General features: G+C 38.6%; 6 protein-coding genes, 1 long non-coding RNA gene and 1 other non-coding gene across 15 annotated transcripts in view; 3 read left to right on the top strand and 5 right to left on the bottom strand.

The window, feature by feature from the left end:
* sptlc2b (serine palmitoyltransferase, long chain base subunit 2b) overlaps nt 1-38784 on the top strand; it is a 52690-nt gene extending 13906 nt beyond the window's left edge. The window contains exons 3-14 of the mRNA XM_057822716.1: nt 964-1158; nt 1304-1354; nt 1590-1693; nt 5014-5162; nt 9391-9515; nt 12476-12569; nt 12711-12816; nt 16717-16936; nt 17203-17329; nt 26622-26757; nt 28924-29053; nt 29929-38784. Of these exons, the coding sequence (XP_057678699.1) occupies nt 964-1158; nt 1304-1354; nt 1590-1693; nt 5014-5162; nt 9391-9515; nt 12476-12569; nt 12711-12816; nt 16717-16936; nt 17203-17329; nt 26622-26757; nt 28924-29053; nt 29929-30042 (1551 nt within the window). The 3' untranslated portion in view covers nt 30043-38784. The remainder of the gene's footprint in view (nt 1-963; nt 1159-1303; nt 1355-1589; nt 1694-5013; nt 5163-9390; nt 9516-12475; nt 12570-12710; nt 12817-16716; nt 16937-17202; nt 17330-26621; nt 26758-28923; nt 29054-29928) is intronic.
* An 11649-nt stretch (nt 38785-50433) lies between these two features.
* On the top strand, nt 50434-82452 carry ism2b (isthmin 2b). The gene is made up of 6 exons (XM_057822142.1): nt 50434-51007; nt 60998-61246; nt 69882-70203; nt 71624-71761; nt 75785-75853; nt 80875-82452. Exons 1-6 carry the CDS (start codon nt 50897-50899, stop codon nt 81390-81392), a joined length of 1407 nt encoding a protein of 468 aa, XP_057678125.1. The 5' UTR covers nt 50434-50896; the 3' UTR covers nt 81393-82452.
* Nucleotides 78355-103840, bottom strand: LOC130907270 (uncharacterized). Its single transcript, XR_009061436.1, has 3 exons — nt 103802-103840; nt 84603-84706; nt 78355-78394 (listed from the first exon to the last, which is right to left on the bottom strand). It is a non-coding gene; the product is annotated as an uncharacterized LOC130907270 (long non-coding RNA).
* Nucleotides 103841-104507: 667 nt separating this feature from the next.
* On the top strand, nt 104508-104580 carry trnaa-agc (transfer RNA alanine (anticodon AGC)). Its single transcript has one exon. It is a non-coding gene; the product is annotated as a tRNA-Ala (tRNA).
* Nucleotides 104581-106518: 1938 nt separating this feature from the next.
* tmem214 (transmembrane protein 214) lies at nt 106519-133693 on the bottom strand. Its single transcript, XM_057823294.1, has 17 exons — nt 133408-133693; nt 130355-130548; nt 129895-130045; nt 127135-127269; nt 126925-127007; nt 120945-121050; nt 119558-119639; nt 118816-118917; nt 117879-118020; nt 117711-117802; nt 117586-117634; nt 116313-116420; nt 114295-114412; nt 114113-114209; nt 107713-107881; nt 107428-107579; nt 106519-107345 (listed from the first exon to the last, which is right to left on the bottom strand). The coding sequence occupies exons 1-17, from the start codon at nt 133553-133555 to the stop codon at nt 107219-107221; spliced, it is 2055 nt and encodes a 684-aa protein (XP_057679277.1). The 5' UTR covers nt 133556-133693; the 3' UTR covers nt 106519-107218.
* A 2582-nt stretch (nt 133694-136275) lies between these two features.
* On the bottom strand, nt 136276-153838 carry LOC130908008 (microtubule-associated protein RP/EB family member 3-like). 3 transcript variants are annotated; one of them, XM_057823590.1, is made up of 8 exons: nt 153693-153838; nt 146607-146734; nt 146367-146512; nt 143855-144014; nt 143658-143699; nt 141063-141196; nt 140767-140919; nt 136276-137545 (listed from the first exon to the last, which is right to left on the bottom strand). In XM_057823590.1, exons 2-8 carry the CDS (start codon nt 146725-146727, stop codon nt 137477-137479), a joined length of 825 nt encoding a protein of 274 aa, XP_057679573.1. In that variant the 5' UTR covers nt 146728-146734; nt 153693-153838; the 3' UTR covers nt 136276-137476. The 3 variants fall into 3 exon arrangements, with proteins under 3 accessions (XP_057679573.1, XP_057679574.1, XP_057679575.1); XM_057823591.1 differs by having other exon boundaries at nt 146607-146731; nt 153693-153804; XM_057823592.1 differs by lacking the exon at nt 143658-143699 and having other exon boundaries at nt 136277-137545.
* A 2629-nt stretch (nt 153839-156467) lies between these two features.
* On the bottom strand, nt 156468-184769 carry LOC130907281 (dihydropyrimidinase-related protein 5-like). Its single transcript, XM_057822167.1, has 14 exons — nt 184634-184769; nt 174625-174739; nt 174218-174367; nt 166787-166945; nt 162428-162607; nt 162201-162269; nt 162075-162119; nt 161917-161992; nt 161687-161843; nt 160074-160215; nt 159812-159954; nt 159548-159755; nt 159288-159465; nt 156468-157707 (listed from the first exon to the last, which is right to left on the bottom strand). The coding sequence occupies exons 2-14, from the start codon at nt 174721-174723 to the stop codon at nt 157622-157624; spliced, it is 1692 nt and encodes a 563-aa protein (XP_057678150.1). The 5' UTR covers nt 174724-174739; nt 184634-184769; the 3' UTR covers nt 156468-157621.
* dnmt3ab (DNA (cytosine-5-)-methyltransferase 3 alpha b) lies at nt 184651-283446 on the bottom strand. 6 transcript variants are annotated; one of them, XM_057822156.1, is made up of 23 exons: nt 283299-283446; nt 269521-269734; nt 255669-255776; nt 246623-246740; nt 241952-241989; nt 241717-241833; nt 224945-225172; nt 221716-221874; nt 221497-221604; nt 220718-220865; nt 220513-220656; nt 219742-219786; nt 219542-219621; nt 215014-215126; nt 214132-214315; nt 210561-210645; nt 210325-210470; nt 210147-210237; nt 208436-208584; nt 208231-208316; nt 208062-208131; nt 207536-207654; nt 202540-204465 (listed from the first exon to the last, which is right to left on the bottom strand). In XM_057822156.1, exons 2-23 carry the CDS (start codon nt 269587-269589, stop codon nt 204324-204326), a joined length of 2547 nt encoding a protein of 848 aa, XP_057678139.1. In that variant the 5' UTR covers nt 269590-269734; nt 283299-283446; the 3' UTR covers nt 202540-204323. The 6 variants fall into 6 exon arrangements, with proteins under 6 accessions (XP_057678142.1, XP_057678139.1, XP_057678140.1 ...); XM_057822157.1 differs by having other exon boundaries at nt 207536-207609; XM_057822158.1 differs by having other exon boundaries at nt 207536-207606.
* Nucleotides 283447-288358: the final 4912 nt, after the last annotated feature.

Below are 288358 nucleotides of genomic sequence, written 5' to 3'. Positions count from 1 at the left end.
GTGTTTACGTCCTACGGAGAGCATTGGCTGCTGTATAAACTGTATTAGTTGTCCTTGATCTGGATAGCGTAACATCATCAAAACATGGAACCACTGGGAATTAAAAAAAAAAAAAAAAAAGAAATACTTTAATTATTATTTTTAATCAACGCATTATTTTTACTGGCCCAGTGTGGGAACATTCCGGTTGCCCTGACGGTTTTAAAAGTATGGCCGGGGCCACTGGGCCATTTGTATTGTTGACCCCCGCAGTAACCATCGGCCTTCTTCCGTGATAAAATCCCCATATGCCTTCTAAATTTAACTAGCATCTTACTAGCATACCATCTTCCTTCGCAAATAGGAGACCAACCATTACTAACATAAAACTGCACCAAGTAAAATACATTTTTCAGTAATTAAGGGAAATGTTCAGTTGTCACAGTACTGATTTTGAATGAGTTTTCATTCAGATATTTATTTACTGTCATGATAACTGTGTGATAGACTGTGCAAATTTGAGTAACGTCATCAATGTAGGAACAGAGTTTATGGCTAAAGAATTTAACCTCGGTCAGTAATGCGACTCCACTGGCGCTATTGTGGTGTAGTAACTTTATGCTTGTGTGTTATTAGCAGAAACACAACTACAATGCTGTTACTATGGGATCTTCATGTGTGTCTTAAAGAATAACACTGACACTGTTAACAGTGTTTCAGGCTCCCAAGTTGCTGTTGTTATGGAAACAAATTGGCCAAAATTGATGTTGTTATTTTTACGGCTAAACCATCAGTTTAGGGAAATGCTGTCTTTAAAAATACTTCATCAAGTCTGGGTGGAACCACAAGTACGCCTAGCATTTCAAATTTTTACCACTAACCCACAATTACTTGACACTGTACTCCACCAACATTTTAAAATTGCGCCTCAAGAAACGGAAGTATGCAAATTGTAATAATGTGAATGCTTGTTGTGTCCTCCAGAACCAACATGGCACACACAACTCGAGCCTGTACAAGAGGCCCTTTGTGGAATCGTTTGAGCAGACTCCTCTACTAGTGGCTGTGCTTACCTACGTGGGCTATGGCATCCTCACCATCTTTGGCTACCTCCGGGACTTTCTCCGCCACTGGAACATCGGGAAATGCACAATGGCACGAGAGCGAGAAGAGCAGAAGGTTAATACTGAAATACCAAAAATATGATCCTAATGCACTCGTGCTGGTCAGAAAATGAGCTGTCACTGCATTTTGTTTGTCTGTTTTTTTATTTTTTATTTTTTTTTAATTTGCAAATCCTCAGTGTTAATCTTCTCCTTTATAGGACTTTGTCCCACTCTATCAAGACTTTGAGAACTTTTACACCAGGAACCTACTGGACTGTCTCAGAAAATTAGAATACACAATATTCTAATTTTCTGAGACAGTCCTGTACATTAATCCACCATTTAAAGCAGGGGTGTCCAAACTTTTTGCAAAGGGGACCAGATTTGGCGTGGTAAAAATGTGGGGGGCCGACCTTGGCTGACGTCCTTTACATAGAACAATATACAGGACTGTCTCAGAAAATTAGAATATTGTGTATTCTAATTTTCTGAGACAGTCCAGTATACATGAGGATCCGAGACAATTGGAACCGACCCATCTGTAGTGTTCCTGGGGCAAAGATGGACCTGGTGGAGCGAGTTTCGCCTGATTACAACTGGACCTTCCAGTAATGTTCTTTGAACACTGTAGATTTGAGTGCAAAAAGTTTAATTAGGACCAAGTTCAACATATGCTTTTTATTCTACACTGATAAAGCAGCACATAACGTGCAGCACAAAACCGTGTTAAGCAGTCGCATGACTTTAAGCATCTACTGATACTGGCTCCAGTCCATCCAAATTGTCTCAACTGTCTGAATTTGTATTTATCGGAATAGAATTAACCTAATATCGTAGGTTTTTATGTGGCTATATAATCAATTGCAGTAGTGGTTAAAATAAAAATGTTTTAGTAGCATATTAGTGGCTCACCACAAAATGATGATGCAAACAAATTACATTTAAATAGTTTCCCTCACAATAAAAAAAAATGCTACGTAAAATCTAAAAAATACTTCGCTAAGTGGAATTTCTGATTGTAACAAATGAGAGATCTTACAGTATCAACGAAACAAATTCACATTATGCAGTGTTGTATAAAACTAGGGCACGTATCCCGTGCTTGATGAGTATGTCCACTAATACTTATTTGTTTTGATATTGTTTCTTTATTCAGTCACCTCAACCGTAGTACTCCTTGCCATTTACAAGTTTTTGCCTCATATACAAATAAATAGGTGCTCTTCAGCTGGTCTTAAAAAGTATACGACAAGTAAGCTTGTCACATTATGCAATAAGTCAATTTATCGCACGATAAATAAAAATTAGGGCGGTAATTTTTCCAGCTGCGATTTATCGCCACGTGCATGCATGTTGTTTGGATATAACACAGATGTTTTTTGGTCATTAACACTGCGTAGAATTAAAGTTCGGACATACAAAATAAGGAAACATAGCATTGCTCCACTGAGGCTAATGGAAAAAGACAATGTACTAACTAGAGGTGTGCGAAATTTCCATGTCACGATTCGGCCGTCAAAGATTCAAGAACGATCCACAAACATCCAAATTCCGATTATTGAAATATACCAAGTAAAGCGAAACTAAAACACAGTCAGCGCTGTCTTCGGGATGCAACGAGGAACGGACCGAGAGTAAACATCATGCTCAACTCATGCCACTAGATAAAAAAACAATAATGCCTGACTGCGGCCGACAGCCGCTACAAACTGCGCCCACAAAAAGCTACGGTAGATATCACATGTATACAGAAATAGATGCGAAATGACAGACTCGCCGGTGTTAGTAAACAGCCGCCATCTTAAAGCTGTAGACTTCTCTGGAAGGCTGTTGTAGCGAACCTTCAGAGAGAACCTTAACGTTTTATCTAAAATAATTTTAAATCAGCAAAATCTTGACTTGAATTTATCTTTAAATGATGAAACAGTTTTAAAACGTTCACATGTCAAAAGTACACAGAAGGGAAATTATAAAATAACGGGAGCAGTTTTAACAACTTTAACAGTTGATTCACAACATTAAATTAATTTAATGGAGTTTAAAGCTGCTAATACAGAATGGGGACTTGAGAAATTTAATTTACTATTTTGAACTGTTAACTTGATACTGAAATAGTAGTTTATTTAAGCCAGAGAGGATTTTTGGACAATTTTTGTAACTAATATACGAAACATTAAAAGCAGGTAATAGGTGGGGGCGGGGGGGGGGGGGGGGGGGGGGGTGCATCAATAATTGATTTATAATCGAATCGTAGCCTCTGAATCGTTATCGTAATCGAATCGTTAGGTGCGCTAAGATTCTCACTTATAGTACTAACTACTTAAGCCTGCTATAAAACATTGGCAGTCTTCTCCAAAACGCAAAACTCCGGTTTAAAAGCTGACACTTCAAACATAAAAACTCACTGCTTTACAGCTTTTCAAAACAATGCAAAAATAAAAACAAAAAAATCTATTATTGACCCCACATGCATGACGTAAAGAGAAGTACTTTTTTTTTTTTCAAACTGGGTGTAAAGCATACGCGGCATAAGCGGCTTAGTGAACGTACTGCCGATGAACATTTCAAATTAAAGTGCGTCATGTTCAGACATGTAAATAAAGATTTCTGGAGTTAATCTCACATACTTCAGATTCTACACTAAGAAGAGATTTAAAATGACACCCATTACAAAAAATAGGATTGGCAATGAATAGTTTCGCTTCAGTTTTGCTAATGTGCACTTTGCAGGACAAGATAAGTCATTTTGGATCAAATAAACACTTTTGATGGGCTCTAATTGGCAGAGAATGAAAATGGGATTGGGTTTTGCACCTATTTCATAGTCTGCACTTAGCTAGCTTTCAAATGACTCGTTATGCATTGTGTGTGTTTTAAAAAAATATTTTTTTAATATAGTTTGTATTTTATTTAAAAATAGCAATGTATTGCATTTGAATAGGGGATTCGTTAGGATGTATTGTCTCTACATTAGTGGTTGAATTGGTTAAAATTGACAATAATATCGCTAATTTATGAGACAGTATATCGCCTACTAAAATGTGTTATCGCGACAGGCCTAACGACAAGTATTTTTGTGGAATCCCAGCAATTGAGTTGCTTTTTCACGCTACCACATAAACCTGAAACGTTACATTGAGTAGTATAAAATGAAGATATTACCATTCAGTTTTTCAATATCTTTGTACCTCAAGATTATTTAGAGACATCGTGGCCTTTAAAATTCAAAACATTTTTGAGAAATCCGATATTTTTACTTAATTACGATTAGCTGAAAATGACGTGATTGGACCTAATTAAATTTTTTTATCGCATCAGTACAACTTTCGAACACATACTAAAACATACTAAAATTCTTTGCTTTTAACAATTTTCTGGATAATTACAAACACCATGCATTGTAAAGGAGCACACAAACAACTATGTTTAATGACAGGAGTAGTCCATGTAAGCATGGCAGTTTTTCAGTATTCGCAAAATGGCGCCTTTAAACCTACTTCACGGTGACGTTCATTTGGTTAAGATGTCTAATTTAGATGTGTACTTGGGAGTCACTGCCATGACGATAGGTGATTTTATTCTTTCAGTTTTTGGGTCTAAAAATCCCTTCACCTTGAATAAATTACCTTGTTTTGAAAAAAAATCCTGTAGCAAAACAATCTGGTATTTCAAAATGGTGCGTTCACTTTCTTTCTCCACTGTATTTACAAAGATTGTAATGCTTAAAATATGTCTTATTGTGCTCAACCTGAATTTCCTTGAGATTAACTATTGTGTAACATCCCGCTGCTGGGGCATATAAAGATCAACACCAAACAGGAAATGTTTGCACAACGGCAGCAGTCCACATGTTAAAGTTAATTATTTTACCCTGACCTGTAGGTTGTTGTCCCCTATCCTTGACCGTCATTGTCTCACTCTCTTTCAGGCACACGGGCAAAGTGGTGAAGGGTGTCATCAACATGGGCTCGTACAATTACCTCGGCTTTGCTGAGAACACTGGGGCTTGTGCAGACTCTGCCATTGAGGTAACACAGAAGTATGGCGTGGGAGTTGGCAGTACCCGCTGTGAATTAGGTGAGATAACTAAAAAAAATAATAATAGTTTTCTTGATGTGCAATTTATAGTAATTGTAGAAAAATGAGTCATGGAAAAAAAGCTGAAAGTATTACCGTATTGGCCCGAAAATAAGAATGTGTTTTTTGCATTGAAATAAGACTGAAAAAGTGGGCGTCGGCTTATATCCGCGGTCTCGACATTATACCCGTTCATGACGCTATATTGCGCCAGATATCATTGAAGCGAATGCTGAACTTGAGTAATGTTCTGTTATGAAGGATCTCAGCTACTCTCAAGTTTAACCTGTTTGCATTATTTTATTGCAATGTTTTTCCTTATTCAGATTTGTTTCAAGACTACAGTTAGTTAGACCTCACTTTGATGGTTAATGTAGTTATTGCAATTTTGTTGTTTTACCACAATAGATTGGGTTATTTACATTTCAAAAACCAGAACCCATTCATTTACGAATGTGATTGCATTTCTACGTTTACATATTTAAATGTTCAGATATTAAGAGTTGAATGAGGCAAAGTAACATGCTTTTTCTCTCAAATATATTGCTATAATCATTTGTTTCAGATGTACTGTAATTATTTTCTGTATAAAAATTAATTTGGTGTTCAAAAAGTCTTTTTTTCAAACTTGATAGTCTTGAAAAAGAGTGGGTCGTCTTATAATGAGTGCCGTTTTATATTCGGGCCAATACGGTATTACTATATGATTGTTTAGAAATTAAGACTCAATGTTCGTATATAAATACTGTATACTGTAAATATACATGGCGGAAAACACTCAGTTGACTTGAAATTCCGCTCTGTGACTCCCAATTTGGCCAAATTTCAAAATTGCCCTATATGCATGTGTGATATATCATTGGAAAGCTTAAAATCTTAATTTTCTGGGGGAAGAAAATTTTTGAACTGAGGGGCATTTACCAAAAAAAAAAAAATTCACCCCTAAACCCTTACTCTAGGTGAGAGCATGATAGAGCGTAATTAAAGACACCATGATTTTAACGAGATATTATCCCTTACTTAACTTGTTTCGATCCAAAAACTCCATTTAGGATGTCTCACCGAGTGTCAAGAAACAGCTGTGGATGGCCACAGCTGGACTTTTGGGGGATTTTATGGGTGAAACACGGTAATATAACAAGGGTCGCAATTAAGCCTGTCGCGATATGCAATAAGTCAAATTATCGCACTGTAAATAAAAATGAGGGCGGTAATTTTCCCGGCTGCGATTTATCGCCGCGTGCGTGTGCTGCGTGCACTCGGCACACATGCGTGTTGATTACATATGAGACTCCAGTAGCTTTCACATATGTTTATTGGCCATCAACACGCTGTGGAATTAAAGTTCAGACATACCTAATATGGAAACACTTCTATATTAAACATTGTAAAACGTTAGCATTGCTACATTGAGGCTAATGGAAAAAAGACAACCCACTTTCGCCTGCTATAAAACATTGAGTCTTCTCCACAACGCAAAATTACGGTTAAAAAGTGACACATCAAACAGGAAAACTCGCTGGATTAAAGAATTTGCAAGGGACGCAAACAAAAGAAAAAAAATATCTACGACTGATACAACATGCATGCCGAATATTTTTGTTTCTTTGTACTGAGTGTAACGCGGTTAGTGGCTTAGCAAATGTACTTCCGGTGAACATTTCAAAACAAAAGCACGTCATGTTCAGATTTCTGGAGGCAATCACATATACTTCAGATTCTACACTAAGAAAATGTTTAAAATGACACCCATTATGAAAAATCTGATTGACAATGATAATATGATGTAATAAATGATAATAATTTGGCTTCAAATTATTTGCATGCGCACTTTGCAGGACAACATCACAGTCATTTTGGATCAAATTTACACTTTTCATGGGCTCTAATTGACAGACAACAAAAATGACAGTGGGTTTCTCATCTATTTCATATTCTGGACCTAACTAGCTTTAAAATGACTCATTATGCATTGTGTGTGTGTGTTTTTTTATTTTATTTATAAGTTCTAATGTAGTTTGTATTTTATTTAAGAATAACAATTTATTCCATTTCAATAGGTGATTAATTTGGATGTATTGTCACTATAGTCGTGGTTGAATAGGTTACAAAAAAAGCAGGAAATAATATCGCATATCGCAATAATTTATGAGACAATATATCGCCTACTAAAATTTGTTATCGCGACAGGCCTAGTCGCAATGCAGCAATCGCAGACATCAAGGAGTGGTCGAGATTTTCTTTTTCAAATATTTACACTTTTAAACTTTTGTTTTCAATTTTTCTTTGTTTGGATTGATTATTTATCATCTAAAATATCGGGGGAAATGCAACAGTAACCAAAAAAAAAATACAATTAAGTGATAGTTATGTGGTAGATATCCGTGACCGATTTACAGACACTATTTCTTTCATTGTGACCTAATTTGTTTAAAAGTTTAAAATATGCAAGTGAATAATTGTATAAAGTCGTTTTTTAACTAAATTTTAGACATCAATTAATTTTTCTAAGCTAAAAATAATAGATTTTTCAAATCATAAATATAATTCTTTTTATGGCTGGGTTGAAACAAAAGCGGTTGTGCGGTGTCTGTAAACGGGGGTCTCCAGGGTAAAACAGACAAATTAAAAATAGTTCAGGGGCTTAATGCACCATGAAACTTTATGGCAGCATAGATAGACATATTGTTCTATCAAACACAACAGTTCTTAAAATGGCTTAAAATGCAGCAGTTTATTTTAAAGCGGGTGCAAGAGCAGAAACTGCTTTTTCAGCCTAGTCTGTGTTTTCCGCCATATATATATAAAGTAGAGCTAAAACAAATACTCGAGCAACTCGAGTAACTCGAGTTTAAAAACTGATCCAAGTAATTTTATTCACCTCGAGTAATCGTTTATTTTGACAGCTCTAAGCATCACGTTTTGCTCGGACTACTTTTAATGCGGGACAACGCGCTGATGTCACGTGCGTAGAGGAAGAAGCAAAAAAAAAAAAAAAAACTTACTGCAGCCGACATCCGCTACAAACGACGCCGACGTTGCTAAATACTAGCCCGCACGATGCACGATGCGGGTAGCGTCTGATGACTCAGTCTCATAGAGATCACATGTATGTTGAACTAGATACGAAATGACAGACTCGGCCGCGTCTGGGCAGTGTTAGTAAACAGCCGCCATCTTAAAGCAGTACAGCGCTAACCGCTAATAAAGAGCGCTAAGCGCTAATAAATAAGATTAACATTACTGTCACTAGCTCACGTAACGTTAGCCCTGCAGAGGGCTAGGTTTCTATTAATTATGACCACTTTCGATGCGTGGCTAACGTGTCTTACATACAGGCTTTAACATAACATAGCGTTGTGGAGTGATGAGGGTGTAAAATAAAAACTCAATATTGCTAACTATCAATTTTAGCTCAGTAGCCATTGCTAGATAAAACACCAAGTAGCACTGGTCCCTAATGTGCTCAAATACAGCCTGTATCATACATTTATTTTTGAACACTGCAAAAACTCAAAATCCTATCAGGACTTACAGTTTAGACTAACTTAAAACTTAACTAGAACTTTAAAATGGCTTGACACAAATAGAAATTCAATTGAAACACGTGGGAAAAAAATCCTAACTTTTAAGTGATGTTTGTTATCAAGCGTAACGGCATTTTTAGGTATATATATATATATATATATATATATATATATATGTATATATATATTTTTTTTTTTTAAATCGAAAGGTCTTTTGAGTGAAAGCAGTGAATTAGTCTTTTTAAATTCTAGTTATGTCTGAGATGCAATTGTTGGCTGTTTTCAACAATATACATCGAAAATAAAGACATTGATTGACTGAAAATGGTTCAAGATTAGGTGAAATGTCTTGTTTTCTCATGTATATTTATAATTGGTCTTCACCTAAAAATATATTTTTATCCGATTCCTCGATTAATCGATACAATTTTCAGTCGATTACTCGATTACTAAAATATTCGATAGCTGCAGCCCTAATATAAAGCAAAGCCTTAAAATCAGCTTTAATCTAACAGTCAAAGTAATAATTGACCCCTATGAGATTCTCACATTTGACAAGCTAAACTAAACATATTTTGACAGATCTTGATGGAAACTTGTTTATCCATCCATCCATTATCTCCCGCTTAGTCCGTGAAACTTGTCTATTATTTTTTTATTTAGGGAGCACTTCTACTATATTAACACATTGTGCTTTCCAGGGAATCTTGACATCCATGAGGAGTTGGAACATTTGATTGCCCGGTTTCTTGGTGTAGAATCAGCCATGGCTTTTGGTATGGGCTTCGCTACTAATTCCATGAACATTCCTGCTCTCACTGGGAAGGTATGGAATTTCACTGTCTTCCTTTTCTCCTTTTGTTCTCTGCCAGGCGTGACAGTTCTTCTGACTTACTACATTGTACCCATAGACTTAAAGTGACAAATTTATATTTACGGAACTAGCAAGGGTTCCTGTTACTGCTTTTAAGTGAAAACAACTGCCGGCTCAACACGGTGCAGGTCATGCTGTTCTAAATGCTCTCGTTTCCCGGTAAAGATTTCAAATGATTGTGCTTTTGTTTGATTAATGTCTGTCACTGTTGATCTAAATCCAAGTCAATCATATCACTTTTTACTTGCTTTAATAGCCAGTGTTTGAACAGGAAGCAGAACATACAGCATGCAGAGGCATGAGCAGGATACACAAAGCAAGCATGAGAAACTCAAGGTAGTGATAAAAGCCACAGCCCTTGGCAAGAAGACTCATACATTCTTTACTGAGTCTAATCATGCTCTTGCATATTTTTATTTCCTCCCTTCTTCATAGAGGTATTTCACATTGCGTACAAAGCTTATTTGTTAGTAAGTGTTACCCAATGTAGTATTAATGAGCAAATGTGAGTATTGCCGTATGCATCTAAATTATGTTTAACTCAGTGATGTTTCCCCAGTAAATGTGTTGGGCCTTTAAGTGGAACAAAATGTTGTAAGACAAGCAATTGCTCAATACCAAAATTTTCAGATTGGGACATTGTATGGCCTTACTTTTTATTTTTTAGCTTGTAAGTATTTATAATAGTTACCTAAATACCTTTAGGTAGGCAGTAGTTACCTAAATACCATATTTTCAGCTCTGTAAGGCGCACCTTGAATGAATGGCCTATTTTAAAACATTTTTAATATATAGGGCGCACCGCATTGTAAGACACAGTAGTAGTCGTAGGAGTTAGGGTTGCGTTATGCATACCACCAGATCAGGGGTCAGCAACCCAAAATGTTGAAAGCCATATTGGTCCAAAAAAAAAACCAAATATGTCTGGAGCCGCAAAAAATTAAAAGCCTTAAATAAGCCCTAATAATGAAGGCAACGCATGTTGTATGTATCTGTATTAGCTATGCAGTATTAGCCTACTATCAAAATGACTAAGTTGACTAAAAATACATATTGAGCCTTCATGATTTAATGTTTATTTTCCCTGCAGTGCATCCAACGCACCATGTGACTACTCTGTTGTATGATGACAGTTGTAGTCTGCAGATAGGTGTTCTGATATGTTGATGAATGTCTCCTTCATGTACTCGCCATCTGTGAACGGTTTTCGATGCTTCATTATCTGCAGGGTCGCAACAAAACATGCAGCAGTAGTGGAGTTTGTTGATGCAATCCACTTCTTAAATCTATTTTTGCGCTCCTCTAATTTCTTCAGAAGTAATACAATCGCACTTTTTCCTCTCACTCCAAACTGGGTACTCTGCTTTAAATGTAGTATGCCTTCCCTGGAAATGTGTTTCCACATTACTCTTTTTGTTATTTGACAACTTTTCGCCACAAAGTAAACATTCAGGCAATTCTTCCGCATTGGCAATGAATGCAAATGATTCGGTCCAAGAAACGTTGAATCCTCAGTTATTTTCTCTTTTTTTCCCCCTTTCGGGTCCATGGCCCATCACACAGCCGCCGGTTTGTTTACAATAGCCATCTGCCTGGCATCCACACCCGCTGTTGCATGCTTTGACGCAAATCTTCGTTGACAGAAATGTTGAAACATCATAATGTATTGACGGGACACGGGGCGCGGGGCCGATAAATAGTGGGGCCTGCATTATTGGCGAGACCGTCAAAGCTAACTGAGTGGAATCAAAGACAAAGAGCTTTTTTCGTTGAAAATCCTTGTGAATAAATGCTTAAATCCCAGAATTCTTTATAGATATGGATGTAAAACAGTCTCGATTTTTGGTTAAAAGCACAAAAACGTGCATAAATATTGCAAACTATGATGCCAATGCAGTTGCGGCTAATTTCTCCCATTGATTTTTTTTTTCTCAGCGTTTCAAAATGCATGGATGGTACGAAAAATATAATAATTACCTTGAATCCTTGATCAAATCATTCTTTAGACAATCCTTCCTGTTTGTATGCGGAACAGCTTTCGTACTTTTTCAACAGAAATCCGGCATTAGATCTCTGCGTGTGTTTGTGAATAGCTCCTCTTGATGTGGGCGGTGTCCTACTTGAATGCGAGGCGCAGTGCATGACCGATCTGACCGGTCAATACCATTATGAAGTCTATGGTTGAAATGTAATATTTATTCTACACATTTTCACAGCATTGGAAAACGTTAAGAATGTTTGTGTCATTTTTGTCCTCCTACAGAAACCATATCAAAACAAAAAATATATTTCCCTTAACCATCTTTTTCCATTTTCAAACATTTTTGAAAATGCTCTAGGGAGCCACTAGGGCAGCGCTAAAGAGCTGCATGCGGCTCTCAAAACACAGGTTGCCGACCCCCGCACTAGATGAAGCTTCGCTAAAGGGATTTTCTTGCCATGATCAACCATCATTGGTCCATAGAATAAATAGATGTCGGCTTTTGATGAAATTGAACGTTTATTTCATCGTGTGGAAAATACGGTACCTTCAGGACATAAATGTACATGTAATTATGATGTATGTATCTTGTTTAGCCTTCTTCGAATGTAGACCTGAGGGTGTGTCATTCAGTTTAAACCTGTCAAGGCTGCTTATTAGGCCTTGTTTGACTGCTAGTTCCTTGCACTAAACTGTTTTGACATGCAAGATGTTTATGCAACTTTATACAGTGTAGGGCTTCTTTTCAGCTTGAGGCTCCAAATAAAAAACGGCATTACATTTTTCCCAGACAATTCACAAATACTTGTTTGGTAATGCTGAAATAACAATGGATTATACTGTACTTTCAGCTACAGTACAGTGATATTTGTGCCTGCTTAAACTTGATTACAATTTTTCCCCTTTATCTTTTTCTATTTTCCTGTTTTAGGGGTGTCTCATCCTAAGTGATGAGCTGAATCATGCGTCACTTGTGTTGGGTGCCCGTCTGTCCGGCTCAACAATTCGTGTCTTCAAACACAACAGTAGGTGAACTTCAGTTACTTTTTACATAACTGTTGACAAAGGTACACCAGTAGCATTCATAGCAACTGACCACAATCGTCACCTGAGCATTTAACATTTAACCTAATCACATCTAATTAACGCTCTTGCTTTTGCTTCAGACATGCAAAGCCTAGAGAAACTCCTGCGAGATGCCATTGTACATGGACAGCCAAGGACCCATCGACCCTGGAGAAAAATACTCATTTTAGTAGAGGGCATTTACAGGTAACGTCAATAATAATATGTGACACATACTAGTATACACCTAAACACAAACATTTAAGTTTTTTTCAACAATGTGGCATGTTTCTACCATTCAAACTGAACTAGAGCCACACATAGTAAATAGTCTATAAAGCTCCTTACTGGGCAGCCTCCTCTCTCATGGAGGTGGGACCAATTTAACATTCCAGTAAGTCCTGCCTGATGAAAGTTAAACTGATCGTGCCTAATCTGTCGTGCATGTGACTTGGGTTACTACACGTTTCATTATAGTGGATTAGTTTTTCCTCCAAGTGCCACTGCCACCGCCAGCAAAGTACACATTGCGGAGGCTGAAGATTTTTCTCGGCTGCAGGGAGCCAAGCAGTCCTATGATTTAGAAGACATGCTCTAACTCCGTTTAATCACAGTTTCACAATTGACAACCAGGCTATCTTAGATTAGACACATTATTTTCCTCGATTTGTACAATCAATTTACAGCAGTTTGGAATTTGTCCCACTGCCCTTGACAATGTTTTCTGTATTGGTAATCACCAGAAGTGGGTAATAACGCGTTACATTTACTCCGTTACATTTACTTGAGTAAATTTTTGAGAGAAGTGGGTAATAACGCGTTACATTTACTCCGTTACATTTACTTGAGTAAATTTTTGAGAGAAATGTACTTCTAAGAGTAGTTGTACTAAGCCATCCTTTTTACTTTTACCTGAATAGATTTGGGTAGCACGGTGGTCGAGCGGCTAGCACGTCAGCCTCACAGTTCTGAGATCAAGGGTTCCATCCCAGGCTCAGGCCTTTGTGGCGTTTGCATGTTCGTACCGTGCCGTCCCACATCCCAAAAACATGCATGCTTTAAATGTCCCCAGGTATGTGTGTGAGCTTGAATGGTTTTTCGTCTCCTTGTGTCCTGCAATTGACTGGCAACCGATTCAGGGTGTGCCCCGCCTACTGCCCATAGTTAGCTGGGATAGGCTTCAGCACCCCCGCAACCCTCGTGAGGATAAGTGGCTCAGAAAATTAATGAATGAGTAGAATTGTGAAGAAACACTATTCTTACTCCATTACTTTGGGCTACACTAGTCGTTACATTTTTCCTCTTAATTGTACATATTATATTTTACTTTCTTTTTTTGTGCCAGAGACGCCAACAGTGGCTCAACCAGTTTCACTAATGATACGGCGCAATACAATCACATGACTCCATTATACCAATCAGACTCAAGCTTGCTGTTCTATGAACACGCCAGCTTGTTCAATCAATTGCCGTCTTAAAAGCACCGTAAAAAATAAGTATTTGACATAGAGCTCCGCCGACAAAATGACTCGAAAGTAGGGTTGTTCCGATCCTGTTTTTTTGCTCCCGATCCGATCCCGATCGTTTTAGTTTGAGTATCTGCCGATCCCGATATTTCTTGATCCGATTGCTTTTTTTTGCTCCCAATTCAATTCCAATCATTCCCGATAATTTTTCCCGATCATATACATTTTGGCAATGCATTAAGAAAAAAATGAATAAAACTCGGACGAATATATACATTCAGCATCCAGTACATAAGTACTGTATTTGTTTATTATGACAATAAATCCTTAAGATGGCATTTACATTATTAACATTCTTTCTGTGAGAGGGATCCACGGATAGAAAGACTTGTAATTCTTAAAGGATAAATGTGACTTTGTATATTGTGACTAAATATTGCCATCTAGTGTATTTGTTGAGCTTTCAGTAAATGATACTGTAGCCATTTAACTGTTCTGCCGAAATGCATGATGGGAAGTGCAACCATGCCTGTGCGTAGTGGCACCAATTGATATATCTTCTCTGCGTTGGGAAATAACATAGGGTGTTAAGAAAAAGATCAACTACATTTCTTCCCCACATTGCTTCCCACGATATTTCTTATTGTTGAGAGAGGGATTTTAAGGCTTTAGCCAACTAAAAAAAGTCTCCAAAGACTGCCAAAATGCACTCTGCTCATTTTGCGCTGCCTTTTAGCTCTATATAAAGGTAAATCGGCGCCATTATAGATTGAACGCGACAATGCATGAGTGGGTCGTGCAGCGCATGCGTTAATTGCGTTAAATATTTTAACGTGATTAATTTTAAAATAATTACAGCCATTAACGCGATAAATTTGATTGCCCTAGTTTAAGCCAAAACTAAAGACTCTGGATGAGTGTAAGACAATTTGTCTGTAACGTTAAATACAATAAGAAAACAATTTGATTAAAAAATATATATATATTTAAAAAAAAGCATGTCCGATATTTTTTTGCCGATTCCGATACTTCGAAAATGACGTGATCGGACATCCCAATCGATCGGGACATCTTTACTCGAAAGTGTATATTTTAATCTCTCTCCCAGTTTTTATTTGGCACTGTTGCTGCCCACGGATGGCTCGCTAAGTGCGTAACATAAAACGAGCCACTTAAGTTCACAAGTGGCACAAATTTATTTACACAGTCAAACTCGAAATGAACAATATATACAAAATGTGGAAGAAGCGCGGCTTCAGGGTAAGCCCAGGCCAAAACAACAAACAAAGGAATCTACACTTTAACTCCACCCCTAACTAAACCCTGATCGTAAAAAGGAAAGGAGAAAAAGACAGCCACTACTATAGCTTCTTACACTAAACAAAACATGAGAAAACAGGTTGAACAGAAATGGCAGCTTACCCCTACTGCTTCAGTGCTCATATTTACAGCGGTGAACAAAAACGATCCAATAATGAATAAACACAAAAGACCTCACCGAAAAAGCGGGAGTGTATCAAACTAGCGATCAAATGCACAAGAGAGTGAATGGCGGCACGAATGCTGTCAAATGCGACCTTAGCTGTCAGTTGACAGCGTCTGGTTTTTTAAGCTTGGCGCCCTGTTTCGTGGCCAATCAGCGGCGGCGACGTCGTCGGTCCGTCCGGCGCCGATCATCTTACGTCACAGCGGGAGGGGAAGCAGCCAGCTGGCAGAGGCGAAGATCAGCTAACTGAAAGAGTCTCAAAAAAAACAATAATTAAACGGCCAGGGATTGACCACGGAAGACCGGAGATATGATGCTTTTAATTTCAGAACAGGAAATATATTTTCCTCCTCTAGAGGGCACTCATGCTCTTTAGACGTATAATGCTGAATTTCCGTTTTTTTTTTCTTTCTCTCGCCAGAATTCAAAGTTGTTGTTTTTTTATGATTGTATTTCTTTTGCTTAATGTGATTACCGTATGTAATTTGTCATAGTACAGTATATTAATAACAGTTCAATTAGATAACTTTTTGCTTAGGAAAAAAAAATACCGTTGTTTAAAAAAATAAAATCAAACATTTTAACCAGTTACTCACAATGTTACTCATTACATGAGTATTGTTTTCACCAATTTTTTTTTTTTTTTTACTTGTACTTGAGTACATTTTTGGGATTACTACTTTTAACTTGAGTACAGGTAATATTATTTTTGAAGTGATGCTACTCTTATTTGAGTAAAATTTTGGCTACTCTTCCCACCTCTGGTAATCATTCATGCGGATGAATCCCATTTTCAAACAACCAGCAAAACCTAATGTCCTCTTAACAATAGTGTTGAAGTTGTCCGACTTGTCTTTCTAAGGCGAACACTCAGATTGTTGAAATAGAAAGTGCTTAATCGAGTAGTCAATCACATCCAAACAAAGGTTACTTTAAAAATTTGTAGTCTGCACAGGCCAAGGGTCACTTTCCTGCTAAATCCAAAATAATGTTTTATGGGTAGTAAATTCTCCCAAGTGAAGATTCTTGTTTTTGGAATGGAAGTAAAATGATGATATCAGACATTCACCCAAAATCTTAACGAAATACAGTTTTAACTTTTCTTTTTGTTATTGTTCTTGTTTTTAATCTGTACTTTACGTTCTTGTCCCAAAGCATGGAGGGTTCTATTGTGCGTTTGCCAGAGGTCATTGCCCTAAAGAAGCGCTACAAGGCATACGTATACCTGGATGAGGCCCATAGTATTGGTGCCTTGGGGCCTAACGGCAAGGGAGTGGTGGACTACTTTGGTCTAGATCCCACGGATGTGGACGTCATGATGGGAACATTCACAAAAAGTTTTGGTGGAGCTGGGGGTTACATCGGAGGCAAAAAGGTCAGTGGATACCATTAAATGTGAAAATGGAAACAATACTATAAAGGGGAACTGTTATGTGTATAAAATGGAAGCACTCTACATTGTGCAATTTGATTATGAAATTGCTAGATTCTTATGCTTGCTGACAAAGGTTTACATCGGTCATAAAGATCTGTTGATGCATGTTCATGCCGAGATGAACAATTAAACTGGGTTTGACAGTAAAATTTCATGTTGCAAATTTCAGGAAATAAAGATCTCACAAGTTGTGAATGCCTCTTTAGGAGCTGATTGAATACCTGCGACAACACTCTCACAGTGCCATGTATGCCACCTCAATGCCTCCACCCGTGGCCCAACAAATCATCACCTCAATGAAAATCATTATGGGAGAGGACGGGACCACACTGGGTATGTTCCACACTACTTGATAACTATTGTTTTTTATTGACAAGATGTCGGATGGTTACAGCTGAGTAGACTAAAGAGAACAATTACATGGAGTATAACAGGTTAACGTGTAGGGGTGGGAACCTCTTGGTAACTCACGATACAATACGATTTGCGATACAAAGCTTACGATAACAATGATCTCACGATATGGCGATCAGTGTTGTTAATAACGGCGTTACAATATAACGGCGTTACTAACGGCGTTATTTTTTTCAGTAGTGGGTAATCTAATTAATTACTTTTCTCATCTTGGCAACGCCGTTACCGTTACTGAGGACGGAAAGGCATGCGTTACTATATTGGTCGAAAAGTCTGAGGGAGACTGACTCACCGAGACGACTGAGCAGAGCAGGAGTGTGGAGGAGGCAAGAAAGTTGTGACGCCGAACAAACGCGATGCTAGGTAGCTCCAATAATACATGTTGTAGCCGATAGCCTTCAAACTACGCCCGCATGTTATGGTAGATATGGTAGACATGGTAGATATCAATGTACTGTATATAGATATAACTAGATGCAAAATGACAGACATGGCACTAAATGCGTTAGTAGACAGCCGCCATCTTGAAGCAGTAGACTTTTTAGGACGGCTCTTTATATAAAATACAACTTTTTATATAAAATACTTCTAAATCGGCAAAATCTTGACTTGAATCTATCTTCAAATGATGAAACAGTTTTAAAACTTTCATATGTCGAAAGTAGAGAGAAGGGAACTAATGCAATAATAGGAGCAATTCTAACAACTTTTAACAGTTGATTCAGGGTAAAGAGTAAATTAGGGTAAAGAATTGGGCTCGGGCCAATTGTACCAAAAACCTTCACAAAAAACTTCACATAGTGTGGCCAATGTTTTTTTTTGTTTTTGTTTTTTTTTAACAACCATTCACAATACATTGGTCAGGAAATCATTCAACAAAACACCTAATAAACAGAAAACGAACTATCTTCATCCTTCTGCTGTAAGGTTATCTCTTGTAGACATCCAATCTACAGTGGTACTTCTACATACGAAGTCAATTCGTTCCAGAACCTTGTTTGTAAGTCGAAATTGTCAGGGGTCGAGCAGGATTTTCCCATAAGAATAAATTATAATTCCATTAATTCGTTCCGCAGCCCAAAAACCTCCACTAAATCCTTAATAAATATTGCTGGTATTATTACACATGGCAGTTACACATATCAAAACAAACAAATTATAAATAAAAATTGGGATAATAATATAATAATAATTAGGGTTGTTCCAATCATGTTTTTTTGCTCCCGTTCCGATCCCGATCATTTTAGTTTGAGTATCTGCCGATCCCGATATTTCCCGATCCGATTGCTTTTTTTTGCTCCCGATTAGATTCCAATCATTCCCGATAATTTTTCCCGATCATATACATTTTGGCAATGTATTAAGAAAAAAATGAATTTAAAAAAAAATGAAATATGAAATTAAAAATGAAAAATGAATAAAACCTGGACAAATACATTCAACATACAGTACATTAGTACTGTATTTGTTAATTATGACAATAAATCCTCAAGATGGCATTTACATTATTAACATTCTTTCTGTGAGAGGGATCCACGGATAGAAAGACTTGTGACTTTGTATATTGTAAATATTGCCATCTAGTGTATTTGTTGAGCTTTCAATAAATGATACTGTACCCATGCCCAAATGCATGATGGGAAGTGGTTCCGATAATTTGAAAATGACGTGATCGGACATCCCGATTGATCGGGATATCTCTAATAATAATAATTCCTCTAATAAATTAACGAATCGGGTTCTAATGTGGCGGACATTTTTTGCTGTACATGAACGTTACAGAGAGAGGGAGTGGTTGAAGAGAGCTTACTTTCACTCTCAACGTTTTCTTGAGAACACCGTCCATTGCGGAGGACAGTTGGCGTTTTGTGTTGCAACGTGAAGCAATTATCAGAGAATCCCAAAATTTGAAAAATAAGGTCCTAATGAAACCTTTTTTCAAATTTGTGTTGACTTGCATCCATCTTTTTTTTTTTTTTTTTCCAAAAGAAATATCAAAATTCTGAATTAGTCTCAAAATCATTAAATGTTAGGTGAATCAAATGTGGTACATTTGGATAAGTTCTGAAATAAATGATAAAAACGAAGCTGGCGATTTATTTGGCAATGTTACCACAATAATATTTGTCACCTTAACTTATAAAGACCGTGGAGATATATTGTTAAGCCAGTTCACGGATGTGCACCCCACGCTCATATTTTTCTATAATTTGCATAATCATTTCAATGGTAAGCGTCACCTTTTTCCTTGTTTCACCACCGGTACCAACCTTTTTTAAACCTGTGTTGATTTCTCTCACAAGAAAATCCGCCGTGCGTTTGTCTGCGGTGCTGTCATTTTGTCGTATTTCGAGCATGTCGTCGGATGTAGAAACAAATGGCGAGTCAAATTTTACGTCGGATGTCGAAAAGATCGTGTGTCGAAGCAATTGTATGTCAAGGTACCACTGTATTTGAACTGGGAGCGTGGCAGCAAATGAACCCCTCCCACTTCAAACGGGCCCCTCCCACTTCTATAACTGTCAGTGGCAGCCAGTGCCAGGCTACGAGGTAATTTTGGGCCATTTCAGGTAAGCCTGTCGCAATATGCAATAATTCCATTTATCGCGCGATATATAAAAATAAAGACGGTAATTTTCGTGCTGCGATTTATCGCCTCGCGTGCACGCGCGCGCGCGACGCACGCGCTTGCGGCAGATGTGTGGCAGACGTGCTTGATAGCGCTGTTTAAAGTTCAGCTTCCTTGTGCCACTCTGTTTTATTGACTTCTGGGTATGTTCGTTTTATACATTTGAGTGACCGTCATTTAATGGATGGAGGCAGGGTCGAGTGCACTGTCGGCGCACAGCAAAGAGCGAGCGGAATGAGGAAGAGGACGAACCAGTCTGCAAAATGTTTTTGGAGGTTGTTTCAACAAAGATGGCCAACAGAATAAATCTACATGCTCATTTGAAACACTATTATCCTCTCCAGTTTTCACTGCTTAGTAAGAAGACTGCATCGCAACAAGCGGAGCCTCCTCGTCATGTTGACAATTAGAGGTATTCGCTTGATGTGAGAAATACAGACGACACCGCGCAAAATAGCGTTCCCTGACGGAAAGTGAAGTCCGCTACACTGCTGAAGAAATGAGACCGTTTTACCTCTGTTAAATGATATTTGATATCTTTGGGAGCCAAATTTTTGTTACTGCTACTTAATTAGTCTATTTTTCTCTGTTGTTGTTGAAGTGCAATTACTGTGACTGCAACTTTATACCTATATGCCTAAATGCTTCAGTTATTAAGTGCAATTTTATTTTTTCTTGAAAAAAGACATTTAATATGTGTTTCTGTGCGGTATTAATATTGTTGTCTTTTACTTGAAAGAGGCATGGTCTATTGTTTTTAGTTGTGATTTCTTAAAAGGTATTTTTTAATTTAAAAGTAAACATTTATTGCGTTTAAATGGGTGTACTAGATCTATTAATATATACTGTATTCTCACTGTGTTATTGTAAATTGGTTAAAAGGGGACGGGACTTGATAAGCATATGCTTCTCTCGTCAGTCCTTGTCTTTTCTTCGTTTTTTTCGGGTTGCTCATATCACATCTTGCAACTGTCAATGATACCGATGATGATGACAATAAATAAAAATAAACGCTCAAAAAAAATTTTTTTGGGTGGGGGTGGGGGGTGCGCAATAATATCGCATATCGCAATAATTTATGAGATAATTTATCGCCCACTAAAATTTGTTATCGCGACAGGCCTAATTTCAGGTCATCACCTGTTGATCATCAGTCACTTCCTGTTGATTTCAAGCATTTTATGGGTCACTTCCTGATGATTTTGGGTTACAGAACAGGAAGTGACCCGCAAATAATAATTAATAATAATAATAATAATAATACATTTTATTTCTAGAGCGCTTTTCAAACACACAAAGACGCTTCACAAGAGACATGGAATCACAGTACGATAAAAAGGTATTAAAAGGATAAAAAATTAAAAGCACAATAAAAAGAAGTAAAAATGTGACAGCTAGGGGTTATGGTGGGTAAGAAAGAGTGAACAGGTGTGTTTTCAGTCTAGATTTGAAAAGTGATAGAGTAGATATGCTGCGGAGATCAGGGGGTAGGGAGTTCCAGAGCTGGGGGGCGCAATGACTAAAAGCTCTGGAACCAAAGGTGGAGAGGCAGACACCGGGGACGGAGAGGGGAGGAATAGTGGTAGAGCGAAGTGAACGGGTTGGATTGTTTAGACGGAGAAGATCGCAAAGGTAGGGAGGGGCCAGGGCATGGAGTATTTTGAAGGTGATGATGAGGATTTTGTAATTGATTCTTTGTTTGACGGAAAGCCAGTGAAGTTGACGGAGGATGGGGGTAATGTGGTGTGTTGCGGGGGTTCGTGTGATGAGGCGTGCTGCTGAGTTCTGGAGGAGCTGCAGTTTCTGGAGGGACTTGTTAGGGAGACCGAAGAGCAGTGAGTTGCAATAATCGAGCCGGGAGGTTATTAGATTACAGACCAGGGTGGAAACGGTATGGCGGGTGAGAGAAGGGAGGAGGCGAGAAATGTTGCGAAAGTGGAAATAAGCTGATCTGGTGATGCTATTGATATGTGACCGGAAGGAAAGTGTGCTGTAGAGGATGACGCCCAGACTCTTAACCTGAGACGAAGGAGAGATCGGTAAATTGTTGATTGTAAGAGAGAACTTATGGATATTAGAGAGCGTTGCGGTGGTACCAATTAAGAGGACTTCTGTTTTGGAGCTGTTAAGTAGGAGGAAGTTGGAGGGGAACCAGGAGTTAATGTCATCTAAGCAGAGGGTGAGGGAGGAAGGTGGGAGGGAGGCGGTTGGTTTTGAGGATATGTAGAGCTGGGTGCCAACCGCGTAACAGTGAAAGTGGATGTTGTGTTTACGGAAGATGGAACCGAGGGGTAGAATGTAGATGATGAAGAGGAGCAGCCCCAGGACAGAGCCCTGGGGCACGCCAGCGGAGACAGGGAGGGAACTGGATTGATGGGGGCCAAGTTTGACGAATTGTGTGCAGTTGGACAGGTAGGAAGTGAACCAGGAAAGGGGTTTGTGGGTGATACCAATGGAATAGACAGTGACTCAAACTCAACAGGAAGTAACCTGTAAATGCCGTCAAATGAACAGAAAGTGACCTGTAAATACCCCGAAAATCAGAAAGAGTGACTGAATGGTCGGTCGGGTTCTGAATGAACAAATGTTTTTTCGCCCTTCCCAGTTTTAATGGATTGGGCGTCGAGCGCCATCTATGGCAGCCATAGATTTAACTGAGACACTATTACGGTGGAAGATTTTGGTAGCAACTTGTTGGTTTCGTATATTTGTTTTTTAAACATTGACACCTTTTTATAACGATATCTCGATTCTTGGCGTGAGCGTATCGATAACCTTTAAGGAAGCAAAGCATCACGATATACCACCATTTTGATATTTTGTCACACCCCTAGTCACCTGATTTGATTGGTTTGCAGTGGGCCTTGTTTTTACATTAGTACTAACCCCAAGAACTGTGTTTTTGAATTAAAGGTGATATTATATTTGACCACTAGGTGTCAGTACAAACCAGTATATTGTACTGTGTCTAAATATAGTTATCAATTTGACCTGCTTAATTACGTAAATGTATTTATGTCATACTTTTATGTCAAAGGTAAGTTTGGATGCCATTTTCTTTTTACATATGTCTTTATACTTGAAATTTATTGGAAAAAAATACTTGGTTCAACAAGTAGGTAAAGTAAATTTCCCCTCTGTGAATTATTATTAAATATTATACAGTGATTCCTCGGTTTTCACGGTCAATGGGGACCCCCCCCTCCCCAACAAAATACACGAAGTATAGGTGGAGCTTATTTATATTTTTAAAAAATGTGTGTTCAATGTATTTGTTCAGATTTAACAGCATTGCAAAGAGATACATACAGTCATGTGAAAAAATTAGGATACCAATTAACTACTCAGTTCTTAAGAAATATTCACATATCAATGTCTGATGTTGTTTTTTTTTTTATCTCTGGAAAAGAAAGTGGTTTAATTGCAGGTAAACAACCAAAATTAACGTTGTTTTACTTATTAAACCAAATATATCAACAAAAATGTATATTTTAACTGAGGAAAAATTTAGGACACCCTACCCCCTAATAGCTACTGTTACCCATTTTTACCCCCTTAACTTCAGTGGGAATAGCTAGTGTTAACCCCTTTGGTGAAATAATTTCAGTGAGACGCTTTTTGTAGCCATCTACCAGTCTTTAACATCGGTCTCAAGAAAGTTTGCCCCACTCCTCACCACAGAATACTTTGAACTGTGAGATGTTTGAGGGGTTTCTTGCATGTACAGCCTGTTTCAAGTCACCCTGCTGCATCTCAATGGGATTATGATCTGGGCTTTTGACTCGGCCATTCCAGGACTCATCATTTCATCCTTTTCAGCCAGTCCTTTATGGATTTACTGGTATGTTTTTGGTCATTGTCATGTTGCAGGGTCCAGTTTCACTTCAGCAAATTTTTTTCACAGTTGATCTCACATGTTCCTGAAACACCCTCTGATTCACAATAGAATTCATGGTGGATTCTATGATGGTGAGCTGGCCAGGTCGTGCTGCATCAAAGCATCCCCAAACCATGACACTTCGACCTCCATGTTTCACAGTTGGTATGAGGTTCTTTTCCTGAAATGCTGTATTGGGTTTACACCCAACATGTCCTCTGTTCTGGTGTCCAAATAATTCAATATTAGATTCATCTGTCAAAAGAACATTATTCCAGAAGTGATGGTCTTTGTCTACATTCACTGTGGCAAACTTCAGTCTGGCCTTCATGTTCTTCTTGGAGAGGAAAGGTTTCCTCCTTGCACACCTCCCATGAAGGTTAAACTTGTGAAGTCTCTTTCTGATTGTAGAGGTATGCAGTTTCACATCAACAGTAGCAAGAACCTGCTGTAGGTCCCGTGATGACATTTTAGGGTTTTTGGAGACTTCTTTTAGCATCTTGCGGTCTGCTCTCGGGGTGAACTTGCTTAGACGGCCAGACTGGGGCATGTTGGCAGTTGTTTTGAATGTCCTCCACTTGTAGACTATTTTTCGGACTGTGAAATGGCTGTTTTTATATTCTTTTGAGATCTTTTGAAATCACTTACCAAAGTCATAAGCATCTACAATATTCTTTCTGAAGGCCTCAGACAGCTACTTTGATCTCACCATGGTGTTTTCTCTCACTTCAACAGTCACTGTTGAAAGTATTCTGCGTTGAAGAGTGAGGCAAACTTTCTTCAGAGCGATGTCAAAGACTGGTAGATGGCTACAAAAAGTGTTTAATTGAAGTTATTTCAGCCAAAGGCGCTAACACTAGCTATTCTGCGGTAGGGTGTCCTAACTTTTTCCTTAGTTAGAATATGCCTTTTTGTTGATATATTTGGTTTAATGAGTAAAACAATGTTCATTTTTGTTGTTTACCTGCAATTAAATCACTTTGTTTTCCAAAGATGAAGAAAAAAAAGATCAGGCATTGCTATGTTAAAATTTCTTGATAAAGAACTGAATATTTCATGGGGTGTCCTCTAATTTTTTCACGTGACTGTTTTCCCCTTTTTTCCCAAAGTATACTTTTTAAAAACAAGACAAAACAAACAAAAAACCTGTAATGTATATTTTAATGTTTTTTAAGCACTGCAAATGTAATAATCATGATATAAATGAGATATATTTAAAATAAAACAATGATTTGTTCCTCTATACATTTTTTTTTTTTTACTGAAAAAAATCCGCGATGAACTGCGGCTGCAAAGTTTGAAGCCCAAAGTAGCGAGAGATCACTAACCCTTTAACCAAAGACTGGTTCAGCAGTCAGTTACTGATTTTTAGGCAATAACATGTTGAACTGATGTAACATTAGCTGGTACTATCGTAAAGAGACCTTTCTTTATTGTTTTCAGATGTGTTTCTACTGTGCGCTTTTTTTTTTTTTTTTTTTGCCTTCATGCTGGGTACAAAGCAGCATGGTGCTAAGCCCTGGTGAGCGGTATAGATCAAACTCAGTTGGATACATCTACATACATAAATAAAGCACTAAATCTTATTTCTTGGAAGTGTCCCATTTAAATTATTAGTCTCCACAACTGTAGTCCTTGCAGAATAAAACTCATTAAAACAAAGGCAGCAGAGATGAAATGGAGTCACCTTGACATGCGTGCCATTCAATTCCTGTAGGCACAGCTCCATCTGCTGGATGTGGTTGGTCAATTGTCCAACTTGGCCCAGTGAAACTATTGCAGTTTTAGTTTAATTACAATATAATTACAATCATAAAACCAAATGTGTCGTGGAAACTGGCTGTGCAGTTTTTACATAATCCAGCCATCATGCTTGGCAGAGGCAATAAACACCTGAACCCTTTTCGCTGGCCGAGGACTGACCTAACGTCATGATCGTCATCTGCTCTGAAGATAGCCAGACTAGCGGAGCTGGCTCGAGTTTTCCTCGTGGAAGAATTACAATGACAGCCTGATGTGTTGCAGCCCAGTCACCTGTTTCAAGTCTTTGAAGATCCAGGCACGAATGCAAAGTTGGATCTGTTTGATAGTTAGAACGTTTCCTTTACACAAACAGCCAGTTACGGTTTCCTGCATCAAATCACATCAATCATGTAGAAGGATTGGGGGGGGAATGCTAAACACAAGTGTCTAAATTTCACTTAACGGCAGTGCATTGAGTTCTGTCTTTTATTCTTTTTGTTTTTAAGTAAGTATAATTTCAGACTTGGCTTCTTCTCATTGTGCTTTGAAGTTAGTTTTATGCATGTTTTTCCTACTCAGTCAGACAGATGTATGTTGCCGCTGGCATATTGTACCATTTGTTTGCTAAGACGATATCTCACGGGTCATGTGGCCTGAGGACACTGCGGGCAAATCCACATTGTGCATCAGTCAAACGAGAGGACTGATGCTTGTTTAACTTCACCCCTACTGACCCCCAACTTAATGAATCCTGGCTGTCGCTGAGTGGACGTGTTCTACATATTCAAGGAAAACTACAAAATTACTTCATAAGTCACGAAGGAGGAAATGTTCCACGAAAGTGCATGCGCTTCCTATCATTTGGACATAAACGTTGTGGGGAGAGTGGAAGCGAAATTGTTCCGTGTACTTACTTGAAAATGATTCTCTTGTAACAATGCTTGTCTGCTCGTCCTTTCCAGGTGCAGACCGCCTCCGCCAGCTATCCGAGAACACAACCTACTTCCGCAGGAAACTTTGTGAGATGGGCGTCATCATCTATGGCAACAGTGACTCACCTGTCGTACCCGTGATGCTCTACATGCCTGCCAAAATTGGGTTTGTGAATTCAGTTCAATAATGTTTTCTTTGATTATATTCAAGTCGATTTCAACTAGGGCTGCAGCTATCGATTATTTTAGTAATCGATTAATCTATTGATTAGTTAGTAAATGAATAATCGGATGAAAAACGTTAATACCTTGCAAAATAATTTGTAGGAGATGTAAAATGAGAGAAACAGGTGTTTATGCTTGCAATGATATTTATTTTGGCTTGCTAAGATTATACTTTCAAAAGATCATGAATTAAATGCGAACACAAAATAAAATTCCCAGGTGCTTCTTTAAACTATGCAGAATTGCACTTTCATTTCACAAGAGCAATAAATGCATTTAAAACTAAATTAGAATACCTGAGCTTAGCCTCAAACGGTATAAAAATAATAATAATGTTGTACTTAGATCTAAACCTGTCGCAATACGCAATAATTCCATTTATCGCAAGATAAATAAAAATGAAGGCGGTAATTTTTCCGTTGCGATGTATCGCCTCGCGTGTGGCAGACGTGCTGTTAAAAGTTCGGATTCGTTGTTACTAACTGCGCAAAATGCATTTTCGTTCCAGGTCCGGCAAAAAAATATCGCCGGAGCCAATCGTTCCCCTTATATCTTATTGTTCAATGTATACTGTAAACATTGTTACCGATTTGACTGCTACGAACAACCTCGCTACGAACAACCTCGCTTTGACATCTGACAGCTGAATGGAAATGATGAACATTGAGTGTCAAATTAAGAGTGCTGTGCTTCAAACTCGTCCTGTTTATGAAAGTTGATTGTCATGTGCTGGTGTTGTGCAGTAATGAGCAGACGTGACTTCAGCGGCGTAACTTTTTTAATGCACGCACACACTAGATATCATGAAATAGCAACTAGATGTGCTACCACCCATGCCATTGGCTACGGAGCCCAGAGTGATTATGGGACACGTAGTCCATGTAGTACATCGATGAATTCTAAACTGTCATGACTGAATGAAAGTTAAGAAGGTCAAATCAATCCATACCAGTGATTATAGATAATGTTGCAAATATTGTTAATTCAGTACGTGACACAGATCGATTCAGACCACAAATAGGATGTCTTGCTGATGTAGTAAACCTAGCTGCTAAGAGAGCTGTAGCAATCAACAGTTCGCCCCGCCTCACTTTACGAACAGTAAAAATTGTTCTCAGCACTTTTATACAAACATTTTTTCAGATCAGTAAGAAGTAAGGACATAAATATTATGCACTTAAATGCATGTTTATATGATGGCAATTTAATTTTTGCTTGTTAGCAAAAAAAAAAAAAAAAAACGAAACAAAAATTATAATTGTTATTTTTTTTCAGAGCGTTAAATGTATTGAATCGGATTGAAAATTGTGTCCCCTGTATCGAAAATCGTACCGAACCGTGACTTAACACTTAACTATATCGTTGCATCCCTATGGAACACCATTGCAGAAGCTATGAGGGGGAAAGTTTTCATTTGCCCAAATGCTTAAGTTATTAAGTGCAATTTTATTTTTTTTCTTGAAAAACACATTTTATTCATGCTGTGTTTCTGTGCGGTATTGATATTGTTGTCTTTTACTTAAGAGGCATGGTCTATTGTTTTTAGTTGTGATTTCTTAAAAAGTATTTTTGACTTTAAGAGTAAATATCGCGTTTAAATGGGTGTACTTGATCTATTAATGTATACTGTACTCTCACTGTTATTGTAAATTGTTTTTTTTTTTTTTAATTGGGGGGTGCGCATTAATATCGCATATCGCAATAATTTGAGATATCCTTTTATTTATCTTGAGCCATGTTTTGTTGTAAAGGACTTTGAGGGCCTTTTGGGTTTTGTAAACGGCTATATAAATAAATTTGATTGATTATTGCACACTAAAATGTGTTATCGCGACAGGCCTACTTAGATCCTCGTTTATGTATTTTTTCATACCATTTGAGGCTCAGCTCAGGTATTTTAATTTTCTATTTTCCTTATCCAAGTACTCGATTATTCGAACTAACTAGTTCGTCGATTAATCGACTACTAAAATAATCGATAGTTGCACCTCTAGTGGTAACCCGGGAACTTGAAAGCATTCCCATGCAATTGCTCTAGATAAACTTGTTATATTTGATAAAGGAGAGAAAAAAGTGCATTTCCAGTAATCTTCTATTTGCATTTTAGGGCATTTGGCCGTGAGATGCTCAAGCGGAACATCGGCACGGTGGTCGTTGGCTTCCCGGCAACTCCCATCATCGAATCTCGAGCACGTTTTTGCATTTCGGCTGCTCACACCAGGGAAATGCTAGACACAGTAAGTTCATTCTTGCCAATATCTTTCAACAGTCTACATTAAATCCATGTGACAATTTTGAACCATGAAGAAGGAGAAAATTGACTGGCGACCAGTCCGTGCTGTAGCCAATCTGCAATAGACAGATAGGATAAGCTCCAGCTCACGCGCAAGCCTGATATGTGATAACATCCACATTTTGGGGGGTTGTATTTTGTTCCTATCACACAATTAATTGGTGTTTTTAACCAGCTCTGTTTTTTTGTTTTTTGTTTTTTACCATGGATTAACATTCATGTTTGAGTCCGCTTGTCAGATAATAAGGACTCCCAGTTTGCCCTTTTATTTTAATGGCACTTGGAAGCTGTCTGTCGGTATTACAGTGAGGCTTTTATATGAGCTGCTGTGTCTCTCCAAAAGCACTTCATTCATCTTACTGTTGTGCATGTCAACACCATTTGTAAAAGTCCATTTAAAGGGCATCCAAAAGTCTTTGTAGAGCACTTGGAAGAACCGCTTTTTCCGTCTTGGGAAAACCTAAGCTTTACTGTTTCTCAAGCCGTGGATCGGAAAAAAGGTCAGGGGGAAGGTAAATTGTTTCCAGGTGCTTTGGAGTGTTGCAATGTCGGCTCATTTGCTGTGGAAAGAAGTGCGGGAGTTTGTGTTCTTTTGTGGCTTTTTGCCACACGCCTTCCGTTCATCTTTGCTCGAGAGCAACGCTGACATGTTCACACCAAAGCATCATTTACACTCATCACTCTGGTAGCCTTCCAAAAGTTCACACCTCTTTACTGGTTTCCACCTAGCTTGTGTCTATTTGCATATTTTTTTACTGACTGTTATGGCTTGTCCTCTTTGCGGTGTGAATGATAACGTGGTCTTTGATGTTTTGCCAGGTATTGGAGGCCATGAATGAAGTGGGCGACTTGCTGCAGCTGAAGTACTCCAGGCGTAGACAGTCTCCTCCTAATATCAGGTGGACATCTGAGCAAAGCCAGCTTCAGGACTAAGCCTCACATACACACATCCTCCTGCTCCCTGTGTGTTTAGATACATTCACACAAACACAATCTGATAACGCTCTCTTGGCCTTCCACTTTTGTGTTTTGCACCACTTCTCTGTACCTCTTCTTACCGCTCTTCAAACATCAGTGAACTCACCAGTATACATGATGCTGTTCAAATGCCAGGTTTTTTTTTTTGTAATTAGACCAAGGAACATTTCAACATATTTTCCACCATTATTTGTGATCCGTTACCTAGTGTTGTGCTCAAGACTACACTATACGAGACCGCGACCATAAAAATCTCTTTTGATTCTATTTTAAGTTGTTAAAGGTGCAGTCATACATACAGTGATCCAGTGTTGTTTTTGGCAGCTCTTTTAATTTTCGTCTTGGTCTTTTGGATGATAGTACTTATCTTGTTATATATTAGTCATCTCGAAATGTGTTTGTCTTCGTCTAGTTTTTGTTGACGAAAACTCGACCAATTTTGACTAGTTTTCGTCTGTAAAATGAAAAAAAAAAAAAAATCTTCCAAAAATAATTAAATAAAGGTTCCAAACTATTTCGAATGAACATTGACATACAAGCACATATTGTAGCGCCAACGCCAACTTGGTTATAACACACACTCAGCAGGGAAACAATACATCATTTTCAATTTTATCCATTTGAATGCCACGAACTGTATGTAAAAAAAGTTGTCCGAGTTTAAGAGAATTAGCCTAATGCTTGCGCAAATGCAATGCTAATGCTACGAGTTACATTTAGGGGCAGTTTACATGGCAACTCTGCGATACGAAGACGCAATGACTGTGTTGCGGAGTGGCCTTGCGTTCGTATGGTATCGGCGAAGACAGAAGGCAAAGACGCAAACCTTGGAATCCTGCCTCCAAAGTGGAAGAATTCGATTGCGGGGGCTTGAGGGGGGGGCTTGCTCTGCATGCATATCAAAAGCTCACGTGGCACGGGACCACGCCGATAACGTCAGCACTCGTACACGTCACATTGGGCGTGCGCAGAGGTGGTACTAAACATTAAAAACAGCAAATATGGCGGAACTTCGGCTTTAATTTACTGTTTTTATAATATTTTTGATTTAAATAGGTTAAATGTTTCCATTTTTGTGCCTTTTTTAACAAAAGAAAATGCCATTGCTTGGAGTGGGCGGGCATGTTGTCTTCGGGGCTGAGGAGTTCAAAGTGCATCATTCGCTGTCACCTTGTAAATCTGCACTGCCCCCTAGGGCCTGACATGAATACTACATTGTTTTCATGCGGAATTGCTACATTGTTCGAATGGAGACGAAACCATATAAATGTAAACGGCCCCTTAGAGTGTCATTATCACTCAGCTGACACACCTTTTTAAGGCTAAAGCAATATTGCATGTTCTCGCTTGCCAAGATAAGAAAATAAATCTTACCGTGTGTGTCTCAAAACAAGCAATGGGTAGACTGGAGGGGACACTGGCACTTTAAATGAGTGACACAACCAGACACTGCTACAATGCAGGCTAATTACACATAAAATGTCACAGTTTTCATATTGCTCTCGTCTTGTCAGACAAAAACTGGCATTAGTTTCGTTATGTTGTAGTCTCCCAAAATACGTTCGTTATCGTCTCAACACCGTCATGAAAAAATTGTTCGTTGACGAAATGTTTTCGTTATAGTCATCGTTGACGAAAACAACACTGCAGTGATCCCTCGTTTTTTGTGCAAAACCACAAAGTAGCGCCAAAAAAAAAAAAGATTAAAAAAAAAAAAAAAAAATTATGTGTGTGTGTGTGCTCAATGTATTTGTTCAGATTTAGCAATGGAAAGAGATGCATAGCTAAAGACATGTTTTTTTCCCAAAAGTATCATTTTTAAAAAAATGTATCACATATAAGTTTTAAACATCTTACTGTCCCACCAAATTATTTTTAAACAAGAATAAAGTAGAAAAATGCTTGTCTTTATTAAATGCTTCATTGCGTGCGTCCACTCAAATCTTCTTGAGCTGCTTACTTAGACACACCAACTATTTACCTAGCTAAACGATGATTGATGCATACTGTGTTTTGAAGTTTTGGCTTCCAAGCATCACTGGCAAGATCAAACCTTAACGTCTGTCAATCATCATTAACTTTAATAAATAACTCCAGTGCATTGCCTGACCAAGAAAAGCAGCAGAAGGTAGAGTGAGACTACGTGACCAGATCCGGACAGCTCTTCTGTATTTACTTTTTAATTGAAATAAAATCCGCAATGGACTGAGGGCTAAGTTTGAAGTGCAAAGTAGCGAGGGATCACTGTACTGTATGTCAGTAACCCAAATTGAGCTAGTTAGTTGTTTTGCTTAAAATCACATTGGCTGCCATTGATGGTGATCTTACATTGACCACACAGTAATTTTGCCGTATTGCCACTTACAACACCTCCCAGTCAAAATGGCTTCGACACCTGTAGCCTTCCATGGCACTAAAACATGATTATTCAATAACAGCCATCCCAGTTCAAATGGATTTGATGTCTATCGCTGTCAATAGAAGTGAATGAATCAAAAGAAAAATTTCGACTACATCAGGACTCAAGACTTTTGGGAGCCGAGACCGAGACCAGACCCTCAAAATGTGGCATTCAGTTCAGACCAAACCAGACAACATTCTGACCTGTTGAATTAAAAGACAATATTGCTGCCTGCCTATTTAATGGATTTGTAAAATTAGTAAAACATTTTAAGGATTTTTTAACATGATTTCATTTTTTTTTTATCTCCCAAAACCTGGAATTTGTACTGGCATATGTAGGCTTTATACCTCCACTGTATTTCTGAAGACTTTCAAATCTTTCAACCAATAGAAAAACCAACATCATGTACATTTACTGTGTCTGTGACTGCATTAGGAAACACTTTTATTCCCTTGAGCACCCTGAATGTGTATGTTGTTTGTGCAATTGTAACTACAATGGATTTCTTTGAGATTTTGGACTCAAAGTATTCCATTTGACATTACTTGTGCACTTAAGTCTTAAATATCATTGTAGCAGTTGCTATGATAAACACAACAGCAAATTGTGATGTATGTAAATAACATTTTTCACAAAGTCACTCATGCTTTTGGAGCCCGTAAAGGGACATCGACAGAAATAAAATAAATTTAAACTATCTGGTGCGCACCAGATAGTATGTGGTGTGCACTAGAAACAAAGTCACTCATGCTTTTGGAGCCCGTAAAGGGACATCGACAGAAATAAAATAAATTTAAACTATCTGGTGCGCACCAGATAGTATGTGGTGTACACTAGAAACAATCTGGTAAACATTAGCATTATATAGCATATAAGCTAGCAGACTTTATTATGCAAGTTAGCCAGTTTTTCTTTTGTTGTATTTTTAGTGCTGCAAAGATTATTCGAGTAACTCGAGTAATTCGATTAGAAAAAAGCTTCGAATCAAATTTTGCTGCTTCGAGTATTCGTTTAATTAGAGTGACTTTGTAATGGTTTGTTTTGAATGTGTTTGAATTTAGTTTGATTGATTTAGGTGGATACATTGCCTTCTAGTGGCAACAGTGGATATAACATAACTCATTTAAAATGGCTGAATCCAGCTGCTCCCTGTTAAGACCAACACACGGTAAGGTTTTTATATTTGTTTTTTATGTAGTCGTAATTCATTTTTTGTGGGAATACTGGACTGTCTCAGAAAATTAGAATACACAATATTCTAATTTTTTGAGACAGTCCTGTGTATATATACAACTGTCTCAGAAAATTAGAATACACAATATTCTAATTTTTTGAGACAGTCCTGTGTATATATACAGGACTGTCTCAGGAAATTAGAATATTGTGTATTCTAATTTCCTGAGACAGTCCAGTATGTGTCTGAACGATTTGTTAAGAGCGATGTTTTTTAAAAAAAAATATTCGCGTTTTATAGCACTTAAACTAGCCTTTTTCAGTGCAAGTTAGCCGATTTTTGTTTTGCTTTAATTAGATCCTCATTTATCTATTTTTATACCATTAGAGGCTATGCTCAGGTTTTGTTTTGTTTTTTTTTTCATTCTGCATAGTTTGAAGAAACACTCCGGAATTTTCTATTCGCATTTAATGCTCTTTTGAAAGTGCAATCTTAGCAAGATTTTTTACATCTCCTAAAATTGATGCTGCAACGCATTAAATGTCCCTAACCCGATTACTCGATTGTTCGAACTAACCAGTTGATCGATTAATCGACTTCTAAAATAATCGATCACTGCAGCCTTATTTATTTTTTCATATCGTTTTAGGCTAAGCGCAAGTCAACTAAATCCTGTATTATTTTTAGCGCGCTGAAAATGCTAGTGTCCGATTTGCGCCTGATCTTAGCTTTAAACCATATAAAAAAATAAATAAATGAGGATCTTACAAAAGAACAATTTGGCGAACTTTCATAGCAAAAAGTCCGCTAGCTTAAATGCTATACAATGCTAATGTTTATCAGATTGTTTGTAGTGCGCACCACATATTATTTGGTGCACACCAGATGGTTTAAATTTATTTTATTTCTGTCGATGTCCCTTTAGGAGCTCCGTACATGCTGCCTAAGGTATCCAAACAACAGATATCAGAAAAGCATGTTTTCCTATATTCTATATATCATCACATGCCTCACCTGCAAAAATCACTTGAACTTGAACAGAGTTTAGAATATTAGCTTCTTTCCCTGACCAAAGCAAACCTATCTATATATACATATATAAAGATTTATATTTTGTACCTTGCTCTTCAAATGTAAAGCAAATGTTGCAATAGAAAACATATCCCGGGAAGAAAGACTACAGAATATTTTTTACAGCTTCTTTTCTAGAGCTATTTTTAGCCTAATTTACTGTTTACACCTGCTCTCAGAAATGTCAGTCGATTGTTTTCTCGTGTCTCATTTTCCTCGAGCTTCCTATCATTTGTCGTCTTCGAAATTTGACACGGTCGCATGTACATTTGAACTGTACGTATGACGATACTGCGCTCACGCTTATCTGATGTACAGCTTTATTTATTTGAAGCATCTGTCTTGTCTTTCAGCCGTCTGTTTTATGTGAGAAATGTAACTGTTATCTGAAAGGCAGCTTCACATGTATCCCCATGGGTGTGCATATTTTAAATAATTGTTTGACTTCAGTGCTAGCACTACTGACAGGCATCGAAAATGCACAGATGATGTAGTCACGGAAATATGCAGGAGTTCTACTTGGCGTGTCAGATGTTGTTTTTTCATAACTCGCATTGTTTTTCAGAATGGCATTCCAATTCGATCCGCCTTCACCACGCTGTTAAAATTGAAATGTCTCGTTGTTGCATCACACTTAATTGGGGCATCCCCAAACATTGTGTTTTATACAGACATGGATTTATTGATGGTAATTAATATCCAGTAATGCCAGCGTGACAATTCTGGTCACAGCCATCATGCTGATCTGAACAGGTTTACATCTTTTTTTGTATCACATCAATGCATCATTTAGTTGGTTTTTTTTTTACTACATCAACTGGAAAACTCTTGTGTTGTATGTCAGTCATTTGTCAACAAAATGGCAGTGATGCATCAGTCCATGTACCTGTGGTGTGGCCGTAACCTGCATGTTGCTGCAGTTGTAAAGTGTGCTCCAGCCTCCAACATACTGTGTGTTAAAGTGAAAAATGTCCCGTTTGATATTTAGGGGAGGAAAATGCATTCGCAAACTGTCTATTCCCCCCACCCCCCACCCCCCAAAAAAAGAGAGAGAGACAACTGCTTCCACCTCTTAATCATGTGTTTTTACAACAACCCCACCTGAACTGACCTTCAGAGATTAATGAGATTTATCTGTTACTTATCCCACTGGAATTGTAGTTGATTTGAATTTCAAACCATTCTGAGCAGATTGTAAAGATATTGTTTATTGATCACACTGTTCTAAACAGATTAAATGACTTTCTTTGTTGTTTTGGACTCAATTTTGTGATCACGTATCAAATACTCTGAATACTACACAGAGGTGGGTAGAGTAGCCAAACATTTGACCCAAGTAAGAGTAGTGTTACTTCAAAATAATTTTACAAAAGTAAAAGTAGTCATCCAAAAAATGTACTCAAGTACAAGTATTTGGTGGAAAGAATACTCAAGTAATGAGTGAACTATGAACTGTTATTATACTGTACTATAACCTATTACATAACCACATTAAGCCAAAGAAATACCCCAAAAAAATCATTGAATTCAGGCAAGAGAAAAAAATTACATAACTGAAGCATCATTCGTCCAAAGGGCATGACTTCCCTCAAGTGGAGAAAACATTTCTTGTTATGAAATTAAAAAGATCATTTTTCGTTGGTCAATCGGTGTCAAATAAAAACTGGGGGAGAGTTTAAAATTCAGGCTTTCGAGTCATGTTGATGGCAGCACTCTATGTCAAATGCTTAATTGACACGGGATTGATTTTTTTTTTTTTTTTTTTTTTTGCGGTGCTTTAAAGACACCACTTGATTGAACCGGTCGGAGTGATCATGGAACTGCAAGCTTGAGTCTGATTGATGTAACGGAGTCGTGATTATTGTTGCGACGTCTCTTTGGTGAAACTGGTATAGCCGTTGTTGGCATCATCTCTGGCAAAAAAGAAAAATCTAATATGTAGAATAGAGAGGAAAATATAACTGTTGAAGCCCAAAGTAACGGAATAAGAGTAGCGTTTCTTCTTCACAAATCTACTCAAGTAAAAGTATACCTTACTGAAACTACTCTTAAGCCCCTTTCACACCCTCCAAAACAACGGGAATATCGTGGGATTTAACCGTGCAGCAGTTGTATGTGAAAACAATTTCCCGGGTCAACGGACACGGAGATTATGCGTACATTTCACGGGTCGCTCTTAGTATCATGGCCGGGACTTTCCCGGGAAACGGTGTACGTGAAAGCAGGCGTTAAATTCCCGGGTCACAGCACGATGGCTGATGACTTGAATATCATGGCGAGCCGATCGTCACTTCCTCTACTACTCTACTTTAGCTACTGCGGAAACAAGGTTGTTTGATACTACCACCAAGATCTGGACCTGTGTCGGTTCCACCCGGGCCCGTACCCGAGGCTTCTGTGCACACAATGGCCGCCTTCCTACTCTGCGGGGCCTGAGGCAAGGGGGGAAAGCGAGCCGATGACGGAGGGATGCGTTCAATGGTTTATTAAAAACAAAAATACACGCGATCGCTGCTCACAAGGGGAATTACACAATGCGTCCGTGACAGTAGAACCGAGGAAGAGAGTCTGTCTTTGGAAATGTGTGGTTTGTTTCCGATGTTAGGGTCCGCCAATGCGGAACAAGATTGTACTTAAAAGCAGAAAACGACGGAGGGAAGCGTTCAATGGTTTATTAAATACTATTATACTGAAAGGGGGGGCACAAAGGGTCCATGACCGTTGGTCGACGGGATCAATAAAATACTAACCTAAGCGGCAGGCAGAGAGCCGATAAGACAACAAAACAAAGCCAGCGGGATTCTTCCTTCACAATCCAGCGAGAGTCTTCCTTCTTCTTCTTCTCTTGGTTCGCCTGGGCTTAAATACAGTCTTGATGAGCTTGAACTGGCTGCAGTTACAACATCGGGAACGCTCCTTCCAGAACAAAACACGATTTGACCAATAATGTGAAAGCCGATGCCGACCAAAAATAACGTCCGGGTTATAAAATTGCGCCAGCAGCCCTCCCCGCAAAGCAAGCGTCAGTGGGCAACACGGGACAAGTGTATGAAAGTGTCCAATCCGCGTCATTCTTGGGACATCTCTACATGCGTGAAAGCAATGACGCGAGTAAATCCCTGTGTCACCTTTAGAAGTACAGTTTTCTCAAAAAGTCACTCAAGTAATGTAACGCGTTACCACCCACCTCTGATACTAAATACCGCATGTTTGAAAACGGACCAATTCTCTGTGTTTTTAGATGCATTTTACACAATGGGAAATGTGTATCGACAATTCAGCCACACAGGTAAATTGGTCCAGACCCCTCTAAAAAGACAAACTAAGATAATTATCAGAGGCACTCTCGTTTCATAGTTTGTAATGGAGTAGTTAGTCTTTTTGCAACTGTAGTGTGCCACAGAAGAACTGGTTTATCTGTAAAGAACTTGACACTTGAAGCCAAAATAGTTTATTTTTGGTTCATTGTTTACACTAAAATGTTGTTTGGTTTTGTTATATTAATGACTGAAAGACTATAATCAGACTTTTAGGGAAAATGGGTAGTTTATTCAAGGGCGGCCTGCTGATGGTAATAGAATGATGTACATAACCATAAACAGGGGATGTCCCCGATCCGATCGTGTGATGAAATCGGTCCATTCGCGCCATTTTTCAGAGGGTCGGAATATAGTGAAAATGATTTTTTTCCCCATCTTTTTAAAGGCTAAAAAGTAAACAAAATTATCTAGAAATACAATGGTATTGCCAAAAGAAACTAAAAATATATACATTTTATACCTCGCAACACTCCCGGAAAAAGTGGAAGAGGAAGTACTGTAAAGCGCACGGTACTGTAACATGTTTAGAACTTTCGTAGAAATTAAAAAGAAAAATCTTCGTTAAGATTTTGCCCTTGTGTGTCTGATCATTGTGATTATCCATGATTTCACCTGTTTTTGCCTGCTCCTTGTGTCTTGACCAATCCGCTCCCTCTTGTGTCAACCACCTGTGTCTCATTGTCTCGTTACCCCTTGTCTGTATTTAACATCCCCATGTGCTATCTGTTCTTGATGCGTCAGTTCTGTTCTCATCTCATGTCTGTGTCCATGCTCCAATTACGCCTGTGTCCCAGTAAGTTTCACACCCAGTCATTTGTTTGAATTTGGTTGGTACTTTTGTTGTTTTTTTTGGGGGGGAGGGGGGGGTTAGTTTGTACTTTCAGTTTTGTCACTAAAATTAAAACATTTTTTCGTTGATCACCACCCGGCTTTGCCTCCCTGTTGTTTTCCCTGCTTTTGGGTCCACCTCGTCCTCGATCCCCTGACATCAGCAGATTCTCAAAATCAGGTAACTCTGACTCTGGTGCAAAAATATACGATCAGGACATCCAGACCATAAAGCTTTGAACAACACAGAAATTGCAATGAAAGTTTGACTTCACAAAATGCTCATAATATTTGCCTGGCAAACAAGCAAAAACACTCAATAAGTGCTGAGCAAGAACAAATAAGGCAAAGTTATGATTTATTGGCGGTTGATCAAAACGAATGGAATGACCGGGTAAGAAGTTTTTGCCCAATTGTCATTACACCCAGTTGGTCAGCCTGCCTGGCTGCCCACATCTCTTCACCATGATGGCGAAGATTGGGACACTGACAAGCATCAGAATTGCTGCAGCTACTCAAATGATGTTGATGAGCGAGATGTGGAGGGATGACCCTACTGGCGTTCACTCTTGAGGGGGAAAACTGTTTACTGGGCCTATTATCACGCCACACTCCACATACTGGCGTGTGTAGTTACTAGCGTGGTCAACAAGATGTACTCTTAATATGGAGTCATAGTGGATGCACTTTTGGGAGTACCCGCCTTTCCTCGTCCAGCCAGCAGATCCTGATATCAGAGCACGAGCGGATAAATCAGCCGGCCACAGAACACACAAGGTCGACCTCACCCTATCCCGTTGCATTAGTCCCGATGAGATGAGGTGAAAAGCCGACAGGTGAGACCAAATGTTCTGAGAAGTTGGCAGGACTGGCAGTGAATGATTAACGTAATTTTCAGACTACAAACTGCTACTTTTTCCCCCTCATTTTGGATCCTGTGACTTGTAATGCAATTAGGCTTTTTTTTATTTTTTATTTGGGTAATAGGTAACACTTTATTTGACAGCGGTGTCTTAAGACTGTCATAAGACCGTCATAATGATGACATGACACTTAAATGGGCATTAATGAATGCTTATGACAGATGTCATTGTGTCATCTAGCAAATTTTGTCACTAATTCCATTTATGTCCAGCTTTTACATTTATTCAAAAGTGAGATAATTTGATGAAACTAAATGACGACTGTCATAGCATTATTTTCCAGGTGTTTTTTTTGGGGGGGGGGGCGCCCCCGCCACTAGATGGCGTCCTAGGCAACCGCCTAGCTCAAGTATGCCCAGGCCGGCCCCTGCTCGGTTATTAAAGTTATTTTGGCCCATGCCAACTCAGTCTCTTGAGTAAAGTATTCGTAGCGTCAGGATAACATTAATAGCTAACGGTAATATGTAACTGCTGACTACATTTTCAAGATGATCGTATTGAAATGTTTCACTCAGAAGAGAAATAGGAGACGAGGCTTTTGTTCTAAAAGCCCGTCTGACTGATTTAGAGTGTTGAACTTTTACTCCAGGAATGATCAAATAGAATGTATATTAACTTCAAATTTAAGCAGAAAAATAAGATGATTGCACAGAAATTCTTGACAAAAAAAGTCCAGCTTTTTGGTTTTTATCATCAGTTTCTTCTTTGATGACTTGCTAATAAGCAAAACCCACTGACAAAAAACCCTTTCTGCACATGCACGCATGCAGAATTTGATTTTATTTCGCCAGTTGATTCTGCATTGTCTTTTTCGTTTTTGGAACTGCCCTTCACTCGTTGGATGAGCAGCAAGCAACCGTCCTTCAGGCCCAAGCATTGACTGCTTTTTGAACTGGACTTTCACTTCCTATACCTTTCTGTAGTAGCTCTCCAGAATGTACCTCGTTTTAATTGGAGCAGAACGGCAGCTCTCAGGGCAAAATGGCCACGTCGCCCGCCCTGGCGCAAACTATACACTCAGCTGTAGCCCTGCTACCGTCAACTCCAGGTTAAATTTCTTCCCATATGTTAGTAATCTACTGGATTTTACCTAGGGTGACCAAACATTCTCTTTTACCCGGACATATCCACTTTTTACATCCAGTCCGGGGCTTCCGGCGTTTTTTTTTTTTTTTTTTTTAAGTCATGAAAAGCCTGTGTTGAAATTGACTGACACTTTGCACAGAATACAATGGTACTGTGCTGCCTGTGACGTGTTCCCAGAGAGCCTGTTCAGTTGTTAAAACTTGTTCTCCCAACTGTACGTGTTGATTAAAAGTATTTGATACACAGTCAATGGGAAAACCTATTGGCACTGTATCAAATACTTGTTCTCCCCACTGTATATATAATCAAATGCTCATGTACCCAAAACAGTAAGTCGAAAATACATTTATTCTACTTTGGATAGCAATTTGCGCATGCGTGCGCAATCACTGGCTTTATCATGGCGTCATTCCCAGACAAAACTTCCTCCAGGCGCTCACGGGCTATCGGTACGTACACTTGCTAAAATTACCTTTCGGCAACTGTTTACTTCTGTTGGTGCTTTGTACTTTTGTGATTTGTAAAATCCCGTTTGGTGTCATATCATTGCGCTGCTGATGAGTGTAAACTTTTATAGCAATGTTTAATTTTTGCCACTGCTACCTGTGCTCGCTAATAGGGTAGCTGTCAGTGAGCTAAGCTGCGCTAGGCATTGTGGGAAATTGAGTTTTGAACTGCAGCATTTGGAAACGTGTGTTGAATTGTTTGTAAGTTTATTTCATCTTTTGTTTGCGTGCAATCGAGAACTTTGAATGAGGATAATAATTGAGTGGGAATAACAATTTGTCAACGACAATTGTATTTATAGTCATTAATAAAATGTTTAGTTGGCACATAGCCTACTGCGTGTGTGTGTATTGACTGGACTACACTTCCATGGGTCTGCATTATGTTAATGAAATATTTAGCTATTTTTTAACAACTTGTGTGTAATGATGATGTTGCTGACTATGATTATATGGAGGTAGATTTGTGTATTATTCAATCCAAAAAAAAGTTGCTTCAATCAAAAAAGATAAATAATATATTTAAAAAAAAAAAAAAAAAAGGGTTGAATGCTAAAATGAATTTTCTTATCCAGACGGAGGAGGCACACTTTTAAATATATTAAAGTGAAAAGGCATCTTTGATTGAACTTCAAGTAAAATTTAAGTATCTCAAGGCTTGGTTGAGTGTCCTCTGTTTTTTGGAAATAAGATATGGTCACCCTATTTTACCACCCACAGAAGTCCAAGCACTTTGGATACAAATACAGGTCTAACTTTGAACATTAAACTGATACTCAAGGAATGATAAACGAGGGAGTAGATTACCTTCAAATTGAAGCAGAAAATTAGGAATGAATTCCTATGCAATCACCTTGACTGAACATGTCCAGTTTTTGGTTCTTATCATAATTTCTTACTTTGGTGACTTGCTAATCTTGAAAACCCTCTGGGGGGGGGAAGCATTTTTTTTGTTTTGTTTTAACATTTTAGAGATAGAGAACATTTATTGAAAAATCCATAATGTAGGTCTTTTCATATCCTGTGCAGAATTAAGTATGATCAGTGTTTACATTTTTTTTTTTTTTTTTTATTCCTTCAATTGTGTCTATTTACATCGGCAGTTTAATAGCCACACACTCCTTTTTATCATTTCTGTCATATTGTCCTCTAAGCTGTGGTTGGTGGCTTCACCTTCTTCCAGTTTTAGACAATCATTTGAATCTGTTTCAACTTTTTGCAAAATTCTTTATTTACATCAAAAAGCTTTCTAAACACAGAAATTGATACGAAAGCATAATGAAATGATAGTATAGATCGCTTTGTTGACAAAATGCTCAAAATCTTTGTCTGGAAACCATGCAAATACACCCTCAAAGTGGTGAAATAGAACAAATAAAGCACAGAGAGGCATTGGTGGTTGATCAAAATCAATGAAATGAGCCATGCCTGCTGTAAAGCTTGGGTAGAAAGCAGCTGCATCATTATGGCCTGTTGGTGGGCTGTTTCTTCTGCTTCTTACCTTGATGGCGCTGATGATGAGCATCAGAACAGCAATGGCTACTCTAAGGACGGTGAAGAGCCAGATGTGGCTGCAATATGTTCTGGGCCTGGACCTTCACAATGTTAACCACCTCCAAATCCCCACACTGTCTAATCAGCCTCCTCATTTTGTTGCAGGGACTTATTTGAAACCACAAGGACTTCTAAAGTCAAATGTTGATGACAGCTCAGTTATTTAGGCTTATCTTTAGTCATTGCTCACATCACCACAGATTTTGATTTATAGTGGGGCATTTACAGGAGTGATGTCACAATGTGATACTTGGTTATCAGTAACGGCACCCGATAAGGTTATTTTTTTAGTATCCGACAGTTTCAGATTTGAACCAAGATCAGATCTAATCCAGTATTCACGCGTTTTCAGCACCATCGCGATATTCGGCTGCTGTAAATCAAATCGGGCAGATGTGTGGGACTACTTCTCTTTAGAAACTATTGATAGTAACAGAGCATCGTGTAATATTTGTAAACAGCATTTATTGAGGAGAAACCTACTTTATTACAAAAAATATGATTGGTCATTTCTGGTTGCATTAGGTTTTGCATTTTTTTACTGGTATAATAATATGAGGATTGGATCAGTATTGGCAAAACAATTTAAATATCAGATTAGGTTGGCGGGGGGGGGGGGGATCAGCATCAGGACATCTCTAGTTTAGAGTTAGCAATGCATTTCTCAAAAGGTTCAATGGGAGTCGCAAAATATTGTCTCATGGGTCGCAAGTTTAAGACTCTTTGTCCTATATGATTGTAATCCGTGGCGTTGCTAGGGTCGCTTGGGGCTCCCAGCTTCGAACACAAAAAAATCACACAAAACTCCCCCGATTCATGTCACACACGGTGGCAGGGGTGATCGCCTTCACCGATCGGCCATCCCACGACAGTGAGCAAGTTTTGGCGCATCGTTCCCCTTGGCGAGCACGTGAAGATCATGGTGTGATATCAGCATTTGACATACCGTATTGGCCTGAATATAAGACTGTGTTTTTTGCATTGAAATAAGACTGAAAAAGTGGGGGTCGTCTTATATTTGCGGTCTAGACATCATACCCATTTACCAAGCTAGATGGTACCAGATATCATTGAAGCGATGTTCTGTCATGACAAATCTCAGCTACTCTCAAGTTTAACCAGTTTGCATTATTTTATTGCAATGTTTTTCCTTATTCAGATTTGTTTTATGACTACAGTTACAGTTAGACTTCACTTTGATGGTTAATGCAGTTATTGCAATTTTGTTGTTTTATCACAATAGATTGGTTTATTTACATATCAAAAACCAGAAGCCATTCATTTGTAACATAAATGTTCAGATATTAAGATTTGAATTTGGCAAAATAACATGCTTTTTCTCTCAAATATATTGTTATAATCATTTGTTTCAGATGTACTGTAATTATATTCTGTATAAAAATTAATTTGGTGTTCAAAAAGTCTTTTTATAAAGTTGAGTCTTGAAAAAGAGGGGGTCGTCTTATAATCAGGGCCGTCTTATATTCGGGCCAATACGGTAATATAAAACAGCTTACTCACTTCCTCGTCCGTCCAATGGTCCCTCGATTATCGGACTTGTTATACCCATTCTTCGCGGTGAGTGGGAGCTTTTAGAAACCCAGACAGGCTTACACCCTTTGAGACAACGTTGTTGGGATCCAGGGCTATACAAATAAATTGAATTGAATTGAATTAAATTAAATTAAAAATTGAATTACACCCCTCTCCCTGGTGGAGCAACAAAACCCTGCAGCACATTGGGGTGGCATGACGCGAAAAATAAACAAATAAATCATCAAAATCAGCTGAATCCACAGTCTTTTTGCATACAATAGTATGGCTATATAGTGATGATGATGATGTCTTCCTTTGCTGTCACATCACTTCTCCCTCAATCCGAGACTTTGACCGGAAGTCTCTCATTTTCGTAGCGCGGTATTCAAAAAACTGAATGAATATATCGATCGCTTCTGCACACATCCAAGTTCAGGAGCATAAAATACCATGTCTAATATGAAATAAACATGTGTTTTTGTGTCACATGCACTTTTATGTTATGGGCCATTGTGATCCTAGTAAAAAATATGTCTGGAGCCCTGCAGTGGTGATGCCAGGTGTGGGTGGGCATGAGTCTTACCTGGGGGGGGGGGCAAAAAAAAAACAGCTACAATGCTCACGTAGGTCGAAATCCAGTGTAGGGCTACTGCACCTTAAAACATGTTTTGTTTTCCCCTTGAGATAACTGTTTTTGTGATTTGGTCTAAAGAAATTAAAGTTGATTTGATTTTATCTGACTTAGAACACATCCATAACTGAACAGTATGGACATGCAGGTGGCAATGTTTTTTGTAGGTAACCTATTGTGGTTCCTCGTTTTTTTTATTATTATTATTATCATTATTATTATTATTATTATTTTTATAGTCATTCTTTGTTCTGCAGCACCTTTGAGCTCAATTCGACCACCTTAGAATGCTTCAAAATGCACCAAAATCAGCAGGCAGGTCAAGACGGGTGCAATCTTTGATACCTTGTAAAGACAAATTCCAAATGTAGCGCCCCCTAGCAGTCATTCTTTGTCCCACCGACGCTTTGAGCCCTACTTTGACCCCCCTCAGAATGCTTCAAAACTCAACAAACTCAACAGCCAGGTGAACACTAGTGAAAACTTTGATAATATGTAAACAAACAAAAAAAAAAAAATCAAAATACAATGGTACCTTTACATACGGAGTTAATTCGTTCCATGACCTTGTTTGTAAGTCGAAATGGTCGTATGTCGAGCAGGATTTTCCCATAAGAATACATTATAATTCCATTAATTCGTTCCACAGCCCGAAAACCTACACTAAATGTTAAAAATGCCAGGTTGTTTGCATGTTACATGTTTTGGATCTCCCTGGTGGCGAGTTTTGAGTTTCTGATCAAGCATATTTTGGCCACCAAAGAGCTAAGACCTACGTTCTCAACAAAAGAAAATAAAAAGGCAACGCGTTGATGAAAAAGTTTTGGGCTGATTAATTCAGTGCGGGCATCATTATTGTTCTAACTGGACTATCCATTCTTCTAGTCACACCAGCCTAGCGCTATTTTACAAAATCCATAATAAATACTGCTGTTAACGATTGCAAAAAGCAATTAAAAACAGCAAAGCAAATACATTATGGATAAAAATCGGAATGATAATAATACGTAATAATAATACCTGTAATAATGTAACAAATCAGGTTCTAATGTGGCGGGTGTATTTTGCGTGGTGTACCTGAACGCACTGCGGAGCTGACGGCAGAGTGAGAGAGTGTAGTTGGCTCTTTTCACGTATGTTGTTGCTATCAGTTCAATTGGCGTGCTGTGTTGCACAAGATCGGGAAAAAAATGATTAAAAACCATACGAAGCTGGCAATCTTTTTGGCGATGGTACCAGAATAATAGTTACCTTAACTTATAAAGACTGGTGAACAGAGGTCGGAAGAGTATTGTCAAACAGTTCAAGGACATGCACCCTACGCTCATATTTTTCTATCATTCCATCTTCATTTCAATGGTAAGCCTCACCTTTTTCTCTTTTTCCCCCACCTGCTTTAACATTCTTGGAACCCATGTTGATTTCCCTCACAAGAAAATCCGCGGTGCATGTCTTGCGGGAAAACAATGAAATTGCGATGCTATCATGAATCATCGTATTTCGAGCATTTCGTCGGATGTTGAAACAAATGGCGTGTCAAATTTTACGTCGGATCTCGAAAAGATCGTGTGTCGAAGCGATCGGATGTCAAGGTACCACTGTATGCGTAAATGTGTGTAGCGCCCCCTAGGAACAAAACCAACATTTCTTTCATGTTTTTAAGGTGAAAGAGGAGGTAGCAACGCAAAGTTTAAAACTTAGAACACATCAGTACTAGGGATGGGAATTGATACGATTTTTACGATTCCAATTCCATTATCGGTATTGCTTAACGATTCGATTCTTTATCGATTCTCTTATTGATTCTAATTTGGGGAGAAAGAAAACATTTTGATTGGCATCGAGTTTGTTTACTCAGAAGTCACAACCTTACAAACTCACAAAGAGGTCAAAAGAGGCCCAAAGCCTCAATGTTAACTGTGGCAACAAGTGGCAAATGCACAAGAATGTGTAACATTTTACTGAAACATTTTTCTAATAGAAATAAAAAAATATTGTTAAATATTGGCATGTAGGTCGTTGTTCTGCCTTTGGCAATATGTGTTAAAGCAGGGGTCCTCAAACTTTTTCCTGTGAGGGCCACATAAATTTTCCCTTCTCTGTTGTAACAGAAAAAAATGTGACGATTGCAGGAGTGCCTAAATGTAAAAAATTATTGTTTTTCAGAAAGCCACAATCAAATAACCCTTTCTGGATTCTTCACGGAACAAAAGTAAATAAAATAAAAATTATAATATAGTATAATATAATATAATAATAATAATAATAACACTATTAATTAAATAGATAATAACCAAATAACCCTCTCTGAGTTCTTCACAGAAAAAGGCCAGTAAATAAATAACACTATTGAGAAAAAACAATAAAAATTAAAAATAAAATTCAAAATGCTCTCCGCGGGCCGTAGTTTGGGGACCCCTGTGTTAAAGTGTTTTACCATTATATTGAAATGCATGCCTTTTAGTTTTTATTGAGCTTTCACGCTCATGTGGGGACGCCCTTGCGCTTCCTCACGTGAAGAAGAGCCCGCTTACACGCGAAGAAGTGCCACATCCAAGCGAGTGAGCGAGTTAGTGAAAGAAGGGAAACACTGCTACGAGCCTACGTTCTTTTTTTAATTTTTGTAAAATATCTACAGAGGCAACACCTGTATGTATCATCTTTTGTGTTGTTGTGTGTTTCCACTCGCGATCGGACACTTAGATCCAGTTGTGTAGTGGTTTGAACGATGTGCTAATGCTAGCGAACGCATGCTAACAGTTTGTGTTAATAACGTATTAGCAGCTAATTATCGCTGATTTACGTTGGTGCAAATCTGTTTGTTATTGGGGACAAAATTGAATTGTTTCATTTCTATTTTTAGTTTCACTCTTTAAGTGATGGTTGAATAAAGTCAGCAAATTATACCAACGTCTTCTCTATCGTCATTTGGGAGTTTAGCTAGCTGTATAGCCAGGACTAAGCCTTAGCGTCTTGGTGAGGACATTGCAGTCGTATTCCCTCCCGATGCAGTTATCTCCACCTTGCAATGACTGCAAGTCGCTTTGTTGTATTTTTTTCTCATGACGTGAAGACACACTTTCGAGCGCTTGAACCAACATGCTGTCATTGTTATGTTTACGGCTGCAATGCTCTTGCTAAACCATCGTAACCTTTCATTTTCACCCTCTTTCCTGGTGAAGTCTAGCCAAACTTTGGAACGAGTGATTCTTGGCGCCATGCTAGTTTGATGCATCTGGACAACAAGACACGTCACGACGCAATATGTGTCTTTAGGAATCGTTAAAGGGATTGTTGAGGCTTTTTCATTGTGATGTCGAGGCTTCGAAACACGAGGAACCGGTTCGGAATGGCGTACCGCACGCAGGCTATTTTTAGACCGTGACGTTGCATCGTAAAGCAGAAGTAAAGCCGAAGTGGGACATTATAGACCCGCCCTTGCATAAACCCAACGTAATTTGTGCTACTTTTCTCCGGTAATCTTTCAAAAACGAACATGCCAATCACGCATTGCTTTTTTGGAACTTGTAGAAACGACTCTAGACATTACGACACAGGAAGGATGTTTTCTTCATACGTTTCCGGAAACCAAAAACTCCGGAGGAAAAAATGTGAAGACCGAATCAACTTGCGCGGACTTTAACACCAGCTCAGTGAATCCATTCACATTTCATATGCAGTAAACATTATGTTGGGTTGGCATGGTCTTTCAGAGGACAAAGAGGTAAGCCATTTTTATATTTTTAACTTATTTTTTTAGCGTAACGTTGTGCCGTACTGCTTCTGTCTGACAATGAATGACCTGAAAAGAATTACAATGGTATCTGACTGCCACTGTTACCGTTTGTTATATATATATATATATATATATATATATATATATATATATATATATAAAACAACTTTAGTAAGGGTGAAGTGTAAATAAATTATAGAATTAAGATGTGTTATCAATGAAAAAACAAAAAGTGTTCGTTGGCTGTCACTGAGTAGCATTTGCGATCGCTACACAAAGCTAACTAAATTACCCCCAAGAACGGTAAGAGAGACGTAGGACAGCCAGAGGATATATAAGAAAGACAGGGCTGATGGTAAAGGATAGCTTGTTGAAACAGGAGAATGTCATTGTCAGTCGCGTCAATAAAAAAGCTAAAGCTATTGCTTAGGTCGGCTTGTTTTTTTCGTCTTTTTCAGCCTTTGACACTAAAGCCATCTCTTTAACTGAACATTTTTATGTTCTTCCACATCTTTGCCAGTGAATTTGGCATCAGGCACATCATTTTCGGAGGGAATTGGTAGGTTTGGCTCTGTAAACATCTCCTTCGCACACGATTTCCATTCATTTCCTATTAGGGACAAACGGTGGCTTGTCCCTACTTAGCAACAGTAGGTAATTTCATGAATATTAATGAGCGGAAGTGACGTGTTGCTTGCGGTACGCCATTGGAATCGGATTTGGATTCCCATCCCTAATCATTACTATATGAATGGGATACCATATGTGCCCAGACTGCCGTCAGTACTACCGTAGTACTGCCGTGGGTAGGCACCCCCCCACCCCCCAGGGCAGGGCCGGCCCAGGCCATTTGGGGGCCCTAAGCAAAAAAATGCAAAGGGGCCCATATTTTTGGCCCACCATTTCGTCACAGTGTACTGTGAAACCCATACATGCAATCCAACCCATACGTCCATATTTTGTATATTAACCAGATTTTGTTGCACTGCATACTTCTAACTTCTCACCCCAAATGATCGTCAGTACTTACAGTACATAGCGCCAAACCTTTTTCTAAAAGAGGAAAGAAAGAAGTTAAGGAAGAACTTTTATTTTTTTAAGCTTGTAATCAAGTATCAAAACTCACAAAAGTCAAATAAAGCAAACTGCAGTAAACAAAATAGAATATAAATTAAACAATTGCCAGATTGGGGCCCCCCTAGTGGTCAGGGGCCCAACGCAGCTGCATAGTCTGCGTACACGCTGTGCCAGCCTTGCCTCAGGGCCCCTGCCTGCATTTAAGGAAAGAAATCATAATTCGTGCATGAAATGATTTGTTTTCATTTATTTATAAGCTTTATGATTATTATTCTAATTATTTTGAAATGTATTCAAAACGATTTGGACGTCTATTGCCGTCAATGGTAGCCAGTAAATTACGCAGCATAGTACTGTACTTCAACGTTGGTACTTTCCACACACACGGACGCATCTGTTAGCAATGATCACCCCCCACCTCCTCGTACAGCTCGGGCCCCGTAACCCGCGTGCGTAAAAAGGCACGTTTACCGTCACCGGATGGCTGGGCGGCGGGCGCGTCAGCAGCGGGTGAACTTCAACTCTATGATGGCTTCACGCATGAGACACTTAGCGAAGACGAGCTTCGAGCCATGAGCTCCAGATGTCCGTGCATCCGAAGAAAACACCCACGACGGAGTGACTCACGGTTTAAAGTAGTTGAATAAGCGGTCGCCGGTGCGGACGGGGAGTTCTCGGGCTCCTTTGTGCTCCTACTTAAAGCCACCGTGCCGAAGCCGTGTGGTTTTATGGGGCAGAGAGGCGTTGAGCTGCAGCCGCCACACGCACACGCAGCTGCAGACACATATGGATAGCACGCGTGCGCATCTTCATCAAGTGGCACATTTTTGGCGAGTCGGAAAGTCCGTTTAGCTTTCAAAGTTGGCAACACGCACACTCGACGAGTGGCAGCACGCTGCGAACTTAGTCACAGAGAGGATCTCCAAATACTTTTGGACACATTTGCGCTCGTCCTACAAGAAGATGCGTCAGGAGGTCGTGAGGAGACTTCGCGTGTCCCTCGTTATGTTCTCCGTGCTGCTTCTTAGTTTGGCCACGGGATTCCCAAGCAGACACAGAAATGCTGCTCACAAGGTATGTTTATCCTCTTTTAGTGGTGAGAAATGTGATTTTTCACAAATCAAAAGAAGTTGCTAAACATAAATCAGATGTATTTTGGGAACTTAAACAATCTAAATTATTAGCCCTACATACAACAGAAATCTTTATAATTTGCAGGTATCACATAGTAGTAGCACTTGTAAAGCATGAAATAAAAACTTGAAGTTATATACAATACTTGTATCTAGCAAGTTTTTAATTTTTTTTTTTTAATGGTTTTAGAACATTCTTTTTGAATCACCCTGTATATAGTATTAAATTATGTACCCTCTATTCTCTTTGTTGAAGACAGTTCAATTGTTTTGCCAATCATTGTATGTCGCTGGCATAGATAGCTAGTAATTCTTCAACACATCATGACAAAGATACTTACTGATCTGTTCATTTTCACATTAGAATTGAGAAAATAGTTCCAAATGAGGGATTTCATATACATTTGTATCAAGTAGGGCTGCAACTAACAATTATTTTGATAATTGAAATTTTGTAGTCAATTTTTAAACATTTTTTTCAATTATTTAATGAATCAGATTTTTTAAATTAAAAATAAATATTTAAAACATTTTTGAAAATATATATTTTTAATTAAAAATAAAACAAAAAATCTTTTGTGCCTTTGTTCACAATAGTATTTAAATGGACTCTGCAGAAATTGCAAACATTTACAGTAAATGGATTATGATTCTGTTACTGTTTTTTTTTTAAATGTTGATAATTGTTTTTATAATAAATTATATGGGAATACATATTGATGAGAGGCTGAAATTCTGAGGCTTTATGCAACTTTAAGTTAAACAGGGTCTGAAAATGAGAATGAAAATTAATTTGATAATCGATTAGTTTTAAATCATTTAATAGAATGTTCCAATATTAATGCCAAAAAGATCGAATGTAGTATTCTGTTACGCCTAGTGAGAAATTTCTGTACAGTCCATATACATTGAAAAAAATAACTGGTGGATTTACTTGATAAAATCATTTGCACAATTTGCACTTGCTCTTATTAAGTAATTTTTACTACTTTTGAACTGAACTTAATATTGCAAGCAGTAAAATTTACTTAGTAAAAGTAAGTGCAAATAGTTCCAACTATTTTATCAAGTAAATCCACCAGTTATTTTTTTCCAGTGTAAAATTCCTCTTTGCACCTCTCTCACCATGTATAGTAAAGTTTGCCATGGCGCCACTATAACAAATCCATCAATCTTTCTCGCACACATCCATACACATCAATTTTATTGCTTGCCGCCTCTTTAGAGAGTGTTTTTGTTGCACGTGGAGATATTCGGATCAAAGTGTGTTTGTCTCAGGGTTCAGTTGACACTCCTTGTGTGGCCTCCCATGGATGCTCTTTTGACTCCAAGCACTCCCACCCCCCACCAAATAAGGCTGCAGTTTTACCTTCACCGTGACCAACAGGGTGTGTGCCCGTAAGTGCTGGATGGAGAGATTAGTAGAGGAAAGAGGAGGAAGGGAAAGCCGGTAACGATATGCTTATGTAACCAGATAAGAAGACCCCTCTGAATGTGTCGCACTGCAGCTGGGGTCAAGTGTCATTCATTTGATTGTTTACGTTGGTCTTTTTTGTGTTAATGTGGAATTTCCTGTTTTCGGGTACCCCCTACATAACACAAGAGGAGGCGTGTTGAGTTGAATATTGAGATCCGTTGGCCCCGTCTGCTTTCCCATCCTGACCTCTGCAACCTCGGCGCAATTCTGCCATCCATTTGTTTTCACTTTTTGCCCTTTTGCAAAAAATGGCGATCAAAAGGGGGCAATAGTTTATTGTTCTTTTGTAATGGTTTGGAAAGAGCCAAGTACAGAGGCCTTTGATATGTGCATGCAGATAAATCAGAGCTGCCTCACTGCTCGCATTCTCCACACCCCTCAAGGTTCCAACTTTGTCCTTCACCTCAACATTCACTTGACGCATCCCATATCCTCGCTTCCTCAGACCAACTCACATAAATAAAAATAAATCAAAAAATGTTATTGTAATTTTGTCAGCCTTAAGATATGAGTTACTACAGTCGTATGAGAAACTGAACCTTTTGGAATTTCTCACATTTCTGCATAACATCACCATCAAATGTGATCTGATTTTGCAAAAATCACACAGATGAAAAAACTGTCTGCTTTAACTAAAACCACCCAAACATTTATAGGTTTTCATATTATAATGAGGATAATATGCAAACAATGACAGAAGGGGAAAAATAAGTAAGTGAACCATCCCATTTAATATTTTGTGGCCCCCCGTTTGGCAGCAACAACTTAACAACAAGCAATAACAACCAGACGCTTCCTGCAGCCGCAAATCAGTCTGGCACATCGATCAGGACTAATCTTGGCCCATTTTTCTCTATAAAACTGCTGTAGTTTAGTCAGATTCCTGGAATGTCTGGCATGAATCGCTTTCTTTAGGTCATGCCACAGCATCTCAATGGGGTTTAAGTCTGGACTTTGACTTGGCCACTCCAGAACATGTATTTTGTTCTTCTGAAACATTCTGAAGTTGATTTACTTCTGTGTTTTGCATCATTGTCTTGTTCGAGCATCCATCCTCTTGTAGCTTCAACTGTCTGACAGACGGCCTCGGGTTTTCCTAGAAAACATCCTGATAAACTTTTGAATTTATTCTTCCATTAATGATTGCAAGTTGTCCAGGCCCTGAGGCAGCAAAACAGCCCCAAATCATGATACTCCCTCCACCATGCTTCACGGTGGACATGAGATGTAGATGTTGGTGAGCTGTTCCATTTTTCACCCACACATGACATTGTGTATTACTCCCATCATTCTTGGCTATAGTTTTACATATAGTTGATGTGTGCAAAGAGATATTGGACTGTGCCAGTGAGTTCTGTAAGTCTTTAGCAGACACTCTAGGTTTTTTTTTTTTTTTTACCTCTCTGAGTATTCTGCGCTCAACTCTTGGCGTCATCTTTGGTGGACGGCCACTCCTTGGGAGAGAAGCAACAGTTCCAAACTCTCTCAATTTGTACATAACTTCTCTGACTGTGGATTGATGAACATCCATACTTTTAGAGATGGTTTTGTATCCTTTCCCAGCTTTATACAAATCAACAATCCTTGATCGCAGGTCTTCAGGCATCTCTTTTGACCAAGCCATGATGCACATCAGACAATGATTCTCATCAAGACATTTCTTACCAGGTGTGTGTTTAATAGTGGGCAGGGCAGCTTTAAACCACTCATTAGTGATTGGGCACACACCTGACTTACAATGTTTGGTAAAAAATTTTGTTGCACTACCGGTAATTGTTTCCGTCCTTCATGCTCATTCTTCTGTGTTTCAAACATTCCAAAGGCTTATCCATTATTCCAGGGTGCTTAGTCTCTACGTGCCGAAGCAGTTTTGAAGGCTATCCTATCCAGTTTTATTATTACATCTATTGACTTATATAGCAAAACGACCAGATGTACCCCGCCCGTGATTACTGAGGTGTGCCGCCCGCGTCACACAGCCAGCAGCAGGCAGCTAACGTTACTGTTTACATTGACTGCTGCTGGGTTGCTACTGAGGTGTGTAAACACCCCAGTAATGGTGGCTACTACTAAAGGGCAACATCCACATATCTCTACTCAGATTAGTCAATAGAGTAGGCAGGTAGATGGTGCGTCAAGAGGCACAGGCCCCAAAGGGGTCGTTAATAAATGATTTATTATTTCTGTGTGGCCCGGTAGCATATGTGCCATGGACTGGTACTGGTCCCAGGTTGGGGACCGCTGCCCTAGAAAGTTCAGTTGCATTTAATTTAAACTACACAAGATTCATATTTACTCCTTTAAAATTGGTTCTTTTCAAATGTTTGGGAACATTGTCACCGTGTAATGCCATTTTACTCAATCCTAAAGTGTATTAGCATTTTTTTACCCTAAAATCTAAGCGCAGTGTCAATGTTCAAAATTCCTTTACAAAAGTGACATTTTAATGTTGGCTCCAATATTTAGAGACACAAATGTTCTTTGAAGTGGAACTTACTGTATATATCGGCTGGCCATTATATCGGGACGGTATTTGGACTTTTTACAAGATCGGCCATCGGCCGATATATAGCCATTATTCAGTAAAAGGATAACTGTTATGTTCACTGTTTGGGTGATTATCTTTCTCATAAAGATCAACTAATGTATTACCTGGCTGAGATATCGGGCCGATATGTGGATTTATTATTTTTTCTACTCAGCTGATATATACCGTAACGAATATAATAGCATAACTGTTATGTTCGCTGTTTGGGTGATTTTCATATAAAGGTCGACCCATATATTGGCTGACTGATATATCGGGCCGATATATGGATTTTTGTTTTTTTTTCAAAATCGGCCGATATGAGACAATACAATAAGATAACTTATATTTACTGTTTGGGTGATGATCTTTGTTAATTGTCGTTTAACACCACCTAGTGGCCAACAATTTTTTTCTTCGACTAAACAGTGATCCCTCGTTTTTCGCGTATTTATTCAGATTTAGATATTTATATATATATATATTTTTTTTTTAATTATTATTTTATTTTATTTTATTTTTTTAATATATGGCCTTCAAGCACTTCAAATTTAATAACTATGATAAGTTTTAAACATGTTATTGTCCCACTGAATTCTTGCACAAGAATAAAGTAGAAAAATGCTTGGCTTTACTGAATGCTTCATAGAGTGAGTCCACTGAAATCCACTCAAGCTGCTCACTTACACACAATGAGTTGCCACAGCAACTGTTTAACAAGTTAAAAGATCACTGACGCATGCGGCACTTTGAAGTTGAGTATCTGGCAAGAATAAACCTTAACAGTCTGTCAATCATCATTAACTTTAATAAGCAGCTCTACTGCACTGCCTGACCAACAAAAAGCAGGGAGACTACTCGATCAGCTCGGGACAGCTCATCTGTATTTATTTATTTATTTTTTAATTGGGAAAAAAAATCTGCGATGGACAGAGGCCGCGAAGTTTGAAGCGCGAAGTAGCGAGGGATCACAGTATACATTTGTACAATGAGTGTTTCTTTTCATATTCGACGTGGTTTAGAAAAATTACATCGGCCTCAAATATCAGTTTTAGAAACTGGCAGTCGGCTTAATATTTTTTAAAAATCGGTATCATTAAAACGGTGATCTGAAAAAGCACAAATAAAGTTTTTTTTTTTCCCTATATTTGTACTTGTTTTTCCACCTTTGTCTCAATCTCTCAACAAGGTTTGTGTTAGGGTTGTCTTGAGGCCAACCAGAGGTCCCCGACTGCATCCATACGGCGTTCCTGTTAAACACACCGCACGCCGTCAGCCTTTGATCAGAACGAAGGAGGAGGAGGAGGCAGGCAGGATCACAGAGGATGAGGGGGAGGAAGAGAATGATATACAATGCAAAAGAACACAGGATCCAGATGTGTAGCAGAATGAGATGAGCAAGATGTGAAAGCATGCAGACGCCCATGTGACTCTGTCGTTGGTGGAGGTGGAAGGGCACGTGTGTAAAAAGAGGGATGGGTGTGAGTGGACAAATTAGATAGTGATGCAATGTTAATAACAGGAAAGTTAAATTACTGCATTTCCTCAAAAGTGGCCTGGGTGATTTATTTACTCATTTGTAGAGTTCGCTGCAGGTGCTTCTTTGGAAGGATGGCTGCTCGAGTAAGGGCTGTCAGCTGTTAGATCAACAAATTGTTACTTTCATGTTACAATAGGAGTGGAATGTGAAACTGCCACACATCAGTTCACGTCTCGGTTCCTATCAATAGACACACCTGGCTGAACAGAGCTGTACGTTTAGGGAAGTTTGTACTTGTAGCATAGCTGTAAGACCGCACTGCTCTGTAGTTTGTTTGTCTAATGCTTTATCAATAAATTGATTGCTTCTTTTTCCTCTTAAATTCTTATGGTTTAATAGGTTGAAAGAAATATGCTTTGTTTTTCAAATAAGGATTGAATCCCCGAATCACGTACGCACAAGCACAGCATAGAGATGGATTAGTGCATTGCACATGAAGGGAGGAGTTGTACTCAAAACTTTCATAATAGATGAAGCGTTTTGATTTGTGTTGTTCCAATGCCATTTTTTAATAAACTCCTATTGAACCCGGGAGTTAAATGGCCAAAATAGTGTAGCATCCATGGAATTACAATACAATATGTAAGCTACTGCAACAAGAAGTAAAATTCAATTAAAATAAGAAATAACATATGTCAACCTTCTACTGTTTCAATAAGTATATGTTCATCTTGCCATCTTCTATTTCTTCTTGTAACTGGCGGCCATCTTGAGACAGGAGACCAGTGGTCTAAACCGAAATTTAAAAAAGGACATATGGCACCGCATCGGCACGTTATCTTATACAGACAGCCCAAAATGTTAAACAAAAAATGAGTGATCAAGTGTATACTGTTTGTTTTTTTTTCTATTGTAGCTACTTGTGTTTGGAGACAGGACTTCTGCCCAATTTTCCCTTTTATTTTTCATTTGTCTGAAAACAGACATACAAGCTCCCTGAGCACACTGCGGACCACTGTGAGCAACATCAGATGTATACGCTGTGGCCATACACCAGTATCACGCCTGTTCAAAACCTTGGATCATAGCAAGTTACATAGCTTATTAAAAGAATGAAATTACAGCAGCAATTTTCATTAGTTGACTTTTAATATATTGTGTATATTTTGTGTATCACAAAAGTGAGTACACCCCGCGCATTTCTGCAGATATTTAAGTATATCTTTTCATAAGACAACACTGACAAAATGACATTTTGACACAATGAAAAGTAGTCTGTGTGCAGCCTTTATAATAGAGTTTATTTATGGTCCCCTCAAAATAACTCAAAATACAGTATAGCCATTAATATCTAAACCCCTTGGCAAGAAAAATGAGTACACCCCTTAGAAACTACGTACAGCCCTAAATGTCCGAATTGAGTACTGCTAGTCATTTTCCCTCCAAAATGTCATGTGACTCGTTACAGGAGTGCGGTCAGCATTGCTGCAGAGATTGAAGAAGTGGGGGGTCAGCCTGTTAGTGCTCAGACCATACGCCGCACTCTACATCAAATTGGTGTGCATGGCTCTTCTGAAGACGGTACACAAGAAAGGCCGCCCGTCTCATCAGACCATAGGACATGGTTCCAGTAATCCATGTTCTTTGTTGACATGTCTTCAGCAAACTGTTTGCGGGCTTTCTTGTGTACCGTCTTCAGAAGTAACGAAGTAAGTAGTAGTAACCCACAAATGGGAGCGTGGCGTTGCCATATTGAACGTATTAATAGCAGCGTCGTGCTGCTGTATTGAACGCACTAATAGGAGTGTCGCACCGACACATCACTACAGCGCCGACTGTAGTCCTAGTGACGCTACGATGTCTTTCTGTTGAATTTTCTTTTGTGAGCTGCATAGACTTTCTTGTGCGCTTAGTACGTGCAAGCAATGCACGATTGCACACGCGAAAAGCTTAGAGTGAACATTGCTTCTGGCATTCTAGTTTCTTTCCCTACCGAGCAGCTGTGCAGCACACTTTAAAGGCCAGCATACGCCACTGGTACTCATCGATACTGATGCCTACATTTTAGTCCTGAATCAGGGACATTTTTGGTACTAGTATCGCTACCAGCACAGCATTAGAGGCCGAGTTATACTTCCGCGTCAGACCTGCGCCGTCAAGGAAGACCTGATTTACGACCCTGAGCAGAAGCCTGACGCGGTCCTATTGATTTTTCAAACCCTATCGTCACATTGACGCATATGACTTGGCAGAAATGGACTGTGATTGGTTCGCTCAGACTGTTGTTTCCAGTTCAGCGCGAAATCACCGCCATTGTAAAACATTATTTTTCTAAACGCAAAAATGGACCAAGCCTACGGGAGTTTCATCGAAGATCAAGTCTCGTCAAGACATCATAAAGTTTGCCAAATGGCAAGGTCAGCGATTGAATAAAAAAATGGAAGAACCACCGAAAAGTGTGTGTTCAGAATAGAGTGGCCACACGAAGCGGTGATCCAGTCGGCCAAAAACTGCCAGCTTTTTATCACTTTGTCGTATTTTTGGTTGGTGCACTTCATCATTTATTGTGTACATTTGTTCGCTGTGAGTCTGTGACTTATTTACGTGTCATACTTCAAGTATATGAAGAATAAAGCACAGGTTTGATGTTAAAAGAGTTGTTTTGATCTTTAATTTTCAACAACAGACAGTTCACACACGATACATCATCATTGATTGAGAGTGCCTCGTTGCTTTTTATGATAACGATAACATCAAGGCTTCCAACGCAGTTTGGGAAGTTCCATAGACGCCAGAAATCTGCTATGGCTTCCCACTGGCTGACTGTAGGACACGGCAAACAAATCGGGCTGGAGGGCTTTGCAGACCTCGGACAAAACGCTGGACGCAGTGCTCGACGCCAGTTTGGAGCTAGCCGCCACAGCTACCTGGTTTTCACCCGAGGCTAGAAGAACTCTGCGGCATCAAAAGTTGGACAGACTGCCTCGAAACAGTCTTCTGCGTCGCCTGCGCCTGAACATTTGTATGATCAACATTTATTCAATGTTGATGAGCTAAAGATTCACATTCAAGCGTTCCATCTTGCATTGTTTATTTTTTCTCTGTTAAACTAAACAAGAGGAAGTCAACAAGCATGCCCCAAAATCGTACAAACATAACACAACACCCCTCTGGTGGCTTGGCGGTGAATTACAGAGCAACGTGTCACCTGGCCGAGAACCATCGAATGTCGAATGATGCCGTAGTCGCTGCGCTGTCACCGCAACGCGTGAGCATAACTCAGGCTTAACTTGATGGGTTCTAAAGTACATGAATCAAGACTTAAAGAATACAAATTCATGTCAAATAAAATTGAATTATTTTTATAAGATGTTTATGGAAGTGCAGGGAATCTGGGAACTTTACATGGTTTGTGAACTACAACCCTCCAAATTTACTCTTTGTGTTTTTGAATCTACTGCACTTGAAGCCCTTTAACTCTACCTTCAACCTTGGTTCCTATGTTTGTGGAGGGGCGCCGGCTTCTGTTCATGTGTCATTCATCATGGTTGACAAGCTTCTTCTCTAAACAGGCTTTTTGTGTTCACATGCTTGCATTTGACCCCCCACGTAACTTCTTTATGGGACAATCACAGGCACTGAGTCGAAAGTACGTCCTGTTCTAGATGTCATGACGGTAAATCATCAGCCCTTTAGTCATTAATGCAGACATTTACTCTTGTTGCCCCCTCCTCAGCTACCAGTGGCCCATGTAGGCCACAAACTGGTGCAATCTTCAAATTCCAGTCCACTCATATGTTTAGGTCAGTTCCTGTGTTCGCAATGACACAGACGTGAGTGAATGGAGGAGCTAAGACTGACAGTTCATCGGTTTCCTGAGTATTTCAATTTAAAGCACAAATTAGTCAGCTTGATATTGTGATTGCAATTAACATCAATTCTATTCTCGTCCTCGCAGTCTTCCAGTAAGGTTAAAATAAGTAGTGGACATGGTGGCCCTAGCTCTGGGCACATACACAATCGCAGGGGTCTCACGCCTCCCAGGCCCTCTCATTAAAGCTAAAATAGGATCTTTCTGGCACAGACCCCTCTTTGTCTAAGGCCTGGATGCCATGACTGTTGTGGGAAAAAAAGAAAGTGAAATACATGAAGGCCGGTTAGTCACTTGGCTAGTGAGACGCATGCCTCCGGGTCTCTTGTGAACAATCGGCAAAGCGCTAGGCATTTTTCACATTTCTTCTACTTGAAAACTCAATTTCATGCTTACATTTTGAACACTCATGGCGGCTAAGACGTAACATGAGGTAAATATCAGCAGGTATTCTGATATTTAGTATATCACGAGATAAAAGGCTGCATCCCACTTTTAAATGACTTATTGGTGAAACTGCTATTCACGTTTTGTCCATTGGTCCAATGTCTCTTATGTGAGCTCATTTTCCACCAGGGTCACGGCCACGTAGTTCACAGCGATGGGATCCAGTATGACCCTGACGCTTTTGAGACGCAGAACCAGGTGCAAAGCTTGCCGGAGCCCCCCAGCCATCAGAGAAAGTGGACCCATCCCCAGCACCGCTCTGTTGGAGTACTTCCTCAGCCAGAACCCGAGGAGGAGACCAAGCCCTTCATCCTTGATTTGAAGAATTTCCCAGAACTGGCCAATGCCGACCTGAACTCGCAGAACCCCAACATACAGGTGAATATGACAAAGTGATTGATTGAAAAAATTAGGACACCCCATTAAATATTTAGTTGTATATTAAGAAATGTTCACATATCAATGGCTGATCTCGTTTTTCTTTATTTCTGGAAAAGAAAGTGACTTAATTGCAGGTAAACAACAACAACAACAAAAACATTGTTTTACTCATTAAACCAAATATATCAACAAAAATGCAAATTCTAACTGAGGAAAACGTTAGGACACCCTACCACTTAATAGCAGTGTTACCCCTTTTTACCCCCTTAACCTCAGTGAGACACTTTTTGATGCTACCAGTCTTCGGTCTAAAGAATGTTTTCCCCACTCCTCAATGCAGAATACTTTCATCCGTGAGATGTTTGAGGGGTTTTCCTTGCATGGACAGCCAGTTTCAAGTCACCCCACAGCATCTCAATGGGATTAAGATCTGGGCTTTGACTCGGCCATTCCAGGAATCTCCATTTGTTTTCAGCCAGTCCTTAGTGGATTTACTGGTATTTTTTGGGTCATTCTCATGTTGCAGGGTCCAGTTTCGCTTCAGCTTTAAGTTTTTCACAGATGATCTCACATGATCCTCAAGCACCCTCTGATGCACGATAGGATTCATGGTGGATTCTATGATGGTGATCTGGCCAGGTTCTGCTGTAGCAAAGCATCCCCAAACCATGACACTTCCACCTCTATGCTTCATAGTTGGTATGAGGTTCTTTTCCTGGAATGCTGTATTGGGTTTACGCCAAACATGTCCTCTGTTCTGGTGTCCAAATAATTCAATTTTAGATTCATCTGTCCAAAGAACATTATTCCAGAAGTGATGGTCTTTGTCTACATTCACTGTGGCAAACTTCAGTCTGGCATTCATGTTCTTCTTGGAGAGCAAAGGTTTCCTCCTTGCACACCTCCCATGAAGGTTAAACTTGTGAAGTCTCTTTTGATTGTAGCTGCATGCAGTTTCACATCAACAGTAGCAAGAGCCTGCTGTAGGTCCCGTGATGACATTTTAGGGGTTTTGCAGACTTCTTTTAGCATCTTGCGGTCTGCTCTCGGGGTGAACTTGCTTGGACGGCCAGACCTGGGCATGTTGGCAGTTGTTTTGAATGTCCTCCACTTGTAGACTATTTTCCGGACAGTGGAATGGCTGATTTTATATTCTTATGAGATCTTTTGAAATCCCTTATCAGACTCATAAGCGTGTACAATCTTCTTTCTGAAGACCTCAGACAGCTCCTTTAATTTCACCATTGTGTTCTCACTCACTTCAACAGTCAGTCACTGTTGAAAGTATTGTGCGTTGAGGAGTGGGGCGAACTTTCTTCAGACCGATGTCAAAGACTGGTAGATGGCTACAAAAAGCGTCTCACTGAAGTTCAGGGGGTAACACTAGCTTTTAGATGGTAGGGTGTCCTAACTTTTTCCTTATTTAAAATATGCATTTTTGTTGATATATTTGGTTTAATGAGTAAAACAATGTTAATTTTTGTTGTTTACCTGCAATTAAATCAGTTTTCCAAAAAATAAAAAACAAAATCAGACATTGATAGTGAACATTTCTTAATAAACAACTGAATATTTAATGGGCTGTCCTATTTTTTTCATATGACTGTACATAATGTTACAAAATATTGCAACCACTAGACTATAAAAAAGTAGAAAATATATTTACCCTACTATCATTTTGCAAGATTACGCAATGGTAAATCCGCCAAGTTCATCTCTAAGCATGATTTTGCTGTCTGCTGTCTTTATGTCGCCACAACATTGACTAGATAGCCATGGATAAAAATTTCCTTTTTGGAAAAGCAAATGATGCAACCGAGTCTTTGACCATCCTCATGACCTTCAATGACCTCGCCCATGCCTCGCCAATATAAAACTCTGCATGTTTTATGTGCTTGTGACCCGACCTCAGATAAGCGGGAGAAAATGGATGGCTGGATGGGAAGTAATTGCAGAGTTAGATGCCAGCTACCAAGTACATTCATGAGGAAGTTCAAGGACCTTTGGTGAATTTACCATTGATTAATGTTGCTACCAATGATAATATGATACAGTATACAATTATCCCTCGCTACTTCGCGCTTCAAACTTCGCGCCCTCAGTCCATTGCGGATTTTTTTTTTTTCCAATTAGAAAATAAATAAATCCAGTATTTTATAGAGCTGTCCCAATTGGAGTTGCAACTGGAGTTGCTTATTAGTGTTAACGATGATTTACAGACGTTAAGGTTTGAGCTCAGAGATGCTTGTAAGCCGAAACTTCAAACCGCCGAAGATGTCAATCATTGTTTAATTTGTTAAAGAGTTGCTGTGGCAACTCATTATGTGTAAGCGAGCAGCTTGAGCGGATTTGAGTGGACTCACTCAATGAAGCATTTAATTAAGACAAGCATTTTTCTACTTTATTCTTGTTTGGGACAGCAAAGTGTTTAAAACTCATTTTATTACATTTGAACTGCTTAAAAAACATTAAAAAAAAATTTTTTAATCGTTTGACAGCCCTAATTAAAATATATATGTACATAAAAGTTTTTTTTTTTAATTATACTTTGGGGAAAAAAGTGAAAAACGTCTTTTAAGTATATCTTTCCAATGCTAAATCTGAATTGGACACCCAAAAAAAAAATTTTTTTTTTTTTTTTTGAAGGGGGGCGCTACTTCACTGGTTCTGATCCCCATTAACCGCGAAAAACGAGGGATCACTATATACCGTATTTTCCACGCACCTAAAAGGGTGCACCTAAAAGCCTTCAATTTTCTCAAAAGCAGACAGTGCGCCTTATAATCCAATGCGCCTTATACATGGATCAATATTGCTTAATCATGGCATGACATTCATCATCTAGTGGATGTATAACGCAACCCCTACCACTACTACTACTACTGCGCCTTATAATGCGGTGCGCCCGATATATGAAAACAGTTTAGAAAGTAGGCCATTCATTGAAGGTGTGCCTTATTCTGTAGTCCGATGCGCCTTGAAGTGCGGAAAATCCGTTAATCATTGAATATAAAATGTAATATTTTGTAGTTTTTTTTTTTTTTTTCTATGTTAGTAGTCGTGTGATGTCACATAACATTTTTTGTTTAAATTTAAAACAAGTAATAAAGAAACCATTGGATCATATGGAGTATAATTGATAGTGCCACAATGGACTCTATGCGAGGGGTACTTTGTGCTTGAGAACATTAATTTCCTTCACTCCATTCATTGTTTTATTATAAAGAATAATTGTTGTCAAAAGTGCACATGTCAGCAAACATGCATTATAACATATACATATACAAGCTAAAAGATATCTAAGAAATTTTAGGGTATAAAATTCGGGGTGGGGGGGGACAAAAATAAAATAAACAAGTAAATAAATAAGCTGACACTAAGGAAATTACCCTGGCCTCCCCCGCAATATGTTTTATGTACAGTGGGGCAAATAAGTATTTAGTCGACCTCTAATTGTGTAAGTTCTCCCAATTGAAAATATTAGAGAGGCCTGTAATTGTCAACATGGGTAAACCTCTACCATGAGAGACAGAATGTGGGGGAAAAAACCTGAAAATCCCATTGTTTGATTTTTAAAGAATTTATTTGCAAATCATGGTGGAAAATAAGCATTTGGTCAATAGCAAAAGTTCATCTCAATACTTTGTTATGTACCCTTTGTTGGCAATAACGGAGGCCAGATGTTTTCTGTAACTCTTCACAAGCTTTTCACACACTGTTGCTGGTATTTTGGCCCATTCCTCCATGCAGATCTCCTCTAGAGCAGTGATGTTTTGGGGCTGTCGTTGGGCAACACGGACTTTCAACTCCCTCCTCACCCCGTGGCGTCAAAATGATAACAAGAATGGTAAGCAAAAATCCCAGAAACACACGGGGGGACCTAGTGAATGACCAACAAAGAGCTGGGACCACAGTAACGAAGGCTACTATCAGTAACACAATGCGCCGCCAGGGACTCAAATCCTGCACTGCCAGACGTGTCCCCCTGCTGAAGAAAGTACACGTCCAGGCCCGTCTGCGGTTCGCTAGAGAGCATTTGGATGATCCAGAAGAGGACTGGGAGAATGTGTTATGGTCAGATGAAACCAAAATAGAACTTTTTGGTAGAAACACAGGTTCTTGTGTTTAGAGGAAAAATAATACTGAATTGCACCATACCCACTGTGAAGCATGGGGGTGGAAACATCATGCTTTGGGGCTGTTTTTCTGCAAAGGGACCAGGATGACTGATTTGCGTAAAGGAAAGAATGAATGGGGCCATGTATCGAGAGATTTTGAGTGAAAATATCGTTCCATCAGCAAGGGCATTGAAGATGAGACGTGGCTGGGTTTTTCAGCACGACAATGATCCCAAACACACAGCCAGGGCAACAACGGAGTGGCTTCGTAAGAAGCATTTCAAGGTCCTGGAGTGGCCTAGCCAGTCTCCAGATCTCAACCCCATAGAAAATCTGTGGAGGGAGTTGAAAGTCCATGTTGCCCAACGACAGCTCCAAATCATTACTGCTCTAGAGGAGATCTGCATGGAGAAATGGGCCAAAATACCAGCAACAGTGTGTGAAAAGCTTGTGAAGAGTTACAGAAAATGTTTGGCCTCCGTTATTGCCAACAAAGGGTACATAACAAAGTATTGAGATGAACTTTTGGTATTGACCAAATACTTATTTTCCACCATGATTTGTAAATAAATTCTTTAAAAATCAAACAATGTGATTTTCAGTTTTTTTCCCACATTCTGTCTCTCATGGTTGAGGTTTACCCATGTTGACAATTACAGGCCTCTAATATTTTCACGTGGGAGAACTTGCACAATTACTGGTTGACTAAATACTTATTTGCCCCACTGTATTTCAGCACAATTAAGTTCATTTTTAACTGAACTCTTGTGATGCCTTGAGACATTTCAAACGTTCAACTCAGTAAAAGCCAAAATCTCAGACATCATTAGAATTAGTGCATGTGTATGTTGATTTAAATTGAACAAATCCCATTCATTCTATTTCCTACAAGACTGTAAAATAACCCCAAAAATTACTTCCCCCTGAGTATTCACATCCGCAATGTAGCATCTAAGATGACTCATAGAAGTAATGGGAAGTAGTTGCTTGGAACAAAAGCTCACATTATATCCTCGAGAGGGTTATTAGAGTGCCTAAATGCTCACGTCTGACTGTGTTGTGTACATCCAAGGAGAGATGCTTGACAATATCGTCATCAGAAGCGTCATTCAATGCTTCATTTCTTGTGACGACATTGGAAGAGCTTGGCTGATGCGCTTCAATCTTAAAGAGCTAAACATTATGGATAGTTTAATCCTTTATATAAACAGACATTTCTTGCACAATTGAAGACTATAAATGTTAAATGCAATGACCTCTAGAGGAAATGTGTATGTTATTGGGCGGGAAATATCCATCCATTTGGAATAAACTCTAACCTACGACTCTTGCACTACAAGATTTGCCTCCTAAAGTTGTATTTGACTGTGTTTTTGTCAGCAGACACTTACTTCATAAGCAATTAAGCATCCCCCCACCCGTTTCCCATGTCTGACATACATTCAAGTCCTCAAAGAGTCAATGAGGCAGCATTAATGTTCCCTAAATGACCAAAATGGCGAGCAGATTTCCATTTATCTGAAGAAAAGATTGTTTCCTCAGACTTTAGAAATCAAAACATGCTCCATGGCAAGGGAGTAGACTTGCATAGGGATGGCTGGGACATAACCCTACCAAATTTTCATGATGCTCAAATAGTCCCCACCATTATTGTTCATTTTACATAAATATTTCAAGCAAAAGTTTATACATATGGGTTTTCCCATAGGAAGTGTATCAAATACTTGTTCTCCCCACTGTATATACAGTATATATACAGTATGTATATATATATAAGGGCTGTCAAAATTATCACGTAAACGGACGTGAATTAATTTTTTAAATTAATCATGTTAAAATATTTGACGCAATTAACGCAGATGCCCCGCTCAGACAGATTTAAATGACAGTACAGTGAAACGCTCACTTGTTAATTGTGTTTTATGGAGTTTTGCCGCCCTCTGCTGGCGTTTGGGTGTGACTGAATTTATAGGCTTCAGCACCCATGAGCATTGTGTAATTAATTATTGACATCAACAATGGCGGGCTACTAGTTTATTTTTTGATTGAAAATTTTACAAATTTCATTAAAACGAAAACATTACGAGGGGTTTTAATACAAAATTTCTATAACTTGTACTAACATTTTTCTTTTAAGAACTACAAGTCTTTCTATCGATGGATCGGTTTAACAGAATGTTAATAATGTTAATGCCATCTTGTTGATTTATTGTTATAATAAACAAATACAGTCCTTATGTACCGTATGTTGAATGTATATATCCATCTTGTGTCTTTTCTTTCCATTCCAACAATAATTTACTGAAAAATATGGCATATTTTATAGATGGTTTGAATTGTGATTAATTGCGATTAATTACGATTAATTAATTTTTAAGCTGTAATTGACTCGATTAAAAATTTTAATCGTTTGACAGCCCAAATATATATATATATATATATATATATATATATATATATATATATATATATATATATATATATATATATATATATTGTGTAATTCAACATGGCGGCTGTCACAAAACAGCTTTTTAAGTTGAAAATTCATGTAAATAAATACATAAATCGCGGAATTTCTATAGATATGAACGTAAAACAGTCTAGATTCTTGCTTAAAAGCAAAAAAAGGGCAGTTATCGTCATTTTACGTAAATATTTCAAGCCAAAGTTACGGCATTGGGTAATCCAACATGGTGGCCATCACCAAACAAAGAGCTTTGTAAGTTGAAAATTGTTGTAAATAAATGCATAAATTGCGGAATTTCTATAGATATGAACATAAAACAGTCTAGATTGTTGGTTAATAGCAAAGAAATGGGCAGTTATCGTTCATTTTACATAAATATTTCAAGCCAAAGTTACAGTATTATGTAATCCAACATGGTGGCCATCACCAAACAAAGAGCTTTTTAAGTTGCAAATTGTTGTAGATAAATGCGTAAATTGTGGAATTTCTATAGATATGAACGTAAAACAGTCTAGATTGTTGGTTAATAGCAATGAAACGGGCAGTTATCGTTCATTTTACGTAAATATTTCAAGCCAAAGTTACAGTATTGTGTAATCCAACATGGTGGACATCACAAAACAAAGACCTTTTTTAAATTAAAAATTCTTGTAAGTCAATGCGTAAATTGCGGAATTTTTAAAGATATGAACGTAAAACAGTCTAGCTTCTTGATTAAAAGCAAAAAAACGGGCAGTTATCGTTCATTTTATGTAAATACTTCAAGCTAAAGTTACACTTTCCTGTTTCCACCTAAATAACGCAGTGAGTGTTTATCACAGTGAAAGCCAACTCAACGTTCTGCCTGGGTCGGCCCCCTACGGGAAGGCATGGCGCAATGTCTGTGGGAGCCAGGGGTCGCGTCAACCGAATATTTTCCGTCGTTGACCAGTTTTTTAAAACGGTGACGGAAAAAACTGAAGTCCATCCGTCATTTTGACAGGTTGCAATTCACACCCCAGACCACAGGGTGGCGAGTGAGCATATTAATTAGCTATTGTCTCTCTTTATGCATGACGTCGTTGGCCTTACTCGGAAAAATGTCAAGGCAACTGGGCGTCCGAACTAAGGCTACGTTCATACTACAGGTCTTAATGCACGAATCCGATTTTTTGTCACATCTGTGCACTAATTCGCAGTCCGACATGCGCTGAGCAAGACGACCCGCATGCGCAGAAGCATCGAAACAAAAGACCATACAATCACACATGCTGGCTGTCATCCGTCATTCCAGGGATATCATATTTTGCTTTTTAAAAAGAGGACACAAATAACAGGCATTCCCTGTACAGATTTATATTCAAAGTATATGGATCGATAGCATGCACGCACTGTTCGTGCATGTCACACACACATACGAGCAGTTTGCCCCGACTCTTGGCCGTGTAAGCAATGTTGAAATATTGCTTATATGGAGCAGAGAGAAAACCGATCATTCTCAGGCTTATCCTCAAACCCTTTTTTAAAAAAATTTTTATGACTTGTCAAGTCCGACCCTTCCTAAAAAGCCGTGTTGAAGGCAAGCTAGGCGCTAATAACGCACAGCTGCTTGATGTGTGATGGCGCGGTGTGGATTCTCTGTTAAGCTTGTTCGGACAGAATATTAATTAAAGATGAATGAAAACTAAATACTATTGAATATGCCATTATTAACATTTTAAAAATTTAAGTGACGGGTAAAAATAGATTATGACCGGATTTTTATGACCCTGTCAGTCAAAATGACAGACAACGAAAAAGTCTAGCGCAACCTCTGGTGGGAGCTGTCTTGTCGACTGATGGTTAAGTCTATAGTTTAGTCTTATTAATGTCCCTTCCCAGCAAAAAGTGTACGTGCATATTATGCTGTTATCTCTTCTCTACCAATGCTGAGACCAAACCTACGCCCTTGCTTCATGGCTAATTCAGGGTTGGTTATGATCTTGAATTTCCTCAGATTTGAATTCAAATCCGATGATTCTATATTGATATGGACCTGTACAATATATCCGCTCTCTCAATGCAGGTCACCATCGAGGTGGTGGATGACCCCCAGATGGAGGTCGAGATGGACCTGGCCAAGGACAATGACTGGATACCATCCTCGTCTTCCTCTCCCTCTTCCTCAGTAGATTGGCTAGGAGGCAAGAAGCTTTACTGGCCGCTTTTCTGGAGTTACACAGACTCCGGGGAGGACGGCACCAGCCGCTCAACTTTAGAAGAAACTGCCGAGGAAGAGGAAGAAGATTATTCTCTGTACGGCAGCGAGGAGCCCTCACTCAGCGGAATTGGCGGGGACTGGGGTAGTTACTGGAATGAAGGCTGGGATCCAATACAGACCTACTATGGTAAGTGTCTTCTCTCACGATAAGACTTTATCTCAAAGATTAAACATGTAAGGGCAATATTTCGGAATTTGGACTTGGACAAAGTGGACACGATAATGGGAATGGCCAAGCCGTGTAGAACAACAAAGGGGTTTTCGGAATGCTGCATGACAAACAGTCCCAGAGAGGCAAACAATGTCGGCGTGCGAGAAAGGACGTGCGCTGGACCATCCAAACATTGCGGGTTCTGGCCGCTTTGAAGTCGACACTGGTTGTGATGGTCGCCTTTTGAAGATGGCTCCGATGCGCTCGCTAATGGCAGCGTGAGGCAGCCACTGTTCTCGGAGACAAAACAGCCCTCTGCTTGTGGACAATTAGAGGGCGCATTGGGAACGCAGACTGACAGGGGCCATTCCGATGGCCCTTTCATCCTCGGCCGGGTCCCCACGGGCTCCCCCGGCATCCGAACGGCCCTCTCTGCCCTCTGCCGCTCGCTCGGCCTTTTGAGCCAGTTGAAGAATTTCTAAAGGGAGGGGGGCTTCCTGGGTTCCACATAACTTCTGCAGCGATCTTTCCCCTTCTGTTTTGCCCGAGCTGAAAATGTTGTGTCAGCTTGTACTTGGTGTTAGTGGCAGAAGGTGAAAAGAAAGAAGCCATTCGATGGACTCGGCAGCCGGCCGGTGCCGCCCGCTGAGCACGACTCACAAATAACAGAGAGCGTTTTGAAATTGTTGTTGGCATCACGCTGAAGCAGGTACCCAAAAAACATGTTTTGCCTGTAAACATTTCCCTCACTCTGACGACACACTGACGACGTGCCAGCCAGAGGCAACAATGCCCATTAAGTGGTCACTTCTAAGGACTAAGCGCATATAAATCAAGGATGTCTGCTGTAGCTTCTTCTGTAATTAAGACGCTCCTGAGACCTCATTCCCGTACGGCCACATGGCGAGGTGGCAACGCCTATAAAGTCAAATTGGATGCGTGCTACACCCAAGCTGGTATTTCTGCACCCGCTTCGCCTTTAATCAAGAGTGGCTTGTTTTCAGTGTTATTAACACCACAAGAAAACGCGGCGCAGACGCGGAGAGCCGCAGCACAGCTTCTCTCTAATTTCACTTCAGGCCTCGCAAAAAAGAATTTGGCTCAGGATGGGAAAGGTTAGATCAAGAGAAAATGGTCACTTCTATGGAATGACACAGCCTGGAAACTTTGAACGCATTCTGGTCAAGTGCACGTCGGGTTCACGGCGACACAAAAATTCTAACATGTTTGGGTTCACGATCCCTATAAATCCTTTGAAGATTGTTGTTTTTCACTGCCAAGCTGCTCTCATCTTCGCATGAGCTCTGTCAACATGTCAATTATATCGCAGCTCCAACTTCAAATGCAGAGCAGCAGGGCTACTGTTTATCTGAATTTGTGTTTGTGACTCCTGCAGAGAAGGAAACGGATGAGTGGACTCCGTGGTCTCCTTGTTCGGTCACATGCGGACCCGGTGAGAGGAAAAGGACAAAGTCATGTGGCTACTCTTGTACTCTGACTGAAGCCTCCAAGTGTGACCTGGAGCCCTGTCCTGGTGAGATGACACTACCCGCATGAAAAGCGATATGATACAGTGTACCACAGAAGTGAGTACACCCCTCGCATTTCTAAAGATATTTAAGTATATCTTTTCATGGGACAACACTGACAAAATGACACTTTGACACAATGAATAGTAGTCTGTGTGCAGCTTATATAAATAGAATTCATTTAGGTATTTTCCCCTCAAAATAACTCAAAATATAGCCATTAATATCTGAACCCCTGGAAATAAAAGTCAGTACACCCCATAGAAACTACGTACATCCCTAAATGTAGGGTGACCAAACGTCCTCTTTTGCCCGGACAAGTCCTACTTTCACGAAGTATCCTCGTTGTCCGGGCGGGTTTTATGAATTCATAAAAATGTCCGGTTTTTATGATTTTTCACGGGACCAATTTGAAGAGAATCTCTCCGGCCGCTGGGTGGCAGCGCCTGCCTGCGATGACATAGCTCCTAGTAGTAGATACAGTGCCTTGCAAAAGTATTCGGCCCCCTTGAATCTTGCAACCTTTCGCCACATTTCAGGCTTCAAACATAAAGATATGAAATTTAATTTTTTTTGTCAAGAATCAACAACAAGTGGGACACAATCGTGAAGTGGAACAACATTAATTGGATAATTTAAACTTTTTTAACAAATAAAAAACTGAAAAGTGGGGCGTGCAATATTATTCGGCCCCTTTACTTTCAGTGCAGCAAACTCACTCCAGAAGTTCAGTGAGGATCTCTGAATGATCCAATGTTGTCCTAAATGACCGATGATGATAAATAGAATCCACCTGTGTGTAATCAAGTCTCCGTATAAATGCACCTGCTCTGTGATAGTCTCAGGGTTCTGTTTAAAGTGCAGAGAGCATTATGAAAACCAAGGAACACACCAGGCAGGTCCGAGATACTGTTGTGGAGAAGTTTAAAGCCGGATTTGGATACAAAAAGATTTCCCAAGCTTTAAACATCTCAAGGAGCACTGTGCAAGCCATCATATTGAAATGGAAGGAGCATCAGACCACTGCAAATCTACCAAGACCCGGCCGTCCTTCCAAACTTTCTTCTCAAACAAGGAGAAAACTGATCAGAGATGCAGCCAAGAGGCCCATGATCACTCTGGATGAACTGCAGAGATCTACAGCTGAGGTCGGAGAGTCTGTCCATAGGACAACAATCAGTCGTACACTGCACAAATCTGGCCTTTATGGAAGAGTGGCAAGAAGAAAGCCATTTCTCAAAGATATCCATAAAAAGTCTCGTTTAAAGTTTGCCACAAGCCACCTGGGAGACACGCCAAACATGTGGAAGAAGGTGCTCTGGTCAGATGAAACCAAAATTGAACTTTTTGGCCACAATGCAAAACGATATGTTTGGCGTAAAAGCAACACAGCTTATCACCCTGAACACACCATGCCCACTGTCAAACATGGTGGTGGCAGCATCATGGTTTGGGCCTGCTTTTCTTCAGCAGGGACAGGGAAGATGGTTAAAATTGACGGGAAGATGGATGCAGCCAAATACAGGAACATTCTGGAAGAAAACCTGTTGCTATCTGCACAAGACCTGAGACTGGGACGGAGATTTATCTTCCAACAGGACAATGATCCAAAACATAAAGCCAAATCTACAATGGAATGGTTCAAAAATAAACGTATCCAGGTGTTAGAATGGCCAAGTCAAAGTCCAGACCTGAATCCAATCGAGAATCTGTGGAAAGAGCTGAAGACTGCTGTTCACAAACACTCTCCATCCAACCTCACTGAGCTCGAGCTGTTGTGCAAGGAAGAATGGGCAAGAATGTCAGTCTCTCGATGTGCAAAACTGATAGAAACATACCCCAAGCGACTTGCAGCTGTAATTGGAGCAAAAGGTGGCGCTACAAAGTATTAACGCAAGGGGGCCGAATAATATTGCACGCCCCACTTTTCAGTTTTTTTATTTGTTAAAAAAGTTTAAATTATCCAATAAATTTTGTTCCACTTCACGATTGTGTCCCACTTGTTGTTGATTCTTGACAAAAAATTAAAATTTTATATCTTTATGTTTGAAGCCTGAAATGTGGCGAAAGGTTGCAAGGTTCAAGGGGGCCGAATACTTTTGCATGGCACTGTTGGGAAGAAGTAGTTTTTCTTGTTTTTGTTGGCAGTTAACCCCTATCATTAGGCATTACCGCCATCTACTGGGTTGACGATTTGGCCACAACGCCTGCCCAGTTTTTAATTTTATGACGATAAATACGTATATAATGGCAACTGTTGACTTCTGTCGGAGCTTTGACTGTAAAATCCCGTTTGGTGTCGCATCGTTGCGCTGCCGATGATTGAAAACTTTTATAGCAAAGTTTGATTTTTGCCTCAGCTAGCTATCAGTAAGCTAAACCACGCTAGGCATTATGGGAAACATAGTTTTGAACTGCTACGTTTGGAAACATGCTGGTTGAATAGTTTGTCAGTTTATTTCGGTTATTGTTTGCGTGCAATCTAGAACATTGAGAATATCAATTGAATGGGAGTAACAATTTGTCAAAGGCGATTGCCGTGATAGTAATTTATAAGCCTACTGTATGTATCTGTATGTGTATTTACTGGACTACATTTCCATGGGTCTGCAATATATTATATATATATATGTATATATACGTATATGTATATACTGTATATGTATTTTTTTTTTTTGTCATTATTATTATTATTTTTTTTTTTTTCAAACTGCATTTTTCCATCCAGAGTGAGGGGGCACACTTTAAATATATTAAAGTGATATAGGCATCTTTGAGTGAACTTTGAGTAAAATTCAAGTATCTTGAGGCCGGGCTGAGTGTCCTCTTTTTTGGAAATCAAAATATGGTCACCCTACCTAAATGTCCAAATTGAGTACTGGTTGTCATTTTCCCTCCAAAATGTCATGTGACTCGTTACAGGAGTGCTGTCAGCATTGCTGCAGAGATTGAAGAGGTGGGGGGGTCAGCCTGTTAGTGCTCAGACCATCCGCCGCACTCTACATCAAATTGTGTGCATGGCTGTCACCCCAGGAGGAAGCCTCTTCCGAAGACAGTACACAAGAAAACCCGCCCGTCTCATCAGACCATAGGACATGGTTCCAGTAATCCATGTGCTTTGTTGTTGTCTGAGCACTAACAGGCTGACCCCCCACTGCTTCAATCTCTGCAGCAATGCTGACAGCATTCCTGCGACTATCTTTCAAACAAAGCATTTGGATGTGATGCTCAGCACGTTCACTCAGCTTCTTTGGACGACCAACCCGAGGCCTGATCTGAGTGGACCCTGCTCTTTTAAAACGCTGGATGATCTTAGCCACTGTGCTGCAGCTCAGTTTCAGAATGTTGGCAATCTTCTTGTACCCTTGGCCATCTTCATGTAGCCCAACAATACGTCTTTTAAGATCTTCAGAGAGTTCTTTGCCATGTAGTGCCATGTTGGAACTTTCAGTGCCCAGTATGAGAGAATGTGAGAGCTGCACTACAAATTTGAACACACCTGCTCCCTATATGCAAACCTAGACCTAGTACCACTAATGAGTCACATGACATTTTGGAGGGAAAATGACAAGCAGTACTCAATTTGGACATTTAGGGATGTACGTAGTTTCTAAGGGGTGTATGGTCTGAGCACTAACAGGCTGTGCCCCCACCTCTTCAATCTCTGCAGCAGTGCTGACAGCACTCCTGTGATGAGTCACATGACATTTTGGAGGGGAAATGACAAGCAGTACTCAATTTGGACATTTAGGGATGTACGTAGTTTCTAAGGGGTGTACTCACTTTTGTTGCCAGAGGTTTAGATATTAATGGCTATATTTTGAGTTATTTTGAGGGGAACATAAATTAACTGTATTATATAAGCTGCACACAGACTACTTTTCATTGTGTCAAAGTGTCATTTTGTCAGTGTTGTCCCATGAAAAAATATACTTAAATATCTGCAGAAACGCGAGGGGAGTACTCACTTTTGTGATACACTGTATAGTGTTGTTTCAGCAAGTTCAATTCCACTTTTCTATTCACAGGTGAAGTTAATACTGTGGTTGAGCCTTTTCCTTTTGATATGGAGAATGGCACCGAACCATTTGGAACAGGTCAGTTGCTCATTTAAATAATTTAAGCCCCTTTCAGACATACACTGAACTCTGGTGAAATGCCAGGATTTAAACGGGTAGCCCTTATGTCTGAAAGCAATTTCCCGGGTTGACTGTCACAGAGATGACATGGACATTAACCGGATCACGTCTTAATATAGTGTCCGTATTAATTCCCGGGTCACAGCTCAAAGGCTGATGATGAAAATATCATTGCAGGCCAATCGTCATTTCCTCTTTCTTCGCAATAAGACAAAAAGCGATAAAGAAACATTGCAATTATCAACATGGCAAACTGTAAAGATATCAAAATTAAACTGGAAACATAACGAAATTAGATTACTACTGGATCTTAGAGCCGAGGAAGAGACAGTCCATCGTCCATCTTTGGTAATGTGTGGTTTATTTTGTTCCCAAATCAACCAAAAATGACGTAATGTCCAAGTTATTAAATCCCCGCCCTCCCTGCACAGAGCGCAGAGTCACCAACACGGGATAAGTCTGAAAGTGTCCAGCCCGGGTAATTCCCGGTACATCTCCCTACGTATGTCTGAATGCCATGACACGGGTAAATCCCGCATCATTTCACACGGGAATTTAGCGAGATATAAACTTTAGCTTAAGCTTTATAAACCTCAATATTGATTAAATTAGGATGCTTGGGAAAACTTAAATGAAAACACAATACAATAATATGCAAATCATGTATCACTCAAATGAATAGACCACAAAGATAAGCTAATTTAAGATATTTGGGATCGAAGATCACTGGCTTTCGATACCGTTTCTTTGGCCTTGCTGCATATATATCATTGATAATATATCATCATCGATGATGAATCTCTAAACTCCTTGCAATTGTATGTTGACCATTTCCTCACGCAGTTACTCACAAAGTGGTAAACCTCGGCCCATTCTTGCCAGTGAAAAACTAAGCATTCCAAATCATAACACCACATTTTTCCAATTAACCTGTAGACCTGTCGATGTTCCAAGCAGGTATTTTTGGAGTATTCCTTCACTTTCCCAGTCTTTTGATTGCACTTGTCCCAAAATCGTGCATAATTGTTGCAGGAATAGCAGTCAAAATAAGTGAATATTTGCATGTTTTAAAACTCAAAATGAGTGGAAATTAGTAATTGCGATTGAATACAAGCTGAACAAGGTTTGCAAATCCTTGTCTGTTTGTATTTATATACTTTTTATTGCAACAAATTTGGAACACATTGAAATATATTAAAACACACACACACACACAATTTTTTTTTTACGTTCTGTACCGCTTCTCATCTGTCACTTGTATAAGTTTTGCTTGAAGCTGTTCTTTTTGTCACTCCAGCTGCCGACACATAATGTGAAACAATATACAGTGGTACCTCAAGTTACAAAATTAATTGGCTCTGGAAGTAGCTTCGTAAACTGAAAATTCCATAAGTAGTTTAGGAGTAGTAGTGTAGTTAGACGTGGTTTCCATGTGAATGCCTTAATCCGTTCCAAGCCCTGCAAAATTCAGAGATATAAACTATAGAAATGCATTAAGACATGCAATAAATACATGTTACAAAAACAGTAAAATGAGAGTTGTGCATAATGTAAAAAACAAAGACTAAAGAATAAAAGTTACTACTCGTGCTAAGCTGTCGGAACACGAGAGGCAAATGAAGAGGATGCTGGGATACACACATACACATCAAGTAGTAGTAGTAGTCGTCGTACAGTGGATTCCGGGAAGATGCTATAAGCAGCTAAAAGTATGTTACATTCAGTGAACTCCGGGAGCTGCGAGTAGCAGTCCATACTGTATTTTTGCCTTTCGTATCCTGAAATTTCCTTAATAACAAGAGGCAATATTTTCCCAATGAGGCATGTCTTAACCTGAAAATTCCTTATGTAGAGACGTTCGTAAGTAGAGGCACCACTGTATACTATATGGGCTAACAGACTTTAGCATTTATGATATGGAAATTTAAAACCTTTAAATAACTGTCACTTTTACACAAATGGAGCAACAACACAGCAAAAGAGCCTAGAATAATACTAAAAGATAAACCAAATTTTTGGACTGTGAGTTGCACCTGAATACCGTAATTTTTGGATAAAAACCACTACACTTCTCCTTCATTTTGAATCCTGCAGCTTATAGTCCATTGCGGCTTATTGTATTAGCATTCATTAATGCTCATGACAGTGTCATGTCATAATTATCATTGTCTAATGACAGTCTTATGGCTCCACTGTCAAATAAAATGTTATCAAATACCATAACTAGCAATCAATGAAACAACTGGAACAGGAACTGAATAAACAATTAGCACAGAACATGAATTTTTATTGTTATTTACATCTGTAGCACTGCAATGCATGCTAGGAAGCATATAGGACAACAACAGTGTTGACAGCAGGTGGCAACAGAGGTTGACTGTCTCCCCCAAGAGAGAAGTGAGGGCCAAATAAAGCTTCTTGAAGCAATGAAGCTTTGCAGACAATTGGTTCAAAGCTTCATGGTGGTTCATTAGGTCTTATGACAGTCATATGATGCCCCTGTCAAATAAAGTGTTACTGGTTAATATCTTTTGGTGTAAATATGCAGCTATCTATGATCAAATTATTGTTTTTGTGTCAAATTGTTGAGTGGCGGCTTATAGATATATACAGTGGGGCAAATAAGTATTTAGTCAACCACCAATTGTGCAAGTTCTCCTACTTGAAAACATTAGGGAGGCCTGTAATTGTCAACATTGGTAAACCTCAACCATGACAGACAGAATGTGAGAAAAATGAAAATCATATTGTTTGATTATAAAAGAATTTATTTCCAAGTTAGAGTGGAAAATAAGTATTTGGTCACCTACAAACTAGCAAGATTTCTGGCTGTCAAAGAGGTCTAACTTCTAACAAGGTCTAATGAGGTCTAACGAGGCTCCACTCGTTGCCTGTATTAATGGCACCTGTTTTAACTCATTATCGGTATAAAAGACACCTGTCCACAACCTCAGTCAGTCACACTCCAAACTCCACTATGGCCAAGATGAAAGAGCTGTCAAAGGACACCAGAGACAAAATTGTAGACCTGCACCAGGCTGGGAAGACTGAATCTGCAATAGGTAAAACGCTTGGTATAAAGAAATCAACTGTGGGAGCAATTATTAGAAAATGGAAGACATACAAGACCACTGATAATCTCCCTCGATCTGGGGCTCCATGCAAGATTTCACCCCGTGGCGTCAAAATGATAACAAGAACGGTGAGCAAAAATCCCAGAACCACACGGGGGGACCTAGTGAATGACCTACAGAGAGCTGGGACCACAGTAACACAGGCTACTATCAGTAACACAATGCGCTGCCGGGGACTCAAATCCTGCGCTGCCAGACGTGTCCCCCTGCTGAAGAAAGTACATGTCCAGGCCCGTCTGCGGTTCACTAGAGAGCATTTGGATGATCCAGAAGAGGACTGGGAGAATGTGTTTTGGTCAGATGAAACCAAAATAGAACTTTTCGGAAGAAACACAGGTTCTTGTGTTTGGAGGAGAAAGGAAAGAATGAATGGGGCCATGTATCAAGAGATTTTGAGTGAAAATCTCCTTCCATCAGCAAGGACATTGAAGATGAGACATGGCTGGGTCTTTCAGCATGACAATGATCCCAAACACACAGCCAGGGCAACAAAGGAGTGGCTTCGTAAGAAGCATTTTAAGGTCCTGGAGTGGCCTAGCCAGTCTCCAGATCTCAACCCCATAGAAAATATGTGGAGGGAGTTGCCAAACGACACCCCCAAAACATCACCGCTCTAGAGGAGATCTGCATGGAGGAATGGGCCAAAATACCAGCAACAGTGTGTGAAAAGCTTGTGAAGAGTTACAGAAATCGTTTGGCCTCTGTTATTGCCAACAAAAGGTACATAAGAAAGTATTGAGATGAACTTTTGGTATTGACCAAATACTTATTTTCCAACATGATTTGCAAATAAATTCTTTAAAAATCAAACAATGTGATTTTCTGGGTGTTTTTTCCACATTCTGTCTCTCATGGTTGAGGTTTACCCATTTTGACAATTACAGGCCTCTGTAATATTTTCAAGTGGGAGAACTTGCACAGTTAGTGGTTGACTAAATACTTATTTGCCCCACTGTATATAAATCAAACCAAAATACAAGTTTCTGTCGTAAAAAAAGAAAAAAAAAGTGACATTTTTTGTTTTTCAGCCATCAGTCATCAAAATCAAAATTGGGACACCCCTTGTTGATAGTCAATTCACCTCTGCTCATATCACTGCTATACATCACTGTAACTGTTAGGCAATTAGTGTTTTTCAACTGGTAGGTTGTGACCTAAAAGTAGATTATATTGCCTAGGTATTATGCCACATACCAAAAAAAATGCCACATACCAAAATCCATTTTGCCACATACTAAAAAAATGCTACATACCAAAATTCATTTTGCCACATAAAAAAAGGCCACATACATAAATCCATTTTGCCACATACCAAAATCCACTTTGCCACATACCAAAACAAAAATGCTACATACCAAAATCCACTTTGCCACATACCAAAACAAAAATGCCACATACCAAAATCCATTTTGCCTCATACCAAAACAAAAATGCCACATACAAAAATCCATTTTGCCACATACTAAAAAAAAAATGCTACATGCCAAAAAATCATTTTGCCAAATGCCAAATACCAGCCCTGCTGGTAATATCACCATATTAAATCTGCACATTCTGTAAATTATGCTATGTAGACTTAAAACTCCAAGTATTTTATTTTATTTACCGGTGAAATTCATACTGGGGCACTGTATATCAATACTGGGGCACGTGCCCCAGTGAAATATGTCTGGCGACGCCCATGCTCTTCAGTCTCCTTCAAATCGCTCCCAAATCCATTATTCTTAGTCTTGAAACGCCCATCTTGCAGCTGTCAGTATGAAAAAAAAGAGTTGCAGGCCCGTAAAAAACGGTAATTGCAAATACTGTGCACGTGTTGAACTGATGGTGTCATCTTTGCTCCAGATGTGGACAGCTGTGAAAAGTGGCTCAACTGCAAGAGCGACTTCCTCCAGCGGTACCTCCGGCAGGTGTTCTTGGAGTTGCCCAGCTGCCCTTGCTCCTTCCCTTCTGAAGTGGCGTACACCGTAGTCAGCGTTTACGACGACTCCCGCGGACGGACGTTCCGATGGCGTGACGCCAGCGGCCCTAAGGAGCGCCTAGACATCTACAAACCGTCCGCCCGCAGCTGCATCCGCTCGGCGCTCTCCGGCGACTCATCCACTCTGGCGGCGCAGCACTGCTGCTACGACGAGCGCGGGCGACTCATCACCAGAGGGAAAGGCGCCGGCATGCCTAACCTGATCAGCACCGAGTTCTCGCCAGAGCTGCACTTCAAAGTAGACGTGCTGCCCTGGATCCTGTGTAAGGGAGACTGGAGCCGCTTCCACGCTGTCCGACCGCCCAACAACGGCTTGGAGTGTCCCGAGAACCCCCATGAGGACGTGTTTATGAACGAACTAGAGGAGGCCAGAGAGTACTGACCAAGACGACGGCCTACCTTTCAAAGTCATGTACTATTTGTCTCAAGCATGCGGCAGCCGTTTACTCTCACGCATTACCAAGAGAAATCCTTCCTCGATCTCCTTACATAAAGGCTCCAATGAAGAAAGTGAATGGCACAAATGGCAGAAAATGCAAAATTGGAGCTCCTTGTATTCAGTTTTGTACCTGCTAAGTGTCTTTCATTATGTTTACTTCAAGACCGAGATCATGCTGTGTAATTTTGGTACAAAGGAATGGAGACGTACAGGTTAGTTGGTTGTACTCACAACGAAGTTGCTAGACTCTTGAACAGAAAACCAGACGAGATGTTTTTAAATATTTGGAAAGCCGGTCGGAAAAGATGAAGTGGCTGCCAAAGAGTTGAAAAGCAGTGTTTGGTGCCGATGTACGTCCAACTTCCTTAGTTTCTACGGTGCACGTGTATGAAATCGAAGCGTCCATGCTTCTGTGGTGTTTGTGTCTCTACCGTGTTCTCAGGGGAACTCAACTCAAAAGTAACTGCCATGATGTCGTCCATTTACCTCGAATTTCACCTGGTACGAAGCAGGGAGTAGCAGGCGTGGGCCATCCAGATCAGAAGCGATGATTTTTGTTGTTGTTTGGATGTGTCGATATTAAAAAACACACCTTCAGTAGTTCAATGAAATAGTGATGGAATGGCCGTTTCAATCTGATCTATTTCTATGGATGCTGGCTCCAAATCTTTTTTTTCTTCAGGAACTGAACTCATATCAATGGAAGGCACTTTATTTAAGCTATATGTACTGTATATAAAAATGCAAAAGATTTATTGATTGACAGGTGATGTGAAGATGGCCCTATCAAATGTTATGGACAAAAGCATGATCTTTTTGTTGTTTCTGAACCTAGTTTGACATCTATGGTGTTGTACAGTATTTATTTGTCTGATCTCTTTTTTAAGCTTTCAAGCATGGTGCACTGGTCAGACTGGCAAATGAAGGCACCACATTTAAAAAAAAAACAAAAAAAACTGAATAACTCGCATTGCTTCTTCATCCAGCAGCATCCCAAGCGCTTGTGTTGTTGTACTGCAATGCTCATTATTGTCGCAATCATGCTGAAGAAATATATATAAAAAATATATTGCATTCATCATACTTTTTGTGCCATTTCTTTTTTCCACACTTGAATTCTGAAGTTCAAGAAAGCGAAACGGGCTCCTCTGAGGGGGGCGTGACTGAAGTTAATGATCTGTGACTCTGCGGTTTGTTTGTCGCTGTCTCCCTTGATGAGAACTAATGGGGCTGTTTGCCTTATGTACGTTTGAAAAAACAACTCCACAAAGTCGACTCTGAGTAGCTCTTGTGTAAACTTGAATTTGGCTACATCAAGGCAAGGAGTTAGGAAACCTACCGTTTGTGGGTTGCAGTTTAAATGCAGTATAATCTCAGGAAAACACAAATCTTTATAACATACAGTGGTATAAAAAAGTATCTGAACCTTTTGGAATTTCTCACATTTCTGCATAAAATCACTATCAAATTTGAGCTGATCTTTTTCAAACTCACACAAATAAAAAATACTTGCTATAACTAAAACCACCTAAACATTTATAGGTTTTAACATTTTAATGAGGATAGTATGCAAACAATGACAGAAGGGGGGGAAATAAGTAAGTGAACCATCACATTTAATATTTTATGCCCGCCCCTCCCCCCTTTGGCAGCAATAACTTCAACCAGACGCTTCCTGTAGCTGCAGATCAGTCTGGCACATCGATCAGGACTAATCTGCGCTCATTCTTAAAAAAAAAATTTTTTAAACGCTGTAGTTCAATCAGATTCCTGGGATGTCTAGCATGAATCGTTGTCTTTAGATCATGCCATTGCAGCTCAATGGGGTTCAAGTCTGGATTTTGAATTGGCCACTCCAGAATGTGAATTTTATTCTTCTGAAACTATTCTGAAGTTGAATTACTTCTGTGTTTTGGATCATTGTCTTGTTGCAGCATCCATCCTCTTTTTAGCTTCAAATGTCTGACAGACGGCCTCAGGTTTTTTGCAAAACTTTTAAATCATTCTTCCATTAATGACTTCAAGTTGTCAAGGCCCTGAGGCAGAAAAACAGCCCCAAATCATGATGCTTCCTCCACCATGCTTAACGGTGGGGATGAGGTGTTGATGTTGGTGAGCTGTTCCATTTTTCCTCCACACATGACGTTGTGTGTTACTCCCAAACAATTCAACTTTGGTTTCATCAGTCCACCAAATATTTTGCCAAAATTTCTGTGGAGTGCCAAAGTGCCTTTTTGCAAACACTAAACAAGCAACAATGTTTTTTTTCGACAGCAATGACTTCCTCTGTTGAGTCCTCCTACGAACAACATTCTTGGGTCATAGTTTTACATATAGTTGATGTGTGCACAGAGATAATGGACTGTGCCAGTGATTTATGTAAGTCTTTAGCAGACACTGTAGGGTTCTTTTGTTACCTCTCTGAGTATTCTGCGCTGAACTCTTGGCCTCATCTTTAGTGGACGGCCACTCCAACTTCTGACTGGCTATTGATGAACATCCAGACTATTAGAGATGGTTGTGTATCCTATCCCAGCTTTATACAAATCAACAATCCTTGATCGCAGGTCTTTTGACCGAACCATGATGCACATCAGACAATGCTTCTCATCAAGACAATTCTTACCAAGTGTGTGTTTTATAGTGGGCAGGGCCGCTTTAAACCACTCATCAATGATTGGGCACACTCTTGACTTAGACTGTTTGGTAAAAATTGGTTTCAATTGCTCTTTAAGTCTCCTACTTACTTATTTTTCCCTCTTCTGTCATTGTTTGCATGCTATCGTCATTAAAATGACATCCTATAAATGCTTGTGTGGTTTTAGTTTAAGTAAACATTGTTTTTCATCTGTGTGACTTTGACAAAGATCACATTTGATGGTGATTTTATGCAGAAATGTGAGAAATTTCAAAAGGTTCAGATACTTTTTCATACCACTATAAGTTTGGAGATTGATCACAATGTTTTGCTTTCCACAGGATTAAATACTAACGAGGTTTAATGTCCATTCGAAGGTCACTAATGGAAATCCATAAGCTTAGGCAAACAGATGCTGTAATTCCGGGCCTTCATGAGAGAAGTACGTGGGTTTACACAAGTGAGACACAATTAGCAAAGTGGTGTACTAATGTTATATTACTTCCATGACTTACTGTCTGTTCACTCAATGAGAGAAAGCCTTGGTTGGTCTGCTGTGGTCGACTGCAGATGAGCGCAGAGCGGGAGGTGAGCCAAACACATGTTGAGCACATTGCAGCTGCAGTGTAAACAGACAAATAACCGCACATGTGTAAAGGCACAGGTATTTGGGTCTTAATAGGAAAATTAACTGCTCTACAGGGTGCACCGTACCATGAACACTATTATAAACCAATTCCTGTAGAACAGGACTAACAATCGCAGCAAAGCACACACAAAAATATAATACTTGACTAGAACTACCGTTTTCAGACGAAAAGGCGTAACTGACTACAAGCCAACACACACATAATTTGACATGAAAACAACATTTGTTCATAGATAAGCCACAGAGGACTATAAACTGTCCTCACTGTATTATGGGATATTTACACCAAAAGATATTAACCGCTAAACTTTATTTAACAGCGGCGTCATAAAACCGTCATAATTACGTCATGACACTGTCATGAGCATTAATGAACGCTTATGACAGATGTCTTTCAGTGTCATCCGTCAAATTATCTCACTTTTGAATGGATGTAAAAGATCTGGACTGGACATAGATGGAGTTGATGGAGGCAAAATTTGCGGGATGACACTTAATGACATCTGTATTAAAGGGATTCACGGGTAGAAAGACTTGTAGTTCTTAAAATATGAACTTTACTATGAGTTAAAATAATTTGATATGAAAACCCTATTAATGTTTTTGTTTTTATACAATTTGTAAAATGAGTAATAACTCGTAGGTCGCCATTGTTGTTGACGTCGCAGGGCTGTGACGTCACATGGTTACGCTGCCAGGCTTCCAGAGTATGACTCTAGCGACATAAACATGTCATCTGTTCAACCCTTTCAATTTGAACCCGAGAGGAACATTAATGAGCATGACACCACTGTCGATATCTCACATAACGAGCAGCAAAAGCAAAATGAACAGGAAAGACGGGATGAGACGAGAGTATGAGAAAACTGGGTTCTGCCAAAACAAATCAACAATCTGATTTAAAGCTACCACAAGAAAACACATGGAAAAAGTCTTTTTGGCAATGAAACGGTAATAAAAGACTCAATAAAAAACAAATAGTAAGTACTCACCACTTTTAACCGATGTGCGCATGTGTTGGGTATCTCGCCGCGTAGAAGGAATTGAAGTAACCCGGTAGTGTTCGTCTAGTGGCAGTGACAGTGACATACTACGTCAGGCGTCATGAATTAAAAATCCTCTGGGTCCGAAATTTAAAAATTACAACAATCTCGGGTCCGGAAATATTTTTAATGCTTCTTTTTTTCCAAAAAACACAAACGTATCTTTACGTGGCCATGCTGATAAATACAACATTAAAAAATGTAAATAAAATATAAAAGGTGCATAAAACTAAAAAAGTGCTTTAATTGAATCATTAAATAGCAACATAAGAGCATGTTCAAGACTTCTTCTTTTTTTTGTATTGTGGATGCTGACAGGGGGATTTGCTTTCTTTTTTTTTGACAGACCTCTTCTTTTTGCTTTCCATCAAGCAAAGTTTCAGCAACTGCACTCATACAATCTTTGACAATCGGTGCGTCACTGAAAGACTTTTTGTTTTGACCCAATATCCACGCTATTCTGAGGGAGAATTCATTTGCGCCCTGCTGTGCAGTGAATAAATGAACCATGAGCCTTGAGGTGCGATCATATTGAGCCCTTAATTCCGCTATTTTTTGAGAACGGACGGCAGAGTTCATAGGGAAACTTTGCAAAAAAGCTGCGTGCTTCGTCTCATAGTGCCTTTTCAAATTGCTGCTTTTTACAAGCGCTACCGTCTCTGAACAGATGAGGCATAGCGGTCTTGTGCTGCCGCCAGGTAAAATGAACAAAAATGTGTTGGTCCACTCCTCCTTAAACACTGTTTTCTGCATCAATCTTGCGTAGTTTTGAACACGCCATTTTCCGTACCTTTTCGCCTCTTCCTCCAACTTCATTCGGCTCAGTTTTTGGGCTGTCACTCGGCGAAGTCTGGAAAGCGAGTGTGAGACATGCTGTTCTAAAAATAACTTTCAAATGCTTCACTCCCATTGGCTGGCTCACGCCCATCACCGCTAAGGTTTTTGTTTGTTGCCCACCTCCACTCTGCAAACCCTCAGAAAAAAATATTTTTGTTGTTGCAACGTGTATTAGTCCGGACAGCTTGAGATCCGGTCCAGACGGCTTGGGGGTCCAGAACAAGACCGAGGTCCGCGGTTCCGTGACCTTTGTACTATGTCATCACCCCGAACGTCCACTGCGCGCATAAAAAAAATGGTGCTCTCCGTCGGTAAAATATTATAGATTTTTAAATCAATGGGAAGTTTTTATATGTTTCTAATGACATATTTTAGTAAAAGAGAACAATTGTGGCTTATTAGAGCCAACAAGTATTTAAGTCCGAGGTTCCCTTTAAACATTAATTAATGCCCATGACAGCGTAATTTCATAATTATGGTGATCTTATGACAGTCTTATGACACCGCTGTCAAATGAAGTGTTACCTACCTATTAACCCAAATAAATCAACAAATAAGCCACGCTGGACTATAACCAGCAGGATTCAAAGTGAGGGAAAAAAGTAGCGACTTATCGTCAGAAATTACAGTAATCAACCCAGCTACTGAATTCATTCAACAAAAATGAGAATCCTTGCATCCTGACCCACAAATATGCACTGTAAATATCCCACTATACTTACAGTAGCACCTTGAGGCATAACTAGAAAAAGTACAATGATTATAGAGAGAACCAGAGTGAAGCCTGAAAACATCAGAGGTGAAAAAACCAACAATAAATGGGAAACTCTGATATAATCAGTTTTTGCAAAACTTCCGTCATTTCCATAGAAACCTAAGCTTTTTCGTCATTTGTTTTCAGCTAAGAGAGGATTGATTTACAACCGAAAAATCTGCCAGCGTACAAAGTCCATATAAAACCTGTGGTGACACTACAAAGACCAAAGCGACCAAAATCAGTGTAGCATGACTCCTTTTGCAAGTATTTGTGAATACGCGTATAAATAAATGATTGAATGTAGCAAAGGTGGCCACTTGGTTGGACAGATGTGTTTACTTTGAGTGGCTGGCAGCAATATGAGATTTCCTGTGGGTGTACCGCAGGCAGCTCCAAGCTGCAAACAGCGTGGCCCTGTTCAGGACTACACCCACACACACACACAAAACCCGCACCCCCACCACCCTCAGACTCCCTGCCTGCATGCAGACTCCCTGCAAACAAACCAGACACACAGTGCATCAATGCTCATGTGTCCATGCGTGTATTTGAGCCGCTCTACCTGCTGGATTTGCCCACACACACAAAATACCAGTGGACCTTAAATCTTGTGGATTATGTGGCCTTGGATTTATCCCATTCCTTAGGCGGCTTGAAACACTGAGACACTTTGTCTGGATCTGCAGATTGAAACCTTAACTCAAGAGAATCAACATCAATGTTTTCTTTACTTGCCAACCTGGGCACATCCTAGTTTGTAAGTTGGCTAAATGTTAGTAAACACAACATATTTGGAAAAATATTTTTCCGCACACAAACAAGTCATTTGGGATGCGTGCACAATTGTGTAACGCAGTGGCGGATGCTGGTGTTTAAATAAGAGGAAGCTGAAAGTGTCCGTTTATGAGTGCTTTGTGACTGTGTAGGGGCTCAGTGGAACCCGCAGCTTGGTAGGGAAAGAAACTAGAGTGCCAGAAATCAAGTCTCCAAACACAAGCAGCCATAATTTTGAAAAAATTAACAAAAAAAAAACCACCAGAAATAGAAGCTTTTCGCTAGTCGTTTTTAACAGAGCAAGTGTCGCTAGGATGTTTATGAAAGTCTCCCGTTCAATTCAGAACAATTGAATGAAAATTGAAAAATGCCTCCCGTGGATATTAATACAACAAGATCATTGATTCACTCTGAAGGAATCCGACCTTTTAACCAGATTGCCGGAATCACACCAGCTGAACCGCCGGACCAGCGCTTGCGCAACTCCAACGACCCAGGCCGGCGAGAGCCAAAAACCTGGCCAAAAGGCCAAATCCAGCGTGTTCATCTTAGTCTTAATTAGAGATGTCCCGATCGATCCCAATCGATCGGGTCCGATTACGTCATTTTCAAAGTATCAGAATCGGTAAAAAAATATCGACCATGCCTTTTTTTAATGTTTTATTTTTTAATTAAATCGTTTTCTAATTGTATTTAACGTTACAAACATAATATGTTACACTCATCCAGAGTCTTTAGTTTAGGCTTAAGGTAGGGTTATCAAATTTATCCCGATAACGGCGGTAATTAATTTTTTTAAAAATGTATCACGTTAAAATATGTAACGCAATTCATGCATGCGCTGCACGACCCAGCCACGCATTGTCGTGCTCAATCTGTAATGTAATCTACCTATATAGAGAGATTAAAGGCAGTGTAAAATGAATAGAGTGAATTTTGGCAGCCTTTGGAGCCATTTTTTTAATTGGCTAAAACCTTACAATCCCTCTCCCTACGGTTAGAAATATCATGGGAAGCAAATGCAATGTGGGGAAGCAAGGTAGAAAATGATCTTTTTCTTAACACCTTATATTATTTCCTAACGCAGAGAAGATATATCAATTGATAGCACTACGCACAGTCATGGTTCCACTTCCCATCATGCATTGGGCATGGCTACAGTATCATTTACTGAAAGCTCAACAAATACACTAGATGGCAATATTTAGTCACAATATACAAAGTCACAAGTCTTTCTATCCGTGGATCCCTCTCACAGAAAGAATGTTAATAATGTAAATGCCATCTTGAGGATTTATTGTCATAATAAACAAATACAGTACTTATGTATTGTATGTTGAATGTATATATTCGTCCAAGTTTTATTCATTTTTTTCTTAATGCATTGCCAAAATGTATATGATCGGAAAAATTATCGGGAATGATTGGAATTGAATCCGGAGCAAAAAAAGCAATCGGATCGGGAAATATCGGGATCGGCAGATACTCAAACTAAAACGATCAGGATCGGATGGGGAGCAAAAAAACATGATCGGAACAACCCTAGTCTTAACCCCTTGTACTGACTGCATTTTGAAATCTAGAAAAAGGCTTCGAAGCACAAGTTGACAATTTGTTCAGGTTGACAGCGATCAAACGGCAAGGCGAAACAGAAACAGACTCAGGCAAGGAGAAAGACTCATTCCAAGGTCAACATATCACAAGTCAACAAAAGGTTCCTGAGAATAATGGCAACGATTAGTTAAACATTCAGTCTTTGTTAAGGCTCTCGCGGGGCGGGCTGTTGGCAGAAGAAGGGTGTGTTTCGGAGTTGTTTAGGATTATTGTTTGTTTGTTGATTGGAAAGGAGGATTCGGGAGTTACTGATGTCAGGGCAACAAGGGTTGTGGATTTTGCCACCTCAGCGCAACGTGAGTGCTGAGAGTTCACTTGTCGGTCGTGGGTTCCTCCTTATCGGATGTTCCTTGTCAAGACAAGATGTTCCGCCATTTGTTCTGGACTGTCCGGAAGAACTGAGTGCTGGAGTTGGTGGTGCAGACATGGGCTTGTAGATGTCTTGCCTTGTCAGCGTCAATCTTGCTCAGTCAGTTGCATGACGTACACATTAGGCTTCCGTGATAAGAAGGCGTCATGTATCTCTTATGCCCTATATTTTGCTTATTTTCCTTAAAGTATGGCGTAAGTGCTATTTATTTTATATTGGGTGTGTTAGAGTAATACAAACAGTCAAACAGTAAATATGAGAAAAGATACTATTCCCTGATCGATTATTTTAAGTGTGTTAGTCAGTGTTGTCACAGATTACTTGAAAAAGTAATTTAATTACTGATTACTGATTACGCCTCAAAAAAGTAATCTAGTTACTTTACTAATTACTTCATTATCAAAGTAACTAAGTTACTTTAAAAGTAATCTATCAGCTACTTTTTACCCATTTTTCTCCCTTTGCCGCATCAACATAAGAATGACAACAGAAAAATATCATCACATGTAATTGACTTTCCGATGATTGAATTTAAAGGGTAATATCAGAATTTCGCGCTAGCTTAGCCACTCCGGAGCCCTGAAACTAACAAATATCTGACAAAGTGTTTGGAATTTGTTGAAATCAACTCCACCGACCAATTAAACCCCGCTAACTCTAAGATTAAGCCTAATGTCAAAACTTCTGAATTTCGGGTAATGGTTAACAGCATATCAGTGCCAATGTAAAACAATGCAAACTGACTGCACAAAATTGCAAAGGTGGTGGCGGGCACGGATGCGCGTGCACAACCCGGAAGTACTCCTCTCAACACACGCGGTCAATTTGGCTACAAAACGTGGCGACAACTAAGCACTTTACACTCAATCGGACTTACAACCACAGAGGCTAAACGAACACATCACCTCACGGCATAAATGTGCAACACGCATATGATGTAAACAAAACTTGCCAACTTGGAGGGCTGACTGCCCGTCGTTGCTACGGCAAAGCTACGAAACGGCCGCCCATGTAGGGGGTCCAACCTTTTGCTGATACCCTCCAGAATGAAGGAAAGATACTCACCTTCATTCATGGATATCCACAGATCAACATTCCCTCGCAACGTCTCAACACTCGGCTCGAATGTCCACCCGCCTCAGTCCCACAACACATATGACGCGAGACCAAAACAGGAAATAGCTAAGAGGTTGTCATGGAAACACGTACCGGGAACCTTCTATTTTAGCATTTTCTATTCAAAATGCTCTTCGTACATGACTACAATATTCATCATTCTACATACGTTATGAGGCAATGAAAAAATAGTAACAACTTTAACAGTTGATTCACAACATTAAACGATTACCAAACATAGCATAGGTTAATGTTTTTTTGTTTTTTTTTAAAAGAAAAAAAAACATGAAAGGTAACACAAGTTACTTTGCCAAGTAACTAATTACCGTAATTTTCGTACTATAAGGCGCACCTGACTTTAAGCCGCCAACCACCAAATTTGGCACAAAAACAGCATTTGTTCAGAGATAAGCAGCACTGGACTATATGCTGCAGCTGTCATCACTGTATTATGGGATATTTACACCAAAAGATATTAACTGGTAGTACTTTGTTTGACAGCAACATCATATGACTATCATTAAACCAAATGAACCACCATGAAGCTTTGAACCAATTGGCTGCAAAGTTTCATTGCTTCAAGAAGTTTCATTCTGCCATCACTGCTCCCTTGGGGAGACAGTCAACCTCTGCTGCCACCTGCTGTCAGCATTGTTTTCATCCAACATTTCTCCTAGCATGCATTGCAGCGCCATAGATGTAAATAACAATCAAAATTCATGTTGTGTACTAATTATTTCTTCAATTACTGTTCCAGTTGTTTCATTAATTGCTAGTTATGGTATTTGGTAACACATTGTTTGACAATGGCGCAATAAGACTGTAATTAGACAATCAGAATTATGACATGACACGGTCATAAGCATTAACGAATGCTTATAACAGATGTCATTCAGTGTTATTTGGCAAATGATCTCACTTTGGAATGGATGTAGAAGATCCAAGCTGGAAATAAATGGAGTTAGTGACCTAGTTTACTGGATGACACTTAATGACATCTGTCATAAGCATTCAACAATGCCCATGATAGTGTCATATCATAATTACGACAGTCTTATGACAATCTTATGACGCCGCTGTCAAATAAAGTCTTACCTATTAACCCAAATAAATCAACGTATATGACGCACTGGACTATAAGCCGCAGGATTCAAAATTAAAGTAAAAAGTAGCGGCTTATAGTCCAAAAATTACGGTACTCCTAACTTCAGGTAACTGAGTTACTAACTTTTTAAAAGTAAGATTAACAACACTGGTCTTAAAGATGAAGTCTGCAGAAGGAAAAGTGACGAGAGTAAGATTAACAACACTGGTCTTAAAGATGAAGTCTGAAGAAGGAAAAGTGGCGAAAGCGGAGATTTCATTCTGCCAATTTGTTGCCGAACACAAATTAGCCTGCAACTATTGTTGATCACTTCTCAGAATTAGCTAAAGAAATGTTCCAACTCAAAGATTGCATCGGTAAGTTAACTTTATCAATTGACCTTTTCAATTTATAATTGGACACACTAACGATCTACCTTCAAGTCAAACTGAATTGTGAGCTGAAGTGCAGCTATCAAGACATGATAGAAATTGCCAAAAGTGCTACATACAATTATAACAAAAGTCACTGTTAAATTTTAGTAATCATGATGTAGCTGAAGATATATTGATTGTTCTTTGATTGCACCAGGTTATATGTTACAATATTACCAATAAATTCATATTATTTTAAAAATTGAGTGTTACTTTTGTTTCATATTGCACGCTATAAAGAACTTTGTAAGATTAGTCACCAATTTGTAAGGGCATACGTCACTATTTGTAAGATTGCCAACGGCCTCGGGTTGACAGGTATGATCTTCAAGTGATGTAAAACACTTTGAATTGCCTTGTGTTGAATTGCGCGATACAAATAAACATGCCTTGCCTTGCCTAATAGCTGATCTCCACTTTATTAGTTAAAGGGGAAAACAATGGAAAAATAAATTCACTTTATCATCTGATAGGAATTGCAAGAATATATTCCCACCCAAAACAATACTAAAACACAAGAAAGAATTGTAATTTGTTAGATTCTCTAGATTCTACACACCTTCGTTTGGCCCCCCACGTGACATCCCCCAACCGTTGAAGTTTGTAATTAAAAGAGCAGCCAAAGTTCTGTGCGTGCATTCCTGGAAATGCTGAGGCAGCAGAATGCTAGTTAGAACAACTTTGACTATTTCACACTCAATTAAGCAAAAATAAAGAATAATTGTGCTATTACAAACAACATGGCACACGTAGTAGAATCCAGCTGTGGAACAAAAATGGATTGTTGGTGTTTAAGTCAGTGGAGTTATTCATTTTAGCTTGTCATTTTCACTCATTGGCTGCCAATGACAAGAGCACACGTCCAATTCGTTTAAACAGGGAAGGCATATAGTTTTATAGCAGCCTCTTGTGATGAAGGTGAGTATTACAACTTGACGTCAAGAGGCCTGCTTTCTGCAGTGCACATTTGAGTTCAATAACTTCACAATATCTATCCTTGCAATAGCATGATTGCCAAATTCATGATCCTTGACGATTAGTGCTCTTTTTGTAAGTCTGAACCAGAGACACTTATACATTTTTTTTTTTTTTACTTCTGTCCTGTGACAACCGCATTTCGGAGAGATTTTGTGCATTTTTTGATGAAAAAACTGAGCATGCTATAGTCATTGAACAAAATTGTTGGATTTAGATCTGATGTTAAACCTTTATCCTTTGTAGTAAATCTGATGTTGCTTTTTGGTAAATTATACTTGCACAGGGTGAGAATTTCAAGGTCTGTGCCATATTTTCGACTATTTCTTTTGGAATTTCATTCTTACAGTGCCCTCCATAATTATTGGATTTATAATAATGATGTGTTTTTAGCTTCTAATATTTTTTTGTTCTAAATAATATGGAGAAAAAATATATATAAATGGAAAAAAAGAGAACAATCCAACCTTCAATACAAGTGCATTTATTCAGTGGGGAAAAAATCCCACATAAAGAAATAATTATTTGACATCCTATAATGTGTGTCACAATTATTAGCACCCCTGGTGTTAATACTTTGTACAACCCCCTTTTGCCAACAAAACAAGGTCTGGGGACTGAGATGGCCATAGGAGGAGCTTGATTTTGTGTCTGGTGAACCATTTCTGTGTAGATTCGGCCATATGTTTAGGGTCATTGTCTTGCTGAAAGACCCAGTGACGACCCATCTTCAGCTTTCGGGCAGAGGGCAACAGATTTTGATTTAAAATGTCCTGGTATTTCAAAGCATTCATGATGCCATGCATCCTAACAAGGTTCCCAGGGCCTTTAGAAGTGAAACAGCCCCACAGCATCACTGACCCACCCCCATACTTCACAGTGGGTATGAGGTGCTTTTCAGCATGCACATCTTTCGTGGCACGCCAGACCCACTTTGAGTGTTTGTTGCCAAAAAGCTCAATCTTGGTCTCATCTGACCAAAGCACATGGTTCCAGTTGAAGCCCCAATACCGCTTGGCGAACTCCAGATGTTTGCGTTTATGATAGTGAGCGAGGAGAGGTTTTCCCCGTGCATGCCTCCCAAACAGCTTGTTGGCGTGTAGACAGCACCTCATACCCACTGTGAAGTACTGGGGTGGGTCAGTGATGCTGTGGAGCTGTTTCACTTCCAAAGGCCCTGTGAACCTTGTTAGGGTGCATGGCATCATGAATGCTTTGAAATACCAGGACATTTTAAATCAAAATCTTTTGCCCTCTGCCTGAAAGCTGAAGATGGGTCGTCACTGGGTCTTTCAGCAAGACAATGACCCTAAACATATGGCCAAATCTACACAGAAATGGTTCACCAGACACAAAATCAAGCTCCTCCTATGGCCATCTCAGTCCCCAGACCTCAACCCCATTGAAAACTTGTGGGGTGAGCTGAAGAGGAGAGTACAGAGGAGAGGACCCAGGTCTCTGGATGATTTAGAGAGATTCTGCAAAGACGAATGGCTGAAGATCCCTCTTTCTGTCTTTTCCCATCTTGTGAAATATTATAGGAGAAGATTAGGTGCTGTTTTGTTGGCAAAAGGGGGTTGTACAAAGTATTAACACCAGGGGTGCTAATAATTGTGACACACATTATTTGATGTCAAATAATTATTTCTTTATGTGGGATTTTTTCCCCACTGAATAAATGCACTTGTATTGAAGGTTGGATTTTTCTCTTTTTTCCATTAAGGTCCCATATTATTTAGAAAAAAAAATATTAGAGGCTAAAAAACACATAATTATTATAAATCCAATAATTATGGAGGGCACTGTACTGTGTATAGATACACTTCAGCATATGAAGAACAAGAAGAGTATTTGTACACTACAATATCTCAGGGATCTGTCTTTGATTGACTCTTAGTGTTGTATTTTTTTGTGTTCCTGTTTTTGTACATAGGACAATTGAAGCAATTTATTTTTTGAAAGAATTCTGCCATGACTCACGACTAGTACAGTATGTACAAAGTGCCTCATTAATTAATTTTTTTCTTTCATGTATGTTTTTGTGTTTCTTGTATTGCAGTTTTGTATCTGTTTTGTTGTATGAGTGTAATTGTTTGAATTAAAAAAAACAACAACATTGAGTTCAATCATTAAGCTACATGTACAATGACGTACCAATGACAATTTCCATCTCCATCAATGGGCTGATCACCAAGGTAAACAGTAGGTGTTGACGCCAACACTTACATTTCGATCATCACAATGCTGCTGGAGACGAGTGTAATTGTTTTATCAGCAGTTGAGAAGAGGATAAAGCGTGCGAGTGAAGTCAAGTGTACTTTTTTATCAACGTGTTGATCTGCTCTACTTAGCAATATTTTGCTCCGATTTTCACTCCAAGAGTGCGTGGGTTTGACTCAGGGATTGACTCTGGGGTCATAACACTTGTCAAAAGGTAGCTACATTACTAAACTTTAGATGTTTTTGTGCTGAGTTTAAATAAGTGGATAAAATACAAATGTACAGTAGGCCTATGCGGAGGTGCAGAGGCGTCGTGTCCCATTAGGCAAACCAGGCAATTGCCTAGGGCCCCCAGCCAGCAGGGGCAGCGACAAGTGCGACAGTGCCAGTGAAAGCCTTGTATCTGAGTTCCCTGAAGGGTCCCCCTTCACTTGCTCTACACTACCCCCCCTTCCCTCACGTGAGAGTGAGCAGCGATTTGGCTTTTTTTTAATTGCCGTATATCCAAAATGAAGCAAAGTTATCCTTCTGGAAGCGAAAAAAGAAAGAAAAAAATGCAGAAGAGGAGTAAAGGATGCAAGACATCAGTGAGTGTACTATGTTACTGTAGTTTTATGTCCTAAAGTAATAGAAGCCGGGCACTTTGAGTGTCCTAAAAAGTAAAGATGCACCGATACCGATACTAGTATCGGCAGGGGGCGCCGATCCGGCCCGAAATGGTGGTATCGGTATCGGCGAGTACCAACAAAGACGGCGCCGATACCATAACATTTGACCACAGCCTTTTTCTCCTCCTGGCGCTCACTACACTCTGTCTCTGTGTTGTGTGATGACACGTGAACACCAAGCAGCTATCGCTATTGGCCTGCTCCAGACCAATGAGAGCGGGCCAATAGCCACTCCTGACCAATCAAAAGGGGGCTTTTTCATATGGACGAAAAACAAACCAGGAAATATGGCGGCGCCGCGGCGGTCGGGAAATATTTCCAAATAGAAATCCCGTCGATTAAAATCAATGGCTGCATGCAAGATTTGCGGCCTGAAAGTTTGGAGATGTGGAGTTAAATCGGCCAGTTTCAATACTTCGAACTTGATAAAACATTTGAAGACGAAACGTGAACGAACACAACGAGTTTGAGCCTGCAAGAGCAGGACTGCTATCCAGAGGAAGAAGGCCACTGGACCGGAGCAACAATCTCTGGTCAGTTCACTTAGTCTACTTTACTTTTATTGTCTTTTACTGAAAGAAATGCCGCAGTAATTTGGGAAGTGTTTCCAAAGTATTGTTGCCACCTTTCAGAAATAGAAATAAGGGACTCCCACCTCCCGAAAAAAAGGAGAGACGGGATGCTTTGGTCAATTATTATTACTTATAATTGTTAGCGTCCGCAAATGTGGAAACAAGGTTGAACCTCGAAGCAGACAACAAGCGGGGGATACATAAAAGGGTTTAATGATTGCAAACAAAAAATAACACGTGATCGCGGGACAGTAGAAATAACAAAAGGAGTCCGTGACAGCAGGTCGACGGACAAACTAAGACGATAGGCAGCGGTTACAAACGAGAGTAGCACACTAACAGAAAAACCCAATGCAGGGGCATAACAAGCAAATGTAGCGAGATTATTGTGCCAGATGTCAAATAGCGATCAGCAAGGCAAATATCTCGGCAGCCTTCTCTGAGATCACCCGTGCTTAAATGCTGGGTTGATGAGCCTGCATTGGATTCAAGTGCCACGCCCCCGCGCCCAGCAACAAAACACAATCTAACCAGCAGCAGAATGTGACAATAATTTCATGAAAGTTGCACTGTTTGGACTTTGAGAGGTTTAAAAAAGTTTATTCAGTTCATTCAGAGTTTATTATTATGAATGTATTTTTACTTTCTTACTGTTGGGCTAGTATTATACATGTTTTATTAATTTCACAAATTTAGCACTATTTTGGACTTTGAGAGCGGAAGGTTTATTCAACTATTGTCTACTAGGGTTTAGTGTACTTTTTCCTATTTTGCAAAGGTAAGCAACAGCCTGACAAAGCCTTGATAGCAATGATTTCACATCCAATTATGTAGCTCTTTGGAGAAAAAAAAAAAAAAAAAAAAATATATATATATATATATATATATATATAATCGGGGTGGTATCGGTATGGTATCGGTATCGGCCGATACTGCACAGCCAGGTATCGGTATCGGGGCCAAAAAATGATATCGGTGCAACACTACTAAAAAGCACTCTATGTGACCGAGGCGTTATTATACTTTTATTAAATATGCTATTGCTCCATGTCCAACTGTCCCCTTACTTGCACACGCTCGAAGGGCCCCATGTTGCTTGTTGCCTGGGTCCTCCGGGGACCCTTGCTACGCCTCTGCGGAGGTGGGTACTTGAGTAGGTTTTTGTAATTTAAAAAAAAATATATATATATACTTCTAGGAATAGTTTTACTAAGCCTACTTAGTACTTTTACTTGAAGAGATTTGTGTAGAGGAAACGCACTACTCTTACTCCGCTACTTTGGGCTACGCTAGTCATTACATTGCTCCTCTTTATCTTCATACTTGATTTTACTTGATTTTACCAAAGACGAATGGTCTAAAATTCCAGCAGAGCATTGTAAGAATCTCATTGATGGATCCCGGAAGTGGTTGTTCGCAGTTATTTTGTCTAAAGGTTGTGCTACCAAGTATTAGGATGAGGATGCAAATACTTTTGTCCGGCCCACTGTAGGAGTTTTGTGTAATAAATAATAATGATAAATACATGATAATTTTTTTTTTTTTCATTCTCTTTTGTGTTTCTCATTGGAAGCAAAATAAATGAAGATATTACTACCAAACCATTTGTAATTGCAATCATTTTCTGGGAGAAATTGTGCATTATTTGACAGAATTTCAGGGGTGCCAATACTATTGGCCAGCACTGCATGTAATGGGTTATAGTACAGTATAACAATAACAGTTCATAAGGATAACTTGCGCTGAGAAAAAAAATACCATTGTTTACCATTGTAATTACTCACAATGTTATTCATTACTTGAGTATTCTTTACCCAAACACTTTTTACTTGTACTTGAGTAGATTTTTTTGGATGACTACTTTTACTTGAGAAATATTATTTTGAAGTAATGCTACTCTTACATGAGTAAAAATTTGTGGCTACTCTTTTCACCTCTAACAGTATGTGACACGACTGCAGTGTGATGTGTAAATTTGGTAGTGGCTTCAGTATACAATTTACGTAAGAATGGGCTGTATCACTTTTAGATCATTTGAATTCAAGAGTTCAATATTGACTAATCCGAGCAAAACGACCGGAAGTACCTGTCCGCTATGTTTTGTTTACACAAAGCATTGCAATTTGGACTTCATAATAGTAGCCAAATTCAGATGCTGGTTCTTAAGGGTGCAATTTCCATTAGCATACATCACATGATATCTGTTTGACTCATATTCTGCAGACTGCCATCATGTGCTTCAAGTTTCTTTGCAGTAATCAAGCTTCTGCATTGTTGATGCTGGTACAACCAAAATCTGTTAACACCGCCACCGCTAGAGGGCGTCTAAAACCTCTACTTGGATTAGTAATAGGTTCAGCGTTACAAAGTGGTTAGAGGATGCATACACCGACCCCACTACCTCTGGCATGCACTGCTGCACTCTGCTGTTAGAGCAGAGTAAGCCCAAAAAGTAAGCCAATCAGCGCAAACCTCATGGTCTCGTGGAGCACAGTGTCGAACCTGGGACCCTTGACTTAAAAAGGCCGTGTGCGTGCACCGTTCTTACATCATCCTTCCACAATGTATCCGTTACTCAGGGGCGGACTGGTAATCTGTGGCTTCTGGAGGATCACAGAATGGCCGGTCCTCTGGACGGCCGGCGGCCGCCATACGTACATCGCTGTTTCTATCCCCCCCATCCTCTATGATTATCTACAGTTCGCATCCAATCCGCCAGGTGGCAGCAATGCGCCTGGCTATTAACCACCAATCTGATAGGAGAAGAACCAAGAAAGCACAGAGTAGCCTACTTTGGTAAAGCCTTACTCCTTGTGGAAGCAAAATAGCGACGAGCATGGATAAACAATATGGATGGTGGTGGCAAAAAAAGAAAAGAGAAGGGTGGCGCGAGAAGGATAGAGAGGAAAAACTGAAGAAACTCGAGAGCGAAGCTTCGAAATGTCACGAGTTGACACACATGTTCATAAGCAGGAGTCTGGCTGCAACGGCCACGCCGGTGTTCTGACAAAATTTGCAACCCATCAAAAATTGCTACCTTGCGGGTTTTGCGCATGCGCGTAACGTTAAAAATGGCCGCGAATGCGGTAATTCCTAAGTAAACACTACAAACTTTCTCTAAAGAAAGGAATATTTACTTAAGTTTGATCATGTAAAGACATGTACAAAAGTTCTCAGACACATCCTACCATGTTAGCTGCACACAGTAACTGCACGCCGCGCTCTCACTGTTAATAACTTTGCCGCGTCGTTAAGTATTAATTTACGCCATTTTCGTGTTGCACATTTATGTTTATGATGTATCTAGTTTAGTTAGCACTTTGGATAACATTGAGAGTCCAATTGAATGTAAAAGAGGGGTTTTTCAGCGCCACAAAAGCTTTGGGAGCAAAATTTTATAAGGGAGCAAATTTTGACAGAACACCGGCTAGCAATAGCCCAGCCCCGACGATGGTGAGAGTGGGAGCGGCAGCCGCTCTCACGTGCAGCCGGTGCAGGGAGAGACAACAGACGAGGGAGAGGGTAATGATGAGCTGGTGGAAGTTCCCCAGACAAGCGCAGGGCAAGTAAGCAGGGATGAAGAGGGTTACTTGCTAAGTATATTGTCAATTGTTATCCCCCAGGTAGCTCCATTTTAAATAAAATAAATGGCAATTAAAGGGTTAGTGCCAGCTAGTCCATGTCCCCGTTTGCAATCGTGTCAAGTTACAGTATGCTAGTCCTACTATCCCTCTCCTAAGAAAAAATATTTTAGCTGTAAAACAACATATGCACACACAGTAGCAATATTTATTCAGAAGAAATATAGTCTCCTGCCTTTTTTTCTGGTTCTACATAGATCCTGAGTGTTCTGTTTATTTCTCAGTGAGTATTCAAGTTAAAATGTATAATAATGCAATGTGAAGTTCTTCATAGCCTCTTCATTCTTATGTCAAAGTGCACGAAATTGATTCATTGCCCCCAGACCCCCTAGAGGGTCTGTGTTTCCCTTCGTACAGCGATTCTTGTGAGCCGGGCTGAATCAAAGTCCAGGGCTGCTTTTTAGTCCCAGTCCGCTCCTGCTTTACATAGTCCCTCATCGGTGGGCAGATTCTTTAATCTTAGAACATTCAGATTATGTCATGTTTAGATTCCTCGATTGTTTCAATTGATTGCTGGATGGCAATTGACCTCATATTTTTCCATTTGATTTGCTTTTCATTCATTAGAATAGAATAGCCCTTTATTGTCATTATACGGTTGTGCAATGAAATTGTGGAGCATCTCCCTGTACAGTGAAGGACAAGTAGAAAAATCTCGAAAGGGGCTTGCAAGAATGAAGTATAAAATCTAAATAAATATAAAATATATATGTTGACAGTGAAGGCCTCGAATATTGCACACAATTATACTATCTGGACAACTTCATTCCTTAACATCGTTTCATTTGTCAATATGTATAGTTTATAAATGGTCTAATATGTACTAGGCCTACTGAAGTAGGAGTACAAAATACAGTCTAAATTTTCCTCTTTAAATGACAAATAGCCTAGTCATAGAAAAAATATCAGACCACCCTTAATTTCTACAATTTCATGTTTACTTTAATGCCCAGTACTACTTTATATTACTTGACAAATATGTTGTTTGGCACAAAGAATGTGTGAGTCAGTATTTATTTACAAAACAATATGCAAGACATAACACACTTACCTTAATGAACACACTAGTAAATTTCGGTATATAAAAACAACATGCAAATAACAATGTACAAATATAATGCAGTATTTAGTCATTTAAATTAAATATGGCATAATATATACAGGGGAAAAGGGTAATAGTATATTTTAGTGGGTTAAATGGGTTTACATATTTACAGTTTATTCTACATTATTTACAAGTGTGTCCACATCGATTATTTTTATGGGGGCGGGTTTCCCAGTTGTTTCTATTTCATTCCTTGACCTCTTTTCATTTTGTCAATTTGTATAGTTTATAAATGTTCAAATATTTACTAGGCCTAGTCGAGTAGCAGAACAACATGCAGGCTAAATTTTCCTCTTTAAATGAAACATAGTCATGAAAGAAAAAAAAAATATTAGACCACCCCTGATTTCTACAATTTCATGTTTACTTTAAGGCACAGTACTACTGTTTAGCACAAAGAATCAGTCAGTCAGTATTTTTTTTTTTTTTTTTAAACAAAACAATATGCAAGACATAACACACTTGCCTTAATGAACACACTAGTGAATTTGGTTAAATAAAACATGCAAATAACATACAAATATAATGTAGTATTTAGTAGAGCTGGGAATCTTTGGACACCTAACGATTCGATTACGATTACGATTCAGAGGCTCCGATTCGATTATAAAACGATTATTGATGCACCCCCCCCCCTTTTTTTTTTTTTTAAATAAAATTGTTCAAAAATACTTTCAGGCTAAACCAAACTACTATTTCAGTATCAAGTTAACATATAGCAGTAAACAAATATACAAAAATAACAGTAAATAAAAAACTCCAGTCCCCATTCTGTATCAGCAGCTTTAAACTACATTCAATTAATTTAATGTTGTGAATCAACCGTTAAAGTTGTTAAAATTGCTCCCGTTATTCCATAATTTCCCTTTTGTCTACTTTCGACATGTGAAAGTTTTAAAACTATTTTAAAGATAGATTCAAGTCAATATTTTACCGATTTAGGAGTATTTTAGATAAAAAGTTAATTAGGTTTGCTTGGAAGGTTCGCTACAACAGCCTTACAGGGAGGTGTACTGCTTTAAGATGGCGGCCGTTTACTAACGCCCATATCTAGCTTTTTGTCGGTGAGCTGCTAACGCTACCGAATCCATATTGCATCTAGTCCTATATAAATGATATCTACCATAACATTATGCTACTTTGTATCAGCTTTTCGGCAGCAGTCAGGTATGTTGTTGTGTTTTTTTTATCTCGTGGCATGAGTTGAGCTAGAGCCGTGAGTTGAGCATTGGCATTACCCGAGGGGCCGGGTAATGAGAAGCATGATGTTTAGCTACTCTCGCTCCGTTCTTCATTGACCGCGCGGCGCGCTGAGTGTGTTGTACTTCCGCTTTACTTGGCATATTTCAATAATCGGAATTTGGATGTTTGTGAATCGTTCTCGAATCTTCCACGGCCGAATCGCGAATAATCTAAGAATCGGAAATTTTGCACACCTCTAGTATTTAGTAATATAAAATTATCATGACATAATGTATACAGGGGAAAGGGTAATAGAATTTACATTTTAGTGAGAAAAATGGGTTCACATATTTAGAGTTTATCTGTGTCCACGTCCAGATTATTTTTATGGGGGCGGGTTTCCCAGTTTCTTCTGGCGCTGCCCATTCAGCCACTCTTCTAAAGTTTTGCTTCAACACGAAATAGGGCAAAATGTGGCCCCGCCGAAGCGGCTGTGTCCAAACTCTTTAGTTTTGGCCTGCCACTGGTGCAACAGGAGTTAGAGCCCAGACAGGGCACGACCTCCACTCACGACAACGCCCGCTACAAAATATTTCTAACGAGTTCATTAATGAGTATAACAGTACGCTTTACACATTTATCTATTAACAGAGAAAGATACTTTCGAACTTACCGTTGTTCACTGAATCAGTCAGTCCTCCTGGTAACTTGCAATGAAGAATGAATGAAGTGCCGACACGACGGCAGACAAATATAGCTACCGGCTCGGGCCGCGATGTGCGCATGCGCACGGGGTCTGCGCCGATTGGCTTTCTATCTTCCCCAACTATCCTAACTTCCGCGAGCTCCGCAGTGATTGGCTTATTTCTTCCCTAACTTTCCCTAACTTTCCGCGAGCTCAGCGCCGATTGGCTTATTTTGCCCTAACTTCTCCCTAATTTTGCTCTAACATCAGAGTGCAGGAGGCGCAGCAGGCGCCAATCGCGGCCTGAGCTGGTGGGTGTTTTTGTCGGCCGTTGTGTCGTCGCTTCATCGAAAGTTGTCGGAACTGCTTTAGCAAACGGTAAATTTGAAAACGGATAAATATGCAATGCGTACTGTTATACTCATTAATGAACTCGTTCATTAGAAATATTGAGTGTCATCATATCTAAAACGTAAGCGAGCGCTATACCATTTGAGTTTATCTCCCGATGCCTTCTATTCAAAATGTGAAGTTCCATCATAATTGCAAGTTTTCCAGACCAAGAAAAGGAATGAGTGGTATTGGGCCACGGATACATCGTAAATGACCAAGTATTAAGATGAGTATCATTGATAGTGATGACAGACCGCAAACCCATCATGAGAATTTAGTTTATGGCTCAATAGGTTGCGATGGGGGATTAGCTCAGATGGTAGAGCGCTCGCTTAGCATGCGAGAGGTAGCGGGATCGATGCCCGCATCCTCCAAATTTGCTTTTTTTTTTTTTTTTTTTTGTAACGTTTACTGTTTGTGCGATGCTTGACTTTTGCTGTAGTGGAGGTAGCGGGATCGATGCCCGCATCCTCCAATATTGCTTTTTTTTTTTTGTAACGTTTACTGTTTCTGTGATCCTTGACTTTTGCTGTAGTCCCAATGAATCTAATCATAATTGTATTTTGAAACGAAGCAGATCTGTTGTTGGAATTCCACTACCCAGTATGTTTTGTCAAGTTGTCCAATTGCGGCCCGCATCCCAGTTTTTATTGGAAGCAGCAAATTATGAAAATATCATAGGCCTACATGAGAAGCTTGAACTCAGCCTACATTTTGTTCATATATATTTTGGGTGTGTTGAATGTATTTATTCAGACTTAACTGTGATGAACGACAAGCCGCTTAGGGTGATCTCAATCACAGACTCAGAGAACAGAAATAGCGAATAAGTTTGTATTTAATAAAAAGTACAATAACGGAAGCACGCCAAACAGAATGAATTTAACAAAGTCCAATAGAAAACAGCACAAAAACCCAACCTGATCAAAGTAGGATACAACCGGAGAAGCATGAAGATAAGGGCACACATGGCGGTAAGCAAGTTAATCGTCCGACAAAGCTGAGACACACAGGCGTCCTTAAATACCGTGCGTCACAAAGGCGATATGCTCCTTAGTGCATCATAAAGAACTGAGACTTGAGAATACAAACATGTCATAAAGAACAACTGAGATCATTAGGAAATCATTACATTAACAGCATTGGAAAGAGATGCATATAAGGCATGTTTTCCCCAAAGTATGATAATTTTTTTAAAAGTGTATTTTAATAAATGGTTTTTATGCACTGCAAATGTAATAATTATGAGATACAGATAGAAGAAAATGATTTGTACATGTATACATGCATACAGTATATCTCAACATTTTGGGGGGGGGGGGGGGGGGGGGGTCGCGATGGACTGAAGGCGCGAAGTCGTGAGGGATCACTGTACATCCAAACCATTTCAACCGTGAAGGCTGGCACTGAGTGATCAAGTTTCACACTGCCATTGACGGTGATAGATATCCAATCCAATTTGACTGGGGGGGTTGGCAGCGTTCAAACAATCGCTTGCTTAGCATGTGACAGGTAATGGAATCGAAGCCCGCATACTACAGGTAAATTTGCTCTGCTATTGTGTCATTACATCTTTAAATTTTTATTTATAGCGTTTAACGTTAGTAATAGTAATCCAAATTTGTATATTGGAACAAAGCAGCGTTATTGTTTTGTAATCCCAATAATCAGCATACTTTGTTTTGGCAGTCTACTGTGAAATTTACTATGCTGAAACCCTAGCAATTAGCATACAAGTATGTAATTGTAATACTGGTAGGAGAATGTAACTCATGCTGTACTTGAGACTTTACATCCGCATATTTCAGACAAACAATTTTACATTTGAAGACAAGATTGGTGCTGTACTTTCTACAGCTTGAGAAATCATGTTTGTTTCCCCCTCTCCCCAAATTTGGTGGATTATGGCAAAATGTCACATTAGAGGTCACGTCCACTGCTTTTGAAACCTTACAAAACGGGGGAACTTCAACTAGTGAACATTGAGGACAAAGGCAATTCAGCTTTTTATTTATCACATTAGTATAGCCATGCATGGAATGTCTTGACAACTTTCGCTCCCTCTCAGGTTGTAATAATTTGTTGCAAGCCATTTACATGACTACCATGACTCACTGTACCAAAACACTACTTTATCCATGGTGTATATTTAAACACAATCCTAAGCAAGAATCACACAACTGAAGTGAAATGAAGTCTTTATTACAAATTAATAATCGACAGAAGTCCTTCACATCCATTCAAATGTCTTTCATAAAGAGAATGAGGTGGTGGGGGTTCAGGTTACAGGGGTACTGTTTTAATTTGTTCAGTTTTAATCTTTTTTTTTTTTTTTTTTTTTTAAATACCTACAAGGTCTTGGAAATCTGTATCTGAGCGGGCACAAACGGAGACAAACAACACCTACCTGTTAAGTAAAGAAAAAGAATGAGAAAAGAATGATCTTTATTTCCAGCAGGTTGTCACCTCTTTAGCAACAATGCAGTTATGGGGTCATTCGGATTGTGAGTTAGCAAGCAGGCTTTTCCTTGCGCCCAAAAAAACAACACACAGTCACACACAAACTGGATGTGATTCGACATCCTAGTAAGTATGGTCACATCTGAGTAAGGTTGCGATGAGGTCAGGTAAGACATAAAATTAAACAAAAGATTTTTGGTCATTTCCAAACTTTGCCACGTTTCATCCAACGCTTCCCAATACAGAATTTTTGAATAAAAGTAATTCATAAATCATCTTTAAGTTTACATAAGCTGACCTTTACAGTAGAAAACCCAACCTGTGTCTGCATCCAGCAGTGAAAAAAGATTGGTAGAAAAACTGAAAATATAAACCTGATAAAAATGTGGACAAAACCAACTTACAGAGGAGTTAGTTTTTTTGTTTTTTTTTAAACCTACAATATCCAATCACAGTTCAAGAGAGGAACAGACAGTGTAAGGCAACTTCAGATGAGGTCGCCTTGCGGATTTGACTATTGTTAGTGTGTGTTGTACATCAGTCCATTGTGTATTATGGTGGAGTCAGCAGCTCCTGAGCCCACGTCGTGATTGCAGAGGTCGTGTGTTGGAGCAGCTGCCATGTGGAGTTGGTCAAGGACAAAGCGTGCCCTCTCAGACACGTCACAGATACTTCACCGCTATAGCAAGCACAAAAATAAAGAAAATCTAATCATTAAATCTTGAGCTTGCATAATGATAAAGTTTAGTAAAGGTACCGACTTGCAGGAGTCCTGCAGGTTGGTCCACGCTAATTGCAGCAGGTCTATTAAAAACATCAATGCTGGCAATATGTAGTTTTGGTGGAGGAAGAGTAGCAGCGATTTCAAATAAGCCAAAATCTCGTACACACTGTCAGGAGTGTTGCTTTGCACCTGCACAGCAAAAGGTTTTATCATATGATTGTTTTTTCTGCATGTTTAATTTATACAGGGAGAATGAGAGGTCAAAAAGCATGTGAATACTTCACAGAAAAATGTTCACAAGATTCAGACGACGACATCTCACCCATTCTATGAGCAGCGGGCTGTTTTCTTTGACCCACGCGAAGCCATTTTTGCTTTTTTCAGCAACGAAGACGGCTGCTGTTCTGGTTTTCTCCAATCCTTGGTCTAACAGTGGCCTCAAGGTTTGTATGCTCTCAGAGTAATAATGTGGCATGTTGGTCTCCAGCCAGCTAAATAAACACACACACAAACAACAATAATGTCTACAGTAGGGTATACCGATTACCGGTTTAAAGGTATACCATGGTATGAAAACATCACGGTTTCAAAAACCGCAAAACTTTTCCGTCCTACCGTCACTAATGTATTAGCTATTTTTTTATTTAATAGTTAGCCATATGTCCCAAAAATGCAGGGAGAAATCCCTCAGTAACAGCTGCAAGGCTCAACCCTCTACCACCAGTTGTTGCTCAGTGTCAGTGAGTCAGCTATGCTACATGATGGCTGGAGGAGGTGAAATTCCTTAACTTTTTCCCCGATCGAAGAAAACGAAATCGCTGGTATGGGAATAGTTCAGCTACAGAAAAGTTACAGACAGCCGCGGCTTAGAGGGGGAGGGCCAACCGACATGTAAAACATGTTTGCGGAGGGTGGCTGCTAGGGTTGGGCATCGAGCATCGATGGGAACCGGTTCTGTAGCTTCCAAAATGACATCGCAGGGCACGGTTTCTCAAACGACGGGCACCTTATTGACATTGTCCATTGCCTAATGCCGTGAAAACAAAAGGATGCACAAATAAAGCTTAGACACTTAAACAAAAAGGTAACACGCTAAACAGAAAATGAAGCTAACCTTGTGGCCGCTTGCCACTTTGGAGGTCCTGGGCGTGCAAACACAAACTCGTGTGCATGCAAAGCTTTACAAAACAATAGTAAAATAATAACTTACAAAACACAGTGCAACATACAGAAATATAACAGAACTACCTTGTGTAGCTAGCACCTGTTTATTTCTATGCAGCTGGCCACCTCTCTGCTGCTGCGAGTGGCTTAATGAAAGTCCTAAGTGTCTGGGCGAGAGCAGGTCTCGCTGTAACTCACACCACGCAAATCTCGCGAGACTAGTGGTAACCAAAGCAATTACTGTGTCCAATATTAACAAACAAATAATTCTAACATGAATCAAGCAACTTTCAATAAATACTGTATTCTTTTAACCCTTAACAAATAACTAAAATATTACTTTAATACAAGAACCATTTCTTAACCATTACAGGTTCTATCACCCCGATGCCCCAGGAATCGTTCGAATTTTAAAATTTCGATTCCATGTTTCGATGCCCTGACTGCCGAGTGGAAAAAAATTGCTCAAGTTCAAAGACTTATATTTATATTAGGGCTGTCAAACGATTAAAATTTTTAATCGAGTTAATTACAGCTTAAAAATTAATTGTAATTAATCGCAATTCAAACCATCTATAAAATATGCCATATTTTTCTGTAAATTATTGTTGGAATGGAAAGATAAGACACAAGATGGATATATACATTCAACATACGGTACATAAGGACTGTATTGTTTATTATAACAATAAATCAACAAGATGGCATTAACATTATTAACATTCTGTTAAAGCGATCCATGGATAGAAAGACTTGTAGAAAAATGTTGATGAATGAATTTATTGTCATTGTCATCATCAAAAAATCATTGACAGTTTCAGAGTTTGGAATTTTACCCGAAGGAAAGACGAAGACAGACAAGGAAAGACGGGAAAAGCAGATGCTTATTGAAACCCGTCCCCCATCAGCCCAGGACGCACAAACAGCATATTGTGTATCAGTCCAGTCATAATCTTCACATATCGTTCAAAAGTCATTGATTGCCATGGATTTTCACATACTGTCAATTCGATGTTGGCTGGACATGGGCGTTGGCTAGGTGTCGGTCTCATCGTAGAAAATATTTTATTCAAAGAACTCAATGCCCAATCTACAAGTTCCATTTTGTAGTAGGTCAAACCTGGCACTCTCGTTGCAATGGCAGCTCAGTAATGCGATTTTGCTGAAGGGCATATCCTAAGAGCAAGTGTTATGTCTTATTGTCTGACCCTGACATTTAATCATCCTTTGCTGTGAGAACATCTTATCTGTAATGTGTGTGCGTTCTGTAGTTATGACGTATTTTGGTCAATGTACTGTTTTATTATATTTTGTTTGTACATTTTTTTGAAGTAACTTAATGAATTTATATTCGTTAGCGCTGCATCACATGTATTCAATAGGCGAGCCCCAGTGTTTACAATCGAGAACGATTTCATTGTAGTCCTAATAGTCTGATAGGAAAACAGTCTGTTTCCTCTCAGGTCGTAGGAGGATTCTCTTAGTTGGAACAATGCTTGCAGGTTAGGCGGGAGACTGTTTGTGTTGGCCTTATACATCATTTGAGCTATTTTGTAGTTAACCAGGTCATTGAATTTTAATAGTTTGGACTTGATGAAAAGTTCATTGGTATGTGCTCTGAACGGTGCTCTATGAATAATTCTAATGGCTTTTTTTTTGAAGGATAAGGAGTGGACATAGATGTGTTGCATATGTGCGTCCCCAGATCTCCACGCAGTAGTTGAAGTGCGGCAGAACGAGCGCGCAGTATAGGGTTTGGAGAGCCCTCGTATCTAGCATGTTTTGAACTCTATAGAGAATGGAGATGCTCCTAGCGAGTTTGTTGCGCAATTGCTCCACATGCGGCTTCCAAGTAAGGCGGTGATCGAGAACAATACCTAATACTTTGTGCTGTTGTACTCTTTGTATCACAACATTATTTATTTGTATGTTTAGGTTCTCATTCAGTCCTTTTCTTCCAAATAGAATGTATTTAGTTTTCTCGAGATTCAGGGATAATTTATTTGCATCGAACCATTTTTGCAGTTTTGCTAATTTTGCATTTATTTGTATTGATAGACTGCGTAGGTCCTTTCCAGAACAAAAGATGTTGGTGTCGTCCGCAAAAAGTACCATTTTAAGTAGTTTAGATGCTTGATGTAAATCATTTATGTATAGGATGTATAGTTTCGGTCCCAGGACAGAGCCTTGGGGCACGCCACATGTAATTTGACGTGTAGACGATCTGCACCCATCATATGTAACATACTGCGAACGATTTTCCAGGTAGCTACTTACCCAGTTTAGAACGATGCCTCGGCTAGTGTTAGTACTTCTAGTATGTTAGTACAAGTTATAGAAATTTTATATCTAAACCCCTCTTAATGTTTTCGTTTTAATAAAATTTGTAAAAATTATCAATCAAAAAATAAACTAGTAACCCACCATTGTTGAAGTCAATAATTACTTACACAATGCTCATGGGTGCTGAAGCCTATAAAATCAGTCGCACCCAAGCGCCAGCAGAGGGCGGCAAAACTCCATAAAACACAACAAGTCAGCATTTCACTGTACTGTACCATCTTTTAAATCTCTCTGAGCGGGGCATCTGCGTTAATTGCGTCAAATATTTTAACTTAATTTAAAAAATTAATTAACGCCCGTTAACGCGATAATTGTGACAGCCCTAATTTATATACAAGTTAAAATTAGCCCTATGAGAAGTTCATATAATTTTTTAAAAAATCATTGAGAAGACTTTAATATGAACCATGCAATTTTTTTTACCCTGCCTTTTTTCTTTTTACCCGCCCTCTTAAAAGAATAGGAATCAAGAATCTTTCAGAACCGGAATCGAAACGTGGAATTATAATTGGAACCGGAATCGTTCAATTTCAAACGATGCCCAACCCTAGTGGCTGCCGAAGAGGCAGTACCTCCAATATGATTTCGCATTTATAGAAAATTGAAGGTTGGTAAACACTGTCATGAACCTTTCCCCCACAGCTACGAGAGTTAACTCCAGCATGTTTAGTGTGTCTAGCGGTGGTAAAATGTGTTTTTTTTCCTCTCTCTGGCAACTGTCTGTGTTGAGAAAGTGTGTGTTTAATGCAAACATGATACGAGTTATACATACCCTAAAGCAGTGTTTTTCAACCTTTTCTGAGTCACGGCACGTTTTTACATTGGAAAAAATCTTGCGGCACACCACAAACCAAAAATGTTCCAAAATTACTTTCTGTACAGTATATCTATTTATAAAATACTTTCTCAATATTTATACTTACTCAGTGTGAAACTTGAGGCTGTTTAGGTGAACCCAAAGCCGATATCCTGGCAGGAATCTTCATCAACAGCTCTCTGTCTTTTTATTTTTTTACTGCAGTTAAGCTTGAAAAGCTCTGAATTATCAGACAGGGGGACTTTAGCAATGTCTTTTACCGCATCAGGGCCAAGCAGCTCGCTGACAATAGCTTTGCAAGCAGGTAGTATTATGGTCTCTGCCACACTGTGTGACTTTGGATTTAGCAACAAGTTCAGCAACGAGGTAACTGGCTTTGGGGGCTTTCTCATTTACCTTTGTAGCTTTTCTCAAAAAAGTTGCCTGTTTCTCTTGTTTTCATGAAGGCGAACAAAATAGTCCATCTATTTGTTATGAAGCGACGGGTGTTTCGTTTGGGGATAACGTTTAGGATAGCTGCTCGTGTCGCGTTCAATAACTGCTCAGATTTCTAGCCCGTCAGCCACCTTGCTGCCCTTGAGAATGCGTTGGAATAAAACACAGGGGGAGGATTGACTGTCGTCACATATGGATAAAATGGAAAGGACACTTTCGTTAATATTGACTCTTGACGAGTCTAATCAAATGATGTGCAGTAGTCGTGCTCGCGTCCACATTGTCGCAGAAAGCAAGGTAGCTGAGGGCTAGAAATCAGAGCAGTTATTGAACGCGACAAGAGCAATACCTTGCTCATCTGCACACGAACTTTCTACCTCCTCATTCCTTCCTACTGCAACACCACCCGAGGACGTAAAAAAAAAAAAATTTAAAAATGCGATATTGGATAATTTCTCGCGGCACAAAAACACTGCCCTAAAGCACTGCATTTATTTATTTTTTTTTTTTTTAATATGTATTTTGACTTGACGTTTTACTTATGTTCCAATTTGCTAATATGTTTTGAAAAATTAAAATCCTGTTCAATGTAAACCCCCCCCCCTTTTTTTTTTAAATTAAAAAAAAACATTTAAGTGTAATAAGTAACACATTTTAGAGCTGTAATTGCAATACCGTGAAACTGTGATATTTTGGCTTATGGTTATCATACCGTCAGAATCTCATACCAGCACATGCCTAGTTTACAGAATTGACCACTTTAATTGAACACAGCTTGAAACAATCCAGAGAGATCTCATGTCACTGTACTTAGAGCGAAAGGGTATATACTAAAGCTGCAACAACTGATCGATTAAAATCGATGAATAAATTACTTGCCAACTAATTTGATTATCGATTTTTTGCCAGCAGCTATGAGCGGTCCCATTTGGGTCCTTGTTTGTGTGAAATGATAGCCCGCGCGTGCGACAGTGATTAGAACAAGAGAGAGCGTTCACTGCTGCAACTGCTGGGTTGCTGAATCAATAATATTACAAAGTGTCGAGAGTTAGAGTGACTTTTGTGTCGTTAGATCCAGTGTGCCTCCGTCAGAGGTGAGTAAATTAAGCCAACTGTATTGTTTGTTTTCTTTGTCGATGAGACGTTACTAAGCATAGAGCGAATTGAAATTGTATTTATGAATAAGTGTTTGGCAAAAAAAACTGATTCATTACGGTCTGCCTCCTCCTTTTTCAATTTTGTTGTTTAGTTTGTTTTCTTTGTCGATGAGACATTACTAAGCATGGAGCGAATTGAAATTGGATTGTATTTATGAGTAAGTGTTTGGCAAAAAAAACTGATTCATTACGGTCTGCCTCCTCCTTATTCAATTTTATTGTTTAGTTTTTTTTCTTTGTCGATGAGACATTACTAAGCATGGAGCGAATTGAAATTGGATTGTATTTGTTTGGCAAAAAAAACTGATTCATTATGGTCTGCCTCCTCTTTATTCAATTTTGTTGTTTAGTTTGTTTAAAGAAGTCATTGACACAATTTATATCAGCACTTTGCCCACAAGAAAAAAGTGTAAATCGGCAGCACTTTTTTTATTTTTATTTGAATGAACAGGACTTTAGTCTGATTTGTGTACTGAGAAATTATTTTTATGTTTTATATTGTGAACCGTTATTAAATACTTTAACAGGTTTTATGTACTTAAAACAGTACAACTGTAGACTACAGTAAAATTAAGTCAGAACGCTGTAATAAAATATTTTTGTAGGAAATAGTTATCCATTTTGTCTTCGTTGTTACTTACAACATGCCTAAAACAACTTCGAGTTGTGCAGGTAATTGAAAAAAGTGACATTTATCTGTTTAATGGACTAATCCGACAAATAATTAAACGATTAATTGTATAGTTATTCATTATAATCGATTATAAAAATTAAAAAAAATCGTTACTTGCAGCCCTAGGGTATACCTGAAGCCCTGCTTGGAGTAAACTGTGATTTTGCTCCACGCCTGCTGAGTCACCCCCATCACACCCGAGCTGTGAAGATGTTTAGCCGTGGTTGAACCTGTAACAAAGCACCCATACAGCTATTCATTCACAAATGACTAATTTTAACTGCAGCAGTCCAACACAGGAAAAACATGTCATACTCTCAAAGGAGCCATGTGATCGGATGTCTTGAACGATGAAACCGGCGGCAAACACGAGCAGGACCATCAACAGCTTAGACCAGGGGAATCCCCGACCACGCATTTTCACCTGTAGACTCTGGAAACAAAAAAGGTCACCTCAAATATAATCAGGTAACCAATCTGCATTATCTGGGCTTCATGCAGGAAAAAGAACAATACTTTGCTATGGACTAATGGAAAGGTTGCATGCAAAGAACACAGTTGGAGTGGTTTTCTGAACTATTCACCTATGTTTGAGAAATCTTTGACTCTGTCGATGGGGGCTGCTGAACCGCTTGGTGATGCCTATCTCCATCTCTTTCCTGAGCTCCTCCTCTGCTCTGACATGTGCCTCAATGCTCCCCTACCAAGCACCCCGCCTCCCCATAGAGCAATTCTTCTTAATTATTTTCTGTGACGCCCCCCCAAGAAGACATGTTTCGCGCCCACCAAAACTGCCACCACTGTTTGATAGTATCATTTGTCTATAAAATTACTATTCTAAGTACACCTCTGCCTAACATTGTGTCCTTTTTTCTATTAAAGAAAAAAACTAACATAAATCAAGTTATAATAAAATACAACTTTATCAACATTGTTTTGTTTGTAACAGAAAAGACCTATCAATAAAGCGCATCAATTTTCCTGAATTAAAAAAAAAAAAAAAAAAAGACATCCAAACTGTAAAAATACACTCAAGGTACGTTTTTGACCATTTCATACTGAAAAATATAACGTTATAAAATCAATAAATAATAATAAATTCAAATTGATTAGCAGCATTTACTCATGAGGACAATATGACAAAAAAATGACTGAAACAACAAAACAATAGAAGAAAAATAACAGTGTCATTGGAGAGAGGGACAGTTTTTATTTTTGCTGATCGCAGTATCACCTCCTTTGCAATGTTTGCAATAGTGTGGGGTTATTTTGCACTGAGCATACTAACAATGCTCACTGGTTTACTGATATAACACTGACTAAGCGGGAAGATTGTTGGCAATATTTGGCACATTTTCACTGAAAAACAGTCAAGCGGCTTATCAATGAGATTGGGGTCTTATGTCTTTAAGTGACGTCTTAATTGATTTGGCTTCCCCTCCCGCTGTCCGCTACAATAATTTTTAGACACAGTAAACAGAGTGGTCTTTCCTTGTCTCGCACAGTATTAAAAGTCAAAACCAAAAGCCAAACGGGCCAAAAACAGCGTATTCGCGGCAGGCGGGGGAGAACCGGAGGTGAGGTCGGTCGTCAAGACAATCCCAAGCCGAAAATGGCACTTCTTGGGCGGACACGTGAGAACCGGAGAAGACAGTGGGTCACTGCGTGAGCCCGGCCGGAAAACTGCGCACAGCTTTTCATATCTATTTGCTGTGTGCTCTTGCTTGGTTCAAAACTGCGCACACTCTGAAAATGACAACTCCACTGCCACCGCCACCCACTGAGTGGATGTGCAAGCACACTTTATTCGAGTACGGGGGAAAAAAGTACGTTACCCGAGGTCACTTGCGCCACCCCTGGCGCGCACCACTATTTAAGAAGTACTGCCCTAAAGTTTTGCATCTAATGCTACAGTTTAGCAGACACTTAGCGCTTGGGCAGACTACAAGTCGGGGGAAAAACGCACACAGCAGCATATTTAATCAAATAATTCCAAAATGTCAAAGAGGAAATGTAATTTTGAATGCAAAGGAGAGTTCCCTCTTTTCACACTTCCAAAGAACGACACGCTTCGTCAGAAATGGGTGGACTCAAATGTAAGTAAGCCGTAGTGTAGAGAGAGAGAGAGACAGGAGGGAGACGAGTTCCCCATTTCCAGCCGTTTAAGACAGCCATGATGCAAAGACAAGTTTATATTAAGCCATGTATGAAACAGCTTTCAAATATCAACTCAAGGTACAATTGTTGCTTGAATGTTCTTTAGAATGATACCATGAAAAATAGGCGATAACCCCTTCCCCCTATAAACATATCATTTTTTCAACATTACCAACCTGACACAGATTATTGCAGTCACTAAGATCCTGAGACTGGTTGTTTTCTTTCATCTCTTCATTGGTCACTTTGAACGATTGAATCGTTTCTTCAAGATTCTTCCTCAGCTATAATAGGGGAAAAAAACAATATTTGAGTTTTTGTTAATCCCAAAACGAACAGAGGTCCAAACAAGATGATCCATAACAGGGCTTTTATTCAGGTCATAAACTTCAAAATATAACAAAACAAAAAAAAGTCTTTAGTGCAGTGTTGTTTTCGTCAACAATGACGATAACGGAAATATTTAGTCAACAAAAACTTTTTTTCATGACGAGACGATAACCAGCTAAAAACATGTTTTGAAAGACTAATACATAAGGAGCCTAATGCTAGTTTCCATCTTAAGAGTGAAGAACGAGACATTGCATGACATTGTATCTGTAGTTAGCCTACATCGTAGCGGTGTCTTGTTGTGTCACTCATGTGACATGCTGCGACCCCCCCGCCCCCCACTCACCAGTGCGGTGTCCTCTTCAGTCTCAAGGCCTGCACACACGCACATACGATAAGATTTGTTTTCTTATCCTGGCCAGAGAGAATATGGAATGTTGCTTCTGCCTTTAAAGGTCTGTGCTGAGTGACCATGACACTCTAAATGTAACTTGTAGCGTTAGCATAGCATTCGTGTTCGCGTTTGCATTAGGCTAATGCTAATGGGGAGAGTCCTCAAACTCTTGAACAACTTTTTATTTTATTTATTTATTTATATATTTTTTTTTACATACGGGTCATGGCGTCCAGGTGGGTATATTTAATTAAAAATAATGTTAAAATATGTGCTACAATAAGTGCTCGTTTGTCAATGTTCATTCGGAATAGTTGGAAACCTCGATTTATTTATTTTTTGAGTACTTTCTTTTTTTTTTTTTTTTATTTTACGGACAAAAACATTTTTAGTAAACGTCGACTAAAACTAGACGAAATTTGTCTCAAGTTTTAGTCAGCAAAAACTAGACTAAGACAAACACATTTTGAGGTGACTAAAATATGACTCGGAATAATAAGTATTATTGTCCAAAAGACTAAGACAAAAATTAAAAGGGCTGCCAAAAGTGTATGACGGTGTCTACGTTTTTCAAAACGCTTTGACATTATCACATATGGATAAGACTAAAAAACCAGAAAGCGAGCTAAATAATACATAAGCAGCGGCTTAACAACTAAAACAGCTCATGTGCCTGCTCATTAAAATATTGTATACCATTTAAAAAAAACACTTTTGAATTATACCTTTGGTGGCAAGGTATTCCAGCAGCCCAACAAATGGTTCAGCAGCAGACTAAAGAAGCACAATAAGCAAGTCAGCCATTTTAAAATCGGTACATAAATTGCCTGCGCAAGTATCTGTAACTCACCTCGATTGAGCTAAGTGTTTAGTGTACAGCTGTCGCCAAACTCCTAAACTCTGAACATCCACACACAAACACTCTGTCATACTGTTCAGCAACTGAAAGAAACAACATAGGGAGAAAAAGTGTGAAATTTCTGGACCTTTGATTTAGTGTGAAGAGTTCCCGCACGACCTCTTTCTTCATGTCTTCCGGACAGTTTGGTGTTGCTCTGGACAGAAACGACGGCAGATACGTGTGTAAGGTGCTTTCAGGTTTGGCTCCAAACGCCAAGGCCTTGAGACGAGGGTAAAGGCGCCTTAGCTGCTCCTGGAGACTGTTCAAACACACAAATACAAAAAAACTGAGTAAAACCACAAGTATATAGTGTTGCAACTATCAATCCATTAACTCAAGAAATTCGATTAGAAAAGGCTTCGAATCAGATTTTGCTGATTTGAGGATTCGTTTAATTAGAATGGCGTTGTAATGGTTTGTTTTGAAAATGTTTGCATTTTGATTGATTTGGGTGGATACACTGCCCTCTAGTGGCAACAGTGAATATGGCATAACACATTTAATATGGCTGAATCCAGCAGCGACCTGTTAAGACCAACAAAAGGTAAGTTTTTGTTTGAGCATTATGTTTATTTGTATGCATTCGTAAATAGGTAAATAGGTCGTCATAGGTTTACTCTTTGCGGGATTATGCGTTAGAAGGATTTGTTACGAGCATTGTAAGAAAAAGTTTGCATTTTATAGCATTTAAGCTAGCAGACTTTTGCTATGCAAGTTAGCCAATAGTTGTGTTGTACAGTACTTAGGTCCTCTTTTTTTTTTTTTTTTTACTGTTTGAGGCCAACGTCACGTATTTTAATTTATTAAAGTGCAATACTGCGTAGCTTAAAGACACATTTGGCAATGTTATTTTGTATATGCATCTAATGCTCTTTTAAAAGTGCAATTTTAGCGAGACTGTTTTTCATCTCCTAAAATCTATTCTGCAACACATTAAATGTTCTTAATCTGATTACTTGATTTCTCGAACTAACTAGTCGATAGAATAATTGATTACTAAAATAATCTATAGCTACAGCTCTAAGAATGTATAAAACTCAGGAAATTACAATACCTTGATGAAAGGGCATTTTTCGGCATGAAGGCAAAATCCAGTAAAGGAAAGAACTCTTTAGGACCCATGATCCCAAATCCTTTTGTCAGGTTTGCATGGATGCTGGAAAGAACAAAAAATGGAATATGACATCAACGGTGTTGTTTTTAGAACATGAATGAGGTATTTCTAGCAGGAGTCGCAACATTGTTCAAGTATGGAGTTTCGCAACTACATGAGATATGCTGCATTATCAAGTAATGGTTGTACAGATGAGTTGAATTAAGTGAATTTACTACTTCTATTATGTTTACTTTATGTTTAGGCTTGCTGTTGAGTCGTCACTAACTACGTGTTCTTGGCTTGAGTGTACTAATGAGAACAGTCAGATTTTTATTAGTAGCTATACATCCATTTTCCAATACCCCTTAGTTATCAAATTAATTACAACATATGTCTTGTGTTGTAACATACGTACTATCAAAAGCTTGGACACACTTTCAAATGCTCTTGAATGAGAACTTTGTCTGAACCTTTGACTGGTTGTGTGTTATGTGTGTAAATCTTGTGTATAAAGCATTCTTTCTACTGTGATTTTTGTGTGTGTGTTGAATTAAAACACTGTACTGAAATTAATATCGGCATCGTTTTCAAATGAGACTACATCATCTTGACTTACAATCAAATTAGAAAAAAAATCTGAAGAAATGAACCCTGATTAACAAGAGCTTTGGGGGTGGATTTTAATTTCAGGTTGACTTACTGGAGCAGTCTTTCCAGGTAAGCAATGGCATAGGATGACAGCGACTTCACTCCCAGGACGGGAAGCATGATACCAAGCCACACTAAAAAACAAAATCAACAGATTCTGAACTTGTCTCAGGTGTTACTGTGGGAATCTTGCGTGGGCAAATAATAACAAGTACAGGTTATTTTGAGAAATAAATAAATAAGGATGTCAGATACTCAGATGCTTTCTGAAATCAAACGTCCCAGTATTTGACTAGAACTGGCGGTACTAGCCTTTATCTCACTTGTAGCTAAACGTCATCTTAATTTGAAGGCCACAACAGCTCTTTCATGCATACAGTGGATGAATAAAATTATGTCCATGAGATGATTAGATATTCCAAAAACTGAAATCTGAACAAATTCAATTAGAAATGGCAACTTTTGTGGGCACAGTAAACCCTGTTTTTTTTTTTTTAATCAAATGTTCTTTTTTATTATGTATTTTTTTCTATTGTGTATGTATTGTCATTGTTTGTTTAAAAACAAACAAAACCAGTGATGTGTACAATATGTTCAATGCTTACACTTAAAACAAACTTTGTTAATTTCATGTCAGTGTGTTTGCATCAATTAAATATATGTTAAAAATCAAAAACATACACAGAACTAGAGACTGCAGGTTGAATCACAACATTTTTGCTCAACAGTGAATGATGGACTCTTGATGGCTCAAAGTGGTACGTTGGTTCATGAAATTAATCTCTTCCATGAGTGTTTGAGAAGTCAAATATTTGTAAAAAGAGCTAATGTTTCCCATATAACAACTAAACTTTGTGTTGTTTAACACTTGCTGGATCGGATGTGCGCCTCCTTAAGCCCGCAAGCTGTCCACTGATCCTTTCATGAAAGGAGAGTCTTGAAAGGCATGGATTTTAGCCACCACTGATGTAGGGCTCATTTAGAGAAAAACAAAAACAACCCTTCAATGTGTGATGCATGGCTACAATTATATTTATGTGACATGAAATCAAGTACAACTGAGCCTTTCATGTCCATGGCAGGCAGTTCATGAACAGGGATCTTTTAAATTTGACAACTGAATTGTTCGTCAACGCCGCCATTCATAAACTGAAATCACAATGTACGTAAGACATTTACTGTTACAACTGCTGATGTCTCAGACTGAGAGAAATGAGGACTGTTTTCTAGTCAGTCGAAAATTATTGGGTCATACAGAACACAAGATCAGGAAGGAATGCAGTGTACTTTTGCCTCATTAAACGCCAACCCTGTGTCTAGTACAGCAAACATATTGCCCAAGTAGAAGAGAGGTCATTCTGTCAACAACACTTGTGCAGTGCTTGGATCATCAAATAGTGTCTAGAAATGAGTGAAGTGGGGTTTGTGTTGAGCATTACCTCGTAGTCCCTGGCTAAGGTCATAAAATCCAGCTTGGCCCAAAGCCCACATGATGGTCAAACACTTCGAAGGATGATTCTGCACCGACCGCAGCAACTCCAAATACTGAGAGGGAAAGATTAAACCGTTATTGTTATGTGTACTGAACGCAATGAGGTACTCTTATAATGATGTGTAATAGTCAGATATGTGCTGACGTATGTTTTATTTGCTAAATAAACAAATACCCAATATTTGCACATTTCCCCTTGATCAGACTAGAGAACAGTTAGATAAAGTTATGTTTAACTATATTATTCAATTAAGACGGAATAATATACTGCTTGCCTGGCTGAACTTCGGGAGGGGCAATGGGCCTAATGTGATCTGTCTGCTTTTGTCTCACATGATACACATTTGTTTGCTGGGTTCTCGTGATCAGCGGCACTATTACTAGATATAGCTTGTTTGTGGCATTCACAGTTTATGTTCAACTTCTTAGTTTACGGCTCCATGGCCAGTAGAGGGAACAGGAATGGATTCATGTGAATTTTAATATAGCTCTTATAAAACAGAATATTTTATTTGTCATTTTAAATGCCTTTATCTACAACTGTTGGACTAAATAATGGAAACACCTTAAAAAAAAAACAACAAAAACTAATAATTTATAGGTCCGACTTTTGTGGCAATTACAGCCTCAGTTCTCCGAGGTATTGATTCATACAACTTTTAAATTGTTTCCAAGGAATTTTAAGCCATTCTTCGGTTTGAATACTCTCAAAGTCTTTTAGAGACAATGGTGGTGGATATCGATGTCTTACCCCGGTGTTTGACCATTCCTTACTACGCGGCAAAACGTCCTACACAATGCTCAGCGCGCTTGCGCAAGCATCCATATTCCATACGCATGCACACATCGGTTAGAAGCGGCGACTACTCACTGTTTTTATTTAGTTATTCAGAACATTTTCACTGCCTCAAAGATATTTTTAGCATGTATTACCCTCTCATACTTTTAACCATTGTGTTTTTTTTGTGTTAAGCTTTGAAGCAGTTGACCACATTAGTCACGTAGCGTATTTAAACCGTCCTTATTTGATATAACTACATTTAAGTACTTTCTGCAGGAATTTTTTTAGTACGTTATCCCTGTATGCATCTAAACAAAACAAGTTTAGAGCGCACGGTAGTACTTTGGGTGTCAGATTCGACCAATGTAGCACGTTTCGCCGATGTAGGAGATTTTGGCAGAACACCGGTAATACACCAGGCACGTCTACGGTGTGACAATGTTGCCGGTGCGTCAACGCAGTAAAACTCAGCCATTAAAGTCAATCAGCTGGTGCCCACTAGTCGCAGTGCAGCAGCGTTTTAGACGCATCCTAGAAGCCATTCAACGCGTCACACTCGAAAAGAACGGCAGACTTTATTATCAGACGCGAGACACAACCCCCCTTTGTCAATACTACTTAGTAGGATCGGGCAGACCGGAAGTCACTCATGTAAAAATACGGTGGATGCTAGTGGCGTGCAAAATTTCAGATTCTTAGATTATTTGCGATTCGGCCGTGTAAGATTCGAGAACGATTCTCAAACATCCAAATTCCGATTATTGAATTATACCAGGTAAAGCGGAAATAAAACGCAGTCAGCGCGGTCTTCGGGACGCAATGAGGAACGGACCGAGAGTAAATATCATGTGCAGCTAATCCCGCTAGGTAAAAAAAAAAAACAATAATACCCTACTGCGGCCGTCAGCCGCTACAAACAGCGCCCAGTTGCTAGTTGCTACAAACATACGGCAACATACCGCTATGGTAGATATCACATATATCTAGACTAGATGTGAAATGACAGACTTTCCCGCGCTAGTAAACAGGCGCCATCTTAAAGCAGTAGACTTTTCTAGAAGGCTCTGTTGTAGAGAACCTAATTACTTTTTATCTAAAATACCCCTAAATCGGCAAAATCGTGACTTGAATCTATCTTTAAATGATGAAACAGTTTTAAAACTTTCACATGTCTAAAGTAGACATGAGGGAAATTATGGAATAACGGGCGCAATTTGAACAACTTTAACGGTTGAGTCACAACATTGAATTAATTGAATGTAGTTTAAAGCTGCTGATACAGAATGGGGACTTGAGTATTTCATTTACTGTTTTCAACCAGTAACTTGATACTAAAATAGTAGTTTGGTTCATTTAGCCTGAGAGGATTTTTGAACACTTTTGGAACAAATATAGAAAACTTTAAAAAAAAAAAAAAAAAAAAATGTTTAAATGGGGGGAGGGGGGCATCAATAATCGATTTATAATCAAATCGGAGTCTCTGAATCGTAATCGAATCGTTAGGTGCCCAAAGATTCCCACCTCGAGTGGATGTGGTCCATTTTCAAAATAATATGCAATTAAATTTATTAATTTCTGTGTGGCGCTTTAACTTGAGAATATCCACCAATAAAGCTTTTGAAAACCGTTCATAAGAAAAAAAATGATTTGATGATGTTAAAATCTTGGTCATTAGGATTGCTTTTGTCTTTAGCACAGGACTTCTTTTGTCCTGTTTCTTTCAGAAAGAAAGCTGACCAATACACTGGGTCTGATAGGCAAATGGTTGTTGTATTATCTTTAAATACCCCGCCTATCTCAATTCAATTCAATTTTATTTGTATAGCCCTCAATCACAACAGATGTCTCAAAGGGCTTTACAGAGGCAATATGATACACAATTAGAATATCTCGCGCGATTTTGCAATCCTCACGTTAACTGATCGAGCCGTTCAACAGACGCTCTGCTCGTAAAGCGCATCCTATGGAAATTGGGTGTGAGCGTCAGCAGTGCGTTGACGCGCTGGCATCGCTGATGCGCTATAGACGTGCCCGGTGTGTTACCGGGGTTAATTGCATTTCTAAAACTGACCATAAATGCTCAATAATGTTGGAGTCTGGGGATTGTGCCGGCCATACGAGACGCTAAACTTCATTAAAATGTTCCTCATGCCATTCTAACAATTATGTTCAATGATTATGATGCCGAAATGTTAGGCATTTCCATTATTTTGACCAACCCCTGTATATCAGCCTTTACTACACTAGCTATGTGACCAACATACTGGTACCTACAGATGGACAAAATCCAATTATTTTGCCCCCCATCTAACCAACAACACCATTCTAAGATGCCTCTAAAAGATTGTTTTTCAACTGTATCTGCCAGAAAAACAGTTGGGCTGACAAATATACAGTGGAATGAAAAAAGTATCTGAACCTTTTTTGATTTCTTACATTTCTGCGTAAAATCACCATCAAATGTGATCTGATTTTTGTCAAAATCACACATATGTAAAAACAGTGTCTGCTTGAACTAAAACCACCCAAAAATTTATAGGTTTTCATATTTTAATGAGGATAGCATGCAAACAATGAAAGGGGGGGGAAATTTAGTAAGTGAACCCTCTGCCTAATGAGACTTAAAGAGCAATTGAAACCAATTTTTACCAAACAATTTAAGTCAGGTGTTTGCCCAATCACTGATGAGTGGTTTAAAGCTTCCCTGCCCACTATAACGCACATACACCTGGTAAGAATTGTCTTGATGAGAAGCATTGCCTAATGTGCATCATGGCTCGGTCAAAAGAGCTTGATTGCTGATTTGTATAAAGCTGGAAAAGGATGCAAAACCATCTCTAAAAGTCTGGGTGTTCATCAATCGACAGTCAGAGAAGTTGTCTACAAATGGAGAGAGTTTGGCACTGTTGCTTCTCTCCCAAGGAGTGGCCATCCACCAAAGATGAGGCCAAGAGTTCAGCGCAGAATACTCAGAAACATAAAAAAGAACCCTAGCGTGTCTGCTAAAGGCTTACATAAATCACTAGCACAGTCCAATATCTCTGTGCACACATCAACTATACGTAAAACTATGGCCAAGAATGGTGTTCATGGGAGGACTCCACAGAGGAAACCACTGCTTTCTAAAAAAACATAGTTGCCTGTTTAATGTTCGCAAAAAGGCACCTAAACACTCCACAGAAATTTTGGCAAAATATCTTGTGGACTGATGAAACCAAAGTTGAATTGCTTGGGTGTAACACACAACGATGATCATGTTTGGAGGAAAAAATGGAACGGCTCACCAACATCAACACCTCATCCCCACCGTGAAGCATGGTGGAGGGAGCATCATGATTTGTTACCTCAGGGCCTGGACAACTTGCAATCATTAATGGAAGAATGAATTCAAAAGTTTATCAGGATGTTTTGCAGGAAAATCTGAGGCCGTCTGTCAGACAGTTGAAGCTAAAAAGACGATGGATGCTGCAACAAGACAATGATCTAAAACACAGTGGTAAATCAACTTCAGAATGGTTTCAGAAGAACAAAATACACGTTCTGGAGTGGCCAAGTCAAAGTCCAGACTTGAACCCCATTGAGATGCTTTGGCATGACCTAAAGACATCGATTCATCCCAGACATCCCTGGAATCTGAACCACAGCAGTTTTGTAGAGAAGAATCGGCCTAGATAAGTCCTGATTGATGTGCCAGACTGATCTGCAGCTACAGGAAGCGTCAGGTTGAAGTTATTGCTGCCAAAGGGGGAGCCACAAAATATTGAATGTGATGGTTCACTGACTTATTTTTCCCCTTCTGTCATTTTTTGCATACTATCCTCATTAAAATATAAAAACCTATAAATGTTTGGGTGGTTTTAGTTAAAGCAGACGCTTTTTTCATAATGATTTTGATTTTGACAAAGATCAGATCACATGTGATGGTGATTTTATGCAGAAATGTGAGAAATTCCAAAAGGTTCAGATACTTTTTCATACCTCTGTAAATGCAAAAAGACAAAAACAGAATGATAGCCAATTAGAGAACCAATAGAAGCCTCCGCTGTTGCCAAACACAAATAGTGCAGCAACTGGTGTCTCGGAGACAAGCAACATGAAAAGGAATGTACAGTGGTACCTCGATATACGATCGCTTCGACACACGATCTTTTCGACATCCGACGTAAAATTTGACTCGCCATTTGTTTCTACATCCGACGAAAAACTCGAAATACGACGACATGGCAGCACCGCAGACGAATGCACGGCGGATTTTCTTGTGTGACAAATCGACACAGGTTTCAAAAAAAGGTTGGTACAGGTGGTGAAACAAGGAAAAAGTTGACGCTTACCTTCTAAATGAAAATGCAAATTATAGAAAAATATGAGCGTGGGCTGGGCATCCGTGAAATGGCTACACAATAAATCTCCACAGTCCTCCTCCGACCATCGTTCGCCAGTCTTTATAAATTAAGCTGACAATTCTTATTGTGGTAACATCTCCATATAAATTGCCGGATTCACCACGTTTTTATCATTTATTTCACAACTTATTCAAGACAAAACACCTACTGTGTGCTGCAATTGATGGTGTTCTCAAGAAAACATTAAAAGTGAAAGTGAAACTCTCAAGCTCACCGCTCTCTGTCTCTGGCACGTCAGCCCCGCGGTGCGTTCAGGTAGCACATAAAACGTCCGCCACATTATAACCCGATTCATTACATTAATACAGGAATTATTTTTATTATAGTATTCTGATTTTTATTTATAATTTATTTGTTTTGCTATGTGTAATTGCAATTTGTTATAGTACCAGCAGTATTTATTAGGGATTTAATGTTGGTTTTTGAGCTGTGGAACGAATTAACGGAATTATAATGTATTCCTATTGAAAAATCCTGCTCGACATACGACCATTTCGACTTACAAACAAGGTCCTGGAACGGATTAACTTCGTATGTAGAGGTACCACTGTATTTAGCAAATGAGTTCTACAACTACACTTTCTGCTTCTTAATATTTTCAAGCAATTAGGAAAAATGGCACAAGACTGATTCTCACATGTCACTCTTGTTTTAGTCAGGTTGAGTAGGCAAAATACTTTAAGAGCAGTAAGCACACAACTTAAAAATTAGTGCCTATGTAACCCGCCTTAATACTCACTCACCTCGGGCAAATTCTGTGTTGCCAATTTGGGCTTGTCTTGTAAGATTGCTTGAATGCAAACTCTGTATCCATGCAGTGGCTCACCTGGAAATAAAATGAAGTAGTTGCTGAGGTGTCAAGATGAAACTGTTACAGTTTTAAAAAAAAAGTACAACACAAGTTTTTACATTTCTCTATTACGAGTATGTAGCAGTAAAGAAGAAGCCCCTACCTGAGTGCCTTTCTAATTCTCGGAGCATTGTGTAAATACAGTAGTCAAAGAAATCTGGCAGGCTGTCATTGATATTTCCAATGATGCCTTTGATGACACCCTTCAGCTCCTTGCTCGTAAGACAATATGGGTAATCTGTGGATGATCGACCAAAAAAGACGCATAAAAAATTTGCTTGTTACAAAACTGATATAGCAAAGTCAGTCTACCCATGTGTTTGTTGCATTTATTTTTTAAATAATGTGCAATGATAATAAATAGCTATCCTATTATGGTGTACATTAGAGGTAGACCGATATATCGGCTTGCCGATGTATGCATCTTTTTCTAACATTGGCCATTTAACAAACAAACAAACAAACAAAAAGGGTGATAAAAAAGGATTTTGATCAGGCAACTGTGTGGGCAACTGTGGTCGCTTTTTAATAACGGTAGGACCCGGAAGCTTCAGGCTTGCCTGTTTTGTAAGTATTATAAGATTTTTATATCTTGCATGAGAGAATATGCAATGTTGGTTTAGCCTTTTATGGTGTTTACTGAGTGATCCTTACACTCTAAATGTAACTCGTAGCATTAGCGCAGCATTCGCGCTAGCATGGCGATCATTCTCTTAAACTCTCACTTGTTTACATCTTGTCGTGACATCCTGGTGGGTTTAATTTGAAAAAAAAAAGTACTTTTCTTAGTGTGTAATATCATAAAAAGAAGTGCTGCATTCGTTGTTTGGTAGGACTTGACCGAATTAATACTTTAAGTCGCAGCTCACTGCAAATGTGAAGCTGTTGAAACATTTTTTTTTAATTGCCTTCCATAATCTATGCGTTTCAACAAAAAACAAAAAAAGTTTATCAGCCTCGAATATCGGTTTAGGATATCAGCAATAGGCTGTAATGTTAAAAATCCCATATTGGTCGACCTTTAGTGCACATGCATTTTCACTACAACTAATAGTGGTCTGTCTATATGTTCTCTGCAACTGATAGAGACCATTCCAGCATGTACAGTGCCTTGCAAAAGTATTCGGCCCCCTTGAACCTTGCAACCTTTCGCCACATTTCAGGCTTCAAACATAAAGATATAAAATTTTTATTTTTTGTCAAGAATCAACAACAGGTGGGAAACAATCGTGAAGTGGAACAACATTTATTGGATAATTTAAACTTTTTTAACAAATAAAAAACTGAAAAGTGGGGCGTGCAATATTATTCGGCCCCCTTGCGTTAATACTTTGTAGCGCCACCTTTTGCTCCAATTACAGTTGCAAGTCACTTGGGGTATGTTTCTATCAGTTTTGCACATCGAGAGACTGGCATTCTTGCCCATTCTTCCTTGCAAAACAGCTCGAGCTCAGTGAGGTTGGATGGAGAGTGTTTGTGAACAGCAGTCTTCAGCTCTTTCCACAGATTCTCGATTGGATTCAGGTCTGGACTTTGACTTGGCCATTCTAACACCTGGATACGTTTATTTTTTAACCATTCCATTGTAGATTTGGCTTTATGTTTTGGATCATTGTCCTGTTGGAAGATAAATCTCCGTCCCAGTCTCAGGTCTTGTGCAGATGCCAACAGGTTTTGTTCCAGAATGTTCCTGTATTTGGCTGCATCCATCTTCCCGTCAATTTTAACCATCTTTCCTGTCCCTGCTGAAGAAAAGCAGGCCCAAACCATGATGCTGCCACCACCATGTTTGACAGTGGGGATGGTGTGTTCAGGATGATGAGCTGTGTTGCTTTTACGCCAAACATATCGTTTTGCATTGTGGCCAAAAAGTTCAATTTTGGTTTCATCTGACCAGAGCACCTTCTTCCACATGTTTGGTGTGTCTCCCAGGTGGCTTGTGGCAAACTTTAAACGAGATATCTTTGAGAAATGGCTTTCTTCTTGCCACTCTTCCATAAAGGCCAGATTTGTGCAGTGTACGACTGATTGTTGTCCTATGGACAGACTCTCCCACCTCAGCTGTAGATCTCTGCAGTTCATCCAGAGTGATCATGGGCCTCTTGGCTGCATCTCTGATCAGTTTTCTCCTTGTTTGAGAAGAAAGTTTGGAAGGACGGCCGGGTCTTGGTAGATTTGCAGTGGTCTGATGCTCCTTCCATTTCAATATGATGGCTTGCACAGTGCTCCTTGAGATGTTTAAAGCTTGGGAAATCTTTTTGTATCCAAATCCGGCTTTAAACTTCTCCACAACAGTATCTCGGACCTGCCTGGTGTGTTCCTTGGTTTTCATAATGCTCTCTGCATTTTAAACAGAACCCTGAGACTATCACAGAGCAGGTGCATTTATACGGAGACTTGATTACACACCGGTGGATTCTATTTATCATCATCAGTCATTTAGGACAACATTGGATCATTCAGAGATCTTCACTGAACTTCTGGAGTGAGTTTGCTAAACTGAAAGTAAAGGGGCCGAATAATATTGCACGCCCCACTTTTCAGTTTTTTATTTGTTAAAAAAGTTTAAATTATCCAATAAATGTTGTTCCACTTCACAATTGTGTCCCACTTGTTGTTGATTCTTGACAAAAAAATTAAATTTCATATCTTTATGTTTGAAGCCTGAAATGTGGCAAAAGGTTGCAAGATTCAAGGGGGCCGAATACTTTTGCAAGGCACTGTATCCCGCCTCCCAAGTCAACTGGGATAGGTCCAGTTCACCCATGATCCCATTACTAACAAGCATTATGCATGAATGTTATTTTTAGTGTCCTATTAAAAGCAACAATTTTTCAAGTGGAAAACCACAAAAAGGACACACCATGAGCATAACTGCTGAGGGTCGGCTCTACCACTGGTGCAGTCAGCTTGAGGTTGAGGTACCCTGCCAGGTCTTTTGACCACACTGATGGGTTTTTGGGGAACATCGTCTGACTCTTAGCCAACTGCTCTTTCATATCGTTGATATCCAGCTGATGAAAAAACACCAGAATGCATGAATACCACTTAATAAACAAAGAACCATTGAGCAAAAGCTAGACCAGCATTCAGCATGTGATTGAGTGCCTTACAGCACTTCATATGCACCATTTTTTTTTCTTGTGTATGATACAAAAATGATCTACGAAGATATGTATTATCCAAGCTTAATCAAATAACTCCTTTTAACGGTATCAAATGGAAACTTGGAGCAACAAGGAGACAGCGTAAAGCTTAATTTAAAAAAAAAAAAAAAAAAAACTAAAAATGACAGGATTAAAACAAAGCTATCGGTTACTCACCGATTTAAAGGCTTCTTCTAGAGTCCTGTGAGTGGCAGGGGTGGAAGCATTGCTGGGGGGCAACTTCTTTGATAGTTTTGTTGAAGAAGACTTCTTGTTTTGTTGCTGATTTGGCGGTGGAACCTGCTCCTTGTTCTGTTTCTTTGGGATCCTCTCAAGGGCTACAAACATACTGTCTGACATCTTTGTGGGCACTGAGGGACACAAGAAGTTGGTGGTTAGCTCTCTACGGATGAAGCAGTCATACTGTCAACAGCACTTCTTTAGTCCTACTGTGGCATTTTGGCGTCATGAAAGTGTTGCATTCCCTGCCCCTTTTTGCTCCCTCCCCTCACAGCGTTGATCTTATCTCTCGCCATCACAGCTTTCATAATGAACTGATATTATTCAGGACAAATGTTACATATAAGTTGAAAATGGCGTCAACTTGCATAACAGCAAATTTTTTACGAACTAACAATATTGGATTACAAGAATTAAAATTAATGCAGTGTCTTCAATTTATTACAAATACTAATGATTTCAAAATGAAAAAAATGGGTTCTGAAAACTTCTGATGGATCAATATGACTATGTTGTATTGTATGTCATGAGCCGCCTAGTAGTACCACCTGCTGATTAATAGAGGTGTAAGTGCCTAAATAACGTTTGGTTGAATATTCATGTTAATTGGGAATAATTTATTTGGTCCTATATAACAGGCCTGTTATATGTTTATTTGGGTTTGTGGGATGGGCTTGTAACGACATGTCGTACTATATTAGGTGGAAGCGAGAGCTGTGGTGAGTCAGTCGGCATGAAGGCAAGAAGGAGTGAGGATTAGAGCCCAGACAATTTTTGGACTATTCTCTTTATCTCTACCTCTCTATCGATTTCTCAGTTGCTCTTTTGTTTGCGTTTTTGATGTAAAACTGTGGATTATTTCTTTGGGATTAAAGTAACGAACTCAAGAGAGCGGCGTGAAAGTTTTTCTTTGCCGCTGTCCCGCGTTGTGTGAGGGGAGATGGAAGAGGATAGGGCTTTGTTGTGGAACCTACAAGTGGTGTGTCATCATCAATACAATTAGTAAATCAATGAAACTACAGGTCTTAATGCACAAATTAAATTTTTTGTCACATTCCAACTTTTTATGTGGTCGCTCATTCACACAGCAGTTTTTTATGGCAGCCCTAAAAGTGTCATGCATGTGTAGAAGATCTCCGTCCACCATGCGGTGAGCAAAAGAGTCACGTGACAACACTGTCATTTTTTACATATGCCGTTTCGTTAAAAAGAAAGTTTTCATTCGAATGTCTCAAATATTTCAGTAACAAAATTGGCAAAAATGTAGAAAATTGCTTTGTATTTTCCATTGCTTTAGTTGAAATGTAACGGCATGTGTTAAAATGTGTACATAATATTGTGTTCAATTGATCGAAGTACCTTGAATTGAAATTGAAATCGTGGCAAGTTAGTAATATTGGAAAACATCTTATCATTGCCAAAAGAATCAATATTGTATCATATGGTAAAAAAAATGGTGGTTTACACTAGAGCTGTCCAGACTAGTTGACATAGTCGACATCATCGATGGATGACGTAAATGCGTCGATGAGCACAACATCCCGTCGACGGTTATTGAAGGGTTAAAAAAATTTATATATGCATGGAAAGTTGAGAATGTCGGACGCTCGGTATGCAAGCGGGGAAAGCAGCACAAACCCAAAAAAGCACACCAGAGTGGCCAAAACATTGACTTATTTCAACGAAACAAAGGAGGGTACACTGTTGTGTCCGGTCTCTTCAATGCCGATCTTGCCAACAGGCTGCACGTGGGCTGTTAATGAAACACCTAAAGCCCCGTTACCAGTTATAATTTCGGAAGACGACAGGAGACAACAGGCTGGCAGATCGCAAGAACATCTAACTAACTAACTAACGACATGTTCTATTGATGTTGCTAAGCCTGTCGCGATATGCATTGAGTCAATTTATCGCACAGTAAATAAAATTGAGGGCGGTAATTTTCACGGCTGTGTTTTATCGCCACGTACGTGCGTCATTTTCTTCGATGGGGGGGGGGAAGTTCAGGAGTTTCACCTGCTCCAGCCATCGTGTAGCACAGCTGACTCACGGACACTGAGCAACAACCAGTCAGGGAGAGTTGAGCCTTACAACTGCAAGCGAGGGATTTCTCCATGCATTTTTGGGACATAAAAATAGCTAATACCTTAGTGATGGAATGATTTTTGCCCTTTTGAAACCTTGACCTTTTCATACCACGGTATACTGTACCTTTAAACTAATCGGCACATTTTTAGTCACTAATGTGTCCTGCCTCTCCGCCACTCAGTTGGGAAGGCCTCTAGCACACACGACTAGAAACTTGATGGAGGTGTTTACTGAACTAGCATATGCCATCTTAGAATTGTTGTCCACTCAGCTACACTTGCATGATTAAAAACATCATTGAAAGGAAGGTCAAGTTCTTTTCTTTCCTATTTTGGGGGGTAATTCTGCCATGTCAATGTAATCTTTCGTAAACATGTGCATTTTGACTTGACCAGGAGAATATAGTATGGCAGAGGGTGTATTTTTATTTTTGTTGTACTGAGCTCCCCACTGTGAATAAGATGATGGGCCATAGTGAAGGCGTGGTACCAAAACACAAGATAGGACAAATACGACCACTGGAATCGTTTTGACAAGTCAGCAGCGGTAACGAACGGCTACACAGAATGCAGACTCACAATGATGACGTTGCCTAGTGTTGACACATCGCGTCGAAGCTAAATGCGGTCAGGTCGTGAAGCAACATCTCGTGCATTTCGAAACTATGGCAGCGTCATTTCGTGTAGTATAATTTGAATAGTAAAATCTCGGATATCAACATCTAGGAATTGTTAAATGGGAAGTACAGCGCGATGCTAAGCTACCTAGCTGACTAACTAGCTTGCGCAGATCTTAATAGTACTGTAATTCATGCTTTCAATTGTTCCAATTTAATACACTGGAAAGTTTTGCTTTCAAGCAGACTCTAAATTGCCGAAATACAGTGGGCCGTGTTTACTTACGTCTGGAGGGCAGGTTGGACTCCCCGAGAGCTTTTCTACTCTCAGAGTTGCCTTTCTTTTCATTTGTGTTTTTCCCAGCTCCCGCATTACTTTTCTTGCTCTTCCTCACCACTTCCCATTTGCCGACCGCACCATTACTCGAGGCCATGTTTCCCGTCCCAATCAAACGTTTAGTTTGGTCTGTAACACTACCGGCTGGCTTGTACGTCGCTGAATGGAAAAGGCTAATGGTACCGACTGGGAACAGTGCTGCTAATCATTTCAACGTCAGCACGCCACGTCGCTTGACGTGCGTGACGTCATTACGTCGTTGTGTCTTTTCTGTGACGTCCGCTTATCAACTCAGGTTAAGCCCTCATTGAAAGTTTTTAGACATACAGTATTTTGTTTGGCCCATCCAACAATTAAGAAGTAGAAATACAGGTCCTTCTAAAAAAAAATAAGCATATTGTGATAAAGTTCATTATTTTCTGTAATGTACTGATAAAAATTAGACTTTCATATATTTTAGATTCATTACACACAACTGAAGTAGTTCAAGCTTTTCATCGTTTTAATATTGATGATTTTGACAAAAAAAAAGTCAAGAAAAAAACATAAATCCCTACCAAAAAAAAAAAGCATATCATGAAAAGGTACTGTAAAGAAGCTATTAACCTAATCATCTGACTCCACGAATGAACTCAAAATAGCTGCGAAAGATTCCTGAGGCTTTTAAAAACTCCAATCCTGGTTCATTACTCAAAACCGCAATCATGGGCAAGACTGCCGACCTGACTGCTGTCCAGAAGGCCATCATTGGCACCCTCAAGCAAGAGTCTAAGACACAGAAATTTCTGAGCGAATAGGCTGTTCCCGGAGTGCTGTATCAAGGCACCTCAGTGGGAAGGAAAAAGTGTGGCAGGAAACGCTGCACAAGCAGAAGAGGTGACCGCACCCTGAGAAAGATTGTATAGAATGGCCGATTAAGACCTTGGGAGACCTGCAGAAACCTAAAAATGGGCTACAGGTGCCGCATTCCCCACTTCAAGCCACTTTAGAACTTCAGAAGCGCCTGAACTGGGCTATAGAGAAGCCGCACTGGACTGTTGCTCAGTGGTCCAAAGTACTTTTTTCAGATGAAAGCAAATTTTGCATGTCATTTGGAAATCAAGGTGCCAGAGTTTGGAGGAAGACTGGGGAGAAGGAAATGCCAAAATGCCTGAAGTCCTGTGTCAAGTACCCACAGTCAGTGATGGTTTGGGGTGCCATGTCAGCTGCTGGTGTTGGGTCTACTGTCTTTTATCAAGGGCAGGGTCAATGCAGCTAGCTATCAGGAGATTTTGGAGCACTTCATGCTTCTATCTGCTGAAAAGCCTTATGAAGATGAAAATTTCATTTTTCAGCATGATCTGGCACCTGCTCACAGTGCCAAAACCACTGGTAAATGGTTTACTGACCATGGCATTACTGTGCTCAATTGGCCTGCGAACTCTCCTGACCTGAACCCCATTGAGAATCTGGGATATGATGAAGTTGAGAGACACCAGACGCAACACTGTGGATGAGCTTAAGGCCGCTATCGAAGCATCCTGGGCCTCCATAACACCTCAGCAGTGCCACAGGCTGATTGCATCCATGCCACGCTGCATTGAAGCAGTCATTTCTGCAAAAGGATTCCCGACCAAGTATTGAGTGCATTGCTGGTATAATTAATTGAAGGTTGACTTTTTTTTGTATTTGTTGGATGAAATATGCTATTTTTTTTTAGATAGGGATTTTTGTTTTTTCTTGACTTTTTTGCCAAAATCATCAGTATTAAAACAATAAACGGCTTGAACTACTTCAGTTGTAATGAATCTAAAATATATGAAAGTCTAATGTTTATCAGTACATTATAGAAAATAATGAACTTTATCACAATATGCAAATTTATTGAGAAGGACTAGTAGATAAAAGGTGTTATAAATCTTATTTTAATTTTGGGAAAATTTCACATTTACTATGTAAAATATGTAAACCTATGACCAAATTTTCATGTTTTTGGAAAAATGTTCTTTTTTAAATCTGGACAATATCAGTTTCTCTTTGCAAACAATAGTTTTTGTTGAAAATAACCCCGACCATTTTATTTATTTTGTTGTTGTTGTAAATTTGCTGACTATGTAAATTGTTCACTCCACGTTTGTAATTTGTTGTGAAGTTTAAAATTAAAAAAACACTTCAATACACTTACCCCAGAGATAATAGTTTTGAATATTTATTATATTGTATAATTCTTTATGCAGTTTTTTTTTATTCGCAAATTCACAAAGAAACCTATATTTGTATTTTTTCAGTTAGAAATAGATTACACCTTGAAATCAATTAGAGTACGGTAACAAAAAAAGAGTAGTTGACTGATGTTTTTTTTCCCGTGAAGCCTCTGGCTAAAGTTTTTACATGATTTTTACAAGTTTTTTATTTTGATTACGGTCTTATTTTGCATTGATAATGCAATTGTGTTAATTGCATCCGTGTCATTTTTTTTGGTCAACTGACTGTTTTGTGAAGCAGATATTTGCATTCATGTTAAAAAAAGACGTCCCCTTCAAGATAACATGATACTGAAGCGAAGATATGTTAAAATATTCATTATACTGTATGACAGTAAGACGTAAACTTACCACCTTGTAACTGAAGGTATAAAAACAGTACATATTTATGTATCCGAGTAATAAACTGGTAAAATAATACTTTTTTTGTTTTGTTTTTAATCCTTTTACACCTGAATTTGGTCAATACATTATTTCCTGCTGTTTACACCCGTAAGTGGTACATAGGATGGGTGTACTTAAATATATTCCCTTTTTTAAAATATACAGTACACAGTAACAAAATACAATGACACTTATTGATTTTCTTGAACCTCAGAGCTTTATTTAAATCCAACAGTAAAGTCCAGTTGTTTATCACAATCACTTGAGACAAACTGAGCAAAATGTGCTGTGCTTTTAAGCTTTCTCAAAAAAGGTCCAACTAGTTATGAACACTCAGCCAGGCTGCCAGTGACAGTATACCACACTGTGGCATTTTAGTGCTATGTAGTGTATGAAAACTCAATTAAATGAAACATATGAGATAGCAGCTAAATTGTTGAGCTTAAAATCAATATTCAACCATTAGTAATTTAGTAGTGTCTTTAACTCACTTCTCTCCGTTAACAAAATTCAAACCTGATATCTTTTAAATACATATTTCACAATGACAACTGACTTGGCATTTTTAGCTATTCAAATGCAGATAGAAAAACAACTAAATCAATACTACAAAATATAAAATTGCATCTTCCTGTAGAATTCTGGCTGCAGCCAATCACTGCTTGTTGGCAATTAGGATCACATATGTGGGCTTCTTTCGCTACATTAAGTGCAAGACCTTTCATCCCAAGCCACCATTTTTTTTCTCAAAAAATGAATTAAAAATGAATAAATAAAAACAAATACATCAATCTTTTCAAACAAAAAAAAACTAGCTGTTGTCAGGCTTTGTTTTGATAAACAAAGGCTTTTTCTTTAAACTTGAAATATCAACCTTTTTTTTAATTCATGTGCATGTGAGCAAGTCTGCAGGCGACTCTTACAGCTTCACTATGCAAAATATATATTCATTTGCATCACTTATAATCTCACATCACCAAAACCACAGATGAATCTACAATTAAGGTAATATTTTGTAGAAAACTGTGGTCTGAAGCAAATTCTAAAGATGGTCACCAATTGAAGTACACGGTGAAAGAAAGCCGGCAGCATATTCACACACCATTTGCACTGTTTGTTCCAAGCTGTCAGATCTGTAATCTCAATGCTCTCAAATGCATGACAGTTATGAAAGGCAATCATGCCCAGCAGCTGGCACCGCTGGTTTAGCAGAGTACAAACCAACAGGTGGAAAAAAATTGTTGGCCAATCTGTAAAAAATAAGTATGTTGTGATTACAGTCACAAGAAAAAATTGAGTAAGATGAACCTTGTAAAAAGAGAAATAGATGACAGGGGAACATTTTTCTGTTGTTATGATGATTAAATTGGTTAGATGGGTGAAATAAGAGCTCAGAACTCATCCTGGTCTCCTTGTGCGCCTTCTTCAACATCGTCATCCTCTGGAGGTGCAAATCCCTCCTGGAAAACAATTGAGATCGTTTCAACATGATTGTTCGCCACATATTTTTGGTTTGGGTTTTGTTTTTGAGCAAGCACCATAAAATGGGTTTTAAAGCAAAGAGAAAATTTGTGTCCGTAAATGTCATTGCTTCTCAGTAGTGAGTTAGACAATAGTAAGACAATGATGGTAAAAGAATGAAATGTGCAGAGTAGGGCCAACTGTGTTTAATTTTTTCCAGAGTTTTAAAGGACTATTGAGAGGGTCATTTGAAATTGAGAACATTATACGACCTATGTGATTAGCAGATTTTTTGTCTCATCTTAAACATCCATGGAGTTTCTGAATTTTACCATCAGGTTTACATTCAAGTAGTATTTGCTAAAATTCTGCCCAACAGGACTGACTGTAGCAGCGGCTAGTTGCAATGACAATGACTGGAAATGGCAAACATTTTATTTTGATAGTAGCTTTCTCTACTGTTTGGTAGGGGTGTGACAACAATATATCGAAAAGATGATATACCGCGATACTTTGTATCCCAAAAAGTTATATGCTCTCACCAAGAATCAATATTCAGTTTTAAAAAGATGTCAGTTTAAAAAAAAAAAGGGAACCAACAAGTCGCAACCAAAATCTTCCATCAGACCAGTGCCTACATTAGCTCCCTCGGTGCCACTGACGGCGTACGACGTCAAATTCATTTTTGACTGAATTGGACGCCTAGTGCCGTCAATGGCACTGGAACCATTCACAGCCAGTCTTTTTGGGCATTTACAGGTGACTTCCTGTTCATTTTAGGGCATTTAACAGGTTGATTTTGAGTTACATTGTTGGCCAAAAGTATTGGCACCATTGCAATTCTGTCAGATAATGCTCAATTTCTCCCAGAAAATGATTGCTATCACACATGCTTTGGTAGTAATATCTTCATCTATTTAACTTGAAATGAAAAATCAGAAAATGAAAAAAAAAAAACATTTTTACACAAAACTCCAAAAATGGGCTGGACATAAGTATTGCCACCCTTTGAAAAATATTGTGATGCTTCTCTAATTTGTGTAATTAACAGCACCCGTTACTAACCTGTGGCACATCACAGGTGGTGGCAATAACTAAATCACACTTGCAGTCAGTTAAAATGGATTAAAGTTGACTCAACCTCTGTCCTGTGTCCTTGTGTGTACCACATTGAACAAGGAGAAAAGAAAGAAGACCAAAGAACTGTCTGAGGACTTGAGAAGCAAAATTGTGATGCTCAAGGCTAAAAGTCCATCTGCAAAGACCTGAATGTTCCTGTGTCTAGTGTGCGCAGTGTCATCAATAAGTGTAAAGCCCATTGCACAGTGGCGAACCTCTCTAGATGTGGACGGAAAAGAAAAATTGACAAGAGATTTCAATGAAACATTGTGCGGATGGTGAATAAAGAACCTCAACCAACATCCAAACAAGTTCAAGTTGCTCTGCAGTCCGAGGGTACAAGTGTCAACCCGTACTATCCGTCAGCATCTGAATAAAAAGGGACTCTATGGGAGGATATCCAAGAAGAACCCACTTCTGACCCAGAGACATAAAAAAACTTACCTGAGAAAGCCCAAAACATTTTGGAAGAATGTTGTCTGGTCAGATGAGACAAATGTAGAGCTTTTTGGGAAAAGCCATCAACATAGAGTTTACAGGAAAAAACGAGGCCTTCATAGAAAAGAACACGGTGCCCACAGTCAAACATGGCAGAGGTTCCCTAATGCTTTGGGGTTGCTTTGCTGCATCTGGCACTGGACTGCTTGACCGTGTGTATGGCATTATGAAGTCTGAAGACTACCAACAAATTTTGCAGCATAATGTGGGGCCCAGTGTGAGAAAGCTGGGTCTGCCTCAGAGGTCATGGGTCTTCCAGCAAGACAATGACCCAAAACACACTTCAAAAAGCACTAGAGAATGGTTTGAGAGAAAGCACTGGAGACTTCTAAAGTGGAAGAATGGTCTAAAATTCCAGCAGAGCATTGTAAGAAACTCATTGATGGATACCAGAAGCGGTTGTTGACAGATATTTTGTCCGAAGGTTGTGCTACAAAGTATAAGGCTGAGGGTGCCAATACTTTTGTCCGGCCCATTTTTGGAGTTTTGTGTAAAATTATAATAATTAAAAAAAATTTTCATTCTCTTTTGTGATTTTTCATTGCAAGCAAAAATAAAAAAAGATCTTACCACCAAAGCATTTGTAATCGCAATCATTTTCTGGGAGAAATTGACCATTATCTGACAGAATTACAGGGGTGCCAATAGTACTGGCACAAAAGTATTGGCCCAATACTTTTGGCACCCCTGAGTGAATGAGTAAAAGGCCTTTTGACACTAGCGTCAGAGGAGCCACGAAGCCTGACGTAGAAGCTGTCAGGAAGTGAAAAGCGGCAAGCATATTTACTATCGCCCCAAGTACCAATGCATTTTTTTCCCTCCATTGTTGCACAAAAAAACAGCAACTTTTCTTCTTTCAAGGAGTAGGGGGCATTTTAATAACTGTGTAAAGAGTTTTACAAGTTTTGGCAAGATGTTAACGTTTTTTTGTTGTTGTTCGTGAACTACATTTCCATAGAAATGCACATCAAAGTACCATTAAACTTAGCAAGGAGAGGTACGAGTCATTTTTCAGGTGTCCAAAACTTTTTAAAAAATCACATTTATCAAGGTTTCGTCGGCCGTGATTTGCGTGTATCCATCTGCCGTAACAGCCTGATAGCACAGTTTTACAGTATGTGTTGTTGACGTCAGCGCGGCGCTGTGAGAATAGAACAAGTTTCGATTTTGGGTTGCCGCTGAACCACACTCGGCTGCCGCTAGTTTGAAGCAGCCTTAACGTAAAATCAACAGGACGTGACCTGTAAATGCCCCCAAATCAACAGGACGTAACCCGGAAAATGCCCCAAAAAAGAAATGAAGAAAAATAAACAGGAAATGCCCCAAAATTGATTCATTGCCTGGCATTAGCTGCCACTGACGGCAATCCGTTTGAAGTGGGAGGGTGGCGGTGAATGAACGAATGCATTAAACTCATTCCAATTCATAGCAGAAGAATAAGAATAGCTTGTTTTTCCTGTTTATTAGTTGTTTTGTAGAATATCCTAGAATGATTTCCTGACCCATGTATCGATAATTTTTGTATCGCCATCGTGAGATCATCGTTATCGTGAGCTACCCAGAAGTTCCCACCCCTAATGTTGGGTGTATCATTGAGATTTACCTCTGTAGCATAAAGTATTTCTATGATTTTGTTTAGAACTGGGTTGCTTTCGCCATCTCCATCTTGGCAGATCAGTTCAATGTCTCTCAGCTTGCCAAAGTAAAAGTCCCTCTCCTTCTCGAGTCCGTCCAAAGTCAGCTTCATTTCAAGTAACTGTGAGGAAAACCAAAACATGTTTGACATAAGAAATATAATCAAGAGCTGTGTGCTGCGGTATATACATTTATTCCCATTTGATAGGTCTTTGTTGTACAAGCTAATGAGCTGACAGCTTTGATACTAAAACTTGAAGTTACCTGCTGGTTCAGCTCTGTGAGCTCAGAGTCTCCTCCGTTGCGGGCCGTGGCAGGGTTCCTGCGAGCTGGCGGTGCATTGATCTGCCTCTGCTGGGTGGGGACAATCTTCGCTGTAGGAGATGTTCTGATAGGGCCTACAACGACAGAAATACACTTTAAAGTTTGCTGCATTTTGCCGGATTCAATGTACAGTGGATCGAAATTAGTTAGCCGTATTTCCAAACCAGACGAATATTTCAGAAAACACAACAGTGTTTCTACAGATATTACCATTTAATGCTTTTTATAGCCACTTTAAACTAATTCAATGGCCTTGCCCAATTGCAGATAGATTCACACGCAAAAATTGTCAGTACAGTTGTCCGATAATGACTTTAACTGATAACCGATATCCCAATATTGTCCAACTCCAAAAGTCAGTTTCGATATCAAGCCGATACTGATTATACAGTGAGGAGCAGAAATATTTGCACCCCTTGTGATTTTGCAAGTTCACCCACTTAGAATCTCCAGAGGTTTGAAATTTCAATTGTAGAAGCATTTCCACTTATAGAGACATAATCTAAAAATAAATCCAGAATTTACTGGGGTTCATAAGTATTTTTACCCCTGAGAAAGTCATGTGGTCGGATGAGAAAAAAAGTAGAACTTTTTGGTGCAAACTTTACTTGTCGTGTGTGGAGGAAAAAGAAGGATGAGTACAATCTCAAAAACACCATCCCCACTGTGAAGTGTGGAGGTGGAAACCTCATGCTTTGGGGCTGCTTTTTAGCAAAGGGGACAGGATGACTGTACTGTATAAAGCAGAGGATAAATGGTGAAATGTATCGTCAGATTTTGAGCGACAACCTCCTTCTCTATGTCAGAGACTTGAAGAAGAGTCGTGGCTTGATCTTCCAACATGACAATGATCCGAAGCACACAGCCAAACTGACAAAGAAGTGGCTGTGTAAAAAGCATATCAAGGTTCTAGAGTGGCCTAGCCAGTCTTCAGATCTCAATCCAATAGAACATCTTTGGATGGAGCTGAAACTTCGTGTTTCTCAACGACAGCCCCGAAACCTGACAGGTCTAGAGAAGATTTGTGTGGAGGAATGGGCCAAAATCCCTGTTTCCATATGTGAAAACCTGGTGAAGAGCTACAGAAAGCGTCTGACCTCTGGAATTGCACACAAAGGCTTCTGCACTGATTTTGTCAGGGTAAAAATACTTATGAACCACAGTAAATCACAAATAAATTATTGAAAAATCTTACAATGTGAGTTCCGGATTATTTTTTTGTTTTGGATTATGTCTCTAAGTGGAAATTCATCTATGATTGAAATTTCAGACCTCTAGCTATTTTCCAGGTGGGTGAACTTGCAAAATCACAAGGGTTGCAAATACTTCCGCTCCTGTATGTAGTCGTGGACTTAACATATTATGGCTAATTGTATTGTGGTGCCCCACTGGATACTTTAATAATGATAAATGCAACAACTTCAAGGTTTTCCAATAGGCATTCTGAGAAAAATAAGAGAACCACTTCAACCGAAAGTATGGGAAATTGGCCTATACTGCATCACTATATTTGTTGTTGAAATCAAAATATTTATTTGGATCACGTGCAAATTGGACATATGGCTCACATAGTGCTTCTGGCTCAAAATAACAAAGGCACACAGCATCAATACATTGAATGAGGTATGTAATGAGTTTATAATTGTTTTTCAATCATTTATTAATTTTTGCACAATGATGCAAATGGTCTGCTCACGTAACAAATCCCAATCATCTTAGTTTAGAGACATCTAATGGTCAATAACCATAATTGCTATAAAATGCAATGGCACACAAGCGGAGGGCAGTGTGTGCCGCTGTCGTTTGCCGCAGCAGTGGCTTCGCGCCCCGTGTGTTGGCTTTCAGCTCAACGACGATGACTATCGCATTTCGCCATCGCTAAACGCCTCCCGTGTGTCTAGCCTCTAGTAATGCAACGACACTCATTCAGTCCTTTTGCGTTTTTTAAAAGCTGTTTAAAAAGCACTGGTGCTAGCTGCCATACATATCTGAATATGTTAATACAGTAAAATCTAATTTTAACCAAACAGGTTATAATTTTTGCCCTAATGTAGCTGTTAATAAATGCAACAATCAGACTGAGGGCTTAGTGATACGAAATAAACGGACCCCCTTCACAATAGATCTATTGTGATCATTTCAAACTACGTAGTTTTTCCTGAATGTATTACTAAAATTTGGACTGTAAATATTTCCTGTTTATTAGTTAGCACAACAGATCCTGGGTCAGTCAAGTGCACATTAAATAAATCGAGGACTTTCGATTTAAAAATTCCACTGTAAAACTGATTATTATTTCCCCCCTACAGCTTCTTATCGGTTTTTCTTTCCTCAAGCTGTACCAGCTGGCTCTGTGTCCATCACATTCAATTCAGTAAGAAAGTCTACATGTTATGCAATTATTTATAAATATTACACACGTAAGCACAAACATTAGAACAGACCAATCCAGGTTTAGAGTAAATATGTGAGGGAAATAATCAGTGAGCATAAACAAACACAAACACACACAGGCCACAATGAAATGGGTGTTACCTGGGCAAGCAGGTCTTTTGGGTTTGTGGACAATGGGGTCACCTGTATTAGAGGTGGGGATGTTGTTGCACATGAGGAAGAGACATGAAATGAAACCTATTTTCACACACACAGGTGATTGTATCTTGTATATACACACATAATGACAAACACTCAGAATCACACGCTCCCACAATCTTTCATGTGAAGTATCGCACCTGAATTTGGCGGTGGCGGCGTTCCCTCCAGGCCCTGCCGTAAAAGTAGGGGGTCGTATTCTTTGCCATCGTAGTTGGCATCAAAAAACTTCTTAAACCACTGAAGGAACTCAAAGTTGTCCTGAAACTTGCCCTTGACCAGTCTTTCGACAGGAATAACCTGAGAGGGGAAACAATTTAATTACAAAGCTGCAAAAAGTTTAAAAGCAGCAAAAGTATGTTCCCTAACCTTTTAACATAATGTCAAGTGAGACAAAGATGCAAAAGAGATTTACTGCATGAACAAAACGGATCAAAGAAGTTAAGATATTGCAAAAACTAGCATGTCGTAGTTTTGGCATAATCCAAATTATTCCACACAAACCATATTTAAATCAGATCTACAAATATTTGCATATAAACAACTTCTTTTGTTTTGGCTGTAAACACCACGGCAATGGATTATAAATTAAACTAGCATGATGTTCTTTAACTGCAAGCTTTTATCTTTGAGAATATCTACATTCAAATAAGAGGAACAATGTACGAATTTAAACACAAATTTGCCATTGTTTGTTGTTGCCATTTTTCATGTATTTAAGGGGCTCAAAGTATCGTAATTTCGCACTATAAGGCGCACCTAAAAACTTTCAATCTTCTCAAATACCAACAGTGCACTTTATAATCCGATGCGCCTTATATACGAATCAATATTGTTAATTATGGCATGGCATTTCTTTTACAGCAGCTCAATCTAGTGGATGCATGACGCGACCCCAACCACTACTACTACTTGACTGCACCTTATAATGCGGTTCGACCTATATAGGAAAACAGTTTTAAAATTCATTTCGCCATCGCTAATCGCCTCCCGTGTGTCTAGCCCCTAATAATGCAACGACACTCGTTCAGTCCTATTGCGGTTTTTAAAAGTTGTTTAAAAAGCACTGGTGCTTGCTGCCATACATATCTGAATATTTTAATACACTAAAATCTATTTTTAACCAAACGGGTTATAATTTTTGCCCTAATGTAGCCGTTAATAACTGCATCAATCAGAGTGAGGGCTTAGTGATACGAAATAAACAGACCCCCTTCACAATAGATCTATTGTGATCATTTCAAACTAAGTATTTTTTTCCGGAAGTAGTTTGTGTGCAGCTTTAATTTATTTTCCCCTCAAAATAACTCAAAATATAGCCATTAATATCTAAACCCCTGGCAACAAAAGTGAGTACACCCCTTTGAGAAAAACGTACATCCCTAAATGTCCAAATTGAGTACTACTTCTCATTTTCCCTCCATCATGTCATGTGACTCATTACAGGAGTGCCGTCAGCATTGCTACAGAGGTTGAAGAGGTGAGGTGTCAGCCAGTTAGTGCTCAGGCCATACGCCGCAGTCTACATCAAATTGGTGTGCATGGCTGTCACCCCACGAGGAAGCCTCTTCTGAAGACGGTACACAAGAAAGCCCGCAAACAGTTTGCTGAAGACATGTCAACAAAGCACATGGATTACTGGAACCATGTCCTATGGTCTGATGAGACGGGCAGGCTTTCTTGTGTACCATCTTCAGAAGAGGCTTCCTCCTGGGGTGACAGCCATGCACACCAATTTGATGTAGAGTGCGGCGTATGGTCTGAGCACTAACAGGCTGACCCCCCACCTCTTCAATTTCTGCAGCAATGCTGACAGCACTCCTGTAACGAGTCACATGACATTATGGAGGGAAAATGACAAGCAGCACTCAATTTGGACATTTAGGGATGTACGGTTTTTTCAAAGGGGTGTACTCAATTTGGTTGCCAGGGGTTTAGGTATTAATGGCTATATTTTGAGTTATTTTGAGGGGAAAATAAATGAACTCTATTATATAGGCTGCACACAGACTACTTTTCATTGTGTCAAAGTGTCATTTTGTAAGTGTTGTCCCTTGAAAAGATATACTTAAATATCTGCAGAAATGCACGGGGTGCACTCACTTTTGTGATACACTGTAACTCTGAGCCAATATGTTTGTTTTTGCATTCGTCATTTAGCTTTAAAGTATATTTAGCAGTCTTTAGTAGGAATATGTGTTTGAACGATTTGTTAAGAACTTTGTAAAAAAAACAAAAAAATTATATATATACGTATATGCATTTTATAGCATTTAAGCTAGCAGACTTTTGCTAATTTTTCTTTTGCTGTTTTTGCTGATCCGCATTTAGTTGTTTTTTATAGCGTTTGAGGCTAAGCTCAGGTATTTTAATTTATTTTTAAATGCATTTACTGCTCTTAAGAAATGAAAGTGCATTTGAAGAAACACTCAGTTATTTTAGTTTTTCTTTTGGAAGTGTAATCTCAGCAAGCCAAAATCAACATTATTGCAGGCATTAACAATTTTTTTTTTTTTTTTTACATCTCCTAAAATGTATTCTGCAACACATTAAATGTTCGTAATCAGATTACTCGATTAGTCATACTAACTAATCAATAGATTAATCGATTACTTAAATTATTGATAGCTGCAGACCTACATGGGAACTTACCTTATCTACAGACATCTTCTTGAATGAAGCCTGTAATACCTTGAAATTGTGAATATATTCATGTTCCAGTTTGGCATTAAATTTGACTTTTTTCAACAAAATGCAGCCTGGAAAAAGCATGTCCATGAATTGACAGTACGCTGCACCTAAAGAGAAAATAGAGTGTGGACATTATTTGGTGTGTGTGTGTGTGCGTGGGTGGGTGCATGCATGCATGTGTGTGTGTGTGTGCGCGTTTACCTGAACCAAGTTGCTCAATCTTGGTGTAGGTGAGCTGTAAAGCGTCATTGACCCACGCCAACATGTCATGGCGACTCAGGTTCTCTATAGTCATAGAGGTGGAGTGGACATTCACCGCCATCCTCCTGCTTTACACAAAGTAACACTAATATGGGACATGCAACAACATATGTGATTTGTAGTTCATCAAATGTGTATATACATATATTTGGTAGACATTTTTATACAGTTCAGAAACACTGGAGTTATTTGACCTTGAAGTTATACCTAGAAAAAATAATTTATATGGTTATAGAGTTCACAAAGCTTTTTTGCATGAATGAGACGGAAGAATCACCGTTTCCAAAATATGGCCTGTGGGCTCTTTATGGCCTGTCTTTGAATATTTTTGTGTGTCTATTGTCTGACTGTGTTGCACTATAGTGACTTGCCAAATGCATTCTTGTCAGTGCTTATGTTTTCATGGATTGTCAGCGATGACGGACCGAGTACTATTCCAATACCAAGTATGCATCCGGCCAAGTCCAGTCGAATACCCGGGATGTGTCTCACCCCATCCACCCCAAAAAAACAAGCACACAGGATGTTGTGCTGAATAATCATTTCCTGACAGTAGAGCTTCACAGAGGCAACTGTCCAGTCAGCACACATGCCGCTAATTTGCCTGTGACAGACACCATAAACTGAGCATTTATAACAAATTCGTATCAAGTCAATCCAAACAACTCATTATTGCTTTTCAAATGTATGTACGATTTAAGTAAGACCAACATTTTTGTTGCATATTTTCTCTCACGACAAAAAAACATTTCCTGCCCGATGCCAGGTGTCCACTTAAGTAAATAAACACTGCTCCCAACATAAGGAGCCTAATTTTCGACTCAGTTAAAAAAAAAAAAAAAAAAAAAAAAAAAAAACGGTTGTTCTGTAATTAAATTTAGTGTGGTGCTTTGATTTATGGAGCAGAATTCATTTTGTGACCATGCTCGCAGCTCAAAAAACACAAATCACAAGAATCTTTCCCCATTAAAAAGATTGGAAATTCCATTAAGTGTTTGCAGGGAACCAACAAAAATTGTGTATTGGGTTTTAATATTACATACAGTGACAAATAATGAAATTGACATTGTGCTACTTTTTCTGGTGTGTGGTAATAACATCTGGTTTTGGTGAAATACAAAACATTTAATTCTCTTTTGTCGTACGTTTAGTAATTCAAGACAAAATTGCGTGACTCATAAATGTGGTGGGTAGTAATGAGTTTCATTTACGCCGTTACATTTACTTGAGTAACATTGTAAGACTCCTTAGAGTAGTTTTACTACACAATACTTTTTACTTGAGTAGATTTGTGTAGAAGAAACACTAATTTTACCCCGCTACTTTGGGCTACACTAGAGTAGGTACATTTTTCCTCTTTATTCTACATATTGATTTTATTTTTGCCATAGATGCTGACAGTAGCTCTACCAGTTTCACCAGTTAGATGTCGCAACAATAAACACAACTCCATGAGTTATGCTTCTTCTTTTACCATTCAGAGGTAACAATTTTTTTCTCCACTAGAGGGCACCCATGCTCTTTGGACAGGTTCTGGTCTAAATTTGATTATTTTTGTGTCATTTTTTTGGCATAATACGGTCATGTAATAGGCTCAGCAACTCAGCAGGAATCTGCAACCAACGGGCCGGGGACCGGATCCAGTCAGTGGCACATTTGCTACCGGGCTGCAGAGGAATATTAATTTGGTAACGACCGCAATCTGGCCTGTGTCGCTTGACTAATCTGAGAAAAGATTTGGCCACCATTTCTGTGGTTTTTGCACACCTATAGCAGCTCAGCGTCAGTCAATGTAAAGGGTAACGTTAGCTGCTGTCGCCTGTTTGCTGCAGGTGGCGACGTCTTTGGGCAGCTTTATTTTACGGGGAAAAGGCCACCTGCTGAGTGTCCATTCCGCATAAAATGTGGCTAAAAGCTAGCAAACAAAGCAACAAAAGCGAATGCACTGAGAGCACCATCCCTGGTGGCGAACCGTATTGCTAAAGCCAAGGAATTTTTCACGACTGGAGAGGAGCTCATTATGCCTGCGACCAAGGATATTTGCAGTTACATTTTAGGAGAAGCGACTGGTAAAAAAGGTTGATTCAACGTACAGTGAGTTACATTTTGCCTGTATTTAATGTTCGTTTTTAGCCCCGTCGTGTTATTTTATATTATGGCTGAAGCTATCGATTATTTTAGTAGTCGATTAATTGATGAACTAGTTAGTTCGAATAATCGAGTAATCGGATAAAGAACATAAAAAATTAAAATACCTGAGCTGAGCCTCAAAATGGTATAAAAAAAAATAAATAAATAAATGAGGATCTAATTAGAAGAGAACAATTGGCTAACTTCGCTATGAAATGCTATAAAATGCAAAGTTTTTTTTTCTCTTTACAATGCTTTTCACAAATAGTTCAAACACATATTCCCACAAAAAACGGCTAAATATAAAATTGGCTAACTTCCATAGCAAAAGGCCGCTAGCTTGAATGCTATAAAATGCTATTTTTTTTTTCTTTACAATGCTCTTAACAAATGGTTCAAACACATATTCCCACAAAAAACTGCTACATATACCTATAACCTAAATTACGAATGCATTTAAAAAAAAAAAAAAAAAAACATTAGCTCGCTTAAAAACTGTTGGCCTTAACAGGGAGCAGCTGGATTAAGCGATGTGAAATGAGTTGTGTCATATTCACCCTTACCACTAGAGGGCAGTGTATCCACCCATATTAATAAAACTAAACACAAACACTTTCAAAACGGACCATTATGACACCACTTTAAATAGTTAGTTCGAATAATCGAGTAATCTGATAAAGAACATAAAAAAATTTAAATACCTGAGCTGAGCCTCAAATGGTATAAAAAAATAAAATAAAAATAAATTATCTAAGTAGATCAAGAGAACAATTGGCTAACTTCCATAGCAAAGGGCCGCTACCTTAAATGCTATAAAATCCTGTTTTTTTTTGTTGTTTTTTTTTTTAACAGTGCTCTTAACAAATGGTTCAAACACATATTCCCACAAAAAACGGCTAAATATACCTATAAACTACATTATAAATGCATTAAAAAACATTAGCTCACACAAAAACTGTTGGTCTTAACAGGGAGCAGCTGGATTCAGCCATGTGAAATGAGTTATGTCATATTCACCCTTACCACTAGAGGGCAGTGTATCCACCCAAATTAATAAAACTAAACACTTTCAAAACAAACCATTACGACGCCACTTTAATTAATTAGTTCAAATAATCGAGTAATCGGATAAAGAACATAAGAAAAATTAAAATACCTGAGCAGAGCCTCAAATGGTATAAAAAAAAATAAATAAATAAATGAGAATCTAAGTAGAACAAGAGAACAATTAGCTGACTTCCACAGCAAAGGGCCGCAAGCTTAAATGCTATAAAATGCTAAGTTTAAAAAAAAAATTATTTTTTTTTACGATGCTCTTAACAAATGGTTCAAACAGATATTCCCACAAAAAACGGCTAAATATACCAATAAACTAAATTACAAATGCATTTAAAAAAAGATTAGCTCACACAAAAACTTTTGGTCTTAAACCACAAAGAAGAAGCCACAAGAAGCACGAGTTTGTGCATTGCAACTTGATTACGACCATGAACACAGTGCGGCGGCGCTCAAAAGTTTGGCTTGACTTTATAAAAAAAAAAAAAAAAAAAAAAAAAAAAAAAAAAAAAAAACACCAGTCAGCTCAGTGCAACATTTGCAACACAACTATATCATGCAAAGGTGGCTGCACGACCAATTGTGCACGACCGGCTTCATGGAATACAAGTGACAAGTGCAGAGCTAGCTGAGTGCTACGTAGTTAACATGCTGCACGCCATCAGAACCAAGTAAGTAAAACAATATATTACGTCTGTCTTCTCCTGTACCAGCGACCCGACCCCAGATTAAGCAGTAGATGGATGGATTTTCATCTAATTATAATCAATAGAAAAATAATACTTTGTTGTAGCTCCCAGCTAAAGGACATGTATGGCAAAAGAATATAAGTAAATGTTTTCTCCATGAGAAATAAACATCTTTGTGAAAGTGCACTCCTTTGGAAAGAAACGATCACATTTGAGTTCAAAGACTGATATTTATATAAAAGTTAAAAATAACCCTGTGAGAAGTTGATATAATTCATAAATTTCATATTAAATGTATTAATAATAGGGCTGTCAAACGATTAAAATTTTTAATCGCGTTAATCACAGCTTAAAAATTAATTAATCATGATTAATCACAATTCAAACCATCTCTAAAGTGTGCCATATTTTTCTGTAAATTTTTGTTGGAATGGAAAGATAAGACACAATACAGACATAAACATTCAACATACTTTACATAAGTACTGTATTTGTTTATTGTAACGGTAAATCCACAAGATGGCATTAACATTAATAATATTCTTTCTGTTAAAGGGATCCACGGATAGAAAGACTTGTAGTTTTTAAAAGATAAATCGAGTACAAGTTATAGTAATTTTATATTAAAACCCCTCTTAATGTTTTTGTTTTAATTAAATTTGTAAAATTTTCAATTTAAAAATAAACTAATAGCTCGCCATTGTTGACGTCGCCGAGCAGGACGTCACATGGGCTCTTCTACTTTTTTCTTCCACAGTGTCTTTAACTACGTAAGGTAGTGATTGAAATACACCACAAGGTGTCAATGGCGAGTTTTAAATTAATTAGAAATCCAGCCAAGGCAAAGTCTGAGTAAGTTTTTATGTGTATTTTGCATAGCTATTTTGATTGGGAATGCCAGTTCTCTTCGCATTGAGCGCTTTTCTTTTTGTGATTTTTTTCTTCTTTTTAACTTTTTTTTTTTGGAGACAGGAATATTATTTTTGTTGTGTTTTCACTAAACGAAACTGCAGCAACTTAACTCTTCCGCCCAAATGCATGATGGGAAGTTGGGCTACCATGACTGTCAGTGGTGGCTGCAAATGGTATACAGTATGCTCTGCGTTGTGTTCAATTAAGCGTGATAAGAAAAAGATTGTCTCCTGTGACAGATGGAATATTATTTTAGTTGTGCTATCACTAAATGATACTGTAGCGACCTGACTGTTCCGCCCAAAAGCATGATGGGAAGTTGGGCAACCATGACTGTCAGTGGTGGCCGCAAATGGTATGCAGTATGTTCTGCGTTGTATTCAATGAAGCGTGTCAAAAAAAAGATCGTCTCCTGTCATTCTTCCCAACGTCGTTTGCCACATTATTTATAATTGTTGTGAAAGAGTTGCCAAAGCTTAGCCAATAAAAGGCGCAGTCCTTTGAACGCCTGTGTTCGCTCGATTTCTCTGCCTTTTCGCTTTCAATGTGCTAAAACACGTCACTGTAAATTATTTGAGGCAACGCATGAAGGGGTCATTCCGTGCATGCGTTAATTGCGTCAAATATTTTAACGTGATTAATCAAAAAAAATAATTACGCCCGTTAAGGCGATGAATTTGACAGCACTAATTTATAATAATAAATGTTAAATTTATATAAATAATAATAAATTTTAAATTCATATAATTAAATAAAAAATTGAGAAGACATAAATATAAACTAATACATTATTCAACTATAGATTTTTTTACCCTTTTTAATTTCGACCCTGCCTCTTCAAAGAATCGTAATCAAGAATCGTTCGGAACCGGAATCATTCTATTTCAAACGATGCCCAACCCTATTTATAGTACAGTAAAATAATGACAGTTTATATAGATGAAGTTGTGCTGGGAAAAAAATACATTAAAAAAATAATAATAATCTGTCGTCGTAAGCAGTTACGCACAGTGTTACTCATTACATCAGTATGCTTTTCAACGAGTACTTTTTTTACTTGAGTAAATTTTTGGATGACTAATTTAACCTGAGTAATATTATTTAGAAGTAACGCTACTCTTACTTCAGTAAAATGTTGGGCTACTCTACCCACCTCTGTGTACTACTATACTTTGACTAATACAGCACAATGTGACACAGTAAATGTTTGCCAGCAGATTATGGCATCCATAAAACTGAAAAGCTGTTCACGAGTTTAAAGGTAAAGTCCTGCATTTCCAAGCTAGAGTTACTAAATATGCCAACATTGACTTGAACACAATTTGGATATTTGGAGTGTATAGGACTTCTATGAAACAAAACCATTATTATATGACCAATGAATAGTCAGTTTTATCACTACTGTACCTGTACTATCCTATCAAGTTTCATTTCAAAGGAAATGGTTTTATAAACTAATTTAAGCAGGAAAGGAAAGATTATTTTCTCAGGAATCTTTATTCATGATTTAATCAGTTTTTTTGTGGTTTAAAAACACATCAGGCGTCTATACATTCATAGTGTGACACATCAACCCAGATTAAGTTTTAATTGAAGGATCTACAAAAAGTAGGGCTCTCGGCAGCGCTGCAAAAATGAACACAGTATGTAAAATTTGCAAAATTGTAAAAATCTGTACTATTACAGTGAGTCAAACAATTAACCCCAACTGTACTGAACATTCATAGTGGTAATGCGGCGTAGCAGCAAAATTGGAAGAGTACACAGGACCAACGGATACTAGGATAACAGAGTAAAGTCATGAATAATGCACGTAAACAGTGTTTCACATGTGCGGAATCAGTGAACGGGGTTTCACACAGTTGACTCTGATGTTAGCGCCTTGCTAACTTCTGCTAACGTCGGCAAGGCAACTAACTTGCCATTTGGCCCTTCTTGTTAAATTTAGGTGGCTCGCGGCTCGTATAAATGTCGCTTTGGGCGTTAGGTTGAAAGGAAAACATACTACCGTGACGAGTCCTTTAAATGTGGACTTGTTGTGTCTAAAGTTAACGTTACCCCCTCTGGAGGCCTGAACGAAAACATACATTACTAAAGAAAGAAGGACTGTCACTCCGTTTGGCGGTGCTGCAATTGGCCATTCTAACCGACGGTATAGATTAATAAACAGCTATCCAAATACATAATTAAACACGTAAGAGAGCACAATGTTATTTTAGTCAAGTGAAATAGGACTTACTCAAGGGTGACAGAGTCCCTCTGACTACCGTGCCGTTCAATGAGATGATGGTTTTTTCCGTTGCTATAAACCGTCACCGCTTGCCGAGCTACACAGAGCACTTAATCTGGCGGTTACTGCGCCTGCGCAACCCAGTTACACTATTTTATTGTTAGATTCGGTGAAACTAGAGAATGTCAGGGCGCCATGTCGGATCTCGACAAAATGAACGAGCCTCACTTTAGGTGATTAACCTAATCGCTTGTGCCCAAATGCCTTTTTTGGCTAGACTGACAGTTTTATATTAAAGAGTATTAATGGCTAAAATATATTTTGGTCACAGTGAGGAAACGTCGTGTCTAAAATTATGTCATTTTGCTAATTCATGACGTGCATTAAATTATGCACTCATTTAGCCGGAAACAAAAGCGCTACATTCTGATCGATTGCGACGACTAAACAAAGATAATTACGTATATTAGAGCATTACAGCGCGGTTTTAAAGGGGTAAGAAAGATATTATGCGAAGATGTGATTATTACAGGCTGTGATTCATAGCTCTCAAAATTAGAGCGTCTTGTTTAACATTTTATGGAGTCAGTTACAATTTTGGTAATTGAAAGAAATAGTAAACCATAAAAACATGGATATACGTGCACACCACACATTTTTGTAAAGGTTTGGCCCACAAGACCCAAAATGTGATGTATTTATTTTGTAAGTATTTTTCAAATGCATAAATACAACTATAAATTAATAAAATGTTAATAAAACAACTAAAGCATTTAAAAGTTTATTTCGTAGTGCTTTATAATTGATTCAAACAGATTAGCTGTGAATGCTTTTTTTTTTTTTTTTTTTAAATGGCATTGACCGTGCTGCCAGCCTCCCTGTCAAAATGGATTGGCAGTAGGTAACTTTTCAACCCTCATAAAATATTTTCATAACATTTGTAATGATATGTCGACTGACAACTAGTTGAACTACAAACTGAAATTTAAGGAGAATTTACTATGGGGACATGGTAGATACAGATCTTTGATATCAGGTAATTTCCTGTTGATTTGGGGACACAGTTCTTTCTTTTTTATTTCTGCTATTGAAAATGAGTGGAAAATATGGACGTACATGGCTGTCAATGGCATCGACTTACATATGCGTCAATGGAATCCGAGTACATTGGCATCAATAGAATTGACAGACATGGCCGTCAATGGCATCTGTATACATGGGTGTCAATGCAATGTAAATGTCATTGGAAATTAATAGGAAATTTGGACGTCTGTGGCCGGCAATGGCATCGACTTACATATGCACCAATGGAATCCATGTACATTGGCATCATTAGAATGAACATATATTGGCTGCATGGGCGTCAATGCATTGTAAATGCCATTGGAAATGAATGGGAAATTTGGACGTACATGGCCATCAATGGCTTCGACTTACATATGCGTGGATTGAATCCAAGTACATTGGCATCAACAGAATTAACATACATGGCTGTGAATGGCATTGACGTGCATCGTCCTCATTGGCATCTGTGTACATGGGCGTCAATGCAAAGTAAATGCCATTAAAAATAAATGGGAAATTTGGACTCAAAAGGCGGTCATTGGCATCCCTTTAGAAAAGAATGGGACCGTTTTGGGCAAATTTTTTTAAGCCCCTCACTTTCCCGGAATTTTTGATGTCCAACTTATGTGATATGGTCAAAAATTGTAGGACTAGATACATTTAGATTTTTTTTTTTTTTTCCCGAAAAATTGGCATTTACGGGCGAACGGAAATTTTTTCCGGGTCATTCGAAAAAGTTCCTACGTCGTGTGAAAATTCCGGTCATTTCGATATTTGAATGGTTCAGATTGGTCAAATGGTTCGGGCTGCGCTGCGCGCCGACGAAACGCCATTAAAGAAAAAACAGAATTTTATTATATGGGCCTTTGCAATGCAAAGCCCCATATAAACACCTCCTATATCTTGAAGGGGGCTGTATCATTTTCACCGGCACTAATTAACTTAGAGGAGGGTGGCAGGAACCCTGCCAAACAAAAAAACTACAAATGTGCTAACTGCTTTACATCATACGTCACTTTCCCCATTTGTTAAGTCAATGCAAACTCTGGCAGAGCAACAAAAGAAAAAAAAGTTTTGTCTGAGGAGACAAAAAAAGAAAAAAGGGAGGCTACCAGGATAAAAGGACACTCAAGAATAAACATTGGCCCGGTTTTCACTTTCACTCAACCGAACCCGTCACGCTGATGGGTTCAGGTGGGGGAATATGGTACAAAATCAAACATTTCTATTTTAAACATCGTCATTTGCTATTGTTTAGCCACAACTGGATTCATTACCTCCTTACTATTCATCTTTCCCCCAGCCGCTGGAAACAGAAATGTCGTTTAATCCATCTGCAGGCGACCGGTAGATCAGAATTTTACGACACTGTGCGCTCATGTGCTGGTCCTCATGTGAAACGTAGTCTTCCTTATGGCAAAACACTACCGCTTTTGTCCACCTGCATCACTAAAATCAACCAAAACTGAAAAGTAACATAGTATTGCTTTAAATGAATGCCCTATAAAGGATTAAAGTGGACAAATTCTCCAAGAACTCACATCTGGGCGTTTAAGATGCGTTCACTGGGTCATGACCATCTTGCAGGAAGCTTTACAAATGCAACGTGACAACCTGGATGCACTTTGATCCAGTAATTCAATTGTCTCATGCACCCACACCATATGTTGTTCTACATACCCTTGATTCACTGTGCCTGGAAATAAATAGAGTCAAATGAAGATTTTTTCTATTTTATTGTTTTTATAATACTGTGTGGTAAGAAACAAGCAGCCACAGTACATATTCAACAGGTTCACTTTCCAACAAAACAAACAATTCACGAACTTGACAACGCACAGTCACTGACCATTTACAGTGCCTTCTAAACAACAATCACTCACAATAAATTCAACAACCTTAATACCATTGTATAAAAACAACAACAAAAAAGCACCAGTTATGAACCTGTGGCCATTCCTCTGTTTCTATGTGGCTCTCTTCATGCATGTTGTGGCATTACCAAAGGGTGACTCACTTACATTGGCACATTTATAATTTTTTAAAACTAAAATAAAGCATTCTAAATGCACAGTGCACAAACAAAAATGTGGTCATCAATAAACAATACAGCTGGAAAGGAATGACACTTCAGTGTGAGAGGACGTGTGCCTTTGTAACATGTGCAGCTCAATCTTCCTGCCCTGTGGAGGCTGTCCCAAGTCCAGTTTTGTATAATTTGCATAATTAATCTAATTTTAGGAACTAAACTGGGATATTTGTTAGAAGCGATTTTAGTCAGCGATAGGCAGTGTGATAGTCTGACTGTTTGGAGTGTGTGGCAGCAAAAATCACACAGTATGTTGAACAGTTGGATGTCATCACCACACAGCACAGTCCATCCGTTGGAAACAAAAACACAGAGGAACAGCCAACGTATTAAGCACAGCAGGTGGTTTTTATCATAAACAGATTTTTTTACTCATTTGTGACGACAACGCACGCTATGTTGATGTGTGACGGAGAGCTTTCACTGAATCCAGTTCTACAAGTTTTAAATACTTAAGTCGACATCGCTTCATACCCTAAAAAAACTGTACTGTTTTTTTTTTTTTTAAGCATTCATTCGTACTTTGTTTCCTCTGACAGGCATCTTAACAAAAATAGTCGTGATCTGCTTGAATTTGGATAAAGAATTTATAAATAGCACCTCATTTCAGAATGAAGACGAACTAGATTTGTGAAAATCGCTTTTGCAAACTGATCACGGTCTTTGCCAATCACTGAAAACAATTTCCCTTTAAAGATGACATTTAAATCAGTGCAGTTTTCTTGGTTGTTCACAAAAATACAAAACAAGGAGGCTTGGACGGTTGTTTTCCATGGGCCAGAGTTTACCAGATTCCACTGGAGCGGCCACCTGGGGGGGCCAAGATACGAGCAGAGGACCTCTTGGGGATGTGGTCATCAACCTGGGACCCTATAGAGAAAACTCAATTAGTCGGTTTTCATTCAGTTCAAATCATTAAAATGTAATGGATGAAATTTGAGGTTGCATACAACTACATGTCAAGAATAAAAACAACATTTATCCATTTGATGTAACTATTACAACATCACCAATACATACAGTATACCCTGGTACATTGGTATGAAAAAGTATCTGAACCTTTTGGAATTTCTCACATTTCTGCATAAAATCACCGTCAAATGTGATCTGATCTTTGTCAAAATCAAACATGAAAAAACAGTGTCTGATTTAATTAAAACAACCCAAGCTTTTATAGGTTTTCAAACTTTAATGAGGATAGCATGATAACAATGACAGAAGGGGGAAACATAAGTAAGTGAACCCTCTGCCTAAGGAGACTTCAATTGAAACCAATTTTTACCAAACAATTTAAGTCAAATGTGTACCTAATCACAGAGGAGAGGTTCAAAGCTGCCCTGCCCACTATAAAACACACACCTGGTAAAAATTGTCTTGTTGAGAGGCATTGTCTAATGTACATCATTGCCCGGTCAAAAGAGCTGTCTATAGACCTGCGATCAAGGATTGTTGATTTGTATGAAGCTGGGAAAGGATACAAAACCATCTCTAAAAGTCTGGATGTTCATCAATTGACAGTCAGAGAAGTTGTCTACAAATGGAATGAGTTTGGCACTGCTGCTTCTCTCCCAAGGGGTGGCCGTCCACCAAAGATGACGCCAAGATTTCAGCACATAATACTCAGAGAGGTAAAACAGAACCCAAGAGTGTCTGCTAAAGACTTCACTGGCAGTCCGATATCACTGTGCATACATCAACCATATGTAAAACAATGGCCAAGAATGGTGTTCATGGGAGGACTCCACGGAGGAAGCCACTGCTGTCTAAAAAAAACATTTTTGCTCGTTTAATGTTTGCATAAAGGCACTTGTACACTCCACAAAAGTTTTGGCAAAATATTTTGTGGACTGATGAAGCCAAAGTTGAATTGTTTGGGAGTAGCACACACGTCATGTGTGGAGGAAAAATGGAACCACTCACCAACATCAACACCTCATCCCCACCGCGAAGCATGGTGGAGGAAGCATCATGATTTGGGGTTGTTTTGCTAACTCAGGGCCTGGACAACTTGCAATCATTAATGGAAGAATGAATTCAAAAGTTTATCAGGATGTTTTGCAGCAAAACCTAAAGCCGTCTGTCAGACAGTTGAAGCTAAAAAGTGGATGGATGCTGCTTAGAATAGGCCAAGATTAGTCCTGATCGATGTGCCAGACTCATCTGCAGCTACAGGAAGTGTCCTGTTGAAGTTACAAAATATTAAATGTGATGGTTCACTTATTTTTTCCCCCTTCTGTCATTTTTTTTGCATAGTATCCTCGTTAAAATATGAAAACCTAAATATGTTTGGGTGGTTTTAGTTAAAGCAGACAGTTTTTTCATCTGTGTGATTTTGACAAAGATCAGATACAATTTGATGGTGATTTTATGCAGAAATGTGGGAACTTCCAAAAGGTTCAGATACTTTTTCATACCACTGTAGAAGCAACGGAACACTTGTATTTACATACCTGAGAGGCTAAAAGAGCTCTCATGGAGGTCTCGAACCCCCTGTTGCACCCTCAAAACACCTTTGTTAGCACCATCTCCATCAATGGGGCTTAAACCGAGCTCCTTCTTCATAGCGTTGGCAACTTTGACCACATCACCAGAGTAGGGATCCCTGTCAACTCCTTTGTATGCTTGAGCCTGTCCATAGGGTAATACAGATAAAGTAATTAGACTATAAAAACTGGGAATTTTTAAATTATTTGCACTCATATGTACACACTTTTTCTCTCTGCACCATCTTCTTATACAGATAATCAGGGAAGGTGCGTTGTGGGTAGAATTTTCCAGAGCCTTCAGCGCACATAAACATTGCATTCTCACACACCAGGCGCCCTCGGCTGATGGTGACCAGAGGAACGCCATGGCAGCGCATGCCCTCATACAGGTTGAAGTCTCCTCCTTGCACCTGAGTGCCAATAGAGATGGTCCTGCACAAAGAGCAAAATGAGTGACAGGTTTATGACACATCTGTAGGAGAACTCACCTAGTTGCATCTGGATCCCACACCACCACATCAGCGTCTGCTCCGGGGATAATGCGACCCTTGCGTGGATACAAATTGTAGATCTTTGCAGCATTAGCGCTCGTCACAGCCACAAAACGATTTTCGTCCATCTTTCCTGTAACCTAAGGACGTTGATATGTGGGCATGAGGACATTTTTTAATGTGTGGGATTTGGTATGTGGATAGAAAAGCAAAACCAACATGAATGGTAGCTATTGTACATGCGCGTCAACGGACATACCACCCCTCGCTCCCAGATGACGCTCATCCTGTCTTGGATTCCAGGCACTCCGTGTGGGATCTTGGTGAAATCCTCCTTGCCCAAGGCCCTTTGCTTGGTGCTAAAAGGTCGGTGCTCTGATGCCACAACGCTCAGAGTGTCACTGAGAACAGGATGTGTATTTTCAGTTGATGCTTATTTACATATACAATTATTTTGTCCGTTTACCGAATGTCTTTTATACCAAAGTACCGAATTTTACAAACTATAGGCCTAATTTTTTTCATAGTGTGGCTGGTCCTGCGACTCATACGTATGCTTTTTTTCCCATTTCATTATAAATTTTTTGGGCTGGTGCGACTCATATGCGGAAATGAACATATTAACTAATTTATAAATCAACAGGTAAGATGAGTCCAAAATAGACATGGGAATGCAGATTTAGTTAACATGACCATTGAAGGACACGCAAATTCAGTGATTTTTTTTTTTTGTTTGTTTGATGGCACACAAGCGCTCTTTAACTAAAATGTATACAAAACAATTTACAAATTCCATTGACAGAAATTTGATTGTTCCCAGAGGGGATTTAGGCAGTGTTGTTTTCGTCAATGACGACAATAACGAAACTTTTTCGTGAACGAACACTTTTTTCATGACGGTGACGAGACGATAACGAGCTAACAACATGGGAGACAAAAAAAAAAACATAACAATATAAATGCCAGTTTTTGTCCGACGAGACGAGAACGAGACGAAAATGCGCAATAGTTTCCGTCACATGTTCACAATGTGTGACATTTTATGTGTAGTTAGCCTGCATCGTAGCAGTGTCTGGTTGTGTCACTCGTGACGTGCTGTGCCCACCCTCTACTCCGACTCACCAGTGTCATCTCCTGTCACTCCAGCTTGCACACACGGTAAGATTTGTTTTCTTGGCCAGAAATAATATACAATGTTGCTTTAGCCTTCAAAGGTCTGTGCTGACTGATCAACACACACTAAATGTAACTCGTAGCGCTAGCATAGCTTTTTTTTTTTTTTTTTGCGTTAGCATTAGCCTAATGCTAACGGTGAGCGTCCTCTTGAACTCTCGGACAACTTTTTTTTATACACAGTTCGTGGAATCCAGGTGGGTATGAGTCATTGAAAATAATGTACTGTTTTCTTGCTGAGTGTGTATTATCACCAAGTTGGCGTTGTCATTATAGACGCTACAATATGTGCTCGTCTGTCAGTGTTCATTCAAAATTGTCGGAAACCTTTATTTATTTATGGGGTATTTTTGTAAAAAATTATGTTACAGACGAAAACATTTTTAGTAAACGTTGTGTAAAACTATACGAAATTAGTCTTGTGTTTTCGTCAACAAAAACTAGATGAAGACAAACACATTTTGAGATGACTAAAATATGACAAAGACTAATAAGTATTATTGTCTAAAAGACTAAGACGAAAATTAAAAGGGCTGCCAAAAACAACACTGGATTTAAGTAAATTGGGAAAAATTGCCTACCCCCAAACAAAACTATTTTTTCTAATCATTTTCAACTCAGAAAGACAATCGTGCCTATTGTTCGAAAACATGATGAGAAGGTCTATAGAGCTATGTTTTATTTGAACTACACACGCACTTGCCCAACAGTCCCATGAGGTAGCCAGGAGTGTTGGGGTCAATTCGGAGAGGAGGGACGATGACATGGGCAGCAGCGTGAGCCCAGTCCTGGTGGTAATACTGCATGCCGTTCAACACAGCATGAGCGACTGTGGTCTCCGCATGGACCACCTTACCTGTAGAAACATTATTGTCATCTTTATCAGAATAGCCGCAATCTGTGCGTGTTGTTATCGCACCGGGACCAACCCTGCATCTTGGCAGCGGCAATCATATCTCCAGCAGGCATACTGGAAACGTTGACCAGGTAGATAGGGCAGTGAGCCTGTAACAACACGTACAGATAATTATGAATTACATCATCTTCACATCAGCAGTACACTGAAAACTAGTGTGTGTCAATTTACCCTGTTGGCGATGGTTACAGCTCTGTGTGTAGCTTCTGATTCCAGCTGAAAAAATTAATCAGTTCAGTTTTTTTGTCTTTCTTTGAAAAGAAAAAAAGAATACTTGAACTAAATAGTTTACTTTACCTCTTCTGGACGGCTGACCTCAATTCCTTCAGGTCCACTAATACCCAACTCCAGAGCCTCTTTAGCACCCTACAAATAAACACAAACTTGAAATGGATACATAAAATGCACGTATTTGAATGATATTCAGAATATTTGCGTAAATATACACTTCCATCTACAATACGCATTTTCATACTTGAAGAATGGCTGTGAAAATTGTGCTGTGAAGTGAGTGTGTTGCACACCTCTGCCACCAGCTCTCCATTCTCAGCATGGACACGTGCAATGGCTCCTATGTCCTTACAAGTCTGCAGTGCCTGGTAGAGCTCAGAGTCCCTCAGCATCATCATGTCCTTATAGGCCATGAACATCTGGAAAGAATTCACCCCATGTTCCCTCACCAGGGTCTCCATCTCATTACGAACCTGAGAGCACAGCAGATCAAGGCATAGGAATTAGTGCGTTGCTATTTCCTATATGGGGCATGAAAAGAGCTTGATGAGCAGCTACAATTAGAACACAGCACATCAACTATAAAAACTGTATCCTTTTAGAAGCCATTGAAATATAGTAAATACAATTTTATCCAGTAGAAGAAAAGATCATTAACGAACTGAAGTTAACAACTAAGTATGTTGCAGTTGTCGATTTTTGTTTTGACCTTTTCTTCATAGGCGGAGTTTGACTTTTGGGCGTGGGGGGCACAACATGTTGATGACCCCAAAACGCAGTGTCAGCAATTAAATTAAGTTACAAGAACATTTATAATAATAAGTTCACAATGAGTGTTTTTTTTGTTTCCCATCATTCTTAAGGGGAATTCTAAAACAGGCTGCTTACGCAATACTTTTCGCCAAGATCGTCATCCATTGAATTTGGTACGCCCGCCGGTGTCGTGCCAATGTAGTTACCCCAGTCAAAAATTGTATCCCCTGGGCGGAGCCATATGGAGGTAGATTTGTGTCTTTATTATTCAATTAAAAAAGGTGTTTCAATTTAAAAAAAAAAGTTGCTTCAATTAAGATATATATTTTCAACCAAAAAAAGTCGCTTCATCAGAGAAAAAAATGTGTTTGAATGCAAAAATAAATTTGAAACTCAAAAAAATGCATGTGAAAGCTATTTTTCTTTGATTCATTTTTTTTGTTTTTTTTTTTGATTCAAGTCAAGTTTTTTTTTTTTAATTGAAGCAACTTTTTGATTGAAGTAATGTTGATTTGTGTTTGGGTCACATTTGGCTAGGACATTTTTCTGTATTATTCAATCAAAAAATAAGTTGCTTCAAAAAAATATAGATTTTAAAAAAGAAAAATCACTTCAATCAAAAAAAGAAAATTTTTAATCATAGAAAAAAGTTTTTGAATGCGAAAAAATATTTGGGATTGAAAAAATTGCATTTGAACACTTAAGTTTTCATTGAAAATGTTTTCTTTGATTGAAGCAAACCTTTTTGTGTTTACGCCATATTATGATTAGGACATTTGTGTCTAAAGCATTCAATCCACTAAAAAATATTTTCAATTAAAGAAAAAAAATATTTCAAAAAATATTTTTTCTCTAATACATATATATACATATATGTACATATATGTATATATATTTGTAGATATAATAAAAAAAAAAAATTATATGCAAACAAAGCAAATGACTGTCTAAGGTGCTCGAAAAATAATTTCGACCCATTATAAAAATGTTTTTTTTTGTTCGTTCCATTCATTTTTGTTGCAGTTTTATTGCTTTACAACTTTTAAACTTGTATATATATATATATATATATATATATATACACACACACACACACACACACACACACACACACACACACACACACACACACACACACACACACACACACACACAGTGGGGCAAATAAGTATTTAGTCATCCACCAATTGTGCAAGTTCTCCTACTTGAAGAGATTAGAGATGTCTGTAATTGTCAACATGGGTAAACCTCAACCATGAGAGACAGAATGTGGAAAAAAAAACAGAAAATCACATTGTTTGATTTTTAAAGAATTTATTTCTAAATTAGAGTGGAAAATAAGTATTTGGTCACCTCCAAACAAGCAAGATTTCTGGCTGTGAAAGAGGTCTAACTTCTTCTAACGAGGTCTAACGAGGCTCCACTCGTTACCTGTACTAATGGCACCTGTTTTAACTCATTATCAGTATAAAAGACACCTGCCCACAACCTCAGTCAGTCACATTTCAAACTCCACTATGGCCAAGACCTCAGAGCTGTCGAAGGACACCAGAGACAAAATTGTAGACCTGCACCAGGCTGGGAAGACTGAATCTGCAATAGGTAAAACGCTTGGTGTATAGAAATCAACTGTGGGAGCAATTATTAGAAAATGGAAGACCACTGATAATCTCCCTCGATCTGGGGCTCCATGCAAGATCTCACCCCGTGGCGTCAAAATGATAATAAGAACGGTGAGCAAAAATCCCAGAACCACACGGGGGGACCTAGTGAATGACCTACAGAGAGCTGGGACCACAGTAACAAAGGCTACTATCAGTAGTAACACAATGCGCCGCCAGGGACTCAAATCCTGCACTGCCAGACGTGTCCCCCCGCTGAAGCCAGTACACGTCCAGGCCCGTCTGTGGTTCGCTAGAGAGCATTTAGATGATCCAGAAGAGGACTGGGAGAATGTGTTATGGTCAGATGAAACCAAAATAGAACTTTTTGGTAGAAACACAGGTTCTCGTGTTTGGAGGAGAAAGAATACTGAATTGCATCCGAAGAACACCATACCCACTGTGAAGCATGGGGGTGGAAACCTCATGCTTTGGGGCAGTTTTTCTGCAAAGGGACCAGGACGACTGATCTGTGTAAAGGAAAGAATGAATGGGGCCATGTATCGAGAGATTTTGAGTGAAAATCTCCTTCCATCAGCAAGGGCATTGAAGCTGAGACGTGGCTGGGTCTTTCAGCATGACAATGATCCCAAACACACAGCCAGGGCAACAAAGGAGTGGCTTTGTAAGAAGCATTTTAAGGTCCTGGAGTGGCCTAGCCAGTCTCCAGATCTCAACCCTATAGAAAATCTGTGGAGGGAGTTGAAAGTCCGTGTTGCCCAACGACAGCCCCAAAACATCACTGCTCTAGAGGAGATCTGCATGGAGGAATGGGCCAAAAATACCAGCAACAGTGTGTGAAAAGCTTGTGAAGAGTTACACAAAACGTTTGGCCTCCGTTATTGCCAACAAAGGGTGCATAACAAAGTATTGAGATGAACTTTTTGTATTGACCAAATACTTATTTTCCACCATTATTTTGCAAATAAATTCTTTAAGAATCAAACAATGTGATTTTCAGTTTTTTTTTTCCCCCACATTCTGTCTCTCATGGTTGAGGTTTACCCAGTTGACAATTACAGGCCTCACTAATATTTTCAAGTGGGAGAACTTGCACAATTAGTGGTTGACTAAATATTAGGGGTGTAACGGTACACAAAAATCTCGGTTCGGTACGTACCTCGGTTTTGAGGTCACGGTTCGGTTCATTTTCGGTACAGTAAAAAAACAAAATGCAAAATATAAATGTACTAGTTGTTTATTACACACTTTTGTGCTTTCAACAATAGGAACATTAGCCTATACAAAGCTAGTTGGTTATTATTATAGCAGAGAAGACAGCCGTAAATCAACAAAGACAAGTCAACTTTGCCCCGATCTACCACTCAAGAGATCTGATGGACTCAAAAAGTAGGTTACGATTGCATATTAGTTTGAAAATCGACCGGATCCACCGTATTATTACACGACTGACTTCCGGCCCGATCCTAGCTTGTAGTATTAATGCAGGAGGGCCCTGTCTTGCGTCAAATATTAAACTCTGCCGTTCTTTTGGCGTGCGTCGCGTTGAGCCGCTTCTGGGACGCATCTAACACACGGCCGCACTGCAACTGGTGTGCATTGGCTGATTGACTCTAACGCCAGCGTTTCACTGCGTTCTCACGGCGGCCACATTGTCGCGCCGTTGACGTTTCTGGACTGTCCTACCCTGTTGGTCCTCATTATAGTAGAGAAGACGGAGTAAATATAATCTACACAAAGAAACTGTAACCCGATCGACTCACAGTCTTGAAAAGTAAGGGTTATTACGTCAGAAACTCGTTCGGTACGCGTCCGCTCCAAACCGACTACCACGTACTGAAACGGTTCAATACTATTACATGTACCGTTACACCCTCACTAAATATGTATAATATACAGTATATAGGAAAGCCAATTACATGCAATGACAGTTTTCGGCCACCAGGGTGGGCCTGCCCCCCTTGGCCCCCCTTAAAATCAGCTTATGCTTTTCTTGTATTAGATTGTGGCAGTTTGTCTAATATATCCGAGCACATACTGTCTCAGCAGATGATATCGCAGAGATTCTATAGCCAAAGGCTGGAAAAAACATAGTGACTCAGAGTGCATGCCTAATGTGCTCACTGAATATGTGTGCTAACCTAGTTCATGTAGGGTTTATAATCTAGGTCAATACACATTCACCCATATATGACATTTGCTATATTTTATGGAGGTCTAGTGGGTTAAACGCTCAAGAGGCGTTTCCTGACTGAAGCTACGTTGCTCTGACTATACCTTTGGCCCCCACCAGGTCACACCAACATGCAGAGCATAGTCGCAGCACGCCTTTGCGTCAGCTAGAGCTCGGCATTGCTCATAGGCATCCACCAGGGAGCAGTGTTGTTCCGGCAGGATCAGCGCCATCACCATTGTGGTACCACCCATCAGAGCTGCCTGGGTCAAGCAAAAATAGAAAATGAAGGAGAAGATTATCATCTAAAAATATACATACATAGCTCCACTGTTTGTCTTGATATGTTATGAACTGAAATGCTCACTGAAATGGTTGTGTTCTAATACCCTGTGACTGGGTGACCTTTTGCCCCAAATCTGCTGGAATAGGCTCACCTGAACCGTAATGATAAGATAAACGCAACAGAAAATCGATGGATGAAAAAAGAAAATGTACTTATTATAGGGAAGCATTTCACTTTTAAATCTGTAAACAATAGCTTAAAGGGTACCACAGATAGAAAGACATGCAATTCTTGAAAGATAAGCAACATAAATAGTCTGAAATATCAACAAAACGTAGCTGCCTGTTACATTCCTAACCATAAAAAGGGACAAATTCGGCAGCAGGATGGTGCTCCATCGCATACTTCAATCTCTACCTCAAAGTTCCTCAAGGCAAAGAAGATCAAGATCCTCCAGGCCTGGCCAGCCCAGCCACCAGACATGAACAGGATGAAAGAGGAAGCATGGAAGACGAAACCCAAGAATGTTGATGAACTCTGGGAGGCATGCAAGACTGCTTTCTTTGATGTTCCTAATGACTTCATCAATAAATTGTATGAATCCTTGCCGAACTGCATGGATGCAGTCGTTCAAGCCCATGGAAGTCATACGAAAAATTAAATTTGGATCTCACAGCACCACTACTTAATTCGCTTATGTTAAGTAACATACAGTGGAGAGAATTTGATACACTGCCAATGGGAAAACCCATTGGCAGTGTATCAAATACTTCTCTCCCCACAGTATGTTTGTATTTGAAGTACATTTTTTTGTTCAATTATCACACTACTTTCTGTAGGTGACAAAACTTTTGTCTTGCCAAAATGTGTCCTTTATGTCTTCAATAAATGATAAATCTTTTTTCAGTGAAACAAATATATTTTTGTACATTCAACATCATTTGGGAGGGTCTTAGCTTTCACATGAGCCATTTCTGAAACCAATTAAATAATTAAAAGTCAGGTTATTAGCAATTGTTTCTACAAAATGGATAAGCGACAAGACTTTTGTCAGGGACTGTACATTCTAGATTACTAAATAACGGCTTTGTAATTGATGCTATAACTGGATTTCTTGGTTTCAGAGAGAACATGCCTTTATGCAGAAGATGACACATACAGTATGTCAAAAGATTTATAGCTCCAGTCAGTTCTAAGCAGTGTACAGTAGTAGCCAAGAAAAGCAAAAATGATGTGGGGAAAAAATGTTTATGAAAGGTAGAGGAAAGGAAGAGTGACAGGATGAGGAAGCTGGGATGAAAACCACATGAGGCGAAAGAGCATCCCAGCTGTGACTCACCTCAGTTAGCTCATTGGTAAATGTACTATATTGTGTAACCATGACAACAGACAGTGCTCTACTATGACATTCATATTCCTACCATCCTTGGCTCCCTCTTCCTCAGTGATATTACACCAACAGTCACCCATTCATAACCGTCAGTCTAACAGCAATTCTGTTGTGGTGATGGGAAAACAACCAACATTTCGTGACGATCAATGAAATAGAGTCATAGTTAAATCAGAGACCCAAAAATCAGGGTAAAACGAGCCTGTATTTTTTTTAATTATACAATGAAACCTTCACATTTCAACACCTTAAAAAGCAACCTAAGATTAGGAAATCGTGTAAAAAAAAAAAAATAAAAAAAATAAAATAAAAAAAAAAGCTTCAACCATTAATATCGTAAACTATTTGTATGACAATTGAGGACAATTTAGATATTAAAAAATATATAAAAATGTTAAAAATAAAATGCATGCGGTACATTTGGAACACACATTTTTAAATCAATTAGGGCAGCAGCTATCAATTATTTAGATAATCGATTAATCCATCGATTAGTTAGTTCGATTAATCGAGTAATTGGATTACGAACATTTAATGCGATGCAGAATAAATTTAGGATATGTCAATCAAATAAACAAGTGTTTATGCTTGCAATAATACTTATTTTGGCTTGCTAAGATTACACTTTCAAAAGAGCATTTAATTCAAATACAAAATAAAATTCCTGAGTTTCTTTAAACTATGCAGAATTGCACTTTCAAAAATACCTGAGTTTAGCCTCAAACGATACAAAAAAAATAAATAAATAAAATAATTGAGGATCTAAGTACAACAAAAGAAAAAATCCGTCAAACACATATTCCCACAAAAAAAAAGTTAAATATACTTTTAAACTAAATATCGAATGCATAAACAAACATGTGGGCTCAAAAGAAAAAACATACCTTATGTTGGTCTTAACAGTGAGCAGTTGGATTCAGCCACGTTAGATGAATTATGGCATATTCACTGTTGCCACTGGAGGGCGGTGTATCCACCCAAATAAATAAAACTAAATGCAACACTTTCGAAAAAAACCATTACAAGTAAAATTTAATTCGAAGCTTTTTTCAATTGAATTGCTCGAGTTAATCGATTAACGCAGACATGTCCAAAGTCCGGCCCGGGGGCCAAATGCGGCCCCTGGCCAAATTTCATCCGGCCCCCAGCCTCTGTTATAAACCCGCCTGCACACATACTTAATAAATTGGTCAGTATTGCTACCATCATATGAAGTAGCTTACACACTAAATTCTGCTCCTCATTTACCCACTCAAAGGCAGCAGCACTCTAAGCAACATTACCCCATGTGACCCTTAACTCCCAATTTTCTAAAATGGTGACAATCAACACAAAAAAGAAAGTTGACTGCGACGGCCGACGCTTCAGGGGTAGGTGGAAATTGGACTATTTCTTCACAGAAATACGCAACAACTGTGTCTGCCTCATTTGCAAAGAGACAGTCGCTGTTTTTAAAGAGTTCAATTTGAGGCGATATAACCAAACAAGAGACACTGACATGTACGACAAGATTACAGGGAAGATACGTAGTGAGAAATTAAAGCAACATGAAGCTAGTTTAATTTCACAGCAGCAGTATTTCGCAAGAATCCAAGAATCGAAAGAGAACGCCACAAAGGCTAGTTGCGAGATTGTTGATATTATTAATTTAAAAATTAATAAAGCAAAGGTGACACACAGAATGACTTGCTGAAATTTGCTTAAATATATTGTTCCACGTAAAGGACATCAACCAAGGTCGGCCCCCCACATTTTTACCACACCAAATCTGGCCCCCTATGCAAAAAGTTTGGACACCCCTGGACCGTTGTAGCACTAAAATCTGTGTAATATATGATTACAATGAATTACTTTTTGTTTTTTATACACGGTTCCCGTAATTTTCGGACGATAAACCGCTACCTTTTTCCTTCATTTTGAATCCTGCGGCTTATTTGTTGGTTTATTTGGGTTAATAAGTAACACTTTATTTGACAGCGGCGTTATAAGACTGTCATAAGACCGTCATAATTATGACATGACACAATCATGGGCATAACTGAATACTTATGACAAATGTCAATAAGTGTAATCCGGCAAATTAGGTCACTAACTCCATTTATGTCCAGCTTGGATCTTTAACATTGATTCAAAAGTGAGATAATTTGCTGGATAACACTAAATGACATCTGTTGTAAGAATACATTAATACTCATGACAGTGTCATGTCATAATTATGATTTTCTAATGACAGTCTTATGGCGCCACTTTTAAACAAAGTGTTACCAAATACCTTAACTAGCATTTAATTAAACACCTGGAACAGTAACTGAAGACATAATTAGCACAGAACATGAATTTAGATTGTTATTTACATTTGTAGTGCTGCAATGCATGCTAGGAGGTATGCTGGACAACAACAGTGTCGACAGCAGGTGGTAGCAGAGGTTGACTGTCTCCCCCAAGGGAGAAGTGATGATCAAATGAAGCTTCTTAAAGCAATGAAGCTTAGCAGTGAAGGGGTTCAAAGCTTCATGGTGGTTCATTTGGTTTTATGACAGTCGTATGATGCCGCTGTCAAATAAAGTGTTACCAGCTAATATCTTTCGGTGTAAATATCCCATAATACAGTGAAGACAGCTGCAGCTTATAGTCCAGTGCGGCTTATGTATAAAAAAATGCCGTTTTTGTGCCAAATTTGGTGGGTGGCAGCTTATAGTCAGGTGCGCCTTATAGAGCAAAAATTGCGGTAAAAATGGCCACAGTTGGACCTTGGAACTGATTCATATGATTTGCATTTTCCTTTCTCACATCAGGTTACACTAACTGAGTACAAATGTACATTTTGTCTGGAAAGTGTATTGAATGAACATTCGGTTTAAAAACATGGTTTGCTGTTCATGAATCCAGTGTTTTAGTCCAAATCCATTACTAATTTAAAAACCACCATCCCCTACTGTGAAGATAATCTCCTTGGAAGAAACATAAAAGAGACAAAGAGGGAGAGGAGGAAAGACAAACTGAGAAAGATGGAACAAGCACAGAGAGACCTCAATATGGCTCTTTGATGGACGGAACATTTGAAACAACTAACAAATAAAAACACTGAGTTCATCCAAGGACAAATTATCAATCAGAGAGCTCAAGGATCAAGTAAGGCTCTCACATTTACACTTAAAGGCAAGTTAGAGCCTCTAATCAAGCTTCCCCACGTTTTCAGTAATTACTGCTAAAGGAAAAAAAACATTAATGTATCCCTAAGGAATGGAACGATGACTCTCTGAAAATGACAAATGACTAAAAGACTCCTTACATTCCACTTCCAACGCATCAGTACTAAACTGTATGTTTAGCCTGAATACTTCAATAGAGCATGCAAAAGCGGTAACACACAAGGATTGGCTCCACATAGTCCAGAGCTTAACCACACATTGAATCATGTCCGAAAAAAAAAATAAAGCATCCCTCGACAAAATAAAATATTGTGACGCTGCATATGACTGTATGAATCAGCCTGGCACTGTGAGCCAAGTGTTACAGTATGTGCGTATGTGAAAAGAAGGTGTGACAGTGAGGGTGACAAGGAAATTGCCGGATGCAGAAAATGGCGGAGAAAGGAACACAGTGACACTCACACACAAACACAATCCTGATTTTCCCCATTAAGCATGGAGTTGGTTGCCATGGTAGCGAGGTCAGTAGGGAGAAAGATGGTGATTAGGGGGTTGCTGGGGCGAGCAGGCATGTGGAGGATTGGGTATGCCCCCCAAAATATTTCTCTCACCCTATTTCACTTGGCATTCCATTAGAAGTTAAGCCAGTCATTTTACTAAGCCACAGTGCCGCTGTTAATACTGTTTACAGCTTAATCTTCCAAATACTAGTGATCAACATTGGAAGACTGCTTGATAGCAACTCAAGACAGTAAAGAAAAATGATGGAGCCTATATACAGCATTTCAGTATACCAGGGCTTGAAGTGAACTAGAAAAATAATTTAAAAAAAGTAATAAAACAAAGTTATTAAATATTTAAATGCCTAAAAATGGCACAGCCTTTTTGTTATACCCACTCATATACACACTGATTGAGTCGAGCACTGGTGTTGTGATACTGTGTATTAATGACATAACGTGAAAAGGTGGGAAATCTGGGATACTCACATTTGATTGGCTCAAATAGTACCAGCTTTTATGAAATGTCTGCCCTTATGTTAGGCAGCCGCTTCCCCGAAATACTGTTTCTTTCTGTTTTTTCAACTACTCCACTCAGAAAAAATGTTGATTTTTTTTTTTCCCATTAGGACAAAGCAGAGAACCGGATGGGGTTATGGGGGAACGAAAGAAAAGAGGGAGAGAGAGAGACAGGAGAAGACATTAAAGAGACATTAAAAGCTTACTCGAACTAACTATGAATATGTTGGTGCCATCTTTAGCTAGATGTATTTCTGGTTGACACCATATGGGTGGCCTAATAACCAAGGAAAGGGGGGGAGGGGGGGTCTGAGAGATAAGTGATTGAGAGGGGTAAAGTGTACATAAATCAGCCATGTGGTCTAGAACCCAGTATTTGTGCGAATTCCTTGTGAGTGTGAATATGTTGGCATCCTATTCTATGCTGTCTCATTGCTAATCCTGACACCGAGGTTTTCTACTTGAGTGTGTCTAATTTCACCTAGTCCTGTGTAAGTCCCATCTAAAAAATGTTTAATTTGTGATTTTTTTAATTCATTAAGCAAGATTCTTTCTACTGAGATACACATGATAAAGGTCTTGTCTTTCCCTTTAAGATTGCCCAGTACAGGCATAATAGCCTATAAACATTTTTTGGGAAAAGCGAAATAACATTAAAATAAATAAGTAAGACGAGTCCACCTTCTGAAGTCTAAAACAATTTATAATAATTAACAATTTTAACAATATGAATAACTAAATTACATTAGGACTGTATTTTGTATAAATACCTTTTTATATATTCACACGCTTGCCGATGGGGAATGTGTTATGTTTTTTACCTTGCCCATTAACGATTTTATGTAGGGCTGCAGCTATCGATTATATTAGTAACCAAATAATCTATTAATTAGTTCGTTCAAATAAACAAATAATCGGATTACGAACATTTAATGCGATGCGGACTAAATTTTAGGAGATGTAAAACAAAGAAACAAGTGTTTATGCTGGCAATAATATTTATTTTGGCTTGCTAAGATTGCACTTTCAAAAGAGCATTAAATGTGAATACAAAATAAAATTCCTTAGTGTTTCTTCAAACGATGCAGAATTGCACTTTCAATTCACAATAGCAATAACTGCATTTAAAACTAAATAAAAAATACCTGAGCTTAGCTTCAAACTGTATACAAAATAAATGAGGATCTAAGTACAACATAAGAACAATTGGCTAACTTTCATAACAAAAGTCCGCGAAATTAAGTGCTATAAAATGCTAACTTTTTTTTTTTTGACCAATATTCCCATAAAAAACTGCTAAATATACCTCTGAACTTAATAACGAATGCATAAACAAACATATTACCTGAAACAAAAACCTACCTTGTGTTGGTTTTAACAGGGAGCAGCTGGATTCAGCCATGTTAGACCAGTTATGTCATATTCACTGTTGCCACTAGAGGGCAGTGTATTCACCCAAATCAAATACATCTAAATGCAAAAATTTTCAAGACAAACCATTACAACACCACTGTAATTAAACGAGTCGTCGAAGCAGCAAAATTTTATTCAAAGCTTTTTTCTTATCGTATTACTCGAGTTAATTGATTAATCGTTGCAGCACTAATTTTATTCTTTTCATGGGCAATTGGGAAACAGTTAACTTCGAATCCTGGTACGCTTTTCGAACGGTATACTGTTGAATCTACCTTGGTGCCACTGTAGAAGTCATCCTGGATGGCGGCGTTCATGAAAGTTTGATCCAGATGTACAGAGGTGTCTATTCCACCAGGCATCACCAGCTTTCCAGAGGCGTCAATCACCTTAGCCCCACCTGGAATCATCAGCTCCTTCCCAACCTTCAATGGATACATTTAAATTAAATCAAGCCAACAAAGGAAGGTTTGAGCACAGAATAATATTCCTAGAAACTAAAAAAGCAAACTTAATTTAAATTTTTAGGTGATTCAATATGCAATACTGATTTCTTAACAGCTTGTATAGAAACAGCTCCCTTAAATATCTGGTGAGGTGATTATGACATTCTTCCTGCAAATGCACTGCTGTTGATTTGTATTTTAGTGATATAAAAGTCAACCGCATTTGTAGGGCCTACCTGCTGTATGATACCATTCTCAATGTAAACATCTGCCTCGTGGGTGAAGTCGTCATTGACCACTTTGCCTCCTTTGATGAGAATTCGCATGGACCCCATGTTGACAGCCAAATTCCTGTTAGGACAAAAACAATGCCATTCAATCTCTTTTAGGTGGAGAAAAAAATACGAGCATCTTTTTAATTCTCTGAGAATACTTTTTGAATATGACATTAAGTACAAGCCATCTATCTCTGATAAACCACAAAACTTAAAATTTCATTTTCTGTAGAACTTACACAAAGACACGAAGATTTAATGTTAAGACAATTTAAGATCATAAGTGCACATGTAACTTAAACCACAGTTTAAAGAAGCCTTCATTCAATGCTCCCACAGGACTTCACATTTAAAATCATGCATCTAATTAACCTAATTACTCTTTTTTTTTCACGAAGCATGATTAAAACATTGTGTATACAAAGCACATTCCACACCATTAACAGTCAACTAAAGCGTTTGCCTATAAGCTTATATTTTGTGCATTATGTGAAAGTCCTTTATTTTTATAACAATGTAGGATGATGTTGTCTCTATTTCAAACCATTATAATTTCACACCAGTCCACAGAATAAATTCAAATGTATTTTATCTAACGTCATTTGAGTGCATGAAAACAGAACTGAAGAATTGAAGTTCTCAAAAAAGTATTTCTTTTTTTGTTTGTTTGTTTACCGTGGGCATTTGCCTATAATCTTTCAAAAGTGGTTCAACAAAATGTTTACTCTCTGAACGTCGTGTGCGTTACTGTGTGTTCCTGCATGGATGGATGGTCGTATGCAATGTGTTTGCAAGCAAGACACAATTGAGTCCCAGTCACACAGAATCAAGTCAAAGAGATGGATGAGAACAGAGGGGGAAGTAGAACCGAGTGGATGGGGGCAGGGGTGTGTAAGGGGAAGAATGAAAACAATGAAGGGAACAATGAGGACCCCAAAACCAAATGTCATTCAGGTGAACCCTGTTGCTCTGATGCACTTTTGGCACAGGCCAAACTAAAGTTTTGAATTCCTATCACTTAAAATTCTGTTGGGTTTGATGACAGTGATGTCTATGCTGGGAATATTTTTGGGGGGGAGGGGAGGAGGAGGTTATGGAAAGTAGTGTCCTTCAGGCTTGGCAGACAGAATAAAAGAGTGGTTTCCCGGGAGATGGGAACGGGGCTGGATTCGGGGGAAACTAGGCCCTAACACATTCACCCAACTTGCATGACAGCATCAAGGGGTGACATCGCCAATGTTGCCTATTGAGCACCCGCTCACTTTATTTTGGTTGATATTAAGCACATTAGCACTATGCGAGAAGGTCTGCAACACGTTTACTGTATTTGGTAATATTGTACCTAATAGGTTTCAGTGGAATTCCTCTGTGCCAAAATCGTGCAACAAACCTGTCAAACTGTTCAAACTTGGAAATTATCAATCAATCACTTAGAAAGCATCCTCATAATGGAGCTAATGTGGCTGATTCCCTTTTGGTTAACTTTTTAGCTGCCGTTCACGGAAATAGATCGCTGCCAGCCTCCCAATTCAAATGAATTGGATGTTTTTACATCAACTTTGTGTCACTAACTACCACAACACATACAGTGGTACCTCAACTTACAAATGTCTCTACATACAGAATTTTCAGGTTACGACATGCCTCAACAGGAAAATATTGCCCCTTGTTATGAAAGAAATTTCAGGATACGAAAGGCAAAAATACAGTATGGGCTGCTACTCACATCTCCAAGACTGTACTGAAAGTAACATACTCATAGCTGCTCTACCACTGGCTATTACAGAGCATATTCTTGGCATCCAATTGACTAAGAGGGACCTCTACTGTATGTTTAAGTGTGTATCCCAGCATCCTCGTCATTAGCCTTTTGGGGCATGAGGTGTTCCTACAGCTTTATGTGAGTGGATTAATTTATATTCTTTACTTTATTCTTTGGTTTTTACATTATTCACAACTCTCATTTTATGTTTATTGTGCAATAATCTGTATTTGTTACATGTTTTGATGCATTTTTATGCTGAATGAAAGATTTATGTCTGAATTGGGGGGGGGGAGCTGGAACAGATTAGGGCATTTAGATGGAAAACGACTCTCAACTAACAGAATTTTCAGTTTAAGAAACTACTTCAAGAACCAATTAATTTTGTAAGTAGAGTACTGTACTCTGTGAATACTATATATGTATTTACTAGGGGTGGAAATAACAGATTTAATGACGATACCATACAGTATCGATTCTTTGGACAAAAGTACAGGGTTTCCCCTACACATAAAAGATCGTGGCGCACTGCCACATCTCATGAGATTTTTTTTTTTTTTTTAAGGCCATTTCAAACGAGCTGCAGCCTAGTGTGAAGGGTTCAGCGGAAACCTATTCATTGTGTATTGTAATGTCCGTAACTAAGCGTGGCCCCCTTAAGAGACGATCAGACTGGGGAGCTGTGACGTAGGGGGAAGCGAGTAGGAAGAATAGGAGAACGGGCGAGACAGCAAAAGATAGCAGTCGCATATCACGGCAGCCTGCTGTTATTTTGTTTTTCGTTATTATTGTTGCCACAAAAAGTGGGTGAGCCAATAGCAACTCCTTCTTCCCCCCATCTGGGGCATTACAGTATTTTGGATTGCACTTTTAGGCGAAAGTGAGCGGTGGACGGCCGTCTTGGACGGAATGTAGGTGTGAATTTGCGCCGAGAGGCGGGACCCAAAATAGAGCCTTGCTCTATTTTCAGAGCGCTGTCGCGCTAATGCCAACAACACATCCAATAGTAGGGGGGCAGGCGTACTTATATCTGTGCTATCAGGCTGTTTCAGGGACAGATATACGCAATCACGGCGAAACCTTGATAAATGCGCTTTTTTTTTTCAAGTTTCATGAGCTCTGGGACCCTCTAAAAATGACTCTCATACCTCTCCTTGCGAAGCTAAATGGTACCTCAATGTGCGTTTGTGTGGAAATGTACTTCACAAACAACAACAACAAAAATATTCACCTTCTTACCGAAACTAGTAAAACACTTTACGGGAATTAGAATTTCCCCCTACTCCTTGAAATGGGTCTATTAACAGAAGGACTATTATGTTTGTGGTAAAGTAGTAAGTATTAGGACCAAATAAAAGGAAAAATAAAGATTGCGGGATGTAAGTCGTACTATTGCTACGAGGAAAAAAAAGTCATATTATTACGTAGAGTAATGTAGCTGTAATCAGCTACGCATTTTACATACATGTATCGTAGGTGAGAGCTACGACATTAGCCTCGCTAATGAAATATTTCAAATAGATCTTTGTCATGGTTCTTCTTGGGAAAAAATGTGGGGAAAAAATTCTCATTTGTCATGATAGGATTTCGCCGTTGCACAACATGGTTAGGCTGTCTGACTCCGATGCAGCCCACCACCACAGCTTCAACATAGATTTATGGCTTCAAAAAATCCTTGGGGAACCCCTGCAATATGATATTTTACACGACTATTTAATTATTTTGAACATCTGTTTGAACAGTACACACACATATTCAATCAGAACATTGGATTAGATCTTAAAAGACTCCAAAACCAGTGAGTGTATAGAATGAGTACTGGCCACTTGCATTCTCAACGTGAGATCGCATGATGTGACCTGATGGGGCATCATCACATTACAAATACTGTGAAATCTTGTCACGGTTATCAGAGAAAAATGAACAAGCAGTTGAGGCGTCTGCTGTTGCAACTTTGGGTATGATCCATCAAGGACCGCCACAGTATGTCTGTTGTTTGACTTTTCTTACACTGAATACTCATCCTGTAGGGACCCACTGGCAAGGGAGTGGCAGTGGCTGAGTAAGTTAACCAGCATGCAGTATGTAATGTTCCACGGAAAAAAACATGCACATAAACTGTGAGAAAAGACATTTGTTCAAGTTAGAGTTGCTCAGGGGTGGAATGAAATAAAGTAAAAATACTTTGTTACTGTACTTCAGTATTTTTATGGTGTATCTATACTTGAGTACAAATATGAAGTGGTAATTTTTACTTTTACTTCATTTTAAAGCACGTATCTCTACTTTTTAATCCATTACTTTTCAAATTGTTGCCTGCGTTAAAAGTTACTTTGTTTGTTTGTTTTTCTCTCATTGTAAATTGATAGTTTCGTTTTCATGCCTCCAGAGCAATTAATAAACTCCGTGCAACTATACTGTTCTTCGACACTAGAGGGGAGTACAAGCAAGATTAGGCAGGTGAACAGGATATTGACCAATAAAAAACAACAGTGAGAGCAGTATGCCTTCAAATGGATGCTGCACATTCATGTGCAGTAGGTGGCAGTAAGCACCTGATAGTTGCTGGCAATCTGTCATTAACTATGTTTTTTTAGCTTATTAACTCATTGCTCCCCAAAACGTATAAATACGTTCTAGTTTTAATTGTTTCAGTGTCCCAAAGACATATTTATACGTCTTTTACGTTTTTTTTTTTTTTTTTCTTCAAAAAAGACATCTCTGGGTCGTGATTCAATTCAGCTCCAAAGCACAACGCTGAAAATCCATTTTAAAGCAATAAAACTGGCCACTGGAGGGTAGTAGCGCATTTGCTAAGACCCGCAACCCGATTCAACGGCAACGAACGGCCAAGCCACACGGCCGGGCGCCGGCAGAAGACGACCGAATGGATGCCAGGTGGCGGATGACCGAGCAGAACAACCGGTAGGACGCCCGGGATGCCAGGCGCTGGACGACCGAGCAGAACGACCGGGACCTCTAGTGCAGCGGACAATGCTTTTGAGTCCGTGCTGCTCACAAGCAGAGCCCGCAGAGACTCAAAAAAATTCATCTTCATGAGACAGACGGCGATGAGGGAAAAGTTTAACCGCCTGTCACGGCCGGAACGGCGTCATCTTTCAGTTAGTTACGCGTAAATAAATTGTTACTTTGCTATCAATATTACTTGGAAAGTAAATTTTAAAGCGAGTACTTTTGTACTTTTACTTGAGTAATTTTTTTTCCTTAGATACTTGTTAATTTACCTAAGCAATTTTTCCCCCCTGTATCTGTACTTCATCCACCACTGGTGTTGTGAGAAGAATGTGAGGATAAAATACATGGAGTGAAAGCACCAGCAGCATTTCTCTCTCAGCCTCAGACCAGCTGCTCTTTAGTTTACTAGCATGCGGACGTATAACGACCCAAAAATGTACACAAGACAAATAGATCCACACCACTTAACACAAACACACATCATGAGACACACTAACTTTTTTGAAGGGGTGTGGGCACCCCTTTTCAAAACCAAATTGAGAAAATTGTAAAGGTAATAAAATTGCTCTGAATAGACCACACACAAAAAATATTGCAGTCAAATACCATTTTAATGTAGCTGTGATGAGCTTATCTTGTCAATATGAAAACCAAAAGTGTAATGCAATGTACGTGTGGGTGTGCGTGTGTGTGCGTGTGTTTTCTCATTTGAGAATGTGGCAGACAGCTGCTGACTTCTGATCTGGGGTTTAATAGCTGCTGCTGCAGTGACAAGGCATGTCTTTGTAATTTTGTACACGAGTTGAAGCAGTGTGTTTGTGTGTTTTCTATATAAAAAGACCTAAGATCAGACAATAGGACAATCAGTTGGTGATAAGAATAGACTTGAAAAGCAGACATACAAAGATTGAGGGCATTTTTTTTTAAAGATACTGCTTAAGGCTGGTTGATTGATCAATAAAACTAAATCACAAAGAGATAATACATAATGCCAGCAGTTGTGCAACAAAGTGGGGCACCAATGGGGATTAGGTTCATCTCGCCCTATCCAGATGTTACTCTGAATTTTTGTGAGAGCTGATATCTCCTCTTTTTTTTTGTTGGGGGGGGGGGGGGGGGGTGAATGCCACTGCATCAGTGAAAGCAGCAGACTGCACCAACGTGGTAGAGGTACAGTGGAACCTCTCACATTCAGTGCCTCTGACGTAGAATCAGGACTGCACATCACGCAAATAAGAACAACCACAAACCGATCGAGTCAAGTATCACTCACCATTTGATAAACATTGTCTCCAATCAATAATATGAAATACAATCACACAAATATGAAAATGACTATGAACTGAGCAACTAATGGAATCGACCAGATCTTAATGAATTCTCTCATTGATCTGTATGTACAGTGGGGAGAACAAGTATTTGATACACTGCCAATGGGTTTTCCCAAGAACAAGTATTTGATACACTGCAAGTATTTGATACACTGCCAATTGGCAGTGTATCAAATACTTGTTCTCCCCACTGTACATTCACACAGTGTATTTTCCCATAATGAGTCCCATTCATTGTACAGTATCACATTGGTGATCTTCGAGCGATTATCAGGCGTTAATTATCCAGATTCATAAAATCATAATTTTTTGCTGCATTTTTTTTCTCACTTATTTATGAAACTGACTAGTGCTGCAACAATTAATCGATTAACTCGAGTAATTCAATTAGAAAAAAAGATTCAAATTAAATTTTGCTGCTTCGAGGATTCGTTTCAATAAAGTGGCGTTGTAATGGTTTGTTTTGAAAGTGTTTGCATTTAGTTTTCTTGATTTGGGTGGATACACTGCCCTCTAGTGGCAACAGTGAGTATGATATAACTCATTTCACATGACTGAATCCAGCTGCTCCCTGTTAAGACCAATAAGTTTTTTTTTTTAAATAAGTCCAATAAGTTTTCTTTAATGCATTTGAAATTTAGTCTATATGTATATTTAGCATTTTTTTGTGTGAATATGCGTTTGAACCATTTGTTAAGAGCACTGTAAAAAAAAAAAAAATAATAATAATAATTTGACAGTGGCATCATACGACTGTCATAAGACCAAATGAACCACCAAGAAGCTGCATTGCTTCAAGAAGCTTCATTTGGCCATCACTGCTCCCTTGGGGGAGACAGTCAACTTCTTCTGCCACCTGCTGTCAACACTGTTGCTGTCCAACATGCCTTCTAACATGCATTGCAACGCTACAGATGTAAATAACAAACCAAATTCCTGTTCTGTCCTAATTATTTCTTCAGTTACTCTTTCAGTTGTTTCAATAATTGCTAGTTATGGTATTTGGGAACAATTTATTTGACACTGGCACCTTAAGACTGTCATTAGACAATAATAATTACAACATGACACTGCCATGAGCATTAATGAATGCTCATAACAGATGTCATTTTGTGTCATCCGGAGAATTCTATCACTTTTAAATGGATGTAAAATATCCGAGCTGGACATAAATGAAGTAACATAATTTGCCAAATGACACTTATTGACATCTGTCATAAGCATTCAGTAATGCCCATGGCAGCATCATTTCGTAATTTTGACGGTCTTATGAGTGTCTTATGATGCTGCTGTCAAATAAAGTGTTACCATAAATAGCAATTAATGAAACAACTGGTACAGTAACTGAAGAAATAATTAGGACAGAACATGAATTTGGTTTGTTATTTACATGTTGCAGTGCATGTTAGTGCAGTGCAAGGAATGTGTTGCCTATTAACCCAAATAAATCAATAAATAAGCCGCAGGATTCAAAATTAAGGAAAAAAAGCGGTTTACAGTCTCAAAATTATGGTATTTATTTTTTTATACCGTTTGAGGCTCAGCTCAGGTATTTAAATTTTTTATGTTCCTTATCCGATTACTCGATTATTCAAACTAGCTAGTTCTACCACGAAAATAATCGACAGCTGCAGCACTTGCACTGAAAGACAGTATTAGCCAGAACAATTAAATACTTTTTAGGTACCTGTAACTACATTTTGTGATATTTTTGTTTAGTGATGAAGAAGGAAAATATATGGCGCTCAGGTGAACACACTCAGGTGACTTAAGTTCCGCTCTCAGACCCCCAATATGGCCAACTTTCAAAATTGTCCGGTATGCATTTGTAATACATCATTGGAAAGCTTAAAATCTCGATTTTCTGGGGGAAGAAAAATTTTGAACACAAGGGCGTTAAAAAAAAAAAAAAAAAATTAAACAGCAAAACCCTATCTGGAGGTGAGAGCATGAAAGAGCAGAATTAAAGAGGCCACGACTTTTAACAAGATATTATCGCGTACTTACCTTGTTTCGATCCAAAAACTCCATGTAGCATGTATCGCTGAGTGTCAAGACACAGCTGTGAATGGCCACAGTAGGATTTTTGGGGGGATTTTATGGGTGAAACATGGTAATATAACAAGGGTCGCGATGCAGAAATTGCAGACATCAAGGAGTGGTCGAGATGCTCTTTTTCATATATTTACCCTTTCAAATGTTTTTTTTTTCTTTAATTTTTCTCTGTTTGGATCGATTAGTTATCTAACATATCAGAGAAAATGCGACAAAAAAAAAAAAAAAAAAATACAATTAAGCGATAGTTATGAGGTAGATATCCATGACCTTTTTACAGACACCATTTTTTTCCATTGTGATGTAATTTGTTTAAAAGTTTAAAATATGTGAGTGAATAATTTTTTTAAGTCGTTTTTTTCTTTTTTTTAAACTAAATATTAGACATCAATGAATGATTGTAAGCTAAAAATGACAGACATTTTGAATAATAAATATAAATACTGAGTTTCTCTTTATGGCTGGGTTGGAACAAATGCGGTTGCGCGACTTCTGTAAACTGGGGTTTCCAGGGTAAATCGGACGAATTATAAAATACTTTGGGGGCTTAATGCGCCATGAATCTGCTATGGCAGCATATACACATATTGTTCTATCAAACACAACAGTTCTTTTACCTTAAAATACAACGGTTTCTTTTAAAGAGGAGTGCAAGAGCAGCAACTGCTTTTTCAGTGTTGTCTGTGTTTTCCGCCATATATATTTTTTGGTGCCGCTGCGTATTAAAGTCGTGAAGAAATTGTGTCTTCGTGAATACCTTTTAGATTTTCATTCATTAACGTGAAAATGTATTGGAGACACCAAATTTACCGCTGCACCTTTGTCACCACATAAATGCAGAGCGCCTTAATGCAATGACAGTGAAATGTTCTTTTTTGCTGAGTCACGAAAATGTCCGCACTGTTGTCTCTGATAGAGACAGTGGTACAACCTAAGACATCAGGAGGATTAATGGAATAAGGGATGACAGAAGGTGGATTAAGACATCTGCCAGGGTGTTCCTTGTGTAGTACGTACTACAGTACTAAAAAAATGGCTTTAGAACATTAAGATAATCACAATTAGACAACAAGCATATTTGACATTAAAAAATGACTGATTAAAATATGTGTTGAAAAATGGATTTACGTTCGTGACAAGATGATGCAGCTACACTGTATGCACTACAAGGTGTCCCAATAGTATTACACCAATACACTCGTTCATCTAATCAAGATAATGTGCATGCCTTTTTTTTTACACCATTGAAATGATGTCATCATTTTATTTCATTATTCCCATAGATAAGGCAAAGGAGAACATTAATCTAAACCAAAGAAGAATAGCACACACACAAAAACATGCATCTTTTGCTGTTGAACATGCATGACATGACAGAATGCTGCTTTTGACTGCGTCCTCTCTTCATCCTCACTCAATATTTGGTGGGAAAGAGAATAAGCCGTGAACCAATGAGAACCTTACGTAATAGGTAATGCCGGTTTTATTATTGCAGTGATGTGATGGCACGCCAGTACACACACACTTAAACGTTCACACACGGACGTCGAGAGCCATTATTTTAACGCGTCGTTACACGTTAATGAAAAAATCATTTTCAAATTGGATTTTTGTTATGAGACAAGCCTCACGACATGACCGAATTCGTATTTGTTGCATCTTGGATGGATAATTATGAACGTTAGCAGGCCGGCTTTCAGTGACGGCAAATTAGCTTTACAGCACAATTCCTGACGTGTGAATAATCAATAGAACAGGTGGTTTTCACCCACTTTAGCTCAACCACAGCGACATTACGTTATAGTGACGTTATAATGACGTTTTTGCAGTTTTCATAGTGCCTTACCGGTTATATCCTGGCGTTTTTCCTTTCCCTGTCTCCTCCTGGGTGGGTTGCTTTGCGGTGTGTGTGCGAGGAGGACAGCTGGCACAACGCGAGGCACAGATGCAGCCTTCAGACGGTCAAGCAGCAGCCAATGGGATTGCTTGAAATCAACACTTTAACGGAGACAATTGACCAATAGCGAACGAGATATGTCAGTCGACAGGGGCGTGTCTCTTGTCTCCAGAGATCGGTGCGTTAAAATGAATTGTGGTAATTGATACTTGTGACGTATTCATTCAAGCTCTTCACTTTATAACACAGGTGTCAAACTCAAGGCCCGGGCGCCAAATCTGGACCACCACATCATTTTGTGTTGCCCACGAGAGTAAGTTATGTATATTGACTTTATGTTTCTCGCTAAAATAAAATGTAAACTTTAAAAATTTAGAATTTACACTTTCTGTGGTCCAGGTTGAAAGATTGAGAACTACAGAAATCAAAGAATATTTACAGTTTTTTCAATAATTTTCGAGTAAAGTAAAAATTATATATCAAAGATTTTTTTTTTTTTTTGGTAAGAAACGAAAAACAAAAAGTATACATGTACTGTTTCAAATGTAAATAAATTCTAATAAATAAATAAATAAATGCCCCCCCCCACTTTTTATTTTTTTATTTTTCTTTTTAAAACCTGTCCTGTTCAGCGCAGCCCATCCCTCTTCCTTTTTTTTCAAATATAAGAAAAAAAAATTTAAATGGGAAAAAGAAACTACATCAGGGAACATTTGTTATTAAGTGCTCCAAAAAGAGGATTTCGGACCATTTTTAGGTCAGCAATGTCTTTAAATAACTGTTTCACGAACAAAATAACTTGATTTATTTGATAATTAATTAAGTGTCAATTAGTTGATTAATCATGGCAGCCCTAGTTGACAAACTGCGAATTTATAACTTCTTACCGTAATTTTCGGACTATAGGCCGCTACTTTTTTCCTTCATTTTGAATCCTGCGGTTTACTGTCCAGTGCGGATTATTTGTTGATTTATTTGGGTTAATAGGAAACACTTTATTTGACAATGGCGTTATAAGACCGTCATAAATACGACATGAGACTATCGTGGGCATTACTGAATGCTTATGACAGATGTCATTAAGTGTCATCTGGCAAATTATGTCACTAACTCCATTTGTGTCCAGCTTGGATCTTTTACATCCATTCAAAAGTGAGATAATTTGCCAGATAACACTAAATGACATCTGTTAGAAGCATTCATTGATGCGCATGACAGTGTTATGTCATAATTATGACAGTCTTATGGCACCACTGTCATATAAAATGTTACCACATACCCTAACTAGTAATTAATAAAACAACTGGAACACTAACTGAATAAATAATTAGCACAGAACTTGAATTTTGATTGTTAGTTACATCCGTAGTACTGCAATGCATGCTAGGAGGCATATTGGACAACAACAGTTTTGACAGCAGGTGGCAGCAGAGGTTCACTGTCTCCAGTGATGGCCAAATGAAGCTTCTTGAAGCTTTGCAGCCAATTGGTTCAAAGCTTCATGGTGGTTCATTTGGTCTCATGACAGCCGAATGATGCCGCTATCAAATCAGGTGTTACTGGTTAATATCTTTTGGTGTTAATATCCCATAACACAGTGCGAACAGCTGCGGCTTATAGTCCAGTGCAGCTTATCTATCAATACATGCCGTTTTCGTGTCGCATTTGGTGGGTGGCGGCTTATAGTCAGGTGCACCTTATAGTGTGAAAATTACGGTAATCAGATTGTTTTTCTTTAATTTAGTCAAATAATTTCTCTCCATCTTGTTTTGAGTGTTGAAGACTAGTTAACAGATTAATGTGTCAGATTATTCCACTTACTTTAAAGCAACACTCGGTAACTTTTCAGTTTTGGTCAATTTTAGCGAGGTACGTAGGTGGACAAAAGCGGTACTGTTTTGCCTTAATGAAGACTGCATTTCCCACGATGACCAGTGCACAGTGTCGTAAAATTCTCATCTCCCGGTTGCCTGTCTATGGATTAAACCACATTTTTGTTTCCAGCGGCCGTGTAAAGGATAGATAGTAATGAGGTAATGAATGCAGTTGTGGCTAAACAATAGCATACGACGATGTTGAAAACAAACGTTCGATTTTGTTCATTATTCCCCCACTGGCCCTCCAACACCAGCGAATGAAAGCCGGGCCAATGTTTTGTCTTGAGTGTCCTTTTATCCTGGTAGCCTCCCTTTTTTTGCCTCCTCGGACAAAACTTTTTGTCTCTTTTGTTACTCTGCCATCTTTGCAGAATTAGCACAAAAGCATTCGCATCGACCTCCATCTTTATGACGAATGGAGAAAGGGGGAAGTGACGTATGCCGTAAAGCAGTCAGCACATTTGTAGTTTTTTTTTGTGGCAGGGTTCCTGCCACCCTCCTCTAAGTTCATTAGTGCCGGTGAAAGTCATAAAGACCCCTCAAGATACAAATTGTCATTCAACTAGTTGTCAGTCGACATATCACAAATGATTGGAAAATATTTTATAAAGATTGAAGTTACCTAGTGTTGCTTTAATTAATATTAACATTTGTTCTTATTAGGGCTGTCAAACTATTAAAAAATTTAATCGAGTTAATTACAGCTTCAAAATTAATTAATCATAATTAATCGCAATTCAAACCATCTATAAAATATGCCATATTTTTCTGTAAATTATTGTTGGAATGGAAAGATAAGACACAAGACGGATATATACATTCAACATACGGTACATAAGTACTGTATTTGTTTATTATAACAATAAATCAACAAGATGGCATTAACATTAACATTCTCTTAAAGCGATTCATGGATAGAAAGACTTGTAGTTCTTAAAAGATAAATGTCAGTACAAGTTATAGAAATTTTATATTAAAACCCCTCTTAATGTTTTCGTTTTATTAAAATTTGCAAAATTTAAATCAAAAAATAAACTAGTAGCTCGCCATTGTTGATGTCAATAATTACACCATGCTCACTCATGGTACTAACCCATAAAATCAGTTGGGCCCCAGCGCCAGCAGAGGAAGCCAAACACCAACAACAAGTAACAAGCGGACATTACACTGTACTGTTATTTTAGTCTGTTTGAGCGGGGCGTGTGCGTTAATTGTGTCAAATATTTTAACGTGATTAATTTAAAAAATTAATTACCGCCCGTTAACGCGATAATTTTGACAGCCGTAGTTCTTATAAAGTTGGTCATTTTTCACCTAAATCGAGAAAAATCTACTTTCATGTAATGTTTTGAACAATATCTATTCTTGAATGAAGAACATTTCTGACTGACAAGCTTAAAAAATATATATATATATATTAATTTTTTGCTTAAAATAAGTCTGATAACTAAAAATAAGCTTAGATATTTTTCCAATTTCAAAAATATGAGTAAAATTTACTTGAAGCACTGGCAAATAAATTCACTTATTTCTCGTAAATTTACACTGAAAACAAGGGAATTTAACTAGTTTTAAGGAGGTGTGTTTTTGCACTGCAGATGTAATGGCCTTTTGAAAGAAATCACACTGTAAGATGAGCGACACCCTGTTTAATAAAGTGTTGAGCTTTTTCAAGTGCAATGCCTTACTATCCACATCACGTTAGTATTTTTTCATTTGCAAAATGAAGCAAACAACTCAGGATTTTCAAACCGATACATTGCTGGCCAAAAGTACTGGCATCCCTGTAATTCTGTCAGTTATTGCTCAGTTTCTCCCAGAAAATGATTGCAATTACAAATGCTTCAGTAGTAACATCTTCATTTATTTTGCTTGCAATGAAAAAACCAAAAAGAGAATGGGAAAAAAAAAATTAAATCATTTTCATTTTACACAAAACTCAAAAAATGGGCTGGACAAAAGTATTGGCACCCTTTGAAAAATATTGTGATGCTTCTCTAATTTGTGTAATTAACAGCACCTGTTACTTACCTGTGGCACATAACAGGTGGTGGCAATAACACAATCACACGTGCAGCCAGTTAAAATGGATTAAAGTTGACTCAACCTCTGTCCCGTGTCCTTGTGTGTACCACATTGAGCATGGAGAAAGGAAAGAAGACCAAAGAACTGTTTGAGGACTTGAAAAACAAAACTGTGAGGAAGCATGGGCAATCTCAAGGCTAGAAGTCCATCTCCAAAGACCTTAATGTTCCTGTGTCTACCGTGCGCAGTGACATCAATAAGTGTACTACCCAGGGCACTGTGGCTAACCTCCCTGGATGTGGACGGAAAAGAAAACTTGACGAGAGATTTCAGCGAAAGATTGTGCAGATGGTGGATAAAGAACTTCGACTAACATCCAAACAAGTTCAAGCTGTCCTGCAGTCCGAGGATACAACAGTGTCAACCCGTGCTATCCGTCGGCGTCTGAATGAAAAGGGACTCAATGGAGGGATATCCAGGAAGACCCCACTTCTGACCCAGAGACATAAAAAAGCCAGGTTGGAGTTTGCCAAAACTTACCTGAGAAAGCCAAAAACGTTTTGGAAGAATGTCCTCTTGTCAGACGAGACAAAAGCAGAGCTTTTTGGAAGAAGCCATCAATATAGAGTTTACAGGAAAAAACAAGGCCTTCAAAGAAAAGAACACGGTCCCCCCAGTCAAACATGGCGGAGGTTCCCTGGTGTTTAGGGGTAGCTTTGCTGCCTCTGGCACTGGACTGCTTGACTGTGTGCCTGGCATTATGAAGTCTGAAGATTACCAACAAATTTTGCAGCATAATGTAGGGCCCATTGTGAGAAAGCTGGGTATGCCTCAGTGGTCATGGGTCTTCCAGCAGGACAATGACCCAAAACACACCTAAAAAAGAGTTTGAGAGAAACCACTGGAGACTTCTAAAGTGTCCAGCAATGAGTCCAGACCTGAATCCTATAGAACACCTGTGGAGAGATCTGAAAATGGCAGTTTAGAAAAGGCACCCCCCAAATCTCAGAGACCTGGAGAAGAATGGTCTAAAATTCCAGCAGAGCATTGTAAAAAACTCACTTATGGATACCGGAAGCAGTTGTTTGCAGTTTTTTCGTCAAAAGGTTGTGATACCAAATATTAGGCTGAGGGTGCCAATACTTTTATCTGGCCCATTTTTGGAGTTTTCTGTAAAATTATAATGTTTTTTCATTTTTTGTGTTTTTTCATTCAGTAGAAGAGCGCACATCACCCCTGTGCTCCAGGCCCTTCACTGGCTTCCAGTCGAGTTCAGAATTAAATTTAAAATCCTCCTTCTAACATTTAAGACCATTATTGGGTTGGGGCCACCTTATCTCACCGATGCTCTGGTTCCATACCGCCCCAACAGAACACTCCGCTCTCAGAATGCAGGTCTACTGGTAGTTCCCAGGGTTTCTAAAAGTACAGTCGGAGCTAGAGCCTTTAGCCACCAAGCCCGTTTTATGGAATCAGCTTCCAGCTAATATTAAAGAAGCCGAGACAGTATGCACATTTAAGATTAGATTAAAAATGTTCCTATTCAACAAAGCTTATGGTCAGGCTAGTTGAAGTCGGAGTAAACTCAAAGTTTAGTCTAAGCTGCACTAGAAGCTATAAAGCTGGGGGAAGTACAGCCACAGAGTTCTATCTCCTTTTTCTCACTCTACCTACCACTTATCTTACTTTATTTCTATTTTCCAATGTTAATATCTAGTTGTCTAGTCTCTTCATCACTAGTCACCCGGTGTCCCTATTCCCCCCTCCCCTCTGGAGAGGGGCTATTTTTCAGCTGCAGCCTCCTGACTTTCCGGACCCCAAGCTGGATGGACGTCCTCGTTGCTACCCCTGTCTCATCTGGCTAGATGGACGGCTTCTTGTTCCTTTACTCCACTGCATCTTTACGGACTGCAACTTCACCTGATAATTCCCATTAGCGGTCCTGGGGCTTCCTGTCTATCCGTCCTGGGAGTGGATCTCTCCTGACTGTGGTACTCCCCAAGGTTTCTCATTTTTCTCCCGAAGACTCTGGAGTTTTTCCTTGCCGACATGGAGGGTCTAAGGATGGGGAAACCCAGGACTTGAATTTATTTATTCATCTTTGTTGCTTCATTTGCTGTTTCTGATTGTGTATCATATTGCCTCTGCAAAGCCCTTTGAGACAACGTTGTTGTGATCCAGGGCTATACAAATAAAATTCAATTGAATTGAATTGAATTGCAAGCAAAATAAATGAAGATATTACTACTAAAGCGTTTGTAATCACAATCATTTTCTGGGAAAAATTGAGCATTATCTGACAGAATTGCAGGGGTGCCAATACTTTTGGCCAGCAGTGTATGTCATGAGATATCCACTGTGTCATAAGTGTACTGTATGAATGAGGAGTAAACAAAATACAAACACCGAATCACAAGAAACAGTCTTTTTTTTTAATTCACGGTTCTTTTCTTACATTGTTCAAGTACAAAGTTAAAATGCCTTTTAATTAGTTCATATTCATACAAGAGTAAAATAATAATAGTGCCTCTTCATTACTACAACAAACTTAAATACAGTCATTGTAAAGACAAACTTTTATACTCCTAGCAATATATTTTTTCTTATTTTCAGAAAACAATTGTAGCACCTTTTTGAAACACCAGCAGTTCCACTTTTCCAAAAAGCTCATCTTTCATTTAGTCCTTGAGATGAGTGTCATCTGAATGCGCTGCAGCATTGGGTCTGTCGGTGATGTTTGTTGTTTGTGCAGTGTTTGCTTTGTGTGTATGTGAACAACAGTAATTTATTGTTTTTTGTGTGTGTGCGAGTCTGATATCAGTGTTGAACATTGCGCATCATTCAACCTAAAAGGTGTCAATAAGCAAATCATCTTTACCGTCTTAAGACAACATCAACTCTAACAATCGACAGCTGTCAATCAAAACTATGCTTGCCTTCCTCAGTCTTTTGTCTCGTTGCACTCTCAAACTGAAACATGTTCATGTCACGCAACCATAAACTCAGAAGGTGGTCTACAACCTGTTTGGATTGCAAATGTTTGATCAAATCAAATTAATGTCTCAAATTCCTGTGCAATAAAAAGTGTGTAACATTGTGTTGCCAATATTGATAACCAATTGGTAAAGTTAAGGTTGGAGTGACAACATGGTTTATATTCATTGTTCAAAACTATGTATGTAGCTGCAATGCATTGGAATGTAGTTACACCAGATATCACAGCAAATAACCCAAAAAAAAAAAAGACTGGGGATGGTCTTAGTTTAAGACAAGATGGACATTTTAGAACAAATTGCAAATGACTGTGCTGCCTATATTTTTTTCCGCTAAGGCAATGCAAATATAAAGGACATTGATGTTGGGCACACATTTGATGGGTAGGAACAATCAGGCTACAAAGACACATTTGTTGGGAGTTTGCATCAAATATTCAAATAAGAATTATTAGAAATGTAAATAATCTGTTAAAGGGACAGACCTAATGTTATAATTCCTCTATTAACTCTCTATCATGTACATCCCAGTGGAAAAAATCTTGTTTAATTTCCGGATTTTCCGCACAATAAGGGCCACCTAAAAGCCGACAGTGCGCCTTATAAACAGCTGCGCCTTATATATGGATCAATATGGTTACTCATGACATGACATTCCATTTGGGGTAGCTCCATCTAGTGGATGTATAAGGCTACTACAACTACAACAACAGGGTGACCAAAAATCAAGTTTTTAACAATCCAATAAAACCAAAACTGGTTGAAGAAAATATTTTATTCATAGTACAGTGTTACCTCGATATACGACCGCTTTGACACACGATCTTTTCGACATCTGACGTAAAATTTGACTCGCCATTTTTTCTACATCCGACGACATGCTCGAAAAATGGCGAGTTTTGACAGCGCGCAGTTTGTTTTCCCGCAATACGGACGCACGGCATATTTTCTTGTGAGAAATCAACATGAATTCCAACAACATTAGTGCAGGTGGTGAAAAAAGGAAAAAGGTGAGGCTTACCATTGAAATTAAGATGGAAATGTGCGCGTCCATGAACTGGCTCGACAATATGGCCGTAGAATGTCTCCTACTTCAACGGTCCTCTGCCGACATCCGTTCGACAGTCTTTATAAGTTAAGGTGACAATTATAATTGTGGTAACATCTGCAAGAAAGTTGCCAGGTTCGTCAGGTTTTTAATCATTTTTTTTCAGAACTTGTGCAGCACAACACGCCTTCTGTCCCCCGCAGTATACGCCAAAAACAAAAGGACATTAAAAGTGAAACTAAAATCTCTACCGCACGCTCCTAGCTCACTGTGACGTCACCCACGCGGAGCGTTCACGTACTGCACGCAAAACACATCAACATTAGAACCCGATTCGTTACATTATTACAGGAATTATTATTGTTATTCCGATTTTTATTTATAATTTCATTGTTTTGCTCTTTGTAATTGCTATTTGCAATAGTCACAGCAGTATTCACTAAGGATTTAGTTTAGGTTTTGGGCAGTGGAACGAATTAATGGAATTATAATGTATTCTTATGGGAAAATCCTGCTCGATACACGACCATTTTGACTTACAATCAAGGTCATGGAATGAATTAACTTCGTATGAAGAAGTACCACTTTAAATGGAACTTCAAAACATGCCATTTAAGAAATAATTATGGAATTTTCATTTTAAAATGATGTCCTTTAAATAGCTTTTAAAATGAAATAAGAAATTTTGTGTATTGGCAGACATGAGCAAGTGGCAGCACTGCGAGACAGTGAACTTGAGTAAGTAAACAATGTGCCATTTTTGTAACTGTGGTGAAATTATGATGAAATTCACAGTATTTCAGCTCAGATGAGGAATCAATGAGGAATCTCAACAGCAGATTTCAAGAATGCATTCGTGCAGGAGGACGCCATTTAAAGAATGTCATTTAAACAGTGAAAATTCCATCATTGTTTCTTAATTGCCATGTTTTTAGGTTTAAATTCCTATAAATACGATATTTTTCTCGCATAACTCTTGGTTTTATTGGATTGTTAAGAAGTTCAGTTTTTTTTGGGGGGGGGGGGGTCACCCTGTAAATGGACTGGTTACTCATGGCATGACATTCCCTTTTGCACAGCTTTATCTAGTGGATGCATTATGCAACCCCAACCACTACTACTTTTTTTTTTTTTTAACCTGTCCTGTTCAGCTGCTTGACACCGAGAATGGAGATCTGAGTGTTCAATTGATCTGAACACTTTTAATGTATCACATAAGAGTATGACATGCATCCATTGTGATCATTCAACGTACCGCGTTTATTAGGAGAAAGCAGCGAACAGGACGGGTTATGGGGGGACAGAAGAAAAGAGGGAGACAGAAAAAAACACAACAACAAAAAAACACCTTAAACACCTACTCTAACTATGAATATATTGGTGCTATCATTAGCTAGTTGTATTTCCGGTTGACACCATGTGGGGGGCCTGACACCCAAGGAAAGAAGGGGGGGTCTGAGAGATAAGTGATTAGGAGGGGTGAAGTTTACATAAATCAGCCATGTAGTCTAGAACCCAGTATTTGTGTGAATCCCTTGTGAGTGTGAGTATGTTGGCATCTTATTTTATGCTGTCTCCTCGCTAATCCTGACACCGAGGTTTTCTGCTTGAGGGTGTCTAATTTCACCTAGTCATGCGTGAGTCCCATCTAACATGTGACAATCCCGCAGACAAGTGGAGATGCTGCATGGGTGCCGTCCCAGGGCCATGGCCCTTCCCCAGGCAATCTGGGGGGGAGCCAGTGCCTTATAATGCGGTGCGCCCTATAAATGAGCACAGTTTTGAAATAGGCCATTCGTTGAAAGTGCGTCTTATGCGCCGATGCGCCTTATAGTGTGGAAAATACAGGCAGTTGAAAAAACAGATTTCATTTCCTTACATCTAATATTAGAGGAAAACATAAATAAAAGCCAGTATTTCCAGGAAGAGTCTGTCTACTGCGGGCAGACATTATTTCAATGCTGGTACTTTTTAGGCCAAATGTGAGTTTCCCAGTTTGTCCGGCCTTCTTTGTGATGTCCTTAATACTTGCACTTGAACTCCAGTGTGTATGTGTATGGCGTCACAAAATGGCTGCGCTCATAAGCGGTATCATTTCTTCTTGATCAAACATTATTTTCTTCCATTATCAGAGGTCTACGAAATTCATAATTTGCACAGTTAATTTAAAAACTATTACAAATAAATGTGAGTTTGCCTCAGGTAATGTAAGACTGTAGTTGGTGTTATCTGAACACATTTCTAGTTTGAGAGTGTCTCACTTCCACACAATGTCTCATGACAAGCCAAAGTCACTACAACTAACTGAAATATGTTTTGTCTAGCATCCTTCCCCTCGTGGCTGAGACTGAACTGAACTGAGCACCGACCTGGAACAGTATACACACACGCACACACAATAACGGATTATTATTGTAATTAATACTACCATTATTATCATCATCATCATTACTCCCTATTCTAACATGAGATTACACTGACAGACCGACATGCAGTATCTGAGGGAAACAGAGGGGTGTTTTGGGAGCACCAATGGGGCGCAGGGTTATGATGTCACAAATAGTGCCATGGAAGGCCCACTGGTGACGGGTGTCCTGCAGGAACACAGTGATTATGCATGTTCTGTGCATTAACAACTGATGTATTTAGAGTAAATCAGCACCGTACTGAGGATGTTTCCAGCAACAGTGTGTGTTGACGTGTGTGTGTAACCTGCACTGTAGAGAACTGTATAAAGAGCAGAGTTGGAAAAAGCACCTGAAGGTTGGTTGAAAAAGCACCTGAAGTTTGGTTGTATAAACAGAGCGTAAACATGATGGCGGAAAAAAGAACAGATAAAACTGCTGGTTTACTGTTTGTGATTGTTTGTGCAAGTGTGAGTCGACTGTATGTGTCCAGTTATTAGCTGGTATCTGAGGAAGGTCAGAGGATTGGAAGGCTTTCTATAGAAAACGTGGTCGACATGGGACCAGAAGCACCAGACTGAAAGAGAATCCTCAAGGTTACAAATAAAGTCCCTGTTGAGTTCTATTCAATTTCAAGCGGGCCTGCACCACTATGGACTAACAACGCAGGGCTTCGAAGTTAAACAGTTTTCAGATACCAAAACATGGCAATCGGAACTATTTGCATCCTTATGAAGTAAAGCAATACAGTAGAGCTGCAAGAACACTTTGCTTATAACTAAGCACTTTTAGTTTGCCAGGCAACCACACAGCAGCAGAGAACGAGAGGCTGAGGCATCAAAGAGGCTGTTTTCTATCATATCAATTGGTTTATGTATATACAGTAAGGGATGTCCCTGAGCCGATCACGTGACTGGAAAACAGGCCGACCGCGCCATTTTTCAGACCAATTAGAGTGAAAAGGATCGGGTTTTAAATGAATTTTTCAAAAATACGTATTTTTATTTTTTTAAAGGGCTAAAAAGTAACAACTCCGCAACACTCCTGGAAAAAGCGGAAGAAGTACTGTCAAGGCCTTTTCACATCGCGTCAGCCCAGTGTGAAGAGCGGTCCATGGCAAGCACAAAACGGGAGTAGCCCGACGTAGACGCTGTCAGGAAGTGAAAAGCGGCAAGCATATTTACTACAGCCGCAAGCACCAATGCGTTTATTTTTCATTATTGCACAAGAAAACAGACTTTTCCTACTTCAAGGAGTAGGGGGCATTATAATAGCCGTGGAAAATGTTTTACTAGTTTCGATAAGACAGTGAATACTGTATTGGCCCGATTATAAGACGGTGTTTTTTGCATTGAAATAATATTGAAAAAGAGGGGGTCGTTTATGTTCGCGGTCTAGATGTTATACCCATTCACGACGCTAGATGGCGCTAGATATCATTGAAGCGATGTTCTGTCATGACAGATCTCAGCTACTCTCCCCATTCACAACGCTAGATGGTGCCAGATATCATTGAAGCGATGTTCTGTCATGACAGATCTCAGCTACTCTGAAGTTTAACTAGTTTGCATTATTTTATTGCAGTGTTTTTCCTTATTCAGATTTGTTTCAAGACTACAGTTACAGTTAGACTTCACTTTGACGGTTAATGCAGTTATTGCAATTTTGTTGTTTTATCACAATAGATTGGTTTATTTACATTTGAAAAACCAGAAGCCATTCATTTACAAATGGGATTGCACTTTAGTTTACATATTTAAATGTTCAGATATTATGATTTGAATGAGGCAAAATAACATGCTTTTTCTCCCAAATATCTTGTTATAATCATTTGTTTCGGATGTACTGTAATTATTTTCTGTATAAAAATTAATTTGGTGTTCAAAAAGTCTTTTTTCAAACTTGAGTCTTGAAAAAGAGAGGGGTCATCTTATAATCAGGGCCGTCTTATATTTGGGCCAATACGGTAGTTATTTTTGTTGTTCATGAATAGGCCTGTCGCGATAACAATTTTAGTAGTATTGTCAATTTTTTTTTTAACAATGACAATACATCCAAATAAATGACCCATTCAAATCCAATAAATTGATATTCTTAAGTAAAATACAAGCTACATTAAAAATAATATTAAAAACACAAAACAAAAAAAAACACGATGCATAACAAGTCATTTAAAAGCTAGCTAAGTGCAGAATATGAACTAGGTGAGAAACACAATGGCATTTTTGTTTTTTGCCAATTAGAGCCCATCAAAGTCTTTATTTGATCCAAAATGACTGTCATCTTGTCCTGCTAAGTGCGCATGTTAGCAAATTTAAAGCCAAATTATTCGTCGCCAATCAGTTTTCGTAATGGCTGTCATTTTAAAGCTATTCTTAGTGTAGAATCTGAAGTATGTGAGAAAAACTGAAATCTTTATTTACTTGTTGAACATGACATACTTTTGTTTTGAAACGCTCACCGTAAGTATATTTGCTAAGCCGCTAACCGTAAGCTTTACACTCAGTTAAAAAAAAGTGCACTTCTCTTTTCGTCATGTATGTTGTGTCAGTAATCTATATTTTGTCTTTTTTCGCATCATTTGCAAATGCTGTAAACTAGCGAGTTTTCATGTTTGAAGTGTCACCTTTTAACCGCAACTTTGTGTTTTGGAGAAGTCTGCTAATGTTTTGAAGCAGGCTAAAGTGGTTAGTATATTGTCTTTTTTCTATTATTTCTATAACTTTCCTTATTTTGTATGTCTGAACTTTAATTCTATGGTGTGTTGGTGACCAATAAACATCTGTGAAAGGAACTGGAGTCTCATATGCAAACAACACACACCTGTACCGAGTGCACGCAGTACATGCAAACATGTACACACAAATGTATGGACACATGCACGCGGCGATAAATACGGTGGCCGAGAGGTGTCAGGCGAAATGCAAAGTCCAAACACTTTGCAAATATAAAAAGCACGAACCCCAATTGCAAACGCTTTGCAAAAGAAAAAAAAGCACGAATGCAAACTGCCACAACACGATCCCCAATTCCTAAAGCGAGATTGCAAATTGGTAAAAGCACGAACGCCAATTGCCACAACACGACAGCAAATGGCTCGCAGCACGACCGCAAAAGGCTCGCAAGACAATTGCAAAGACGATGACCCATCTCTACGGGCCTCCGTAAAGTTGCCCCCCATCAGACACAAATTTATATAAAAATGATGTTAATCGTTTATGCTGCAACGGTTTTGTAGATACAGTATTATGCTTTTATTGAGATATTAATTTCGAGTGGGGATGTCACTCGTAGCTTTTTCTTAGCTTAGCTCCCGCAGCTAATGGAGCATACCAACTCTCTCAATAACAGAAGGGTGTCCTAACAACTAGCAGGAACACAGCACAAAAAAATTTGGGTCCATTTTGCGGTAAATTGGGGGGCTTGAGATATTAATTTCGAGTGATGACGTCCCTCTAAGCCCCTTATTTACTGCAAAATGGTTCCGAATTGGTGCCATTCGTTTGTGCTAGTTGTTAGGACACCCCTCTGTTATTGAGAAAGTTGGTACGCTCCATTAACTTAACATAACAGAGGGGTGTCCTAACAAGTAGCACAAACGAATGGCACAAATTTGGAACCATTTTGCAATAAATGAGGGGCTTAAAGGGACGTCATCACTCGAAATTAATATCTCAAGCCCCCCAATTTACCGCAAAATGGACCCGAATTTTTTTGTGCTCTGTTCGTGCTAGTTGTTAGGACACCCCTCTGTTATTGAGAGAGTTGGTACGCTCCATTAACTGCGGGAGCCAAGCTAAGAAAAAGGTACGAGTGACGTCCACACTCGATATTAATATCTCAATAAAAGCATAATACTGTATCTATAAAACCGTTGCAGCACAAACGATTAACATCATTTTTATATAAATTTGTGTCTGATGGGGGGGCAACTTTACGGAGGCCCGTAGAGATGGTCACAAAGCACATATAGCAATATACAAAGTGACGTCTTTTTTATTATTTTTATTCTTATTTTTAACTTCTGGGTCATCGTCTTTGCAATAGTCTTGCGAGCCTTTTGCGGTCGTGCTGCGAGCCATTTGCTGTCGTGTTGTGGCAATTGCCGTGCGTGCTTTTGCCAATTTGCAATCGCGCTTTAGGAATTGGGGATTGTGTTGTGGCAATTTGCATTCGTGCTGCGAGCCATTTGCTGCCGTGTTGTGGCAATTTGCATTCGTGCTTTTGCCAATTTGCGATCGCGCTTTAAGAATCGGGGATCATGTTGTGGCAGTTTGCATTCGTGCTTTTTCTATTTGGAAAGTGCTTGGACTTTGCATTTCGCCTGACACCTCTAGGCCACCGTAGATAAAACGCAGCCGGGAAAATTACAGCCCTCATTTTTATTTACTTTGCGATTAATTGATTTATTGCATATCGCGTCAGTTTTATTTGTGGTACCACTTAGCAGGAAGCGGTATAAGAGTCCTTTTTCGAGTGTCCCAGAGATCGCGGAACTTTAAAAAAGCGCATTTATCAAGGTTCCGTCAGCTGTGGTTAGTGTATATTCGGCCGCCGAAACAGCCTGATAGCACAGATATAAGTACGCCTGCCCCTCTGCTATTGGATGCGCTGTTGACGTCAGCTTGGCGGGGCTCTGAAAATAGAGCAAAGCTGGATTTTGGGCCCCACTACTCGGCGCAAATACATTCAAACTTCCCGTTTCCCCCAAAACAGCCATTTCACCGAGAAGTCCACTCATACACAATGAATGCGTTGCCACTGAAAACTTCCCACTAGGCTGCTGCTAGTTTGAAATGGCCTTAAAAAGTACAGTGCTGTAACATGTTTGGGACTTTTTGATCAAATAAAAAAAAATAATAATAATGTTTTTTTCTGTATCGAATAGGGACTCCATTGGCAAATTTCTCAAAATCAGGTGATTCGGACTCAGGTGCAAAAATATGCGATCAGGACATCCCTAACACCGTGCTGTTTTTATTCAATTTTTTTTAGCAAGCATCAATACCCTTGGTGGATGAGTTAAACGTCACTGAGTGGAGCCGTTATGGCTATATAAAAATACACTAGTATATGATATTTATACTATTCCTCTGTATGTATTTTAAGTATATCAGAGAGATGTTTTCAGACTAAACTATTAAAACAAGTTGTCTAATATGGACTCTCTATCATGAGGATTTATATGAATTGCAGGAGGATCAGGAAGAAAGGCTCATACAATGAACAGAAAGGCAGAATTGTCTCATGTGGGTTGAATCCTCCTCACATTGAGTTTATGTACAAGTATCCAAAACTCTATTAACTGACGCACAACTGTTAAAACTAAATATCCACAAATCTGAAGCTAAATCGAAATCAAATGATTGTCATTTCATTATGTACAGGTTATACAATGCTTAATACTAGAATCACTTCGACTTGGGAAAAGTTAATTTCAAATAAAACTAGGTATTTTTTATATGCTTACTGTACAAGATTATTCTACTATTGCGGAAAGTGTTACAATATCATCAATTTTCTCCTCCATGTCGCTGTGAAATAATGTACAGTATTTTTAGTACTGTAGAAGGCACCACAATCACCATTGCAATTCATTACACAGTGATGCAGAGATGACCTTTTCCCATAAAAAGTCAAAGAATTATATCTAAGAGTGACATAATACACGATGAGATGTTTTGATTATCTCACTGAATGGAGAGACAATGATTAAGTCACTGGTAAAACTAAAAGCTACAGCAAGTACAACCTTATTCTACTCCTAGCCTTCTAATCTGACCAAGTCTCAAATATCGAGAGACATTTTATGACAAATCTTTTCAGAGTCAGAGCCCTTTTGATTGCTTGTCATATTATTTAAAAGACATACAACAGTAACAGAAGCGATATATGTAACAGTGTTTTTTTTTTTTTTTAATGAATATTAGAGTTTGTGTTTGTTGCATAGCAGCAAAATTTGGGATGTATCATGTTGAGCTAATTCTATAATTCAATCGCTAACTAAATCATACAATATCTATTTTGTAAATAATTTTAGTTTGTTAAAGAAAAAAAACACAACTGAGTCTATATATAATATGCTAACATTCTGTAAATATTACAGTATAAAATACTATAGTTAGCAATACTTTGCTTTTGTTTGTTGTTTTTTTTTTTTCAATTATTGGAAGATAAGAACCCATGTTATATTTAGTTCAAGCGTATTGGAGAACAATTCAAGTTGTCCAGTAGTCCAAAAACACACAAAGCCAAAAATGGCAATGGTGCTGTAATGTGCTACATAAATACAGTATTTTTCACATTTCAAGCTGTATTTTATTTTATTTTTTCATAGTTTTGCTGTTCCTGCGACTTATACCCAGATGCGACTTGTATACAGTATATTGAAATATGTAATTTCACAAGTTAATAAATGTTATTTCACACGGCCCAACATGGCCAAGGAGTACGTAACATTACTTATAAATTGTAGTGTTGTTTGTGCATCATGTCGTTGAATAAAGTTTAATGTGTTATGATAACACTGACATACTGTTTGTTGTGTTCAAGGGCGTAGGTTTGGTCTCAAGACGATATAACAGCATAACCTGCATATACAGTACAATTTTGCTGGGGATGCGATATTAATAAGACCAAAAAGATTATTCAACACGGGGCACGGCTCCATTTCTCACAAATATGAACCTAATTAATTGATAGGTTATGATGATAGGCTGAACGATCAATGTAAAATAAATCTGTATTGACTTATACCAACTTTCATGTGTATTGGTTCAGGTGATGCAATGTTTGAGTCAAACCTTTGTTTTCAAAAACTACTAAAGAAACATTCGGAAGTGGCAGTCCCTTTATTTAAAAAAAAAAACTGGAAGCTATCCAAAAATGGGGCTTTTCTGGGGGACACTGGAGCACCCATAGACTCAAACTAAAGTATTGTTATATAAGAGTGATTTGAATAAAAATGAATGAAAAAAAATCTGAACTATTCAAGGACTAATCTACATTCTGAGGCATACTAGACTACCCCAAGACTCGAACCAAAGTACTAGCATTACATTCTGATGTGTGATTTCATTTCACATTTTTTATAGCTCCCAATTTTTTTTTTTTTTTAAATAAAGGGACTTGCTTTCTGAAGCCACCGTGTTACATTACCATAATGCAAGCGATGATCCAAATGAGGGACAGCTAGCTTGACTTTGTTGTTTCTTGTGGACACTAGCCTGACCGTTTGCTGGTTAGCAAGTTCACATAGTTTCATGTTATTCTAACTCTGATGCAGACTCTTAGTCGCAAAATTAGTGGTGTTTTCCCCCACCTCCACGACATTGACATTTTTTTTACATTACTTACAGTGGCGCTGCTGCCGGCCGAAAAAAATTTCTAATATCCCTCCGCTTCGAAGGGGGCGGAGGAGGGGGCATGTTGTCCACATGAATCTTTCGGGGCTGTGTGTGTGTGTCTGTGTGGCGGGCGGGGGGGGGGGGGGGGGGGGGGGGTCAAGTCATCAGCCAATGAAACTTGCGTTTGAGGGGGAAAATGGACCGGCACATTCAGCAAGTGCAAAAGGGATGAATGCAAGTCTGAACATAATGAACATAATTCACTTAATAAGGGCAGGTTCTATTCTATCCTTACAACATATGGGAAGACAATCTAAATTATCTATCTAACTAAACTTTCTATAATGCAAATAAGGTTGCTTAATTGGTAGGGACAATTTGAGCATGCTGAAAAGTTTGTAGTATTATGTCCCCACCGCCCCTATGCAAACCTTATTATAACTTGCAGTCCTAAATATAAAATATCTGTTCTTGTACTCAGCTTTTGAAGAATACATTTCCCCCCCAAACATGCAACTTTTAGTCCAGTGCCACATACTTACTTGCCATTACATGTTTTTTTTTCTTCATGATATATTATATTTTAGTTGTGCGACTTATAGTTTGAAAAATACAGAATACACTCCTCTGGAAATGCTGATTGTTTCAACTACATTAAAGGGAGTTATTGTATATTAATGTACGTCAATATTTTGTATATAAAAGAGGGGATTTGTTCACATAATATTATTATTATTATTATTTTTTTTTTTTTTTAAGACAAAGACGTTTCAAGTAACTACAAATACAGTACAGGACAGGACACCTCTTATATGAAATCCATGAGGCTGCTACGCAGTCATGCAGTCACCACTTGAGGGCACTCAATACTATTCCTGTATAAACGTTATGGATATTTTTAAAGGAACATTTCTAGATAGTGAAGATTAAAATGTACCCACATACTTCACTGGGATTCCTTAACAACTATTTTGAATCATAATAAAAGACAGTTAACTTAATAGATAAGTACAATTAATTATCTTATATTGGCTCACTTCAGTGACAACAAACTCATCCCACAAGCTTTATTCAAAAACGGAATGCAAGTGGAGTTATTTTAGTTAACGTTACTTTGGAATTTTGTTATGTTAATTTCTTTCTTTCTCAGCCCTCGAGTACACTCTCTGGAGGTGGTTTAACCTCAGAGCCAGCTTGAAAGTATTTGGCTTGAATCTACTAAAGACCCAAAACTGCAGCAACTGAAAACAAATCCAGACCGCAAAGTCTCTGTAAGCACCAAGAACAGTAAAAATGTAACGTGATGTGTCACCATTTGGCCTTGGCTAAAGCCAGGCCAGCACCGCGAGTTTTAGCTGGTGTGTGTGGTGTATTTGTGTTTGGATATTTATGCTTATTGCATTGGTAATGCAGCTAAAGCACTTTTACTGCACGTAAAGTTGTAATAATACGATTTGGTGTTGTATTGAGAGTGTGTAGGCGCCTCGTAGAGACTGTAACTAATGCAAAACAGTAGAAGACATCAGTTTAAGGTCAGGTGGAAGGAAGTTTGTGTGTGGTATACAGTACTGTAACTGCACTTGAGTGTATGTATGTGCATGCTTGTGTGTACAAGGTAGCACCTGGGGACCAAGATTAGCCAGTAGGTTATATGGGATCTAGGGATGAAGTCCTTAGCAGTTTGTGTGGTGTATGTGTGTGTCTGTCTGGTCATCTGTTTCATCTGTGTCAGCCAACCTTCATGTACAAGCTGTGTATTATGTACAGTTATCTGTTGTCACAAAATTGTGTGTGTGTTTGTCTGCACCAGTGAGAGAGAGAGAGAGAGAGAGAGAGAGAGAGAGAGAGAGAGAGAGAGAGAGAGAGAGAGAGAGAGAGAGAGAACAAGAGAGAGAGAGAGAGAGAGAGAGAGAGAGAGAGAGAACGAGAGTGACTTGTTGTGTGACTAGTTGCAGGCGAAGTACTCCTTAAGAGGGGCAAAGAGGTGCCTGATGACAGGAACACTCCATGAACGTCCCAGCAGTCTTTGCCTTGCCAGACGACTCATGTTGGACACGTCAGTGTAGTGGACGGGGAAACCAAACACCCTGCAAACAAACATATAATTATTTATAGATTGAAAAGGAAAGAACTTTTTCCAATATTTGACGGATATTTTTTTTGTGTGTTTTTTTTTCTTTCTTTTTTCTATCCCTGTTAAAGGGAACCTCGGATTTAAAGGGTACCACGGATAGAAAGACGTAGCTTTTAAAAGATAAATGTTAGTGTAAGTTATAACAATTTGATGTTAAAACTCCTTCTAATGTTTTTGTCTTAATAAAATTTGTAAAATTTTAAATAAAAAAATTAACTAGTATCTCGCCATTGTTGTTGATGTCGAAGGGCGGTGACGCCACATGGGTACGATCCCGTGCTTCAGTCTTTACAGTCACTCTTTACCTATGTAAGGTAGTAATTTAAGTAGACCACGAGGTGTCAATGGAGAGTTTTAAATTAATTAGAGATCAAGTCAATGGGTGCGTTTTGTCCCTCGACTGACACCATAGTTTCCTGTTTAGCAAGTCCATTGTGGCTTACATTCATTCGAGTGTTTTCTTCGCAACATACAGGACTCCTAAAAATGGCTCCCAGCATCATAGTTTGTATCTTGTGACTAAATATTGCCATCCAGTGTATTTGTTGAGCTAAACGAGTAGCTTAAAATGTTTAAATAGTTTGACCAAAGTCTGAGTATGTTTTATGTGTATTTTGCATATCTATTGAATTCGTAAATGCCAGTTTTCTTTGCATTGTTGTTTAACTGTGTGAGAACAGAGCCTCATTAATACAGATTGAAGCACTTTTTTGTGACCATTATTTTTTTTTTGAGAGATATATTTTTGTTGTATTTTCAGTATATGATACTTATGTTTTTTGTGAAGGAGTTGCCGAAGCTTATGCCAATAAACGGCGCGGTCTGAGCTACGAATCTGAACGCCAGTGTCCACTCGTCTTTCTCTGCCTCTTAAATCTCAATATGCAAAATAAGGCATCATCATAATCTGTTGGGCAAAAAAATTATTAGAGTAGCCAGCAATCAAACTAAGTTTAATACATTTATTCGTTTTCCGTGTCGCTTATTCACTGGGAAGCAACCAGCAGGATGATCAACAATTTGGAAATCTGCTTTTACCTGACAAAAATAAGGTGAGACGTCATGAGACGCCATTAGACGTCTCAATAGAGGCAAAGGTTTTCGTGTGTTGTGATGCACGGCAAAAAATCAGCAAAAATAATAAAACTGCTGTGTTTCACTGTATAATCTAATCATATGTAAAGCACACGACGGCTCTGGATGCTAACTATATCCATAATAATATTGGAATAAGTTGGATCACACAATAGTTTACCATTAAGATCAGCAAACAGTTTTTGACATCTAACACTCTCCTGCTCTTGTCACAAGAGCAGGGGAGTGCTGTCACTAGCGAACTTAAGACATGAACGCTATTCGTCTCATCCAGTCTTTTGTGTTCATTTTGCTTTTGCTGTCCTTCTCATTAATGTTCCACTCAGGTTCAAACTGAAAGGGCAAAACCGATGACATGTTAATGTAGTTAAAGAGTGAAATTGTTAAAGTCCAGCAGCGTACCCATGTGAAGTCACCACCCTGCGACGTCAACAACAATGGCAACTTACTAGTTAAAATAATTTTACAAATTTTATTAAAACGAAAACATTAAGAAGGGTTTTAATATCAAATTATTATAGCTCGTACATTTATCTTTTAAGAACTACATGTCTTTCTATCCGTGGTACCCTTTAAAGGGAACCTCGGACTTAAAGAGTTGTAGGCTCTAATAAGCCACAATTGTTCTCTTTTACGAAAATATGTTATTAGACACATAAAACATTGCCATTGATTTAAAAATCTATAATATTCAGTACATGTTTTGACCTCCGGAGGGTTTTATGTACGCAACTGACGCAAGGGGTGATGACGTAGTTTGTCACTGTCACTAGACGAACACCACTGGTGTTCTGCAATTTCTACGCGACGAGACGTCCAACACATGCGCATATCGGTTAAATTGGTGAGTACTTACTATTTGTGTTTTTATTGAGTCCTGTATAACCTTTTCATTGCCTCAAAATACTTTTTGCATGTGTTTCCCCTCTCATACTTTTAAGCATTGTTTTCTTGTGGTAGCTTTAAAGCAGATTGTTGATCTGTTGACAACATTAGTCACATAGCGTATTTGAACCACCCTTATTAGACATTACTATGTTTCAAGTATTTTCTTAAGGCATTTTAGTATGCTGTGTCTGTATGCATCTAAACCAAACAAGCTGAAAGCGCACGGTAGTACTTTGGGTGTCAAATTCGCCTCTTGCTGAACATTTCGCCGGTGTAGCACATTTTGGCAGTACACCAGTTTTGTCCTACTCTCATCTCGTCTCATCCCGTCTTTCCTGTTCATTTTGCTTTTGCTGCTTGTTTTGTGACATATCGACAGTGCTGTCATGCTCATTAATGTTCCTCTCGGGTTCAAATTGAAAGGGTTGAACAGATGACGTTTATGTCGCTAGAGTTATACACTGGAAGCCCTGCGACATCAACAACAATGGCAACTTACTAGTTAAACTAACTTTACAAATTGCATAAAAACAAAAACATAAAGAGGGGTTTTAATAAGAAATTATTTTAACTCATAATAACGTTTATCTTTTAAGAACAAGTCTTTCTATCCGTTGTTCCTTGAAGAGTAAATTACAACTAGCCATACAGTACATGACAAGTTTTCTTCTTGTTTTTCCTTTGGTACATTATACAGCAGGTAACTGCTTTTTATATTTGACAGCAAAAGTTACTCCAAAATGTTATTTTAAATTGTAATTTTGAGTATGTTTTAAAAAAAGTTTTTTGTTGGCAACAGCTTTTTGATGCTGCAATGGATTAAATGCATCTTTATTATTACAATCAGGAAAACCTTTTAAACCCAAACAAATTGGTCAAAAAAAGTGTCCTGAACCGATTGCGATTGTGACAGTCAGAATTCTACCAAAAAAAGTCATCATATACAGTATGCTTTCATCCATCGATATTTTTTGCCAATATGTGAAGATAGGGTGAACACACACACACATGCAAACTGTATGAACACAAAAAATGTGTACCTTTCCATCTCAGTGCACCAGAGGATGTCCTCCTTGTTGTCCATGTAGACAGGGAAATGTTCGTCTTTCCCCTGCTTCACAGAGTTGGAGCGAGTCGTTATCGTACGCAACTTCTCAAACTGGAATTTGCATCCAGGACCAAACACAGACACACAAACAAACAGACACACACACAAATATTCTTTTTTTAATCCTTAATCTGTCCTGAAATATAGGACATGGTTGGCTATTATTGTAAAGAATATAATTACCTTCTATTAATGTTTATTTAGCTGTCACATAATAAAAAAGTAATTCATTCAATAATGGATACAATTCAAAGACAATAAAACTATGATGGAAATTATTAGCCACAAGCACGATAATAATGTACACATTATAAGCTACTGTTCGGTATATCATATCAATATTTTTTATGTTTATCCATTGTGTCTTTGGAAGGAAACCTGTCTATTAATTCCCAAAAGAAAATGGTGCAGGCATACTAAATATTCAAACACATATACACACACGTGCACACTGATACCTTGGCAGTACGACCATGCTCAAGACACTCTTGCAGGTCCAACTTGTCATTCGTCATGGGGCTAAGGGGCCTGTTTGTTGAGGATATTGTCAAGAAGCTACTTTAAAATTATAATCATTTCCAAGTTGATATTTGCACCAAGGTTTGTGTATGAGCATGTTTTTAATACCTTGACATGCCAGGCAGGTTTCCCCAGAAGTATCGAGCACGATGGGCAGCAGAAACTTCCTTGGCATCGATCATCACAGGGTTGCACTAAACAAAGAGTGTTATTTACTGGGACAGAGTAGCGTCTATTGTGTTTTAATTGGCAATCACATTGTTATCCTTGCATTTTTTTGGGGTTGAATGCCTCGTAACACGTTCTTAAATACCTCTAAAAAGCGAGATATGTCCCGTTTGTCACTGACTCCCATTGCAACCACGTTCTCAAAGAGCCAGAAGAAAGGTCGCTCGTCACCTTCTTTTGGTCGAGCCTCGTGCAAAAGACGGTAAAACTCGAAAAACAATCGCCCAGTTCCTTCTGTGGGAATAAAACAGAAACTAAAGTGAATGCAGTACTGACAAAGTAATGTGGTTATTCATTATTTTTACTGAATGTACTTAATAGTACATCAGATTTTCTACATGTATCAGTAAATCTCATTTAATGCTTTTTGATGCCACTTTAAACTAATTTAAGGCTTATGACCAACTGCAGATAGTTTCACACACGCAAATTGTGAGTTGTATGATCATGACTTTTTAACCGATACCCTGATATTGTCCAACTCCAAAAATCCGGTACTGATATATGCAGTGGTGGACTCAACATATTATGGGTAATTGTATTGTGAAATCCCACTGGATACTTTAATAATGGTAAATGTAACAACTTCAACGTTTTCCAATAAGCATTATGTGAAAAATAAGACAATTTCAACTGAAGATATGGGAAAAAGTGCCTTTATATTGCACTGCCTTATTTATTGTTGAAATCAAAATAGTGCCAACATCAGTTTTTTGGATTAAGTGCAAGTGCAAACTGCCAATAACAATAAGGTAGTGCCATATCACATATGGCTCACACAGTGCTTCTGGCTCAAAATAACAAAGGCACAAGGTTCATTACAGTGAATGAGGTATGTCATGAGTTTATAATTCATTATTTTTCAATCATTCATTGTTCATTAAATTTAGTTCAGACAACTCTAATAAATAATGTAACAAAAAAACATTTTTTTAACTGTCAAGTTTACAGAATTTTTAATGACTCACTTGCTTTTTAGTGCTGCAACGATTAATTGATTAACTTGAGTAATTAAATTAGGAATAAAAGTTAGGAATCAATTTTTGCTGTTTCGAGGATTTGTTTAATTAGAGTGGCGTTGTAATGGTTTGTTTTGAAAGTGTTTGCATTTAGTTTTATTGATTTGGGTGGATACATTGCCCTCTAGTGGCAACAACGAATCTGACAACTCATTTAACATTGCTGAATCTGGTTGCTCCCTGTTAAGACTAACATAATGTTTTAAGTTTTTGTTCGAGCTAATATGTTTGTTTATGCATTTTTTATTTAGTTTTGAAGTATATTTAGCAGTTTTTGTGTGAATATGTGTTTGAACAATTTGTTAAGAGCATTGTAAAAATAGCTTTTTTATAGCATTTAAGCTAGCGGACTTTTGCTATGCAAGTTAGCCAACTGTTTTTTGTTGTACTTAGAACCTCATTTTAAATAGAATTTAATAGGAGTTTGAAGCAAAGCTCAGGTGTTTTATATTTAAATGAAAGTGCAATTCTGCAGAGTTTGAAGAAACACTTAGGAATTTTAATTTTGTACTCGCATTTAATGCTCTTATGAAAGTGCAAACTTAGCAAGCCTTTGTTTGACATCTCCTAAAATTTGTTCCGCAACGCATTAAATGTTCCTAATCCGATTACTCGATTATTTGAACTAACCAGTTGATAGAGTAATCAATTAATAAAATAATTGATTGCTGCAGCCCTAATGCTTTTTAAGGTCAGAATTTTGACAAAATCCATTTAATGACTTTTAATGCATTTTAATGACCCGCATAAACCCTGTATATATAGTATAAAACATACCGTAAAGGCCTTTCCTTGCAGGGTTCACTATGGAGAGGTCATTGCAGGGACTTCCTCCTATCACTAAGTCAAATGGTCCCCACTCTTCAATCTAATGGTAAAATATAATATCAAAAGAAATGAGAAGGTGAACAAGTGTGAATAAAGACTTTAAAAATGAAGAAAGAGCTTCACTTACATGCTTATGGGTTACGTTGCGTACATCTCCCACATACATAATTCGTCCCTGGTGTCTGACCATGCCGACGGTGATGGAGTCCTCACACACTTCGGACGCCACATACTTATCAACCTGGATGCCCAGGTCTTTTAGCACCAACAGACCTGGGTGCATAATATACAATATGTTTTTGTGATGTTGTGCTAAACATTTGTGATCCTAGCTGGTACATGTACGCTCGCTCATGTGATCACCTGTTGCGATGCCATCAAACAGTGATAAAACTCTGATTGGCTGCCTCTTCTCTGCTGCAACTGGAGCATATAATTTGGCTGGCTCCTAGGGAGATAATAACAATGTGGCTGAGTTCATTGAAATCTGTTCAATTGAACAGAAATATAGTGCTGTATGTGTATATTTCTTTTTTGCAAAATGCTGGTGTTGCTTTTAGTGAACATACTGTATATGACCAACATACTGTATTTACGTATTTTGTTGGATGGAGAAATGCCTTCATAGTAATAGTGTGAAATGGTGCTTATGGACGCTTATCAAAATATACGGTATCAAAATATACCAATATATTACACTATTATGTTTATAGAAAAACAAAGTCTAGAATTTACTTAAATACCTTTTACAGTGGTATGAAAAAGTATATGAACCTTTTGGAATTTCTCACATTTCTGTATAAAATCACAATCAAATGTGATCTGATCTTTGTGAAAATCAAACAGATGAAAAACAGTGTCTGCTTTATCTAAAACCACCCAAACATTTATAGTTTTCATATTTTAATGAGGATAGTACGCAAACAATGAAAGAAGGGGAGAAATTAAGTAAGTGAACCATCACATTTAATATTTTGTTCCCCCTCCTTTGGGAGGAATAACTTTAACCAGACGCTTCCTGTAGCTGCACATCAGTCTGGCACATCAATCAGGACTAATCTGGGCTCATTAATCTCTACAAAACTGCTGTAGTTCAGTCAGATTCCTAGGATGTCTGACATGAATCACTGTCTTTAGGCCATGCCACAGCATCTCAATTGGGTTCAAGTCTGGACTTTGACTTGGTCACTCCAGAACATGCATTTTGTTCTTCTGAAACCATTCTAAATTTGATTTACTTCTGTGTTTTGGATCATTGTCTTGTTGCAGCATCCTCTTTTTAGCTCCAACTGTCTGACAGACAGCCTCAGGGTTTTCTGCAAAGCAGCCTGATACACTTTTGAATTCACTCTTCCATTATTGGTTGCAAGTTGTCCAGGCCCTGAGGCAGCAAAACAGCCCAAAATCATGATGCTCCCTCCACCATGCTTCACGGTGGGGATGAGGTGTTGATGTTGGTGAGCTGTTCCATCTTTCCTTCACACATGATACAATTCAACTTTGGTTTCATCAGTCCATAAAATATTTTGCCAAAACGTCTGTGGAGTGTCCAATTACCTTTTTGCGAACATTAAACGAGCAACAATGTTTTTTTTTTTGTTTTGTTTTTTTATTTAACAGCAGTGGCTTCCTCCCTGGACTCCTCCCATGAACACTATTCTTGGCCATAGTTTTACATATAGTTGATGTGTGCACAGAGATATTGGACTGTGCCAGTGATTTCTGTACGTCTTTAGCAGACACTCAAGGGTTCTTTTTTACCCCTCTGAGTATTCTGCGCTAAACTCTTGGGAGTCATCTTTGGTGAACGGCCACTCCTTGGGAGAGAAGCAACAGTGCCAACCTCTCTCCATCTGTAGACAACTTCTCTGACTGTCGATTGATGAACATCCAGACATTTAGAGATAGTTTTGTATCCTTTTCCAGCTTTATACAACATCAACAATTATCAACAATCCTTGATTGCAGGTCTTCAGACAGCTCTTTTGACCGAGCCATGATGCACATCAGACATTGCTTCTCATCAAGACCTTTCTTACCAGGTGTGTGTTTTGTAGTGGGCTTGGCAGCTTTAAACCACTCATCAGTGATTGGGCACACACCTGACTTAAACTGTTTGGTTAAAAATTGGTTTCAATTGCTCTTTAAAGAGCATATGACAGGAGAAAAAAAGTCTTAAATGGCATTATGTGAATTAGAATCATATTTTGAGACGATTCGACTATATACAACAATTTAGCAAAGCGCAGATGACGACAAATTAGTCTTTTAATCTGCCGGTTAGCCACGCCTACCATTATAGGGCTTTAGCGTCCCCAACAGGTGGATGATGTCAGCGGTAGACTGGGCTCATCGGTTTTGCTATTCAGCCCGTTGAAGGGGAATTATTCAGAACAAGGAAAACACAACGAAGAGAGCCGCAAAATGTCATTGTTTCAGTCTCTCTACTCCAATATTTTTACAGGATATTCTTTTTATCCAAGTATTTTCCCCCAATAGCTATATAAATGGCTTGAGAAGGACCAGTCAGCCCGTCGAGGGGGAAGTATTCACAACGAGGAAAACGCGACGAAGAGAGCTGCAAAATGTCATTGTTTCTGTCTCTTTACTTCAATATTTTTTACAGGATATTCTTTAATCCAAGTATTTTCCCCAATTGCTAAATAAATGGCATGGTCATGACAAATAACAGTCTCGTGCTAAATGGAATATGAAATAATAAAAATGCATTTATTCAGGACGACATGGCAAAATTACTCCATAATGGTCAAAACTGTCAACTTCACCTTTACTGTCGCACCTCCCGAATGATATTTTATGACACCTAAATCGGACATATGTCATTTCCCTTCCCCGGCTTCGGAGAATGTAAACAAACCAAAAGGCGTGACAGCTAGCCGACATGCTAACTCGAACCGAGTGATGTTTCAAAGTCTTCGAAGTGGAAAATTACACATAACTAGCCTGGATTTATTGACATGACGACTGGGTTGTCGATTGTCTTTGCGGCTCGGCAAACCGCACGGCGGAGAGCAATTTACAGTTCATTCCCCGGAGGAGGGTGGCTGCAGTTGTTGTGCAGCTAACGTGCTGCCAATGTGCATGAGGAGAGCTTTTTACATGCCCATCAATGATCAAACGTAAGTAGTCCTTTATTTAAAGAAAGTTTGTAGTGTTTACTTTGTAATCGCTGTATTTGTATTTGACATAATACAAAACAAGATGTTTACTCACTTCCTCGTAAGTCCAATGGTCCCACAGTAAATATCCACGGTGAATGGGAACCTTTTGAAACTCCAAAAAGGCGCACACGCCTCTCCCTCATACAGAATGATTTTTCTGCAGCTGTTTGGCTGGCGTGATGCAAAAAATAAACGTATTAATCCGCAAAATCAGCTGAATCCTTCGTCCTCATACACAACAGTACGCTGTATAGTGAAGAGGACGTCTTCTACCGTACACGTCACAGCGCCCTCCTCCTCAATGCAAGACCAAAGCCGGAAGTCACTCATTTTCATGGCGCGGGATTCAAAAAACTAAATAAATATAGCGATCGCTTCCACACACATCCAAGCAGTCCATATCATTCAGGAGCATAAAATACCGCGTGTATTATGAAATAAACATGCTTTTTCGTGTCACATGCACTTTAAGTCTCCTTAGGCAGAGGGTTCACGTACTTATTTTTCCCCCTGCTATCATTGTTTGCATGCTATCCTCATTAAAATATAAAACCTATAAATGTTTGTGTGGTTTTAGTTAAAGTAGACACTCTATTTTCATCTGTTTGATTTTGACAAGGATCAGACCACATTTGATGGGGATTTTATGCAGAAATGTGAGAAATTCCAAACGGTTCAGATACTTTTTCATACCACTCTATATGCTGTATGTTTGTATGAATGTATGTAAGAAAAACACAAATAGGACTTACAAAGTCCTGTTCATGATTGTTGGCGAAAAAATGCTGCAGTCGGCATGGCCAATCATCCCGTCGCCGCAGTAACCCATAAGTATTTCGGGGTCCACACATGTAACAGTTCCAAGGGTCTTCTTTGATGGCTGCCGCTGCTGAGCCGGTTCCAACCAATAGATCAACACATTCCACGCAGAAACACCTGTGTACAAACACACACACACAGAAGGAAGTTTTTCTTACAACCAGTATAAACCAGCACAGCACATCTGATGACTGTTGGCCATATGGTGCATGGTATTAAATATAATTGCCTTGCTGACAGTTTACATATTTAGATTACAGGACGGACCGGTGTTTCTGATCAAATTCCGTTGCTACAATGTAACCTGAATATGTGTGTGCGTAATGTAAATTGGATGAATCCATCACTTACTACGCTAGCACAGTCATAATGTCATATTAGGCCATAAATATAAAACAATCAAATAAAACTGGGAGCAGATTTTTAACTGAGCATGTTCAATGTGACAATATATTCTTACATTCTGCAGTTTTCATAAATCGAGACATTGTATTTTGGGTTTGCCAGAATCCCCTGGATTTGGTTCGTATATTTCCTTTCCAGATGATTAGACAGCTGAAACATATTTATGAGTTGCTAAAAATAACTTTATCTGTTGTATCTTCCACATCTATCATCCCCAACTTGTGCATGCACTTACAACATACTTCATATTGACCCAAGCCCGTGTTTTTGTTCTAGACAAATAAATCTGCCAGTAGAAAGAAGTATTTTTCAAATTTTGACATAAAAGGAAATGGAGTGGTTTTATTTGAGTCCAGTATAAGCTCTCAATTGGTGCCCACTAATCCCAAGATCAACAGCGGCCTACTGACCTACAGCAGTTGTTGTTGCCGCACATGAGCACCTCCCTGCCTCCGCAGCAGATGGTGCAGTAGGACTGGTAGCCATCATCATCATACTGGTAGGCACACTCTAAAAAGGAATTCTATCAGAGCCGAGGAGAAAAACAGAGTATGAATTCAATAGAATACCAAAATATATCATTATTTGGTAACACTTTACAATAAGGGTTCCTTAATTAACATTAGTTAATGCATTTTTAGACAAAAAGTAACGTTTAAGTAACATTACAATAATTAATATAATTGCTTATCTAAAATTTTATTAATATATTAATTAACATGAGTTAATGCATTAGATGATGCGTTAGTTAATGCATTAATTAATGCATAACCAGACAGTAACTAATGGTTTGGTAAAATAAAATAAAAAATATAGGCCTATATAGGGTTAGGGTTTGTTAACTTAGCATTTATAATTTCTTAGTTAAGGGACACATGTGCTACACTTTACAATAAGAGTCCAAAGAGCATTCAGTAATGGTTAATAAACGTTAAGGGGGGGGGGGGGGGGGGGGGCTGGGGACTTAAGCATTTATAATTTCGTAGTTAAGGGACACGTGTACTACACTTTACAATAAGGGTCCAAAAAACATTCAGTAATGGTTAATTAAGGTTATTTAATACTTATGAGGGACGTTCACGTGAAATAATACCATACTTAAGGTTAGGTTATCAGCACCCAAGGACTCACAGAGCAATGTTTCTCATTTTGAAATAGCATAATAACTTACCAGTACCAGTATACATTAATAACTATTTATTAATGCACTAATGTATATGTGAATTAATGTTAAGTAATGTATTATATTTAGCAGCACCCTAGGACTCACAGAGCAATGTTTGTCATTTAAAAATAACACTCACTTACTAGTACCAGTATACATTAATAACTATTTATTAATGCACTAATGTATATGTGAATTCATATTCAGTAATGTATTATATATATTATATATTATAACCTAACCTTAAAGTATGGTAATATTTCACGTGAACGTACCTCATAACTATTAATTAACCTTAATTAAACATTACTGAATGTTTTTTGACACTTATTGTAAAGTGTAGCACACGTATCCCTTAACTAAGAAATTTTAAATGCTTAAGTTCCCCCCTCTTAACCTTTATTAACCATTACTGAATGTTTTTTGGACACTTTTTGTAAAGTGTAGCACATGTCTCCCTTAAATTGTAAATGCTTAAGTTCGCCCCCTGCCCCCTCCCCCTTAACCTTTATTAACTATTACTGAATGCTTTTTGGACCCTTATTGTAAAGTGTAGAACATTTGTCCCTTAACTAAGAAATTATAAATGCTTAACAAACTCTAAACCCTAACCCTATATAGGCCTACATATCGTCTTAATTTTACCAAACTATTAGTTACTGTCTGGTTATGCATTAACTAATGCATCAACTAATGCATTCAACTAATCCAACTCATGTTAATTAATATATTAATAAATGTTAGATAAGCAGTTATATTATTGAAATATTACTTAAACATGAGTTATTGTCTAAATATGCATTAACTAATGTTAATTAAGGGACCCTTTTTGTAAAGTGTTACCCATTATTTCACAATTATTACTGACAAAAAAACAAACAAAAAAAAAAATCTATATTGTATTGAACATGGAGGATGGACATAGTAATCATGTTACAACACCAGGAGTGGGTCTTGACAAAGAAACCACATGGACTGTATTGTCTTACAACATGGTCTGTAAACAACAATGTACTGTATTTTGACACACTTCAACTACAAATACAGAGGTACCTCTACATACGATGTTTAATTCGTTCCAGTACCTGGTTTGTAAGTCGATATGGTGGTATGTCGGGCGGGATTTTCCCATAAGAATACATTATAATTCAATTAATTTGTTCCACAGCCCAACAACTTATGCTAAATCCTAAAGAAATACTGCAGGTAAAATTACAAATAGCAATTATACATAACCAAACATATAAATTATAAATACAAATCGGAATACAGTCATCCCTCGCTGTTTCACGTTTCAGACTTCGCGCCCTCAGTCTATTGCGGATTTTTTTCCAATTAAAAAAATAAAATAAAAATACAGACGAACTGTCCCGAGCGATTGCATGGTCTCACTCTTACTCCCTCCCTCCCTTGTCCTGCTCTTTGCTCATCAGGCACGTCACTGGAGTTGTGAATTAAAGTTATCGATGTTGACAGATGTTTGTGTCTGATCTTGCCAGAGTCACTGACTTCAAAAGTGCCGCATGCGTCAATCATCGTTTAACTTGTTAAACAGTTGCTGTGGCAACTCGTTGTGTGTAGGTGAGCAGCTTGAGAGGATTTGAGTAGCCTCACTATTCCTACTACTTTATTGTTGTTTAAAAATAATTCGGAGGAACTGTAACATGTTTAAAACTTATAATAATTATTATATTTTAAGTGCTTAAAAACATTTATTAATATATATATTTGAGTACACACAGTATATACATACATATTTTTTTTACATTATACTTTGGGAAAAAAGTGAAACCAGTTCGCGGTTTTTCATTTATCGCGGCGGGTTCTGGTCCCCATTAGCCGCGAAAAACGAGGGATCACTGTAATAATAATATTGTAATAATAATCGGGTTCTAATGTGCCGGTTGTGTTTTGCATGCTGTTCCTGAACGCACCGTGCGACTGATACGAGAGGTGCAGATGAGTGGGGAAGCTTTTACTAACTTTCTCTTTTTTCCCTTTTTTTTTTTTTTTAATGTTCTGTTGTTGTTGACGTCGGCCACAGCGGACAGTAGCAGTGTTGTGTTGTGTTCCACAGGTTCTGGAAAAAAATGATTAAAAACCTGACGCAGCCAATGATTTTCTTGCCGATGTTACAATAATAATAATAGCGGGTTCCTACAGGTTTCCTCAAGATAAATTTAAGTCCTTTTAAGACCTAATTCAGACCATTTTTTTAAAACTTAAAACCTATTTCACAGCCGTATTGACAAAGAAAAACAAAATCCGTGAATTTGTGTTAATTTATTTCTCGAACGTGAAACTGTGGAATGTGTGCAAAATGTAAGAATGCAGCATATTGAATAGGCTACTCCCTGCCATTGTAGGAATTGTGTTTAGCAATAGTGTGCAGAGTTGACAACACCTCTGCTTTCATGGTTGTTGTGGACCCAAGCGATGTGCGTAGTTCCACTCTCGCAAATCCATTAGCAATCATAGCTGGGCTGAGATGCAGGGGGGCTGCAGAACTAGCAGCTAGCTGGCTAGTGTTAGTTGCTGTCGCTTTGCTTACATTAGCAGCTTCCTGTCTCTTCAGGCCAGTGAGCAGCTGGCTGGCTTAAACAGGCAGATTGAAATACGCCGGCAATGGTGGGAGTTTGTTTCTTTCCTCTTAGGGAGGTTATGTGCGTGGACAATTTAGCATGGGACGCTAGCGCCTTCATGCCCATTGTACCCAGCTGAATTTTGTTTTCATGCGATGCAAAAAGCCTTGAGCACACTATTTAGGCTATGTTATTTAATCAAAATGACACATGACACTTATGAGGAGAAATGAGACACGGAGAAGTTACATAGATCATAAATTTTAAGACCCAGACATGTAAATTCAATACTTTTTCAAGACTTTTTAATGTATTATTTCCAAATTCATAAGTTCAATGCGTTTAAGACTTTTTAAGACCCCGTGGGAACTTTTGATAATAGTAATGAGAGTCGTCCTTGATATCGTGGACATATTCCAGCCGTATTGTCGAGCCAGTTCACTGACGTACGAACAATGCTCATATTTTTCAAACATTTCCTTCTTAATTTCAATGGTAAGCGCAACCTTTTTATCTTTTTTCACCACCTGCACTAATCTTCTTGGGACCCATGTTGATTTCTCACACAAGAAAATCCGTCGTGCGTCCGTCTTGCGGGAAAACAAGGAAATTGCGACGCTGTCATAAATCGCCGTATTTCGAGCACGTCGTCATATGTCGAGACAAATAACGAGTCAAATTTTACGTCCGATGTCGAAAAGATCGTATGTCGAAGTATCACTGTATGGTCTGGTCTCTTTTTGCCATGCATCCGTTTTCTAGAGTCGTAATTAGTCATTGGTAAGATATCGCTCATCCCAGCTGACTAGTCATGGTCACTGGTCAATTAAGATCTGCTGGTTCAATGGGTTGTTAATGAATGGCAAAAACTGCCTAAACAGCATTGGCAGAGTGTGATGAAAGATTAAGAAGGTCAGGCAGAGGAATTTGGAAACAGACCTAGGATCTCATTAGGAGAATCAGTTGGCCGAAAAAGCCCCAAAAGATTGTAAAACCTCACGAACTATAGCAACGATTCAGTTGTTTAGTTATTAACTGAAGACAGCATCTTTCAGTTGCCTGATACCGCCATAAGAACAACATTGTATTGTAAAAATATAAACAAGATGAATTGATTTTTTTTAAGTATTGTCTTGAATTTGTCACATGCAGTATCCTCGCATATTAATGAATTATGAACAAGTATCTTACTTTGCAACCCACGCACATTGCACCCATAAAGAGGGGATGCTCCAGAGAAACACTGAGACTTCCACAGGAGATACAGATATCTGGAAAAAATAGAATAGACATCACCACACACAAAGGTCAAAAGTTTTGTTTGTTTAGTTGAATGTTAATGTTTTAGCTTACATAGATAAGAAAAACTAAACAAAAGGAAAAAATGGTACCTTCGATGTTCCGCGTTTTCTTTTTAATCTCCTGTATAAGTCTCTCTGGAGAAACAAAGCAATGAGTTATGAATATGATATATACATATACAATATACAACAAACTCAATATTACGGTATATTATAGAGAACATGTCTAACACAAAATAAAAAAAGCTAAGTGATTCTTCATTGTTCATAAATTTAATCAGACAAGAATACATCTAAAACTATTAATGAATTTATTGATTTTTTACAGGCTCAACGCCTGTCAAATCGCCACTCAGGTTGTTGTTCTTCTTCTTCTTGTGGACACTAACTTTGAAATCCTACTCCTCCATCACTCATGAATCAGTCATCTTAAAACTTGGTAGCTACGTAGCATGGGCCCGTATCTATAGATCCTCTGAGCCAAATGAATCCCTTCACAATACGTACCATATTTGAATGAAAGCACACCTTAATCACAAGCCCTAGGTACGGACCGGTTACATTTCAGTAAAATATACTGGATCTCGTTTTATATGCCCCTCCCGACCAATTCATGACGAATTTGTTGTTTATTAATTGAATTTTGTTTATACTAACAAAATTAGTCAGATTCCATTTTTGTATGGGGAGGTAGCACACACTAATTTGGAATGGGAGTAGGCTATACCTTCTGTGAAAATCTTATTCCATCCATTTTTTACAGTATACCTAGCTGAGCTGACTTGAAAGGAGTGTAACCCCTGGGAAGGTCACCTGTCAATCACAGGGTAATATTTAATTTCACAGTAAACTTCAGTTCACCTCTGGTTCCTTCGTCGATCACCTCTCTGATTTTGGCCTTTTCCGCGGCATTCTTGCGAGGTTTCTTGGCAGGGGGAGGAGTATAGGCTGCTTCTGGTTCTGCCCACATCTCAGAGTAGACATCTTTATATGGATTCTGCTCGTCTGTAGGAATTAGCAAAAATGACATACTAAGTAGCTTGTGTGTGAGTGCGTGGATGTTTACCTTCAGGAGGATCCAATGATTGTGGACCGCTAGGTAAGAAGCCAGACATAGCCCACTCTATCATCTGACTGGTCTGAGGCTCTACACCGTCTGTGTCATCAGTTGGGTCACAGGAAGGAGTGGGTCGTCCTGCTCGCACACTTGCCACCTGGACATCGAACAAATATAGACGCTCTCCAACCCTCCATTTTATATGATCGCTTATCCTGCTTTGGCTTATGTGCAGCTGGAACCTCTCAGCAAACCTTGGGTAAAAAGGTTGACCACACCCTGAACTGGTCGCAAGTAGGGCTGCAACTAACGATTATTTTCATAATCGATTAATCGGACGATTAATTAAACATTTAATCAGATGAATGACACTTCTTTCAATTACCTTAACAATTTACCTTGAAGTTGTTTTCAGCAATGAAAACAAAATGGACGACTATTTCCTTCAACTGTATCGATTATCAAATTCATTGGCAATTAATTAATTGATCAATTTAATCGATTCATTGTTGCAGCCTTATTAAGAAGCTAGTCTAGACAGTAAGATGTCCAAAAATTGGACCTATAAATGTTTGGGTGGTTTTAGTTAAACCAGACATTGTTTTTTCATCTGTGTGATTTTGACAAAGATCACATCACATTTGATGGTGATTTTATAAAGAAATGTGAGAAATTCCAAAAGGTTCAGATACTTTTTCATACCACTGTAAGCTAAATTTGATAAAGAACAACAACAAGAATTCTTATATCGTCTATTAAAATAGGTGACAGAGGTTGAAGTGCGTTACCTGCAGTGCCTCAAAGATGGCTTTACGGTACATGGGCTGTTTGTTGTAGGTGGGCTGGTGGAAGGCAGATGAGAAAGAGCTCAGAGGCATGAGTTTCTCTACACAAACCTGGAAAATGAGTCAAAAGAGGGGATTTCAGTTGGTTCAGAATAGGCCTGCAAATAACTGCTTAGGAATTACTTTTCAAACAAAAATAGCCTGTCTGATCAAAGCACTTACCACAGAGAATTTGCCATCTCCGAACCACATGACCCAGCGCGTGCCGTCAGCGGCTCGACTACGGCCGCTCATCCACCAGGAAACAATCCTGCCAGGCCACCAGGAGAAACCTCGTAGCTTCCCAAAGACTAGCGTGCCAATGCCAAAGCCCCTGCCATCCTGTGGGCATCCATGAGGAAAAGTAGAGTAAAGGTGAGTTGGCATCAATGTTCCCTCTAATTTTTCATGTGTCTGAGCAGACACACAAGCCCCTTGAGCACACCGAGGACCACTGTGAGCAACATCAGATGTGCACTCAATGGCCACTCACCAGTATCACTCCTGTTCAAAACTTTGGATCATAGCAACTTACACGGCTTATTAAAAGAATAAAATTACAGCGGCAGTTTTCATTAGTTTACTATAGTATAATTGATTTTGCCCACTTAAAATAAAAAAGACAAAAAAAATCTCTTTGTTCATGTACTATGTTCTACGTGAGAGTCCTGCTTTAACCATAAGAAGAGTAGTAGGAAGAGCCTGGGTGAGGTCCCGTTGTGGCATGGGTGAGTTAATAAATAAAAACATAATAGACAACCACAATGGGAGTATATCAAGCTCCAACATTAAAAATGTTCAGACAATAAAGGACACTCAAGATTCATGTTCTCCGTGCTCAAGAAGCTATATAGGACAGGTTTTTTTTTAAATTAATTAAAAAGAATAAATTAAAAAATCTCAGTTTCATAGCTTGTTCTTCTATTTGCACATACCTCGACAGTCATTCCATCTAAAAAGAACCACACATTTCTTTTTTACTTTGGCTTGATGAGTGTAGTATGGCTGCCTGTTCCTTTCGCCATGATAACGGGTTAGCATTTGTTAACTCCGCTACAATTTTGTTTACTAGCTAACCTGCACGGCGCGTATGGGAAGGGCACTTATGCGCAACACTGTCAATGCTATGATTAGCTGCATAGTTTAAGTGAAGTGAACTGTATCGTACTATTGGCTAGACACCTGTTGTTCTTTGAGTTACGTTGCAAAATGATACAGAAAATAATTTTGTTGGTCTGATTAACTAGATTATATAAGTTTGTACAATTAATACTGTAGCGCTGGCAGAAATTGGTAGTTGAATGATGGTTCAGTAAATCAGCACAGGAGTCTAGCTCACTTTTCAACCTTTATTTTTGTCCGCACCCAATCAGGTAATGCACCTCAAAGCTACTGTATATACTAAAGATGCACCGATACCGATACTGGTATCGGCAGGGGGCGCCGATCCAGCCCGAAATGGTGGTATCGGTATCGGCGAGTACCAACAAAGATGGCGCCGATAGCATTTACCGGTCCATTTTATATAAGATTTGGCTGCAGCCTTTTTCCCTCCTGGCGCTCACTACACTCTGTCTCTGTGTTGTGTGATGACACGTGAACACCAAGCAGCTATCGCTATTGGCCTGCTCCAGACCAATGAGAGCGGGCCAGTAGCCACTCCTAACCAATGACAAGGCCGCTTTTTCATATGGAAAAACAAACCAGGAGAAATGGCGGCGGTCGGGAAGTATTTCAAAATAGAAATCCCGTCGATTAAAATCAATGGCTGCATGCAAGGTTTGCGGCCTGAAAGTTTCGAGGTGTGGAGTTTAAATCGGCCAATTTCAATACCTCGAACCTGATAAAACATTTGAAGACGAAATAACGAACACAACGAGTTTGAGCCTGCAAGAGCAGGACTGGTACCCAGAGGAAGGGCGCTGGACCGGAGCAACAATCTCTGGTCAGTTCACAACGTCTACTTTACTTTTATTGTGTTTTCTGAAAGAAATGCCGCAGTAATTTGGAAACTGTTTCCAAAGTAGGGTTGCCACCTTTCAGAAATAGAAATAAGGGACTCCCCCCTCCCGAAAAAAAGGAGGCTAATAGAGAGACGGGATGCTGTGGTCGATTATTATAACTTATAATTGTTAGCGTCCGCAAATGCGGAAACAAGGTTGGAACTTGAAGCAGACAACAAGCGGGGGATACGTACAAGGGTTTAATGATTGCAAACAAAAAATAACACGTGATGGCGGGATAGTAGAAATGACAAAAGGAGTCCGTGACAGCAGGTCGACGGAGCTCAATACTACAAACTCGAAGCTTAACTAAGACGATAGGCAGCGAGCCAAAAAGCCAAAATAAAACACTCAAATACCTGTACAGGGTAGAGGTTACAAACGAGAGCAGCACACTAACAGAAAAAAAACCAATGCAGGGGCGTAACAAGCAAATGTAGCGAGACTATAGTGCGAGATGTCAAATGGCGATCAGCAAGGCAAATATCTTTGAGATCACCCGTGCTTAAATGCTGCGCTGATGAGCCTGCATTGGATGCAGGTGCGACGTCAGGAAAGCCCCCACGACCAGCCCAGCAACAAGACACAATCTAACCAGCAGAAGAATGTGACAATAATTTCATGAAAGTTGCCTTTGAGAGGATTAAAAAGTTTTATTCACTTCATTCTGAGTTTATTATTATGAATTTATTTTTAATTTCTTACTGTTGGGCTTGCATTACACATGTTTTATTAATTTCACAAATGTAGCACTATTTTGGCCTTTGAGAGCCAAAGGTTTATTCAACTATTGTCTACTAGGGTTTAGTAGACTATTCACTTTGTACTAGTCTTTTTCCTATTTTGCAAAGGTAAGCAACAGCCTGACAAAGCCTTGATAGCAACGATTTCACATCAAATTATGTAGCTCTTTGGAAAAAAGAAAAAATATATATATAAACGGGGTGGTATCGGTATGGTATCGGTATCGGCCGATACTGCACAGCCAGGTATCGGTATCGGGACCATAAAATGGTATCGGTGCAACACTAGTATATACAATCGTAGGGTAGTAACCCACCAACGGGAGCCTCGCGTTTCTATATCGAATGCACCAATAGGAGCACTAAAGTGGCCGTATCGAATGCTCCAATAGGAGTGTTGCGCACACAACAACACATCACTGCCGCGCCAACCGTAGTCCTAGTGACATTACAATGTTTCTGTTGAATTTTATTTTGTGTGCTGCATAGATTTTCTTGTGCGCAGAGTATGTGCAAGAAGTGCGCAATTGCGCACACACGCACCTTTGTGGGAACATTGATTGGCATACATCTCTGTTGACTGCTAAGTAGAACATGGCTAAAATGACAACGGATCAACATAAACATTAAATGAACGAGAATGTATACAGCAATTTGTGCTTTTACCTGGTACTCTATCTCTCTAGGTGTTGCCTGCTCTCCCCGGGCAACTGGTTCTGGTGTTACGGCAACAGTTGGCGAGGCAGGATCTGTTTGTTGCTGGGATGGGAGAGGTTCTGGACGGGGAGGTAGGGGGTCTGGGCTGGCTGGTTCGTCCTCTTTTTGAAAGTCACCTTCCGATGTGAGGTCGTCCATCATGCACATCTCAGCTTCCCTATAAGCCCGTCTCTCTGCCTGTGAAGGACAAGTGGAGGCCGGTGTCAACAGATGCTCTCGTTTTAAACAGAATGATTGTGTTAAAAGGTATGTCAAAACATCAACGTTTTTGTTTTTGCTCCATTCACATTAGCCTTGTGCCACCAGAAAGGATTCTCTGAATGATATTAAATGTGGGCTTTTACAGTTGATCTGTTAACAGTTCAAGATCAAGGATTCGGTGCTTCAGGCTGTGAGAACAATCCCTTAATTGATCCTGCGTAACAGGAAGTGAGCAGGGCGGGAGTGCAAGCTGTGGATGCAGTTCACCGGGTTCAACTCAGGAAGAAGAGAAATAACACAAAGCTAGGGGTAAGTGTGAGGCAGAGCGAGCAAAAAAGTGAAGAAGAAAGACAACCTACGTTGTATTTTAAAGTCTTCAAGCGTTTTTATACAATGACAAATGACAAAATCATTTTAAACTACAGCACAGTTACATTGAAATATGCAATATACCATGACAAGTGCAATGGATGAATATTTTCTTGTTTTTCCAACCCATTTGTTAAAGACAAAAAGCGGGATTAAGCATGTGCCAGTTACCAATTTCAAGGTTTACCATGGGATGAAAACGTCACGGTTTCAAAACCACTACAATTTTCGTCATCCTGTCGTACGGTATTAGCTGTTTTTTATATCCCAAAAATGCAGCGAGAAATTCGTGGCTTGGAACGGAAGCCCTCACTACACTTGAGCTTTTTCCGCCCTCAAAAAAGACAAAGTCGCTAATATGGGAGTACTTCGGCTACTGAAAAGAAACAGACCGCCGTGACAAACATGATTTCACATTTACGCGACAATCATCCATCATTTTACACAAAATTTAAGGTAAGTAAACGCTGTCATGAGCGTTTCCCACCAGCTACGAGAGTTCACTCCAGCGTGTTTAGTGTGTCTAGCGATGGTAAAACTAATACTATAACGTAAGCTTGTTAACGAGGCAGATAACGCAGCCAATTAATATGCTGAGACGGCTAATTAATTTCCCTGCTACCATTAGCTTAATTTGGTAAAGTCTTCTGCCATTGTAAACATCTGTTCAAAATGACATTTTCATAATACAGCGTTTTTTCTCTCTGGCGACTTTCTGTGTTGACAGAGGGTGTGTGTTTGTGTATAATGTGTAAATAATGATACGAGTCATACACACTCATTAATATTCAACTACTTAATATAAACAGCAGTACTAGTATGTGTTTTACACAAAATCAATTTGAGCTTAAATTGTTTAAATGCAGTTTTTTTTATCACCAAGGGTTCTTGTTCTAATGTTGAGCAACTTGAGTTGTGGCTGTGGGTTTAGTCTATAAGTTCTATTAGGTGAATTTTATTTAAAATATTAAAAGTTATTTATTTGTTTTTTTTTTATTTATTTATTTTAACATTGCATTCATGCTGATGTTCTAATTTTCAAATGTTATGAAAAATAAAAAATCCTGTTAAATGGAAAAAAGTTACATTTCAAAATAACACACTTTAGAGCTATAATTGCAATATCGTGATACCGTGAAACCACGGTGTTTTTGCTTAAGGTCATCATACCGTCAAAATCTCATACCAGCACATTTCTAAGCAGGATTATACTGGATTAAAAAAAATGATTGATGTAAGAAGCTACCAGCCTATCTCTGTAATCATTTAGCTTAAAGACATAAAGTTAGTGCTAGTTGCTTAAGTAGCCAGCAAATCCAGCAAATGCAATAGCTTAAATCAGACTCAAACTGGAGAAGCACTCAAAAAAAAAAGCACAAATCTGTGCCATGGCTAGTCTGTTAACCAAATGTAAACATTTCACGGCTCTGTGGTTCGTGTTTGTTTGACCACATGGTCGCGAGCAGCCACCTATAATCAGCAGTGTACACTCTGCAGTAAATAGCAATGATTACCCTTTATCTGAAGCCAAACACAAATGTCCTGATAATGTGGTTACCACTTAGACTTGCATATCATACAATAGTGGTAAGCATGTCTGCCTCACAGCTGATATTTCATTTGAATGACAAGAAAAATTGTATGAGAAGAAAAAAAAGATTAAAATTCAAATACCGTAACCTCAAACTACTTAAAACTCTCAAGCTGGGTGACGAAATAACAGCAAAACATCTCCATAGCATGAAAAATAAATCCTCCTGTTATCAATGGATCTGAATGATTTACATTGCACATTGTCCACTACTCCAGCCGGCTTGTAAACAACATCTAAAGGAATGAATGTGTGAAACAAGCAACAGTAAAGACATGGCATAAATTACTCACTGAAAGAGATAGTAAAAGTGAGAGGAGCTATTCACTCTCCCCTGGGTTTGACCTGAAAACTCTTCTTGGCTGATGTTGACTTCTGACCTCATAAACTTCTAATCGTCCTGTTACGTGGGCTATAGGCAAACCACACACAAAAACACACTAACACAAACACACAAGTTCTGTCGGAGAAAATCCTCATTGTCGCAGATTTCTTTAATACATATCTTGAGGCCTGTGTAATACAGCAGCCTGTATATCTCGCCTGTTCTAAAAATTATTATTAGTGGACGGTTATTGCGATTTTCTAAGGAATGTTGTAGAACCGGCATTACGATGGATGACTGATTAGCACATTCATCTCAAAGTTGTAAGGTCACTGATTTCAAATCTGGGCCGCAGCCTTTGTGGCTGGCCTGCATGAGTTTTCTCTGGTTTCCTCATACATTCCCAAAATTTTATTGTAGGCATAGACTTCATAATTATTGACGGGGCATGTGGCCGATTAATAGGGGGCCTGCATTGTTGGCGTGGCCGTCAAAGCTGACCGAGTGGAATAATAGACAAAAAGCTTTTTCCGTTGAAAATTTTTGTGAATAAATGCTTAAATCTCTGAATTCTTTATAGATATGGACATAAAACAGCCTCGATTCTTGGTTAAAAGCAAAAAAAAAAAAAAAAGTGCAATTAGCAGTTATTTTAAATAAATATTGTGAACTGTGCTGCTACTCAGTAAGCAAATGTAGCGGCCGCCATATGAAAACAAGGAGCTTTTTCCGTTGAAAATTCTTGTGAATAAATGCTTAAATCTTAGAATTCTTTATAGATATGGACATAAAATAGCCTCGATTCTTGGTTAAAAGCAAAAAAAACATGCAATTAGCATTTATTTTACATAGATATTGCGAACTATGCTGCTACTCAGTAAGCAAATGCAGCGGCTGCCATATGAAAACAAAGAGCTTTTTCCGTTGAAAATTCTTGTGAATAAATGCTTAAATCCCTGAATTCTTTATAGACATGGACGTAAAACAGTCTCGATTCTTGGTTAAAAGCAAAAAAAACGTGCTATTAGCATTTATTTTACGTAAATATTGCGAACTATGCTGCTACTCAGTAAGCAAATGTGGCGGCCGCCATATGAAAACAAAGAGCTTTTTTCGTTGAAAATTCTTGTGAATAAATGCTTAAATCCCTGAATTCTTTATAGACATGGACGTAAAACAGTCTCGATTATTGGTTAAAAGTAAAAAAAACATGCAGTTAGCATTTATTTTACGTAAATATTGCGAACTATGATCCTAGTCAGTGAGCAAATGTAGTGGCCGCCATATAAAAACAAAGAGCTTTTTCCGTTGAAATTTCTTTTGTATAAATGCTTAAATCCCTGAATTATTTATAGATATGGACATAAAACAGTCTCGACTGTAGGTTAAAAGCAGTCTCGATTCTAGGTTAAAAGCGGAAAAAAAAAAAAAAAAAGAGCAGTTAGCATTTATTTTACGTAAATATTACGCACTATGACGCCAATGCCGTAGCGATTAATCTCTAGTCTCCCATTGATTTTTTTCACGTTTCAAAATGCATGCATGGTATGAAAAATATAATAATGACCTTGAATACTCGAACGAATCACTCCTGAGACAATCCTTCCTGTTTGTATACGGTACAGCTTTCGTACTTTTTCAACCTAACTCCGGCGTTAGATCGCTGCGTACATGTGTTTGAGAATAACTCCTCTTGATGCTGGATGTGGGCAGGCCCCCTTGAAGGCGTGGCGCAGTGTCTGACAGATGTGACCCATCAATATAATTATGAAGTCCATGTTGAAGGTTAATTGGAATTCCCTAAATGGTGTGAATGCGAGTGTGTTACAGTTGTTTGTCTACACGTGATCTACGCTTAGCTGGCGACCAGTTCGTGTTCGACAAATGTGATTGTTTCATTTTGAATATAGCCACATTCCTTACTATAAGGTTGTGTGGATAAACTCAATTTTGTCATTTAAAAAAATAATAATAATAATAATAATTTTGGTGTCTTCGAAAGATGTCTTCTTTTAAAATTTGGTTGTACAGATAATGTAAATCAATAGTTGTTTTAAAAAATTATCCTCATCACCTTTTTTACCTGACAAATACATTGGCAATTTGAACAGTCTGAAGACTTCTTTTTTTTTTACCCATTATAGCTTGGCTGGAAATAATTGTACCAATGTTTCAGTCGAGAACACAGTGAATTGAGCGTTTATCACACACACATTCAAGCAGCCATGAAGTGAAATTACTAAAACAAAGACTAAGAGAACCATAACTGTTATTGAGTACTTCCAGTCAGATTACAAAGACGTAAGAAGGGTTGCCATGAGTTACAACTTTGAACTTTAGTAAACCCCACAGGTGACACCCCCTTGATCTGTGACCCCCGAACCCTGTGACCTAGCCAATGAACCATTTCGAAAACACACCCCCATTTACAGCCGTGACTGACCCTGACCTCCAAGTGAACTCAGACACACACACAAACTCAGAAAACATTAAAAGAATTAAGACCCCTCCTCACGATGTCAACAGGCAAAAGATTGCTTTCATTCTTGATTATCTTGTGATTGAATGCACACCAAAAAAATGGCTCATAAGCCTTGATGTTCCTGTACACCGGTGCTTTTTTTCTTCTAAGGTTTTTCAAAATTAGCAGTGGGAACCTCTTGGTACCTCAAGATATGATTCGATTTGCGATACAAAGCTCACGATAACGATGATCTGACGATATGGCGATACATTGGTCAGGAAATCATTCTAAGATATTCTATAAACAATTAATAAACAGAAAAAGCTTCTGCTGTGAATTGGAATGAGTTTATCACTTACAGACGTCCAATCCATTTGAACTGGGGGGGTGGCAGCTCGCTGCCATCCCTCCCACTTCAATCGGATTGAACGTCTATGACCGGTAGTGGTAGCCAATGCCAGGCAATGAGGTAATTTTGGGCAATTTAAGGTCATTTTCCTGTTGATTTTCAGTTACTTCCTGTTGATTTTGGGGTATTTTATGGGTCTCTTCCTGTTCAGTTTGAGTTACAGAACAGGAAGAGACCTGGGAATCGCCCAAAAGAATAGGCAGTGACTCAAACTCAACAGAAAATGACCTGTAAATGCCCTAAAATGAACAGCAAGTGACCTTAAAATGCAGCACCGTCAGTGCAGCCCTAGAGTTAACTGAGACATTATTAAGATTTTGGTAGCAACTTGTTGGTTCTTTTTTTTTTTTTTTTTTTTAAGACACTGACACCTTTTTAAAACGATATCTCGATTCATGGCAGGAGCATATCGATAACCTTTTGGGATACAAAGTATCACGATATATTTTAAATATATATATATATACGTATATACACATATATATTAGGGCTGTCAAAATTATCACGTTAAAGGGTGGTAATTAATTTTTCTAATTAATCATGTTAAAATATTTGACGCAATTAGCGCACATGCCCCGTTCAAACAGATTAAAATGACACCACAGTGCAAGGCCAACTTGTTACTTGTATTTTTTGGAGTTTTGTCGCCCTCTGTTGGCGCTTGAGTGCGACTGATTTTATGGGCTTAAGCACCCATGAGCATTGTGTAATTATTGACATCAACAATGGCGGGCTACTAGTTTATTTTTTGATTGAAATTTTTACAAATTTTATTTTAACGAAAACATTAAGAGGGGTTTTAATATAGAGTTTCTATAACTTGTACTAACATTTATCTTTTGAGAACTACAAGTCTTTCTATCCATGGATCGCTTTAACAGAATGTTAATAATGTTAATGCCATCTTGTTGATTTATTGTTATAATAAACAAATACAGTACTTATGTACCGTATGTTGAATGCATGTATCCATCTTGTGTCTTATCTTTCCATTCCAACAATAATTTACAGAAAAATATTGCATATTTTATAGATGGTTTGAATTGCGATTAATTACGAATAATTTTTAAGCTGTAATTAACTCAATTAAAATTTTTAATTGTTTGACAGCCCTAACATATATACGTGTATTCATATATATTTCGATATTTTGTCACACCCCTATTCAAAATGAATAAAAACAACAAAGAATCACTTTTTGATTAAAATGTTCACATCTGGAAGGAGTCAGAAAGCATAAAGGCTGCGAGTGACAGTGTGTTAAACCCAGCTGGCCCGAAACACACACATCCAAAGGACAGTCCAACTCAAACAACGTTGAACACAACATTGATAGATCTAAATCTACGAGTTAAAACATTTAAGCAAAAAAAGCCAAACTAAACTCCAAGTCTTCAAATGACTGCAATCCCAAATAATGGTTATGTCTTACAATACTGTTCAACCTAGCAAACATTACAACCTAAAAACACTTCTATTAGCAACTATATAAACAACTAATATATGAAATCCATCCCAACAGGTATTAAACAGAAGAGTAAAATAAACTAATGAAATAAAGAGCAACTTTAAGTCTTGAAAATAGATCTAACTTACAAACTGGACATGGCATTGTTCTTCTCTGGCTCTCTTTCTCTCTGTCATTTTCTTCAGTGTCTCTCTTCCTCTAAGAGTTTCCTCTCTTGTCGCCTCCTTGACTCATATGCTCAAACATTCTTGAAGCCTGCGCTCTGCTGATTGGCCAGCCGCGAACGAAGCGATTGATTTACAGGCTTCCTCACCTCACACATGACTAGGTAAACTCCCACTACAGAGCCACTAGTTGCTGTGATGAATGTGTGGAAGCCACTGGGATTTACGTGTGATGATGACACCATGGATACAAAACAACAGATCCACGCTAGAGCTTCAATGTGCGCATATGAAGTGTGCGTAGTACTTATATAAGATAGTGTGGGATGAGATATTCATGACCTCTGATGCATATTAACAGGCTTATTTTACTGTAAAAACCAGTCAAGCAGAATTTGTAGAGCCACTTGAATGGAAATCAATTAAACACAAAACCTTAGTTATAGTTATAATTTCCATACAAAAGAGTCTACACAATTTAGTTTTGCTTTTCACAAGAAAAACACCAAAACTGCGCCACTTCTTTTTACATACACGATGTAGGTTAAATGATAAAAACAAACAGGAAAAAAATGATCAAAATGTATTGTAAAACAAAACTTAAAAGCAAGACATACAGTATGCATATTGCTGGAGAGCTCTATAGCTCAGACCTAGTCAGGGAGCAAGAGTAACTATAGGTTATGCTTCTGTGGCTTTTTTGTAACATTCATTCCAAAGACGGGACACCCCCTTATTTTAAAAGCAGAATGTGAGAAGACAAAGAATATACGCCGGAAGTAATGTAGTTTTCAGCCAAATGAAGAGTTTAGCTGCTTACACTTTTTGCACTTGGGTCACAAATTGACAGAATTATGCATTATACTTTTGTAATTGGATCTTCCGAGCAGGGCTGCAGCTATTTCTTGCTTTAGTAGTCGAAACATGGCGACTGCAGTGGTTTGGATGGAGTTGAGGGCATATCAAACTAAGGCTGCAGCTATCGATTATTAAAGTACCGTATTGGCCCGAATATAAGACGGCCCTGATTATAAGACGACCCACTCTTTTTCAAGACTCAAGTTTGAAAAAAAAAAAGACTTTTTGAACACCAAATTATTTTTTATACAGAAAATAATTACAGTACATCTGAAACAAATGATTATAACAATATATTTGAGAGAAAAAGCATGTTATTTTGCCTCATTCAAATCTTAGTATCTGAACATTTAAATATGAAAACTAAAGTGCAATCACATTCGTAAATGAATGGCTTATGGTTCTTTAAATGTAAATTAAACCAATCTATTGTGATAAAAAAACAAAACTGCAATAATTGCTTTAACCATCAAAGTGAGGTCTAACTGTAACTGTAGTCTTGAAACAAATCTGAATAAGGAAAAACATTGCAATAAAATAATGCAAACTGGTTAAACTTGAGAGTAGCTGAGATCTGTCATGACAGAACATTACTCCTCAAGTTCAGCATTCGCGTCAATGATATCTGGCGCCATCTAGCGTCGTCAAGGCCGGCCCAGCCTATACACAGACTATGCAGCTGCTTAGGGCCCCTGACCACTCGGGGGCCCCCGATCTGGTAACCTCATTTTATACGTTGTTAATAGAACATCGTAAATAATGTGGCACGCATTGCCGTTTATCCATGCAAACGTCCATTTTCTTGTCATTACATGTCATTTGGGGTGAGAAGTTTGAAGTATGCAGTGCAACAAAATATGATTAATATACAAAATATGGACGTATGGATTGGATTGCATGTCTGGGTTTCACAGTACACTGTGACGAAATGGTTGGCCAAAAATATGGGCCCCTTGGCATTATTTTGCTTAGGGCCCCCAAATGGCCTGGGCCGGCCCTGAGCGTCGTGAATAGGTATAATGTCTAGACCCCGAATATAAGACGACTCCCACTTTTTCGGTCTTATTTCAATGCAAAAAAACACCGTCTTATATTCGGGCCAATACGGTAATCAATAAATCTAACAACTAATTAGTTCGAATAATCGAGTAATTAGATTAGGAACAATTAATGCGTTGCGGAATAAATTTTAGGAGAAGTAAAACGAAGGCTTGCTAAGATGGCAGCATTAAATGCGAATACAAAATAAAATTCCTGAGTGTTTCTTCAAACTATGCAGGGTTGCACTTTCATTTAAACCGACATTTAAAATACCTGACCTTAGCTTCAAGCGGTATAAAAACTAAATAATTGAGGATCTAAGTACAACAAAAGAAAAACTGGCTAACTTGCATACCAAAAGTCCGCTAGCTTAAATGCTATAAAATACTCTTAAAAAATCCTTCAAACACATTGTCCGACAAAAAAAAAACAAAAACAAAAAAAACGGCAAAATATACCTGTAAACTAAATTACGAACGTATTAAAAAAACATTAGCTCAAACAAAAACTTACAACCTTAAGTTGGTCTTAACATGGAGCGGGTGGATCCAGCCAAGTGAGATGAGTTAAGTAATATTCACTGTAGCCACTTGAGGGCAGTGTATCCACCCAAATCAATAAAACTAAATGCAAACATTTTCAAAACAAACCATTACAATGCCATTCCAAATTTAACGAATGCTCAAAGCAGCAAAATTAGATTCGAAGCTTTTTCCCAATCGAATTACTCTAGTTAGTCAATTAATCGTTAAAAAATGGTTTATGATTCAACAGATCATTATTCCTAAATAACAACAATTCAGAGGTAAAACGGACACTTTTCTTGACCTGCCACTTCTGGCCTTAATTGGAGTTGTTTGTCGTCTTCCATTTGTCATTATGTTCCTCAAAGTGGAGACTGACGGCTGAAATGTCAGATGCAGCTTTTTGTCGCCTTCCCTTAAACCATGATTTTGAACAATCTTCTCTTTCAGGTCATTTGAGCTGTTTTCGGGGCCCCATGTTGCCCCGAAAATATATATATATATTAGGGCTGCAGCTATCGAATATTTTAGTAGTCGATTAATCGATGGACTAGCTAGTTCGAATAATCGAGGAATCGGTTAAGGAACATGAAAAATTAAAATACCTGAGCTCAGCTTCAAACGGTATAATTTTCTTTTTTTTTTTAAATGAGGATCAATGTACAACAAAAGAACAATTGGCTAACTTACAGAGAAGAAGTACGCTAGCTTAAATGCTATAAAATGCTCAAGTTTTTTTTTTTTTTTTTTTACAATGCTCTTAACAAATGGTTCAGACACATTCCGACAAAAAATTAAAAACTAACCATAAACTAAATTGTGAATGCATTAAAAAACATTAGCTCAAACAAAAACTTAGCTTACGTTGGTCTTAACGGGGAGCATTTGGATTCAGCCATGTGAAAAGAGGCAGACCAGAGGACAGTGTATCCAACCTAATCAATAACACTAAATGCAAAATTTCAAAATAAACCATTACAACGCCACTTTAATTTAACGAATACTCGAAGCAACAAAATTTAATTCGAATATTTTTTTCCTAATCGAATACTCGAGTTAATCGATTAATCGTTGCATATATACTGTTTGAGGCTAAGCTCCGGTATTTAATTTATTTTTAAATGCAATTATTGCTCTATTACTGAGTATTTGAACTAACTAATTGATAGATTTATAAATTACTTGAATAAGCGATAGCTGCAGCCCGAGTTTGAGATCCCCCTAACCCCGTCCAAACCACTGCAGTCACCTTGTTTCCTTCAAACCGCAGTGGAATGAGATTTTAATGGCACTCTTAACTGCTGGCTACATTTCACTAGACTGACAAAGTAAATACACACACACTCAACAGCAAGCAGCCACGCACGCCTGCTCACACACTCAACTGTACGAAATCAGACAAAGATATGGATGTGATTAACTTTTGCCCATTTTACATTGCCATTTCAGGCTGGAAATGTAACATCCTTGCTATATATACAATAAGTAGTGTACAGTATACTGCACACATCCAGAAATGTTAGTGTCAGATCTAATGCTAGTACAAATGTAATATACAGTAAGTTGTGTGCCGGCTGGTCCAACAATATAATAGACCACATAGCAATTTTATGTCCAAGATACATTGTGTTTAGTTAATAAATACTACTATATTCAGGGGTGCACATATTTTTTTTGCCCAGGTTCTCAGAGGAGGACCTGGAGATGTGACTTGGTCCTCATTGAGCTTGAGAGCCGACCCGCCTGATGCGATAAATTTATGACAAGCTTTACTTAGAGCCAATTAACTTTAATTATATTAACAATTAATGCTTGATTAACATCAACTGGCACAACAAAATTGCCATTACTTTGAAGTGAAATGTAAAGAAATAAAAAGCACCAATTCAAAATAAAGGGCATTATGCGGCTCCCACATTAACTCCAAGCCTTTTTAAAAGTGGGATGTCCTCCTCATAAGACCTCATTGAACGTGCATGTTTAGCTTTGTAAAATGCAAGCAAAAACACGTTTGTCAGTGCATGTCGCTGTTCATTACCTTTAGTATTCCCGCCCTATTCCGCCACTTGTCCATAGGCCGAGTGGGGTCCTGTTTGACATCGATAGTTTGCTTAATTGCCACATGCTCTGTTTTTTTTTCGTGCTTTTCAAAGTTTGGATGGCTGAAATTCTTTGACCCTACATAAAATGTGCTGCTCTTATCAGTGACATTGGGATTCTCACGGCAAATGTTGTACCACATTTCCGTGCGAGCATCATTTGCTTCTAGCCATGGTACCTGCTGTAGCCACTTTTCAGCAAAAGTCCTTTTTTTCGGTAGCTCCGGTGACATCTCTGTCATCTGTCTGTCTTTTGACGGGGGTGGGGGAACACGGAAGTAATTACTCAGTGTGGCCTGCCTCTTCGAAATTTTGAGAAGTTATTTTCTCGTGTCCGCCGCAAATACAGTGGTCAGCCATCGGTACACAAAAGCGTATGGAAGCCGTTGAGGGCCAGCGCGTTTGTCTACGTCCAGTACGCATGCGCGCAAGCGGACCACTTATGTGCACCCCTGACTATATTGTTACAACCAGGGCCGTGCAGAGACATATGAACAAGAATTTAATACACCTTACAACAACAAAACTTCCAGTTGAAACAGCATTACAGTACAATTGGCTGTGACAGTGACATACTTTAATGGGGGGGGGGGGGGGGGTAGTGATAAGAAATCAACACTGTCATCAACACTTTCTGGCTGTGACTCAGTCAGTCTTTGCTGCCCCCTCCCGCACGTGCCTGGTTAAAACATACACATCCCCACAGTGAACCATAACTGAATATACAATAGTTTCTTACTTTTACATGCTGAATTATTATCCCTCCGTTATTTATAAACCTTTTACTCAGTTTCAATAACATTGCGTGATGATGCAAAATAGCACATAAAACAATATTTGTGGCTTGCTGGTTGAGTAATAAGTCAGGAAGTAAAAGTACTCCCTGGCAGGAAGTAGCGCTTACAGTCTTTCATATAATTAGACACTCTACTTAAATTCAATTTTTTTCAACATCAGAACCAAGTTACACATCACAAAAGATACAGTATATCGGTTCCATTTGTTTAGAATTCATAGCTAGTTTATGATATTGTAATTATAATTGAAGTCTAATGTAGACTATAACAACTACAGCAATGCAGATGAAAAGTTGCTCAATTGCCTCTGATTATCTTGCCTTTTCGCAAGCTCTTCTGCTAAGCTTTTGCATATGCCTCTACATCTTGATGTCTCAGCAAGGCAAGCTGTGGAACTTACTACTGATTTTTTCTCTCTTACTTACATCAAAGCAGTGTGATATTTTCACTTGCCATACAATATGTTCTGAAACCATGTGTGGCATAGAGTATGAAGAATAAATGCTGTGAGTGACAGTTGAAATTAAATGTTCAGACGCTGTTGTAAATTTCTGTTGCAAACCACACAAAGAAGCAGTCCAAACCCATGCATTTATACTTGGATGTCAAAGTAATGGGACGCACATACAATGACAAAACTATGCTCAAGGGAAGTAGTCAGTCATCATTTCAACAACTAGTTGCAATGTTTTTTGCTTTTTTTTGTCTTCAGCAGAATTCAAACAGATGAAATACTGTCAACCCAAAATAAACCTTCATTCATAGAACACTTGAACCTCTAAGCTGGAACAATGCCATTCATGTATCACAAACCAATTGAGTGTCTTCAGAGACAGGAAGTATACTTCCTGTGTAAAGAAATCCAAATGTCAAATGTGTTTTACAAAACCAAACAAATAGTAGTCCAACTATAAAATAAATTATATTAGAAAGAACAGAAGAAGTCCTCCTATTCTTTTTTTTCCCACAATTCAAAACAGTCCCTATGCGTCTCACCCACATTTCTGTGACAAAATAGCTTTGCACCAGGAATTATGTAATACATAATCTTTTTTTTTTTTAAAACCCTAGTTTTTGTCCCCCTCTAACTTTGCCGAACTTAGATTATCCTCTTTTGTCAAGTTAATTCCTGTGACAACAAAGCAATTGGCTACTAATACTGTACAGCATGGTCATGGTACACGTAGTCCATATACTACAACTGGCGACTGGTAAGCCGGTGTTCTGCCAAAATCTCTTACATCAGCGAAACGTCCTACATGAGTTGAATTTGACACCCAAAGTAACTACCGAGCGCTGTCAACTTGTTTTGTTTAGATGCATATAGGCAGAACGTACTAAAAAAAATGCCTTAAGAAAATACTTAAATTTAGTTATATCAAATAAGGAAGGTTTAAATACGCTGCGTGACTAATGTGGGCAACTGCTTCAAAGCTAACACAAAAAAACAATGGTTCAAAGTATGACAGGGTAATACATGCAAAAAGTATTTTTAAGGCAATGAAAACGTAGTGAAAAATAATGAGTACTCGCCGCTTCTAACCGATGTGCCGCGTAGTAAGGATTTGCCAAAAACCCGTTCGCAGTAATTTTAGTGGGAAAGTGGCAAACATACTTGTTGTTGTGTCTATTTATCTATCTATCAATCGCATAGACAACGCAAATGATGCGGAGACGCTGTTCAAGTGGGGTTGCCACATTTTGCTGTTGGAAAAAGGGGCCTATTTGAGCGTGTGCACGAGATCAGGAAGTAAACTCGTTTTTAGATTCGTTTTCCGCGTTGTCATCTAATTTTAGAAACCCTTTTGAGAAGATGGCAAAAAGAAAAAAAGATGAGTATCATACTTTTCAGCAGGACATAAATGCGACACTTTTTTTTCTCTCGCTTTGGATGAGTCAACAGACGTAAGCTATTTATCGCAGTTCAGCATGATTGCAAGGTTTTGACTATGAAAGGGACAACAAGAGGGGGGGATTTAATCAACTCCTTCACCGAGTTCGGTAAAGAAAAAAAAAATCTACTGATGGATAAACTTTTTTCGGTGTGCACTGACGGTGCTCCGTGCATAGGTTTCTCAACACCCGCATGAAGCTTACCTACATAGCCATCAGCAAAACCATGCAGCACCAGAAGTCGCATTAATGGTGAAAAATACTCATCATTGATTAGCAACAGCATAACTATGTTATTAAAAATAATTCAGAGTCTTATTGTACTTTAAAAGTGTTGAAATTCCACAAAATGCACACAATACTTGTATTTTTTAGTTTTAAACATATTGCATGGCTCTCGCGGAATGACATTTAAAATGTGTGGTGTTCATGGCTCTCTCAGCCAAAAAGGTTCCCGACCCCTGATCTACAGTGTGGTATAAAAAAGAAAGCACTCATAAAGACACCAAACGCATTGATTGTATTTTCCCTTGAGGTGGAACCTCATTATCAAGCTGTTAATTAAAAACCAATTAGCGTCGCAGATCTATGTACATAGTGCTTGTACTGAACAAACATTCTTTAGCCCAATGTTAAAAAAAATTCAGTCAACAAAGGAGTATGCGCTGCTTATCAGAAGTCAACAGCGAAATCAATGTTCACTAACTGCAGTTTCTGCACGTTGACAGATTACAAGAGCAGCAATGTCGTAAGATTAACTCTCTCAACCCTTGCAGAGTTGATAATAATAACTTGATATTGCAATAGTTTAATTTGAAATGTACACACAAGCTAAACTATCTACTACATTGCAAAAGAATTCCTTTTATGACAGAAAACTAAGCACTGACTTCCGTTTATTTGATTCAGTATCTGTGCTACAGAGAAAACCACAACTTCCTGCAAATATAGTCTGACGTTATTTTAAGAATAATTTAATTTAACATCTTGACAATGTGCTAATTCTATAATTGAATACCGTAATTTTCGGACTATAAGGTGCTACTTTTTTTTCTTCATTTTGAACCCTGCGGCTTATAGTCCAATGCGGCTTATTTGTTGATGTATTTAGGTTAATTTATTAGGTTAACTTTATTTGACAGCGTCATAAGACTGACATAAGACCGTAATAATTATGACATGACACTATCATGGGCATTACTGAATGCTTATGTTTAGTGCTGCAACGATTAATCGATTAACTAGAGTATTCGATAAGAAAAAAATATTCGAATTAAATTTTGTTGCTTCGAGTTTTCGTTTAATTAAAGTGGTGTTGTAATGGTTTATTTTGAAAGTGTTTGCATTTTGTTTAAGTGGATACACTGCCCTCTAGTCTGCCTCTTTTCACATGGCTGAATCCAACTGCTCCCTGTTAAGACCAACGTAAGCTAAGTCTTTGAGCTAATGTTTTTAATGATAATGTTTTAATCATAATTTAGTTTATAGGTATATTTAGCCGTTTTTTGTGGGAATATGTGTCTGCCCCATTTGTTAAGAGCATTGTAAAAAAAACTTTTGCATTTTATAGCATTTAAGCTAGCGGACTGTTTCTATGTAAGTTAGCCAATTGTTCTTTTATTGTACATAGATCCTCATTTAAAAAAAAAAAAAAATTATACCCTTTGAGGCTCAGCTCAGGTTTTTTAATTTTTCATGTTCCTTATCCGATTACTCGATTATTCGAACTAACTAGTCCATCGATTAATCGACTACTAAAATATTCGATAGCTGCAGCCCTACTAATGTCATTAAGTGTCATCCGGCAAATGATGTCACTAACTCCATTTATGTCCAGCTTGGATCTTTTATATCCATTCAAAAGTGAGATAATTTTCCAGATAACACTAAATTACATCTTTTATAAGCATTCATAAATGCTCATGACAGTGTCATGTCATAATTATGATTGTCTCATGACAGTCTTATGGCGTCTCTGTCAAATAAAGTGTCACCAAATACCATAACTAGTAATTAATGAAACAACTGGAATAGTAACTGAAGAAATAATTAGCACAGAACATGAATGTTAATTGTTATTTACATTTGTAGCGCTGCAATGCATGCTAGGAGGCATGTTGAACGACAACAGTGTTGACAGTAGGTAGCAGCAGAGGTTGACTGTCTCCCCCAAGGGAGCAGTGATGACCAAATGATGCTTCTTAAAGCAATGAAGCTTTGTTACCAGGTGGTTCAAAGCTTCATTGTGGTTCATTAAGTCTTATGACAGTCGTTTCATGACGCTGTCAAATAAAGTGTTATCACTTAATATCTTTTGTTGTTAATATCTTATAATACAGTGAGTCCAGTGCTGCTTATCTATGAACAAATGCCGTTTTCGTGCCAAATATGGCTGCTTATAGTCATGTGCGCCTTACGGTGCGAAAATTACGGTAATTCTCTTGATAATGTATTTTTATTTTATTTTAATTTTTGGAGAAAATGGAAACATTAGCCTCCATATGACTGCATCTCACACCTCCATCTTCCAGCGGCTGAGCCATTCTTCTTTCTGCCTCCTGCTGATGTAGTACGGATCTCCAGCCTGGAAAGTCACTCTGGGGACCGGTTTCCTACGCAACCTCCCTGTCTCCCCCTGCACACACAGCCGAAAACCTTTACATTTCCTTTATTGACGACAAACTGCTTGTACTGTAAGAATATTTCAATTCATATTTGGCAGAGGGGACACGGGGATTAACCGCTTCACTCACCTCTCTAGGGGAGTCACAGCTTCTGTCGTCTGCTTCATCTACAGAAGGTAAATGACAGGAAGTAAGCCATTTGTACTGATTTAACAAGAAGTTTAATGAGGATCTATACTTGGCTTTTATTACATTTCCCTGGCATCCATACTGTATTGAAAGCCAAACTGCCTTCAAAGGTTGTCTGCCATCTGGAAGTTATTTTAGTTCAAGACATGCTTTTTTTTCCCTCCCATCAAGACTCGAATGGCAGTTTAAAATAATAAGTATTTCATTTTCAGTTCACGTTTTTCTTCAAACATCTTTCAAATCAAATAAAATCATTCCTCCGCTGGGATGAATGTGTAAAAAAGCAAAAAGCAAATAAATACTGTCCTTTCATCCGCGCCTAATCGTGTTGCTAGTCTTCTGGTTAATGAAAGATATTTACTCATGATGAGTGGGAAAAAATACTTGCTGAGAAGTGCAAAAATCTCATTGAAAATTACAAAAATGGTGTGAGTGCAGCTATTGCCTCAGAGGTTTGTACAGGAAAATATTAAGTTAGATAGAGTAACATCAGTGTTTCATAAGTTGATTTTTTAAAAATAATTCTGTTTTTACTAGGACATTGTCATTCATTTTTATTTATTTATCTATTTATTTTTAAAGTATGAACTGCTGTGGTGCAGTTTGTAGAGCAGGTCATCCAGCACCCAAAGGGGTCATTCATTTGAATTCCAGCCCCAGCTATCAACTGTTGAAGTGTCCTTGAGCAAGATGCAGAACCCTAAAATTACGCCTATTATGGAAACAGAAACCCACTGTTGTATGAATGTGTGTGTGTGTACGGGTGAATGTGAGCCTCAGTAAAGTGCGTCAGGAAATTTGAAGTGCTATATACTGTAGATGCACTCTATTTAATGTTGTTTGTGTGGGCCTTTCTTTAGTCAACAGAAGGGTAGCAATTGCCTGGTATACCAGACTCACCGCTGTTCCAGCGATTGAGTCTGGCGACCGTCCGGCGGATCAAATTCCGAGGGCGGAGCAAGCCACAGCAAAAAGACAGCGGAGTGGACCAATCAGCGACGGGCAGACGTGACATTGTTAAAGCGACAAGTAATTAGCGTGAGCGGAGAATGGAGAAGTTTATTCAACATGGCTAGCGCGAGCCATGTTGACTGTTGTCAATGACTTGTTTCGATGTATTTAGGTAATTTTAGAACTGGTTTTTCCGCGGATTGGAATATATTCTCGGCTCTCCCGTTCGCCATCTGTGTTGTTGTAGAGAGTAGAGACGACTTTCGGCGCGCAAGAGTGACGTTACTCGTTAAGAACACGTCACGCAAACAAACGAATCTGATTGGACGGTTGATTTTGTATCTTGCTCAAGAGGTCGTTAATGGGCTGGGTCCCAGACTATTTCTCACAGTGTTTGAAAAATACAGGGAGAATAGTCTGGCTGTGCCAGGCAAGGGTAGCAACACTTTCAGGCACGTGTGTTAGGCAACATTCTGAATACAGTTGAACCTCAAACCTTTCAGGAGAATTTTTGAGAAAACATGTTGAACTTTTCTTGTTTGATATTTATATATTTATACGGGTCTATGACAGTTCAACATTATGAAGTGGACTCACATGCATGTTTGGTACACTTATCGTAATTTCCGGACTACAAGCCGCTACTTTTTCCCCTCATTTTGGGTCCTGCGGCGTGTGCAATGATGCGGCCAATTTGTGCATTTTTCTGACGGCTGCCAGGGGCGCTCGAGCATGTGGCAGTAAGACACGTGGAATATATGTTTCGAGGAAGACGCTAGTTTGCACTATTACCGGTAGTTTAACTTTGTCCGTTGTGCATGAATAGAGGTGGCGGACCCTCGTCTTTGTGCATGAGTAGAATTTGCAGACCTGCATCATGGAAAATGCTAGAAGAAATTCAATTGGCCATCCGAGTTGTATGGGAAGCTTTGATGACGAGCGGCGAGAGATCGTTTGCCAAGACTCACCGCATGCAAAGAGCAGCTTTTGCACAGGTATGCCGGGGGAGCCTGGCTGCGTGAAGCGGTGTCAAAGAAGTCCACCATCACCAACGGGTTTCGAAGGGCCAGTCTGCTACGTGACGAGTAGGACAGCAAGAGCTCATGAGTGAATTTGCCTCATTATGGGAGGCATTGAAGGCGATAGCGAAGGGGAGACTGAGTAGGTGCGTGGCGAAGTGTATCTGAGCGTCTTCATATCCGACACTGAGGGTGAAGACTTCCATGGTTTGAGTGCACAAGAGGAAGATGAAGATTCCTAACAAAGACTTTTATGTTTTTAATAACCAGCCTAGTTAGTGCTGTCCCGCCATGCTGATGCTATGTAACTTCCGTGCCGCTGCTATATAACTGCCGTGTTTGCCGGCGCTGTTTGGAACGAATAGTTAAGGTGTGTTATTAAAATTGTGAAAACTCTGTGTATTTCTTTGTCACTGTCTCTTGTTACTAAGTGGGCGCACGCGGCTTATAGGCAGGAGAGGCTTATGTATGTACAAATGTTTTTTCCTTTAAAAATGTACTGGGTGAGGCTTGTAATCAGGGGCGCCCAATAGTCCAGAAATTACGGTACTGTACATGTGCATGTGTCAGCTCAAGGTGAGTAATTTTTATATTTTAATTTGGCATTAAGTCTTAAAACTGACGCTACAGGGTATTATTGTTACTTACATTATCATTTATTATTATTATTTGATATGGGAGAAGGGGGAACGGTGTATTAGATGTGAGCTTGCCCCCGTCACATTTCTGAGATTAAGGCTACGTCTACGTTAGGAAGGATAATGGCCTTAAAGTGCCAGTGACAACATAAAAAAAAATCTTAAATAGCATTATTATGTGGATTAGAATCATATTTTGAGACGATTTGACTATATAAAACAATTTGGCAAAGCGCAGATAGTGAGAAATTAGTCTTTTAATCTGCCGTTTAGCCCCTGCCTGTCATTATAGCGCTCTAGCGTCCCCAGATGGAGGATGACGTGAGCGGGGTCACGATTTCATCTTACTTAGAATTCAGTCCATTGAGGGGGAATTATTCAGAACGAGGAAAATGTGACGAAGAGAGCAACAAAATGTCATTGTTTCAATCTCTCTACTCTGATATTTTTTACAGAATATTCTTTTAATCTAAGAATTTTCCCCCAATTGCTAAATAAATGGTATGGTCATGACAAATAGCAGTCTTGTGCTAAATGGAATATGAAATTTAAAAAAATGCATTTATTCAGCACGACATGGCAAAATTACTCCATAATGGTCAAAACTGTCAACTTCTTGGCCGGGGCAGGGAAATGACAAAAGTCGGACTAACTCCGGTGGCATAAAATATCGTTCGGGAGAGTTTAAACAAACCAAGAGGCGTGAGAGCTAGCCAAGATGCTAGCCCGAACCGAGCCGGGTTTCCTAGTCTTATTCTCGCCTTTCGAAGCGAAAAATCACACAAATTACCCCGAATCATGTCACACGGCGGCAGAATTGTAGATTGTCTTCACCAAACGGCAACCCCCCCGGTGGCGAGCAAGTTACATCTTGTTGTTCCTCTGCTGCGGCCAGGAGAGCTCTTTGGGGGAAGCAGCTGGAGAATGACCGCCGGACAAAATGGCCGACGTCGGAGGAGCGCATCGCTGCCCGGGCCCAACCTGAGGATAGTGGCACACGGAGAGGGCAGAGGGGGCTGGACGATATGGAGAACCGCACGAGCATAAGCTGAGTAAAGCGCTCTCCCGGCGGGCACGCGAAAAGGACCGAGGGGAGTGTGCGACAAGCCAACGGTCGTCGGCCGAGTGGCATTCTCGGTGGACAAGAGGCATTGTCAGCCACAAAATGCAAGCCACTTCCATATTAAAGTGTGTGCCATGATCCCAGTATTTTTGAAACCCAAATAGGCTCACACGCCTCTCCCTGGTGCAGCAAAAAAAAAACCTGCAGAACATTTGGCTGGCATGATGTGAAAAATAAATGAATTAATCCGCAAAATCAGCAGAATCCGCAGTCCATCTGCATGCGATAAAGCAATGCTGTACTGTGAGATGCTGACCCGGCTGTCGCCGAATAACAATATGATATCATCACAAAACGGAGTTCCCGACCCCTGGTCTAGAAGGTGTAGTAATTTCGAAATTTCCCGCCAGCGAGTAGTAAGTTCCCAGTTCAGAGGTAAACCGCGTAACACATGAGGCTGCTCCTTTCTATGCATGCGTAGTTTGCGTAAATGCAGCCGTACCTTGCAGAAGCAGGGGCTGCCTCAAACGCACCTTAAGCGTAGTGCGGACAGGTATAAAAATAGTCGGCAAAATACCCGGGAGAAAATTATCTGTCCTGGTGTAGACGTAGCCTAAGGGTTCAATCCTGGGCTTTGGCCTTTCTGTGTGGAGCTTGCATGCTCTCTCCGTGCCTACGCGGGTTTTCTATAGGTATTCCAACTTCCTCTCTCATCAACAAAACATGCATATTAGGCTGACTAACCACTCTAAATTTGCTATAGGTGTGCTTTTGAGTTTGAATGGTTGTTTGTCTATACTTTAGTTCAGAAGTCTCTCTAGAACATAAATGAATGACATGTGAGCATTAAGTCCATGTGGAGGGTAAACCGGCAGACAACCTTTGTTTGGCTTTGAAGGTTCCACTGTATTACCAGATTACTTGGCACTAGAAACAATACCCTTATTCCTGTCGTTATGCTCTAGTTTCCGACGCCCACGTTTCTTGCGAGGGGAGGGGGAGGGCTCCAGGTCCTCCGGCAGAGTTGAGGGAGAAGAGGGGTCATTCATTGCCATCTCCTGAAAAACAGATGGCGCAAACTGCCTGAGTAACCTGCTGCCGGTCACAATTCATCAAAAGACACCCTAATTGTACACAGGCATACCCAAATGTATCGTCATTGCACTACATACAGTACAGTATATCACACAAATATATAGAGTGGCTGCAATAATTGCACAAAATGACTGTGCTGTACTTGTAACAGAGTTGAAACATGCATTTGCCACAGCGTGTGTAATAAACACCCACTCTAGCATTGGCACTCACTAGCAAAATAAAAAAGGGAGTAATTTAGGTAATTTAGTCCTTGATGAGCAAATGTGTAGGAAACTCTTGATTTAAACAATAGCCTGCTGCTTAAGTAAAAGTGAAAGTTGTTTTACTGTCACTCTTATAAATAGTGCTGCAACGATTAATCGATTAACTCAAGTCATTCGATTTGAAAAAAGCTTCGAATTGAATTTTGCTGCTTTAAGGATTCATTTAATAAGAGTGGCGATGTAACGGTTCTTTTTGAAACTTTGCATTTAGTTTTATTCATTTGGCTGGATTCACTGCCCTTTAGTGGCAGCAGTGAATATGACATAACTCGTCTAACATGGCTGGATCCAGCTGCTCCCTGTTAAGACCAACACAAGGTAAGTTTTTGTTTGAGCTAATATGATTCTTTAAGCATACCTAATTTAGTTAAAGGTATGTTTAGCAGTTTTTGTGGCAATATGTGTTTGAAAGATTTGTTAAGAGCATTGTAAAAAAAAAAAAAAAAAAAAAAAAAAAAAAAAAAAAAAAAAGGTTAGCATTTTATAGCATTAACGCTAGCAGTCTTTTGCTATGCAAGTTAGTCAATTGTTCTTTTGTTGTACTTCGATCCCGTTTTTTTTTTTTTTTTTTTTTTTTTTTTTTTTTTTAACATACTGTTTGAGGCTAAGCTCAGGTATATTAATTTATTTTTAAATGCATTTGTTGCTCTTGTGAAATGAAAATGCAGCTTGAAAAAAAAAACTCTGGAATTTAATTTGTATTCGCATTTAATGCTCTTTTGAAAGTGCAATTTTAGCAAGCCTTTGTTTTACATCTCCTAAAATTTATTTTTAACGCATTAAATGTTCCTAGTCCGATTACTCGATTATTCGAACTAAGTAATTCATAGATTAATCGATTATTTAAAATAACATGTAGCTGCAGCCCTAATAATATACAACACAATTTAAATATTGTAGTCACTAAATACATTAAAAAATATACCCAAAAAAATCCTTTAAACCAATGCTCTAATCATTAGCGCTAGTGTTTATTATGCTAATGTGCAATTAGGTGGCCCTTAAAAAAAGGCCACAAAACAGTTTTACGAGTATGTATCGGTCTGTCTAAGCATACCAAGCAATATAAAAAGAGAGGAAATGGAAATTCAAAGCTTCAAGGCTAGTGTGTACTTCAGTACTCGCGAGTGCTAACAAGCTGAAAGAGGCTGTAATGAGCAGGGGAGAAGAGACACAAAAAGAGGCATTAACGTACGTTAACTAAAAAGGCCTCGGGGCTACATCAGCTCCCCAAAAAAAGTTATCTGATTGCATACTGCAGATTGAATAATTTTTCATAATACACTACATACATGTATACAAAATATATGTTGTTGCTAAGTGTTGATGCTCTCCAAATGTAGACTAAACAGTGCGTGTGTGTGTGTGTGTTAGCGTTGTTACGTACTATTGTTTGCCACTACATCCATGTTAATGCTGTTCAAATTAGATTATAAAATGACAGAGGTTTGTGTAAACCTTGCTGTATTGAATTTACGAAAATATCCCATTTGTACAAAACATGCAAACATTAACACAACACCACTCATTCATTCAAACAAAATTAAAGTAACAAAGTTAAATATATTCACAGCTATTAAAAAGGAGAGAAAATAAATTTAAAACTAGACAAACAAGGTTATGAAAAATTGATTCACTTGCTAAGAAAAATTAAAAGATTAAGAGAACTTAATGTGAAATAACTTAGCTCAAATGATGTCAATAAACAGGCAAGGAAAACGACGGATAACTGTAAAAATGGTATGTCATTTGCCTCTAAATTATGTGAATAACATTAAGTGTCTTTGCTGCGAGCACACAGCAAGTATTGTTTTAATCCCAGGAGGGCATTAAAGCTGCATTAAGCAATTTCCCACTTATTAGGGATCATAAACACAGCAGTAGGTTGTTGAAGCACATGAGCTGATATAGCTAATATTGTAGCAAACAACTGACTACTTACTCATTCAGCAGAAAGAGAGGAACATGGACTTTCCACTGCAGTCATCTGTGAGATGTAAGTGCATGGCACGTGGCAGGCCTGGTTCCCCAATTCCTGAAAAAATCTCGGGATGTTTGTTTGGATTTCTATATTTTCCGGCGGTCTTCCATATAGCCTCGTGGAAAGCCAGATTCTCTAGACATTTTTTTTTTTTTTAGATCCACATTAATACTAGAATCCTAACGTTGTATTATATTCGTCATGCTCTTAACTACATACATATGCTGTTGTCGCTATTGTACATTGCATTGTTTGATTGCTTGATGCAGCTTTAAAATTCAACTTAAAATATTTTGACTCACACAACTACAACAACCTCAAATTAATCAGTTAAGAAAAAAAATCTTCATAAAATCTCACAGTGTCTTCGTCTAATCATCTCAAAAAAATAAACAGTACATTCTGAACACCATGCATTTACAAAACCATGCCACAAAAAAGTAATAGAAAATAGCCTTTAATCATTTCAGTTATTTTTTACCCAAACACAATAGTTTAAACATAATTTTATACCAATGCCTCAATTTATGCTTAACAAGTATCATTTGTAAACTAGGGCTGCAGCTATCGATTATATTAGTAGTCAATGAATCGATGAACTGGTTAGTTCGAATAATTCAGTAATCGGGTAAGGAATATAAAAAATTAGAATACCTAAGCTGAGCCTCAAACGGTATTAAAAAAAACAATAAATGAGGATTTAAGTATAACAAAAGAACAATTAGCGAACTTGCATAGGAAAAGTCCGCTAGCTTAAATGCTATAAAATGCTAGCTTTTTTTTTACAATGCTCTTAACAAGTGGTTCAAACACCTATTCCCACAAAAAAAAAAAAAAAACGGCTAAATATACCGACGAACAAAATTACGACTGCATTAAAAAAAACATTAGCTCAAACAAAAACTTTGCATATGTTGGTCTTAACAGGGAGCAGCTGGTTTCAGCCATGTGAAATGAGTTATGTCATATTCATTGTTGCCACGAGAGAGCGGTGTATCCACCCAAATCAATAAAACTAAATGCAAACACAAATTTGATTCGAAGCTTTTGTCAACAAAAATTATTATTTTTTTTTGTTCCATTAAAATGAATAGTACTGCTGCAACGATTAATCAATTAACTCGAGTAATTCGGTTAGAAAAAAGCTTAGAATCAAATTTTGCTGCTTCAAGGAGTGACGTTGTTATAGTTTATTTTGAAAGTGTTGCGTTTTGTTTTATTGATTTGGGTGCCTGCCCTCTAGTGGCAGAGTCAATATGCCATAACTCTTCCAAAATGGCTGAATGCAGCAGCTCCCTGTTAAGACCAACATAAGATATGTTTTTGTTTGAGCAAATATGTTTGTTTATACATTCATTTTTTTAGTTTAGAAGTATACCGGTATTTAGCAGTTTCTTGTGTTGTGAGAATATATGGTTGAACAATTTGTTAAGAGCATTGTGTTAAGAGCATTGTAAAAAAAAAAAAAAAAAAAAGTTTGCATTTTATAGCATTTAAGCGAGCTGGCAATTGTGTTTTTGTTGTACTTAGATCCTCATTTATTTTTTTCATATATCATTTGAGGCTAAGCTCAGGTATTTTCATTTATTTTTAAATACATTTATTGCTCTAGTGAAATGAAAGTGCTGTTCAGCACTGTTTGAAGAAACACTCAGGAATTTTATTTTGTATTGACATTTAATGCTCTTTTGAAAGTCTAATCTTAGCAAGCCAAAATAAATATTATTGCAAGCATAAACATTTTTTACATATCCTAAAATTTATTTGGCAAGGCATTGAATATTCGTAATCTGATTACTCGATTATTCGAACTAATTAATAGATTAATACATTACCTAAATAATCGATAGCTGCAGCCATAATGAATAATTATTTCCTTACATGACAGTTAACACTGAGCTAAGACAACCACCATTCAAAATGTTGAGCAAAGAAGGTATGCCAAGGGTGTACTTATTTTCTTTTGTTTATCTGGATTTAGCATAGCTTTTTAACATAACCAAATGTGTGAAAAAAACAAAAAGACAATCCACTCTGCATTTTTTTAGCCTTAAAGATAATGATCTTGAGTTTAATCACCACTTCATCCCACAGTTTGAAAGTTTTGTTGACATCTAATTCGACAGCACCTGCCTTAAAGCACTAAAAACATACTTTGGTGTTGTGTGTGTGCATGTATGAGCTCGTGTGTGACTACCATTAATAAAGTGACAAACTAAGCAATAACAAGAGTGTGTGTGTGTGGTGTTTATATTTAGTATTAGTCTCGTGAGAGTGGAGTAACTGTGGATGATGTGGATAATTTCATGCAGACAAGAGCAAATCTCTTGAAGTACTTTTGATATACAGTATTTCCACGTGTGGTTTAAATACAAGTTTTTAAAGTCATTTTACTCTACCCAAAAAGAGTAAAGAAAAAAAAAAAAAACATTGGCTAGATGACCTGATTCATGTCAAAGCAGCACTTTCAAAGAAACTTGACAATAAAAGCTAATGCAAATCAGAGTATATAGTACTGCAACATCTCCATATGAATTAAATCAAGTCAGAATGATCTGAAACTGTAACAAAGATTTAAAGCAAAGGCCTCGAATGGACAACACGTGCATAAAAACATCACATGTTCCACATATAACACTTGCGGCAGTAATTTAAGGAATTATAAGCATGAGGAGGAGTGACTGAAGGAATAAAAAAACTGAAAAGGATCAACAATACCCATCAAGAAACCATATAATAAGAGAAAAAAACAGCAGTTGCAACTGGAATTTACATTTCTGAATCAGCTACAAGTGCAACATTGTGTGCATATTTTTGAGAGACAAGCCCACACTAAGTACGTCCGTTTGGTTAGGAAGCAAAACATGATCAAACCTGCTCCCCATTGCACATGAATGCACTTGCTGCATACATGTAGACATTCTGACAGGTTGGCTTTATCTTTCTTTTTCAGTGTGACTGTTTTATCAGCTGTACTCACTCATGAATTCTAATACACTTTCAGTTATACTATGTGACACACTGACACACAAACCCACAACACAAACAATGGACTTAATCCTATGAAACATGGTAGAAGGAAATGGAAAAACGATATATTATACTGATATTCACATAAACCGACGTGTACTAACACTTCACTTGTGTACATTTTAACACAGTTTGAAAGTATGCATTTTACTCAACAACTGAAAGTTATGTATTTATTAACAATGGAAGGCCATTTATTTTGTACAGATGTATTTTGACAAAAATATTTTTACTTTAATATCACCATATTGTTCACAAGCACGAAATTGTTGTTTAGTTGAAGACAACCCCAAGTTCTTTTACTTAATGATGAAATGATTACTTGTTCTGGAGCTGGAAACCAGCCTTTTTGCTAATTCCCCTCAAGCTACAATTAAATGTGGTGTAGCGTGGTAAGTTTAGGAGTTTCACCTCCTCCAGTCATCGTGTAGCACAGCCGACTCACTGACACTGAGCAACAACCGGCAAGGGGGAGAGTTGAGCCCTGCAGTTGCAAGCGAGGGATTTCTCCCTGCATTTTTGGGACATAAAAAATAGCTAATACCGTGGGGACGGTATGACGGAAAACTTTTGCGGCTTTGAAACCGTGACGTTTTCTTACCACAGTATACCTTGAAACCGGTAATCGGCACATGTCTACCACCAACTGGTGGATTTAATCGTGAAGGAGACAACAAAAAAACGCAACGTTACTGGTCGAGCACGTGTGAGTACATTAAAAAAAATACTCCTACTGGCTCGAATTTTAGTCTGGAGCCCTTAACTCATTCACTCCCAGCCATTTTCACCGGAGCAAGGCCCTTCGCTCCCGGCCGTTTTATTGGATTTTGCCTGATTTTGTAAGGCCCACAGAAAACTCTGTTCTATTGCTATATAAAGATGGAACCCACCAGAAGAAAGATTAGACTCTCTTCTTTCAGCAGAAAAAAAGTAAGTTCATATCTTTTTCCATTCTTTAGAAATCAGCATTAGAAAATAGCTTAGTTTGAGTAATTTTCCAATTTCTGAAAAAATGGAGAAAATGAGCTTTTTATAAATGCATACATTGCAAACATAACTTTGACTTTAACACAGCTATTTTTTTTCTTTACTAACATCCCAAACATATGAATAATATTTTTCTTTTACAAAATAACATAAACAACCAGACAAACAGAGCTTTTGATAGCAAAGTAACAAATTACACATAACTAACTGAGAGATGATGCTTGGTGGCCACGACAGCGAGTTAAAATTTTCCCTCATCGCTGCCTGACTCATAAAGATGGATTTTTTTTAGTCTTTCTTTTGTGGTGAACACTGCCTCGTTCACCTGGGGAACTTGTGTTCCTGGGGGGGAACTGGTTTGGCCGTGCGTGTTTCCGTGCGGGACACTGGACGGTGCGGGGGACGCGAGCGGCGAGCATGGCGGCACGGGCTCTGCTCGGCGAGCAGCACGGACTCAACTACGCCTTACTGGTTGAATCGGGTTGGGGGTCTTACCAAATGGGCTACTGCCCTCCAGTTGCCAGTTTTATTGCTTTAAAATGGGTTTTGAGCTTTGTGCATTCTATCTTAGATACATGGGAACCTATAGATGCCGACTGTCAAAAAAAAAACAAAAGAGGTATAAATACGTTTTTGGGACACTGAAGCAATTAGAAATAGAACGTATTCATACATTTTTGGGAGCAAATGAGTTAAGGTTCTAGTCACATGATCAGTTCGAAAAATAATTGTGACCTATCATGGAATACTTGTGGGACTCGTATTCACTTCATTCATTTTTGTTGTTTGTTTTATTGCTTTACATTTTACCGGCTAGGTCTATAATTTTAAAAAATTATATAGGAATGTCAATTACATGCAGAGGTTGCGCTAGACTTTTTCGTTGTCTGTCATTTTGACTGACAGGGTCATAAAAATCCAGTCATAATCTATTTTTACCCGTCACTTAAATTTTTAAAATGATAATAATGACATATTCAATAGTATTTAGTTTTCATTCATTTTTAATTAATATTGTAATGCTTGCTTGGCGGCGAAAAATTAGACATGGAAGTCGTGGTATTTTTCTCCCTCGTTTTACTCTGCTTACCACCAGCAACACCAACAAAACAACAACTCCGCCCCCAAAGAAAAAGAGGCAACTATATACACAGGCGGCAATCTAGTCCACCAATTGGATGACGCGCTGGCACACCGGGTGCACCAATAGGAACCTCGCGTTGATGTGTCAATCACGGTGCCGCCGCCAGACCCCGGTGACGCTACAATATTCTGTCCGAACAAGCTTAACAGAATCCACACCGTGCCATCAAGCATATGAATATGTAACTTTTTCTCCGCAGTGACAAAAACAGCTGACTGTGGCCCCAGTAGGTAGGCTACATATGGAACAATGAAATTAACAGTTCACCTGTTGTGGCCTGAACGCAGTCTTCCTCCTGGTGCGCATGGACTTGAATTGCGTGCCCACTTGTGCATAATCAAATGTCTCAAGTAGGATTCCTTCAGAGGCTATTGTCATGAGGTTTTGGACTTTTGCCTCGGACAGACGACTTAGTTCGGACACTCAGTTGCCTTGACATTTTTCCGAGTAAGGCCAACGACGTCATGCATTAAGAGAGACAATGGCTAATTAATATGCTCACTCGCCATCCTGTGGTCTGGGGTGTGAATTGCAACCTGTCAAAATGACAGATGGACTTCAGTTTTTTCCATCACCGTTTTAAAAAAACGGTCAACGACGGAAAATATTCGGTTAACGCGACCCCTGATTACATGCTATGGCATTTTTCGGCCACTAGGGGTGCACTGGCCCCCCCTTTCTCCCCTCAATCGCCGCGTATGATAATAAGGTTGTGTACAATGAAAACAGACAAACAAACAAAATGAAAAAGGGTGAAATAGCAATAGATAAATAAAAAATTACACTGAAATAATATTTGTTATTATGGTTTACAAAACAGTATTACTTTACTCCTAGCTTGAAGATGGAGAACACTGGGTGGCATAGATACACGTTTCAAGGTTAGCACGCTTCACTTGATTTCTTTGGGACCAATATGTAGCTGTAACATTCATACTATTGTGCAAACACAGTGGCCACACATGCTCTTTGCTCACTTCATATTGACTCACTCCTTTACTGCCAGAGTCTGACAGAGTCTACTATTATATCACCCGCTGCCGCATACAAAGCGACAAGATAAGTCTATGGGGGGAAAAAATATATATATATATACATAATAATTCCTTATTTTGATCAAGGCTGTCAGAAGTTGCAGACAACTGCTCACAATCAACAGTCAATCAAAGTAACCATTTTTTTTTTAGCTTTTTTGGTCATGCTCAACAACTCCAAGAATGCAGGAAAGTCATCCATGCTAATTACGAGTAAAAACAGGCCCAATGCCAAAAACTGACCTCCCAAGTTTGTGAAACAGCAGCATGTTTTACTGTGCCGACAAAAGCGACCTTTTGCAGCTGGATGACACATTAAATAAAACAAGAGAGGACACTGCGAAGCTTAGTAAAGCATTAAAAAAGGCTTAAAGTAGTTATTCAAGCGTAAAATCTATTTTATAAAGCAAGAGTTCAGTACAACCCTGATGAAAGCAGATTGTACTCACAGGAAGAAACTGTTTGCGTTTCCTGCTTGGACGGCCGACTCGGCGCTTGTTTGAGAGGGTCTCCAAGGTCGCCTCCTCTGGACTGTCCTGGTCTGCTCCATCTTCACTCTGGCCAACATAAATACACCATGTTAAAACTACAGTTAATAGCTATAGAGCAAGTATACGTTTCTCTTGTCATTTGAAGAAGAAGCTGTATCATGGAGTTGTTTGGGTCTGAGTCACTTCACTTTCTCTGAAGTCATTTACTCCTGTGAAAAGTCATTTGAGCTTCTTTACTTCCACTATGTACTACCAGATGTGTCTAGTGATATATATCATATTTAGTTTTGTAATGTTGTTCAAGCACCCTCACTACTACATTTCTCAACCCTATTTGCTTATTATGTTGTAAGTTAATAAAACAAATATTCAGTTCCTGCTAGTATTCTTCCTTGCTATTTTGAGTCAACACTGACATTTTTGTGCACAGATACTGTAGCTTCTGTAATCTTAACCATACCTAACCATGCGTCCTCCATGACGTATTTAGCGCATTATCGGGCCATAGGTCGCACCAGCCAAAAAATGTAAAAAATATGACCCAAGCATAAATTGCATTGGAGTACAAGTCACATAAATGATTAAATGAATTTTTATACCTCCATGAAATTGGCCCCCCAATAGATGCAAATTCATATAAAAATGGTGTCTAATGTTGCAACGATTAATCGATTAACTCGAGTAATTTGATTGGAAAAAGGCTTCGAATCAAATTTTGCTGCTTTGAGTATTAGTTTAATTAGAGTGGCTTTATAATGGTTTGTTTTGAAAGTGTTAGCGTTTAGTTTTATTGATTTGGGTGCATACACTACCCTCTAGTGGCATCAGTGAATATGGCATGACTCATTTAACATGGATGAATCCAGCAGCTCCCAATGAAAACCAACATAAGCTAATATTTTTTGCATGCATTCGTAATTTGGTTAATTGGTATATTTAGATTTTTTGGGGGGGAATATTTGAACGATTTGTTAAGAGTTATTGTAAAAAATAAAAATAAAAAAATAAAAACTTTGCATTTTATAGCATTTAAGCTAGCGGACCTTTGCTATGCACGTTAGCCAATTACTCTTTTGTTGTACTTAGATCGTCATTTACTTAAAATTTTTATACCGTTTGAGGCTAAGCTCGAGTATTTTTTAATTTTTAAATGAAAGTGCAATTCTGCATAGTTTGAAGAAACACTCGGAAATTTTATTTTGTGTTCAAATGTAATGCTCTTTTGAAAGTGCAATCTTAGCAAGCCACTGCTTTATTTCTCCTAAAATGTATTCTGCAATGCATTAAAAGTTCCTGATCCGATTACTTGATTATTCGAACTAACTAGTTGATAGATTAATCGCCTACTAAATAATAGATAGCTGCAGTCCTAATGGTGTCAATGGTTTATGCTTCGTTTGTGCTGCTATCGTTTTTTAAATATTGAGATATTAATTTCGAGTGATGATCTCAATCACAGCCCCTCCGTCGTGGCTGACAGTGTTTGCCAACTCTCTCAATAACAGAGACAACTAACAACAACAACTAGCAAAAAAGCGAACTAGCGAAAAGGTAGCATAAACAAATGGCACCCTTTGGGTCCATGTTGCAGTAAATGGGGATCTTCGAGTCCCATCATCACTCGAAATTAATATGTCAATTAAGAGTGTGACAATATCTCGATACAGCGATATATCGCGATATTTTGCAACCCGATGGGTTATCGATATGCTTCCGCCAAGAATCGATACTTTTATTTAACATATTGGCCATACAATGGAGTATGGATGCTGTAAACTGCTCAATGTTTGTTGAGCAATTCCTTGGCGGTCCACTAGGGGCGCTCGGGAGTGGCGGTGAGGGTAAAGTGCGCACAAGTTGTCTAGAGAAGAAGAGAGGAAGCTCCAAGTTGGTTGAAAAAATAAAAAAGCTCCGTGAGAACGGTGGAGGGAAAAAATGAGAAAAATATTGCTACAAATCACACATGGGGGCACACTTTAGATTTTACACCAACAAGAAAGGAAGTAAGGTGAACAAGGACTTTGCTGTATGCAAGAATTGTCTAAGAAAAATAAGTTTCACTGGGAGCTGGTGACGTAGTGGACACCGGAGATTGTGACCTTCGCTTTCATCACTTGAGGTAAGAAAGTTTTGCAATGTAATTGACTTTTTAATTTACATGTATTATTTTGATGACATTTGGTGTTGAATAATATAAAATAAACCAGGACCCTAAACTGGATGAAAATGAATATCGAACAAGCCCACGTGAATTTACCGATTTATTTGCGAACCAATTTCCATCTAGTTTACTATACAAACTGTTATTACTGTCATTTTGATACAATAAGCTATAAAAATGGTTTGAATAGGTTCCAAGATATATAGAGTGATGTGCATGATAATTAATGTAGCCTAAATATTAAAAATAGGTAATTATTGATGTAGCCTACATATTAAAAATAGCTAATTATTGAATTTTTAATTTCTATACATTCAATTAATATTTTTTTTAATTCAATACTTCCAACACAAAAAAAAAATCAGGATTTCAACTCAAACGCTATGAAGTAGCTAATATTTTTTGTTTTATTTTGTTGTTTTTAAGGTGAGGAAGACTGTGACTGAGCAAGTCTGACATCTTAAATGCTGAAGCAGATAGCGGAAGTGCTCAAACCAAGCAACAAAGGTCATATATGAAGAAAAGACCCACCAATTTTATCAATGCCCCACTCAAAGCTCAACTGCTGACACCTACGGCACTTTTTATTTATTTATTTTTTTCAAGATTTAAAACTTCAAAGAAATTAAGGGTGCCATTCATCATGATCTCTCCAAGCGATATCAGTGGTCATGGTTGGTTTCCTCTATACGTGCAGGGGCACAATTTGCAGTAGATTTATATTTTACAGCAAATTTGCACAGAAAAGGTGTCACTGTTTAATAAATGACTTAACCAGTATTTTTTCTATTTTTAAATATCTTTTTTTTTTTTTTCGTTTCAGCAGTTGTATCGTAGAATGTCATGTATCCAATTTCTGACCAATATATCGATAATCGCTGTATCGTGATATAATCGTTATCGTGAGCCGTGTATCGCGAATCGTATCGTATCGTGAGGTGCCCTGAGGTTCCCACTCCTAATGTCAATATTTCAAAAATGGTAGCACAAACAAAACTTTTTACAGCACAAACAAAGCATAAACGATTGACACCATTTTTAGCCATTTTTAATCAAAATGGGAAGCTGGCTGACTTCGGATTGACCAATAAAGAATCGTAAATATCTTAAAAACGATAGCAGCACAAGCGAAACCTTGCAGCACAAGCGAAACCTTACGGCACAAACAATTGATATCATTTTTATATAAATTTGCTTCTGATGGGGGCCAACATCACACAGGTAATTTTTTATCCAGAACCAAGAACAAACATTACATGTTACTGTAATAACATAAAATGGAGGACAACAGACAACATAGGAGTCTGTCAATGCAACATATTTGCAATTTTTCAGATAACTATAGCTAAAACAACACAACTTGTTCCCCAAACTCTCGATCTCACTCCAACTTACTCCTTAAAATTTCCGTCAACTCTAGAAGTAGAAGGGACACTTAGAACGGCCTTCTAGCAGCTGTCAGTGTGAAAGAAACAAACCAATGAGTCGCTCTACCTAAGTAGTAGAGGTGTGCATCGGTACTGCCCTCACGATTCGATTCGATTACGATTCGGAGGGCCACGATTCGATTCAATTCGATTCGATTCGATTCGATTCAGAGGGTCACGATTCGATTCGGTTCGATTCGGCAATGCATCGCGATGTCTTAAAGCCTGGGATGCATTAAAATTCCAAAGCAAAGCATATTTTTCGTGAACCATGAAGCAACACAAGCGGTCAGACATTAAACAATTTTTTATTGGCTCTTGTGTCACTCCTGGTTGAAGACAAATGAAAATACTTTTAGATATATATTTATAAAAAAAAAAAAATAAAAAAAAAAAAAGAGATCACAGCATTTAATTGGTGCTTTGAATGTGGTGCTTTGAATGAGACCAAGGCTTTCTTTTTTTTTTTTTTTTTTTTTTTTTTTTTACAAACATTAGCGGCCTTTCACACAGTGCAACATCTGAACTCCTGTGCAAAATCTTTATCGCAATATCAATCCAGGGATCATTTCAGTTGCAAACAAAACATCCAACTAAATTGCAATGTAGAAAAAAAGTAAAATGTAGGCCTAGCCCACTATATGTGTGCAATCAACTTAGAAATGCAATCAGTAAATACCACATAACAATAAGAAATGATTAATTAAAATGAAGTGCAGCAGCATTTTAGCAGCCATAACAATCTGTTTCAACATGAGGAAATATCAGATTTTTGCAATTGAGAGAGCAGAGAGATAATAGAGGTTAGATGGGGCCTAAAAAATCCAGCCCGACCCGACACGGCCCGCTGGTATTGAAGCCCGACCCGGCTTGGAGTGACGCGAAGAAAAAAAAACGCAGCAGCAGCAATTTATTTTCATTTCTTCGAGATGGCAGAAAAAACGCAAGTTTCTGAATGTTTAAATAGTCTACATATTTTTGTGATCATTATAGAAGCATTTGCACAATGAAATAACGCTGGGAAAGTTTAATATTAAAAAAAAAAACATGCGATTTTGCAGACACACAGAGGAGACGATTCAAAAGGATCACATTTGTGTTGCCTTTGTGCGCATAAAAAAGTGTCTTTCGTAACGAATTCTCAGTTAGCAGAAAAAAAACGCACATTTTCTTAATGTTTAAATAGTCTACATATTTTTGTGATCATTATAAAATCATTTAGACAACGCAATAACGCTGGGAAAGTTTAATTAAAGAACAAAAAAATCCGAGTTTGCAGACACACAGAGGAGAAGATTCAAAAAGATCACATTTGTGTTGCCTTTGTGTGCATAAAAAAGTGTGTTTCATAACGAATTCTCAGTTGGCAGAAAATGCAAGTTTTCTTAATGTTTAAATAGTCTACATATTTTTGTGATCATTATAAAATCATTTACACAACGAAATAACGCTGGGAAAGTTTAATTAAAAAAAAAAAAAAAAAAACATCCGAGTTTGCAGACACACAGAGGAGAAGATTCAAAAGGATCACATTTGTGTTGCCTTTGTGTGCATAAATAAAAGTGTCTTTCGTAACGAATCGCAAGCGCCACAGCGGAGGAGAAGAAGAAAAAGTGGGCGGCGCCACTGCTTCATGTGAGTGCACAAGCAAATGCACAATACAGAGAGCCTGCTCTCGGTTTTATCCCTTTTTTTTTTTTTTTTTATAATTTATTAGTCCTGCGCGGGGCGGCCCGACCCGACCCGAACGTGAATGCTTAACATTTTGGGCCCGACCCGTTCGGGTTCGGGCACAAGATCTAACCTCTAAGAGATAGGACATAACATAACAATGGCTGAAGCGGAGAAAGCGGGAGCAAGAAAGATTATTGATGTACCTAAGACATTGAAAGCTGACATCCTGATACATTTTGGCTTCTATGAGGTTGGTGGGAAACTTGACCAGAGTTATGCAGTGTGTAAAAAATGAAACATGACAATAATAATACAAATGGGAAACCAAATCCATTGCATCACCGGAATTGCGCAGGGAAGATTTTTGAACGTACTTATACATTTTAAAATGCGCTGAATCGATTCGGCTTGTTGCCCACATCGAATCGAATCGTCCATGCCCCGCATCGGGATGCATCGCCGCATCGATTATTGTTGACACCACTACTAAGTAGTACAGGATGTAGGACCAGCCAAACTATTAAATAAAGTGTGACCTGTATTTAGGAAAATAAGGTCAGGGTTCCCCCTACAAATAAAAGATCGTGGCGCACCGGCACACCAAAATAAAAGCCGCCATGCCTTCCAAATTAGATTTTTTTTTTTTTTAATTGAAAGATACATTCTAATTTACGGTATTATTTGTTTAAATTAACAATACATCTGTGCTGCTATAAGCGCCAGTGTGGGAAACTAGTTGACCTTTTGTATTGCGTTGCTGCCATTTGTCAGTCAGAATAATTCACTACATGACACATTTTGGCTCACAAGTGATTTACTTGCACAGTTTTGTGTCTGTCGGTCGCATTGTCAGACTTGAGTGCGTGAGTGCTTTCTGCTACGTTTTCACCTCGGAAATATATGTCTATAAGTATTTTACGTTTACAGTAACCTATTGATGCGTAGTATATGCACACCTCTGCAGAGAAAAGTCATGTACAAAACTTCTTAAGTCTTGTTGTATTATAGAAGCCAGCCTATGCTTAAGGCTAGTAGTATCTCAAGCAAGATGTGATATCTATACACAATAATAGTCGTGTATGTAAGTGTGTTGTACAGTTTGTAGTGTATTGAGTATTGAATATGTGTATGTTTCTGTGTTATAGTTTCACAATAGAAAAAATGTGACCTCATATAAAGGCAAGAAAAGACCAAACCTTGTGGTACATTCAGTGTTAGCTGGCTGTCTGAACCCCACAAGTTTCACATGTGGATTCACCGAACCCTTCGGAATTAGATAATGAAGCCATTTTTTCAAATTCAAAACCAATATATCTAAGCTAGCAAGCTAATAATTTAGCAAATTCCCATTCAAAATTCTTCTCATTTTGACAGCATGTTTTATAAACAGGTCAAAATTTGAGACCACGCTGCCCATTAGTCTGTTGTATTCACTCATACCAAGTGCGAGTCAACCTTCCACTGAGCAAACCAGTTCCTCCTCCCATCAGATCGAGGACTAGCAGTTAAAATAAATTAATTAAGCCTGTAAATTGGGAGCAAACCAGTCCAAAATCTGGTCTAAAAAGCCACTTTGCCTAGATTTAATAAGGGTACGAAAATAGAGCTCTGCGTTTCTTTACCTTTGCCGAACCCCTTAGACTTACTCACCGAACCCCTGGGGTTCGATCAAACCCAGGTTAAGAACCACTGGTCTAAACGAATATATATAGCTCATTATTTACGCAACATTTGCCAGAAGTTGTCTTAAATAGCACGTAAAAAAAAATTGCTCCTTCACACGCTTTATTTTGAAAATCACATCGTTCTCCTGTTGCAAGCTTGTGCCTGACTACGTTGGTGCGGAGTTGGGGATTGGGAGAAAAATCCAGAGAACAGTATTTCAAGTTAAAGAATGTAATTCTGGTTTAAGCCTGTGAAAACAACCTTAATATTGACATTGGCATAACGTTTAAGTTCTTTATTGCTTCTGTTTGACCCGAATCTTCGCGTACAAGCATAGCATTTGTTCATTGCTGATATCATTGGTTGCAATTTCAGATGAGTATTTTGAAGTATTAAGAAAAGATTTAAGTTGTCAGCAGACGTGGGTCCGTTAACAGAAAGGACTAATATTGTTGTGGTAATGTAAGTATTAGGGCCAAATAAAGAAAAGAGAAAAAAAGAAGTACAAGTTGTATGTAGCTGTAATTAACTACGCATTTTAAGTACATCTGCTGTAGCTGAGAGCTATGACATTAGCCTGACTAATTAAAATATTTCAAGTAGATATTTGCTATAGTTCTTCTTGGAAACAATAAATGTGAAAAGAAATCATTTATCATGATATGAAGCAATTTCGCTGTGGCATGACATGTTGGGATTCCAATGTAGCCCACCACCACCACAGCTTCAAAAAATTCTAGGGGAAACCCTTAAGGTAGTTGTTTCCTGGTTAATGAAATGTGTTAAGAAAAAGAAACTGTGCTGAGATATTAAGATTTCAGTAGCAAGGAAAGGTTTATTATGGTGCTTTTTTTTCTATTTTATGTATACTTTTTATCACCAAATATCTCTTTCGGATGCTGCAAAAGGTCTGTTTCCCAACATATTCAAAGTTCAAAATTGGCACCATAAACAAAGCCTAGGCATAGTTACCAAACACTGTATTCTTAGTGAATGTATTTAATAGTACCTTCATTTGGTTTGTGGTAACATCTTGTAGGTTATACTGTACTAAGAACATGCACATGAGTCTGATCTGATTTCAGGACAAAGTGCAAAATAAATTCAATTACTATGGAATAATCAAGCTGTGTTGGTCCGGAATTTTTTTGTTAGACGAAAGTGATGACAAACCTCAAACATTGGTTTGAGTCAGACTAACACTGCGAAAATTCAAGTGTCCTTCATCAGATTTTGTGCTGTCTGATTTCTTGGCAGTGTTTTCCATTAATGTCTTGATCCCTTCCCCTGCTTCCTCTAGTGGACCCTGTGTTGCTGTGATAGGAGAGTGGTTGCTAAGGTGCATAAACTGCTTAGCAACTGTCTCTGACAGGACTGCCGTGCTGACTAAACGCTCTGGTGTCACTTCCTGGATGATCATTCAGAACAGCACTTACTGGCTTGTCTGTTAGGTTGAATGTCCATATAGTACTAATGTAACGTCTCTCAAGTGAATGGAATATTGGAAGCCTAAAAGTCAAAGGAACCAATTGAGTTGTTAGACCTATACATTGAAAGGTCAAGTCAACCATGTCAATAATAGGAAGTGTCAAAGTGCACAAACACAGAGCCAGACCAATCTGTTCCTATATCTTCGGTCTATTTCTGACTCACGGCAGGTTATTTTGGGCTGCTGCAGTTGCTAAGCAACCAGACTGCAAACCAGGCGGGAAGAGGAGGATCCCATCAGCATCAGACAGCATGTCCTCTTTCTTTCTCTTTCCAAATCCACACCTAACTTGCTCTCTCCATTTTCCTTTCAAGCACTGTTTTCTCCTCTCTCACTCTGCCTTACTGGAGTATCTCTGCACTACCATTCATCAAAAAGGGGAAAAAAACACAATTAGCAGATAGTGTGAGAACAGTTCATTAAGACTTGAGTTAAATATAGGCAAAACTATGACTAAAATACAATTTATTTCCAAATTTACAAAAGAATATTTAGTTACCCAAGATGGCTTCCTATAGGGGGAGTTTAGTTTGAACAAGTGTACACTAAGGATTATTATTGATACACTATATACTATACTATACTATAGTATACTATACTATATACTTTACCGACAAATAATAAGACACATATATAGGAAAAAAGAAGTTCTCAAAAATACTCTATAATCTAGTTACCTAAGAGTATGTACTGATTGAAAAAAATAATATATATTGAAGCAATGAGTAATTCGTGAGTAATTTGATTTATTTAAACCACTGGGAATACAATTTTTGCAGTTTTAGGTCTGACAGCTGTTTTTGGGTGCAGAATTCAAAACTGATCTCGTTTTTTTTTTCGTTATCACGTCAGGTTTTTTAACTATAGGATGCTTTTTCATTAAAAATATTAAAAATACTACTTAATGTATTTGCTTATTTGTACATATTAGCCTACAATTAAATATGAAAGAAACAGGCATGCCTGCTATGTTTATTTAACTCTATAATATCTTTACAAAGAATATGAATATTTGTGTGCATGTATAGTAAAAACATAGTAAGTAAAAAGAGAATAAATGACATGGCCAAGAAAAACTTAGAGCAGTTTCGGATTCTGCATCCAAAAATTAGCAAGAAGAGCAGTCACACCTACGTAAAACAACATATACAGTATTTATTATTAATTGCAAATATTATCCATTGTGATTTAATAGCATATGAACACATAAATTCTCAGCTAGTGCCAACAAGCATCATTTTAAGCAATAAAAAAAAAAAAAATGAGTGGTGAAAGATTTCTGTCTTTGTTTATACAAGTGGAACATTATAGTATGCTAATCAGACAGAGCTTGTTTATATTTCCACTACATTGGTCTGCAATGTTAGCATTTGTTTCATTAGCAAAAAACAATGAGTTCTACCAACTTACATCTTCTTGTAATTGGTGTGCATACATTGCATCTTAATCTTAATTCTGTTCTTGATGAATGGGCACAACACAGTGATTGAAAATAATAAAATAGAAAAAAGAATCACCAGTATTTATATTGAATTGATAGAGTCATGAGAGAGGATACAGTTGTACCTCTACTTACGACATTAATTGGTCGTCTCATAACTCTAAAATTTTGTTTAAAGACACGCGTTTTACATGTAAATGCCCTAATCCCTTCCAAGCACTACTGACACGCCAAATTAAATTTTATAACTGGGGTAAAACTAGTATAAAACAACCGCCAACCACATTTGAATCATTCCATATACCTAACCGAAAAATTAATACCTGTATTGAAGCAAATGATAGAAAAAAAGGCAACGAAAAGAAGAAAAAAATATCTTAACTTCAGAGTGAGGCAATGTCCTCTTTCACGAGACTGATGGTGCCTATCACCTATCTCACTCTTCGTGACACAAAAACGCGAAAAACCCTATCCTCTAATTTGCTACTAATGTAATGAACTTTCTGTAGGCTTAAATAAACTCTCTGTGAGACAAAAACACAAGGAGCCTTGACTCATTTGCCTCAGATGTCAACCCGCAATATCAACAATAGGCCTGTCGCCATAACAAATTTTAGTGTGCGATAATTTATCTCATAAATTATTGCAATATTGTGGCCACGCCAATTTTTTTTTTTAAAAACCAATTTACAATAACACAGAGAGAATACACTATATATCAATAGATCAAATACACCCATTTAAACGCGATGTTTACTCTTAAATTAAAAAATACTTTATAAGAAATCCCAACTAATAACAATAGACCATGCCTCTTAAGTAAAAGACAACAATATAAATACAGCACAGAAACACAGAAGAAATAAAATGTCTTTTTCAAGAAAAAAAATAAAATAAAATTGCACCTAATAACTTTAGCATTTAGGCAAACGAAAACGTTTTCCCTCATAGCTTCTGCTGTGGCATTCCATGTGTAATATTCTGATTGGATGTTTTCCGAGGCACCCTGAAGTGCAAGCAACGGTGAAGTTGTTTTGTTCATGTGACGCGGCACAGCCTGCCGAGAGCCACAGGTTGAGGAAGTGTTGTTAGCGGCGCGCCGTGTGTTAATAAAAAACAAAGTTGTCAGCACGTCGTGTGTTTGATATCACTGCCAGAAAAATGCATATAATAGGAAACCATCCTGTTTAATTTAATGTCGTCTTTATAATGATGATCTGCTGCATCGTAAATCACTTTGTGACTTTCCACCTCCATGATAGAGCGTTCTTCTTCCATGTTCGCTGGTTAAACCGTGAATAAGCAACTGGGCTGTTGACTCCACGCCCAGTGTTATGCCGAAAAATATTCCCCCCCCGCGTGAACTGTCTCCCCTGACGAGAGTGCTTATTTATTAACGCTTTATTAACTCAATAGTTTTCATGGACGCATTACAGTAATGGATTTACGACTGTAAAATCAATTTTTAAAAAAATAAATAAATTACACAAAATACTAGTACTGTATTTTACTAACAAATCGTGGACTGGGCCACATAATCATCTTTGAACAGAAATGTATTCATCGACAGGTTTTCACGACCATATCCCAATGAGAATCACACGGGTATGACATTTATTAGTTCAAGCAGAGTAAAATAATACATATTCAACATACAAGAAAGTCGTTTTCGTGTCCATTGATTGGTAAGAAAAAGCTGCTTGTACGAGTGACGTGTGGGCGCTCCCATCAGGGAAGACATTTCACGCGGGGCGGATATTTTTCGGCACAATACCAGCTCCGCCTTTTTTGACAGATGTGGATCCGGCAAAAATAAAAAAATAGCCTAAACCATCCGGCGGGCTCCGGCACGTCGGAGATGGTTCGCAGTCAATCCGGAGCACTGACGCGGCCGGTATACGTTGAACAATAGGATATAATGGGAACAGATTGGCTCCGGCGCTATTTTTTGCCAGACCCAGAACGAAGATGAATTTTCCGTAGTTGTTAACAAGGAAGCCGAACTTTTAACAGCACGTCTGCCGCACGCATTCAGCGATAAATCGCAGCGGGAAATTTACCACCTTAATTTTCATTTACCGTGCCTTAAATAGAATTATTGCATATTGCGACAGGCTTACGTATGACACCAAAAAGCATGTGTACTTCATATTTCACGCAGCGTTTTATGTTCCTGAATGGAATGGACCGCTTGGGTGTGTGTGGAAGCAATCATTTCTTCAATTTTTGAATCCCGCGCCATGAAAATGAGTGACTTCCGGCTTCAGTCTCGGGTTTAGGACGAATGAGAATGTGACGTCACCCGGGTCAGCATCTCACAATACAGCATTGCTTTATAGCGTGCAGATGAACTGTGGATTGAGCTGATTTTGCGCATCAATTCGTTTATTTTTCACATCACGCCAGACAAACGGCTGCAGAAAATTGTTGCTGCACCAGGGAGAGGCGTGTGAGCCTTTTTGGGTTTGAAAAGGTTCCCGTTCACCGCGGATATTGGTCAAAACAAGCCCTAATACTGTGGGACCATTGGACTTACGAGGAAGTAAGTAAACATCGTATTTTGTATTATGTCAAATACTGGGATCATGGCACACGTTTTAATACGAAGGTGGCTTGCATTTTGTGGCTGACTGTACACCGAAAATGCCACTCGGCCGACAACCGGCGGATTGTCGCAACCCTCCCGCCGGGAGAGCGCTATCCTCGGCTTATTGCCCTATACGGGCTAGTTTTGTGAGACTTTTCGCTTCAAAAAGCAAAAATAAGAGTTTGAGACGTCACTCGGTTCGGGTTAGCATGTCAGCTAGCTGTCACGCCTTTTGGTTTGTTTACATTCTCGACATACTACGGTGGCATAAAATATCGTTCGGGCGGTGCGACAATAAAGGTGAAGTCGACAGTTTTGACCATTATGGAGTAATTTTGTCATGTCGTACTGAATAAATGCATTTTTATTATTTCATATTCCATTTAGCACAAGACTGTTATTTGTCATGACCATACCATTTATTTAGCAATTGGGGAAAAATACTTGGATAAAAAGAATATCCTGTAAAAATATTGGAGTAGAGAGACTGAAACAATGACATTTTGCGGCTCTCTTCGTCGCATATTCCTCGTTCGGAATAATTTCCCCTCAATGGGCTGAATTGCAAATCATATGAAACCATGACCCTGCCGACGTTATCCTCCTTTTGGGGACGCTAGAGCCCTATGATGGTAGACGTGGCTAAATGGCGCATTAAAAGACTAATTTCTCGTCATCTGCGCTTTGCCAATTTCTTTTATGTAGTCGAATCGTCTCAAAATATAATTCTAATAATACTACTTAAGACTTTTTTTAATCATGTCGTACGCACTTTAATGTTAAATTGAATGTTACTAGCCTGTAGAGTCAATAATTGTTTTATGATGGCAAGAAATGCAACTGCTAAATGTTGCAATTCCTCAACTAGGGCTGTAATGACACAAATATCCACAATTTGATTCGTATGACGATTCTTAACCCATGATTTGATAATAAACGAAATGATTTTTTTCCAATTTTTTTTTTAAAATAATATTTATACTAACATTTAAAAGTAATAAATCACCTAAGCAGATACAATGAATGAAAAAACAAAAATGTAGCAATTCTCAGTTCTTAAAAAAAAAAAAAAAAAAAATGCAGTTGGGGAGAGGAAATTTTAGCCAAAAATGAATTTATGGAACAAAACACTTTCTACATCAAACTTGCTAGGCTGATTTGAAACTTCAACGGGAATAGGTGTACAAACTATTATAATATAATCATTGATCCTTAGGATTTCTGACAAAAGCATGTCACAACCTTTGTTCAGTCACCTGTGAAATGCATTAAATTGTGGAAACCAAATCATAATGTCACCTTTAAATCAAGATAACTGAAGCAATTCCAGAGATATGGAATAAAAGTAACTTAATTTTTTTCTTACCACATTGTTGGAGGTTTTGTTTTCTGGTGTCTGGGGCAGTTCGGTCACTGCTGGACTGTTGGACGGCATGACAAAAGCGAGTTTAAAAAGTCAAAAATAAAAATGGAAAAAAAAAAAAAAAATCAAAGTCCCTCAGAAGCAGCAGGTGCGTCGTCATTCAAACCGCCCCTCAAACTGCCCGACAACCATTCAGTCACTCAGTCCTCCCCCTCTCCTGAAAGTAGAGGGAAAACATGCAAAACACACCAGTAAATAAAAGAACAAGCTTATGTAGAGCTAAAATAACACAGAGTTCAAAGCAGGTGTTCCTTCAATGTATGACTAGACTTGTCCACATGCAACAGACTGAGAGCAAAAAATTTATGTTAGGACTGTGAACAGGTACAACGCACATGCAGTGCCCTCAAATGAATAAGCTTTCATCATTTTATGACTGATGTGCCGGGATAAAAGCGTCCTTTGTATGAGGAAAACAATCTACCTAAGCAGCTTGATATGGAAGAAGAAACATTTTTGCACCAGTTACATTGGGACTTGCAAATTCACACTAATTAACTAAGTAACTAACTAACTAATATAATTCGTATTCCATAATTTTTTTCTATAGATTACCCTCCACCTGCAATAATGGTGTTTCATTCGAATCAATTAACATTAGCCGAATGACAACATCTGAGTTTTAGCATTCCAGCATAGAGCTGCAGCAATCGATTATTTTAGTAGAGTCGATTAATTGATTAACTAGTTAGTTCGAATAATCGGGTAATCGGATAAGGAACATAAAAAATTAAAATACCTGAGCTGAGCCTCAAACAGTATAAAAAATAGATAAATGAGGATCAAGTACAACAAAAGAACAATTGGCTAACTAACATAGCAAAGGTCCACTAGCTTACATGCTATTAAATGCTAACTTTTTTTTTTCTCACAATGCTCTTAACAAATAGTTCAAACATATATTCCCACAAAAAAAAAAAAACGCTAAATATACCCATAAACTAAATTACGAATGCATTAAAAAACATTAACTCAAACAAAAACTTAGTTTATGTTGGTCTTAACAGGGAGCAGCTGGATTAAGCCATGTGAAATGAGTTATGTCATATTTACTGTCGCCACTATAGGGCAGTATATCTACCCTAATCAATAAAACTAAATGCAAACACTTTCAAAACAAACCATCACAAATTTGAGTCTTTTTTCTAATCGAATTACTGTAGTTAATTGATTAATCGTTGCAGCACTATTCCAGTGTAACATTTCTTACATATTTTGACTTACTACTGTTAATGTGTCCACTGCCATTAAATGCAAACCATCTGACAACCATGTATACTGATAACCACAAGAAATAGAATGGATTAGGGATGTCCTGCAAATTATTGTACCCGAGTCACCTGATTTTGAGCCCCGATCCGATACTGGAAAAAAAAGTTATTGTTTTTTTTAACAAAAGTTCCTAACATGTTACTGCCCCGCCGTGCCGCCTTCATAATGTGAATTATTTTTAAACAAGAATAACATAGAAAAATGCTTAGCACACTTATGACTGGGCTGCAATTTTAACTATGATTGACACATTTGTGCCTTTGATCATAGAGCTACCAAGCTTCTCTGGCAAGATCAAAACTACAAACCTGTCAATCATCGTTAACTTTATATACCAAACGCACTGGACAGTTTAGCCGCACTGCTTAGCAGGAGGGAGATTGTGATGCTGTACGAGCATGCAGCAGAAAAACATGAATATATTTTTTCCTATTAAAAACCCGATCCCAATCCTCTCACAAATGGCGCGATCGGCCCAATTTCCGATCAGGACATCCCTTATATAGATGACTGAATAAATGATTCAACAACTAAATTATAAAAAAGTGTATGTCATGTTGCTTGACCAATGCTCAAAAATCAAAATCATAGAATCAAAAATCATACTATAATGTCACTAAAATCAGCAGTGCCGAATATAATCTATGCTAGTCTTGTGCCGATTTCCGGTTTAAAAGTATACCGTGGTATGAAAACGTCAAGGTTTCAAAAGCGCAAAAAATTTCCATCATACTGTCCGTAAGGTCTTAGCTATTTTTTATCTCCCAAAAATGCATGGGGAAATGCCTTGCTTGCAGCTGCAAGGTTCAACCCTCCCCCGCTGGTTGTTGTTCAGTATCAGTGATTCAGCTGTGCCACAGATGGCTCGAGGAGGTGTAACTCCTGAAATTTTATTCGCAGGTATGGGAATACAGCTACAAAAAAGTTACAGACGCGGCTTAGAGGACGAGGGCCAATCAACATGTAAAACATGATTGCGAAGGGTGGCTGTCAAGGACGCAATATCTCCAGTATGATTTCGCATTCATACAAAATTAAAGGGTTAGTAAACACTACGGACGCAACAATACTCGGTTTTATATTGAACCATTCGATACGCCCGCTTCGATTCAATATTCAAAAACATTCGATCCAATTGAAAAAGCTTCCAAAATGTATTTTCCTAACTTTTTTTTTTTTTTTTGTGATCTCTCTCGCTATAATGTCCGGCGCATCTTTGCCTTGTAAAAAAAAAAAAAGCTATGAGAAAGTCCTTCCCGCTAGCAGCCCCCCCCCTCCACTCCTCCCCCAAACTGCCTGAAGTGCGGGAGCCGTGGCTCCCGAGAATCATTGCTTGTGAGGATACGCAGAAGCTTAAGGAGGCGCCTTGCCGGCTTCAACATCGTACAAATCCGTTAAGTGGCAGCATTTTGGGTTTGCTGATACACAATCCCCACTCGTACATATTTAACAAAGACTGTCATTACAGATATGTACAGAAATGACCGCCAATATATTTTTGCCGACTTGGCTACTACGAATAGCCTCGGTATGACACCAGACGGCTTAACACCCTGGGACACAGAGAGCTAACTCACGGTTACATGATGAACAATGAGTGGCAAATTAAGAGCGTTGTACTTCAAACTCGTTCTGTTTGTGAAATTCGATTGTCAAATGCTGGTGCTGTGCAGTAATGAGCAGAAGTGACTTCTGTGGCGTTTGTCAACTTTTTTAATGACCCGACAACACTCGTGCGCAAACACTAGATATCATCAAATATCAACCGTAGATGTGCTACGTTAGATCCCATGCCATTGGCTGCGTGAGCCCAGAATGATCATGGGACGCGTAGTCTATCTACTACATCGATGAATTAAAAACCGCCATGACTGAAAGGAAGTTAAGCAGGCCAAATCAATCCATACCAGTGACTGTAGATAATGCTGCAAATATTGTTAATTCAGTACATAACACAGATGGACTTGTATGGGGTTCCATAGACTTGGACCACAAATAGGATATTTTGCTCATGTGGTACACATAGCTGCTAAGAGAGCTGTAGCAATCAACATTGTGCCCCGCCTCACTTTACCAACAGTAAAGATTGTTCTCAGCACTTATACACTATTTCTTCAGATCAGTAAGAAGTAAGCACACAAATATTATGCACTAAAATGCATGTTTATGTGATGGCATTGTTATTTTTGCTTGTTAGCAAAATAAACGTAAAAAAAATAAACAAATGAATAACACTTGTATTTTTTGTTTCGGCGCATTTAATGTATTGAATCGAATTGAAAATCGTGTCCCTTGTATCAAAAATCGTACCGAACCATGACTTAACTGTATCATTGCATCCCCAGTAAACACTGTCATGAACGTTTCCCACTAGCTACGACAGTTAACTCCAGCATGTTTAGTGTGTCTAGCGAAGGTAAAACGTGTTTTTTTTCCTCTGGCAACTGTCTGTGTTGAGAAAGAGTGTGTGTATAATGTAAACATGGGATGAGTCATACACATGTGCTTTTTATGAAAAAGAATTCAATTGTTATCAATTATTATATTACTATTGTGAGCTGTGGGTTCAGGCTCACCTACAGGACTACATTTATTTAAGTTTTATTTAGATTTTTTTTTTTTTTTTAACTTAACATTATACTTATGTTCTAATTTGTTAATATGTTTTGAATAAGGAAAATCCTGTTCATTGGAAAAAAGTATTTTGATTTTTTTTAACCCAGATATCTCAAAGTAACACATTTTAGAGCTGTAATTGCTTTACAGTGATACTGTGAAACCATGATATTTTGGCTTAAGGTTATCATATTGTCAGAATATCATACCAACACATGCCTATTGCCTTCAAAATTAAGAGTAACTAACAATAAATTTCTAGTGCTGCAACGATTAATCGATTAACTCAAGTATTCGATTAGAAAAAAAGATTCGAATTATGTTTTCGAGTGTTCGTTTAATTAAAGTGGTGGTTTACTTAGAAAGTGTTTGCATTTAATTTTATTGATTTTGGTTGGATACACCGCCCTCTTGTCTGCCTCGTTTGACATGGCTGAATCCAGCTGCTCTGTGTTAAGACCAACAGCAGCCAAGTTTTTGTTTGAGGCAATGCAGTGAGAATATGTGTCTGAACCATGTGTTAAGAGCATTGTTAAAAAAAAAAAAAAAAAAAACGTTAGCGTTTTATAGCATTTAAGCTAGCGGACTTTTGCTATGTAAGTTAGCCATTGTTGTTTGGGTTAGGGTTAGGGTTAGTTTTATTGATTAGGGTAGATATACTGCCCTCTAGTTGCAACCGTGAATATGACATAACTCATTTCACCTGGGTGAATCCAGCTGCTCCCTGTTAAGTCCAAGATAAGCTAAGTTTTTGTTTGAGCTAACGTTTTTTAATGCATTCGTAATTTAGTTTATAGCTATATTTAGCCATTTTTTGTGGGAATATGTGTTTGAACCACTTGTTAAGAGCATTGGAAAAAAAAAAAAGTTAGCATTTATAGCATTTAAGCTAGTGGAACTTGGTTATGTAAGTTAGCCAATTGTTCTTTTGTTGTACTTGATCCTCACTTGTTTTTTTCTGTTTGAGGCTCAGCTCAGGCATTTTAATTTTTCATGTTCCTTATCCGATTACTCGATTATTCGAACTAACTAGTTCATCGATTAATCGACTACTAAAATAATCGATAGCTGCAGCCCTATAAATTTCTAATTCAATCTGAGTGCTTTGTATTTTTGAGCAGTAAGGGAATACTGTAGCCATAGTGATTAATAAAATACAGTATGTAAAGACAGGGTTGAGAACATGAACTGCAAAAAATGTGGACAAAAATTGACTTTTAGTTATGTCAGACAGACAAGCAGGATTTTATGCACCCAGCAATAGTGATCAATTGATCAGTGATATTTAAATTAGAATACATTTTTTCACATAAGTGCATCCTTTTATTTAGTAGGCAATCTGGTGAGAGGTGGGATACACCCTTGACTGATTGTGAATCAAAGGATTGACGCACATAAAATATAGGGCCCTATTTTCGTGACCCGCACAAATCTAAACGGACACACAGCGCAGTAGCATGAGAAGGAATTTTAGACAGGGTGTTGTTAATTTCGCAGACACGCGCAAGCAGGCGCATTTCAAAGAGGACTGCAATTCCATTAAAGACAGCTACAATTTCGCAGCCACCCGTGCATGACCACAGCATTGTCAAGGCGCTTAGCCAGTGTGGCAAGAGGAGTGAGTGGGTACCTTCATTAAATGAGCTGGTGATAACAGCTCATGACCTGAATATGTCTAAGGAGTATGGACCACATGTATCTATCATGGGAGCATCTTCAAGGACACCTCCTCGTTACCACTGAAAACTGAGATTTGCAGTCAGCTAGGGCTGCAGCTATCGAATATTTTAGTAATCGAGTAATCGACTGAAAATTCTATCGATTAATCGAGTAATCGGATAAAACAAATATATTTTTAGGTGAAGAGCAATTATACATATACATGAGAAAACAAGACATTTCATCTAATCTTGAACCATTTTCAGTCAATCAATGTCTTTATTTTCGTTGTATATTGTTGAAAACAGCCAACAATTGCATCTCAGGTGTAACTAGAATTTAAAAAAAAGACTAATTCACTGCTTTCACTCAAAAAAACTTTTAGATCTTATTAATATATATATATATATATCTTACCTAAAAATGCCGTTACGCTTGATAACACACATCACTTAAAAGTTAGGATTTTTTCCCACGTGTTTCAATTGAATTTCTCTTTGTGTCAAGCCATTTTTAAGTTCTAGTTAAGTTTTAAGTTAGTCTAAACTGTAAGTCCTGATAGGATTTTGAGTTTTTGCAGTGTTCAAAATAAATGTATGATACAGGCTGTATTGGAGCACATTAGGGACCAGTGCTACTTGGTGTTTTATCCAGCAATGACTACTGAGCTAAAATTGATAGTTAGCATGATTAAGTTTTTATTTTACACCCTCATCACTCCACAATGCTATGTTATGTTAAAGCCTGTATGTAAGACACGTTAGCCACGCATCGACAGTGGTCATAATTAATTGAAACCTAGCCCTCCGCAGGGCTAACGTTCCGTGAGCTAGTAGCGACAGTAACGTTAATCTTATGTATTAGCGCTTAGCGCTCTTTATTAGCGCTCTTTATTAGCGCTCTTTATTAGCGCTCTTTATTAGCGCTTAGCACTGTACTGCTTTAAGATGGCGGCTGTTTACAAACGCTGCCCAGACGCGGCCGAGTCTGTCATTTCGCATCTAGTTCAACATACATGTGATCTCTATGAGACGCGCCAGACGCTGCCTGTTACCAATGTAGCATTGTGCGGGCTAGTATTTAGCAACGTCGGCGTCGTTTGTGGCGGCTGTCGGCTGCGGTAAGTTTTTTTTTTCCCCCTTCTTCCTCTCCGCACGTGACAGCGCGTTGTCCCGCATTAAAAGTAGTCCTAGCAAAACGTGATGCTTAGAGCTGTCAAAATAAACGATTACTCGAGGTGAATAAAATTACTCGGATCAGTTTTTAAACTCGAGTTACTCGAGTTGCTCGAGTACTCGTTTCAGCTCTACAGTCAGCCAAGTCAGCTAAATTTCCATACTGGTGGAAACATAGCGCCTTGCACTTGCATAAAAATCAAATGGGCTGGTTTTTACACTCGAGGGCAGCTGTGCCATCTACAAATATTTATATTTATGGTCAATTTAAAGTCTTGAATTTAGTTAAAATTTTTGAATATATTTATTTGAGGAATATAATTGCAATGCATCATTTAAACTAGAGCTGCAACTAACAATTATTTCCATAATCGATTAATTTAACGATTAATCGGATAAATGTACCTTTTTTCCATTACCTTGGTTGTTTCAGGAATGTTGCAAGTAACAATGAAAACAAAATGAATGATTATTGCCTTCAAAAGTTATTTTATTACGGCTTCTGGACTTAACTGTAGTCTACAACTGTATTGATTATCAAATATGTTGGCAACTAATTAATCGAATTAATCGATTAGTTGTTGCAGCCTTATTAAGAAGCTACTTTAGACAGTTAAATGTTCGAAAATGTGAATTGTTGTTTTCCAAAGTAAAAGCAACTTTCTGTTCATGTCCTACCTTAACCTAACAAAAATATAATGAAGAAATCTGATATTTGCAACTGAGAAGTTACATGTTTGTTATAATTTCAAGAATTTAGTTCAAGGTGAAGAAGGTCCTAAATGATTAGTTGGTTATCAAAATAGTTGTCGTTTAATTTCTAATCGATTAGTTGTTGATTAATCGATTCATTGTTGCACCTCTAATTTAAACTATTTACAGTAAATATGAAACACTGATGCGTGATATTAATGAACATTGGCCTTAATTCCTTTGAGATGTACTATTATTTTGTGTCCCATGATTATCAATCCTTTGAGATGTGCCATTATTTTGTGTCCAATGATTATCGATCCTTCTTAAAACAAAAATATTGGCCAAACATATGACTTCTTAAATGTATTGTATCATGAGCAGTGTACAGTAGTGTACTACAATGAGTATTACATAGCCGTCAGTGACCACACTGCACTAAAATAAGCCTTTTTCATGCAATACAGAGATCAGTTTAAATTCCACGTAGGACCCACAATCTTCATCTTCCTTACTGTTCTCTGTCTATCAGCTTTTTTAACAAACTGGGAGGCATACCGTATGATGAGAACATATGCTTAAACTTTACCTCACCTGACTCAGCGTCTCTGCAAAATCCCATTTCCATCCATCCATTTTTTATAACGATTGTCCTCAATAGGGGGAGTAAGCTGAAGCCTACGATGACCAAATAGCGGATGATCATTTGTTAGAGACTGTTAATTTTACAAGCTTCCACTCATCACTTCAGTATACCCATTTGAAAAGCAGTCAGCAACTGCAACACAAATAAACCCTAACATCAACGTTCCATAACGCTTATCTTGTTCCAGGTTGCACGACAGAAACTAGACAATATTTACAATCCCAATCAGCGTCAAGACTGAGTATACACTGCCTTGAAAGACAAGTGAACAACAACGGACCCCTGATTAGTCAATTTGGAGGTACTGAAACAAGGCCTAATTTTCCTCTGCTTGCATCCATTTTATACTGCTTGTCCTCATTGGGGTCACTGACAATCATTCATTCACATTACAAGTCTATAATTAACCACGCATGTTATGGGAATATGCTTAGAAAGTCGAGTATCTGTAGAAAACCCTAGATTCAAACTCCTCATGCTAATCACTACACCACATTGCTGTCAGCTTGCTGGGCTTACATCATAAACCTTCTAATATAATGCCAGTTTCACATCATCACTAACATCTGCAAGTACAGTTTCTGTAACACTGCAAGACATGAGTGCAATGCATACTCCATCATTGTCAAACTTAATGTGAAGACAAAAAAGGAATTAAAGTGTTTCCAAATGTCTCCTCCAAAACAAAAACAACTTGGACCACTGAATTGAGTTATAAATCCCACAATCTTAAATATTGTCATCTTAAGTATATGTATTGTGGGATATGTCACTTCTCACACTTTGGCCTGACGTCAGCCACTGTAAAGAAAGTCAGGCAACGGGCCAGCGGAAAACCATGGGTGGAAACTTTGCAGAAAAGGGTGTACCATAATCATCCAAAACCCCACCGGGGTCTCGAAACTCAATCTGGAGGCCAACTTCTTATTCCAAGTGTGTTGCAAGGAGGTCACATACAGACCGCACAATCCTATAGAAAGTATACGTAACAGAAATTGTTCCAGCTGTTTTGCCAGAAGGCTTTAAATTAAGACTCTTGTCAAAGATACAAGCACAGGCCTAAACTAGCGGAAGGAAATGGTTGCCTGGGGGAGTTAAAGCAAGACTTTTCAGTTTGGTCGATTTTAGCATGTTTTGCCATAAGTAAGACTGCGTTTCCCATAAGGAACAGCGCTGTGTTTCCCATGAGGACCAGCCCCACCCGAACAGTGTCGTAAAATCATCAAAAATCAATCTCCCGGTCACCTATAGATGGATTAAACAACATTTCTGTTTCCAGCGGCTGTGTGAAGGACGAATAGTAATAAGGTCATGAATCCAGTTGTGGCTAGGCATGTGCCGGTATGATATTTTGACGGTACGATAACCGTGAGCAAAAATACCGCGGTTTCACGGTATCACGGTATTGCAATTATAGCTCCAAAAAATTTTGAGATGCATGGGTTAAAATTTTTTTTTTTCCATTTAACAGGATTTTTTTTTTTTTCAGACCATAGTTGCAAATTGGAACATGAATATATTGTTAAAATAAATAAATTATCAACATATATATATTTTTTTAAATAAAATTAAACTAAATATGACTTATATACTCACAGCCACAGCTGAAGTTGCTCAAGATTAGAGCAAGAACAAAATAATTTCTATAAAAAAGTAAAAACACTTCTGTATATATATATATATATATATATATATATATATATATATATATTTATTTTTTTTTTTTTTTTTATACTGCATGACTTTTTTTTTTTGAGTGTGGAAAACCTTAAGTGAAGTTTTGCCATTTTCAGCCACTGTGTCAACTCTAGTCTACATGATGTCATGCCTTTGTGTTAAAAAGAACATAAAGAATTCATAAGTTAGTTAAAAATGTATAAGTTAGTTAAAATGTCAATATTGTTGTGGAAAGGTTTCATCTAAAAAATAAAATAAAAAAAACATTGGGAGTGAGACCTCCTCTTGATCCAGCGAACGTGGATTTGTGCTTAGGGCAAGATCATCTTTCGCAATTAGCGATCTTTGATGCTTTCACTTTTTCCCCTTCATTCAATCGAATCAAGCTTGTTTTCTCACTCTGCGGCTGTCACACTCAACAAAGTTGCTCTCCCAGGTAAGCCTAGGCTAACAATCATCTTTGTAAACTTTTAGTTAGTTTTTATATTGAATTTAAAAGGAAAATGTGTGTTTTGTTTTTGGCGAACTTTTTCCATGGTGCTAATCTGTTGAAGCTACTCACATGGAAAAATCTAATTGTACAACATTTTAAATGTATTCATTTTGTATATTACACTTACCACGATTTGAGAGCTCAATAAATTGAAGAACAGTACGCCTTATGTTTGGAGTAATTGTTTTTGGGTTAGCTGGCTGGCTAGCCGATAGCGTCACTTTCACACACAGCAACAAACGGGAGGGGGTGAGCGCTGCTGCGCCAAGCCGCTTCTGGCTGCATTTTTGACACAAGAAAAATAGCAAATACCGAACTACGGTCTGACGGAAAATTTTAGTGGTTTTGAAACCGCGACGTTTTCACACCACGGTAAACCGTGAAACCGGTAACCGGCACATGCCTAGTTGTGGCTAAACAATAGCATATGACGGTGAGCAACCGTGTGGCTTATAGCGGTGTGCCAATATATCCATTACTAGATTCATCGAGGTTTGACACGTGACGATTTGATTACGATTCACAAATGTTCAGAAACGATGATTTTCCCTGATTAAAAAAATAAAATAAAATAATTAAAAAAGCTACAATGCTCAAGTAGGTCGAAATCCAGCGTAGGGCTGCTGCACCTTAAAAAATGTTTTGTTTTCTTCCTTAGATAACTGTTGTTGTGATTTGGTCTAAACAAATAAAAGTTGGATTTTATTTGACTTAGAACACATCCATAACTGAACAGTATGGACATGCAGGTGACAATGTTTTTTTCGGTAACCTATTGTGGTTCCTCGGTTTTATTATTATTAAAATAGTTATTCTTTGTTCCGCAGCCTCTTTGAGCTCAATTTGACCCCCTTAGAATGCTTCAAAATGCACCAAAATCGGCAGGCAGGTCAAAACAGGTGCAATCTTTGATACCGTGTAAAGATTAATTCCAAATACACTATGTAGCGCCCCTAGCAATCATTCTTTGTCCCGCCGACGCTTTGAGCCCTACTTTGACCCCCTTAGAATGCTTCAAAAGTTACCAAACTCAACAGCCAGGTGAACACTGGTGAAAACTTTGATAAAATGTAAAAAAAATAAAAATAAAATAAAAATACGCGTAAATGTGTGTAGCGTCCCCTAGGAAGAAAACCAACATTTCATTTTTTTTTTTTTAAGGTGAAAGAGGAGGTAACAACGTAAAGCTTAAAACTTGGAACACTTCAGTACCATATGAATGGGATACCATACGCCAGTACTTCTCAAATAGTGGGGCGCGCCCCCCAGGGGGGCGCAGAGCGATGCCAGGGGTGGCGCATGTGACCTCGGGGAACATGCTTTTTTTTTCCCGTACTACAATAAAGTGTACTTGCACATCCACTCAGCTGGTGGCATTGGCGCTCTCATTTTCAAAGTGTGCGTAGTATTTTTGAAGTAAGCAAGAACACACAGAGGAGAGATATGAAGAGCTTTGCACCGTTTTCGAAAGCCGTTTTCCGGCCAGACTCACGCAGCGACCCACTGTCTTCTCCGGTTCTCACGTGTCCGCCCGAGAAGTACCATTTTCGGCTTGGCATTGTCACGACGACCGTCCTCACCTACGGCTCTCCCTCGGCCGCCGAGAATGCGCTTTTTTCGGGCCGTTTGCCTTTTGGCTTTGACATTTAATACAGTGGTAGATGAGGAAAGACCACTGTTTACTGTGTCTAAAAATGATTATAGCGGACAGCCGGAAGCCAAATCAATTAAGACGCCACTTAAAGACATTAGACCCCAATCTCATTGATAAGCCGCTTGGTTGTTTTTCAGCGAAAACGTGCCGAGTATTGCCAACAATCGTCCTGCTTTGTCAGTGCTATATCAGTAAACCAGTGAGCACTGTTAGCATGCTCAGTGCAAAATAACCCCACACCATTGCAAACTGGAGGTGATACTGTGAGCAGCGAGCAGCGAAAATAAAAACTGTCCTTCTGTCCAAAGACACTCTTTTTTTTTTCTTCTTCTATTCAGTTTTGTTTTTTTGGTAATTTTTTTGGGCATATTGTCCTCATGAGTTAATGTTTCTAATCATTTTGAATTTGTTATTATTTACTGATTTTATTTTTCAGTATCAAATGGTAAAAAAATGTACCTTGAGTGTATTTTTACACTTTGGATGCGACTTTTTTTTTTTTTTTTTTAAATTCAGGCAAATTGATGTGCGTTAAGTCTTTTCTGTTACAAACAAAACAATGTTAATAAAGTTATACTATATAAGTTGATCTCTGTAATTTTCTCTAATAGAAAAAAACACACAATGTGAGGCAGAGGCGTACTTATAATAGTAATATTATAGACAAATAATACTATTTACAGTGGCGGCAGAGTTTGGGGGGGCGCGAAACATTTACGTCTTCCTTGGGGGGGGCGTAACAGAAAATAATTGAAAAGCACTGCCATACGCGGTGCCCAGACTGCCATTAGTACTACATCCAGTTTTCTTTGGGTGAGCAGAGCGTGTCTGTGGGTGGCCACTGCCCACCCCTGACCCACCCCGGTAACGCCCCTGTTTTGTTATGAAAATATTTTATAAAGGTTGATAAGTTACCTAGTGTTGCTTTAGGAAGCTTCAATGGTAAGTCAAAGTAGTAAGAAGCACCTGGTTAAAGAAATGGGACATAAAAATTGCTGCATCTCATGCTATTTCTGCAATGGGGTGCTTTTGATTATGTCTATTACTGTAACGATGCAAATGTAAAAGAAATCATATAGTAAAGGTGTGTCTAAGCACACGCTGTGGAAAAGAATAAACTTTACTCAAGCTCATTGATTGTGTTTACAAACAAAAAATTTATAGAGAAGATGGAGGGTGGGACTAAAAGTGTATAGACACTACATGATGAAACTTTTATTTTATTAACTCATGCCGGAAATGCAGTAAGATCCATAAACTAGCATGACCTACTCCAGCTGTGACAATTAATATTAGGAGCAACCTCACGCGGCCTTCAGATGGTGACTCAAAGAAAGAAAAAAAAAACAACGTTTAATCCTGGCGGGAAGACAGTTGCAAACACGGGTTTGTGTGTGTGTGTATGTGTAGAGGTGATAAGCTTGGCTAGGTCAGGTAAAACGCACACACACCCGGACCGAATGCACCCGTTCACCCCGGACGCGCGTCCCCGTATGCTCGCTCGTCCGCCCGCCCGCAGCGGAGTCGACAGTTCGGCGCGGTGATGTGTCTCAGTCTATCCGCCGAAAGGGACTGCAAGCGTTCCGGTTTAATGTTAACTGGCGGTGTCGCCGGGAGGCGGTTTACGCTCTGTTAGAATATGTTAGCATTACAGCCCCCCACCCCCATATTTGATTTGACATTCCTCCCACCCTCCAAAAAAATCTCCCAAGTTCACTCTCAGGCTTCTCGCACAGCTCCAGCCCTTAAGCGTTTCGTTGCAATGGCTACCATTGGTGGTTGTGTTTATAGCAAAACCCAGCAGCTGCGAGAGCAAAATGTAATCATTGTATTTACCGTATCGTCCGACCGTGACGGCCGTCGTTTTCCCCTCCTCGCGTTCACTCTCGACCTCTCTCACTCTCGCTCACTCTCTCTCCCTCCCTCGCGCTCTACCGGGTCTTCTCCGTCCGCTGCTGTCTCGCGAACCCCCGCCTGCTTCCGTCTCTCTCTCTCTCTCCCCCTCTCTCTCGCTCTCTCACTGTCTCATCAACCGCATAAATTGCAGCACCATGAGATGGTCTCCGCGGGGTCTTAAAGCCTGCCAAATGACCCTGTGTGTGTATGTGTGTGTGTGGATGGCTATTTACGGAACCGATGATGAATGAATAATATTTTTTGGCACACATCTGATTCCATACTGTATATTCTAGGCGGGACCCGCTTCACTGCAATCTGATTGGCTGCTGCTTCCAGGTGGGAAGGAGACTGATGTGAGATGACCATTGCAAATACAGTGGGGCAAATAAGTACCGATATTTAGTCAACCACCAATTGTGCAAGTTCTCCTACTTGAAAAGATTAGAGAGGCCTGTAATTTTCAACATGGGTAAACCTCAACCATGAGAGACAGAATGTGGAAAAAAAAAAAACAGAAAATCACATTGTTCGATTTTTAAAGAATTTATTTCCAAATTAGAGTGGAAAATAAGTATTTGGTCACCTACAAACAAGCAAGATTTCTGGCTGTCAAAGAGGTCTAACTTCTAACGAGGTCTAACGAGGCACCTGTTTTAACTCATTATCTGTATAAAAAGACACCTGTCCACAACTTCAGTCAGTCACACTCCAAAATCCACTATGGCCAAGACCAAAGAGCTGTCGAAGGACACCAGAGACAAAATTGTAGACCTGCACCAGGCTGGGAAGACTGAATCTGCAATATGTAAAACACTTGGTGTATAAAAATCAACTGTGGGAGCAATTATTACAAAATGGAAGACATACAAGACCACTGATAATCTCGCTCGATCTGGGGCTCCATGCAAGATATCACCCCGTAGCGTCAATTGATAACAAGAAAGGTGAGCAAAAATCCCAGAACCACACGGGGGGACCTAGTGAATGACCTACAGAGAGCTGGGACCGAAATCCTGCACTGCCAGACAAGTCCCCTTGCTGAAGCCAGTACACGTCCAGGCCCGTCTGCGGTTCGCTAGAGTGCATTTGGATGATCCAGAAGAGGAATGGGAGAATGTTATGGTCAGATGAAACCAAAATAAAACATTTTGGTAGAAACACAGGTTCTGGTGTTTGGAGGAGAAAGAATACGGAATTGCATCCGAAGAACACCATACCCACTGTGAAGCATGGGGGTGGAAACGTCATGCTTTGGAGCTATTTTTCTGCAAAGAGACCAGGACGACTGATCTGTGTAAAGGAAAGAATGAATGGGGCCATGTATCGAGAGATTTTGAGTGGAAATCTCCTTCCATCAGCAAGGGCATTGAAGATGAGACGTGGCTGGGCCTTTCAGCATGACAATGATCCCAAACGCACAGCCAGGGCAACAAAGGAGTGGCGTCGTAAGAAGCATTTCAAGGTCCTTGAGTGGCCTAGCCAGTCTCCAGATCTCAACCCCATTGAAAATCTGTGGAGGGAGTTGAAAGTCCGTGTTGCCCAACGACAGCCCCAAAACATCACGGCTCTAGAGCTGATCTGCATGGAGGAATGGGCCAAAATACCAGCAACAGTGTGTGAAAAGCTTGTGAAGAGTTACAGAAAACATTTGGTCTCTGTTATTGCCAACAAAGGGTACATAACAAAGTACTGAGATGAACTTTTGGTATTGACCAAATAGTTATTTTCCACCACGATTTGCAAATAAATTCTTTAAAAATCAAACTGTGATTTTCTGTTTTTTTTCCCCCACATTCTGTCTCTCATGGTTGAGGTTTACCCATGTTGACAATTACAGGCCTCTCTAATATTTTCAAGTGGGATAACTTGCACAATTGGTGGTTGACTAAATAGTGGTACTTATTTGCCCCACTGTAAATGAATGAATGAATGAATGAATGAATGTATATATGACATTTGGACACAAAAAAAAAAAAAAAAAAAAAAAAAAAAAAAAGAACAATGACCACATTGCTTGCTACCAGAGTTGGGGAAAATTTTACTCAAGTAAGAGTAGCGTTACTTCAAAATAATATTACTCAAGTAAAAGTAGTCATTCAAAAAATGTGTGAGTAATGAGTAATGAGTAATATTGTGAGTAACTGCTTAAGATGTTTGATTTTTTTTTTTTTTTTTTTAAACAATGTTATATTTTCCTCAGCACAAGGTTATCGATATGAACTGTTATCATTATACTATAATAAAGTGATCCCTTGTTATTCATGGTTAATGGGGACCAGAACCCGCCGCGATAGGTGAAAAACCGCGAAGTAGCAAAAAAAAATATTTTTTTTTATGTTCATTGTAATTTTTCAGATCTATCATTGAAAAGAGATACATATAAAACATGCTTTTTTTTACCTTTTGCCTTTTCCCCTTTTATGTATATATATATTTTAATAAATTGTGTTTAAGCACTTCAGATTTATTATAAGTTTTAAACATGTTACTGTCCCACAGAATTATTTTTAAACAAGAAAAAAGTAAAAGCCCAATCCATTAAAAAAAAAAGAGTAAGGGAAAAAAATGCTTGTCTTTATTAAAGGGTAACACGGATAAGACACTTAGTTCTTAAATAATAAATGTAAGTATGAGTTATAAAACCTCTCTAAATGTTTTTGTTTTAATAACATTTGGAATATTATTTTAACTAGTAGGTTGCCATTGTTGTTGACGTCGCAGGGCGGTGACGTCACATGGACGTCACTCTTTAACTACATTAACATGTCCTCGGTTCTGCCCTTCCAATTTGAACCCAAGTGGAACATTAATGTGAAGGATGGCAAAAGGGATGAGTTGAGTAGCGTTTATGTGTGAAGTTCGCTAGTAACAGCACTCCCCTGATCTAGTGATGAGAGCAGGAGAGTGTTAGATGTCAAAAACTGTTTGCAGAGGTAAACTATTGTGTGATCCAACTTATTCCAGTATTATTATGGAGATAGTTAGCATCCAGAGCTGCCGTGTGCTTTACATATGATTAGGTTAGGGTATACAGTGAAACAAAGCAGTATTGATTATTTTTGCTGATAGCCCAGGGCTGCGCATCACAACACGCAAAAATGTTTGTCTCTACCGAGACATCTAATGGCGTCTAATGACATTTCACCTTAATTTTGTCCCATAAAATCAGATGTTCAGATTGTTGATCATCCTGCCGGTTGCTTCCCGATGGATAAGTGCCACGTAAAACGAATAAATATATTAATGGCCAACAGATTATAATGACGCCTTAAAGGCGAGTGGGCACAGGCGTTCATTGGACGGTGTCGCTTATTGGCATAAGCTTTGGCAAATCTTTAACAACAAACATAAGTATATCAAAGTGAAAATACAAGTAACACAATATTTATATCTCTCAAAAAATGTTTACTAACGGTTGAAGAGAACTGGCATTCACAATCAAGATATGCAAAATACACATAAAACTTACTGAGACTTTGGTAAAACTCTAAACATTTTAGCAACTCATTTAGCTCAACAAATACTATACAATGGATGGAAATATTTAGACACAATAAACTAACGGAAACTAAGGCGTCAGTCAAGGGACAAAACGTACCCGTTGGCTTGATCTCTAATTCATGTAAAACTCGCCATTGACACCTTGTGTGTTTTTAAATCACTACCTTAGATAGGCAGTGACACAGTTGAAGTATGGCAGGGAGCCCATGTGACGTCACCTTCTGCAATGTCAACAACAATGGCGACCTATTAGTTTATTTTTTCAATTAAAATTTTACAAACTTTATTGAAATGAAAACATTAAGAGGGGTATTAATATCAAATTATTATAACTCGTCCTAACATGTATCTTTTAAATGCTTCATTGAGTGAGTCCACTCAAATCCGCTCCAACTGCTCACTTACACACAATGAGTTGCCAAAGCAACTGTTTAACAAGTTATACAATGATTGACGCATGAAGCGCTTTGAAGGTCGAGTCTCTGACAAGATCAAAGCTTAACCGTCTGTCAATCGTCATTTACTTTAATAAGCAACTCGAGTTTACTCTGACGAACAAAGAGCAAGGAAACGGAGGGAGGGTGAGACTGCGCTATCGGCTCGGAACAGCTCATGTATTTTATTTTTTTAATAAAAAAAACTGCGATGGACTAAGGGTGTGAAGTTTGAAGTCTGAAGTAGCGAGGGATCACTGTATAACATATAACCACATTAAGCTAAAGTACTGGACTGTCTCAGAAAATTAGAATACACAATATTCTAATTTTCTGAGACAGTCCTGTACATTAATCCACCATTTAAAGCAGGGGTGTCCAAACTTTTTGCAAAGGGGACCAGATTTGGCGTGGTAAAAATGTGGGGGGCCGACCTTGGCTGACGTCCTTTACATAGAACAATATACAGGACTGTCTCAGAAAATTAGAATATTGTGTATTCTAATTTTCTGAGACAGTCCAGTAATACAACAACAAAAAACATTGAACTACAGCGAGAGAAAAAAATCTGCAGAAATTAAGCATTATTCGTTCAAAGAGCATGAGTGCCCTCTAGTGTAGAAAACCTATTTCCTATTATGAAACGAAAAGGATCGTACCTCCGGATTTCTGTGGTCAATCGGTGCAAAATAAAATCCAAGTAAAAGTAAAAAGTAAGCCTTCGTAAAACTACTCTTAGAAGTACATTTTTCTCAAAAATTTACTCAAGCAAATGTAACGAAGTAAAAGCGTTACTACCCACTTCAGCACACTACCAAAACATCTCATCAACCCAGAGACTTGAAAAGCACCACCGAAGAGTGCACTCTACTGGTTAACATGGAACCTGCAACCAACAATAAACCTGCAATTAATTATTGTAATTAATCTGCACCGAAACAAACACATTCAAAATGAACTACGACCACCCTGCTTCCTCTACTGCAGGGGCGTCAAACCTATTCCACAAAGGGCCATAGTTGGTCCTGGTTATTGTTCCACCAGATCCAGCACAGACAGTTC

Source organism: Corythoichthys intestinalis, chromosome 19, assembly GCF_030265065.1.
Source record: "Corythoichthys intestinalis isolate RoL2023-P3 chromosome 19, ASM3026506v1, whole genome shotgun sequence".
In the NCBI taxonomy this organism is placed as follows: Eukaryota; Metazoa; Chordata; class Actinopteri; order Syngnathiformes; family Syngnathidae; genus Corythoichthys; species Corythoichthys intestinalis.
The sequence above is the reverse complement of the archived record's forward strand: the minus strand, read 5'-3'. Positions and strand labels throughout refer to the sequence as shown.

What these genes read in the sequence shown, in the direction of transcription:
- ism2b (XM_057822142.1), top strand. Translation starts at nt 50,897, where the DNA reads ATGCGTCAGGAGGTCGTGAGGAGACTTCGCGTGTCCCTCGTTATGTTC. An exon ending in ACAGAAATGCTGCTCACAAG is followed by an intron (nt 51,008 to 60,997) that starts GTATGTTTATCC and finishes ATTTTCCACCAG; the next exon opens with GGTCACGGCCACGTAGTTCA. An exon ending in CACCGAACCATTTGGAACAG is followed by an intron (nt 75,854 to 80,874) that starts GTCAGTTGCTCA and finishes TCTTTGCTCCAG; the next exon opens with ATGTGGACAGCTGTGAAAAG.
- tmem214 (XM_057823294.1), bottom strand. Translation starts at nt 133,555, where the DNA reads ATGGCCTCGAGTAATGGTGCGGTCGGCAAATGGGAAGTGGTGAGGAAG. An exon ending in TAGAAGAAGCCTTTAAATCG is followed by an intron (nt 130,046 to 130,354) that starts GTGAGTAACCGA and finishes TTTTTTCATCAG; the next exon opens with CTGGATATCAACGATATGAA. An exon ending in TACTCCAAGCAGGGCTTCAG is followed by an intron (nt 107,882 to 114,112) that starts GTATACCCTAGG and finishes GTGTTTATTTAG; the next exon opens with CTGGCTGGAGACCAACATGC.
- LOC130908008 (XM_057823590.1), bottom strand. Translation starts at nt 146,727, where the DNA reads ATGGCGGTGAATGTCCACTCCACCTCTATGACTATAGAGAACCTGAGT. An exon ending in CAAAAGACCTGCTTGCCCAG is followed by an intron (nt 141,197 to 143,657) that starts GTAACACCCATT and finishes CTGTCGTTGTAG; the next exon opens with GCCCTATCAGAACATCTCCT. An exon ending in AAATACTTTATGCTACAGAG is followed by an intron (nt 137,546 to 140,766) that starts GTAAATCTCAAT and finishes ATTGTTTTCCAG; the next exon opens with GAGGGATTTGCACCTCCAGA.
- LOC130907281 (XM_057822167.1), bottom strand. Translation starts at nt 174,723, where the DNA reads ATGGGGTCCATGCGAATTCTCATCAAAGGAGGCAAAGTGGTCAATGAC. An exon ending in TGACCTGGTGGGGGCCAAAG is followed by an intron (nt 162,608 to 166,786) that starts GTATAGTCAGAG and finishes CTGTGCTCTCAG; the next exon opens with GTTCGTAATGAGATGGAGAC. An exon ending in TGCCGCTGCCAAGATGCAGG is followed by an intron (nt 161,844 to 161,916) that starts GTTGGTCCCGGT and finishes ATGTTTCTACAG; the next exon opens with GTAAGGTGGTCCATGCGGAG.
- dnmt3ab (XM_057822156.1), bottom strand. Translation starts at nt 269,589, where the DNA reads ATGCCGTCCAACAGTCCAGCAGTGACCGAACTGCCCCAGACACCAGAA. An exon ending in GCATAACGACAGGAATAAGG is followed by an intron (nt 241,990 to 246,622) that starts GTATTGTTTCTA and finishes TACCTTCTGTAG; the next exon opens with ATGAAGCAGACGACAGAAGC. An exon ending in ATCATTGGATCCTCCTGAAG is followed by an intron (nt 220,657 to 220,717) that starts GTAAACATCCAC and finishes TAATTCCTACAG; the next exon opens with ACGAGCAGAATCCATATAAA.